Source organism: Strigops habroptila, chromosome Z (genome assembly GCF_004027225.2).
Source record: "Strigops habroptila isolate Jane chromosome Z, bStrHab1.2.pri, whole genome shotgun sequence".
NCBI classification, from domain to species: domain Eukaryota; kingdom Metazoa; phylum Chordata; class Aves; order Psittaciformes; family Psittacidae; genus Strigops; species Strigops habroptila.
In genome coordinates this window covers 36,516,398-36,804,755 of record NC_044302.2, presented here as the reverse complement: position 1 = coordinate 36,804,755, position 288,358 = coordinate 36,516,398, and the positions used below count along the sequence as shown (strand labels likewise).

Sequence of the window (288,358 nt, the reverse complement as noted above, 5' to 3'; positions counted from 1 at the left end):
GTTTGTGTATAATCAGTACACACCACAGAGAAATTTTCCTTGCATAAGCAAGCTGGTTAAAATCACAATCTTCTTATTATTCTGTTTACACACCAGTAAAAGCCCTGATACAACATGTCCTATGAGCAATGCCAGGAACGGAACTAGCATATATAGACACTTACTGTGAGGGCACTAGAAGTATTTTATTTTCACTTGAAGGATGATGGTAAAAAAACCAAGACTTAGTCCACACTTACTCCAGACTAAAACAGCTTAGTGTGCAAAGCCTTAGGAGGAGGGATGAAAATGAAACTAGAGGAGCTGTGATTCTTCACTGATTTTCCATTTTTCTCTGCTTTTCATGGTCAATGGCACAAGTGCAAACAGGATTTGAAATTCTACACCTCATGGTGACAAAGTTTAACACCTCTTTGTGCATGTATAAATGACTCTGCAAGGCGCAGTTAATCAAATATAATACTTTTTAACTTACAGTGTTTGGTTTTGGTGTAAATGCTTTTTCTCCCTTTTTCTAGAGTCAATGAGCATTTTGTCTTGAACACTTGTGAAAATTTCATCCCTAGGAAAGCACATTATGTTTTGATGAAACTGATGTGTATCTATTACATCTGTCTATATATGTGAAACTGAAGTGTATCTATCTATTAACTTGACCAGATTGTAAGCATCACACATGGGAAAGGATGCATTAGATCAAGAGCAAGCCATTTGAGAAAGATCCACTATAGGGATCTAGATCTTAGACAGAAGAGGATTTTGCTTAATGAAGATGTATGTGGGTTTCACTAGCAAAGCTCTTTATTCTGGTGTCCTGTCCTGGTTGCTTCTTATAGCTTCAGGAGTAAACCCTTCATACCGATTTGCTACTTCCACTTTTATCCAGGTTTAGTTTTATTTGTTATTTTTTTAAGCTGGAGAAGACTTGTTTTGTGTAGTATTTTTCATTAAGATTAAGATAGGCAAGATGCTTTCTCAGACAAAATAATGAAATTATTAAAACAGTGTTTCAATTAATGTATGAAAGTTAGTTTGTTTCTCTTTAGAAAGTCATTAATAATATGCCAGAAGTGACGTAAAATATATATTTTCAGGAGTTAGGTCAGAAGAGCCATCAGAATTCCCAGAGTTTGGTCGTACCCTCCCAGCAGCATCCATCCCATTAAGCTTAACAATGGTCCAGCCCAGCACCTCTCCCACACGGTTTGGGTCCCTGCAGCTGACATGGAAAGGGTATATTTTGCTGCTGCTGGGCAGATGAGGGACCAAGAAATGGTGCCAGGGCAAGGAGAAGCACTGACCACCCTGAAGGAGTGGGGAAATTCAGAACCAGCAGTCTCCAAATCCTAATCTATTTTCCCCTGCTGCTGCGAAGACAGAGTCCCTCTCAATTATACTATCACTAACTCCACCAACATCAATAATCAACTGTATAATTGCACACACATAATTTTGAAACACCGTCATGTCATTCTTGAGAAAGTCTTACAAAAATCAAGAAATCATTGATGAACTTGGCTAGTATTTCAGTGATTTACTTATACTAGCAGTCTTCTGATTCCTCAAAAATACAGTTACTAAATATATTAATTGTAAAATAGCATGCAAGAAAAAACTTTTGTATGTAAATTTCACAGAAAGCTGGGCTGAAAGACAAAACCGGCTATAATGAATATTGGATTAGTATTTCACTTTAATTTGTAATCTCTGCTCAGTTGCTCTGAACTCAGAGACTACTTACGGAAGTTGACATGATATAAATTTGATGCTTGTTTGCTGCCAAATCAAGATGAAAAGTTGGAGGCAATAAAACGAATGGTCAACTAGGTATGCTTGGGAGAAGTTCAGATGTGTATCAAAGAAAAAAAACCACAAACCCTGTGAGGGTAGTCCTGGGCCACACATTTCTTGATTTCAATCTTATTGTCACATAAAAATGACTACCTTGCATTTTTTCATTAAATATTTCCTTTGAAGAACATTGAAGTGACACCAAAACACTGGAATTTAAAAGAAAACAGTACTCGGGTTTCTTATGCATAACTCAGTAACTGCTTGCATTAAACAAACTGTCATCATTCAAAACTTTCAGGAAAATGCATTTAAACTTTCAAAACGCAGTCTTGCTTGAGCAAATTACAGAAAAACACTTCTATCAATTGCCAAGACAAATTTTTTTGCAAAGTTTTTTTTTAAAGCATATTTTTAATTCCTTGGGTAGATGAAGAATATCTACTGACTACACTGGCTTACATCAGTTACTAATGATGAGTAAATTTTTAACATTTCAAATTATGATAGGATAACAGAGCTATTTCTTAGTAAAAGGATGGGGTGGCCAAGATATCACTGTGTTGGTGACTGCTGATCATTTTTATTTGCTTCATCTTCTTTGTCACTTTGATGATGTGTGTTGTCAGTGCTGTCATTGCTGTGCTAATGCTACCTCCTGTGATATTGCTCCTGTGTGTAATTTAAAACATCTTCAAAGTATTGCAACTTACTATCTGCCAACACAACTGTAATACATCTACTAAAACTTCAAGTACGTGCCCATTAATTTTAAGGTTATTTTTGTCTTCTGAGATTTCTTGCATCATAACTCTTGAACTCCTGAAGAATTGCAGCAAAGAAGGGAAAAAGTTCGATGCATTTCGCTATCATAATTACAGAAATTTAGAGATCACTTAGGTAAGATAAGAATAAACTCTCCTAATTAAGGAAGGAATCATTACTATTTTAGGACTTCTGTGACTTTTATTAGTATGTGTTTTATTTAGACTGAGGAAAGGGAGAACTCCTCTTCAATCTTTGACAGAGCCAAGGGAAATTAATAGGGATTCATCTGCTGATAAATCTGGTAGGTTTATATGATCAAATATAATGATGATCATCTCAGAGGGAGGAGTAACAGCAGTTCTATCACAAAACTTCCTGTCTCTGCAATAGTTGTGGTTATATCTACATTCACTTACAAATTAGACACTTTCTTGCAGCAAGTCTAATATATGAACATTTTAAAATCTTATTCTTTAATAGAGAGGCTTTATTGAAGATTATACTGGTCATCACAGAATTTTTTCACAATGGCCTATAAAGGCCATTTGCCTATAACGGCAAACCTGTTGGGACCATCCAGTCAGTGTGGCTAGCAGAAACAACAAATCTTTTTTTTATTAAAAGAGATGTTCTGTTGTTACCCACTGCCTGAAACTAGGAATTATTTGTTTGAGACTCCTTTCAGTAAATTTCTGAGCATCATTTTCTTTTGCAAGCCAGTGTGGTCCTGAGCCTTTTCCTGCTGACTCATTCTTTAATATTCTGCTTAGAAACTGATACCAAATGTCTGCATCTACACCTTGAGACCCTCATGAGAAAAGCTGTTAGACCAAATCTGCTTGTCTTTTTCAGCTGTTACTACAGGTACTGCTTCTTTAAAAGTAGCCATTAATTCAGACAAAAACTGCTGTCTTGATTCTGCTGGTCGGTCATCACCTGTCAGCACTAGAAAAGATCAGAAGTGTGAAACGAGAAATGTCAGCAGGACCAGCCAGAATACATCATACTGTTGAGTCAGTCCCCTAATAACTCATCTCAGCGTGACATGGGAGCTAATAAATCCAGCTGTTCTACATCAACAGAGCCAGAAAAAACAATTGTGATACTACAGATTTATCAAACCACCTGTATAATTCACTAGGACTGCAACTCTTACTGAGAGAACAGTGAATTACTCTACGTGTCAACTACACATTGTCCTTTCTGTGCCATGTAACTTGTCTCCACTGATTCCCAGCTGTGAGTACGGAGAGCCTGACCTGTGTTGTATGATAAACTTCAGAGGAAAGACATTACTGAAAAAGGAGTACTCACTCATAACTTCTGTATTCTTAGGTGGTAACAACTTATGGATGAAAATCTAGGTAGAGTTCAAGCTGATTTACTTGATGGCTCTGCAATTATTAAATCATGCCCTGCAATTACTAAGAAGTTCTCACAGCTGGCTGCAGCACAACCAGCAGACTTTCTTTTTTGAGCTGTTATTTCAAGCAGGTAGAAAACCATAACCAATCAGGCTTGTGATTGCAAAAGCCTTTCTCTCTATTGTAAACAAGTCACAAAGAGCCTCCTGTAATGGTTACATAGAGAGAGAAGTGAGAATTATTAGATGTAGGGAATGTCTCCCACTGTTCCTGAATACATGTCTTGAAACTCAAAGATGAGTGAGTCATAACTTGTGCTGCCCTCAGCTCATGCCACCTCTCAAAGGAAATCCATTTCCATCCTTCCAGTTTGGGCTTGAGGTAGGTAACAACTTAATTGAACTCTTTGTATAAAACCACGAATGTGAAATGTAGGTTTCGTGGTGGAAATGTATGCATGATAACTGCCTGCTTCTCTGCCCTTACCATCCTGCTTCAGTCAGTGGGAATGCTGAGTGTTCCAGCCAAGATACTTGTTCCTCAAATCTCCCATTCATTCACAATTAGATCTATGGAGAAACTGCCACTCATCCTTGGCAGACAAATAATGAAGCCAATCATTGGCACAATATGCCTGAGATTAGCTGAACAACTTGTGCTTCTGGGCGGCTGGTGGTACAGCTGCTGCAGACGCCCCAGCCTGCCTGTTGTATGTGCTGCCAGACAAGTTGTGCTTTCAAGGCCCAGGTACAAAAAGACAGATGAGGGAAGGAGAACTAGCTTGTGAGACAAGCAAGTTCACTTATGCAATGCTTGAAAATAAACTATTGAGAAGCAGCATAATTAGAAAGTTTCATTGAAATAAAAGAATCACAATGGAGTTTATAAACTGTCCATCAAAGACACCCTCTTCAGAAGAAGGTGGGTAAGAATGGCTACTGACAGAGGAAGGCTTTATGAGATGTCACAGCCACAAAATTAAAGGCTGTTCTCATGAGGGGAAGGAAAGTTCCACTGGAAGCTATCAGATTTTCCCTCTCCTTGATGGGAGAAGCTTACCCATATTTTTGGTGCATATGGCAGAAATTCCCCTACTGTAGTATTTCCCATGTTTTGTGCTAGTCTCTGTCTAAATGTTTTCCTTCTAAATGTTAAATGTGAACAGTAAATATCCTGAAGGGATCATGTAGTCCACAGATTTCAGCATTGCTAACCTAGCTATTGAAAGGTATGTATCAGTTTGGAGAACCACACAAGATTTTGAAAAATATGTATTAGCCACTAGATGCTGTCTGCTTTTTGTTGTGATTTATGAATCGCAAGAGTTCAAAAAAGCAGACGTTCAGGTGCTTCTTTAATCACCTGACTTGAACAACTAAGCTGTAAAGACCACCTATAGCAACACCGAGTCACAAAAGCATGCATCATTAGAGTTTGGATGTCCATGCTCTGTTAGGAAATTTTTGTGTATGCAAAGAAGAAAAGTAATACAGAACACAATATTACAGAAATAGCTACACTCTGTTTGTTTAAAAGGTTCAGTGAGCATCTAGCTTCACCAAATCAAAGACTCTGAAAGTCTGTTCACAGCTTTAAAAGCCTGTGTACAGACTGCTTGGCCCCTGCACTGGAATCAAGGGACAAGGAGAGATTCAAAGGGAAAACAAATACTTTGGGTCTTGCTGTAGTAAGAGAAATAAAGGTATGTGGCTGATCTATATAGTCATTCTTCAAAAGGGGGTAGAGAGAAATCTGTATGAAGCAAGAACTATTAAATGAAAGGGGTTAAAATTAACAAAAGTGCATTAGAACAGCTCTACATTTGAAGCAAACACAAGGCAGACTAGCCTTTGTCAAACCTGAAAGTCTAAATGTAAGGTTCAGTATAAAGATGAGGCAAATGCTGAAAACTACAGAAAGGTACTGCAGAGGTGACCTAAATCATCTTCATTCTGCTGTTGTGTTACCTATCTACAATGATAATCTATAAGACAACCCCAGGAAAAGTCTGTACTGTATTAAAAAATTTTGTGTAATGCCTAGAACCAGGGGGCATTGACCCCTTATTGGAGTATTCAGGCACTATAAAAATACACATAATAATTACATTAATATTTTGTAGAATACTAATACCGAATTACATTATAAATTTGCATATCAGAATGCCACAAAGGCCATAACACTCTGATTCTGCAAGTACATGCTTAAGCTTTATAATGCCAGTGGAGCAAAATTACCTTGCCAACTGAGACCTCTGTAGCATTATGATATTTCTTCAAAGGCAGAGCTGGAAAGTACCAGTAAAGCTATATGGAAAGGAAGCTATATGGAGAGAGTGACAAAATTATTGGCAGCATAGCCAGGGTGAGATTTGATAATCAGACTCTAAGTCTAATGCTTATTCCTTCCCTGAGCAAATGGATTTTGCACACATACAAGTAAAACGCACATTCAGAACAAAAGGCCATCCTCTGAAAACCTTGCTCCTGGCAGGGAATGTTCCCAGCTCCCAGAGTAGTGTTTAGATAAAAGCTCCCTGCCTTGTGTTTAACTGCTTGTTGCCAGTGATACTATTAACTGCCCCAGAAAATTCACAACTTGTTGCTGCATGTCAGTAGTCTGATTTAATCGTCTGCTGCAGAAACAAAAATAGGAAGAGATTGTTCCCAGAGACCACAGAAGTAAAACTGTCTCATAAATTAAGTGTTCAGTGATGATAATTTCAAGCAAACATTGAAGTTTGGGTTCATTCATCTCTGAAATCAGTAATACTACATTTTAAAAATGCAAACCCAAAATGACCGAAAAAGTATTTCTGGACAATAGAAATAAAAATATTTGTCTTCCTATGATCACGCTTTCTTACTGAGTAAGTAGAGGAGACTGATGTTATGTCTATTGTACTGCAGAATTATTTGCTAACAAAGTATTTAAAAATCTGCCAAGAATCAAGCTTCACCCTTCACCCCTCAGGGAAGATACAGTCAATCAACCAAGAGGTCTGTATGTGCCAGGAATAAAAGATTTACAGACAAGTTTTGCCAAAGTCTTTTTTTAATTCTATTATTCTTTTAGTTGGTCCACACACACTATTTAATGTGTTTCAGGAATAGGTGAGGCATCTGCTGTTCAGTGGCCGGTCAATTCCTGCTTTTATATGGGCATAAATCATACATCAAAAACTGTAAGAGTCATTGATATGCTTCTTCATGGAGAAATTTGAATTACATTATTTTACCAACTGTATTTTGTTGCTATTATCATTGTTTGGTGCTGATTTGGAAAAACAACAGTTCCAAAGAGTACCCTGCTGTGTTAAATACCCATCAAATTCTGGTAAGTAAAGTGCAAAGAAGAAATGAGAAATTCCTAATGCCAGCATACACAGTTTAAAATACTATCCTTTTTTTGCAGCAGACTTGAACAAATACACCTTGGAAGAAGCACTTGTTCTGCTAAAGTACTTAGAATAAGATTCTGTTGGGCTTTTAATTTTATTTTTATTTTAAGAAGATATATTTTTTACAAAATTCCCATTTCAAATTATTTCATTGCTATGTCATTTCTGCAAAATACAGACTTAATGAGAAAAGGGAATTTCCTCTAACAGATATTGGCTTGAGCTGTAAAATTAATACAAGCAAGTACAAAGACATGAAATGTATCTATCTGAATAATTTCTATCCTGAGACCCATTAACACTTCACTCAAGAATTGTTTCAGATAGATGGCTAGCAATTTCTGATGACCTATGCACTGCTTTGTGTTATCTCTGGGAGGGCTATGGCTGATGTTCTGTTCTCCAGGGTTTTCAAATGAATCTGTTAAACATCAAAAAAATAGGGCAATAAAGGCATAAATTATTTCAAAAGGATCAAGGGAATTAATTAAAAAAGTATATAGTGCCTTTTAAGAAGTTGGAAGAATTTTCTGTCACATCAAGGGGAAACTTTGGAAGTATAATATTAAACATCTCGAAATTATCAAGAATACTTATTATGGGCTAATAGTTGAGTTTGGTGCTGTCAGCAATCCAGTTGTAGTAATCAAATGTTGATGTTCATGAAAATCAACTGGTAGCTTGGGATAGTGCATCTCTTTCTACCCAGGTTTTCTGCTTCACATGAGATCACAACAGATGCAGGGCTTCCACTAACCTTTTTTATCACGGTTGGGCACTTCATCTCCCAGATACAGATTAGTTTTTCATATCACTGCCAATCGCAGCATAGCTAGAGTTGGGAAGTTACGTGCTATGCTTCTGAGGTGGACAAAGACCGATTTTCTTCAGAATGATTTCATATGGGTTACAGAATAAAGTTCAAAAAGTGTTTTCCACAGAAGGTCAACTTCTGCAGAACAATCCCCTTCAGATGAAGTTTATGCTAAAATGCATTGGTTTCCTTAATTGTAGACATAGGGATTATGTCTGTAGATATTACACATGTAAATCTATGCATGAAGCTAAAACATGAACTAAATATTTGGTGGAATAAAGCCTTTGGTTTCTGGGAGGGAGGTTTTTCACCTTCAAATATAAATGTCTGGACAGCAGCAGAGCAGTTGATGTCATCTACCTGGACTTGTGCAAAGCATTCGACACTGTCCCGCATGACATCCTTGTCTCTAAATTGGAAATACATCAATTTGATAAATGGAACACTCAGTGGATAAAGAACTGGCTGGCTGGCCTCAGGCAAAGAGTTGTGGTAAACGGCTCAATGTCTGGCTGGAAAACAGCAACGAGTAGTGTCCTTCAGGGATCTCAGTTTTGGGACCTGTCCTGTTCAAGATCTTTGTCGGTGACATGGACAGTGAGATTGAGTGCGCCCTCAGCAAGTTTGCTGACAACACCAAGCTGTGTGGTTTGGTTGATACGCTGGAGGAAGGGATGTCGTCCAGAGGGACCTTGACACGCTTGTGGGATGGGCCAATGCCAACCTTATGAAGTTTAACCAAGCCAAGTGCAAGGTCCTGCATCTGGGTCGGGGCAATCCCAGGCACAGCTACAGGTTGGGCAGAGAAGAGATTCAGAGCAGCCCTGCAGAGAAGGACTTGGAGGTGTAGGTTGATGAGAAGCTTAACATGAGCTGTCAGTGTGCACTTGCAGCCCAGAAAGCCAACCGTATCCTGGGCTGCATCAAAAGAAGCGTGACCAGCAGGTCAAAGGAGGTGATCCTGCCCCTCTACTCTGCTCTTGTGAGACCCCACTTGCGGTACTGTGTACAGTTCTGGTGTCCTCAACATAAAAGGACATGGCACTGTTAGAGCAAGTCCATCCATGAGGATGATAAGAGGGCTAGAGCACCTCCCGTATGAAGGCAGGCTGAGAAAGTTGGGGCTGTTCAGCCTGGAGAAGAGAAGGCTGCGTGGAGACCTCATAGCAGCCTTCCAGTATCTGGAGGGGGTCTATAAGGATGCTGGGGAGGGACTCTTCCTTAGGGACTGTAGTGGTAGGACAAGGGGTAATGGCTTCAAACTTAAACAGGGGAAGTTTAGATTAGATATAAGGAAGAAGTTCTTTAGAGTGAGGGTGATGAGGCACTGGAATGGGTTGCCCAAGGAAGTTGTGAATGCTCCATCCCTGGTGGTGTTCAAGGCCAGGCTGGACAGAGCCTTGAACGACATGGTTTAATGCGAGGTGTCCCTGCCCATGGTAGAGGGGTTGGAACTAGATGATCTTAAGGTCCTTTCCAACCCTAACTATTCTATGATTCTATGATTCTATGTTTGCAGTCAGCAAGTGACTGATTTGGCCCCTTCTTCCTCACCTCCATTATCCTGCCACTGGAAAAGTTTATTTTTGAACCATCCTATGGAATTGTATATATTTCAGACAATTTTCTCCTTTTTTTTTCGTTTTGTAGTTTGGTTAGGTTTTTAACCAACTAGTACATGGATTGTCTGAAAGAAACATCAAATTTTGTACAAGTACTGTGTCAGCAAATATTAATTCAGAAATCTCAAACTACTGAATTTTCAGAGAAAAGAGGAATATCTACAGTAGATTCGATGCCCATGCTTAACTGCTTCTGTATTATAGAAGCCACAGACACTTTTTTAATAGTTTTTATGTATTTCACTGGCTTAAAATAGGATTGCAAGTTGTAGGAAGGGAACATACAAGCCTATTTGGTTGAATTTGCCTCATCATAGGGAACCTAAAGTACTTGAAAAGTGCACGTGAGCTGACAGTTCCATTATAGCTTTGGTCTACAAGAAACTAGTAGGGCCGGAATTAGGACCTAAGATGCCAACAGTGACTTGCCACTATGCAAATATAATCTCCAAAGTCTTTACAGAATGGCATGTGCTGGTCTGCAGAATTGGTCCAACTACTACTAACCTTCTGAGAGGAACCCATTTGCACTACAAATGGATTTAATCTGACATGTAAAAAGATATGTGATACACACCCTATAATAGCTGTATTCAAAAGCAAGACTATAAATTTGTCTCAGTCACGTGTTTTCCAGGTGCAAACTGTATCCTTTTTCATATCACGTCTGGGTGGGAGATATCAAAATCGCTTGATTTAATTAAGGACTATGCTGTATAAACCAGAAGGTTGAGTTTCATCACGGTTTATACCTTCCTATCCTTATTCCCAAAACTCCCAGGGCACAAACCCACACCCAGGCAAAACAGCCTGCATGCCTGCATGGCCGGTGTCGTGCAGACTGCTTGCCAACACTTATTACAGCAAGAAACTTTGCCTGGTCTGTGATGAGGAGGATCAGACTGCAACAGAAGTGCATAAAAGCATACTAGCACTTCATCTCCTTCTAGACATGGTATAAAGAAGGCAAAGCCCTCTTTCAGTCTGAGCTTTTCACCTCTGTTCAGGAAAATATGTTCCCAACTCCTGGTAAACCCACTGGTGAGACCTCCTGGGAGGCACGATGGATACGTGCCTCGCCTCGTAACTGAAAGGAGAGCGGGAAGTGCCTTTGCAGCCAGCTGAGATGTTCAGGGAAAGCCTACTCGTGAGTGTTGAAAGCCTTGGGCTCTGGAAACCGGTGGTCACAGCAGGGACAGGGTGGGGAGGGATGCCCCCGTCCTGATGGTTCCTCCGTCGTGTCACGAGGTGGCAGTATTTAGTTTCCACTCTTCTGCTCTGGAGATGCCCAAATCCTCCTGTGGCCTTGTGAGAAGAATTGCAAGGGCTATGATAAGATTAAGATAAATTTTCTAGACAATTCGTTGATGCTAAATGATGAAAAGAAATTAACTTTCAGTTCTTTCCCAAACACAAATCTACTGTGTTAAAATAGTTTCCTGACTTAGTCAGGTCTTCAACTTCTCTGATGGGATATTGCATGGCTTTATGGATTTCAACCACTTTGCAGTGAGCTACTCTAATTTCCCCCAGGTAGCTTTGGTATGAAGAGTGGCAGTTCTCTAACTTCAGCCTATGCTGTTCCTAAAAAAATAAAGGAATCAACACTAATATGTTTCCTGATTATATTGATTGGGTATTTTCAATACATTTTCAGATCACAGATTTGGAATCCTAGATCTATAATTGCTGACAGACATTCATCTAATTATTTCCAAACCCATTATCTTTTCCGTATTTTTTTAAAAATGCATATGACTATATATATAAGCTGAAAGAGGGTGGATTTAGATTAGACATTAGGAAAAAATTCTTCCCTGTGAGGGTAGTGAGACATTGGCACAGGTTTCCCAGAGAAGCTGTGGCTGCCCCATCCCTGGCGGTACTCAAGAGCAGGTTGGATGCGGCTTGGAGCAACCTGGTCTAGAGAAAGATAACCCTGCCCTTGGCAGGGGGTTGGTACTAGATAATCTTAAGGTTCCTTCCAATCCTAACCATTCTATGATTCTACGATACTACCAAGAAAGGTAGAGAGACACAACCTTAATGTATTTCTACTTTAGTACATGCATTTTTCACTGACATAAATTCTTGTAGTCTTATGCTGCTTGTAAACAAGAATCTAAAGAAAAATAATATATATTTCATAGGTTACAATTTTCCAGGAAGGTCTCTTTAATGACTCTTTGCTGCTAAACAAGGCGTTTTATTTGCTGTGTACAAGTATTCAGAAAAACAGAAGTGAAGTCAGAAGAGGGAGAGGTTCACAGGCTTTGTTACACAAAGAATGATGTAATCCCGAGGTGTTTTTTATTCAGTTAGGTTGCCTTTAGCTTTCTAATTTGCAACCAAGATTACCAAGTGTACAAGTATTTAATTTCACGTAGCCATTAGCCATTGTTGCATCTGCCCGAGTTTAATTCATTCAAACAATGAACAGAGAATGCTACTGGCTGCACTGTGCAATATATACTCATTTATAGTAATTTCACATTCAATCAACCACTTAATTGACATCTGAAACAAATCTTGAACATCCTATTAACTGAAGGCATGGGCATTTGTTTTTTATGTGTCTTCCTATGGCTTATGTTTAACATCTTCATTTTAGATGTTGTATAACCTTTAATTTTTTTATCCTGTTGCTAAACTGTGGTCAAACATCTAAGGTGCCCAATAAAAAGTCGCTCTAAAAACCATGCTAACAAAGTAACATTACTAAATTTTTCACTTCGTTTACAAGGCTCCAGGACCAAAAAAGTCCTTTTCAATCTACAGTTGTTACCTGCAAAATGAAGTTGAATAAACCTGACCTCAGCTACAAAGATGGGCCCCATATCCAGTCCTTCTGCTCCCAATAAATCACAGATAAAATCGAATGGTTTCCTTAACCATGCTGACCTGAATTTCTCTGAAACACAATAAAATCATCTGCATTTCCCTGTCACTAAGGGTAAAGCACAGGTTCTTGTTGGCATTTTAAGTACTATGCAAGTTCAGGTTTGCGTTTCCAGAGAACATAATAAAAAATTCATTAAAGAACATCCAGAATGTCCATTGTTTTCATGTTTTTAAAAATAGTCAGGTGAATAGATAGTGAGAATAAAAAAATTGCTGCAGAATCATCCACATGCACACTCCCTTCTGATCCCCTAAAGCTGATCCCTAAGGCAGGTGAACCACAGTTTTTAGGTATACAGGCAGTATAGTTCAGTTTTTAGGACAGAATCCTCCAGGTCTTGGTATCTTCATAAGGTCCTAGAACTAAACTTTGTAATGGGGTGTCTGGGAAGAGTGATCGAAGGTACCTGTTGCAGCAATGTCAAAGAATGCTTTACTGCAGAGGTCTTGCTCAGAAGGATGATCATGACCAAATGTTGTAGCTTCACAGAGTTTCTTCCCTACCTATGAAAGACTCACAGCTAGGAGCTAACATCCCAGCTTATTCCTTATTGTTAACTCATAACCATCTTCAGCTTTAAGCTTAAGTTTTTTGTAAGCAGATTTAGAGCTTCCATATAGTATGAGGGATTTAGGACGTCCCTTTCTCTACAACACACACACAAACACCCCACATCAGATCCGTAAAAAAAAAAAAAAAAAAAAGGAACATATGTTGAGGCCCATTCAGCTCACTCTAGAATTTTCCTGCCCTTTGTTACCGTCCTACAGCTAAAGAATGGCAAATCTGCTATGTCAGCGCTGAACTCTTCTTTGGAAGAGCACGATCTCATTTCCTAAAGTGAGGGAACATGTCACTCTCCACCTTTGCCAGCAAAGTTTTCTTTTTTTTTTTTTTTCCTTCTGGAGAAGGTGGAGCCTCAAAACATGAGTGCAACCATAAACATTCAAAGCAAGATATATGATATGTGCAGCTTTCACCTTTTCAACCTGCACCTGACAAAAATGTAAAATACAGACAAACACTACAGTGTTTGGAGCTGAGGCTTGTCTTCCTTGCAAAAGTGAGCATAAATTAACATCTCTGAATTACTCCTTCAGGGCAGCCTCTTTCCAGGGAAAGAATGACAGTGGCCATGATGCAGAACAGCAGTAGAGCAGTAGGAGGTTGTTTCTTAGCAGGGTAGCTGCACAAGCAGCTGAAAAGCTGCACATGTATGCAACTTTATCCCTCTTTCATTACCAGTTCAGGTGTCAGCAGCACTTCCTTAAAGCCCTTTCCACCAAATGGCTATCAAGCTCCATATTAAAGTACTATGCAAGTCAAGCTGCAAATGTTTATGGCTAGAAATACACCTGGATACGAACAAATTCTGAATTGTATTTTGGACAATGGTCATCCACATTTAACAGTGCAAATCATACTGTGGCATATTAAGGAGTTACTCTCAACGTCTGCATGCACAGTTGTCTGGGTAATTACCAGACCTATGTTAATGTTGCAGATAGGAATGTGAGTAAAGGCATCAGGAGCTTTTAGTTCACAGGCTTAAATTTCTGTTGTGAACTTTGTTAAAGGAATGCTGGAGATATAGGAACTATAATGTCCTCACCATCTACACCAAAATTTGCTTATTAGTGTAAACTTATTGTTCAAGCAATAAGTTCAAAGTCTGTCATCAACATGAGTTGCATCTGTACCTGACAGACCTAATCTGGATCATCTGACAGAGTGCTGACAATGCAATGAATGCAAGTGAGAGCCTTGCTCCCAGCCTGAACTGGCCCAGAGAGTTAAGGCATACATGTTTCAAAAGAGAGAAGTCTTCAAGCAGAAAACATTACCTACCCACCATGCCATCTTGCTGAGTAAATGAATTTTAGATTATATGTCCCTAAAGGCATAGGTCTGTTCTTGTGGCCACCCATCTAAGTTCCCCTGTGACAACTGAGGAAACAGCTGCACAAGCAAAGAGGTTTCTCTTTTGCTGGCTGTTCATTACAGCCTTTTTAGGGGAAGCTATTGACCACTTGGAAAGGGGTCAGGAGCAGACCAGGAGACATATCCATGCCACAGCCACTCACACTGATGTTCTGGTGCCTTAATTTAATTTTTTTTTTTTTTTTTATTAGTGATGTAAGCTAATATGCTGGTTTGTTTGTTTATTTGGAGCTGAAGCACCACAGCTGAATTTGCCAGAGCAAACTGTCCATGCAATCTTTGCTATTTTTAGACCCTGATCCAGAAGAACCTGCAAACGCATGCTTTAAAATGCTCACATGCTTAAAATTAAAGATATAAACTGAGACCCATCCACACAGTGCTGAAATGTTTTTGTAATTTTTACAGTAACATCTACAAGGAGCCTGGATGTTTGAAATTACTAAAAAAAAAAACAACCCAGAAAAAAGCAGCTGTAATGCACTATGGCATTTCTAAGGTGGCAGAAGCATTTCTCAGGTATCCCCCCAAATCTTGAATCCAGTGCATTTGACAATAACTTTTCAATTTCCATTAGTGTCTGGAATTGCCTGCGCATGTATTTTTAGGTAAGTATCTTCCCCACCATATTTCACAACAGACTACGTGAAGGAGCATTTTACGTGCTTACTGGTATCTATGAATAATTGGCAGAACTGGTCAGAAAATCTTAGTTGAAACCATTTTTGTATTTAAATGCTATCACACCCTTTTTTTTACAAAGTCATATATTTTATCAAAGATTTTTTTCCAAACATTCCGGAGAATATCTTTCAGGTAAATGTGTTGAAAAATTACTTTTCCATTCCCAAATGTAGTTTGAAAGGACTGTTCTTTAAAGGAAGCATTTCAGGATCTCTAGAGGCATTGCTGAAAAGTTGTTTCACAAAAAAAGTGAAATTTTTAGTATCTCAAATCAGAACAGTTTGTCTCTTGAAACGTCATTTTTGTTTTTTCCCTAGGATAAAAACAAAACAAAACAACACAACAAAAAACCACAACACAAAAAAAGAACAACAACAAAACAAACCCTCCCCCAAAAAAACAAACCTCCCAAAACAAACCAACCAAACAAACAAATGAACAAAAACCCCAAAGTTTTCTGACCAAACTTGTGGATTTATTTGTAGGGTATCTGTAGCATAATGTTGAAAAGTACTGTACTAATTATGTGTTTAAGTTGAAACATGTCTTCTAGTCTGGTTAAAATAATTTTAGAAAAAAGGTTAAAAATCAAAACAAACCCCAAACCCTGCCTCTTTTGAAATTACACAGAAGACCTCATTGGAGGCAATGCAACACTAACTGGTCATCTAGATGTTCCAAACTGATTGAAAGATTTCTCAACCCTGACAGACATTTGAGGACTTTCTTTCAGTGAAAAAGCATCCTCCGTTGCCCATCTGAGACATGCTTTCTACAGCTTGTCAATCTCTGATGAAGATGAACATGTTAATTGACTGACTTGTTAATTTATTAATGAGTAATGTCAGAAGGAATAGCGCTGAATGCATATAAAATTTGTCTTCCATGAAGAACTATCCATGTGTAGAGAGAATACTTTTAACTAACTTTCATTACTCATCATTGTACATTACACTTAAATATCAACAACACCCAGCAAACTGCTGTATTATTATGGAGGTGAATGTATTGAAGAGGAAAGGATTACATGTACCAGACAACAACTGGGACTTTCATCTGTATTGTATTACAAGGAGAGGCGAAACTGCATTAGCATTTGAAAGTAGGATGCAGAATAATTATATTCAATTAACTAAGGACTTTTTGGGCAGCAGCCCAACAGAGCACTAAACATGATAAGACTAGGAAGAAGGGAAGGAAGTAAACTGGTTGGAATTCTGTACTCCCCAAGTGCTAATAAACACAAGTACTGTGCCATGGCTGTTACATATGCAGTTATCAGGAATGAATAGCTGGTTTAATCCCAGTAGAATTGTCATTGTTTACTGCTTTACAATAGTTCTGTAAACCACACTGAGGAATGCAGGTGGTATTTGGCTTTGTCTGCAGGAGTTGCTGTCCAATATACTCATGCAGTCCTGCTAAATACCTGCTTCCATACTTCACATTCTACCTTACTCTGAAGTGAAAGGAGTTTGCATTCATCATCAGGTATTCATGCTTCTGTAAAGCCGAAGTAATAAGAACAAATCTTCTTCCTAACGAGCCTACTTCACGACAAGCAGGATAGTCATGTCTTCTAGAGGATTTCTCTTACTGGTGTAAGTGAAACAAACGGTGTCAGTTTCTGAATCAGGATATAAACAGGGGAGATATATTCCAACACACAATATGTAAGTGGCTGCTTTCGAGGTACTGCCAGGAAATGCCCAACCAAAACAGAGTTCTTATTTTCTTCCAAATTGATTTTTACCCTCTGCTCTAAAGAAGAGCAGAGTTTCTCCCCAGCTGCCATGACATTCAGTGGGGCACATGTGGATACGGAGGCTTCCTCCAGCAGAAAACCTTAGCTGGCTAATGGAGAGAAGACTATACTACTAAGCAGCTAGACAAATGCCAGCTAGGAGCATGTAACCTCTGTTAGATTACATCCTCTAAACATGACCTCTTGATTAAAAATATGAGCATGCCTTAACATGCTTTGATTTCTGTGAAGCTTTACAACAGCTGTTTTGAAGACACATTGTATGAAATGTTTCTGGATGATCTTATTGGTCTTCTTCCATACCCCTTCTTTTTAAACTTGATCATTTAAAAGGTGGTACGTCTGGGTTAGATCATCTCCTGCTCAGTTGGTCAGCCTTCAAGAACGACATAGGTGCCTTCCGTAATGTCCTTTGTTTGAGTTCATTTATACCACTGCTCCCTGTTTGTTTATATTATGAGTGTAGTCATATAGAGGGATGGCAATAAGCAGAGGAATTGTAACTGTTACAGTTTTGGCAGTGGCATTTTGCACTTTTACTTCCTCCCTAGTTTTTATGTCTAGCTTTTTGTGTGCCCTAGTTTAGATGCTAAAGCTGATGGATAGAATTTCCTGCAAGAAGTTAGTCGGCATGCTTTTCTCAGTGTTTGGTTACCTCAGGAGATAAGTTGAGTTCCTGCAAAGATTTTGGTATACTATCAACCGTTACTATAAATCTAGCTGCAGCCCAAGGGAAGAATAATACTGAAAACTCTATGTGAAAACAATCTTCTTTGCAAATGCTTAGTATTATTATTATAAATAAGTTTTATTCTGGAGTTTTATCTCAAACAACTACGTCTTGTGCCACTAAATAGTTCATAATTTTTTCCTTTGTCCTGGGTTCAGCTATAGCAGTCATTTTTCTCCTGCTTAGTAGCTGGTGCAGTGCTGTGTTTTTTAACTTTCAGCCTGGGAACGACGCTGATAACACCGATGTTTTTAGTTGTTGCTAAGTAATGTTTATTCCAACCAAGGACTTTCTCAGTCTCATGCTTTGCCAGGGAGGAGGGGAAGCCGGGAGGAAGCAGAGACAGGACACCTGACCCAAACTAGCCAAAGGGGTATTCCATACCACAGCACGTCATGCCCAGTATATAAACCGGGGGGAGTTACCCGGAAGGCCCTGATCACTGCTCGGGTCGGGCTGGGTATCGGTTGGCGGGTGGTGAGCAATTGTATCCTCTCCCCTTGTTATTTCACTAATCGTTATTATCATTGGTGGTAGCAGTAGTGGTTTTGTGTTATACCTTAGTTGCGGGACTGCTCTTATCTCAACCCGTGGGAGTTACATTCTTCCCATTCTCCTCCCCATCCCTCCGGGAGCGGGGGGAGGAAGAAGGGGGGGGGGGGAGTGAGCGAGCGGCTGTGTGGTTCTGAGTTACCGGCTGGGCTCAAACCACGACATCCTTCCATGAAAATATTATGGAAAAAAAAATAGACTCTTATCCATTAACTCTTCCTTATAATGCAAACCACAGGTTTGAAGGTGTACTCTCAAAAGATTGTTTCTCCTTCACACTTTGATGATTTATGTAACAGAAGAATAAGTAGTGACAGAAGACTGAAGTAATGGTTTTGAAAGAAAGAAATGACTGAAAGATGGGCAGCCAAGAACTGACTGACTTTTTTTTGCCAGATATTTGAATGATTTGTTGATTTCTCTGTTGTTGATAACTGTTTATCCCAAGGGTTGAATTGTCACTTGGGTGCAAAGATGGCTTTGGCAGAATTTTAGCAATGCCCTCTCAAGTCAAATTTTGAAGACATCTCTTTCAAAAAATTCTGGCAAGTCCAGCAGAATCAAAGAGGGGAAAATCTCAATTTGTTTTATCACTTGAAACACACATATGCATAGTCAGCGGTGGGAGAAAGCAAGGGCCCTAAAGTTTCCAGAAGGCTAATTCCTTAAACTTTAGTCATGTTTAGGACAGATGGGGAAAACTTCAGAACAATATTTAGGAAAAGAAACATCTTAAATAAACTACATTAATCTCCATACCTTCTAAGACTTAGCTCTTGCAATTTGCATGGCAAAACTACAGAAGTTATCTGCAATTAGATTTTAATATGTTGTCTAAAATATGTTAATGATAAATTTATTATCAGTATCCATGAAGCCTAGAAAGGAAAGGAGTTTTGAAGAGGATTTTTACAGTGACTGATTTTTTTACTCTCTACTAATCCTCTGCTGGAGTTTCAATTAAGATTTTTTTCAAAAGAATTATTCAGATGACCCAAAAGTCCACAGGAATATTCTGTTTAGCTTCAGAGGACTTCTGAGAATGCTTGGTAAGAACAATGATTCGTGTCTTTTTAAGTAACATAATATCATGTGCTTATATGGTTCATTGTTGTGATTTTTCTGGCAAATTCCACAAAATGGCTCTGAACTGCTATTGCCGTAGGGAATGAATCTTCCTGTTTGAGACAGAAAGAGACTTCTAATTTTTCAGATGAGCTGCATTGCTAAGTTAGGCTGTCTGTTGTCTTTGAAGGATACCCAAGTGAGATCTCCCTTGGCTTCTGAAAAGTGCATGGCCAGACAAGCGTATTTTTTCTGAGGCAGCCCTTATAGAAACTAAGGGAAGTCTGCTACTACAGTGATTTATGGAGAAAAAAAAAGCCACTCTTCAGTCCAACCTGGAAAGTTCTCCTTCTGAAATGGGATTCTACTGCTTCTAATTGCAAATTGGGAAGAATCATCATCACATACTTATCTAAATTGCTGCAGATTGCAGGTAATAGCACTATTAGAAGGAAGGTATCCACTGTAAAAATAGTATGCAATCTCATCCTGAAAGTTATGTTCAAATGAATGGGAAAAATACATTTCCAAATTCTCGTGTCTCAGTCCAAATTTATGTCAAGAACTTCTGAAATCAAATTTTGTCATTCTTCTAGTGAGAGTATTCTTTTTCTAGACCACACCATGGCAGCAATGTTTACAAAATGCATTCTTTGATTTTTGATGAAATACTTTCTGAAGTCAGATTTTGCTTTGTCTTTCTAAATGAAATTTCCAAAGTTCATTTTCACCTCTGTTTTTAAAAATCCCACTACTGATGAATAAATACCTATAGATTACTACTCCCTTCTCATTCTCATCCACAAATACATGGTTTGCTCCCCATTCAGCTAGTTGCTATGAATCCCAAGAACAAGGATTTGTCCTCTCCAGAAGAGCTGTGTGGTGTTCTCTCCTTTTATGGCTCCTTTCCATGGAAAGCATGTCAGTCAAGTGAAGCAAGGTGGAATCATGTCAGTGTGCAGTGTGCTACTTATTGTTGTTGATTATTTATTCCTTTGTATGACAGTTTAATCTGTCTTGGACAAGGCATAAGGCAAACAATTACATTTTCTTCCTTTAAACTTCACAGGAGCAAGAGGTACTACCTACTGTTTATATACATTAGCCCTAGAATGCCTTTTTCCCTGTTTTAAGAGTCCTGTAAATCTTTTGTATCTGTGAGAGAGGATAAAATAATGAACAGTGTGTGGTAGATATATTTGATATAGCTTAGGCTGCTCTTGGGAGAACCCCAGGTACAACCGAGATGAGGGTGGAAATTGGAAGAGAATAAAATAGAAGAATTTATAAAGTGCAACAATGCCTTTCAGTGGCTGTTTTCAGAGGCAATATTGTCTCCTATTATCTGATTTCCTTGTAAAGTCCAGTCCAAGACCAGCTTAGAATCTTCTGAGGCAGGAGTGATGATCCCAGACTTTTGAGCCTATGGACAAGAGTGTAAACTCAGCTTTTTTTACAATGTATACAGTAGTTGTTCCTTGTTCTATAAAAACGCAGTATATGCAGCACATATATTGTATCTGCAAATTCAAACATGCTTCTTCCTTAGGTTTCTACAGTAATTTAGAAGTTTAAATGGATATTCACTTCCCTCAATGGAAATTTTTTCATGTGGCTGCAAACTTGGCACATGCTAGCTAGTAACTAGCTAGTATCAGTTTGGATACTGAAAACCAAGGATCCAGATCCAGAGGTGAGGTAAACAGCTTGGTGTGGATTCAGAGGTTTTTGCATGTGCAATATTCAACTTCAAAACTAAATATAGCTGCACTGCAGAAACTTTTGTGTTTGTGAGTGCTGAGATAAAATGTTAATAGTAGTTATATTATTACACTACCTTCAATGAGAATAGAGATTTGCAGGTGGAAATGATATCTTTAATAGAATAAAACCAACCTCATTCTCCTCTGAGAGAGCAACCATTATCATTCCCATAAAGCTGAACGGATAGGTTTGATTCAGCTTTCCACTGCCAGTTTTATGCTAATGGAGTTCCACTGGTGTCATTGTTTTTGTGCTGGTATAGATCTGGAGTAATACAGGCTAAAAAATGAGTCTGTTGCCCCTGAATAACAACTAATTATAGCATTGTTTTTCATAGCAGAAATCTGTATTATTTAATATAGACAGTGTAAAGAAAGTGGAGCAGTACTTACAGCCAGTATTATCTTTCAATGAATCTTTAAACTGGCACAAGAAGTGTGTCTGTGTGGCATATATGGCAGTTGGTGAGTAACTGGGAAGGGGAAGAATGTGCACTGGAGTAGGGCTACAGTAAACTTACAGCTAGTTTTTGTCTCTTATGCTGCATAAGAAATATGTGCCTGGCTCCCTGCCTGTTTTAGCAAGCTACCAGTATTTCATCTATGCCTCACTCCCTTGCTGGGAACTGTTTTTGTAAAGAGATCTTATTCACTGTGTCATACTCACCAATGCAGAAAACAATTTAGAACTCAAGCATGGAGTCATGATATCCCTGAGACCTTCTATTATTCTGTACCTACTTGAGCATCTAAATAGAGGCTAGTCTAACTTTGTATTTCAAACATAAGTCTTTGGAATTTCCTTTCTAACTGCTATGTTATGAAAAACAGCTTTATTTAGAAATAGTTCATTTTAGTATACCTGTTATATTGTCTTTATGGACATGTAATTTGAACCAAAGCCATCCAGAGCTATCAAAGAGAGTGGTTGTTGTTAAATAGCCCTTAACTGGGAGGCCTGTGAATGAAGAGGAACAAATATTCTGCACTAATGAGTGTACTAGTGCACCAGTATCCCAGTGTGTGCAGGTGGGCAGTTTCCTCTGAGCCTGCAAGACTTGAATCCCAGGGCTTGGATTGATTGTTGTGATCAGCTGACTTTCTGGGACAGCCATTATCTTGCTGGGCACTGCAGACTGAACAAAGTGACCTTCAGTGAAACTTTCAGTAAAAGTGGACTGAAGGTATATCTTAGCCATTTGAAAAAAGTAGGGACTGTAACCTTTATGACTCAAATATGGCAAAGGACACATGAAATGCATGGACTGGTGAGTTATATTCACCTCAGATGGAAAATAGGTTGGTTTATTTTGTTCTGGATGCTTTTTGGGTTTTTTTTGTGGTGGGGTGTTTGGTTTTGGGGGTTTTTTGTTCATTTGTTTGTTTGGGGGTTTTTTGTGTGTTTGTTTTTTGTTTTGGGTGGTTTGGGGGTTTTTTTGGTTTTGGTTTTGGGTTTTTTTTAATGGCTTTGATTTAAGGAGATAAAGCAATCTTCAGAATTTCTATTGTCTTCTCCCTTTTTGTGTAGTTCAGTGTATTACAAACACTATGAAGACAGTGGAAAACTCTCAAAATGAGTCCTGAGGATTACAAGGGGAAAATATTCTAAAATAGACCCCTACGAGTAAAAAGTTCTTGTTTATTTTCAGTATAAAAACATCTTGTGTGCAATTTACCTTATTTCTTTTCCTCCCAAAAAAAATTAGTAACCTCATTCTGAAGATTTTAAATCATGAATTAAGAGTTCTAGTGCATCATTTAGTTAATATAATTTTGACTTGTAGCTGCAATTGTACAGGAAAGGACAAAAATTAAGGGACATTCTAGTCAACAGCTCAACCAGTTCACGAGGACAGAAGGAAATGCAGTGGAGGTAGGGTAAGAGTAATGGGTTTGTTGTTATAGGGAATTCCACAGCTTTTCAGCAGCATACCATCCCGCAGACATTACAGACTCAAAGCAGCCAGAATCAGAACTAGGTATTCCTGTTTTCACATCCTTATGTTTTTGCACAAGGTCCAGTAAAATAGGTAGATAGAGGGGACAAGCTAAAGCACTTGACTTCTGAACCTCTTGTATACATGTACTATTGATACAGCCTATAAATGCAGTTTTTCTTTTCAAAATATAAAATATATTTGTAATTGTTATTAGCGTAGCAGGAAGCATCAAATTACTGTTTCTTTTCCCAATAAGACTGCATTACTAATTAGAAATTAAAATTTAGGCCTGTGGTATCAGGCAGTGGAAAACAGTTTGGTCTTTTCTACTACAAAACCAAAGGTGTTAATATTACCAACCTACATTTTCAGAACAGCTACAGGCACTGCACTATCATCTAGAAATAACTGCAAAACTCACTCATCTGACCATTTTTTATTCTGGGTAGGGTGTTTATACATATTCATTTGGACAAATCTAGAGGACAGCTAGAGGACAGCATGCAGCTTGTGGAAAGTGAATGTGCAGGGGCAGCAGAGAATGCATTGCATTCAAGTTAACACATTCAGATTAGTCTGTCCCTGACCTTATTGGTGGAATGACATGCAGAATAGGAAACATGACAAATTGATTTGAAAAGCAAGATATCTGATATTATTTAAATACATATTTATAATTTCCAAAATCTCCAATTTTCATTTTGCAGCACATCTTTCTGTTAGTTAATTGCTTTGGAGAAGTTGCCTGAAGAGGAATCAGATCCTTTTCATTCTGAGTTCACAGTCTGAAGTTTTGCTGTACTGAAACTGTTTCAGTTTGGGATCTGATTTACATTTGAGACTTTTGGTTGCGAGAAAGTATATTTTCTCTAATCCTGTGGGAAACACAGTTCTGACTCTAGACCTGGGGTTGACATGCTGCTCCTCTGCCCTTTGTTTCACTGAAATGGATACTTACCGTATATACCACTTAGTCTGGTAGCCTTCTACAGGGTACAACACTGAAACATCACTGAACAATTTCACACTGAACTGAAACGATCCTCATAACATCATAACAGCCAAAGATTCAGAACATGATACTGTCAGTTTTGCACAAATGTGATTCCATGGATTCTCCTGGAGATGTTCTTAACGTAGCCTGGTATGAGAAAAGGATGGGATTTTCACCTTCTCTTTTGTTTGTTCATTTCATCGTTGATCATTTGGAGTGAGCTGCATGATCTATGCATTTTTACAGAGCCTGTTTCTTAAAAAAATACAACATAAAGAGCTCTATAATCTACATCTGATTTTCATGAGCAGATGTGTGCAATTACGCACAATATTATATAAAAAATTGCACTTTTTTATTTTCTAAGATGTGATTATTTTGGCAAGAGAGAACCGCTACTGTCTCTTTCCACGTAAAATTTCTCTGACTGAGATTAACAGCTTTGCTAAATAACTCTGCTGCTCCTCTCTGGCTGCTCTGATTATCACTTCTGTTCATTTCTGTCTGACTCAAATACCCCATAACCCATATTGTTTTCCTGTTGGAATAAATTCTCACCGATGTTGTCTGTTACTCCATATTATCTGACCTATTCCTCTCCTGCCTGGTAATATCTCCTCATGTCTGCCTCTGCTCTTCTCTGCCCTTATTCACCTTTCATATTATTCTCACCCTTTATTAGCTCTTATTATGTGAACATCTACTGTGAAGCACAAAGTTTTTTGTAAAAGAAATTTTTTAAGCAATTAATTATGCAGATCTGGAATTATTTGATGCATCATCACTGAGCTTCACATTGCTTACCATTAGAAGGGTAAAAGTATTTTTAAAAATTTATTTCATCTGTACAGTTGACTAAGCATTAATAAAGGAAATAGAAAGGCAGAATGTTTCCATACCGGTTATACTCAAGAGACAATGCATGTAAAAGCATGTGATTCTAGGCAGAATTTGTTGTTAGCTACTTACTACTTAACGTTCATCAGCAGTAAATCCTATGAACCCACCAGACGTACTTTAAACAAATGCCAGAGACAGCATTCATAGCCAAAGTATCTGTGGTAGTCCACCACAGCATGGCTTCAGAAATAGTTCTCTAAGACAGAGCAGTGACAGCCAAGATACTGCAAATGAACAGTAATAATTTTCTGTTATTAATTACATGCTGGTTTCCTACGTAAAGAACACTTAGGTCACCTGAAAGCTGCCCTGATGTGGTAAGCTGCAACAAGTTTTTCATGTGCTTGAAGCTTTACAAGACAAGAGGTTAAAAGATCCATTTTAGCAGATGGGGGCAGATCTCCAACACCCCTCCTCTGAAGGACTGCAATAGATGCTGTGGAACCCCTCCCCCCAGGCTTGTAAGGAGGCAGGCCAGTGCAGAAGGGTCACCTGGCACTGTTTGCTAAGGTGTTTTGGGGCTTTCCTGGTTCTTTTCATTTTCAGATTAAAAAAAAAAAAAAAAAAAAAAAAAAAAAAAAATTATTCTTGCTGAAGATAATTTCTGAAAGCGTAAAACAAATGGGAAGTAACAGTGCAATTTCAATCCCCAGCAGGGGTGCCGAGAGAATTAACCTCATGTACACACTGCAAACCACAGGAAGAAGTGGAACCACAGCTGTGCTGATCACCACTAAGCAAGCAATCTGTTCTCCACTTTACCTATCCTCTGTGGAACTCCATGAATGTCAGTAAAATGAAAATAGCCAGTATTTTCCTACTTATCTTGAGATTTCTTTTCAGATAAATTTGTTAGTCTTGGGAAGCACTTCTCTCATTATTAATATAATAAGTCTGTGATGCCACTTGGCAAACAAACTGTTACGCAACCTTTAAAGCTCTTACACAGCAAAGACTCAAAGGGAGTATAAATTTAAGCTTGTCTTGAAATCTTATGAAGGCTGGAGAGCTTTAAGACTTAAGAGACATTGAACTGGGCAACATTTCCTGCAGTGCTGACTCTACTCACCCTCTTATTTTGGGCAACTGGGTCATACAAACTCATGAAGTTAGCAAGCTCCTTGTGTATAAATATTTGACTTTTGAGCAGTAAGGAAACCATAACTAACTAGTCAGTTATCTCTAGAGTAAAGAAATGCACCGATGTCAGGTAGTGACTTCTAAATATGATTATATATGGCATTGGTGATTGTATTTGTAGATTAGGTGTGAAATTGTATTTATATTTTGCATTTGCAGGAGTGTGACTGAACTGAAAAATCTATGTACTATTTTTTGGGGTAGGCACGAAGTGCATTAAATTATCATTTATCACATTCATCTTCTTCCTTCTTTATACCTAACATTATTCTAAAGCACAGTGTTTTAAATTAAAACTCAGAAAATAAAAGCAGATTGAATAAAAGTACCTCACCGGTATTAATACACTATTATAAGCAACACAGCTGAGTAACCCTTTGCCCTAACATTTAGAATCAATGCCAAAAAGGTCTCCTCAGTTCAAAATACTGTATATTACTTTTGTATTACGCTTGCAAAGAGGAAGACATAGATAAGAATTCCTTTCAGACTTCAGGATTATAGAAGCAATTTTCAAACCTGTCATCCCATATGCATTGTGTAGATTGAGAGGTGCTGTCAGGGCTGCAGAATGCTATATGTTGATGCTGAGATAGAGACTGGTGGATTCTATCGAGTGAATTATTGAGGTCAGATACGATAGTGGCCCAGCTCTTCTGGGTATAGTATTAGTGATACTATCAAGTATAAGCACATTGAAGTAATAAGATTTTTCACTGATCTGTCTTTCAGTTTCAGTATCTTTGACCAATTTTATTAGTATACTGGTTAGATTTGTTTCAATTTTTCCCATAATTTTTTTTTTTTATTTTCTTTGTTAACAGGTTTATAGTTTGCCTGGCACTAGATCCCAGGTAGACATGAAAGTCCAATTGTGTTGGGGACCATGTTGTTTGCCCTGTCACAACCAAAAGTTATCTGTGGTTTAAGGAGATGATAGGAGAACCTGCGATAAGAAAATCTGAGGTTTGCCAACAAGAAGGAGATACGTAGTGCTAGTGAAAAATAAAATCATGCACTTCTACTGCTTAACTGTTGCACAGCTGAAGAGACCCAAATTGTCGGAATTTTAAGACCATATAAACACACACAAAAATAACCTCAGCCGCCGTTAGAGCTGGCTTTTACTGTTCAAAACTTGGCCAGGATTGCTCAGAACTTGCAGTGTTTTATCCATGAAGCATGTTCTACACTAATAAATCACAAGGACATTCCACCACATCCTGTCCTGTTCTTCCTTTGCTTGGTACTGAGAGTCTTGCTCTGCCCTTCTGATGACAATGGAACATATATCTACTTGCTAGTTTATGCTTATTTTAAATAACTAATCAGCTTCTCCTTGATAAATACAATTAAAATAGGGAAAAAAACCCACTGTTTAGAAAGGGTAAATATGGAACAGTTATTGCAATGCCTAGAAAAACACCTGAGGCAACTATCCACCTTTTTTGAACAACATTTCTGGGAGGTTTGAAACAGAAGGGACTTAGCTCAATTTTTTTTTTTTTTTTCCCCAGAAAAGCTGAACATTTGCTTTCTTTTTTCATTTTGATATAGAGAAACTTCAGAGGCAGTGAGGTGCTCAGAATGGTGATGGCACAATCCATTTTCCAGCAGATGGACATGTACTTGTAAAATTTCTTTGATAGATTTTTCACTTTTCCTATAGAAGTAGGAAGGTATGTTTCTTTCAGTATAGGTCATGCCATGCTCTGAAATGGGATTGTAAATTAGGGTGAGATTAGTCCATAGGGATAAAGACTCTTCATCTCATATTGACTGAAAAATGGGACATAAAGGCTCCTCAGTCCTGCATTCCTCCATCCTTATAATTTTTCTGTTTAATCTTATGGGATTACGGGAAATCACATAATTTTTCATTCTATTTTTTCTGCTGTGTATGTATCTCTAAGTGCAATGTTCTCATACGTTCTCTACCACTGTATCAATCTCAGTGCACTTTTATGGAAAGCTTGCAGTTGTATCAACTAGTACCCAACTGATTCCACAGTATATTATTACAAGAACTTTGTTTAATAGCTGTTAAAAATACGGTGGAAGAGATTCATCTACTCTATGATCCACAGAAAAAATAATATTTTAAGGAGAAGGAGTCATTCTCTTACTCCACCATCATATTCCTTAACATTCTGAACATAATAGAGAGTTACTGTGTATTCAATTCCACCACTGAACAGTACATCAAAGCAGGATGTTCCCAACTGCATCAGCTTTTCTAAAGTCACTCTTCTACTAGAAAAGTGCAGTAGAACAACATATAGATCTCACTGTCACTTGTTCAACATAATAAAAATATTTGGGGCTCAGCGCACATTAAATTTTTATTTTATTATGCAGACTTGACTATGTGATAGCACAATAGAAAATTCATCTGGAAAATTATCAGCAGTCCCCAGGAAGTATCATAACTAGAGTTCTCTTCTGGAACCAGTTTCAAACATGGGGACACTTATTCACACACAGATTCCATTAATTTTACTTCAAAACACAGACACTTCATAAAAAAATTTGCCCAGAAAGCAAAACCAAGTGTCCAATTCAAAGAACATAAAAAGCAGTATTAATTTTGCCTGAGAAAAAGGACAAAACAAGATTAAACCAGAATTCCAATCTTTTAGTAAAAGGGCACTGAAATCTAAAACTAGACTAAATCTGATGGATTAGTGTGAAAAACAGACCCAATAAAAGGAAATGCAGTATAAATATTCAAAGGAATTTTGATTACATGCCTTCAATTTCAGCAAGCCTGAAATAGAAGCTGATCTTCAAATTGCAGCCATCTACTAATGGTATATAATAATACAGCATGACAATCTTCAGTTCCAGTCCAATTTTAATATGGGAACTGTGACCTGAAACAAACTTTCTTATGGACTCTTCCAGAAGTCCAGGAAGGAAAATCCATGGAGAACAGTCATTGCTATTAAAGAAGTTTCCTGATAATGCTTCAAAATTGTACATTAATGTATCACAGAATTTATGATATTTGTTATTTAAAATTTGTTGTATTTCAGTAAAGCATTAATGTCTAGATATATTATTCTCAAAGACTAAATCCTCCAAAGACTCAGCTTTATGTGTTGAGAATACTTCTCTGGAAATGAATATCTCACACGCCTAATGATGTTTGGAAGGATCTGGACTATTGGGTGTTAACATGAAAAGCATTAGCAAAATATCAGGTGCCCATGTCATTATCTGAGGTTCATTTTTAGTTCATGCCAATAGCAATTATGTATTTCATGCTGATTCATACTTTCTTTGTAGATTCACTGTGTCTCAGTCAAAGCACATCATCACTATTGGCTGATCATTAAGGTAATTTCAGTGCTTGCTGCCTGGTTTCTGCAAACAGCTTCTTTTCAAGGTCATTTTCATTTACTGCCAGGACCTAATCTCTTCATTTACTGTTAAATTCCATTAAAGCATGTACTTTCATCAAATCTCAGCGCCTCTTAAATTTTTTCTCCATTCAAGGCAAATATGTCTCAGGTGTAGCAATTCTGAGTGCTTCTGTCCACAGAATGGGACAAGAGGGCAGAGTGGACAACAGGGTAATCTGGCTACCTAAATCAAACAAGATGTATCTCTAACATTAGTAATATCCATGGTAATTTGTCCAGTTGTAGATGACGTGCCTTCTAGTGGTATCTGATGGAAAATGAAGCACTTCCAGAGGGCAGGGTTTCAACTCTCTGCTACATTTGTAGACTGAGTAGAGACATTTCAACCAATCACATTTTTAAAAGACAGTGTTCTACTCTTTCTGACACCTATTTTATGCATGAGTTCTGGGATTTTTTCCTCAACATGACTGATGTTCAGCCTTTTCATGTTTCAGAGACCAAATACGTTCTGCAGAAATCTAACAGGGAATAGCAAATTATGTTGGGGGTGGGGGGGAAGCATAATCAGAAAATCTGAATGTGACAATGAAAGTCTCTTGTTTATTTTCTTACCTCATTAATAATGGACAGTGTGATTGGCCTGGACTGATACACAAAGTTTGCCCTAATGCATGTTTATACATTTGTAACAACATTAATCATATCCTGTCGGTCCTACCATAATGCATTGGCTTTTCAGACTAGAGCTATATAGCAGCCTTTCAGTCAAATCTGGAAAGGAGCTCTATTGAGGTATTGAAATGAGAGCGTTATGGATTTTAAGTGCTTCAGTGATAGTGGTTTTAAGTTGTCAGCTTTGCTCTATGTAATTTAAAGTTTGGAATACACAAATATGCAGATTGCCCCAGCACTTAGCAAAGGATTGGATATAATTTTGAAAGTATTGAAAGCTTATGCTCCTGCAGATGGACCAATCTTTGAAGTAATGGAGCTCAGAAAATTTTATCTGTTAAATCTGAACAGCCAGATAGGTGTTGCAAAATATGTATTTTGTCTTACCATTGCTTTGATTGCATTCCTTTGATTGCCTTATATATCCCCTCCTGCTCTCTCAAAGTTTATCGATTTGACTGCCTATACTGGAACTACAAAAACAGGGGTTAAAAGACTAACTGTAATCAAGTATATAGAGATACGATGACATCATTAGAACTGTTAATTATCATTCCTGTATATTTATGCTCTGAAGGTGCATGGTTACTGAACAATCCAGTGAGCACAGGTATAACCTCTGGGAGATGACAAGTCTATCAGCTGTTGGTGCATTTGGGTAAAAAAACTTTTGTTGTTCGTAAGGTGCCTGGAAAAAAAATATAGATTGGTGAAACCAAATAAAGCGAAGCCCTAAGCCTTAGGAAACAGTTGTTTCCCTCACCATGAAAATCTCGTTACATGGATAAAGAATGGAAATCCCATTCCCTAAATGTGACTCTTAATATAATTAATGTAGGTTGCCGTGAAGGAATAGTCCTCTGCTGACTTGTTAAGTGTTGGCATATGAAACTCTCCCGCCTCAGAAATATTTTGTCTTCTGGCATGTTATGGTTTTCAGGAAGAGGTAATATCTTGGTTTAGATCAGAAGTTGTCATTATAAAAAGGCAAGATTTTAGATTTTCAGCCTTCCTTTAGGTTTGAAAAACAGTAAATGTTTACTTTCCTTTTGATGTCTGCACTTCCTAGTTGATGAAATGAGGTATTCACTTGACAGGAGGTAGGCACCTTGGAGAGGATGTTTTCCAAGAGTTCTTTCAAGAAGAGCTTATATCAAGCTGTTGAGTGTTTTTTCCACTCTCTTTTGCTTTTTTCACAGTACCATTTTCATTTAGATTGACACATTCTTGCAGCAAATTTAGTTGATTTTCTAAATGTCAGTGATTAAGGGACTGACGGTACTCAGGCTATTGTTATATATTGATAGTAATACATTACTTACATAATTACTTCTGTTCTATTATTGCCTTACTTATGTAATTACTGAAGTGATACCTTAATACTTAGCACTGAGTGAATACAAACACAGTTTTATGACTTCTTTATTATATGCGTATGACATTTGTGTGCCTAGGACATGAGCTCAAGAAAATAAGCTTTTGTATTCCAGGAGAGTTATGGAAATGAAATTCACCTCTGAGCAGTGAGGAAGCATGCAGTCTACATATTGTGTAAGAACTCATTGTGCATATTAAATAAGCCCATGTGCTGCCTCACAGAGGCAAATTTCATCCACACCAGGTTACACTTACACAAATTGCATAATGACCCATTAATGACTCCTCAGATATGTAGTTGTTAATTGCTATTCTGTTAAGAAAGTACAAAAAATTATTGATGAAATGCATACTGTACTATGCTCCTTTTCTTCCTATGTTGTGGATGGCAGAACCAACTCAATTTAATGACAATAAGAAACTATGTATTTTGCCATTTAGTGGAAATGTGTTGGCTTTAACTTCCAAAAAACAGACTACTGGATTGGTTTGGGTCACTGCCACATAGTATTAGGAAATACACTGTGAAATAAAGTTATTCACTCAAAGGAAGCTGTAGATTCACACTCATTCTTGTGACTCAGAAAACTTTTCAGGCTTGAATTTAACTACTCTCCTTGAGTTCTGGTTTTCAGCTAACTTCAGGAATGTGATTGTGCTGCTTCTTGTTTTGCGCATTGCAGACTCTTTCTTTGCTCATTATACACCCTGAATGTATACCAAGTAATGTTCATGTTAAGTGAAGTGACAGACAGTATGTATAATGTGATTATTTTAACAAGCCTGCTAAAGCTAGGAACATTCTGGTTGAATTGCAGCAGGAAACAAAGCAAAATTGACAGTAGCATAAAAGGAAATGCAGGAAATTGCCAGTCAAAGGGAGTATTACAAAATATATCAAAAGAAACCAGCAAACTTGGAACACTTTTGTGCTGAGAAATAAATATGAAACTAACATAGCACAGAGATGCTTCTAATAGCACTTCAATTTGAGCCACTTTCTTTTTTTTTGGGGCCACCATCCACTGAACATGGCCCAGAAAGTGAGGCTTGGCCAGGGAATACAGGATGCATGTGGTCAGTCACAGAGGGAGACTACAGAGAGACAATCAGAAGCAGCAGATAGAGGAATTATTTGCCCTACAAATAATTATATAGAATATTAAAATCTGTGTTTTAGCTACATCTAGCACAACTGAAAACTTTTATAACCAATTTTTTTAAAACTCTTGTAGTAAGAACTAGTTTGAGACATTTCAAAAGGATCTGTGTCTAGAAGGCAGACTACTCAGCATACTGTGTAGATTGAGACCCCTGCAGGTTTGACCGGTAAAACTGAAGCACCTAGATGACCTAATCACTGCTTTTGTGTAACAATCTGGGTTTGATGAGATTCTTCATATACTGTCAGAGGACTTGGGTTGATGGTTCCCATGATTTGGCTCTTACACTTCGGACTTGAACTTCCCTCTGAACAATTCTTGAACACAACTGCAAGTTGCTTGTAAAGGTAAATTCACAGATTACTTTTCTACTGAACTAAAAAGAAAGGAGGTCTATTCCTATGTAATTATGACTCAAGAAAGCACTATACAATGACTTATTTAGAATTTTTTTTCAAACCATTTTAATTAAACATTTCAAAACTTAGGCAAGATAGAATTGTTGACATGATCTTTATTTCTGGTTGTGAATTCAATGCAGTTTTTAATTAATTAGAATTCTGTATCGCAAGGCTTCAGTGGTATTTCTGTGCTTACCAGTTAGCTTCAAAACTAGGATGTTTTTGCAAATATCTAAACTTTTACAGTAGATTAATCAAACAATCAGATTTACTTATTTGCTTACCTGTTCAGAGAGGAAGTAACTTTTTTTAACCAGTGGAATTCCCTCATCAGAAAATTAATCTTTAACCTAAGTAAATTTATAGACAGACCCAAAAGCATTAAGCATAGAAGCACAATCCATAGTGAATCTCATGGATAATACCATAATTCAGATTAATATATGAATCTTACATCACAAAAAAATTAATGAAAAAGAGTGAACAAAGGAGCTTTTCTGATTTTTCCTAAGATCTTGATTTTTTGTAACACATACATAAACAGTAATAGAAATTATATAAAAATCACTGTGTGCTTTGTGTCAATGATTTGACCTTTCCCCCACTATTCCTTCCAAGTGGCTAAATTTCTATCCGTCCTAGAAGTGAAACATTCTGAACCAACAGTTTGGTTTGTTTAAGATGTTTTTCCTAGAAACTAGCAATATACATGTTTTATCCTCTGCTCAGTGTGGCTGTGTCCAAGTGAACCTCATTCCAAGGGAAAAAATATTTTAGTTGTCCTGTAGATTGGAAGACTTTTAGTTTTGTGTAATGGGTCCTGTCAAGAGTACTGATTTAACTCAAAGAGATGAGAGTAAGTAAGTCAAACATGCTAAAAAGCAGATTATATTATCTTTGCTTATAATACAGTATGAAACAGTATGAGGCTGAAAGTGTTTCTCGAAGTTTGGGCAGTGCTACTAGCAATGATGCTCCTACTTTACTGTGACGTCTTAATAACATGTAACATGTCAAAAGCTCTTCTTACTTATCATTATCTTTGTTACAAATAAATGTTATTATTAGGGTTATATGATAATTAACATTATAGTATACAGTACTAGTACTGCATTTCATAAGTGTTTTATTTTCTTGTATAAGATATTACTTATTTTATATTCTGCCTGTCTTTTAATGAAGCCAAGGTTTTGCCTAGGATTGCTTAGAATTCAGATTAGTGACTTGATTGGACTCTGTGTAATCTCCTGATTCCTCTGGGAAAATTACTCATTGTTTCCATCACAAGCCCTTGTCTCTGGTACCGGTTACATTCATAACATTAAAATGCCTGTTAGTCCAACTCAACACAGCTGCCAAATAACAAAAATATTAGAGGAGCATTGTGCATCTGTCAGCCTGTTTTGACTTCTGTATCATCACGCATATTTTGTTTTTAAAGGCAGTTTTATGTGGCGTATCGAAAGGCACAGACTCAGGTCGGTGAGGATACTGAGACAAACTTTATTACAATCAAAACCCTTTTATACCCTCATTCGGTACTTTCCTAACATGCCTGGGCATGCCACGCTTAAGATCATTGGATTCTGTGAAAATCCCACAGGTTAAACATGCGTACAATAGTCCAATCACAATGCTGATCACATGCTGTTCATGCGACTACAGTTCAGTCTTCTTTCTTCACATTTGGCCTTCAATTAAAATTCTTTGTTACACTCCCTGTTTTTAAGCATCCTGGTTTATCTGTTTCCCAAGGCTTATTTGGTATCAGGGCCTCATAGCTTGTATTCAGAGTGTTGCTCAAGCTCATCATGCAGATCCCGCCGCCTTCACCTCCCACAGTTTTATACTGTTAAATTGATTACTTGGCTACTTTTTCCATTTGGATTGCCCAGTTCTTGTTCATTTCCATGCTATCTTCCCCTGAGGGTAATTACTCTTCACACAGTGGCGAGTACAAGAAATACAGCCTGTATACGAAACATGAGTGGTTCTGGTAACATGGAAACTGCTGTCAAGGGGCAGTGTTGGTGTATTTTTGTGAAGATCAATTGTGAAGAGTGAGAAAGTTGAAGTTAAACTTTTAATAGTAATAGAACTAATTATTATTATTGCTGTTGTTGTTGTATATATGGGCAAGATGAGAACTCTGGTTTGTCACTGACTGCAGCAATAACCTATGTTTAAGCAAAGTCTTAAAGGTAGATAAGTTGATGGTTACCAGGAAATAACAAGTAGAATAGATAAATATTCCAGCTAAAAGATTTAACTCAAATAATCAACACCTGAATCGTTTTTCCAGTTGAAATATCATAAGATTTTTTTACTCTAAGTTACTACATATTTTAGGATATCAGAAGTAATTTTAGCTGAAACAAAGTTGAAATTTGCTGTGGGAGGTGAAGGCGACAGGATCTGCATGATGAGCTTGAGCAACACTCTGAATGCAAGCTATGAGGCCCTGATACCGAACAAGCCTTGGGCTGATGGGCCAGGATGTTGGGAGACAGATAAGCCAGGATGTTGGGAGGCAGATAAGCCAGGATGTTGAAAGACAGGAAAAGCGTGACATGCCCGGGCTTGTAGAGGAGATACCAAATGAGGGAATAAAAGGGGCTTGATTGTAATAAAGTTTGTCTCAGTATCCTCACCGACCTGAGTCCATGCCTTCAGTACGCCACATTTTACAATTCCAACATTTCTTTACATTCATATTAAAAACCACCCAACACTGCAAATACGCTGTTTTAAAATCTGCTGAAGGGAACTAACTTTAAAATTACTTTTAAAACACTGTTATAACTGAATCTTCACAAGTGAAGTTTTCTGAAAATATTAGGGAAAATTTGCCTATCAGAATTTTTGGATCTTTAGCATATGTTGCTCCAAGAAATCTGATTGTTAAAACTTTTTATACTCTCGACATGTAGGGTACGGTAGCATAGTGGAAACAATGTTCAAAATGACACATAATGTCATTTAAAAACTTAGATTATGAGATGTAAGAATTGTAAGACTTGCTTTCTGGTAGAAGGCAGACTCACGTACCATTCTTTTGAATCAAGCATTCCAATAGAAATAAATCGACAATATTGCAAATCTATAAATCTAAATGTTTTCCCTGCAACGAATTGTAAAAGAAAAAAATTTGTGACAAGAGATCAAACTTCAGTCTTTTATATTTATCTCAAATGCCTATGGCCACTGCTGGAGACAGGAGACATAGCTACATGGATTTTTGATCTAGCACTGTGTGGTCAGATTCACGTTACATGAAATAACTAGAGATCTAATCACAAAATATTATTCTTCTAGTATATTGCAGATATTATTTGTGGGAGGGTCTGAGTTTATTTTTGGCAACAGTGGAAGACCTATATTCTTCATATACTATCTCATACTATCATATACTAGCCATGCATTTTATCTTGAGTGTATTTCAGTTGAAAAGTTCAAGTTCTCTATATACTCTTTCCTGTGTACACTGGTGGAGAAGACTGAGGAACTTGTATCCCTTTTAAAAGCTTATCACTATAATCAAAAATCTTATATGTCTGTTAGGATTCTATGTTCTTTCTTGACTGCCATTATTTCCCGAATATGCTGTCCTTAACCTAGGAAGGAATAGTGTGAAGGGACATACTAACTAAATAATCAATTAAACATAATAAACCAAAATAAATGTTTATTTAGTTTGTGTAAAACACTGGAAATAATTTTTGAGCATATTTCTCAATCATTGTACCACTTTTGGAAATCTTATATTCTCCCATCACACTACTTTTAATCTGTAAAAATCTGCTGTGATTGCTAGGTGTATGTAAGCGTCCTTCGTATGCTCAGCAAAGATGTGAGAGATTTCAAATCAAGCCCTTTAAGGCATCTACCTGATTGCTTAACACTGAAGTACTGAGCAACACAGAACCAAAGCCCATTTGTAGGTCTCAGCTGTGATCCACTGAAAGAACTAAGCATGGTAAGTTCCAAACTTTGCATAAATTTCTTTTTAGCACAAGATATACAATTGAGTCTGAAAATGAAGACATGCTTTTAATTTTTTCAGGAAACAAAATATGTGAAGAGATTTTGCTTAATGATTCCCACTGAAAAAGGCAAAAAGCCACCCTGCCCAGTCTGAAACCAAACAGATTACTATCTGACCACATAATGACAATCATATGAAACCAGGTCTTACTCTACAGACAGTTTTACAGTATTTGCAGTAGGGAGGAGAACAATATCTGCTACAAGAGTGACTTGCCCCGCCAATATGTTTAAGTTGAACACCTTTCTAGGATAGAAAGAGGGAAAACATGGATAAGATTAAATGAATAAGAAACTTAAAAACGCAATATTACAGTCCTGCATAGTTTGCAGTTCCTTATTTGCAACTGCATTAATCATTAATCATTAATCCTCTCTAATTTTTTGCCAATCTTTCTGTTGAAGAATCTGTGGGAGTAGAACTAATAGAATCCAAGTATGGGTATTAATTTTCCTTTTGTAATTTCCTATTTCATTTCAATTCAGTACACTACTGTTGCAAACAAAGAGGAAACGAGACTTCGACAAGATATAAAACAATCAAGGATGTTAAAAAAAGAAATTAAGTAGCTCATTAGAATGAAGAACTGCCTGAACCTCAGCCATATTTATACTAGAAATGTCTCAGATTTGCATCATTTCATGACAAAGAACTTTCTTTCCTTTACATATGTCCCTGCTGGTTTCATAAAATGCCAGAGAACCATCTTACAGAATTTTTACTTCTTTTCATTCTCTCTACTATTCAATAAACATAATGACCCTTTGTCCTGTGTTCAGCTGTAATAGTTTTTTTTCTTTTTCTTAGTAGCTGGTGCATTGCTGTGTTTAGGCTTTAGTCTGAGAACAATGCTGATAACACATGGATGTTTTAGTTGTTGCTCAATAGCACTTACCCTGACCAAGGACTTTTTAGTGTCTCATGTTCTGCCAGTGAGGAGGAACACAAGAAGCCAGCAGGAAGCAGAGACAGGACGCCTGACCCAAACTAACCAAAGGGGTATTCCATGCCACAGCACGTCATGCCCAGTATATAAACTGGGGGGAGTAACCCAGAAGGGACCGATTGCTGCTCAGGTCAGGCTGTGTATCGGTCAGTGGATGCTGAGCAATTGTATTGTGCATCACTGGTGTTTACTGTTTTCTTTTCCTTTTCCCCTTTTAGTTGCCCTTATCATTATTATTTCTGGTGGTAGCAGTAGTAGTTTTGCATTGTACCTTAGTTACTGGGCTGTTCTTATCTCAAACCGTGGGGTTTACATTCTTTCGATCCTCCTCCACATCCTGCTGGGAGTGGAGGGGAAGAAGTGGGAGGAGTGCGTGAGCGGCTGAGTGGTTCTGAGTTACCGGCTGGACTTAAACCATGACAGCCTTATATGAACACATATTCCAGATCTTCCTTCTACATCAATTTACAGTTCCCTCTAGGACCCAATGGGCTGATGTTGTATTTGCCATGAGTAAAAAAGCTACCATGGAATATCTCAAATAGTGCCAAATAGTTCTGTGATCTTTCTTGTAAACTTTTCTTCTAATGGCTACATATCATCTGATTCAATTATGTTGAATTCAACCTTTTTCCTAGGAATCAGCTCTAGTCTGAGTACTTTTGCCTCCTCCAGGTACTATCTGGGAACAGGTAGTCATGGGAAGAAGAACAAGCCAAGAGAACATCTGATCAGTGATGGCTTCACATTTCCTGAAATGTATATTTATACTATCCAGGATCAGACAAACAGCAGATATTGGACACCATAATGTAGGTCATCAGGAGATACAGGGGCTCTGTGGATCCCTTGAACTGCTAGCAAGGGGAATGCAGATTTCAGGGACAGGTGAACATATTGTTCCAGGAGCTGGAGATGATAGAAGAGTGGGGGCATCACCACCTACTCTGGGTTTCTCAGGCCTGTTCAGGCTGTGAATCCTCCCCAGTGGCCCCATAGGGCTTGCCAGTCTGCAGAATGGTAGTAGTTGCCACTGCTGTGCAGATAGGAGCCACACCATGGATGAGAATGTCAGCAACTGCCCCTTTGCAGAGGAGGTCCTTCCGTACATTGTTGATCAAGGGGATCTCCACCACAATCAGGCTCTTTCTGGATTTATCTAGCTCATTGTCGTGGTTTGAGCCCAGCCGGTAACTCAGAACCACACAGCCGCTCACTCACTCCCCCCCTCCCCCCTTCTTCCTCCCCCCGCTCCCGGAGGGATGGGGAGGAGAATGGGAAGAATGTAACTCCCACGGGTTGAGATAAGAGCAGTCCCGCAACTAAGGTATAACACAAAACCACTACTGCTACCACCAATGATAATAACGATTAGTGAAATAACAAGGGGAGAGGATACAATTGCTCACCACCCGCCGACCGATACCCAGCCCGACCCGAGCAGTGATCAGGGCCTTCCGGGTAACTCCCCCCGGTTTATATACTGGGCATGACGTGCTGTGGTATGGAATACCCCTTTGGCTAGTTTGGGTCAGGTGTCCTGTCTCTGCTTCCTCCCGGCTTCCCCTCCTCCCTGGCAAAGCATGAGACTGAGAAAGTTCTTGGTTGGAATAAACATTACTTAGCAACAACTAAAAACATCAGTGTTATCAGCGTTGTTCCCAGGCTGAAAGTTAAAAAACACAGCACTGCACCAGCTACTAAGAAGGAGAAAAATGACTGCTATAGCTGAACCCAGGACACTCATGCTGGTTGCCTTGTAAGATCTGGAGATGAAAAGGCTCCACTGCACAGCAGCACAAACAGTGCTGCCTCCTCTGGTAACGGATACTGGAAACTGTCATAGAATCATAGAATCATAGAATAGTTAGCCAGCACCTATAATAAGTGCTTGGAGTGATGTAGAGATATTTCAGCTGCTCCAGCCATTGAGTCGGCTTCATTTGGAGCCCGACTCAGATGCCTCTGTACAAATGCCCGTAGTATGGGGAACAAACAAGAGGAATTAGAGATGTGTGCAAGGCTATGGGGATATGGTGTCATTGATATCACAGAAACATGGTGGGATGGCTCCTGTGACTGGAGTGTTGGAATGGAAGGTTACAGGCTCTTTAGGAAAGACAGGCCAGGCAGGTGGGGAGGGGGAGTTGCTATTTATGTCAGTGATAGGCTGGAGAGTATGGAACTCTGTCTGGGGATGGGTGATCAGTCAACAGAGAGTTTGTGGGTCAGGGTCAAAGGGAGAACTGCGATGGGGGACATTACTGTGGGGATCTGTTACAGACCGCCTGATCAAGAGGACTCTGTGGATGAAGCGCTCTATAGACAGATAGGAGCAGCCTCACATTCTCAGGCCCTTGTCCTCATGGGGGACTTCAACCATCCTGGCATCTGTTGGAGGGACGGTATGGCCCAGCACAAGCAGTCTAGGAGGATCCTCTATTGTGTGGAAGACAACTTCCTCTTGCAAGTAATAGAGGAGCCGACAAGGAGAGGTGCCATGCTTGACCTCGTGCTCCCCAACAGGGAGGGACTGGTTGGGAATGTGACGCTCCAGGGCAGCCTTGGCTGTAGCGATCGTGAGATGGTCGAGTTCGAGATCCTCAGGACAGTGAGAAGAGCATGCAGCAAGCTCACTGCCCTGGACTTCAAGAAAGCAGACTTTGGCCTCTTCAGGAACCTGCTTAGTAAGGTTCCATGGGATAAAGCCCTGGAGGGCAGGAGGGCCCAAGACTTCTGGTCATGCTGATCCTTATTGTCAAAGGCCAGCTCTTTAGGAAGATTTCTGAAGACTTCCCTCTGATTTATAAAGTTCACTATATCTAGATGATCATTCATCACTGCCCAGTCCCAGTAGCGGGAACTGATCCCACGGCTGTAAGATTTCCTCTCCACCATGAGAACACTGGTAAGGGCAGCCATTATCACCTCTCTGTTGAATGGCAGCATCAGTGGCATCAACAGAAGCGTGTTGTCCACGCTTCTGACAGCAGCCTGGTGCAAACTCTGCAGCTCTCAGACAAGCTGTTTGCAACATGTTTGGTGAGGAATGATCCTTTTGCCTGGACATGAATTGGCAGCATGCACTCACAACCCAAAAAGTTTACCATATCCTGGGATGTACAAAAAGGAGTTTGGCCTGCAGGTCAAGGGAGACGATTGTCCCCTTCTACTCTGCTCTTGTGAGTACTGTGTCCTGGAGTCTTGGGCCTCCAACATAAGAAAGACATGGACCTGTTAAAGCAGGACCAGAGAGGGCCACAAAGGTGATCAGAGGGCTGAAGCCTATCCTATGAAGACTGGCTGAGAGAGTTGGTCTTGTTCAGGCTGCAGAAGAGAAGGCTCTAGGGTGAACTTAAGTACTTTTAGTACTTAAGTACTTTAGTACTTAAGTACTTTAGCCTTTAAGTACTCAAAGAAGGCTTATAAAAGAAAGATGGAGACAGATTTTTTAGTAGGACCTGTTGAAATAGGAAAAGGGTTAATGACTTTAAACTAAAAGAGGATTCAGAGTAGATACAAGGAAGAATTTTTTTACGGTGCGAGTGGTGAAACACTGGAACAGGTTGCCCAGAGAGATTGTTGATGCAAACATTCAAAGTCAGGTTGGACAGGGCTTTGAGCAACCTGAAAATGTCCCTGCTCATTGCAGGAAGGGGGTTGGAATTAGATGAATTTTAATGTCCTGTCCAACCCTAACTATTCTATGATTATATGAATCTGTGCAAAGTTCTTAGGACCATATAGATGTAGCCAGAACAAAGCTGACTTCGGAAGATTCAGAACTTCCTCTCAACAGAAAAAGTGAACAACTCTGAATGTTTTTGTAAATTTTAAAGGCATTTTCCCTTGCTACTTCTTCCCCTCCCTTCCTCCTTCCCGATATTAGAAACTGTTTCCTTTGTCTCAGTAAGCTGTGTAGAAGAGATGTGGCGGTTGACCTCAAAGGCAAGTTATTCAAGCCTCTTATTCGCAAAGTTGACAGTTCCCTTCAGTACGCCTGGTCCCGCAGATCTAGTGAAGTATCCTGATTATAAATGCAGAGCTCCTAGGTGCCACATTTATTTGTAACAATCTTGTTTAATTGTTTCCCCCATTTGTTTTCTAATACACATTTCTAATATACTCTATAAAAATAGCAATTATTGCTTTTATTTCACATGATATGCTTATGCACATCAACTACATTTAGTAAGAAGAATCTTCATGGGACACATTTTAGGATTTTTTGAAGTCTTGGTTGTGTCATAGCAAGCCTTCAGATCAGGGCTTTCAAAAGGAAAATTGGTGTCAAATGAACTGGAGGATCTGGGGAATGTCAACTTAAGGTTATGGAAATGGAATACTAACATTAAAAAAGGTGAAAAGCATTGTGTCCTGTAAAGCATTGTTTCTTTCTTTCTGAGAAAACAAGTAGCAAACGATGGTTAGACCTGGAGACTAAATCAATTAAAAAATGCAGTAAACCACTAAAATAAGAGTTGTCACATCTCTAAGAGTTATACCACATTTCAGCTTTAGTTAGGGTTTTTAAATATGGTGGGAGTTTTTTATGAAACAAGCCCAAGGCCATGGCTCAACAAGGCATCCCCGTAATTAGATATTATCTGTGCAGGCATAATATACCTTAATGGCTTTTACAAGTGGACCTTTCTCAGATCCATATAGGCATTAGAGGTATTGGTAGGTAGTAGAGTTAAGTAAGAATTAAAGCAGTCTTTAAATGAACCTGGGGAATTATTTGAAGAGTCAGTTCTTCGAGCACATTTCTTCTCATGTTTTAAAAGTGTTTGATAGAATATACCATGGACCATAGATCCTAGACTGATAGCAACTCCTTTGCTTTAGTTTGAGTTATATCAGTTTCCATCATATGGAAGAATTGTTTCTTGATATGTATTTGACTAACATCTGAAATTATATTTTTACCTTTATTTCACCCTTATTTAAAAAATCCGTAATAATGTTACCCTTGGTTACAATTGTGTATACAGTTCCAAGGACTCGACACTATTCCACCAAAGAAATTATCAGATTGTCAAATGCCAAGAAGATTTTTGATGTGAAATATTTAGTATAAAAATAAAAAATAACAAAGTTTAATTTGCTGTCAAGGTCCAGCTGAAACATAAACCATCTAATTATATTTGAAACCCCAAAGGCCTTAAAACATTTTCTATTAAGATTTTTCATATCATTTTCCAGACTCATGAGATCTGAACATTTAATTGTTTTGCCTGCCATGACTTTAGAGCCATTGATCCCTAAACTGCATCTGCTAGTTTCACTAGATAATTCTACAGAAAGCCAACAAGTGTGCCTAGGCCAATGCAATCACTTAGAAAAATCAAAATTAATCCTACTCTTCTAGAAAATGGAGGAATTCAAAGAAGCAACAAACCACCAACAAAAACTTTTCCAACCTGAGACTTCCTTCAAACTAAAAGCACTTACATGCATTTTAAAGACCCTGATCTGCAAAAAAGAAAAAAAAAAGGCTGGATTAAATAGCTCCTGCATGTCAAGAGAACAAATAAATTAACTGGACTATGCAGTGAAATACTAAAAACCTGAATGCAAAGTTACACAAAAATAAAAGTCATTCTTAAGAGTAAGGATTTTTAATTGCAGCAGGGTTAGTAACAGGCAAATCTACAAAAGTTTGCATATTGCATATCTTCTGTAACTAAAGTATTCATCTTTATGCAAAGTATTTTGGAAACTGTGGAACAACTTTTGTCTTCAGTATCTGTTAGGAAAATCAACCCATGCCAATAACCCTCTTCCTCCTATTGCTTTCAGGAACAGCTCAGCAGGATCATGCGTTTTCATAAATGTTCTCTCTTTCCTTTCTACAAAAGAAAAGGGGAAATAAATATGTTCTACAATTATTTTGTACCAACTGTACAGCACCAACTGTAGCAACACTGAAAATCTTTTTAATCTAAAACACTTTCTTCCATGTGTGAACACTGTTAATAGCCACTCTCTATAGCTAACAGCAGCCTAAGCATTGAAGCAGAGTATTAAACAGTGGTATCTCTTTGTGGAATGTGAAGGTCTTTCTTCAGCCCACAAAGCTAGCATTACCATACCTGTCACCAGCTCTCTCCATACACAATATCTGAAACTGTAAGCAAATGCAGAGGTGTCAAAATTGACTTGCACTTACAAATGGTGATTTATTTTTCTCTTACTTGAAGAAAAGAACAAAAAATCTCTTACAAAACCCCAAGATGGGAATACAAAAAACAAACCCTGAATTACCCTGCCTTGTACATGAGCTCTGTTTCTTCATGATTACACTCCAGCCTCTGCAGAGAACACCCATGTTGTGCTGGTGTCCATGGTCCTTTGTAGGGAGGGTAAGTGGCAGGGCAGGGAAATATGTTGACAACTTCTGAATCTTGGCATTTTCTAGGTTACTCTAAGAAAGCAAGTCTTCATCACTGTCTAGACAGGTGATAAACAAATTAAGATAACGACAACATGTTTATTTTTTCCCCTTTTTCTTATTGTTGTTTTCTTATTCTCTGTTGAAAGGAAGGTGGGGTGGTAAAGGCATGGATTAAATTGAGGCAAGTTTTAAAGACCTCTTGTCACCATCTTAGGCAGGGTGGAAGTTTCAGGCTTGGTAAATTTCTGGAACACCTTCAACTACTTGTGAGCCAAGTCTCCCATTATATCACCCTCTGAGTAACTGAGATGCAAAGTGGCATCCAGCTGGTTCCAGGAAAATGTAAGGCAGTGTCCTGGTTTCAGCTGTAACAGTTATTTTTCTTCCTAGTAGCTGGTGCAGTGATACTCTAAAGAATATCAAGAGTTTGGTGACTATCATCAAGAGTTTGGTGACTATGGCCATTTCACTCTCGTTTGTGAATGTGGAAGCACTCAAGAAAATGGAACAAAACAGCATGACTGCTGCTTTAGGACAGATAACACTGAAAAGTTTGTCCTGGTTTCAGCTAGGATACAATTCATTTTCTTCCTTCTTAGTAGCTGGTGCATTGCTGTGTTTAGGCTTTAGTCTGAGAACAATGCTGATAACACATGGATGTTTTAGTTGTTGCTCAATAGCACTTACCCTGACCAAGGACTTTTTAGTGTCTCATGTTCTGCCAGTGAGGAGGAACACAAGAAGCCAGCAGGAAGCGGAGACAGGACGCCTGACCCAAACTAACCAAGGGGTATTCCATGCCACAGCACATCATGCCCAGTATATAAACTGGGGGGAGTAACCCAGAAAGGACCAGTTGCTGCTCAGGCTGGGCATCGGACAGTGGGTGGTGAGCAATTGTATTGTGCATCACTGGTGTTTACTATTTTCTTTTGTTTCTTTTTTATTGTTGTTGTTTCCTATCATTATTGCTATTGCTAGTATTCTTTCTATTCTTACTGTATTTTACTTTATTTTAGTTATTAAACTGTTCTTTTCTCAACCCATGGGGTTTATATTTTTTCAGTTCTCCTCCCCATCCTGACCAGGGACCTAAGGGGGAGTGAGCAAGTGGCTGCGTCTTGCTGAGTTACCAGCTGGGGTTAAACCACAACAGCCAGGCTTCAGGATCTGTCCTGACATGGAAGGGAACTGTCAGCTGTGGCTTCTGAACTGCCTTTGAAGTGCTGTATGAGTAGATTTAATCTAATGTCAGGCAGGTTTTACAAAGAAAAAGAATGATACTACCTCCTTTGTTGCTGCTTGTGAAGATTTGGCCTGTTTCAATGGCCACAATCAATCACTATAATGAGCCTTTAGAGTTCCCTTTGGTTTTGCTTCATGCATGAATTTGACTGCCAGACTTACAAGTCTCACTAAGAAAGATTTATACCTATGAAAGCTACTTAAAAGGCATGAGATCATCATCTACATTTATCGGAACAGGAGAAATGATTATTGATAATTTCTTCTGTGAACTCGGCAAGAAAACTGAAGATCAATATAAAAATCTGCAGCATGATCATTTTCTAGGAATCAGAAAGAAGCAGTTTATATAACCTGATAGAGAACAAAGTCCATAATTCATTTCTTTCTTTGTTGTTATGGAGTTTAAAGGTGGAGTTAATTTCCTCACTTAGACAGTAAACAGATCATAATAAGCAATATATTCACCTAATTGTATCTCATGTATTACCCATGAAATATTTGGAAGCAGATCCTGAAATTCAACAATGTTTGTTTTTTACTAAATAATTGACATGGTAAGTTCACCAGAATTTCTTACCCCATGATTTAGTATGAGCATATCAGAATTCTCTGCATTTGTACTTTTCTGCAGAGTGAGATGTCATTAAATTGCCAAATGTCCTTTAACAGTCTGGAATATTTTGGGGTTTCTCCCTTGCTGAAATTTTTGACCTTTTTTTTGGGTTTTTTTTCATTATTTGGTTACTTTCTTCTACCTACCAGTAGAGATGAGTTTTCTCAGACAAAAATTACATGGCTCCAAGGAATAATCTTACAAAGGAATTTCAAAGATTGGGAAGGCATTTAAGAAGTGAGGAAAAATTTTCTTTTACCTTTACAATAAATTATATTAAATTGATAGCCTATTGTTATTAGGAGGCTGAAGATTATTGGCACTGACAAGTAGGCTTGGAGATTATCATAGGGACAGCTATGTCAAGTGAAAGACATCAGAAGAGAATGATGCATCAACGTGGCTAACTCAGAGGTCCAGGGGATGTGTTACAGCACAAGGTGTTGCCATAATCCACAAAGTTTCATTGTTAGTTCACTCCCTGGCTCTGATTTGACGACTCGAACAGGGTCTTTCAACGATAAATCTCTTCCAGGAGTGGCAAATGCAAAAGCAGCATCAATAGTAGCTTTAGCACAACTTGCCACTTGACTTTAGCACCACTGATCAGTGCTTGTCCCTCTTTTATTCAGTGGTGTTGACATAATGAAAGACATAGAGCTGCCTGAAGGCAAACATTCAGTAATCTTGATTTTCACCTAACCTTGGTGTCAGCCCCACTGTACAAGCTTGCTCCTGTACCTTTTTATAAGTTTTCAATGTATAGCTAAGAAGTGCTGTGTAAGTGCTAAATGTTGATTAATAACTACTACAAATATTGCGAGGCTGGCTTGCTGAGGGTGTTCAGTGTGAGGGCCCTAATCACCAATAAGAAGAGATCAGGAGGAAATGGCATTGATTTCTAAGTGTCTAAGTGTGAGTTTAGAAAGTGCCTAATGTGAAATTGTGATGACAGAGGACAATAGAAGGAAACCCAAGTTTAGCATGTTCCTTCTTAGAAGGCCTGAGCTTCCTATGTATAAATTAATTTCATTAACATTAACAAGCATTACACATGCCTGTACTCTGAGGAGCGTAGCATTGCAACTACAAACTACAGTGCAAATGTAATTGACTTCAGTGTGACATGCCAGTACCTTCCCATATATTGAACTGGAATTGAATTCCAAATGGCAAATGACAAGAAAGTTAAAGGTGGGTCTTTATATTTTACAAATTTGAAATTCTGAGATCATCCGGAGAAAGATGCAAAATAGAAAAGGAAAGGAGGCTTCTATCTGAAGCAGTTTTCTACACATACAGATAGTCTGTTACAGAAACATTAAGAACATATAGAATTGAGATAAATGTATTTATTTTGACTGTTTTCCCTACTTTCCCCCTGGCTGCAGTCAGTTTTTGTATACATCAGTCTGATGGGGAGCTGGTTTTCTTCAGATAATATCTAGTCTGTGACTGCCAGAGCTACAGCTGAAAGTGAGACCTTGCAGAAATTAGGATAATTAGCACTGCTGGTCTGTGTAAACATATCCTAAAACATGCTAATATGTTGATGAGGAGAGCTAAGCACTAATGTTTTTTATAAAGTATGAACATATCACAGAAAAAAAATGCATTTTAAAAGGTCCATTTTGAGCTTGAAAAAGGCTAAGTGAAAAAATAAAAATAATGTAAGTTCTCAGACAAATGCACTAGAAAGAAAACTCTTAATGCTCATTACATATGTGAAAAATACAACCAAATCAGTACATGCTGATATTAAAGGAAAAGACTGTTCCCTTGGAGCAAAGTAGGTACAGATGGTTTTTTGTGCCAACTGAAAAAAAATCTCTGCATTTGTCTTTTGTCACTGTACTCTCTTCCTTGTAATTTTACATATTGAATCTGATGTTGCTAGGCCTTGTGTGCTTGGCATAGAGAAGTGTAATCAGGAACTGATGGGGTGTCTGTAAGCAATTTGCAGGAAACTGTATATTGAAATTCACAAATGTGCATTCTCATTACCTCACTATTGTATGGTTGTAGGAAACTGTGTCTAATACTCTCGCCAAAAACAGCCTGCATTCCATATTCAATACTGCTTAAGAGTGGCACCAGTGAAGCACTAGTTCTCAAAATTTTTAAACGTAATTTTTCTGTATTTAGAAGTGGAAGTTAGTATAACTGGGAACTTTTACAAAGACTGTAGAGACAGAACAAACTCAGGCTGATTTGTCATCCTGACAGCTGCTGTTGATTCATGAGAAGCACAGTGTGCCTACCACATTCACAGAGAGCAGTAGCGTCATTAGGACCAAGTCTGTCCCCCTCTGCCCTTGTCACACAGATAGTCTGTCATCATCTTCTGCAGTGGAGCAGAGAACGTGACTAAAATTCCAAGTAGAAGGGAAATACTCGCCCAACAGCTGCTCTTTATTTTCATCTTTTCTTTTTTTTTCTTTTTAACCACCTTGAAAGATAATTTAGGAAGAGCATATGAGAGCTAAACCACAGGCTAGTACAGCTGTGTCCTGGTTTCAGCAGTAACAGTTATTTTTTTTTCCTAGTAGCTAGTGCAGTGGTGTGGTTTTAGTTGTTGTTCAGTCGCGTTTGCCCTGATCAAGGACTTTTCAGTCTCTCATGCTCTGCCAGTGAGGAGGGTCACAAGAAGCCAGGAGGAAGCAGAGACAGAATACCTGACCCAAACTAGCCAAAAAGATATTCCATTCCACAGCATGTCATGCCCAGTATGTAAACTGGGGGGAGTCACTCGGAAGGAACAGATCGGTGCTCGGGCCAGGCTGGGTATGGGCCAGTGAATGCTGAGCAATTGTATTCTGCACCACCAGTGTTTTCTGAGCTTTCATTTCTTGTAGTTGTTGTTTGCTATTATTACAATTCTTGTTACCACTGATATTCTTTCTATCACTATATTTTACTTTATTTTAGTTATTAAACTGCTCTTATCTCAACCCGTGGGGTTTACATTCTTTCAATTCTCCTCCCCATCCCGCCCGGGGAGGGGGTGAGCAAGCTGCTGTGTGTTGCTGAGTTACCAGCTGGCTTAAACCATGACAAGCTACAAGCTATTGATTTACTTCTTCCGGATAATAGTGCTACTGGTGTAACCCAAAAGGATACACAAGAAGTTTGTGTGATATCTGGGACACCTCAGAAAAAAATCTAACAGTCCTTGTTGCCTAAGTAGGCAAACTGAAATGCCTTTTAATATTTGTTTATAGCTTTGTTTGAGAAGGACATGAAAATATGGGAAATTATCTATCCTTTTGGCATGACATGCAGTGCTCCTGCACTATGAATGAAAGGCAACTGAAGGTTCATAGAGGTGTCTGTGGGGACACATCTCAGATGAGCCTTCCTTACTTTATTTCCCTTTACCGTGTTTCCTTTAATTTCAAGTTTATTTTGTGGAAGGCTAGAGAGGGAGGAGGCAGGGTTGGTTAAGGAGCCAAGAAGAAACTATATTTTTAGACCAATACAAATCTTTATTAAAAGAAATTGTTAAATAGTTGCTGCAACTGGAGTTTTACTTCCAGTCATATGAACTTTCTGCATTATCCCAGACCTTGCTCTGCAAAAAAGTTCTTCTCCCAAGACTCATACACATCATTACACTTCCGTACTGAAACTAGTACGGAGGAAATGCGTTTTAGCTCCTTTTTTTCTTTCATAACAAAACAAAACTTTTCATAAATGTGACATTCATTTTTCATTTGATACTTGTGGTTATTCTCCCCAGTCTTTTTTTTTGACCACTTCTACTGTATTGTGCTGCCAGCTTCAATCTTCCTTACATCATTGTTTATTCTTCTTAATCAGAGTTTTTTTTTCTGGCTGGATTTTTGTCATCAGGTTATCATCACTAAAGGCTGCTATGAGCACATGCTTTGGTTACAAAGCTGCTTGTGGTTTGCCCTGTGGCTCCTGTAAACATGATTTCTTCATGTTATTTCACTTCAGAAATAAACACTTACTTGATATGCACCCCATTACCTTGTGTTATAAAGGGGCTTCTCATAAAACAGATGATTTATTCGCCACTTCCCTTCTGTTGTATTTCCTCCTTGTTAAACTTATGGAGCCATTCTGATACTGCTTAAACAGAGTTTTCTCTTATACTTGGAATTTAGTCGTTAATGCTTAAAGTGCCATACTGATGCATATTGCTGAAACATACTTTTAGCTGTGGCTTTTTAGAACGGGCATAAGGAATAAAGGAATTAATATTTATGAGATTAAAAACCAATTCTGAACAGTGCATTTAGAAATCTAATTTGACCCAGTATATTTACTAGGCAATGGCCTAGGGCTAAAGAGTTATGATCTGAAAATTTAATTTGGAGACATTGCTAAGGGCATGTTTAATCTCTGTCCAAACCGAAAAGCTTTCTCACGTAAAAATGGCTTTGATTTTATTAGGCAGATCATGACAATAGCTCAGGTCAGCAGAGGTAGCAGCTGGATGTCTATAGCAAGGGAGTGTAATCTAATTCCTTCCCCAAGAAAACAGTAGAAATACAGTCTGCATGCCAATCATCTTGATTGGTGTTAGCATTTTTCTGAGCACAAGCGGGATTTTGAAATACTAGGGGCTAGAGGCAAGGAGGCAGATGATTAGAAGATAAATGGTCTTTGCATGAGGTCAGGCAACTTCTGTAAAAGCCTTGTTCAAATTGATCAAATGTTCCTCTGGACATGCTGAATTAATTTCATCCTGAAATAATATGAAGCCAGGTAAGTAGATGAAATGTGTTATGCAAACTCCTCCTTTTACTATGCTTCTTTCATTAGAAAGGGAAAAATGGTGTGACCTGCTCATTCCTTTAAAAGTCCTCTGTTTTTCTGGGAAGTTTATAGGAAATAGATCTGAAATGGATTGAGGCATCCAAGCTACTGTGGGGGATGGAAGGCCAAGTCAATAACAGTTAGTGAGAAGTCTCCAACTGCTTATCTGTGGGACACTCCTAGCACATGGTCTTTTCACCTTTCTGAAGCACTCTCCCAGCAAGCTATATGGAGGAGTGACTCTAGTACTGGATTCCGCTCATGAGAGGCCTTTTAAGCTGTGTTAGAGGTGCATAGCAGTACTCGCCCTGTCAGTATCAGAGTGTACGTCAGTGAAGACAAGGCACAGCTGGTCTGTTCTCACTCTTTTTCAGGCACAGACTTGAGCTGAGGTGGGAAGTTTGGCCAGCCTGGACATGGAAGGGATAAGAAGAGCTGAGAGCTGCCAAGCATTAGAATTATCCATATGTCAGAGAAGTGGCTGGTAAGAACGCACAGAGCAAGCAGAAACATAGAGGAAGAGCCCTTGGGCACATGTGAGAGGAGATTTTTAGCTGCTGCTAGCCCAGTGCTGGATGGGCATTGCCCAGCGTGGTTTGGAAGGTGGGTAGCTCAGTTGGCTTGCTCTGTGTGTGTCATGGTCACAATTATGTTAGCATAGATTAAGTCATAATAGAGCTAGACAGTTTATGCACAAGAGCTGGCTTCAACCTGGCCAGCCTGAGTGCAGGTGGAGTGGAAGATTCTGTGCCTCTTTAGGAATAGGTCTAGTAACTTGAATTAATATTATATAGTAATAATAACTTGATTCTTACTAGACCTATTCCTAAACCGTTACTTATAACAAGTGGAAGACAAAGGAGTCTGAAAGGAGGACAGGGAAGCGGTGAAAATAACAGTAAATATCAATAGCTTGTAAAACAGGAGAAGTAATCACAGCTGTCTGGTTCTTTATTTTCCATTGTCTTTTGCTAGAGGTTACATTTAATATTTTTCTGAAATTATTTGCATATAAACTCTAAAGGGATGGGCTTTTCTCATCTGGTGACTTCCACAAGAAATATGGCTTGGTTCATTATGAAGTCAATTGGTGAGAATGTTTTTTCTTGGAAATTAAATATATCCCTTCAGAACACAGAAGACTTCTTGGCAATGGCAATGTGAAAATAATAATTCTTACATCTTTTGAAAGAAGAGAGGGAGAAATGTTTCTTGAGTCTTGCATATGCATGTAGTCCTCAGACAGGGTCTGGTCCACCACTGTACCATCAGACTCAGCATTGGTCCTACTGGTGAAAAGTTTTGTACAATTGAATTTGTGCTACCGGAAAGCAGTTGGAAAGTAGCAAGGTTTGATCATTGATCATTTGGTAAAAGTTCTTTTATTATTAACTTTATTTCCACTGCCACTTGTAGCTGAATGTGCAGACACAGCCAGCAGATTTGTACTGTTATACTACATCACTTTTGATTTCCTTATGTCACAGCACAATCCAACAATTACTCATGATTATTTATATGTTAAGATGTTGCACTACTTGCTAACACCCACATATTGGACATAGATATGCCTCTGAGCGCAGTTTAGACCATGCTGTTAATGGCAATCCACATTTACATTTGGGAGTTTAATAATCTGGAGATTTCAGAAGTGATTTTCTCAATTCCCTAGCTTACTTATAGCAATCTTTATTTTTCCAGTCATCAGACCTACAACTCTGTCATCAGGCCCTCCGCTTTAAAGAAATTCTTAAAAATTACACAGCTGCAGAGACCATTAGAGTAGACATCCTCATTTGAAGCTAAGTGGGTATCTTCCAAAGTGGTTTGATGTTTCTATCATACACACCATGATAGGTATCTTCACTGCATGAGTTGGATTTAAGAAGCAGCAGCAGCAGCTTGTGTTAAATACTACTCTCTGCTTGTGGAATGTTCAAAGAGTCCGTATGCTCATAAACTCAGTAGATTTATCCTCACTAGTTGCTCCTCTGGTACTAGTTATTACTTCTCTCTGTTCTGCTTCTTGCCAGCAAATAGGAAATCCCTGCATAGACAGTGGAAGCCCTTTCTGAAGTTCCTCCTTCAGGAAACAGGAAATAAGTGTAGGGACATGCATATGAACAGGTACATTAAACAGCAGGGAAAATTTCTGAAACAGCAGAAGAGCATATGCGTACAAGATAAGGATATTATTATTTCGTTTTACAGGCAATGGTTTTCTTACTGTTTCCATCTCATTTCTATCTTGAGGCTATCTGTACAGAAAGCCTTTACAATAACTATTTCAGATTCTGAGGCTACGTATAATAAAACTGTGATGAGATAGGCATCATTGCTATCAGATACCTGTTGGCCATCACACAAAGCTAAACATGTGGCAGATAGACCTATGAAATGCTGAGCTCTTGCTGTACAGTGTATTGCCATGGAAGACTTAGAGCTTCTCTTTTGAAGAAAACAGTTCTTTACTTTGCTGAGGTTTTTAGATGCAATGTAATTGTGATTCAGAGCAGTTGTTTTAGCTTCCTGGGCTCATTAGAGCTCTTTAGGGTTGGTGTTGCAAAGAAAGCTGTATTTCTTTACAAATTGTCCCTCTTTATTTTGAGATATCTTCTTCAATTTTAGAATTCTGTTTTCCATTTAATGTTTTCAACAGGTTAAAAGAGTCATGGCTGCCCAGGGAAGTGGCTGAGTCACCATCCCTGGAGGTGTTTAAAAGACATGTAGATGTAGCACTGAGGGACACAGTTTAGTGGTGGACTTGGCAATGTTAGGTGTACAGTTGGACCTGATGATCTTAAGGGTCTTTTCCAACCTACATGATTCTATGACTCTATGTTTGTATTTGGCTGCCACCATTTTCTTTTTAAATTGGGCAGGCTGCATCACTAAGGCTGATCTGAAAAACTGAATATGCCTATGTCTTCCTTTCTTCATAATCAATTTCAAAGCTTTTTTTCCTCTGGGTAAACTGTGAAGTTAAGAACTGTTATACTCTAGCTGTGTTATACTAAATTGCTAAGAGATTCGTTGCAAGCACTAAAAATCCCATGATATTCTGTTTGTTAAAACTAAGAAAAGCCATGCCCCTGGCATCTGAAACTCTCACTGCTAACTCAATCATGCAGGTGGGTTTTGTTGAAGTGTTTTTTTTTTTTTAAATACTTGTCTGTGCGATCTACTGAAAAGCAATAAGAAAACTTTGATTCAGCCTGGGACTCTAACATCTGCTTGAGAGTAAGCATTCAGTAATTCCAGACTACAGCTACAGTGTTCATGTGTTTAAAATTAAACACCTTTTAAGTGCTGTTCTGGGTGGGATATATATTTTAAACTGATGTGACTCAAATCCATCAACATAACAATAGCTCTAGAGATCCTCATCATTAGATTTGCCGAAACAAAAGACTTAAGCCTACAATTGCCAAGCATACTTAATTGCCCAGACCATGTTGCTGGTCTTCTTTCCTTTTGTGTAATAAAGTCAGTATGCCACTTAGCATAGGACCTCCCAAGATTTCTTATGACATATTTATAGTGGTTTTGCTTTTTTGTATTCACTTCCTGACTTTACAAAGTTCAGGTGATGCCTACTTGTCTTTCTGTAAAAAGTTCCAAGGGATATAATTAACTTATTTAAATGTCTCCTCATAGTTTCCAAAAGAAGGTAATCAATTAGGCTTTACCCTCCTAGCTGTCATGCTGTTGTAGGGCATCCTACAGCTGCAGAAACCAGCAGCTTTCACAAGGACTTCAGTCAGAATAATTCATGCATGCCATACGCTACCTTTGCTCAGAAGTGCGTTTTTTGCCATGGGGTGTTTTGTTTTCTTTTTCTTAATGTTTCACTGGCCTCCTGCTCCCCCAAATCCTAGGAGATCTGAAGGCATCTCTACCTGTGTGACATTGAGAGGAAAAGATGTATGAACTATGGTGTGTGACTGACTCATGGAAGATTGTAGTATTTTAAATATGTATGTGCTTATTCCAGTTGTGTAATAGTTATGTACACTGCTTGAGCCGAATAAAATTCTCAGTCTTTCATTAGTTTTTTTAATTTAGAAAGTTATCTAGACTATAAACACAGTTAATGCAACAGCCCTGCAACAACCACTGTAAAAACATTGCTTATTAATATTTACTAAATTTTTAGTAAGTAAATGAACAATGGCTTAGTTTCAGTTGCTTATTACAGCAACTCTTTTAATTTGCATGCAGTGACCATAAAATAATCTAGTTACAAAAATGTGTCATCCTGTTCATCTACCTGCATAATTCATTTGCTGCCACTTGCTTCCTCTGAAGTATGTTTGGACTGGAAGCTGGAGAGATGAGCTCCAGAAACATCTGTTTCTTTTCACTGTTTCCATGTTCTTAAAACAGGTCAGTGCGTAGTCTCCTCTCCTGGGCACATTTTGTCACAAAACCCTGCCTACTGGAGGCCTCTGTGAAATTTCACCAGTGTGAAATGCGTGCAAGTGGAGACACGGGCTGAAATTTCACAATCTTCATGAGTCAGTGTAAGAAATGGTCCATCTGCCTTTCCCCACTCCAACTCCAAAGCTGAGATCTTGCTCCTGAGTTCTATCTTCTGCTCAGTTGTGTGCTGTCTTCTGCCTGGAAGGCTGGAAATGTTACAAGCCTGATGGGTACCCTGGTGAAATCTGTCAAGTACATCACAGCCAATGAGATGAGGCATCAACCCTCATCATAGAATATGATTATTGATGTCAGGTTCATAAAAGTATTAAGTACCTTCACCATACTAACCTGAAATTTTGCCAGCTTTTTATCTCAAGTCTTCCTCACTGAAAAGGGAATCAGAGGAATCTGGAGAAGGAAAGAAAGGATTTTTTTTCTACTGCAAATAAACCCCAGAGTGTTCCAATTACGTGAAATTAAGAAAATTAAGCTGCATATACTATATGCAAAAGTAATTCAGTGATATATGTTGCTATACAAAGGAAAATGCTCAAGAATAAATTAGCTGACAAGCTGCCTTTCCACAAAGGGTGTCTGATACACGCTTTCCCCTTTACCTCTTTTCTCCCATGTCGCCATGGCTTAGGGTGTATTTTTTGAGGGAATGTCCTGGGTTTCTTCCTCCCGGCTTCTTGTGCTGCTCCTCACTGGCAGAGCATGAGACTAAAAGTACTTGATCAGAGTAAACACTACTTAGCAACAACTAAAAACATCGGTGTGTTATCAGTGTTGTTCTCAGGCTGAAGACAAAAAAACGGCACTGCACCAGCTACGAAGAAGCAGAAAAATGGCTGTTACAGCTGAACACAGGACAGGGAAGCATATAGAGAATGGACAATTTTATTTTGCCTTAAATAATGACTTTAAAGTAATTTGAACACTGTAGATTTTATTAACATATTTTTAAAAACACCCCACCAACCAACAAGTTAATAATGAAATAGCAATATGAACCATAGTCCTCAGTTGAGAAATACGCCCAAAAAGGCACAGATAAATTAGATTTCAATCCTATTCTTCCTAATGTTGGAAACTGCAGCATCTGTGAAATGGTTATGCTTTCTCTTTTTTCCATTTTACTTGAAATTCTTTTTGGTCCAAGTGTGACCAAAAAAAACCACGTTTTGCTTTTGACTTCTTCTGCCACAGACTTCTGCCAACAAATGTTCTTTGTAAGATATCTGGCCTATTGAGATAATGCAGGAAGAGCAGTCATGCTGGACATGTCGCGTGTCAATACTTTTAAATCCAAAGCATTTTGCTACAGTGACCACTGAGGAGTAAGGATGCCTTGTGAAAATTGTTTTCATAAAGTCCTTTTTCCAATGACAGGGAAAAAAAGGGTATGGATTTTATCTCATAAGGCACAGAGTTTATTTTGGTCCCATAAATGGATTACTAAGAGAAGACTGAAAAGATCTTTCATTGAAGGATCATTTTACAAGGACATGTAGTGACATGAAGTAGGTGATCCTGCCCCTCTACTCTGCTCTCGTGAGACCTCACTTGGAGTACTGTGTACAGTTCTGGTGTCCTCAACATAAAAAGGACATGGAGCTGTTGGAGCGAGTCCAGAGGAGGGCCACGAGGATGATAAGAGGGCTGGAGCACCTCCCGTATGAAGACAGGCTGAGAGAGTTGGGGCTGTTCAGCCTGGAGAAGAGAAGGCTGTGTGGAGACCTCATAGCAGCCTTCCAGAATCTGAAGGGGGTCTACAAGGATGCTGGGGAAGGACTCTTCCTTAGGGACTGTAGTGGTAGGACAAGGGGTAATGGCTTCAAACTTAAACAGGGGAAGTTTAGACTAGATATAAGGAAGAAGTTCTTTACAGTGAGGGTGGTGAAGCACTGGAATGGGTTGCCCAGGGAGGTTGTGGATGCTCCATCCCTGGCGGTGTTCAAGGCCAGGTTGGACAGAGCCTTGAACCACGTAGTTTAGGGCAAGGTGTCCCTGCCCATGGCAGGGGGGTTGGAACTAGATGATCTTAAGGTCCTTTCCAACCCTTACGATTCTATGATTCTATGATTCTATGACAAGGGGGGATGGCGTTAAACTGACAGAGGGGAGATTTAGATTAGATATTAGGAAGAAATTCTTTACTGTGAGGATGGTGAGACACTGACACAGGTTGCCCAGAGAAGCTGTGGCTGCCCCATCCCTGGAAGTGTTGGAGGCCAGGTTGGACAGGGCCTTGAGTAACCTGGTCTAGTGGAAGGTGTGATCATCTATAGTTCAATTTCTTGTATAATAAATATTACAGCTGCTAACATGAATAAATATTGCATTCAGTTACAACAGTAAATGTGTCTTGGTGAGCTAATTTGCTCTCTATTAGGGTATTTCCAAATTAATGATTCTTATTAGTGTTAATGAAATTGCTAGATGGCATCCAGTGTCAATGGAGGCCTTAGCAAAAATGGCAGCCTGTAGCAATGTACCACTTCATCATATAAATATGTAGTTAAATTAAAAAATGCAGCTTGAAGAGCATTTTTTAATTAATTAAAAAGTTTTATGAACCTCTTGGTTTCCTTGCTACTCAGTCCTCAGACAAAACTCACCTCTGTTGAATTTATTTGTTCATCATGTTTTCACATTGTAAATGATATGATATGAGTTTGTCTCTAGTTGCTTAAGGACAGATTTTAGCAATTGTGAAAAGCATGTACTAGTCTTCTGTATAGAGATAATGCATAATAAATATACACGCAGGCATTAAGGCATGAGATTTTTTAGAGAATTATAGTTAAGTTACTTCGCTGTAAAAGGGGGTATATTTTGTTTTGTTTTGTTTTTCTTCTTTGCAAGTACCTGAAAGAAATCATCATGCCTGACATTTGAGTACAGTTTCAGAACTTCAAGCTATGCCTCTGAAACCTGTATCCTTCTTTACATGTTACTTGTATGACATATCATTACCCATAGTTTAAAGCCTCTTCTTCTATGTCATCCTTTAGTTGTAGGGTGAGCCATATGTAAGCATTTAGAATTTCAAGACAGTGTTGATATCTTTCTTTTGAAAAGAGTCCACAGAAGCCTCACAGTCTGACTGTGTGTAATCGTAAAGCTTTGAATTTACTGGCTAATGTGCACTGCCTATATTTGCCAATGAAATGAAATGTATTACAGTAAAAAAAAAAAAAAAAAAAGACTCCAGGGATGGAAACTATCTACAATATTAGAGTATCTACGCTTTTGGCTCTGAACCTGTGCCACACCTGACTCTGCACAGTATGTTATCCAGTATCATGTTTTGTTTAGTTTTGAAATTCTACCATTTTGCTTGGGAGTGTGTTCTGCACAGAAGCTAATGAATTGTCATGAGCTATCCCTTATACATCTTTTACTGTTTTCCTCATTTGAGCTGAGCTAATAACTTGTAATTACATTCCTCTATACTATTCTAATTTCATGTCCCTTTTTGGAGTCTAAGCAATTCTCAGACAAGTAGATCTGGGGAATAATATGCAACTTTGACCACCAGACTGGTGAAAAAATGCTTATCATCTTTTAAATTCTTTGGGGCAGAGATACTTTCTGCATTTGTGGTTTGCAGTGGCAAACATGGTGAGTCTAGTCCACAGCTGAGTTCCTACATAATGCTGCAGTGCAAACTAAAATTACTTAATAAATGTAGCAGTAGTACTGACCTTCCAAGTGAATAGGTGTGTAACGCAAGGTAGGAATTTTCCAGTGAAATGTTTTTTACATTCTCTGAGGAAGTTTGAAGTTAGTGGGCAGTTTGAAGTTAGTAGGCAACCTACAGTATGTATAGCAGAGGTTTTGTATGTCTTTATGTTATTGAGTGTTTAGCTGCAGTGCACAAAAGCCTACTCAGCGATATTTGACTGCTGAAGCACAAAACTGGGCATGGGAAATTACTAAAGTTCTAACCTCTTAATTATAAATCATTAAGAGTTTTATGTTAAACCAAATCTCTTACCCAGTTCTTTGATAATGCCTATAATTTACTCATAAATAAAAGCTCACTGTTTTCATGTTCTATCTTTTGTAAAGCTGTAATGGTTGTAATCTGTAAGTGGTTATCCTAGATGTGGCCTGTTTAAATGCTTCTGTATTGTTACAGATAAGTTATGCTCTGATTCAGCAGTGACTCAACACAATGTTTCATTTGAAGTGATAATGAACACACATATTGAGAACATTAATGTTTATGAGAACATTAATTCTTTATGATACACTTATATTAAAAAAGAGATAAATATATCCTGTAGATAAATGTAGATAAATCATTTCTGCACAACATGAAATATTATTCCCATTTGATCTCTAAGAAAATTATAGATTTTTTCTTTTTTTTTTTTTTTTACTATTCACATCCAGAGAAGTTATGATAGCATCTAATTATTCCTATTGCAAAACTGGATTTACTGAAAAATTTCTATAGCAGTTGCACTGCAACCAGGCTTGGACATTATCAAACAGTGAAATTATAAGGTAGAGCATATGTGTAATTGATCTCTCTATGTACCTTCTTAGGATCTTATACAGTGACAATTAAAATGATATCTGAGTACTTACAAAAAAGTACAGTACCCTAAAACAGCAGTGGAAATGCATCAGTCATCCAGAACCAGGATGGCAAAAGTAAGTCCAGGCATGATTTCCGGATTGTAGAAAGTGGTTCTATTCAGTGTCAAATATATCCTTTCTAGTCATTAATGTGCTTGAGACCAAAAGTAGTCAGACACCAGAAGCCCCTTCCACAACATTCTCCTAGGAAAAACTCTGTGTTGAAGAAAGCATAAAGGTCAAATCCTCTGACAGTGCAGACTAACATTGCTCAACAGATAACAAAAGCCTGACATTCACTTGTGCCACCTGATGATCTAGCCTATTAGACATACAAAGAACACGATTTGCTGTGAGCATAGCAGTTACAGGCAAAGGGAATCCCTTCCTTGGAAGAGAAGCAAGGTGATATTTATATTTCTCTTGGTTTTATAGGATTACAAGTGTGGTTTGGGTAGCCTGTTCAAGGCAAAGCACAGCTATTACACCTCCTCTCCAGCCCAGGTCTGGCCTTCTGGGAGTACTGCTGCTCTCTGACTTTCTGATTCCTAACACCCCACCATGGCAGCACAGCCTCCATCAGCAGCCTGGGAATCCCACCAATGCCAGCTGCATGTTCTAGTGTCCCCTACAAAGGAAGGCTTTGCTTCTGGAATGATGCCTGAAGGGCCTGAGGAAAGGAAGATGGGCTTGTTTTGTAACAGGAAGGAGTTATTAGAGGCTCTGAGCTGAGAGAGATTGAGGTGAAAAATAGTGATCTGACACCTATACTAGCCAAAATCCAAGTGAAACGTCAGTGAACTAAACACAGTGAACCATATGTCCTTCAAAGAAATTGTCCACATATGAAAGCCCTGCCTTTTTAACCTTCCTCAAATGGGTTTTCGAAAGCAAATGACCAGCAGTAATATGAAGAACAGTGAGGTATATCCCCATGTCAGAAATATAACCTTTCAAATATGATTCACTCATGAACAATTAGAACGATTGAACAATGAGAACAAAACCAGCAAAATGCCAAACAAACACTGTCTGTCCAATATTAACCATTCAGTAACATCATCAAGGACAGTATTGCACAGCCCACAGGCTGTTTCTCACTTCTTGTTCAGACAAGGAGAATGCTCCATTCACACTGCAGCATATCACAGGCAGGGCAACAGCAGAGTGGAGCGCCATACTTCTCTGCTACCAGCTGTGACTTTGCAAGATACAGGCCTACATTAAAGTGCTTTCTTCCATCAAGTGTACAGCTAAGGTGAAAATAAATTTTTTAATAATATAAAAAGAAAGTCTCTGAAGAGGAAAATATCTGGCTGCTTTATTTCTTCTCTCCTCTCAATGATAAGTGAAGGATGGAGTGCTTTTTATGTGATAAATATATTTTAACATTCAGCTGATTTTTAAAGAAAGCTTTGATTATGAAGTTAACACTTTTGGACAATCATTCATTTTCTTTAAAACTGAATATAACTTCACAACCAGCATCCACTATATTGTTTTCAAATTTGCTGAACATGCAGTAATATGATTAATCTCATGATCTTTTTTTAATGACAATGTATTGTTGGTTAAATGTGTTCTGAATGTTATTTTAGAAATAAATTCTGAGTACAAAGCATGCAGTTTTATTTCAGTTTCAGCAAGATACAGCTGTGTATGAATGAAAACAATGCTGAGGATGCTCTAATTAATTACAGAGGCTAGATTTTGCTTCATTCCTCTCCCATCCTTCCTCCCATATCTCTGAGGCAAAATCAGAGACAAATGCAAGGATAAGTCTGTGACAATGCATGAATATCTTAGCAATGCATGAATATCTAGAATCCTAACAAAGTACAAACACAGTTTTGCTTGAGTCAATGCCTAGCAACTATAATTAATGTCTTTTATTTTACCACTATGTGGTAAAGTGCAAGGCATATTTTTACAACTAGAGATATAAAATCTTCAGTACAGCTGTACCACAGCAAAGTCATCTGGATGAAGAACTGACCTTATACATTTTTGTTATTTTACTGTTATGATGCTGTGCAAAAGAGGAAACAATTTTCCTGTCTCAATGAAAGGATGCAAATTTGATATCCAGAAGTTTATCTGGGTTACATCTATTTAAAATAATTCTTAACTTCTAGTAGATGTGATAAATGGATATACTCAATACTACAGCTACCTGGTTAAACATGATTAACCTCCACAGCTTTCAGGTTGTTAGTGTCTGAGTCAGATACTTCTGAAGCTTTCAAGGATAATCTTCTCTTCTTCTCAGATGGGTGAAAGAAATTCATCCTGAGTCTAAAACAGCTTTATAATATTGTTTTCTTGATATAATCAATTATTGGTTTTATCCTAAGCAGCAAAATTGTGATGGATGGGAGCTGGATTTACAGTCATAATTCCTGAAAACAAAGCAGTAGAGAAACAGATGACTTTTATTTTCCTGTTGCTTTGAATTTACGAGATGGATAATACCTAATCTGTTTCCTGAGTAGGAGATTGTGGTTAAATCCATAAATACAAGTATAAGCAAAGATTTTTTAAAAATATACTTCTTTGACCTAGTAGAGAACAGAATAAAGACTTTTTGCTTTGTCCTAGCTATTAACACTTATTTATAGGATAATCAAAACACTATATGTTACAGGGACATGATAGGCTTAATGTCTGCCTTCAGAAAAAATTCTCTTAAGAGAATATTCGATAATTGAGGCTTCTTAAGAATGCCTGAAACTTTGCTGTGAGAAGTCTGTATGACTTGTTAAGTAGAAAAACTTGGATTTTAAGGTGACATAGTTTCTCTTCAGTTAGAACTCTTTTTAAAAAATTCTCCTTTTGCTTTCATTTATTTCAGTCTAGACCTTCCTTTAGATTGCCTATTTACTGGTTCTTGCTCCCTTCCAATTTGTAATGTAAAAAAAGCAAGAATTGGTAAACATAATGTTATAAATATGAAACTATTCCTTCACTGCTGTTCAGTAGTCATGCAACAAAAATTACCACTTTGGAGATAAAATTTTCTGAACTTGTGCCGATTTGATTCAACTGTTTATGTAAAGTTTGTCCATTTTATTACAGCCATTTGTGCATGCAGATCTTTAAGTATTCTTAAATGGTATATAGACTTCTTCCAAAAACCTTGGGACAAAAAAAAAAAAAAAGATTTATTTCCATGCTAATTCAGTCCAGAGGCTACTAATGCACCAGGATTCCCAGGATGTTTTCTGCAAAGCTGCTTTCCAGTTTCATGGCCCCAGCATGTACTGGTTGGTGCCTGGGGCTATTCCTCCCCAGGTTCAGGACTCTGTTGTTCCCCTCGTTGAACTGCATGAGGTTCCTGTCCGCCCCAGTCTGACGAGGTCTCTCTCTAATATTACTTGCCCTGCTAAGGAGTCAGGTCTTGCTTGCCAAGGTCTGTTTGAATTCTTGTTCAAACCATCTAAATCCTGGCAGTCAACATCCTTTTAAAGCCATTCACATGTAGTGGATCTTTAAGGGAGAATTAAAAAAACCCCTTACAATTAACTGAATGGTCAATTTAAATACAGTGGGTTCATATCAATAGTGTTGAACTTGATTTAAAAGGAGCAATACAACTACTCGGTGAAGTGCACAACTGCTTTAAATAAAACATTTAACTACATTAAAATATATTTAAATAATATAAAGTAATGTATATAAATAAAAATGTTTAAAACAGTGTTTTAAATAAAAATTCAAAAGACTGCTCTTTCTTCTATACTCCTTCGTTTGTTCAGAACATATTTAAACCTTTTTCTTATGCAGGTTTCCATTTGACATTCTACTGAATTAAGTCAGTATCCTTGAACACTAGTCTTGAGGCTACTGAGTATCCTGGAGGACAAGATCAAGGGTAGTGGTGGCTTGGTTGCCATGGAATGAGTAGTAAGCCTCTAACAGATGATGATGAAACATTAGAAAACAACGAAAAAATATTTAAGCCTTGTGAAAAAAATTACTAGAAACACTAAATAAACACTTATAACCAAAGACACCTAAATCCCATGCTAATATATGCTATGGGATTTGAAAATGGTGCTCATTGCCAGACTGCAGCATTGGAAAACCAGACATTTCAGATTCTTGCACCTAATATTTGCCTTCATGATACCTGAATTTATGAGATATGCTAAAAGTCATAACATCCAAAGACAAATTCTCACCATTGAGGTTAAAAACTGACATAAATCATTCAGTGTGGTGCAGGAGAAATCTAAGAATCCAGGGTCCATAATGAACAAAATTAACAGGGAAGCATGTGGTTTTACCTGGCTCTAGCTGATTGTCAGTGCCCAATTAGAGGAGGGAAAGTTTTCATGCAAATATTATTTGTTATTTTATGTCCCTAACTAAAAAAATTTACTTGACAAAGTCTACTACTACTATTGTAAGTAGTGCAAAATACTAATTTACTGAGAAGTTCTAATAGAAACAGACAACCTCTCCTAAGACTCCTGGAAGGTAGATTAAAAAGGGCAACAAAAGGACACAACCTAAAAGCTGAAAATATCTGAAATAAAACCAGATGCACTGGTTAACTCAGGGGTAGAAAAGGAAATTGACAAGTCTAGGGTATGATCAGGGAGCTAACATTCTGCAGGAGGTGGGAGCAAGAGCTGAGGGTGGTGGGGAGGCAAGCAGGACTATGCCTCCCAGGGTATGGACTGCAGACACACTGCACTCCAATAACCAGAGCGGTGCAGGGCTGGACAGTGATCAGGGGTAGCCAAGGGATCTGAGGCCACCACACCAGCCCCACTGATGAGGCAGGTCCAGTGTTTTTCTTGCCATACAGCTGTTTTTCCAGCAGCCTCATCCAAGGCTGCACCTTGGCAGAGCTGAGCTTGAATGCAGGCGACTAAACTCCCGTGGCTTAGGGGGAAAACATCTCAGGCTGTTGGTGTGCTGAGTGCCTGACAGCTACTGGCTTTAAAAACGCCAGGACACGGAGCTGTTGTCAGTTTCCTCTAAGTATAAATAGGACGTTCTTGTGTTAACTAACATTAGTGCAGAAGACCCAAGATAAAAGAACTGGTACAGTTACAAAAACAAAAACCCATAGAAAGATACTTAATGAAGGTGATGGAATTTTTTATGTCCCAGTAACTTTTAACATGCTACACATGGAACAGAATTTACTCAGAAGTGTAAGTTTGTTGTCTTATAAACCTCTTTGCTGTTTTCAGCTGCCGCTTCCACAATCATAAAACTGGATCAGCACAGTACAAGGTCACTCAGTCATAAAAATCTGACATGAATCAATGATTGCACTTCTGTGGAACTTGCCAAAGAATGTGGTAAAGAAAATAGATGAGACAAAATTTTTCTTTCTTACATTTTCTTTCAGACAATGTAAAACTAGCCTGAAGCCTACTTCTGCAAAATCTGTACGAATGTGATCTATACAGGTTGGCTACCACAGCAGGGTAGTGTACTACACAGCTGCAGCATCTTCTGGTCCAGCACTGGGAGCCTGAGAGATGAAGAAACCTTGATCCTAGCAGGGCAGAGTTAACTCCTTTGGTAACCATGGATTTGATGCCACCAGAATTACATCTAGGCCTTCTTAGTCAAGCCTGATGTGAACTGCCTCCATTTCATTAGTATGAATTTGTTTTTTAAAGAATGTGTTCTTTTCATTCATATCTTTTTTTTTTCAGTTGTCTGGTTTTGGTTGGGTTTTTTGGTTTTTTTTTAGATTATTGTTACTTTTATTTTTAAAAAGCTTCTCTAAATTAAGTGTAAGATTTCAAACCTTTTGTAAACCTTTAATCTAAAAGGATGTTGCAGGATGACTTCATGTTGGAAACCATGAACCTAACATATCATGTGTGGTCACTGCCATGATGACTGCATTCCAGTGTAAGAAATACTTTTTATTTCAGCTACTCTTACATTTTATGTAGGCTACAGGCAATGCAGTATGCAATACCAAAGACACCGTTCAGAGTGCGGTGGAAAGCTGAGCTCATAAACTAAGTAGCCTTCAAGCACAGCGGAAGCCCAGGCCCAGAAAAGACCTGTTAATGTTTACACCTATAAAGGCATGGAGCAGGAAATACCCTGAAACGCAGAGTTCTTCTATAATGGCATGTAGATTTCAAACCCTAATTCTGGAGGTATGCAGGGGAGTACGAAAAAGCTAAAAGTTTCAAGATCAAGGCATGTGAGTTTTAACATCTGGGAGGGCTATAAGAAATTCTAAACAGTTTTTCAGCACAGACTAGATACTGAACTGGGAAAGAAAATGAGTGCTAATCTCTGCAAAGGCTGAATCTGTACCAGGCAGTGCATACCAAGAAACTGTTTGTACTGTAAGGAACCAAGACCTGTTTTTTTTCCCAGTTGAGTTGATGAAACTCAGTGTGGGGTTGCTATTACCAAGCATTAAGGAAGAATTTCCTCTCTGAAGCATAAGCCTGTGCATCTCTGCAAAAAGCAGAGAACTGAAAGGAGCTCCATGTGCACGCACAGACTTAGGTCTTTGTGCTTCTGAGCTAACTTTCCATCACTGGTTTGCTGTTGTGTCGAATTCAGTGTACACATGCTACTTCTGCCTTCTACTGGTGTCAGGTGCTAAAGTACAGAGACAGATCTGTTGCACAGCAAGGTAATTAAAGGTAAACACAAACAGAAATTAACACCAGCCTTATGTGCTAGTGCTAGTGAGTAGGAAGAATGTAAGTAGGTCCTTACTATCAAAGGTATGAAGGAAATTGCCTTGGTTGAAATTTCTCATAGGTAGAGTAAGGAAGTTGCTCAAAGAGTATCAAAACATTCCATTCTTTCCTTGACTAATGTGTTAAGGAGGTTACCTGTTCCTTTCCACTCCACTGGGTGTCTTGCTTTGAATTTTCATGGGGGACTGCAGACATATGGAACATAAAAATGCCAGGTGAAAGTCATCAGCTATTTGTTATTTTGCCTCCCTTACTGGCCAAGCCTCTTCCAGTCTTCCTTCTTATATGTCTCTCTTTTTATTTTGGCAATGCTGAAAGGAAACAAAACACCCTAGTAGCCTAACCAAGTCAGAAAATTAATGTGGAGTGCTATCGATGTACCAATGCAACCTTCAGAATTGCATTGTCTTTATTTGTTTCAATCCACAGCTATTATAATCAGATGTTCCCTTCTCCAACAATAAATTTTAAGGGCAGGAAAAGAGTATTTAGTATTTGTTGGAGCTAGAGAGATAACGGAGACAAGTACTACCTGAGTAAGTCATTGTTGCAAGCATTTTCATCTCTTGAAAAATAAAACTAGCCTTCTGTTCTTAGTACTAAATTTTGTGACCACATCAGATGATTGCTTGTCCCTTTTCCTGTTCCATTTCCTTGGGAATTCTGTTCTCAAAAAGCAATAGTAGATTCTGATAAAAATTTCTGGTAGTACAGTATGATTACAGAGAAGGGTAGCAAGTATCTCAAACAAGTAGGTGTTCTGTAGCTGTGGACAAAAGTGCTTCTGATTTTTTTTCTTTTATCTGATTTTTTGCTGGGGAAGAAGTTTTGTGGTGGCAGATCTCACCTTTAAGGCTGTAACTTCAAGAAATAGTTTTGCTAAAGAAGAGATGTCCTCCCAGTTTGCAGGCATAAATCCATTCCCAACTCTAAGCTTCCAGGTGCCTGACTTATTTTGGCATGTAACCAGAGGTTCTTGATCAGAAGAGTAGAATCCACTTGGAGGTCTGTAGCCGGTGGTGTTCCCTAAGGATCAGTACCGGGTCTGGTCTTACCCAACTTGTTTGTCAGTAACCTGGATGAAGGGCTGGAGTGCACCCTCAGCAAGTTTGCAGATGATAGGAAGCTGGAGGCAGTGGCTAATGCACCTGAAGGCTGTGCTGCCATTCAACGGGACCTCGATAGGCTGTAGAATTGGGCAGAGAGAAACCCAATGAGGTCCAACAAGGGCAAGTGTAGGGTACTGCACCTGGGGAGGAAGAACCCCAAGTGCCAATACCGGCTGGGGCTGACCTACTAGAGAGCAGTTCAGCTGAGAACAAGCTCGAGTATTGGTGGGTGACAAGTTGACCATGAGCCAGCAGTGTGCCCTGGTGGTCAGGAGGGACAATAGTGTCCTGGGGTGCACTGAGTGTGGCCAGCAGGTCGAGGGAGGTGATCCTCACTCTGCTCGACCCTGGTGAGGCCACATCTGGAATGCTGTGCCCAATTCTGGACTCCTAGCACAAGAAAGACAAGGAACTACTGGAGACAGTCCAGTGAGGGCCGCTAGGATGATCAGGGATCTGAAGTGTCTCTCTTGGAGAATCATTCAGGAAGATTATTTTTTATATGCGAAGGTTTAGGACAGAACCAATGCCAAAGGCACTTGCTCTGATTTCAAAACACCTGGAGAATAACTCTTGCTTATCTTGCTAATCAATCTGATAAAAAAAAATTATAACTAGTATCCAGTCTGTTATTATACAGCATGTGGAAGATTTGATGGCAGTGGTGAGAAAAGGCCCCTTTGGGTAAATTTTGCAGCTTTTCCGGGGTTAATTTATCTCAGGCATGTTCAAAGCCAGAACTGTTCATATATATTTGCAGGTTACATCTCTGTTCCAGGACAAATATATATTTGAGCTCTCCAGACCAGCAAACCACAAATATTAACAGAAACTCTCTTGATGTGAGAAAGATCACACAAAATAGAACCAGCTAAGTAATAAATATGAAGTACATTAATGAACTTGGGAAGGGTTGTACTTTGTCTGCTCTCCAAATGCAGCAAGTTTTTCTCCCAGGAAGCAAGTTGAGTATATGGGAGCAATGTCTGGTCAGCTATGTCAAGACATAAGAAGCACAAGCCCCTTCAAGTGCTTCCTTATATGAGAGTTGCATTACCTTCTGAAGTCTTTCATGCCTTACAGTAATGTCTAGATCTTGTGTTGTACTGTGTCAGATGTAAAGGACATTCACCAAATGAGAATAAACAAGTCCTGATAATAGAAAACTTGTGTTCTACTGGAAGAAAGCAGAGAAAAGTTGGGAAGTTCTTAAAATAGGAAAAAAAAGCCAAACCCAGAGACACGCTTCTGTGCTTCCATGGTTTACAGTCATCCTTTTCAAACATAGAGAGTATTTCTCTGCCAGTTGTAGGCCACAGTATTTGGTACATGTAGAAAGATGTTAGTAAGTAGAGAGCAATGACTTCTTTGCAGTGTAGTTGATACCCTAATTATGCAAAGGAAACCAAGAGATGCAATGGAGTAACTGTAAAAGGCAGAAGTTTCTGTAGAAGCACAGCAGTTCTCACATGTAGTAAAGAATGCTTGGGAGATGTTGAAAAGCTCTGGAAATACATTCCCTTCCCTTCTACACAGCGTGGTGGGTGCTTTCTAAAGTAATTTGCTGAGAATGAAGGTAAGAAGGGACAGAGTATGAGAGTACATGGGATGGTTTTGTTAAATGAAAATGGATGTGATGAGGTGGAGAAGAATAGAGAGACTATAAAAATTTAATAACACTGAGTAACTTCTGGATAATGAGCAATAGCAACAGTGCTGCTGCTACCTGGACTTCTGTCAATACATAGCAGTTGTTGAAAACAGAAATTTGCCCAAATTTGTCTGAAAAAGCTGATATATGTGACAGAACAGGACTGTAATGTGTGTGTATATATATGTGTGTCTGTTTTTATATATATATATGTGACTGTAATGTGTGTGTATATATATGTGTGTCTGTTTTTATATATATATATGTGACTGTAATGTGATAGTATATTCCTATCAGTTGCATGGCTAAAACAATTTCTTTTGGAAAGCAAATGTGAGTGGTGTGTGGGCAACTCAATGCTTATACATAAACAGCTGTATTTTTGAAAATTTACTGTTGAGTGGTAAATTTTTTTGTTCCTGAAGAATGTAAAAAAAACCCAGTTTATTTTGAAAGATGTGATAGTTTAGAGTCCCACTGTTTTTATGCCAGCAACTTTTCGAAGTTTGCATGATTATGGAATATGGTGCTGCATTTTTAAAAACGAAAAAAAACCCCTGCATGCTTACCATAGCAACCCTTTTGCTACATAATTCACATGCTAAGAAGATACATGACACTTGCTCAAGTAACTCCCACACATGCCTTGGCAATATGACATTACATATTTGTAAAGATTTTCTGGAGATTGTTTAAAGAAACAATTCCTAGCACCTAAATACAGCTGTTGGATGAGAGAAGAGGAATGAAAGTGTTTCATCTTGTTCAGAAAAAAAAAATTATTTCTTAGTTTCACAGAAAGAACAAAGTTTCAGTGTCCCAGACAGCATTTGATTTTTCTGTTGTGCTGTATGAAAGTGACTAGCACAGTAGCAAGTGCCTGATCTTTTGGAGTTGGTCAAAATCAATGCACATTGAAAGTGCTCTAAATCAGACTAATTCTCCTACATAGCAATCCTCACAAGTTAAAGAAATTAAAGTCTCACCATGGGCACTTAAATCACTTGCATGTTTGCAACCAATTCTCAGCAAGTGTCTTCAGAGACTTCTGACACATTCTGAAAACAAAACCAAAATTACTGCTTGATTTGATGCCTAGGGGCTGCAGTGCAGCAGAGCTGAAGAAATACGTGAGAGGGAATATCCCTTCCCTGAAGCACATACAATTTGAGAATTCATCCTGATTTCTGTTCTTCAGTACTCCTGGGATCCCACACAGGCTGTGCGAGCTGATTGGCATGCAGTTGTACGTGGATGGTGAGAAGAAAAATCTGCTCCTCATGGATTTCCCCTCCTGCAGCCCCCACTTGCACATTTTCTGAAGGAATTCATTAAGCTGTCCTGCTCTCCTCCCGTGGCAGACCCACTGCTTGTCAGCCTTGTGAAAATAGGCAGGGAAGGGCAGGATAGCAGCTGCTCAGAACATTTCAGAGAGAGCATCCATGAAAGAAACAGCGGAAGTGATAGCCTTGTGCATCCTCCAGAAAAGTTTGTGATGCCGATACACAATACCTCTCTCTCTGGTTCGAAAGTTGTTTTTAAGATACTCTTTGTCGGGGGCCAGCTGCTCCACAAGTGCTAGGAACCAAGGGCGACAGAGAGGCAGGCAGAGCCATGTCCTCGCTGACAAGGACACAAGACAACAGCATTCCAACAAGGAGAGAGGCACAGGGCTGGGACAGTGAAGAGAGGCAGTCAGGACACCTGTGGCCACTGCACCAGCCCCACCAGTGAGGCCAGTAGGAGGTCAAGCCAGGGAGCCAAATCAGCGGAACCGGGTCAGCAGTGTGCAAGGCCAGGAAGAGCACATCTGCAAGATGGATCAGGCAAGGACCAAAGAGCGAGATCCTGAGCTTAAATGCAGCTGCTGAGCCAAGGAGGAAAAGGTGCTCCATGAGGCATCTCCCAGCTCTTTCTCACAACATAGGTGTTTTCACAAGACTTTAATCCAAGGGTGCATGGTCACTCTGTGGTAGAGTCATCCTTGAACACAGGCAGCTAAATCCTGAGAAGCAGGATGGAGAGATTCCAGAGACACCCCTCCTCACACAGGGTCCTGACATCCTGCAGCATTTTTAAGACCACCTTCTCAATTTTTAAATTTAAATAGCTCAAACCTCATGGTAATATGATACTTCATGGGTTCCCTGTTACACCGATCTTTCAACCCATTGCACTACAGATTATGGACCTGGAAAACACTGCAAATAGCATTTTAGCAGGCATGCTAATAAAGCTGGTTTCCTTCAGATGTTCAGTTGACAGCAAACAGAATAATCATACATTATGAAATTATATTCTTCTGACTTGCTCCTCTCAACAGGGCATTGCAACCACAGCAAGTATTAGAAATGGAAAATCCTTAGCCTTACCTTGGCTGATTGCCTTGCTTCCAGCACAACAGAGATCTGTGATTCCCTGCTCACGTTCCTGCTGAGTCTGCTCTCCAGTTCCAAAAATGAAAGTGGCAGCCACACAGTCATGCCCTGAACCTTTCAAACCTCCTGCTGGCACTACTTCTGGAAAACCAAGCAGCAACAGAGCAGCTGCAATAATGGGGATGAAGGCATTGTGAAAGAGGCAAGGCTCAGCCTTGACTCTAATGCTGTGCTATTTATTAACTCTGTTACCATGTAAGCTTGAGATGTTCACACTGGCAGATATGCACGATGTTGTGAAAACTGAGTGTGAAATGCCCTGTTCAGATCGAACATGTTATAAATGTGGAAAATACCAATCAAGTTATGGTGGCAATGACTGCTTATACTCAGATGAGCTTGAGTTCGTAAGGATGTATTCCCATCTTCCATTTTCCTCTCTCCTCCTCTCCCCTTTTGACCTGTAGTACCAAAATGACCAAGAAAGTAGAAAGGTAAGATTTTGGGAGCATCATACACTGACAGCTTTGCATTTATGAGGATGAAATCAGATTTTGTTTGAATTGGTCAGGAAAAATATCCCTTCCATTTTCCTTTGTAAATGTGCTACCTATTATTATTTGATGTTGATTTTTCTTGTTAGCTTTGGGCGCTGTGATGAACCATGGTTGGGACTGACAGACCTATCTAAATACCATCTTCCTATAACTCCACCCAGGAGCAGATACAACCCTCATGTTGGTGAGCCAACTCTTGTCCTGTCTCATCTTGTGGCAGATGACAGGTATGAAACTGCAAACAGCAAGACCTCTTCTCTGAGGAGTGCTATAGATCCAATTGAGTGCCACCTTTCTGGATGAGAGGGATGAGGATAGTGGGACTAAAGTGGGGAGAGAAACGAGCATCCTCACTGTGTTTCTTTGCTCCTTTATTCTAACCAAAAGCTGCTGTTCTGAGTTCAGAGTTGGAAAACAGTAGAGAGAGAACTAATGCTAGAGTCCTGGAGGCTGTTGCTGTGCAAAACAGCTGCAGTTTATTCAAATTTCTTTTAAGTGCTATGCTTCTTGAACACCCTGAACCAGGGTTGTTCCCCGGACTGTCAGTTTGCTCTACCCACACATAGCTAACCTCACTTACAGCAAATATCGCAAAATTTGTGCAGCTCTTGTGTACCCATATGGTTTATGATACCTGTGGAAAGAACTGCTGTTTTGACTTTAAATGGCTTTATACTCTCCGAGTGTGTTTTGAACTGGGTATACATCTTCTCTCACCCTGTATGCGCCAGCAGTTACTGGAGACAGAAGCTGTGGCAGATGAGCTAGATAACTTTGCCAAGTGCAACTGCTGCTCTTGAGCAGCAATTCCTAGGATCTGGGTGCATTATGTCTCTGCAGATACCTCATCAAGGAGTTCCCATCTCTTTTCCTCATACCACCTAGTTTAGATGTAACACAAGTTTTAACAGAAGTGCATTGCTTGCCAGCACATTACAAAGCAAGTATTATGGTCTATGCACAACAGAGCCTCCTATTTGTATTGATTGCATATCTGGAAAATTCTATAATGTGTGTTGTCACACTGTGTAAATATGTAGTGGCAACGCCCAGATAAATGGTTCAGAATTTGGTAGTCCTTTTACAATACTTATAGTTGTCTATTTTTTACCGGATTAGAGAAAGGAAGCATTTAGGAGACTCCTACACTCTGTCCTCTGTAGCAGAGGAGGTGAAATATAAGATGCTTCAACTTGCCTGAAAGTAATCCTAGATATTTTAATTTTTATTTTTAAATACACGAAGTCAAGTGCTGTATCCCTGGTAGGTAGCAAGTTGGCTGCTTCAGTCGCTTATAAGTGAGAGGACCACTGTCAGTTCTGGAAAGTCTGGTGGGTTAGTCTAAGTAAGAAATAAAAACAGACAAATAGGTTTTCTGACCCAGGAAGGTTTTAAAAATTCCTCGGCCACTGGTCTCAAAAGAATTTTTTCCTGAGTCTGGAAAAAGGTCGCTGCAAAGATCTCGCCGTTTAAAAGAACTGAAGCTGAACTCCTCAGGCACAGCTGCTCTTTACAGGCTATGTTGTTTCACGGTCTTCTCTCCAGTACAGTTCAAATTTCATGGTGATTTCAACAAGCCCTTATAAACAGCTGCTGCATTTTAACAGAAAGGACTCTTAGTTTCTGACACTGCCAAGCTTTCCCTCTCATCTATGACAGAATAGCTTATTTAAAAAAAACAAAAACAAAAACAAAAACAAACAAAAAAAAAAAAAAACAAAAACAGAACAAACAAACAAATAAAAAAAAAAAACAAACCAAAAAACAAACCCACAAAACAAAACAGAAAAACCCCAAAACCAACAACATGGTGTTTCATCATTATCTTATTTTCAGGATGCAGTTTTTGAGACCAGTCTGAGCTAATTGAACTTCCCTACTATGACACTGGGATTGACAGTATTTATAGCAACCTAATTTAACTTTTCACTTTCCCAGATGGATCCGCTGTTAATACTAAGTTTAGAGAAGTACATGGATCTCCCTGATCCAAAACTGAGCAAGCTCAGTTTTCTGGTCTAGAAGGCTATTGTATGTGGTATTTAGCCAACTGCTGGAAGACAGCCTTGTGCTCTCAACAGTTCAGTTGGTGAACTGGCATTAGTGTTTGCTTTTCTCTTTTCTTAAATAATTTGCTAGTGTTAAACTGCTCTGGAATTTCAGTCTCTTGGCAGAAATGAATGTGTGCTGTAGGGCTAGAGGGCTGTGTTGTTAAAAAACAAATTTTAAGTGCTATAATATTTAAACAACAGAATTGAATATTTAAATTCTTGTCTTGGGTGTACTGTGAGTCACAGGGAATTTTTTTGCACTTCGTAATTATGAGCATCCCCCCATTACTACCTCCACCGCCCCCCTCCCCAAACCTCATTAAAAATGAGTTAAGCTTCTTTGATAGAGATGCTGATTTGAGATACCATGTTTGTGTTTTCATGATTTTCACTGAACCCTACACTTGCCAGTAGGTAAAAGAAAAGATAAAGTAATACTTTGTCAACAGGATTCCTTGTCACAGATTGAAGATAGTTCAGAAGCTAGTCCCAGTATCATCATCTGCATTTTGTTAATGAGTCTTTTAATCTCTCTTATGTCACACCTTGTCTTTTCAACTACTGGTCACCTTTCAGCTGTGACTGTAATTTCAGAAAAATAAGTCCTGTTGACATTTGATGTTCTCAGTCATAAAACGGGAGATTTTCACAGGCTCTTCACAAACTTGCAGAAGAACTTCTGAGGTGCAAAAACAAAATAATTCCAGAATGTTCAGTATTTTGGATGCAAAAAGACAGATTTTTATTTAAACAACAAAAAAAATCTTTGCAACTCTGTCATGATTTAAGCCCAGTTTGTAACTCAGCTTCACACAGCCACTCGCTCATCTCCTGCTCTTCCCCCTTCCCAGGGCAGGATGGGGAGGAGAATTGAAAGAATGTAAACCCCATGGGCTGAGATAAGTCCAATAACTAAAATATAATACAGTACTATTAATAATAATAATATTAATAATGATAAGGGAAATAAAAAAGGGAAAGAATATAAAACTAAAAAGGGAAAAAAAAAAATAAGCACAAATGATGCACAATACAGTGCTCAGCACCCACTGATGGATACCCAGCCCAACCTGAGCAGTGATTTGGGCCTTCGGCGTAACTCCTCCCGGCTTATATACTGGGCATTACATGCTGTGGTATGGAGTACCCCTTTGGCTAGTTTGGGTCAGGGGTTCTGTCTCTGCTTCCTCCTGGCTTCTTGTGCCCCTCCTCACCAGCAGAGCATGAGAGACTGTAAAGTCCTTGATCAGAGTAAGTGTTACTGAGCAACAATTAAAACATCAGTGTGTTATCAGCATTGTTCTCAAACCGAAGTCAAAAAACAGCAACGCACCAGCTACTAGGAAAAAAATTAACTCTATCCCAGCTAAAACCAGGACAAACTTTTCAGTATTATCTGTCCTAAAGCAGCAGTCATGCTGTTTTATTCCATTTTCTTGAGTGCTTCCACATTCACAAAGGAGAGTGAAATGCCATAGTCATTGGTTTAATGATAGTCACCAAACTCTTGATACTCTCTAGAAATTTTCCTCTAACTATCCAGCCAAGACTTACTTTTGGTTCTGTGGCTTTTGAGAGCCATGATGCTCACTGCTGTAGTTGAAACAAAACTTCTGTGTTTTGGCTAGGATGAGCAGAGGTAAAGGATCAAGATTTATTACTCACTCATGAGCACTGTTGTTTAGATGCTTTCTTTCTTGTTCATGAGGAGACTATAGCTCACATCAGGGCAAGGCAGCTCACCTGTGTGGAAGCCATGTTCGGTAGGTAACTCCAACACTAGCAGCTGCTTGGCATGGGTAGCCACCAAAGTCCCACATTTGTGGAGAACTGCCATGTGAAGATGCAGTTCTGTCATGACTTAAGCCCAGCCGGTAACTCAGAACCACGCAGCTGCTCACTCACTGCCCCGCTTTTTCCTCCCACTGCTCCTGGAGGGATGTGGAGGAGAATCAAAAGAATGTAAATCCCATGGGTTGAGATAAGAACAGTCCCGTAACTAAAGTATAATACAAAACCACTACTGCTACCACCAATAATAATAATGATAAGGGAAATAACAAGGGGAGAGGATACAATTGCTCACCACCCGTCAACCGATACCCAGCCTGACCACAGCAGCGATCCGGGCTTTCTGGGTGACTCCCCCCAGTTTATATGCTGGGCATGCCATGCCGTGGTATGGAATACTCTTTTGGCTAGTTTGGGTCAGGTGTCCTGTCTCTGCTTCCTCCCGGCTTCCCCTCCTCACTGGCAGAGCATGAGACTGAGAAAGTCCTTGATCAGAGTAAACATTACTTAGCAAGAACTAAAAACATTGGTGTTATCAGCATTGTTCCCAGGCTGAAAGTCAAAAACACAGCACTGCACCAGCTACTAAGAAGGAGAAAAAATGACTGTTGTAGCTGAACCCAGGACAAGTTCAGGCCAGAAACACTGCTATAATCCAGGCTGACCAAATCCGTTTCTGTACTGCATTTGTCCCTGCCACACTTCCAGTTGTTCTTGGGCAGACACAGCTGCATGTGACACCCAGTACTCCTGCAGAGACCTGAACCTTGTCTTTTTTTGTGACCACAATAAGCCTAAATCAAAGCCCTTAGTTGCATCAGCCTCTGATCAGGACTGTAAAGCAGCAAGATAAGATTGTATAGGTCTGAGACCTTCTTTCCTTATTACTGCTTTGCGCTAAGGGTGGACAGACCCAGTGTGTGTTTCCTGTTTTACTCACACACTCTGAAGGTCTGTAAGGCTTACCTCTGCACAGGGGCCCTCCACTATTAAGTGGTCCTGGGGAAAAAAAAAAATAGCCTAGTTTATCCTAGAAGACAGTCCACAGAGGATCTCCCTGCCAGTGTAACCAGAAATGAACTATCATTCCATTGTAATCATAGGCAGAGATATCATTGACTAGACAAATTTTTACTTATGTAGCTATTTGTTTAGGAAGATAGAACACTATTCAGTAATGATTATGTATTTTAAAACTATGATTTTAGCACCTTCTTAAGAAATTTCGAATTTCTTAAGAAATTTCGTATCACTCACCTGGAATGACCAAGGCGCAATTTTGGAAGTGCAGCACCAAGATGAAACTGTCCTCTTCCTCCTCCCTCCTTTCTGACCTGAAAGCACTTAGTTACCTTTTCTTTCATTATCTTCCTTCATTATTTTTTATAGGAAGTAAAAAGATAAAGGAAGACCTGTGTAAAGCTTTTGATCCATATCTCTCTGAAGCAGACTGCTGAGGAACTCAAAATATACTGCTTTTCATTCTAAATAGGGTTTTCTTAAATACAAAAGAAGTTTCTGGTGGAATTAATAAATTTTTGAAAGAAATCTGCCTGGGATACCATACTCTGTATTGTATTAAAGTATCTTTTTTTGGTCTCACATATTGATCTTTGCCAGAGGCCAGAGCTCTAGCAGTTATGCAGTTGTTGTGCACTGCACTTACTTCATGTGTATTGTTCAAAGTAGTTGCCAGTGATGTTTCTGGGCAGCTCCAAGAAAATGGTGTGATGCTTCTTTAATTAAAGAAAAGCTGTACAAACAACCTTTGCATACGCATTTGTAGTAAATGTATTGATCCTAGTAAGTGATCCTTTTAGAACTGTTTTTATTAAAATCCAAATTCTACAAATAAAGAAAAGGAAACTTCCTTTATCTCTACTATCTACAGCTTGATAGTGTCTGGTTCTTAGACTGCTTGGGTCCTATAGCTGCTTGTAACACCCTGGGCAAACCTTTCCTCTCATGTGACTGGGCTTACTGTACTGAATATCACACCTACAGGGTATGTGTTCTTGAAGTGCTGAATTGTCATTGCTTGTATAGGTCAAGCGTGCCGTGGGTGAGCGGTACCACAAATGCATAGTCTAATGCTTCCCAGAGCAGCTGGGTTTGCTGCATGTGAATCTCTTAATGTATGGGTCTGTTTGCAGCTTCAAGCCTGCAGACTTAACATTGTATTGGTGTCAGACCTGATGCTGGCTGAGGCTGCCTTTGACAGTAGTATATTAGGGGACAAGAGGCCACAAGAGAAACAAATGCGGTTGTTCCTTGTGTTTACCATCACTGGATCTTCACCTTAATTCTTGTAGTCAGCATTGTATCTTGCTCTCCAGATGCCAAGGTAATGCTTTACATGACATGACAAGAGGAAGAGGGCTGCTGTCTACAAGGGAGACTGCAATTAAGATTTATTTTGCAATATGATACTTAATATTCTTAATACGTACTTAATATGAACTTCGTATTTTCCTTTTAGCATTAACTTCTTCCAGAAAAAGAGTTCTTCAGCAACTCAAGTAGATTTGATTATAACATCTTGGATTTCAAACATGTTTGAGAGAGACTATTTTTCTAACAGAGAATCAAGTAATTAAGACAGAACTATTTATTCTCATATCTAATTACACTTTGTTTGGAGTTTTGTTTGGTTGGCTTTTTTTTTTTCTGTTACTGTCCTGTCAGCCATTTAACTCCAGGAATCATTGAAGTGACTAGAAGGACAGCTGATATTTGTTATTTCTGCAACTAATTTTGTTAGCAGACCTCAGAAACCTTCCACATCAGGATCATGCAGGAGGATGTCTGTCTTTATGTGCTCTAGTGCTAAGCAAGCCTTCTTCTTGCATTCCTGGCTGTGCTGGACTTGCTTTGGAGAAGAAAAATATTCGCTACATTCCCTAGCCTTTCCTGTTTTCTTTACTGTATCTCCACTGAAACATGAAAGATTCAGAAAAACTCCGTAAGGTGTATTCCGGGTCTCAACTAAAATTCAACCTATTTAAGAGAGTGGAGACTCAGTATCTGCAATGACAGCAGCAGATGAACCAAATACAGTTCAAATTCAGTTTTTTGGAGGGGCAAGCCAAAGACATTGTAGTTGGCTGATCAAAGTAGACAATGATTTTTTGTTTACATTACAGGCTGCAGTTTCACTTTTTCATAGAACTCGTACAATAAACAGTTTAAACAGACAGGATTTTCAAAAATTTAGGAGGGTGATGTTGATTAGGGATGAAAATTACTATCCAAATATTACAATACGTGAAGCATCAGGAAATTTGGTAGAAGCTAATGCATCCTCTAAGCTCTAAAATTAAGCTGGTTATTTATGTACTGGCATGTGGATTTAAGAGTTATATGTGGACACTTTAAAGGCCAACATGAAGAAATTAGTATTTCTCCACAAAATTCCTCACCCGTAAATGTGTAACCACATAACTGTACAAAGGCTGATATTAAGTTCTAACAGCATTAATAATTGGAAGTTTATTTACTGTGTTTAGGAAAATCAAGGTGTACCTTGTACTGCACAAAGCAATTGGTTTATTTATTGTCATCTGTTTTCTCTGCATTATTTTTCACACAGCATCATCTTGTCAATTAATTATTTTTTTTTTCTGTATGTGACAAATAGAAGCTAGACAGATATTCAGATTTAATGAACTGGGCCCTTTAATAAAAACTCTCTAGGCAAAAGTATCCTAAAAAGGAAACTTGATAATTGCTGTGCCAAAGTAATATTTGCATGATTCTGTGATCCTATGATTCATGTCTTAAGATCTTTAGAGGGCTAGATTGAAATGTTGTACCATAACAGTGAACATACAAACATTGAAAACCAGAATTGAAAGCTAAGATCACGTTACATCTAGGAGAAATAAAAACATCAGTGGTAAATGTGGGCTGAGAGCAGAAGGTAGACTTCTTTCTGTGTACATAAGTGAATGATGGTGTGCTTTAATATTTACGCAGCTAGGTTGCTCTGGCTTGAAAAGCTGTGTTATGTTAGAGGGAGTCTGAGGTATCCCAGGTGCTGTGGGCTCCAACTCTGAAGGAACTGCCGATGCTTTCTGACTAGTCCTGCAGTTCATGAATGCAGCATACGTTAGGAATCTACTGGAAAAAATTACTTTTCTTCTACACATCTGCACCCTAGCTGCCTCTGAAACGCGTCATGCACATCATTAGCATCGGCGAGCCAGGAGATTTAATTAACAAATACCTGCATAGGAAAGAAGCCTTATGGACACATCAGAGCTAGACACTCATTTTACGATTCTCTGCAGTTGTAGGGTTACCAGGTTTTGTGTCTCAGGCAGTGATTCCCTGTTAGTTACGTGTTAGCAGTAACTCTTCAGTAACAAGCTAGCTAGCTAGTTGTGATAGAGATATACCTCCGGGAGTATATAAAGTGCTTTGACCTAAAATACTGCTTCCTAAAACACTGTGGCATGCAGGCTTACACAATCAATCAGTGCCTTCTTTCTTCTTGAAAGAGTGGGCTAATTTCAGAAAAATTTAACAATGTGATAGAAGAGTAAAACCAAAATTTTTTACAAAACCTCCAGAATCTTAGCAGTTGGGGGAAGAGAGGATCTTATTACTACACTGCTGGTGGCAGGGCTGTGGCATGGCAGCATCCATACAATAGCTGGATCCTTGGCCGCGGTCTGTTGGGCAGCCAGTTTTGTGTCTCTCCACTCACAGAACTGCTTAGCTGTGAGTCTTTGTGAATCACATAGAGAGTGCTGAGTGATGTGTTTGGAGAAAGGTGGAGGGTCTTTTTGTTGGTGGTGGTGGTGGTAGGGGTTTGTGGTTTTGGATTTTTTTGAAGCAAATGTTGACATGAGACCTCTGGTCTGGAGTTCTACACTGTCTTTCTAGCAATAACAGACACATTTTCTGTCATCTCTTTTAGACCATCTCTTCTAAAAATCCAGCTCTGACAGCTGTATTAAACTCACAAGTAATTGTAAGGAAAGTCCAGAGATCATGAAAGATTTCCCGACGTTATTCTTGTCTAACTGACAACACTGCTTTTAATTAGCATGGACTCCCCTCTTTCATTTTCCAGCATCTCTTCTGTTACTTCAAGCATTTTCAGTTTGGATCTGTTGAATTCCCCAGGAAGCCTGCAGCTTGTTTGGTCTCTGGCTGCCTCAGTGGGGAGGAACTGCTCAGGACTGTAAGGACAGGTTCTTGGGCAAGAGTTTGAAACAGAAGAGGGGAATTGCAGAAATTGTCAGGGATAAAGGAACAGAAAGAAAACACCAAAAAATGAAATATGCAGGTAAAATAATTTTAGAAATATCTTTTTTTAATCTTAGTTCTTGCAAACTGGTTGTCTACAATCTTAGCTTTCTATTTAGCTTTCTTAATTTTAGATAGACAGCAGTCTTCAAATGATTATGGTATTGGGTACCCTTCCCAGTTAGTTGCCATGGCCAAGGAAGTTGCAGTGGATTTGTAGGCAAACTTCAAACCCTGAAGCCAACATAAAATGAAAGCTGAAAGGAGAACTTCATAAAGAGCAGCACAAAAATCCAAAGCCTTAGTAAAACAGTTTAGAATTTTTCTCGCTATCGTTTGGTAGGGTCAAAGAGATTACTTTGGGCAAAAGATATCTTGGGCCAAAGGCGTTATCTCGATATAGGGTAAAACTGATACTAATAAAATTGATACTCTGACATTTTGGATCTCTCAAAAAGAAAAGAAAAGAAAAAAAAGGCAGGATCTGGCATAACAAAACCTTCGTCATGTGAGAGTTGTGCATTTCCTTGTTTATCACGTGTGACTGTGACTGATGAAGTTAGGTGTCAAGGATTTGCAGCAATGTATCTGAAAGGTTATGTCTTTTTGAAATAGGATATGCAGATTCCATGTGATTATCGGAGAGCTGCCAAGAGCTAGCTGGTAGAAATGCTAGTAGAGCAGCAGGTGGCCTATGAACTTAGGTTCCAGTCTTCATTGAGACCTACAGATTCTGCCACAGTTTCATGTAGCGAGCTTAGTGGATGTGTTTGCCCCATGCTTTTAAATTTGTATAGATTTAGCTGCCTTTAGGAGTGGGTAAGGATAGTCTCACTGCATGCAGTGACACCCAAAACACAAGACAACACCAATCATTGCTAACCAGAAGAAACTTATTATGCCCTATTGTTACTACAGATCATCTAAAGTACTAGTAATAATGAAAATGTAACAGAGGAGGGAGCACATACTTTCACTGATGGGAGGATGGATTGTTACTGACAATTACACCTGTTCATTTCAGGAGCCTGTTGCATTATGCTGCTTTCTGTTTAGTGCTCTGGTAGATGTCCAATAGCTTGAAGCAGAGTGAATAAGATTTCTGCAAAGAGGAACAGATTTGTGTAAACAAATGTGATTTCGTGCACCTAAAATAAAAGCCAGGGAAGAACTTTGCTGTTACTGAAATGAAGGGGGGAAATGAATAATATATACGCGTTTCCATTAAGTGAAAAAATTGTACCTTAAGGGAAAAAAAATACTCGGAAGCTCTACTTCATTGTAAAAAGATGTATTACACAATTGAAAAACTCTGGGGTTTTAAACAGTGACATAACTGATAGAGTAAGTTAGTAACTGTTGTAGGGGGTGAGGAAAATAATACTGAGCATCTTTGTGCTTTGTAAGCTATGTTCCCATTATCACTAACCAAATCTGCTGGTATGAGGAGTACTGCCATTTGTTTCCCTTCGCAAAAAAGAAGTTTAATGCATGTCACAACTGATCTATAGCTAAACGTAAATGAGTAATAATTGCAAGTTTGTATTTTGGCTCTTATTTTATCTACAGATGCTAGGAGTGTACACTACCCTGCCTTTCTAACTTAGTCCACCTAGAAGTAAATACTTCTTGACCCTTTGTCTGTCTACCAAACTGTGGCATGGGAAGAGGCCCATGCTCTGTAGGGGGAAGTTGGACAAATGTGTTTTCAGGGAAATTAGTCTTCTCGTTGAGGACAGATTATTTAATGGAAGAAGTATTATTCTTCATGACTTGGAAAAAGTGAAGGAGACTTCTGCTGAATTGCAAATGACTATGCGGCTGAAACACATCCAAAGCAAGCTGTCCTGCGTTCAGCTGTAGCAGTTACTTTTCTCCTTCCTAGTAGCCGGTGCAGTGCTGTGTTTTCAACTTTAGTCTGAGAACAGTGCTGATAACACACTGATGTTTTTAGTCGTTGCTAAATAACGCTTACCCCGACCAAGGACTTTTCAGTCTCATGCTCTGCCAGTGAGGAGGGGCACATGAAGCCAGAAGAAAACAGGACACTGGACTCAAATTGGCCAAAGGGGTATTCCATACCACAGCACATCATGTCCAGTATATAAACTGGGGGGAGTTACCCAGAAGGCCCAGATCGCTGCTTGGGCCAGGCTGGGTATCGATCAGCAGGCAGTGAGCAATTGCATTGTGCATCACTTGTGTTTATTGTTTTCTTTTCCTTTTCCCCTTTTAGTTTTATATTCTCTTCTCTTGTTATCACCCTTATCATTATTATTATTGGTGGTAGCAGCAGCAGTTTTGTATTGTACCTTAGTTACTGGACTGTTTTTATCTCAACCGATGGGGTTTACATTCTTCCGATTCCCGTCCACAATCCTCTGGGAGCTGGGGGGCAGAGGGAAGAAGGGGGAGAGTGAGCAAGCAGCTGCGTGGTTCTGAGTTACCTGCTGGGTTTAAACCATGACCCAAGTATAAACTACCATTGCTTGATTTGTAGGAAAATGCTAGTCTTACGCGTGCTGCAAAGCAGTGATTGAGCCGGCATCTCCAGGAACACCCTGACTCTTACCAGTATACTGTGGAATCACTTTATTATGAATATGTTTGAAAGGCTTCATTTATTTTTTGTTTTGTCTTTGTTCCTATACAGAACAAAATCAATCATTAAAAGCTGATGTGGTGCTGAACAATTTCACTTGTGCTTAAGACCCCTGTAGTTAAATGGCTTCCCAGCTGCTAGGACAGCAGCAGCAAGGTGGCAGGACCTCTGTGCCATCCCCTACTGCACCTCTATACAACAGCCACTGCTTTGATTTGTTTTTCCTTGGTGGCTGTTATTTGCTAGAAGCTGCAATCGTAGTGGCATTCCCTTCTGTCCTCCTGTGGGGTGTGTGAGGCACAGACTCAGAGCATCTTCATGCAGCAAATCACTTTATTGCCTATTGCTCTAGCTTTTATACCATTCTAGCAAAGCTATTTTTAGCCTATTGCTCTAACTCTTATGCCAAACTATTTTATCACATCATGTTTAGTTCCTGGTGTACAGTTTTGGTTTTTTTCAACATTCTTCGTCATTTCACAAACAGTCCCAGAATAACCAGTTCCTTATCTTTCTGTTCTCCTGCTCCTATCCAGCTGGGTTGCTCTGCTTAATCACACAGTGTACTTTGCTTCTTCTTTAACTCTTTCTTCTCCAGCCAAGCAGTTAATTCTCTTTGGCAATAATGAAATAGTTTCCATCCTCTCCTACAACTGCCCCTTCTTTATTTATCTGTGAAAGGGCAAGGTTCGCATATAACTATGTGACCATAACCTGATTCATACTTCGTTTGATTGATTGTTGAACACAAGAAAAAAGACAAGGAAGACATAAGGCAACCATTAATACAGCAATTAGAGCTACTAAAATAAACCACATTGTGGACTGATTAGTCACATTGACAAGTGTGAGCCAAACGTTGGTGTCAGGCAACACAGGTGGTTTATAGGAGCGTCCTCCTTAACCACAAGCGAAGATGATAAGAAGGGCCGAATACAGCTCGCAGGAACCCATCGGGGCTGATTACCTATGGAGACACAAGCATAGCCCGGCCCCCATGTTTTATCTGGGCAGCCAATGCAGAGGCTAAAGCTGCTGCATGGTGTTCTGTGGCTCCTATATTCTCACATGCTCGAACCATATCTGCCAACGTATGGTTACGACTGTGAAGATGCTTCGCTTGCTTGCAGATGTAATGCTCGCTTGCAGTCATCATTGGCATTATCATATGCTAATTGCTTTAGTAATAACTCTCGAGCCTCCTCATGCTCAACCTGTTGTCGTAAAACATTTTGAAGGCGATCGACAAAGACAGGATATGGCTCCTTCGGACCCTGCAAAACCTTGGCAAAAGATTCACTAGAGGCGCGTATGGACTCAGGTATTTTCCGGACCGCTTTAAGTGCAGCCTCCTTAATCTGTAAATAAGGCTCCCTAGGATACCTATCTTGCACAATAGGAGCTGCATAATTATTCTCCCCAGCTAATTGCTCATAGGAAATAGCAAGTGCCCGATTAAGATTGTCTACCGAGGTCACCACACACTGCTCATGAAAGTCGGACATCCACATCATATACTGAATTGGGGTGAGCACCATACGAAGCAATGATTTTCAGTCATGAGGTGTAAATACATAAGATTCTGCTGTCACTTCAAGAAGGGACATGGCAAATGTACTATGAATTCCTCCTTCCTGAGCAGCTGTACGCAACTCTTTAACAGCCTCATAAGGCAACAGTTGCCATTCGGGAGTCTGGTGTGGCTGATAGATAACCGGGCACACCACCGCTACCCCCATGTCCCCCCGCTTAAGAGCTTCCCACTTGCAGTCCTGCCACCGGTCCTCCAGACCCCACCCCTGCTTCCCTGTCAATGTCTGTAACTCAGCAGGAGGAGGAAACAAGTCTGGCTCCTTCTCCGGATCTATAAAACCAGGATCAAAGGGGTCTGTAGGATCATCAGGGTCATCATTCAACTCAGCTGCTCCTGACAGAGGTGCTTGCGCAGCGGAGATCATTGAGGTCAGCGGCGAGGACTGCAACAACAAAGGAGGCGCAGAGGGGAAGACAGCTGGTGATGAGGCTTCAGGAGAATTCATCTCCTTACGAGCGTTGGTAGCTTCCTTAGATGTGATGGCATCAGCGCCAGCACTGGTCTGTATCTGGCGAAGAGTGGCCAGGATTTGCCACCAGGTTGCTAAATGCTTCCCTGCCGCAGGGTCCCCGTTTGAAGCAGCATCATGCAGCCATTTATGAACAGCTTGACAAGTACGGCCAGGTGGTAAGTTGGGCACTTTATCACGGATCCATTCTAACAAAGTCACAAGTTGCCGACCCGATACGGGCCGATGTTGAGCTTCAAGCAGACGGCGTGTTACTTCCAGACTGCACTGCTGATCTCAGGATAACTTCCCTCCCATGGTTCCCAACTGCTCACCTGCTTAATGGTGATGGGTGCACAACATCAAAGTTCCTGCGGCTCCTGATTCAGTCGGGCTACGCCACTGGTTCGGGCTCCGTTAGCCTCCTATTCATGTCCCAGTTCGGGCGGCCGTTTGTGGCGTATGTAAGGCACAGACTCAGAGCATCTTCATGCAGCAAATCACTTTATTGCCTATTGCTCTAGCTTTTATACCATTCTAGCAAAGCTATCTTTAGCCTATTGCTCTAACTCTTATGCCAAACTATTTTATCACATCATGTTTAGTTCCTGGTGTACAGTTTTGGTTTTTTGAACATTCTTTGTCATTTCACAAACAGTCCCAGAATAACCAGTTCCTTATCTTTCTATTCTCCTACTCCTGTCCAGCTGGGTTGCTCTGCTTAATCACACAGTGTACTTTGCTGCTTCTTTAACTCTTTCTTCTCCAGCCAAGCAGTTACTTCTCTCTGGCAATAATGAAATAGTTTCCATCCTCTCCCACATCCTCCTGGGGAACAAATAACGCAGCGAAATACCTTCTTTCCTTTGGAAGATTTAACAGGTCATGAAGATCTAGTGTGTAAATATGTACAATTTTTATAGGACTTAAGAAATAGTTAATGCTAGCCAAGAAGATGAATTTATATAGTAACAGAGGTGTGTTAATCTTACAACAATATGTGCTTCATAAAGTTAAATCTTAAATTAAAACTATTACTTTAAGTATTAATTCTTGACTGATTTATATATGTGTGTGTATATATATAAAAATTGAGTTTGGGTGTAGCATTCTCCATTGATTTTTACTTATTTTCTCTCCACAAGTGCGACAGAACAGCTGCATTCTCTTTGCTTATAACATGACAAGGCCCTCAGTTAATCACACCTACATAAGGTGCCAGCTATTTGATGCTCCAGCACTCTCTCCCAGAATTACATGGCTTTCTCAGAAGTTGGTAAGAACTGTTTGAGGATTTCTAGTTAGCAAGTCGCAGCTGCTGCTAAAGTGAACCCTTTACACCTTGTAGAAACAAGAGAGTCCCTTTGAGAGAGTAGTGAAGTTCAGTGTTGAAAGGCTGGCAGTAGTTGTGTTAACTGAACTCCCAGCTGAACTGAGAACGGATGCTGTTGTTCATTATGAACGAAACAGACTATTTTACAGAAACCAGTAAATATATTCAGAGCTGGAAGGCTGCAGTGGCTACAGCTGAAACAGCACTGGGTCTCAGCCCCCGACCAGCAGATGAGATGTAGTATTAGTTTCTTCTTATCCCATTAAACCACTGAAGTACTTTGCCTAAAACCTGTCGAAATCTTTTTGAAAGACTATTGTTAATCTAAACTAATTTTGATTCCAAAATACTTCTGTGGGCTTTTTTGTGGGTTTGGTTTTAATTATAACCTTTTTAACCTTTCTGTAATTCTATCCCCTGTCCATTCATTGTATTGGCATACTAGATACTTTTCATCTAGTTGTCTCTGTTACAGAACTGATAGGAACTGGCTAAAGTTAGATGGATGTGAATTTTCTGCAGTCCAGTGAATTTTGAACTTTCTTGGCTGGGAGGAAGACTGAGGTGTTGAGTAACAAAAACATGACTCCAGATCAGTTCATGTGCCACTAGTGCCCATGTTAGACTTGTACCTATTTATGACTACTCAAAGAAAATACAAATAACAAGCATGTGAAAGTCCAAAGGAAAACAGATCATCAACAGTGAAGCAGGATCCATTTTTTTGCATAAGGTTTGAAACAAGTATCCGTATTTTAAAATAAATCTTAAAACTCAGCATGGACTTTTTCTTCAAACCACAGTGCTCATTCCTTGCCAGTAATTCAAGGAATATCGAAATAATGCAAATATGAATGAAGGGAGAAGCATAACATGTCAACTTATCCCATGTACTTCTTTCAGAGCCTAGCATAGTAGAGAACAGTGATGTTACATAAACATTTCAGCAGCAATTCTTTTTAAGCTCCTGGTTAACACCCAAATGATTGCATGTTACAAATTACCTCTGAAATTGTTGAACATATTGTAAACGAAATCACTTACAGCATTTTACATATCATTAAATTCTTGTAATGTTTAAAGTAAAAAGTAAACAGCAATAACACTGCTGGTTTAGCTCTTTTCCTTTATTTAACATGTAACCAAGTATTCTACTAGCATTTTTTTGTGTGTGTGTCTACTACAAAAATTTGTATGTTATGCGCTGGGAGTTTAAAAAGACCCTGTTTAACTGAGGGGAAATGAAGTTTAAAAAATAATTTTTATAATATTTTAGAACCAGGGCTCTCAAAAGAGTTAGGGTATTTTACATTCTCCTCCCAAAATAGTCAAGGTGTCCAGTGGAATACTTATACCTGGATTTGGGATCCAAAGCATCTTGGAAAATAACAGGGAGAACTAACTCATCGTAAAAGATGACAGAATCATAGAATCACAGACTGGTTAGGGTTTGAAAGCACCTTAAAGATCACCCAGTTCCAACCACCTGCCATGGGCAGAGACACCTTCCACTAGACCAGGTCACTCAAAACCCTGTCCAACCTGCCCTTGGACACTGCCAGGGATGGGACAGCCACAACTTCTCTGGGCAACCTGTGCTAGTGTCTCACCACCCTCACAGTGAAGAACTTCTTCCTTATGCCTAACCCTAAATCTCCCTGTTTAAGTCTGAACCCATTTCCCCTTGTCCTATTGCTACAGTCCCTGATGAAGAGTCCCTCTCCAGCATCCTTGTAGGCCCCCTTCAAGGAAAGCTGCTATGAGGTTTCCATGCAGCTTCTCTTCTCCAGGATGAACAGCCCAAACTTTCTCAGCCTGTCTTCATGTGGGAGGTGCTCCAGCCCCTTGATCATCCTCGTGGCCCTCTCTGGACTTGCTGCAACAGCTCCATGTCCTTCTTATGTTGAGGACACCAGAACTGCACACAGTACTGCAAGGGCGGTCTTACAAGAGCAGAGTAGAGGGGCAGGATCACCTCCTTTGACCTGCTGGTCACACTCCTTTTGATGCAGCCCAGGACACGGTTGGTTTCTGGGCTGCGAGTGCACACTGAAGCTGGCTCATGTTCAGTTTCTCATCAACCAACACTCTCAAGTCCTTCTCTGCAGCGTTGCTCTGAATCACTTCTCTGCCCAACCTGTAGCTGTGCCTGGGGTTGCCCCGACCCAGTTGTAGGACCTTGAACTTGGCTTTGTTGAACTTCATGAGGCTGGCATTGGCCCACTTCTCACGCATGCCAAGGTCCCTCTGGATGGCATCCCTTCCCTCCAGAGTATCAACCGGACCACACAGCTTGGTGTCATCTGCAAACTTGCTGAGGGCGCATCAATCCCACTGTCCATGTCACCAACAGAGGCGTGGAATGATATCAGTTCCAACGCCGACTGCTGACGGACACCACTTGTTACCGTCTCCAATTGGACATTGAACCATTGACTGCAACTCTTTGCATGCAGCCATCCAGCCAATTCTTTATCCACTGGGTGGTCCATCCATCAGATATATGTCTCTCCAGTTTAGAGACAAGGATGTCATGTGGGACAGTGTCAAACGCTTTGCACAAGTCCAGGTAGATGACGTCAACTGCTCTGCCCCTGTCCATCAGTTCTGTAGCCCCATCATAGAAGGCCGCCAAATTGGTCAGGCACAATTTGCCTTCAGTGAAGACATGTTGGCTGTCACCAATCACCCCCTTATTGTCCTTAGCATGCTTTCCAGGAGGATCTGCTCCATGATCCTGTCGGGTACAGAGGTGAGACTGACTGGTCTCCACTGAGTCTTCCACTTTCCTCTTCTTGAAAATGGGGGTTATATTTCCCTTTCTTCGGTCGTTGGGAACTTCATCTGACTGCTATGATTTTTCAAATATGATGGACAGTGGCTTAGCAACATCATCCAGCAGCTCCTTCAGGACCCACGGATGGATTTCATCAGGTCCCATGGACTCGTGCACATGATGTAGTGGGCCAGCTTGTTTTGGGCACCAGCTAGGAACAGAATCATAGAATAATTTGGGTTGGAAGGGACCTTCAAAGGTCATCTAGTCCAACCACCCTGCAATGAACAGGAACATCTTCATCTAGATCAGATTGCCAGAAGCACATCCAGCCTGGCCTTGAATGTCTCAAGGGATGATGCGTCCACCACCTTTCTGGGCAACTTGTGCCAGTACTCTGACAATCTGATGACTGATGGGATATGTTTTGGTAGTGTTCATTTGTGGGATACTACTGTACTCAGGTGTAGTGCTTGGACAGGCAAACAGCAATCTAACTGGATGTAGGCACTGATCAGTGCTTATTTTCCTCATAAAGCCAAAAGTATTGGTAACCTGTTGTGCTGGAGACACCAAGTGTTTCTGAATACCAACAGGGCAATGCAGCTGTCAGAAAGCAAAAGCACTGATCTTAGCAGGGCAACCTGTGAAACTGCCCATCTTCACTGTTGGCTTCCTATGGGATTAGTCTCCAAGGCACAGAATCATTCCGTTATTTCTTGGGGAAAAAAACCCACACCAATATTTGTTCATTCTTTCTGTTATGAAACTTTAAAAGCAATTTGCTTCCTCTTTACAAATGTTACAGGCCTTTTCTTTTTTCCTTTTTTTTCCTGCAAAACCAAAGTGGGGGATAGAAAAAGCCCAAGACTAACTTCACAAGAATCACTTTAAAAATGGCGCTAGTTCTCAAAGTGTTTCTGGAACTTGCATGATTGAGTTTCTCTCTGTCTAGTTTGCTTCCAAATCCTACACGGAACAGTTTCAATTTTTTTTTAATATTACGCTTACACAGTGTTGCCTCGTGTAGAAGATCAGGCTGTCTCTGATTCTGAAGAGGAAGGAGCAAAATGCTAAGTTGCCAGGGCTTCCTCTCAGCCAATAAGACAAGGAAGGGGCTCTGGGAAAATACATGCTTTCTGTGGGGATCTGAGCCTAGCCTTTCTGCTTTCTAGGGTCATGCATCCTGTCACAGGGAGAATGAAGCTGATGAATGGGTAGTCATTACAACGTGCACCTGGAAAAGAGCAGGAGAATAAATCTGCATGTCAGTTCTTGCTCTAAGTATCTTTGGATTTGAGTCATCTGAGCACATGCAGGAAACTAGACAGCTGAACTAAATCATCATGCAGAAATGAAAAATCTTTTTTTTTTTTTTTCCATTAGTGTTTCTGCTACCTTGGTTTTGGGTTAATTCAAATGTTTTTCCTAAAAAAATACCTCCACACCACTCCAGGTGTAGGTAATGTACATCCATCCCTCAGGGTTAGAAATCCAGTCTTAGGGAAGAGAGTGATACTTCCCATAGATTACTTTGGACAGATAACTTTATTGTTCAAAGTGACTTCACTTCAATGGAAGAATTATCTAGCAGAAATGCCAGGGCTTGCAGCAGAAATTAATTTATTTGCCATCAAGATTTTCTGAGTGTCACCTTGGAAATTACTTGGAACAGTAATACATAGGCAGCTTCAGCGAAGATTCTGGTTCTGTTCAAGTGAATTAAACAGAGCAATGGGATAGTGATTCTTCATTCACAAGACCAAAATCACCTCATCCTTTGATGGGCTCCTTTGTGCAGTTGCCTTGTACCTAGGTACAAGGTGCCTTGGTGCTCTGCCTATTTATCATGCATTCAGCTGAACTGAGCCAGAACTGCTCAAACCACCATAAAACAGCTTGTGGAGCAGTAAGAGGTGCGCTATTCTGTAGCTCCTTGGAGGGCAAATAGCATGAGTCAAGGCAGGTGTAACTTCATATCCTGAATTGTCCATTCAAATGCCACCAGCTAGTAGCTGGCCATTTCATACACATGTAAGGGGCATTCTCTCCACCAACTTAGAAGGTTACAAAAGGCCTCTGCATCTGACAATGTCTTTTTTATATTCACTAAGCAAAGATCAAAGGGGTGGGGTGGCTGTGAAGACAGTTTTAAAATGAAGAGAGTGATTTTGCCAATCTGCTTGTCATTTAGAAAAAGCTTAATGTATAAATGTCATGGAAACAAGCTGTTCTTTCTGAATAAAACCAGTACTGTTCTTCATATTTCTTTCTTTTTAATCTTTCCAATGCAGAGGAAAAAGAAGGCAAATGTTATACAGCTAAAAGCAAATATTTTCTATTGTGGCAGTCTAGCTGTCTGTTTTTTTGGTTTTTTTTTTTTTTTTTGTCTAGTCCTCTTTGAATATTGTATGCATTCACTGGAAATCTTTGAGCAGAAAGCTGTTCTGCCCATCTACTTCAAAGGGGAAGTAGATGTTTACATGGGTGAAGTGTGGGCTACAGACAGATGTCCTCGTGCTGCCACCAGACACCAGATTGTACCTACACTGTCTGCAGAGATGGCCCATGTCTTCTCCATGGCAGATGTGGACATGGCTTTCAATAGACAATTCAAACATACCCTCTGACCACTGATAGAGAGTCCACAGGCTGTGCCAGCTGAGGATCAAACCCTCTCTCTGTCCAATTTCTAGCTGTCTGAAATTTGTAGTAAGACTTATTTGGAAAGCCTACCTGCTACTTGCCCATCTCTCTTCTGCTTCCCTTCAGCAGTAAAGAATATCTGTGATTATGGAAATGCACATATTTCGTGCTGCTGTATTACAGCAATTGCTTCAAATTGAAAATAAATATAGCTGAATCACTGAATACATTTTATAGGCTGGAGAAAACAGTAGAGCAAGGCAGGAAATATAACTCTGAATGTGAGAGTTCTGGAAAAGCAGCCTATTTCTTACATACCATTTTTATGTTTCATTTCATGCACTTGATAACAGAAATAAGTATGGCTTAATTTCCTACAACTGCACATTTGATACTTGATTAGCTTCCTCTGTGTGTAGATTGTAACTAAAAAGTCTGAAAGAACATAAACCCTTCCAGCTATTCTTGCATAGTCTTCCAAAGTATCTTGTGAAACCACGGGAAAGCTGCTTCTCTCCATACCTGACAGGGGATGCTGTGCTAAACAGACAGTAAAAGGTGTTACGGCACCTGCTGACCTGGTGAATTCGATGGGCACAGACATTTCTTGGCACATCCATGGGAGCAGCCATGGACTGCTACCTAAAATAACTTCAGATCTCCGAGTGTGGGCCCCAGGCCCAAAGCAGGAGGGGATTTCACACTGTAGTGAAACCACAGGCAACGTAATGTGCTTGATTTACCATTATTAGCCAAACTCTGTTTCAAAGGAAGCTAATGAAGCTAGGTGGCTTGCTCACAGCCCTGGGGCTGTCTTCGGAACTCACATGCTCAGGAGTGTATCCGCAGTTCTCACTGTCACACAGCACAAGTGAGACTCTGAAATCCAGCCAACGCAGATATCAAGAAGGGCTAATTGATGCCTCTCGTTGCATCTATTCCCACCCCACACACACTTTTTTTTTTTTTTGAAGTAGACTTTAATGTTTAACCACTTAGAACCTAAGCTCCTAAAACCCGTTGCTGAGCCAAAATACCTTCCTAAGGTTTATGCCCCTTGAATCTTGAGAACTTGGGCTGGTGGGTCTCAAAAGCAGGCACTTGTCCAAAAGGGTCCTGCTGAGTGGCACAGTGTTGTCCTGTGCTCACAAACCTTGTGCTTTCCTCATAGCAGTGGCACAGCCTGTCAGAACAAGTGAGGTCTTACCACACTTCAGATCATAGAATCACAGAATGGTTTGGGTTGGAAGGCACCTGAAAGATCATTTAGTTCCAACCTCCTGCCATGGGCAGGGACACCTTTCAATAGACCAGGTCGCTCAAAAATCTGTCCAACCCAGCCTTGAACACTGCCAGATATGGAGCAGCCACAACTTCTCTGGGCAACCTGTGCCAGTATCTGACCACCCCCACAGTGAAGAATTTCTCCCTAATGTCTAATCTAGATCTCCCCTCTTCCAGTTTAAAGCCATTCCCCCTTGTTCTGTCTCTATTTGTCCTTGTAAAAAGTCCCTCTTCAGATTTCTTGTAGGCCCCCTTTAGGGACAGGAAGGTTGCTATAAGGAGATAGGTTAGGAAATGCATTTTTCTGTCCATGAGACCATTTGAGAAATGTAAGAACATAGTGATACAGTGACAGAGAAGAAGAAGAGAGGTTACATGCCACTGCTCTGCTGCAAAGGCCATGACCACCTTTATGTTGGGTCTGGCTACCTGCTCTCTCCAGCTACATGCCCTGGACCAGTGGTCTCTAAAGTGTCCCAGGGACACCATCGCCCTCTGACCAGTACTGGTGGCTCTGTACCATGGGTTCTGACAGAGACAGCCATGGTTCGCATTGATCAGCAGCCACTGGATGAAAACGCATAGAGCAAAAGGGCCGAGGGTGGACTGGAGCAATGGAGGGAGTGATGGTAGCATGCACTGGTGAAAGACCTTCTAACCAAAACACATGTGTGTGGTAAGTGATGTTAGCAAAAATAAAATCTCAGAACTCTAATCATTACTGCAACGCTACCCAGTATGCCACAACTATTTGAAACTGCAGATAGGTTGAGTTTTGCAGTGATTCTTAAGGCAGATTTCTTGTTCTCCTACGCACACCAGGTTCATTTGCTGACCATTGGACATCTCTAACTTCTCCAGCAGGTATCTGGACTCGACCACTTGGAAGAGCTCTGCCACATGTCATTTTGCACAGATTTGTGCCACTCAGCACATCATACAGTTTTATTTTGGGGTTTTGTTTTTGTTTTTTTGTTTTAGGGGAAATAGTGAGTCTGCAAAACTACTCCCAAGGTATTTTTTGTTTGTTTGATTGATTTTTGCTTGAGACCACTTGAAATCTCATCTCTTGCAATTTTGCTGAAGGGTAGGTGCCTGTCTTTTGAGACAATAATCTAGCAGAAGCTCTTTCAGGCTTCTTCTAATTTCTATTACAAAATTTGGAGTTCTTTGTTAAAAAAAAATCTTTATTTCTGTGTGATAAGCAGCCCTCATACTTCTGTAATAGTTGGACAATTCCTCCATATAAGGTGATAGTATTAAACACGGTGTGTCCCTATTATTCATTGTCAGGAAATATAATTGCAGAGTCTCTTACTTCTCATTGATACCCATGACTTTCAGACCTGGAGTAAGGCTTCACTTAAACCTCTTCAAAGCTCTGAAGCCTGTGGCTTCACCTACCTTAATGTTTTCTTTTAACTTACCGTTCTTGGTGCTACATGATGTTTGATCATTTATCTGGACTGGAAATGTTCTTTCACTCAAAGACCTCCTTTGTTGTAACCATGTAGTAGAACATGCAACTCCTCTTTAGACTTGAGACATTTGGAAGTGCAGGTTTGGAGGGCAACAAGAGATCAAAATAGGCATAATTTTAAAGTAGAACCTTTTACTCTAACTAAAAGCTTGTTGCTTGCTTTATTTATAATTGAAAAGTCTAGATTCTCCTAAATATTTGAAGATAAAATGGATTTAAGTGAATCTGAGGGCAAGGGAAGTCAGCATAAAGCATTTTACACTTCTGATATAAAGCATTTTGCTATATCTGATGTGGTTACTAGACTTGCTACATTGCAACAGGTTTATGTTTGTGGCTTAGTTTTTCTCACGCTGCAGTTGTGTTGTATGTCCTCCATTATGAAGAAAGGCTTTGAAGCCCTCTGCAGGAGAATCTTCGTTATAGAAAAGCCTGAAAATTATTGGGCTAATGGAGCTTCAACTCTATCACTATAGTCTAATATACATTTGCGCTAATTCTGACAACTGCCCCCATTTTAGCCTTCTCAGAGCACGTCTACACACCCTAGTCCTGGACTATGCTGCACCTGCTCCATCCATATACTGTACTAGCTATATGCAAGTAATTCTTGGCAGGCACCCAAGTGTCTGCATTGGGCTTGGTGCTATGCTAAGTCATGAGTCTTAAGCAGAGTTGCACCAATTAACACAACTCTCCTGTTTATCGCAATCATCTTACACATCAGGCTGTTCTTGAGAGGTGGCTATTTGCTCAGTGCTGTGCTAACTCACCCTATAGTAAATGAAACCCATGGACCAGAGATGATATGCAGATGGTAATGCACTCAGGTGGGTCAGAGCCATGCCTGCGCACAGTTGACTGCAAAGTATCTCCTAAGCATATCTTTTTCTTTCTGCTCTGTCATGGAGATGGCAAAAATCCTTATAGGTGCTCCTTAAAAGGCTTGGTGAAAAAAGGCTACCAGACTTTACAGCTCAGTCTTCTCTGCACTTTTGATAACAGGTACAGGATCAGATTAATAAACCCCGATTGACCAATGCAGGTTAATTTTATTATGCATTCAAAATGTTCCATGTACAGAAATGGTTGGCTGTGAATGCGTGTAAGCTTCAGATCAGGACTGTACTGATATGGCAGTGCTATTCCTGTGCTACAGCTGGCTTCTACTCCTAGGTAGCTAGGAGTGCTCTTGGAGAAAATTTGTGACAGTTTCTACCTGAGCATGTAGACTGGCTGATGCAGGGTGCGTTTCTGAAAGCGAGACACAGCAGTACTAGCTCTTTCCTTCTTTCCCCTCTTTATCTGGCTGCTTCTTATCATTTAATATTGTTTTGATAGGGGAGGACTAAAAGGGCAAAAGGACTTTAAGGACTTCATTTTAGAAAAAGAAACAATACGAGCAACAAAAAATTTGGCAGATGGTGAGAATAGACTTACTAATCAGAAAATCTTCGTTCCATAGATTAAACTTCCTAAGAATTTTTAATAACTTTTAGTTAGGGGAAAAGAGCTTTCAGACCATTTCCATTTGTAGTACTGACATGGTAATAGATTTTATTCCAAATATTAAACATCCATATTTAAACCATTTATTCTTTTATGCTTAGATATGATTTTAGTGTGCGGTGTATAACTTGACTGTTCACATATGATCTGACATGGAAAGAGTCTTACAAAATGAAAGGCAGTAAAACAGTATGCCTATCACCTATCTTTGACCTCTAGTGATGATCCAGTCTGGGGGAGCCATAATTTTAAATAGCTCACAACGAAAGGTATGGACTTCCAAAAGGCATTTAGAGCTCCTAAGCAGGATGCTTAGCTTTTAGATATTGAAGCTCTTTCCGTATCAGATCCATCTTTACGGAGAAGCAGGAGGCAAAGAAAGGCTGAGTCTCACAAGTCTGTCTGGGAAGATCTGCAGCCTTACAGTAGATAATGATTTGCAGAATAAAGAACTGCAGAGCATTTGCAAGTATAATATCTGTGAATGTATTATTCCAATCCTACAAAAACTTAAATGTAACTAAAAACTACTGCTTAAATCAATGTACTTAGTTTTAAGCATGGCGAATAGACCTGTTGGCGATCTTAGATTTCAGTCCTTATAGGCAAGATATCTTGGCTAAGTGTCATTAAAAATGCAGTGATTAGCAACAAGACTCAAAGTAACTGATAAATGGAATTGATGTCTGGAATGCAGTGTAAAGCAGTTCAATAGCAACCGAAAGTTGAATTTTCCCGTAAGCGAAACTAAAGCAATAGGCACATGAAGCTTTTCAACTGTAACATGGTAAATATGGCACATGCTTTTGGAAAGATTCCTTGATGTTTGTAAACAATCTTTCAAAGAAAAATCTACATTCAACTACACAAGCAGTTTCACAGATCTGTCATAATGCTACTTTTTCCTTTTGGTGAGCTCATATGCTGAACACAGGGAAGGAGATCAAGCTCCGGAAATAAAAAATCAGTAATGGAATTCATGGTATTACAAAACTCAAACAAGGAAAGATTAAAATTACTTTTTGTATCAGGAGCAAGAAAATCACACCCATATGCTTTGTGCTCTCCTGAATCTCATCTCACAGCCCCGCTTGCATAAAGCTGCTGCAAGAATTTCATGGGTTCAGGCTCCCATCCTACTGTGTAAAAGAAATCAAGAGGTCAAAGATGACCATTTCTCCCTCACATCATAATAAACTAGCTCAATACTGAATTAAGATAGGTCTTAATTCAACCTTAACTGTGACAGATTGGCAAGAATTTTCAATGTAGAGCTGCAGTTATTTAAAAACACAGTTGTACAATGCAAAGGAGGAAAAAATAAGTCTTACAAATACAAAAAAGATGTAAACAATGAAAGAGCTAGTTCAAGCTGACAGGACAAAAAGGAATGTATTGAAGCTACAGCACGTGTATTTCACATTCGATGACAGGAAAAATATTCTAAATCAAATACAAACAATGGAAGAATGAACAAAAAAAAAATCTTCAGAAAAAGAATTCTGAAATGTGGCTATTAAATTCCAATATTATTAATCATTACTTCTAATCCTGCCAATAGTGTAAGGCAGGTGGCCTCAGGACCACTCAAAATCTCATCTAGTTTAGGATTGGGCTAGCACAGTATTAGCACTATATAATATCTATCTTTTTCTTTGGAAATGAACTTCATAAAAACAAAAGCAGAACTTCAAATAATGCACATACTGCTTATTATTTCCTGTCACAAAATGCCACACACAGTAAACAAGGCACTCCAAGGGCATGCAACTATCCTGCTCATCTAGGGGGAAAAGTACTGCAAAGTCGTCATCTTTCTCAAGGACATAAAAAGTGTCGGGGAAACTCTTCATAAGCAAGCAATGTCTCTGGATATAACTTATATTCATCTGTTGTATGTTTTAATCCAAAAAAGGGCAGATCCTTTACTTTAAATAGGCCTAAAGTGTCTGCTGTTTTCCAGATTATGTATTTGGTTTGGACAATTTTGGGTGTTGTGGAGAACAGCTCTTTTCTCCAGCATGGCTCAGCCCTGACTTTCTGCATTGCTGTCTTCCCCGCCTGTCGCTACCGACCAGAACTCATGTCTCATGGAACAATCAGCATTTCCTTCAATGTCCATGTTAGTTACTTCTAAGCAGACATAGTATTCCTCGGAGACAGTCAGCCATACCTGCTTGTTATACTTAGTATAGCTAAGATGCTAGCATAACCCTTGAAAGCAAAATAGTCTATATTAAATAGTATCTGAAAAGTCCTTATCACCCGTCTGTAAACTGGGGGGAGGATGGGACTAGTGTATTTCATAAGTAGCAAGTACTATAAAATATGTCATAAAGTCAAGTAATTTCCTGTTTATAATTAGGAATTGTGAATGCAAGTTGCATAAGCTGAAGATTTAAGCTTGCCTAGTTTTGCTACTCCAGAACATAAACTAGGTGAAATGTCAGCCAGAACTTTTTCACAAATGTGTGCACTAGGCTTTGTGGGGTTTTTTTAAGAAAGCAGGAGACCTTATTATTTGTGCCTGTAAGTAAAATCCCACAGGTACTCCACTGCTTAAATCCAATCTACAACAGTTCTTTTTACAACAGCTATTGGAAATATTGCTAGAAGTGTCTTGCTAAGCTTGACTGCATAGCAGAAACCATGGGGTCTATTCAAATATAATGTATACAAAACACTGTGCTGCTATCACCCAACTGTATATACTGTAACTCTTTGTGTCAGTCATTCATTCCAGACACAATGAACACAAAAAATGGAGGAGAGAAAGGTGCAACCTAACACTTTCAAGAGCCAAACAGCATGAATGGGAGACCTCCATTTTGAAAGTGATATTTCTGTCTGGGCATACTTACCTGGCATAATTATGAGACTCTGAATAAATGAAAAGGACTTCACCTGTCATTTTTGCATGCCACTATCTTTAGAAATAGTCAGTTTAAAAGATCTTTGTCATGGGCATTGCATAAATAATTTTATATACATAAGTATATATATGTATATATATTATCTATGTGTGTGTACAAATGCATGTTAAACAAAAGCCCTATGACGATTTAAAAAACCCATAGCATATTTCATAACTTATTTTTAGGATAAACTATATTTTTAATTAATCACTTCAGAAATTGAAGCTGTCAGTGACCTTTTAAAATGACTATACGTATACAAGACATTGTCAGATTAATATTGATTTTTTTCCCCCTCCACTGCAAGCAAAGTTTAGAGAATTAGTTTTCATACTGAGAGATACTTATTAAGCTTCAATTTTGCTTCTTGAAAGTTGATAATTAGGCCTTTTGATTGTGAGCTTTTTTTCAATTGTTAAGTCCAAGTAATCAAGCAACTATGTGCAGAAATTAACCTTTTTATTATATTATATACTGTGGTAGTAAAATTTGTTTGAAGTGCATGATTAAAAAGTTAGTGAAATTACAGAAAGAACAATCTAATATAGCAGTAATAGGTGCATTCACTGTGCATCTGAGAGGAGGACGGGGGAAAAAAGAAGAGTTTTCACTCATTTTGGCCTAAAACATGTTCAGGTTTCTAGGACTCTGACATCAGAACCCAGATAACACTGGTTAGAACCATAGGGCTTTACAATAAAAGCTAAAATATTGACCATATGATGGCAAAAAGTCTTTATTTTGTGGTTAACTTATTCTCTTCTAGCTACTCTCTGATGAAGTTGGTGGTGCTGTAGAGGATGATCTCCTTCTTCTTGACAAAGATCGTGATCGTTCAGCACTGTAGGCAACATGCTTATCATAATTTTGTATCTGAGCCTCGAGGAAATCCCTCTGTTGCTGGCTGATTGCCTGGCTAATCAGTCCAGGGAGAGCTTGGATGCTACCAATTAAAGTTTCCAGTTTAGTTTCCAGAGTAACAATTCTCTTCTCAAAATCTTCACTTCTTTCATTTAAGTCAGAAATCATGTCATACATGATGTTTTGAGTCTGAAAGTAGAAGGATATAAACAAAGGTTTAGAGAGACCTTACAAATATTTCAACAAGCAGCATAACTCTAAAAGGGTTTGTAAATGCTTCTGCACTTCACAGACAAAAAAAAAAAAAAAAAGATATAAATATTATAACAATATTCAGTCTTGTGAAATAGTTTTCCTTGTAGGTTCACAATAAACTTTCTACTAAATTTATTGAGCAGAAATGTAATGTGTTTTGAGTAGCACTTTCGTTGTCGTGGTATAAATGAATCAGTCAAAAGACCAGATCTCTTTTGGAAGGTCAGGTGCTTAGAAATGCACCATGCATTTGTTTGCGAACAAATGTTCTTTGTTAGCAGTCAGTTGTGTATGTCCCCACGAGACTGAAGGCTCCAAAGTTGTGATCCATCCTTGTCTCTTCTGTATTTCCTCGGGTTTTAAACATCCTCATTCTTCTAAGCAGTACACAAAGGTTTATTTGCTTTCTCCTTAAACCGAACAGGTTTTCCTGAACTGGCTGTAGTAATAGTAGTTGGGTAGATTGTTTTTGAAATGTAGCGCAAGGAGGAAAACCTCAACTTCGTGCTTCTCTGCTTCCACATTCACCAATATGTCTGCCCTCTACAAAACAGCGTTTGGTTATAGCAAGTATATAGGGTGCAATTTAAAATGCAATAGTGGTCAGTAAAAATGTGATCTGAAATCTGTTATTTCATAGAGACTTGAAACTCATTAAAAATTATTACTGAATTTCTCCCTGGTAGACTGAGACTTCAGATTAGACTTAAACTAGAGTCAAAACGTGGATGTAATTCAGTAGAAGTTTATAAACCATCCTAAGGGAATGAAAATTAATTGAATGACTCAGTGCCTGAAATGTAAAGCACTTCAGTATCAGATGAGTGTCCATAACCCATTTCTCTGCCCCCTGTTTCAAGATGCTAGCATAACCCTTGAAAGCAAAACAGTCTATGTTAAATAGTACCTGAAAAGTCTTTATCAGCTGCCAGAAGCACCTAAACTGAAATGTATTTTCAGTAACTGAAGTTGTCAGGTGGTTCTCTCAAGCAAAAGGGGAATGAACACTGAAGAATTTTATCTTTGTTTTGATGCTTTTTAAATTGAGGAGGGGTTTAAGGTACATGAAGAGGTGTACAAGAAGCCCTTAGGAAAGGACTGTTAATGCCTCTAATGTAGCCTCAAATTACGATTAAAGTAACTGTTAAATACTGAGGTCTAATGTGAAACCTGGAATGCTATCATCTCAGCTTTCTAACTCTGTAGGTATCATTCTATATTAATGAGAAATACCAGCAACAGTAGACAAGCAGTTTGCAACTGAACAGCCTCTTTTTTTGGCAGCTATTATTCATTACAAAAACTTAAACAAATGCAGACCTAAATTTACTTGTCTAAAGACACTGCTGCATAAGACAAGGGGAATAGAAAACCAGAACCTCTAATTCCAGTCTGCGTGAAAGCCTGTATACTATGGTCTCTCACAGTACAGTCACTATCACTGGGTGGGAAATCTCTTTACTATCAGCACTACACTACTACTGCCCACTCACAGTTCAGCATTTACCATGACCACTGCAGTCACTTCAGGAGCTCTCAGGATCAGCCTCTCAATAGTGAAATCTTTCTCAAATGTACAAAAAAAAAAAAAAAAAAAAAAAAAAAAAAAAAAAAAAATTTAAAAATGGTGCATTCAAAATTTGGTCAGAGCCTTGAACAAGATGTTTCATTCAGTCAGTACTACCACAAAACACAGACATATTTCTATTTTCCACAAATAACAAATTGTTAACAATATCTGTACGTATTACGTACACATTTTCACTTACAAACTCTCCAGTTTGAAAGGATGAATGTTGAAACAACAGTAATTGCCCACTAACCTTTGCCAGGTCCACCAAAGTGTTGGCTTGATCATTCAGTTTTCTTTGTTCCATTTTTACACTTCTTAATCTAAAAAGTGGAAATTTAAATCAGATTTTTTTGTGCAAGTGGTCGTATTAGGATTTCTAAAAAGCATGCACAAAACTTACAGGAGCAAATAACTGCATGGACAATGCCTTGAGTACTTTGTGTAAAGTCAGAATTGGTCATGTGCCTGCTACAATGGGAAGCATGCTTCTTCAACACCGCAAATAAGGAAAGAGCAAGGAAATGTGATGTCCCTGAGAATACCATTTGCCATAGTCATACTTGAATTTAAAAAGTGAGATAACAGTTTACCCAGGCTATATGAAAGAAAGCCATAACATTCCTCAAAGCCTCAGTATCATGACAAGTAGATATAGGAAGAAACATAGAGAACTGTTTTTTGTCATTAATGTTGTAGCAAACAAGAATCTTCCCATGCCTACATGACTAGATACAGGTATTAGCCCTGTTCTGTCGGAAATGGATTGGGTTAGCAGGTGTTTGAACCTGATGGAAATACAGTGATAAGTGAGTTTGCCATTACTTTAAACAAAATTTCTATCTGACCAGCAGCTAAATAACCAACACACTTGCCAGTACATTTGATTTTCTTACACAATTTGTGAATCTAAATATGATTACATTTTAAACTTACATGATACACTCCTTTTCAATGCATTACTTAAACTACAGCATTGAAAAACTATGAAAAAAGCAGCAAAGGTGTATTTTTATCTTTTTTTGCCTACCTCTGTGCATTATAATTGGTCATGCACACACTTTGAAAGATATATATATGACCTTTCTTTTGTGTTCCCTGAAACAAAGTCCATGTTTTTCAGATTAACTTCCAGAGGAGTGGTTTGTAGATGCAATTTTCACAAATAAGAAATTGCTCCCTTAAGTACAAGTTTATTGTTCACCATTTCCCAACAGAGAAACACTCGCACTTTCAATGAGTTTTCTGGTGGCTGTTCTAAGCAGGAAATAGCAGTTTTCAAAAACAACGTATCAATATCTAAACAATGTGTGATAAAATCCTAGTCTACTAGTATCTCAAGGGCAAAGCAAGCTAACCATTTGTTTAGCTGTCAAGTGAAAATAACTTCGGCAGCATTTTGTGGCAGGTGGTTTGTTCATGCATAATCTGCCTATTTCTCAGGGATGGTGTCACTTTGAAAGCTAGTTTAAAGAAAGCCTTCTTGGAGATATCCCAAAATCAGGAAATTTCTTTTCATATCTTTAATTACTGAACATTTCCTTTCATATTTAAGCTAAACACCACAATAAAATTAGTTGTGAAGAGTGAAATATCATTTTAAATACATGGAAATAACACTGTTAAGCTAGAAATATACTGTTCACATAAAATTGATATTCCAGCAGCCTGTTACTTCTTACCCTGGAGGTATCCTTCAGAGCACAATATAAAATGCAGATTGTGGGAATGGTGCTTTCAGAGGCTATGAGCTGGAGATATCATAAAGTAAAAAATATGGAGGAGTCTCCAAGGAATGGAGTTATATCGTTACAATCTCACAACTGAATAATTACTCAAAGGTAAGCATGAATGATTTGACTGGAGAATGATAACCCTAGTGTTTTGGTGAGCATCTCTCAATTCACAGAATATGTGTTTTCTGCATTTCTCAGCATTCACTGACTCATCTGTTTGCCAGCTAGTATTTTAATTTTAAAATACAAAAAAATCCATTGTTATTGTAGCAATACAAGTACAAGCTGACATCAACATGGTAATTCCTCATGATAACCAACCCAATACCTATCACAGACTGTAAAAAATGTATCTTTTGGTAATGGCAAGTCTTTAGCTTCAGCAGCTGGATTTAAAGAAAACTGTCAGAATTTTGTTCCTAAATTCATTAAGAGAAAATATGAAACATCTTCATACGAAACTTCACTTATCACAGCAAAAGATCATGATTCTGGATCACGTTTCCATGACAGCAATCAGACCACTGAAGTTCACAAATAGAGACTCTATTTTTTGCATGCAGACAGTGGTAAATTCTGCAAATTTAGAAACGAACAGCTTATACAACTTACTTCCGAGCTCTATTTTCATTTTGTTGAAATAAAAAGACAAAACAAAAGAAAACAAACTGTAAAATATACTAAAACAACCAAATGAGCACAGTGAGCTCGATTCAGCAGGTGGGAAGCCCTAGGGAGTTGCTACTTCTTTCAATCAGTAACTGCCTGAGGTGGAGTTTAACTCACTTCCATTCATGATGAAGAAACCTGCAATAGCTTCAAACTTTCCCATTAACTATCATCTGTAGATTTTTTTATTCACACAATATACAAAGTGCTTTTTGATAGTATCACTTAGAGTCATGATTTCACCATCATCTCATTTAGAGTACATGAGAAGCAAAAAAAGACCCAGACTAGCTGAAGGCAGTTTTAGAGCTGTGACTGTGAATTTGAGACTGCTACCATGATCTGCTCTGGCTTCTTGTACAAAACTGGCCCTGAAACTTCACTCCTTTTAGTTCTGTCTCCAGTTGAAAAGGTGAAGGAGGGGGACCAAAAAAACCAAAGAATCCAGAAAGATGGAAAAGAGACATACACATCATGAATCACTTGAGAAAAGTTCAAAAGTGCTAGAGCAACGTTTTAATCTATGGCACTTTCTTCAGCATTTTTAGAAAATTATCCTGGTTTTGGTTTTGGTTGGTTGCTTGGGGTTTTTTGTTTGTTGGGTTTTAGATGGTTGCTTATTGTTTGTGTTTTGCTTAAAAACAAAATTTTTAGAAATGGGATGCAAAGAAATAAAGGACAGAGGGAAATGTATTATTAAAACAGCTGTTCAAAGTTTGGCTGGCACAGCTAGAAAAAAATCACTGCTGTCACCTTCTTCACCCCACCTGATTAATGAATTTTTAAGGCAGATGCAGAACAACACTTTACAACCCGTGAAGCTCTTCTGGGCTTGAATGATACATAAAGCTGCAGATTGAGCCTGCTGTGCTTTTTAGATTCTGCTCTGAACATGCATACTCTTCTCTGAACATGCATACACACAGACACACACACAGACACACAAAATAAATAGCAAAGATAAAATGTGAAGAAATAACCTTTGCAATCAAGGATTTAAGTCCAGCAAAGGACGCACAGGACATACCATCCTCTATCCCAGAACCCCTGCTACTCTTCTCTGCCTCCCAATCCTTTAAGCTAACAAGGATGACCAAACTGGGAAAATATACTTTTTTATATCCACACAGAAATGCCTTGACTTTTCTCATCTTTTTATTCCTTCAAGTATTTCTGCAATAGCATTTAATCCTGCAAGTTTGCTGAATATAATACACTAATCAAGGTTTATAGGATACTTCATACCTTAAGCTTAGCAACATTGCTACGAAACTGAAATACTGTTAGCCTAAATTTATTAACAGGAAATATGATAACCTGGCCTTTCCTTCCTGTTTTTCCTGCAAGATGACATAAGGGTGTTCTTTTCATGATGGATGGTTTCCTTGTATCTCCTCACAGGATGGCTCAGACATAGACCCACACTGAAAAGTTATCAAAACGTCAGTTTGAAATTAAACTTAATCAATTTATCTACATCTCCCCTGTATCTCATGGGAATTAATTTCATAGGCTGTAAAAATGGCTCCCTCAGGCTGGATGGGGACATCACATAGAGCAGACAAATTGTGGCATGGGTCTTGACCATTCTTCAAGAAGTATCTATGGTTCCTGGGGATAAAAGTCTCTTTTTTTTTTCTCCCATGTAGTCCAAGGAAAAGTAACTGAATCATTGTACAATTCCACTGGTTTTGATGTGCTTCATGATATGTATTACAAATTTTAGATGAATACTTATAATCTCTCAATACCATAATTCAGCTTAAGCATCCTACTGGTTACAGTTCTCAGATTTTCAACCCTAGAAGATTTCAGTAGATGGGAAGAACTCATCTGAATCTTGTCAGAGGTGCTCAAAGGTGCTCACATAATGACTGTTGGCATGTACTCCCATTTCCCCCATGTCAGGGGTCATAGCTGACATACCAACACTTGATTTTAGGCACTGAGAACATATGATGGAGAGAGACAACTAATTGCTGTTGGGCATGTACAACAACACTTGATGCATGTTCTTTTCATTAAATCCTACATACATACTCATAGGCTCTCTTCTGTCACATCATTCTGATTATTAATTATTAAAACATCTACTACTAATGAAACTTTCTTCATTTTCTTCTGTCTTTTGTAGCTTGTATCTTACTACCTGTAAGTAAATGTGTAACAACAAAGGATCGTCTCAGCAGCAAAAGACAAAGTCTTAGATAATTCAAGAAGCATAGGAAACTTCTAAAACAATGCAAACAAGTTCTATTTACTATGGGCATACACAACCAGCATACTTTTAAATTTTTTTTGTAAACAGGTAACATAGTAAAACCTTATCATTGTTTACTCAAGAGAAAAATCAACCTCAAGAGTAATTTCAAGTACGAAGCGGGGGAGAAAAAAGGGGGTGGGGAGGGAGCAGGATGGGACACAGAGACTGAGAGTGGCTATGAGAGAGAGAGAAACTAAGAGAAATACCTGGAGAGAAAAACCAAAGCAAAATAGTACTTACTGATGAATAGCTTGCAAGAATTTGCGTTGATGTTTCCTTACTTTTGCATGGTCTATCTTTTTAACCAGCTTTGTGTTTTTATAAATTAACCATGTTTCCCTGAGTACATTGGCCGCTGCATTTTTCACCTGTTTGATAAAAAAAAAACACCAGGCTCTCAAAAGTAGCATTGTGTCATGTTTTCTCCTTTCTGGAATAAACTCCTCCTAAAGCACTTCAGACCCTGCCTAACTGTGGGAAGTGAGTACACAAGAAGTGCAACACCGAGGGCAGAAAGCATAATTGGACTAAGGGGACTGCTGAACAATTTCCATGTTATTTATAAACTTGGGACCAGCCCTCTTTGCATTGAGGAATAATTTGTCCCTCTTTAAAGAGTTAGCACTGTTTGGTGGTTTTGGTAATATAAATCACAGTAAGGAAATACTAATGATTTATCTGTACGGTAATGAAATTAAAATGTGTTTAATAGAATCATAAAATTTCTTACTTTCTTATATATGGCTAGTACCTCTTCAATCTCTTAGCAATTTAACAGTCTTTTAAAATTTCCAGAGCTGTTTGAACACACTTTTTTTCTTTTTTTGTTTATATTTTTATTCTTGTTTCTTTTTTACCATTCTCCCAGGAGATTTAAAAGATCTTGTCAATTAATGTGGCCAGTGTTCTGTTTCATAAGTAAGTGCTTTGATTTTTTTAATTTTTTTTTTAAATGACGCTTTCCATAGAATGTTAAATGTAAAAGAGTACCTACAGTTCCATCTTAGGCCCTCCAAAATTTTCAAGAATGCTTAGAAACATCAGAGAACTTTAACGCAATTTTGATTAAAGACAGAATAACTAGTTACTTTCAAAGGAAAACTGTCCTTATTATTCATCTGTATTTTCTCTCCCTTCAACTTTATATCATGCCAGTCACTGCAGCATCAGAGCTAAGTCAATGTTGAATGAAAGCCCTCGCAAAAATGCCACGCAGAAGCTCTTCCTAGCAGGAGATTCCCACCTTGTACCTGTAGAAGTGTTGGAGAGCCTTTGTCCTGCCTTTGGTCGAAGCACAATCAGTTTGTGACCTGATCTGCATCTCAGATTTGTTCCCTAGGTTTGCTTTTCATGTGCTCTGAGTTTCAGGAGTTTGAAGCTACCCAAGCACCACTTGGATACAGTATGAGACTGATATTTAGATTTATATGAAGGATAGCTGAATAAAATAAACTTTAAAAGGCACAAAGGAACACCAGACTCAAAATCTGGTCAATCCTTACAAAACCCTTTTCCTCCCTGAAAGACAGTTTGAACTCAGCTGTCAGATTACCCTAGAAAAGTGCCCATATTAGGAATGAACAAATTGTTGTCTGTGGTTTAGTATCAACAAGGCCTTAACTAAGTATAATAGGAGTGCAAACCTAGACGCTCAGATAGAGATCTCAAGTCAAACACCTTTGTACCTATATAAGAACTGTCTTCCCACACATCCTTAGACTTTCCCTGCCATGGCGGCTTAGGGGAGGTACAGGCTGTTAGTGCTGACCAGCACAGAAATGAGGGAACCAGCACAACCAGAGCAGCTGGCCAGCATACCCTGGAAACACAGCATGTGGAGACATGACACAGCTCTCTGTAGCAGTGCAGCACTGCACTGCTGCACGGAGCTGTGCTGAGGCAGCCAACCTCCTTCCCACCTGGAGCAGAGACATGGTATCTGAGCAGAGCTCAGGCATCGACATCCCTCTCCGCCCATCAGCAGGGATAAGTTCTGCTGAGTTCTGTTGTAAGGACCTTCCTTTCCCTATTGACTCTCCTCAACAACTAAGATCAAACAAGTTGAGAGGACTGTGTAGATCCTGCTAATTTTCTTCCATCCTCAAGAGTGACCTGTTTTATTTCAATACAGGACTTCTATTGCCTTGTTTGCTACATTCTTTCATGTTCCAAAATGTTACTGTATTTCAAATGATATTTGAATTATATTTGAACACTTGAAGGTATATTTCAAAAGAAAAAATTTACAATATTTTTTATGAATTCTAATGATTTCTAGGGTTTTTTTAAAAATAATCTCTTCTAATAATATTATCAACAAGTATCGCTCAAGGTACTTCAATACTATGTGCTGCTAAGTGAACCCTGTGTTGAATACAAAAGGCAATTGGAAAGACTGTCTCACTCACAACTACAAATATGTCTTTTTCTTAAGAATGCCCTTCATTGCTTGTAATTCATGTATCAGTCATTTCACCTATTTTAGCTAGAAAAATTTTACATAGTCTTCTTATATGTGGCATGAAGTTTTTTTAGCTTAAGATAAGTCTTTAGTTTTACAGCATTTAACTGTTGGTTATACCAATTATCCTCCAGCTGCAAGAAATATATTCTATAGAGAATATTCAAATTTTCAAGATATCACAGTTGCCCTCAATTCAGAGAAAAGCTTTAGGCATTCAATTCCTTCTTGCAAAATCACACCCTTGAAAAATTTCAGTATAATGGAGCAGGAGACTATTTAAAACAAATGCAGAAATAAATTAACACACATTTCCTTTTCAGTTGTGAATATAAATTGTGACTTACTCTTTTAGTTAGCTGGGTGTCCATCATGAAATTATGCACATGTTTTTCAGCTTTGGTAAGTTCTAACTTCCTTGCCACGACAGCTACCACCAGTGCAGTACACCCAGCACCCTGAAAACAATAAAACAAACCCCCAAGATGTTACTACTGCATTTTGCACAGTTTTTAGTTTAAGTTTCTCCTTTGCTGTAGAAGTATGGCAGGCATCAGGTGGTTCATCCCTGGTAAATATAGTGAACATGCTACAGCTATTTCAGTTCAGAGTAATAGGAAAAGTCAGTAATTACAGGCTGGTCTGTCAAGGCATCAAAATAATTCGTGAGCAGCATCATTTAGAAGTTCAGTTTTTCTTTCTGCAGGGGTTGAAAATGTGAACACATCCCATTTGTAGTCTATAAACAAAGCAGGTGGTAAAAACCACTTTTAAACCCCAGAACAGTTAGTAAACAAATGTTCTGGTTTTAACAATTGTCTAACGGTTGCAGCAATTGCGAAAGAAAAAATAAGATTAGTTTAGTATTTAGCATACAAAAAAGTTTCTTAGGATTTTCTAAGGGTGTAAAAATAATAATAAATATAGTATTTACTCGCTTTAGTATATTTCCTTGTTGTTCTCCAAGTCCTTCAATGATCTTTTCTTATAGTATTTCTGCTTATCTTATTACAATTTAAAATAGCACACATACACAAGATCATTTCTTCAAAACTTGGATGGAGAAAGTGTCAATTAATTTTCTAATTTGTGCTGTATATATGTATTCAAGAAGAACCAAAGCCAGTACATGCCTGTCCCTTTGAAATGACAGTGCCTTTATCACCATCACAAATTTAAATGTGGAGTTTTTTTGCAGGGAGGAAAGCAAAGGGTACCAAAATGAAGTAGGTAATGAGAAGCAACATCACAGACATCTAAAGGTGTCATTTACTTTACACTATTAATAAATTCTGCTGCCTTAGTTTTGTTTTTTGTTTTGTTTTGTTTTTAACAACTCTTTACAAGTTCTTTTTCAAAAAGCACAAAAAGAACATGAAATACGCCAGGCTGTGTTAAACTTGCAGCTTCACCCTAATCTAGCTATTACTGCACCTGTGTCAGTTACTGTCCAGTAAAAAGCAATCTCTTGTTGTACACTGAAGCTTACCACATCTTCATTCATAGAGCTTTCTTCCACTCTATTTCTCCATTCTCCACCTCTATGAGTGCCTTACTCTCTCCAGAAAATCCAGCAGAAATCCCTGAATCCAGCTTTCACAATAAAATTCCAGTAAGAAACACATAGAGACTGCAAAATAAATTAACTCATTGGAAACCCTTATTCATATAGTGTCCTCAAAAAAAAAAAAAAAAAAAACTGCTTTCTTTGCTTACTTACTGAGGCACCCAATGAATTTTGTAAAAGTCTCCAAGCAATTAGTTCTTCATTCCCTGGTATATTGTTCCAATAAATCCATCTGTTCCCTCACAAACACCTAATTCTCTGCAATTAAGTCTCACCTAACAAAGCTTCTATCCCCAAGGAGCTCTCAACATTCCCTTGAATGAGTCCGTTGTAACTTTGCTGTGTTTCCTTCTTCCCTTCTGTCCTCAGTACTCAGCTTTCTAGTTTCTGTTCCCTCTGTTCATGGACATTTACTTGAAGTTTTGCTCTCCCCATGAGATGAGTCAAAATGGGGCTGCAAGTTCCTTGGCTTCTCCAGATCCCACTAAGAGTTAAAAAGGCAGAAGACAGACAATGCAACTTAAGGCTGAGCACTTCAGAAATCCACCAAGCCCTCTGAGAAGAGGACTAGCCAGGAGATGCTCTACCATATGCCCTACCTCCCCAGAAAATAGGCAGCTCTCCTTTAGTCTCCTTTCTGTGAAAAAGGGCAGAGGAAAGTGCTGAAGACTTCTTTGTGAGCAAATAAATAAATCAGCTACCCCATACATGAAGAGAAAAGCAGACATCTTTTGGTCCAGTATGTCAGGATAACTAGGATCAAATTAATGACATAAGTTGAGTTCTACCTGCTTATTCTGTTATACCTGTTCTACCTGCTTATTCTGTTATTCTGTCATTCTTCAGCAAGAACGCTAAAACAGAATGAGATTATTCATAGCAACACCACTGGCAAAATGGCACAAAACAGCTGTTTATGTCAACTTACAGGGCAGAGAAATATTAGATGCCACTTCCCACAGCCCCCCAGAAAGCTAGAGGAATGGTGACAGACCAAAGGAATTTGGTTTGAATTGAAATTATCCCAGTCTTTGCGATTAATGCTTTTTCAGAGTGACCCAGCTGTTATAAGGGCCAAACACTGTTAAAACCAGTAGCCTTTCATATTTCATACGAAAGATACGAAATATCTTTCATATTTCATATGAAAGATGCTGCCTGCAGCAGTAAAATACTGTCACCAGCAAGCTATGACAACCGCATCTGTGGTGCATATGCACAGCAGTGCATATACATATTCCTTAGCTCCAGAACAGCTTACTGCTCCAGCAAGGTATTCAACATTCAGGTTACCCCTCTTGGCTTTGAGGATATGAAGGATCTCAGGACATGAAAATCAGCTCTTTTTCGCATTTCTGCAAAAGAATGAAGTGTTATACCATCTGCATGTTTATGTTTCACAGTACGTTGAAGGAAAACAAATTACACTCATTCTTTAAACAACTAACAGCTTACAGAAATAAGATTGAAATTCCACTTAAAGTACATAACGCTATTTAATATTTTATCTTACAAAGCTCTGCGCTATTTATGCGCTCTGTAAAGATCTCAGCATCCTTAAAGATACTAATAAAGTGAGAATTATTCCAAACTGCAGAAATGAAGTAGAGGTGATACAGTTACAGTAGAATCATAAGCATCAAACTTTCCATGTTTTGGAATATCCTGATTCAGATGAAAATCAGTAGCATGAATTAAATACATTCATGCTCATGTGCTCAGGTTTTTTTCTTATATCAATGCTACATAATGCAGCATCTACTTTTTTATTAAAATGACATAGGCTAAGTAATAGCACTATAGTATTTATTTCAACTGCAAGGAGGGCTATTTTGAGAATAAAATTCTAAAAAGTCTTATATTTGATTACTGCATTTTGTAATTTCCAACATCATTCTATTTTTCCTGTTATGAAGTAAATAATAAACTAAATCACTGTTTCAAGCTCTTGCTTAACTTTCAGGGGAATTATACATAATAAAAAAATTAAAAAGGCAGGAATGTATATGTTTTCAAGTAACAAGGCAGTAAGTATTTCTAGTTGGAATTTCCTCTCTTCATTCAGCCTCCTGTCTACCTCTTGAATTACAGAGTTATTGTAGTGCATTTTGGCTTGGTAGGCACGCTGATTTTAAGGGCACTTAGGACTTCCAGTGTTTCAAAATTTGAGGGAAAAGAGAATGAAAGAATATTCATAACATCCCCTCATCAGTCCATTGCAATTTCAGCTAGATATATATATCTGAAAGCCACCAACTTCCACCCTGCTGAACAGTCCATTTAAGGATGAGTTATAGGACAACAACTATGCCATCTCAGCCAAAAAGGTCACCTAAAAATAGTTTTGCATTATTAATACTTTCATATATTCAATACCTCCCTGGCTACTATTGTCTTCAGTAGAGTTTGCACCACAGCTAGAATCTTATTGCAACATTTAAACTTCTAATCTATAATGCTGCTGCTACAACTATAATTGATCTATGATTCCTTTCTCTATGGCATCACACATAGAACATTTGCCCTCAGTCGCAATATTTTATAACTCCCAGCTCTTCCTTCTCATGGCTTTAGTAAGCCCCTTGAGATAAAATCTTTTGCATCATCTCTTGACTTCATAAAAGCTTCCTGGAAACATGTGCAAAGCTGATACATAGTTTTCTTTCAAATTCCTCCTCTACTTTTTTAGGATAGCAAAGCCTAGCAAAACCAGTGAAGGTACTTAAGAGTCTGGTATGCCAAGATCATTTGTTTTGACCCTGCATAATACCTCCTTGTTCCCCATTCTCTTTGCTATATGGAGATGGTAAATTGTTCAGGAACTTGGACTACATGTTGCTACTACCTTTATACAGTACTGGTATCAACAGAATCAGGTGTTAAGAGCCCTGAAGCACTACAGGAACATAAATAACAATAAATAATGAACGTAGGTCTGTATTAACCAATTACACAGTACACATCATAACATTAGACCTGACTTTGCCTTTTTTCTCCTTCAGATCCGATGTGGTCTGTTGAGATTATGTATCAATCTGTATACTAAACCAGCTGAGATGCCTTCAGCAGTCTAATCACAGCCCTTTGTCCTCTTCGCTGATGCAGCCCTGCCTGAGCTTTCTGCTGTTATCATCAGAACCACAAGACCAAAGCTGACTAACTTAAAAACTACCACACAGAATTTTACATTATGGTAAACCCAAACAGATATAGCCATGACAGCTAGAGGGAAAAAGCAGGTGTTGCCCAAAGTATGTAATGAGGGTGAGTCTATGAAGTTTGAATCAAGACCATGACTTTTGTACTGCTCACAAGTGCCAGGACTGAGGGTTCACACTTGTGCAATACACAGGGATTGCAAAACTGCAGGGTTCAGGCTCCTATAAAGTCTAGTATTTACATCTAACTTTCTGGTAAAGGTCCAGTTTTAGTGATTACCAAAAAGAGGTGCTTGCAACTCTTCAACTATAGGGTTATCAAAGGTAAAGAACGGTTAGCACTGGCTGATAAGCTGCACTGAAAACAGCATTTAGACAGCAGAGAACCCCAGTACTCTCTAAGTAAATGCCTCTGGCATTTCCACTTGGTTCTTTCTTTGGTAAGGTTCCAAAATAACTTTACAAGGCAGCAATGAATTGAGCCATTTCTGCAACTGCCTGGAGGTCATGTATATGCCTGAAGGTCATGTATATGCCTAGAGGGTGCTACTGGTGTGAAAGGAAACAACACTCTGTATCAGTGTCTCAGCTGAAAATCTGGCAGTTTTGGTTTACTGGACTGGAAATGAAGTGTGGTCTTTAGCGCTGTGGTTGCCACAAAAATGTCCTCCTATACTTGCCTGTAGCTGAAAGAAGGCATTTGCCATATTTCTTGCTCACTTCCCTTGGGATCCACTGAGGGAGAAAAAAGGTCCACTTTGCAGACATATGGTTCTGGTGGGAAATTACCTCTGCACCAGAAAATGCGCAACATTCCTCCTGCTGCTCTGCATAAAATTAAAATCCTGTAAGAATTTATACAGGTATTTTGTTCATTTGGCTCTCCAGAAGGCGGACTTACAGGATCACCATAGGAGGAGAAAAAAAAAATTTCGAAAAAACTTGCTTGAGGTTAAAAAAACCCCCTCCGAAACAGCGTGAAAGGTGAGGGAGGAATCCATCCACAAGACAGACAGAGGTTAAGAAAATGGTGGTGTATAAACGCGGTTTTGCATTTGTCATTGTTTACTGGGAGAGATGTGTAACCTCGCAACACTGAAACAAAATAGGATGAGTAGTAGCACAACAACTATGCCATCTCAGCCAAAAAGGCGACCCAAAATAGTTTTGCATTATTTATACATCCATATATTTAATATCTGCCTGGCTAGTATTGTCGTCAGTGTAGTTTGCACCACAGCTAGAATTTTACTGCAACATTTAAACTTATAAGCTATGCCATAGCACATGAGCAGATTCCTTTACTTCTCATTAACCCATAAGGTTTTTAGCCATGTTGCAAAAATAAAAATTATGAAGAGCACTAAATGTCATATACAAATATGTAATTGATTAAATACTTTCAGACATTGTAGTGAATAGTCATAGCACGAGTGAAGTAAACTCCTTTTCTTGCGTACTAGTAAAAGCTTCTGGGGCAGCACAGAAAATGATGTTTTATAAAATTAAGACAATCTCTCTTCTAAAGGGAACCTACAAATGGTAGTACTGTTAACTCAGAGAAGCCCAAGAATTGAATGCACTCTGGTAGCTGGGCTTTTGGGAAGCCATCAGTGGTCATAACAGCTCCAACACTCTCTGGAGATCAAGGCAGTTTCTGTCAATGTGCAAAAAACTTTCTTCTGAGCAAGGAAGTGAAATCTGATTTCACTAAACAAGCAGGCTTAACAGCCCACAAGGCTGATCAGAAACATTACTTTGATAATTCAGGATGACTGCTACCAATGATGTTCTTGTCCAACACCTTTGTTGTAAATGCAAACACAATTGCAAAAGTTTCATGAGAATATATGTAAAAGTATATTAAAATTCCTGTATTAAATCAGAATTTGTTGCAGATGAAATTATACTTTTTCAAAATATAGCAGATGTGTTTCTGTAACAGTCATCAGCTCTGGTTGTATCTATGTAAACAAAGATATCATGGGACAATTGTTGTTCATTTCAGCCAGTAACTACCTACCTTTGAACTTGCTGAAATGCATCCGTAACTCCTAGCTGATGACTGTTACAGAAAAACATCTGCTATGCTTTGAAGATAACATAATTTCATTGCAATTGACCTGTCACAGGATGCGTAGGGTGGTTGGTTATGGCTGGGATAAAGATTGCTTTATATTAAATAGGCGGGAAACAGTTCCCCCATCCTCTGACACTTCAAAAACTTCCAGTTCTATCAGTACAAACTGAAGACCTTCCAAGGGAAGTTCTTTTCTCAATTTTTCTAATTCTAGATTTTGTTTACTCAAAGGAAGGTTTGTGCCATTCTCTCACATTAAAGATTACTACCCTAACCAGCACTTCAGAGCTCTCTGGAGCTTCTCAACTCAATTTGGTCATTTATTTTTCTTTTCTTCAGTTAGAAATTTCATCCCAACAAGCTACAGCCATAAAATAATCCCAAACTATGTTTGTTCCTTACAGAAGTTCCTCTTTTGGCAATCTGGGATGCTGGAACAACAGTAGGGGCGCTGAAGAACTTCTGAGCAGCCCAACTTTTAATAGTTATATTAAACTAATATATTCAAGCATTATAATAATTCAAGCATTAACTGTCTTCTCCATATTACATTTCTGCTGGACACAGAAATGGTGAGTTAGGTTGTATTATGTTAGAAGGAATAAACACAATCTGTTCTGAATCCTGATGTCACTTATATTTATTGTTGAATTCTCAGAACCAACTGAATTAAATTCTTGTCAGATTGCATTGCAACCACTCTAGTAAGACTCTAATAAGATTCTTCACCTACATGAGTGGTGTTGAAATCCTGTTTTATCTTTTAAGATGCTACTTACAAATTTCCAAAAGGAACATCTTGTCCTTGTCCACCTTTATGATGTAAATTTAAGAAGAGTTTCCTAATTTCTTTGGTTCTTTCATAGGCTTAATGATCTCTTCAGAGTTCATTTCAATAACAAAAGCATTTAAGCTGCACTTTCAGCATTAGCAAGGCAGACACTGGAATAACAGCTACTTAATATAAAGCAATCTTTATCCCAGCTATAGCCAACCACCCTATGCATCCTGTGACAGGCCAATTGCAACACATCCATTTTATTGTAGCAACACAGGTTTAACCTATTAGTTCTGCATGCCTGCTTCTAATTGTTGGCAGTTGGCTCTACAGGAAGATTCTGCATCCTTAGTTTTGTATCATACAATAAATGCACTAGCTCACCACATAATGCTGGATGTAAAAGGAAAACAGTCCTTTTCAAACCTTGCAAACAGATCCTTGCATTTGGAGTCAGAAGGACAGATTGCCATTATTTTATCTTGCGTAGGCACAAATATCCATCTCATGGCCAATAATTATACTTTCTCCCATACCTTCTTACACTTGACCCCTGCTTTAATTTCTACCAATTTCTACTTCCCTTCTTTAAACTTTTGCTAACTTCATTATACTCCTTATAAAGCAAGGGAAAATTGGCAAACCACTCCAAGGCCCTAATTCCATAAAGCCATTAAGGAGGAGGAAGTGTTACCTGTATAAGCAGTTCCACTTAGCACCAGCACAAAGTGCTCCACCCATAGCTGAACTCAGCCTGCTGACCAGGATCTGAGAAATCTGTTTTGGTGTGCACTGATAACCATGGATGGCACCTTCAGACAAAACTCTGATGAGCTGCATGGCATGGTGAAGATGCCATAGGTCTCCCCATCTCCTTTATATACTATTTTGATATCACTAACTCGTATTTCTATCCATTCATCATGCTCTTGCAGACCTACTGTATACAGAGGGCGGAGGACACATTTGCTCCCCAATTTATAGTCCACCTGGCCCATAGCCTACTACTGCTGTCTAGTGAAATCTCATTGGAAAAACAGGTAAGCAATACAGTTGAGGTGCTCAGTTCAGTTTCACTTGCCCATACGTAAAGCATCTCCGCATTAACCCATGCCACCAACTCTGTATTGTGCTGTGTCAGTATTTCATTAAAGTCTCACATATTTAAATGCTTCACAAGATCAAAAAGTAAGTGGATCAATCTGGCAGTATTTTTTCACTATTTGCTTTCTTTGTTCACAGGCTTCTTTTTCTTCCCTCCCTCACCCCCCAGTTCTTCTAATACATTAATCAGACTTCTTTGCTGGATTATTCTTAACAATTCTCAAGGCTTTTTCCTTTTGGTATAAACTGAATATGCGTACATATTTTCCTATTTTCCAGCAGTATGCATTTGCAGAATTTCAAAGATGACACCTGAACCAGTACCTCAAGACAGCAGCAGCTGCAGTTTCAATAGCCAGCACAACTTGGTGCCATCAATAGACCGCACAAAGTCTACTTCCCAGGCTGGAGCACAATGCAGGGTTCAGCCCAAGCAGTGCAATTTGCATTGCACAGAAAGCAATTCCTGAGGCAGAAGGGGGAGGGCAGCCAGGATACCTGGGCTGCTCTCCCTTCATTGAAGTCAAGACACTGAAGAAGCCCTTCATGGGCCACCAGTTTTGCAAAGCCGGTATTAACTCTTCAGTATTCTGTGTAATTACTCTTGTATTCACAAGTATTCCTATTTATTCTTCCTTCCACCCTTTTTAACAGTGACCTTTTCCAAAAGCAAAAACTCAATGGTATTTGTTATTGATCACACTAATCCAAAAATGGTTTTGCTACTTCAGATGCTAAGGAATTCATTTTCCCTCTTAAAAATCACATACACATTTTCATTTCATTTATGTTCATTCAACAATTCTCCTGGTGTACCTTTTAATTAGACCATCAACCACTCCTAATGAAATAAAAATCAGTAAGTCTTTTTTAGGATCTTATTTTTCCCACAACAAACATTAGTTAGTTTTTGCACAAGTTTCGGAAGACTAGCTGGTTTTAAAGAATTATATTCAAGACCTATAAGCTTTCTGGTATTGCAGGTTAGGCTGGAAGATAATTCATTATTATGTTCACTGTTTCATACTTCATATCTTTCAGATCCTTTATAAAATAATAATAAAAAGAAATAAAAAAGTAATTTGAGCATCTGACTTTCTCCCATTTTTTTCTCAATGATGATGTTTGCCAAAGCCATATTGCAGATGTCCTTAAAAATGTAATTAGGGGTCAGGCTTCCTGTATTGTTTTACCTATCATCACATGCTAGCTACCTGGCTCATTTTTTGGTTAAGAATGCTTTCCATCTCTGGAAGAATTCATCCCAAACTTATTACCACAAGATTCTGATTTGAGTCTTCGTCCTTCCAAAGCAGCTGCAGAATTTTTAATCATAAAAAACAAAGACATGAAGATGAGTAGGAAACTTTTTTCATGATGAAATGCTGAAAAGTGCTGAACAATTTGAGTGAATGAACTTATCTGATACCTGCATCTTCAATTATTTGCTTCTTGTTTCTAAACAGTGTCTGGGAAGAAGGAAAGCTTTGTGACAGGGTTCTGTCCCGGTTCTGCACATCTCTGTGACAATATATACTGCTTGTCCTTCTTTTTTCCTAATGAACTTATGACCACGTTTTAACCTCTCTGGCATCAAAATCGAACTCAGAAAGAGGAGAAAAAGCAAATAGCCCAGAAGATGGCAGATTTGAGCTTAGTCAACAGCTTTTAGAAAAGCTTTCTGAGTCATTCCTCTTTCAGCCTGTACCTTCCAACTACATTGCGAACTCTGTATGTAAGGAGTTAAGCATTTGCCACCACAGGCAAAATGTACTGGAAGTCTTTCTCAACAAGGTTAGTGACCTGAAGCTTGTCAGATGTTAAAAAAACAACAACAACAAAACAAAAACAGAAAAAAACTTAAATATTTCAAAAATGCATTGATCTATTTTAATCTTTGGACATAAAATGCACTCCTATAAATTAAAATCTTACCAAAACACCTGTTCAAAAGAGACAACTATTTGATACCATTAGCTTTCAGCCATAATCCCAATATATCTGTTTTAACAGAAGTAGATATTAGAGCCACATTAGTTATAATCAATGGCAAAAATTCAGGAACAAGTATGTATCTTCCTGTTATATACAGTACATATGATGCTTATTAGGCCCCTCTCATACACAGGGACATTTAAACAGGAGTTGACACAAATAAAAGTGTTAGAGGCTGTAGCTTTTTAACTGCTAGTTTACTGTAGATTTGTGTAAATTTCCCAAACGCTGTAATACATAGAATCATAGAATGGTTAGGGTTGGAAAGGACCTTAAGATCAGCCAGTTTCAACCCCCCCGCCATGGGCAGGGAGGCCTCGCACTAGACCACGTCACCCAAGACTCCGTCCAACCTGGCCTTGAACACTGCCAGGGATGGAGCATTCACAACTTCCTTGGGCAACTTGTTTCAGTGCCTCACCACCCTCACAGTAAAGAACTTCTTCCTTATATAACCTGAACTTCCCCTGTTTAAGTTTGGACCCGTTACCCCTTGTCTTGTCACTACAGTCCCGGATGAAAAGTCCCTCTCCAGCATCCTCGTAGGCCCCCTTCAGATACTGGAAGGCTGCTATGAGGTCTCCACGCAGCCTTCTCTTCTCCAGGATGAACAGCCCGAACTTTCTCAGCCTGTCTTTATATGGGAGGTGCTCCAGCCCACTTATCATCCTTGTGGCCCTCCTCTGGACTTGCTCCAACAGCTCCATGTCCTTCTTATGCTGAGAAGACCAGAACTGCGCACAGCACTCCAGTGGAGTCTCACAAGAGCAGAGTAGAGGGGCAGGATCACCTCCTTCGACCTGCTGGTCACACTCCTTTTGACAGAGCCCAGGATACACCTGGCTTTCTGGGCTGTGAGTGCACACTGTCAGCTCATGTTAAGTTTCTCATCACCTTACTCCCTGCCTAACTTTGACCAAATGGTGCAGTACAGAAAAATTAAAATCAGACATAAATTACATTTAATAAATATACTGAATATGCATGGACTAACAATTGCTGCATCATATCAATGGTAACAAAAACACTTACTGTGAAAATTGCAATATATAAATCCACTTCAATCAATGGAATGCTATGGCTAGTATGCTATTGGACTTATAAAAACAGAGTAGAAAACTACGTTCATACAAAATGCTTTACGGGATCAGCTACCATCATGTTGCTTTCTTTGTGATTAACTTAAGAACTGGAGATTAATGATTAGTACTAGTCAGTTACATGTGTCCAAAGATATTTAAGATGATATGGTATCTTAACATTTAGTGAAAGACTCTATTGAGATTTTGAAGTTGTGACTTATGTCAGGGTGGAATTTGTTTCTCTGTATTTCATTACAGAGCTGCTGAATTTCACCTAAAGAAAACTCTCCTTTCCATTACGAGGAATGAAAGACCATGGCAATGGTGCACGCATATATAGTCTACAAGCCAGCAAATAAATATTTCTTTATGACTACCACAAATTTTGCAATTAATTGCAGCAAAAAATCTCATATCCAGTGAATAAATTCAGAAACACTCACCATTATTCCAGTGAGTAAACAGACTCCTTTCCCACAGTATGTATTAGGTACCATGTCACCATATCCAATGGATAAAAAAGTTATTGAAATCAACCACATTGCTCCAAGAAAGTTGCTAGTAACATCCTGTTGATCATGGTACCTGAAAAGAAAAAAATAAACCATTTCTTTATCATGAAAACTTTTATTAAACTTCTGTGCTGTCAGAAAGAAATCGTATTAACTGGTCATACAACCATTCTTGCATTCTACAGTTATTACCTTTTTGAAAGCAGCTATAAGGAAATAAATAAAAATCAAATACAATTACATCAGCAATAAAGAAACAGACGGTACAACAGTAGCATCAGTAGTAGAGCTGCTCAAATGGCTTATAATTCAGTATATTTATTATTATTAAAATGTTGCTGTTATTAAAATAGCAGAAACCTCTTATCATTTAATAAAATCTCTCCATCAAGGATATAAGTCCTGCTAATCCTCTGCAGCAGCGTAAGACACCAGTCTACTATAGTTGCTGCAGTCTAGGGCAAATATGAAAGTCAGAAAAGGATGTGTGAGCAAGCAGACAGCAGAGCACATCTCCATCTCCCTGGCTCAAATGTGAATCTGTAACCCGAAATCTGATCAGGACCTATTATGTAAATGCTGACTTAGACAACCTAAGATCTTCCCTCTCCTTCTACATGTCTGAGATAACTAGAAAAGTATGCCATTGTATTTCTCATCATCAAAAGATCTTTACCTTAACTACAGCAAAACCTTCTTTTTGTATTGACAGCTATTAAGTGTAATTTCTTCATGTGCCATTTGTTGTCTTAGTTTTAATATTCTAGTGGAATATATTCATTTTGTCCTCAAAGAAAACAACTTTAGATAAATAATCTAGTCTTCACATGACATGTACTTAATCAACAGGGAAGCCATAAGGACACATCTTAGGCTTAAACCTGTTATCAAGACTCATTCTGTGCGGGGAAGAATGCCTAGTAGCCTAACACAAGTGGAATTTTGCTCCCCAGAGAGAATAGCTATGCAACAGAGACTATCTGTGTTAGCCACTGCAGCCTCAAGCTTGCAATAACCCCTGCAGCTGCTGTGAAGCCTCAGGTTAGCTATCTATGCTGCTGGATCCCCAAAGGTATTATTTTAGCTAGTCCCTAAATTTGTGTTTCACAGTGGGTCACAGAGGGACAGTAGGGAATTGGTTCACAAATCCATAAGCCACCTGCTTTCCACAACTGAAAAAATTGTTTTCCTGCAGTCTCCATGACGGAGCAGGAATGAGCACAAAGGCACTCTCAGGAATGCCCCTATTCTCTCGCTTGCAAGATATTAACTATAAATATCTGCAAAATGCCTTCTTCAAAGTCCCACCCATGCCCTGTTGGTCACAACAATCTAAAAAATCTTTGACTGCCAAAGACTAAAGCAATCTCTCCAAACAAGTCTGTTCCACATTCCACATGTACTCTTCTCTCTCCTGGTGTCAGTGTTGTCTTTCTACATACTTTCTACTACATAAGGTCTTTTCATTTCAGTCTTCTGTACAGAACAATGCAGTAAAAGCCCACATTTGGAGCTCCTAAGGATGACAGTCACACAAATAATGATAATCACAATAGCAACAAGAGTAGAAAAAACAAAAAACAAACAAACAAACAAACAAAACCAACCAGCAAACTTGATTTAACTCATGACCACAGACCTCTGCACAACAAGAGATCTGACACTGATTTTTTCCATTCTGTACCAAGTTATGGATTTTAGCCTCCACTTAACAAACATAGTAAACAATGGCTGTGAAATATTTGGATGTAGGGAGAGAGACATATTCCTCCCATCCAGGAGGCAAGAAGAGAGCCTATGTATCATGCAAGAACCTACAGAATATCATGTAAGTGATATGACCATAAGCATTAGATGATCTTCACAAAAGGGTGCTAAAGCACATATTCTAAGGCTAGCAACTCAGTTAAATACCAACAAATCCTTGTATAAATGTATATAATAAATTTCTTCAATGCTCCTCTTTGGGTTTTGAACTTGGTGATTTCTGTACTTCAGACAGAAAACAGTTTTCCTATGAAGATGAAAACGCAATGCAATGCTTTTGATTTTTCTACATTTTGACTAAATAATTACATGCTCGCAAAATTTCAGCCCTACATGGTGATAATTATAGAAATCTTGATATGGCTAAAAAAGAACATTCTAATGCAACTCCGTAAGTTCCTGATATAAACACCAGTTTTACGTAAAGAATGCCAAAACCTTTCTCAAGCCTTAAACAATACAGGAAAAAGATAATGCAGTTTTTATCCACTTACCCTCCTTTACCCATACCAGAAAACACACAAGCCAATCTACACACAGATCATTTAACAACGTTGACATAGGGTTAGATTTTAAAAAGCACAACAGTTTCTCAAGTTTCACTGGAGACATGGATCTCAATTAGTCAGATCCCCCCGATGAAATATCCATTAAAGCCATCTGCATCTATACATAGTAGCACACTACAATGACCTGTTCAAATGTTTTTACCTTGTGAGCACAGGTCTCCTGAATTGGACTTCCTACTGTGAATTGGACTTAAAATCACAACTTCAGCTGGTTGTGATTTTAAGGTTGTAGTTCAACAATCCAATAGTGCACATTTAACTTAAAAACCATCATCAATACTTACGACTCTACTGTGATTAAGAAACAACAGATATTTTGTACCCCCTCTATGGGCTCAACTACTCAATCATGGCAAATTACAACCTAATTTCATCTTTCAATGAAGCCAAAAAACTTCAACAACCCAACCCCCTTTTTTTTTTCCTTCACAACTGTACAGGGAAAGTTGAAGGAGTGATTTCTTAAGTTAAAAACCTGTAAGTAAAATAGAGACAATCTAAAAGAGGGCTAGGGAGGAAGGGTGTCACTGTCCTGATAATCCTATAATTTCTATGCCAGATTTATAGGAAAATGGATTGGTTTTGGCTTGGTTTTTTTGCAACCTCACTCATGATTTTTGAATCTCTGTTATTAGTAATTATGGTACATGCCTACACCCTTCTGATTTTCATAAGATTACAGTTGTGCCAGCACACACTTCCAAGTGCTCTACTATGTCATTAGGCACCATTATCACTTGGGATTCAAGCCTGAATGAGCAAATTCAGGAAAGTCTTTGGCTACCCTGAATCCACAACATCTCCTCATTCAGTCAGACAGTGAAAGACAGCTTGAATGTAACATACTTAAGAATTCAACTGCAGTTCTCCTGAACTATCCATTCACTCTGTATCTGAAAGCACGGAACTCTGACTGGAAAATACCATACTATGAACAGCTCAGAAACACAAAAGCTCAGGAAGTAAAGAAAAAGAAACAAAGATTTCCTTTCTGCAACAAGTTCCACACAAAACAAAATCCAGTCACTACCAACTAAATTCCAAAATATACGCTTTTTGTTATTAAGCTTTAGTTTGAGAAAGGTTTTTATTTTTTGTAGCTATTTGGGGTTTTTTTATTTCAAATCACTACAAAAACATTTATTTAAATATTTAAAGCCACTACTCTTAGTCAATGAGAACATGCACTAGAAACACAGTCAGCCACCTATAGATAAAAGCTAGTATTTCACTGCATTAAAACAGCAGCTATAAACAGGCTGAATTTCTGGATTACATCCAGCTTCACAAAGCAGCAGAATAAAGGGTCATTTAGAAAAGCTGTGCATTTACCCAAAGCAGAAAATTCCTTGTCTGAAGTCACACAGGCGTAAGTATTATCTATCACTTTTCTCTCCTTCTTTTATAAGAAATGTGCTAGCAGGCAGGCAGTGCTACAGCTGGAACTTACTACTCACTAGGCAATACTTATCCTGTGAAACACCCTATCCACTGCTCTTTAACCAGCATATATAAGTCCCGCAACTACTCCAATTTAAACCAAAAATAGCTGTACTATTACATTTGTGCAAAAATAGCATGGCTTGATTCCTTCTCAAGCCAAACTGAGTGGGAGTTTTACCATTCATCTCAGGAAGACATAAGTATATTCCTCAGCTGACAATACTGCAGTGGCTTGGGTTGTCAAAGCAATATTCCAGATTCTTTATCAAACAGCAGTCTTTTCTTCTATATCAGTATCATGATTTTCAGTACTGCTTTCTTTCAGAAATGTGTTCATATTTGACATTTCATTTACTTGGTAAATCATCTTCTTTTTAGCTGCACACAGTTACCACACATTGACATCTTGACACTTAAGACACATTCATCTTAAAAAAAGATGAATAAGACAAAATCCACTATAACATGAAACTTGACCACTGGCACATTAATTCACACTTAGCAGCTTGATTTCAGTTTATTTTACTCCACGGACAGCCTCTGGTAACTGCCATCCTTGTTTTTGCTCTCTTGAACAATTCAAGGAAAGAACTAAAAAAACCCTTTTTGTAGGGAAGAAAATGCTTTTACCATAATCATGAAGAAATTCCTAGTCTGCACTACAGTGGCAATCCAGGCTGAGTTTAGTTTTGTCAAACCTTAAAACTTTCAGACTAATAGTACAGATGGAAATACACTCAGCCCATTGAATCAGAAACTTGCTAAGACTGTTGAGACACTGATAGATCTAACCAGCTATTAGAGCTCTCCCACAGTATCAGGCCATTCTGTTACTACGTGCCTTTTTAGTCTTAGTTAGACGGTAGGTACTGGCAGCTTTTTATGTGTAATACAGATAAAAATAATAGACAGGTGACGATAATAGACAGGTCCTTTTATTTCTTCTCACTTCCTCCTGTTCAAAAGAAGGAATATGGAAGGAATGGTGGGGCTGACTCCTAATCTAATGAAGACAAGGGAAGAAATTTTGGCTGTCTTGACGAGTTAAGGATCAGAACGGAAGCTTGAAAAGTGTGTGCCACTCCTTATCTTTTTTCTAACATGCCTGTTGACATCCCCCAAATATTTATGAACAGCAGCACAAATGTTCTTGCCACAAAAAAGCACAAGGAAAGTGCAACACACTACGGCCAATGTCTGGATTTCATACAGACTCGCATCAGCAGCAGTTCAGAACCCAACCAAAAGTAATGGCTGCGAGTAATCTGTCTGAATTGCTTATTCAGGGGTCAAAATGTTCATGATTTTTCTATTAAGTATATTTGTGGACTATTTATGGAAAACTAATAAATCCAACAGAGAAATGTTCAATATCTTTACATAAGCAGCTTGCGTTATTCTGTTATCTAAGATGGATGGAAAAAATAATCTAAAAGAAAACAAGAGAACAGAGGAAAGAGAAATCAACATACACACATAAAAAGGTGAGATGGCATGTTTTAAGAAATTTTATATTTATATTCTTGAATATAAATTGCAGCTAAATATAAGTGTGTAGGCATAAAATTACTTAGACTCCAAGCTGCTGCCAGGTATATACTTCTCAATGCCTGGGCAATGAGTAACCTGCCAGCAGAGAAGATTTAAGGATGAACTGCCATTTTTTCAAAGGGTACCAAACTTTCATTTGACCTCCACTGGTAAAGGCCTTGCCTTGTTCTCCTGATGCTGTAAAGGGCTGATGCTCTGCTAAATCAATACACTTGTCTGCAGCCGTGGTAGATGGAAAGATTTTCTATCTTTACAAGAGAAACCATTCATCTACAGACATAATCTGAAGATATCAAAGTTGGTGAAACTCCTTGAAAGAGTTACCTGACTTCTTTTATTTCATTTTTTTAACCTGCAATCAATAATTGTGTAAGAAACTTAAAGAGAATCTGTGGAATCAATCCTACAAGCATTAGGAAATTGGGAAACCATTATATTTGTGACAGACAGTAATCTAAGCGGAACAGCAGCAAAGATAAGAGTGCTCAGTGTTAGTTTCAAGATACATATAGCTGTTGAAAAAAAGCCTTCAGAAATAGACATTTTAAAATTAGAAATAGAATTACTCACAATGAACTTAAAATTAAGCCCATCTTTTTTCTGACATAAAATGGCAGAACTAGGTAAATGTTAGCCTTTCTCTTCTCTTGTATGTGGAAAAAGGGAGGAGAAAAGAGGAGGAGGGGAAATTATACAGCAAAGATGGTGCTGATTTCTCAGAGAATACTTTCTGACAAACTGAGTACTCTGAAGGTATTCTTTCATGGAATTAATTTCATTTATCAAAATGCAAATTATTATTTTTTAATATCTTGGTTTTCTACAGCAGAAGCTGATGTATTGCCTTCCATAAAAAGGAATGAAGTACAAGCTCATGGCCATAAAGTCTGATTTTTTTTCTAAACAATATCTGGATCAGAGCAGAAGCATGTGGTCAGTGCAAAATATTTCCAGTGACTGCCTCAGATTTTGGAGTAGGCTCACACCGTCTATCATGAAAGCTGCTGGAGCCATATGCTTAACTTAAATCAAGCTAAAGTATACTTATCCCTTGAATATATTTTAGTTTCCTTTATGAAAAGGAAAAGCTGTATTGAGTTTAGTTTCTGTTAAATCGCACTGCTTGAAACCAGACAGACTTTATTGAATATTTATAAAGATAATTTCAAACCCAAACTTCGGGTACTTCTGAGAGTCATCTGAAAGTTGTGCCAGATTTCACTAACAGTTTATTTGTAATGTACTGAGGACAGTCAGTATATTTAATATTATGAAACATGAAGTACAAAAACATAAGTATATATTGCTAAATAGCAAATGAAACAAGGAAAGGACTTAACCTAAATATTTTCCACTTACATTTTTATGTATGAAAGTTCAGCATGAGGTTGTCAATATTTAAAAAAGAAAGTGTTCTCATTTTTAAATTTTGTTCTTTTCATCAAACCAATCAGAAAGCTAGGAAAATTCTTCAGGATAATTTTTGTGGTTAATCTAGAAATGTTCATTTACTCCGTAAATTGATTGAGAAAGGTTATCAACACAGAAGACAAATTTCTGTGTCTCTGGTGCTGTATGCCCTACTCTGGAGTGAGTACATACATGATCGACCAACGGATGAACTTCTGCCACAAGTCTCTCAAGGTAAACACAACTTGAGAGAATACCATAGTTCTATCAGAAATGTAATACAGCTGTAAGTAGTGCTTAACTCTGGTGATAATAGTAAAGGAGTATCATCCTCTTTTGCACATAGAGACCACAGTGCCAGATTTGAAGACAGAAGCATTGCCCAGCTAAATGCACCCAAAAAGAAAATGCTTAAGAGACCTTCACCATAGTATGTTAAAAATACCAGATGCAGTTAACGGTTTTCTTTCCTCTCTTTTAGGCCTTGGCACATAGCCGTCAGATTCTGTAATACTGGGAGTCTGAGATTATATGCAGTCTGACCCTTCTACTTTCTTCCCTGATCTGTCATTAAAAAGGAGGTTAAAATCAGGCTTTTTGGTTTTGCTAATTTTGCATTTTTGAGTTTGTTTGTTGTTTGCTTTCAGGACAGAATAACTTTTGCAGGGATTACCCTCATTTTAATGACAAACTTTTACCAAAAATGACTGGAAGAAAAAATTAAAAATGATCTTGCAGTAATTCTCTAAAGACCAGTCACATGAAACTGTTCTTTCTACTACCAAATTCTTTTTACCAAGGCCATTTTGTTGCCAGATACCCTGGCCTTCATTCAAGACTTTCTGACTTTTCATTTCTATTGATTTCAGTGAGACACTGAAGAAAGGAATGAAATGCTGTGCTCTGAAGGAACTCAAGCAGGTGACATTTTCAGCTATGTTACTAACTGTCATTCTGTGCTGCACTGGAGGTGAGGAGTCTGGATGGGGTGGCAACTGAACTTCCTTCTGCACTACCTACACTTACAACATGTATCTTGCAGTCTAAATATTGAACATGTTGGAAAATCCTTTAAAGAAACAGAAATTATCTAATGCCTATTGATTGCCCTATTGGTAATTTCTATGCAAATGATACTGTAGATGTGTGACATATTATTTGACTTTCATCCTTAACTCTTTGGTCATGTTTTAGGCAGGCAAGCACACAATCATGTTTAACTAAGGATGTACAAGACAGGAACATGTGAATTTGGGCATGCTGGCCTAATATGAAAACTAGATTTACTTCCAACTGTTACTAATTATTCTTTTTTCAGACTGTGAAATGGTTCATAAAGGCTATCAACATAATAAGCATTAATTTGCAACAAAGAGTATGAGGTGGAAGATGAAATGTTAAACAAATTTGAAATCTAATTTGCAGTGCTTTATTGGCCCTAGAAATGAGATGAGCTAACTAATGGGACAACACAGGGAAGTGTACAGAAGCAGGTCTAGCTCTAGTGAGAAGAATGCTGCCCTTAGGGAGCTATTAATCGTTCTCCTTTCACTTGCTTCACAGAACTCGCCTTCTGCAAGACTTCAGATATACAATAGAAACTGAATCCAACTGAACAAACAATAAACATCACAGGCATTTGCAGAGTTTCAAATGTGACTGCACAGCTACAACTTTTCTGGTTATCTTAACTGTTTCAGCTGCCGTGCTTCATGAAAAGTAACTCAGATTATAATTTGAAAGCATCAAAAAGGGTAACAAAAAGAGACTTCGCCCCCAACCCTAACCTCTAACCCTAATCCCTAACACCAACCCCAAACCTTAACTCCTAACCCTAATCCTAAACCTAACCCTAATCCTATGAGTAATGACTACCAGTTTACAGGTCAAAAACATTCTGTTAGCAAAAGTCCATAACATTAAAGAATAAACAAGTCAGAGATACTCAGCAGAACATGTTTGGTTTGGGAGAGGAAAAACAGGAGTAGACACTGAACTGCAAATGTGCATCATTCATGTAGAGTTCAGACCACTTTATTCCTAAGTGGTATTTCTGCAGCTACAAAACATTCCTTATGAAAACTTATAAACAAGGCATATTTAACACAGACCGAATTATAAGAGTTCAACTACGCTTGAGTGTTACCTTTCATAGAACTCAAGAAAAGATGTGACTAAAAGTAAAATCATCTTTCATCTTTAAAAGCAAAAAATCAGGTTTCTCTAGATTGGAACTTTTGAGTTCAAGAAATTTAGTTATGAGTCCCTCAAAGGCAAAGAGGACAGAGACTTTCATTTATATGGATTAAAAATCCCTGGAAAATGCATGAGATCTACCATTTTGCTTTCCCATGCCACCCAGCTTCAGTCAATTTCTCCTTTAGGTTCAGAAGTTGTGACTGAAGAGAAGTAGGCGTAGAGCTGCAGTACAGCCACACAGCCTTCTGCAGGAGATGGTCTGTTTTCTGAATATCTTCCCCCAAAGCATGAGAAAGCAAAATGCAAGCATACAGAATTAACAGCATTTCCTGTATTTTCACACCCCTCTGTTTGCTCCTCAGAATGGGTATAGCAAGGTATCTCTAACCGTGCAATAAGTTTAAATAATATAAGAGCATTAGCATGGCAATTATAATTTAATAGGAAAATTCAAAATATTTTGTATTCCAGTATAAGGACACCACAGCAACCAATAATAGTAAACATAATTCCCTGCATGGAATTGACACAGCATTTAAGTGACTTTGTTCAAGGTCACAACAGAACTGTAGGATGGATTCTCTATGTCATGCTTTAATAAACAGAACATCCTTTATACCATTAAATAATGCTTTTTGCCACTAAAATTTCCACTTTGTAATACTTTTGTGAATTTATAAATTGTTTGTATACATTTAGCATAGCTTTGTTGGTATACTAAAACCTTCACTTCAATGTTCTATACTACAAGCAACACTACTGTGGTTACCTCAGTAACAGCAAAGCATTAGGCTTGACCCTATTAAAACCATGCTAACGCTCTTTCAGTCTAATTTTTCATTTCCCTTTGAAGGAAAGTAAAAATTAACTGATCGAATGTATAGTACCTAGTGCAGATTGTTGCATCTCCAGCAGACACTAGAAGCCATGGCATCTGCTTCTTGGCCAATTATTTGTGCTAGATCTCATTTTCAAAAAAAAAAAAAAAAAAAAAATCAAGAGAAATCATACTGCTTGATATCAGAAATACAATCACTGAAGGACAACAGTGTCCTGCTGTGGCATACTGATAGCGTCAGCAGGTCTTCTGCCTCCCAGCACTTGGAGAACGAGGAAGGCAACCAATGTGATCTGCTACCAAGGATATTCAACTGTTGGAGTAAATACCACTGTAAAAGCAGTATTATCAAGAATTATCACGCACAACTTTCGTTAAATGCTGGTAGGCTTGGAAAAGGAATAAAATGAATGCTGCAGGTATGACTGAGAGCTGACAAGTGTCTTTGGTGTTATATTAACTAAATGTAACATATAATTTGCTTTTGAATACCTTGGAAAGAATCTACTGTGAAAGACTGCAATTTAACACCAAAGTTTAAACAGTCAAGATTACAATTTTAGAAACTCATTAGTCAGAAGGTGTATGATGATTTTCTGAAAATAGGAATGATTAAAAACAAAATCAAAAGGAAAAGACATTTGGGCATGACTACTTGGTCTGAAATCTCATTATTCAATTTCAGGCAATGTTGTACCTCTATGATTCCAGGTTGTGAGAAGCTTTGCAGGTTATATCTGCTGCATTCTTTAAAGTATAGAATAACGTAAGAGATCACCTTTAACTCAAGGAATTAGAACATGAAGTATCTTTTTTCTGAAACTCAGTGAAGAGATAAATCATTTTTATTAGAAGACTATTACTTAATGTAAACCATTTTTGCAAGGTCATTTCCCATATATGCTGTTGCATGCCCAGAAATAACGCAGTTCAGCCCCTGGACTGACACTAAGGTCAGAAAGGAAAACATTCTGGGTAATTCTCATGTGAAGCCGATTACACCAAGTGTCTACAGAACTGATGAATTTAGGTTATTCAGTAAAAACTATGCAGTGGCTGAAAAAGGTGGGGCAAAGATTAACATCATTCCTCTGTAACTACCAAAAGCAAGCCTGAAACAGCAAATTCATGATGCACCTGCCAAAGAGTACCCACATCAGAGTGAACTCCACATTCTCCTACCACTACCCCACTGCAAACCCAAGCAGTTGGTGTGCAATGCTTTACAAACCCATGTTGAAGTTTCCCCCTCAGATGTACAACAGAATCAGAGAATGATTTGGGTTTGAAAGCACCTTAAAGATCATCTAGTTCCAACCTCCTGCCATGGGCAGGGATGCCTCACACCAGACCATGTCACCCAAGACTCCGTCCAACCTGGCCTTGAACACTGCCAGGGATTGCCCTCTTCTTCTCTGGGCAACCTGATCCAGTGCCTCACCACCCTCACAGTAAAGAACTTCTTCCTTATATAACCTGAACTTCCCCTGTTTAAGTTTGGACCCATTATCCCTTGTCTTGTCACTACAGTCCCAGATGAAAAGTCCCTCTCCAGCATCCTTGTAGGCCCCCTTCAGATACCGGAAGGCTGCTATGAGGTTTCCACACAGCTTCTCTTCTCCAGGATGAACAGCCCAAACTTCCTCACCCTGTCTACATACGAGAGGTGCTCCAGCCCACTCATCATTCTCGTGGCCCTCCTCCGGACTTGCTCCAACAGCCCCATGTCCTTCTTATGTTGAGGACACCAGAACTGCACACACTACTCCAGTGGGGTCTCACAAGAGCAGAGTAGAGGGGCAGGATCACCTCCTTTGACCTGCTGGTCACACTGCTTTTGATGCAGGCCAGGATACGCTTGGCTTTCTGGGCTGCAAGTGCATACTGAAGCCGGCTCATGTTCAGTTTCTCATCAACCAACATCCCCAAGTCCTTCTCTGCAGCGCTGCTCTGAATCGCTTTTCTGCCCAAGCTGTAGCTGTGCCTGGGATTGACCCGACCCAGGTATAGGACCTTGCCTTCGCTTTGTTGAACTTTGTGAGGCTGGCATTGGCCCATCATTCAAGCTTGTCAAGGTCCCTCTGGATGACACCCCTTCCCTCCAGTGTATCAAAAGAACCACACAGCTTGGTGTCGTCAGCAAACTTCCTGAGGGTGCATCAATCCCACTGTCCACGTCACCAACAAAGATGTTGAATAGGATTGGTCCCAACACTGACCCGAGGGACACCACTCGTTACCCATCTCCAGTTGGACATTGAGTCATTGACCATAACTCTCTGAGTGCAGCCGGCCATCCAGCCAATTCCTTATTCCATTCTTTTGATGGATGTGTGGTCTATCCATCAAATTTATGTCTCCAGTTTACAGACAAGGATGTCATGTAGAAACACAACAACCAGCCAAATATAGCCAAATACTGAATTCAAAATAAAGCCACTGACCCATTTGACATGACTGATTATTAACCAAAATACCTTCCATGCTCTTCTCCAGAGCTGGACTGAGGGAAAAGCTCCTCCCCTTCAAATTTCCTGTCCTATATCCATACTATACCCATTAGAGAGGTGGCAGCAGTAGAAAACAAGCCAAAACATATTCAGCCAATATCCTCCTCTCCCTCCAATCAGCATCAAGCTGCAATGGAACTAAAAAACTTTTTTCTTCCTTTTACATCAAATACTTTTAACATTTACACAGCTGCTAGACGAACAATGTCTTTTGACTCCTTGTTATTTTGTTTCATTTCAAAAACATTCAGACAGCATGAGTCAGCTGGTATGCAGCAAATTAAGGGCACAAAACCGTTACTGGCTCACAGTCTTATTTGCAAGCAAAGACAAGGTTCTTCTGCTAGGTTTTTTAATATTATTATCTTTCCTGTTTGTCAAAAAGACCATAGACTTTAAAGATAATAATTAGGCACTGGTTTAAGTCTTATAAAAAAGTCTTATAAAAAAAAAAAACTCACACTTCATATCACAGAACTGTTAACTCCTAGATAATTTAGCACCAGTTACTCGCGCAGTTCCCCTTCCTCACCATAGACTTTCACGGCTCAGCTAACTTAGCTTAGCATGAGATCGTGGCTTGAACATGTGTAGGTTTTGACAGCTGAGCCTCATCTTTTTAAAGATTTTTAGTCACATCTCTACATAACTGTTTGCTCAGCTGACCAGAAGCATAATACTTTGAAACTGTGCTCTTTATATCTTTTTTGTATCTTTGTTGGTCTGCTATTGATACTATGAAAGAAACAGCCAACCAAAGATACAAGAATGAAATAAAATGGAAGTTCAGCTACTCTGCTTAAGCATCAAGGTGCAAATGTTTAATTTTCTACAAATAAAGAACATGTTCCAAAATGGATATGCATAAGCTAGCAGTGCCTTGGGTCATAATCACTAAATTTTATTCTAACTAGAAGGAATTATACCCTATCATAGAAAGGTATGAAATCCTAAAGGGGGGAAAAAAAACAAAACACCAAAAAACTCCCAAAACCAACAGAAGGCCAGTCAGGCTGGTTGGTCTGGCTGGGGCTAGGGAGGATCATCTATCCATCAATGCCAGCAGTGCAGCAGGAGGTGGCAATGCAGCAGAACAAAAGACTGTCCCTGGGAGCTGTGAACGTCAGACCTTCACCACCTAGTGTCTAACTGGGGTGATGAGTGTCCTAACATTTAATTTAGTACATCACTAAATTTCAGCTAGATTTCAGGTCTGTTAGTAAGTAATAACTTACTTGCACACTTTCAAGCTCTGCAAACCCTGCTTGCAAAGTCTCTTTGCATCTGCTGAAGATGCCCAATAACCTACCCCAAAAGAGGGGTCACAGAATTATAGGCAAGGAAATAAAAGAATAGCTGTAGTAAGTGAAAACCCCTGGATTGCAGAGATACTAGGTTTTAGCTTCTTAATTGTCTTACACAAAATCCTGATCTTTGAAAGAATATGTTCATTTGTCCAGCCCACACAACTCTCAACTCCTATGTTTTTAAAACCTTTGTGCTTTGTACTCCAAAGTTGCCTACAAGTCAAAATATTTTTAACGTAGCCTGTCCAATGAGACACAACAAATGTTATGTAACTACATTTGTATCTACTCAAGTTTACGATTATTAAGAACACTCTTTAACATAATCACAGCCTGCTTTATTATATCATTATAACAAAATAAGCAATGATTAACATCATTGCACTCCCAAGACTGGGACACGATCCTGCAATGCTGGCATACCCACAGTATGAATTCTATTCAGTTTATAATAAGTGAATCGTTTATTTACACTTCTAGGGGATCATGATTATGACAGAAGAATACATTAACATCGATATGAATAAAAATCTTCTGTCCTGTAGTTACATCTTTAATCATTCCGTCATTTCTTGTTTATACATTACAATATATTTTATTGTTTCAAAGACAGCATACACTGCTTTTGCTGCTATTTTCACCCTGGAAGTAGTCTTCTACAAGTCAGTGTTATTTGTGAATATTTAATTAATTAATGGAATAAATAAGTCTTTTGAAAACAAGACAACACAAAACCCCTAAAACAAACAGCTGTTTTATTTATAGTTATTGCTAGACATCCTTCTCCCCGTTTCTCACACAAATGCACACTTAGATAGATATTCCAAGGCAATGAAAACATCAATTTTCATGCACACTAATGCCAGAAACAGTGGTTGCAGATTTTTTTCTGCCATGCATCCCTACTTCCTAGCATTGCAAATCATGTTTTCAGACCTGCACACAATTCCTTACAACTGACACTTCAGTTCATACCAGACGCTTATCCCAAAAACTTGGCATGATTTGCGTGATTACAGAGCCAATCATTCAAGCTCCATCATCAAAGATTTTGAAGTCAACGCAATTCCAGTGGCTTTTACAGATTTTGCATCAGGTTCCAAAACAGACGGTAAGCCTCATGGCAAGGACACCATCTCTCACTGTTTCTGCTCTTATCAAATTCAGGCAGCTGCTACTCTGGGAGATTTGGAGTAATTTTTACCCTCATTACACCTTCATAGTGACTGGTCTCTTTTGATGTCAAGCTTGGCAAGCAAGTACAGCACACCTTAATTGAGTGCCAGGCCATTCCAACTCAACCTGATGTATGTTCACAGCATAGTGCTGTGCACAGCATTTGCACACACCTAATAGGAGTATAATTGAGTAACCCTACTATCTAGTGGGTTTTAAGGTCCCATTTCAGACCAGCATGAACACAGCTTCCCCTCTGCAAGAGAGACTACAGAGCCTCTCACCCAGCCTTCTCCACTTTGGGCACTGAGTCTCTGCAGGTAAAACAAGGCAGCTAGCAGGGTGTGACTCCTGCCTGGGCAGCGTTCTCAGCACAAGCTGTAAGCACCGTTGGCATCGATCAAAACTGAGCAGTTTGTCTTAAACCACTGTATCAACACTAAAGCATTTATCTTCATCTGAACATCAGCAGTTTTCACAAGTGATAGCTCCCTCCACACTAGAAATTACTACATGTATTGGTACTGCAATGTCATATGTGTAAGTGTTATTCTTGAATAGCACTTTGCTAAGCACTGTGCAAACACAGAACAAAAGACAGCCCCTAACCCAAAGGCTTGCAATTTAAATAAACTCAGATACTTATCCAAGTCACACTGCACTGATAGCTTCAGTCTTCCATAACATTCTATGAACCACTCTTGTGGAAACCTGTAAGAATTTTACCAATGGATTTCATTTAACATAGAATGAGACTTAAAAAAGAAATATTGCCTATTAATCTATTTTAGAGGAAAAAAAGAAAAAAAAGAAAAAAGGCAGACTCATCTTCTGTTTTCTAATTCAGGAATGTTCTTGATTGACCAGCCTACAAACTCTGAACTGGTATAACATCACTGTTTTTGGAAGTATGAGTGTAGGTGATAACACACACCAACACTTGCACAGTATAACGATTAAAGTCACGTATCATGGCCCTAATTCCAAATTTACTGTTAGGGAGCACTACGCGTCTGAGAACACTGAGAACTCAGGAACACATACACACCCCACCAATAACGAGGGAGCAAAAAGGAGAACAAGCTTTTTTTAAAAAACAAATCATACTGCATTCCTTCTGATTGTTTCCCAAATAAAAACATCTAAAACATACTACAAATGTTAGAATGTAACATATCTTTATTAAAATATTTAAAATAAATCAGTGTGCTGGTTTGGGCTGGGCTATGGTTAATTTTTTTCTTAGTGGTTAGTATGGGGCTGTGTTCTGGATTTGTGCTGAAACCAGTATTTATAACACAGGGATGTTTTTGGTGTTGCTCAGCAGTGCTTACACAGAGCTGAAGCCTTTTCTGCTCCTCACCCCACCAGTGAGCAGGCTGGGGGAGCACAAGAAATTGGTCAACACAGCCAGGACAGTTGACTCCAACTGGCCCAAGGGATATCCCACACCACACGGTGTCATGAGCAGCATGTACAGCTGGTTTAAAAAGAAGGACAGGGAGACATTCAGAGTGATGTTTTTTCCCTTCCCAAGTAACCATTACACATGATGGAGCCCTGCTTTCCTGGAGATGGTTGAACATCTGCCTATCCATGGGAAGTGGTGAATGGATTCCTTGTTTGGCTTTACTTGTGTGTGTGCAGCTTTTTCTTTACCTATTAAACTGTCTTCACCTCAACCCCTGAGTTTTCTCACTTTTACCCTTCTGATTCTCTTCGCCCATCCCACCAGGGGAAAGTGAGCAAGTGGCTGTGTGGGGCTGAGCTGGCAGCTGCGGTTAAACCATGACAATCAGTATAAATAAAAGTGAAAAAGGTGCCTGGGTTTCAGTCCAGAAATATCATTGAAGCTTTACAGAAATATTAGGATCAGGATATGAGAATTTCTGTGTTTTGGGCCAAAATGGGGAAGAGCCTTGTCACTTGCAATGAATTTAGAAAGCCAAATGTCCTGCCCTCTACCATTTTATCACTTTTGCATTGACTAACCATCTTCTTTTATATATAAAACCACTTAAAAAATAAATTCTAAGGTTGAACAGAAGGCAAGTGAACAGATGCAGCCTTCGCTCTGACTTGCCAGGGAGCCCTGTGTGCAACAGTACGCCCATCTCACAGCCTGACACCAGGGTGTCACATCAAGGTAAGTCTCCCTAAACTCTGCCATGCACATTACTCCAGTTTGCCTATTTCCTGTAGCACTGATTTGTTACAGTCAGCAATACAGAACAAGTCGTCCAAGGCAGAGCTGTGCCCTCTTCTATTTCCACTAAGAGAAGGAGGCTGCCATTTCTAAACTCAATACTGATATGGTATCTCAATAATATTCCACAAGGGCTGGTGATGCGACCTTTCCACTCACTGGGCACTGGACTGCAGCATGGCAGAAAATTAGGGCTCTCTGTAACTGCTGTTAAACTTTGTGGCAGGTTTAAATATCAGATGTTTCTATAGGGATTATGGGCTTGTGTACATACCTGAGCTTTACTGAAGGAAACATTCTTGGGGATCTTTTGAATACGTAATTTTAATGTAAGGCTTTTTCAGCTCTGCATAAACAAAACAATACCAAGTTACCCGGTAAAAACTAAAGTAAGTGGTAAACATGTAAAGCTATGGGACCTACCAACAGGAAAGATTTGTCTGGCGAGCTGGACAACCCATGTATAAGTTAACTATATTGGGACATAGCACAGTTATATCACTAAGCAAAAGTTGTAAGCATAGGCTGGCCACTACAGTGATGTCTCTGCAATACTTACAACCAATTTGCTACAAATAACCCACCATCTCAAGAATAGCTGCAGCAAAAACTATAGCCGATTTTGAACCTCTTAAGGCAAAAAACTACCCAAGGAAAAAAAAACAAAGCCAAAACCTGCATGTATTATGACAGCAAATTAAGAGGGGAGGAGCACAGAAAAGGGAAATAAAGAACACGTAAAATATTTAAACAGCACCTTCTAATGTTTCCCTCCATATAACCACTTCTTTAAACAGTGCAATTCTCCTCACACTATCTCCTATAATTGACCTTGAAGACTTGACTTTTTAGGGCTGAATTATAAATTCTCAATAAAAGAAATTCTTTAATGTCCAAGGCCAGAGTTCCGTCAGCATATCACCCATTCATTAGCACCGACGTGACAATCATAATCCAAACTCCTCCCTGTGGCCTGATACCCAGATCAAGAAGCAAAAGAAAACCAATAGTATAGCCTAAATCCCCATTTCAGGGTGCATTTTTCAAATACGTTAAGCTACTGGAGCAAGAAATTATATTTGGAAGTTATAAGAAATTCATTTCTGCTTCAGTATGATCACATTTTCTAAGGACTGTTTTTAAGATACTATAGCAAACAGTTTTGACTCCTTTAGAAGCAAAGTATTCTGAATAGTTTAAGGTGTTGGTTAAAATGGGGAGGAAAAAAATGAACTACTGCATTTAAAAATGCAAGGACCATAGGATGTGTCTTTGTATTCAGTAATGAAATAATAATAAAAAAAATCCATAAATTGCTCTCTGATCTGAAAGAATTTGGAGTGTGTACAACCATTTCTGCTGAACAGAAGAACGATTGTTCCCTGAATTAAATTTTACAGATTCAAGATTAATAGAAAAGAAAAAAAAAAAAAGGCATTTTGTCTTTGAATGCAGGTAAGTCCTCCTTTGTAGGTCTTCTTATTCTCTTCAGACTTTTGCATTCAGAGAAACAGTCTTCACTTTGCTCACCATTCTTATGAGACCTTGGAACTACACATGAGCTTTTCCTCTTCACTATGTTCTCATACAACGGTTGTATGTACAAATCGTCTGTAAATAAAAGGGAATTTAACCTAAATAAAACTTTTCCTGCTCTAGTTAGATGACCCTGAAAAAGATCTTTTTTAAGTAAGAAAGGAGATTTTTTTGTGCTTGTTTTTAACTTTTTGTCTTTTGCACTCCCTTCCCCCAAGTTGGGTCTGCTATTTTTGGACTAGAAACCAATCTATCTTGGCTTGATAAATTTTTGTGAAGTGATGACTATATCCATTACTGCAGCAGTTATTATTACTTTCCATATCTATAAGGCTAATTCTATAAATCCAAACAAACTGAAGAATATGTTCTTGCTTGTATTCCCAAAATTCTTTTGCTGAGAATACACAAACAACATTGTTCCAAAGAGAAGGAAAATATGAATTTAAAAGAATAGAAATCAAGCTCTACACGCATTAGAATAGGTGCCTCTGCTTCCTCTATTAAATGTACATAAACTGTTTTCAAGCAGCTGAAAACCCCATCATTTAGCTATTAGTCGTTCCAGATACACTTAGGAAACCTATTTTTTAATTTGGATCAATTGTTCTTTTTTGGATTTTGTTTATGTATATCAGACATTTTCTGATGTACTTCTGTGACAGACTGCCTTATTGCCTTCGTTGTTTGATAAAACAATAGATCTGTTGTCTATTGGTAGCATTTGCAATGAAAATACAACCAGTTACATCAGTTCTTAGCTATGAGTTGCTTTGAAAGGTAAATATTATAGAAGAATAGCCTAACATTTACTGTTAATCTATACTCAGTCTGCAAAACCAGGAATTAAGGCTAGAAGGCAGAGAAGCATTCATTCATAGCACAGATTCAAGTCAAGATGATGACGTGTCATCTTTGATCACTGTTGTATTGAATATTTAACAGTTAACTTCTGCCGCCACTGGAGAAATGTGACTGCAAGTAGCACATTTTAGATCCAGTGAGCCAAGAGAAGGTAAAAAATTGTGATAAACAGCCAGCATTATCAATACATAAACAATATTTGATCTGTTGACACTAATTAGACATACTGGGTAGAAAAGAAATAAAAATGATACATCATTGCTTCAGAGTTTGAGGGCTAAAAATAGATTTAAAACTGAATACTCAGACTTGGTTTGTTTTGTTTGGGGTTTGGTTTGGTTTTGGTTTGTTGGGGTTTTTTGGTGGGGTTTTTTTGTTTTGGGGTTGTTTTTTTTTAACTACCAGTAAAAATATGCACACTGGCACTGCAGAAACTGCTAAAGGCAATTTCCAGTGTAGTGAAGTGTGGCCTTGGGATTATACATGCAGTGTACAATTTAAGATAAGCTCCTAAAGCCAAGCAAAGAACTCAAACACATACTGCAAGGAAATCAGATTCGCTAACAAACTTCCCCCCCCTCTTCCCCCCCCCCGCATGAATTACAACTGCATTACTGGCAGGTGCATCCACCTTCTTGTATCAAATAAATACTTAACATTTGCCTAGCAGTTTTCATGTGTGAGCTGCTTACTGGGAGCTTTCTGAGGGAATTGCATTTCCAAGAATTAAGACAGATGTTTATTTATTTGCAGAAAACAAGAATGAGCAGAGAGCAGAAAAGGATTTCACCTTCACACACACATGGATTTGTGTGTATGTGTTTTGTTTCTTTGTTTGGTTGGTTTTGTTAAAGCAGGAAAGATACAGATCACAAGCTGATGGGCAGAAGAAAAGATGTATAAACAAATTGGTCAATCTAAACTGACTTCATTGCCAGAAGTTGAGAGAGGTACAAACAGAACCAAAAATGGTGCCAAAAATGTGCTCTCTGAGGAAGCAAAAAATCCACTTCTGCTGTCAGTTCTGCTGCTGTAAATCCACAGTAACTCTAAGCACATGACATCAGCTGTTCTGGATGTACAGCAGTACATGGGCACGTGTAGCTCATGTTTCCCTGATACATGAGCAGATTAAAGCCATGTTGTGCATTCAGAAGGCAAGGTACTTTCTTCCTTTGCACAGAAAAAAAGAAAAGATGAGCAAGAGAGACTACCTTCTACATGACCTAGAAAAGCAGCATACTTCTCACAACAAAGACAGGTCTTCTCCAGAATAAATTCTCCAAATTTGTCAGACTTTTCAATGACATAATGCTCTACTTTTTTTTTTTTTTTAATATATAAACCAAATATTTCTATTTCAACAGCTATAAACAACTGACGACCATGCACAGAGCTATCTCAGTAACAGGATCAGTACTGGAGACTGCAAAAAGTAATCTGCTTATAGGGTTCATAATTCATATACAAAAGTAACATATTCCTAAGCACTCTAGATCGTGTGTCTTGAATATGTTATAAACACAAACATCACTAAGTTAGAGCCAGTAAAAACTTAGATTTTCATTATGAAGCCCACATATAACAGACAGCAATACACTGATATCGGCAATGAAAAGGCAGGTATTAAAACCTATGTAAAGTAATCTTCCCCTCAAAACAAACATAGAAACCTGAGCAATAAAACAGGAAGAGTTTCTCGCGTTGTGTACACAGCAACAATTCGTACTTTCCCCACCTTTTACTCCCAAACTCCCTCAGCCAGATTATTCTGAAGCCCTTCCAACCCATTCATACTCAGCTGGCTGTCCACTATCATTATCCAAACCACATTCTGCCCTCATGGATGACCTTAAACTGAAGTCCTGGAAAATACCTTGCTCATCAACCCACTTGCTATAATTAGCATTCTGAGAGCTAACAGTACAGCCATTAAGGCACTGAGAAAGACACATGTCCTGCCTTAACTCAATGTCTATCAAGTCATCAGTCAGATGACCATTAAAACAGTGAAGTCTTTACTCATATGGTCAACTCACCTGCCCCAACCCATAAGCTGTCTCTATAGGATTTTCCTCAGAGGGATGGATAATGATGCTCTTCCATGTTACCTTCCTCACTATGAAATGGGGTACTTCCAAATCTCCCTTCCTACTCCCATGACACCCTGCAATAAGTTGAAGGTGTTCCAGCTGAAGTAAGGAGAAATTCATTCCAGACCTAACAGCTGTCCCAGGCACTAAATCTTTCACAAAGAATCATTCTAACTGTCCTATCTCATATTCCTAAGTAATCTTATCAAATCAGAAGCTCATTTCTTTTTTGTTAAAGCTGTATTTGAGAAATTAAATTTCAAGCTGTCAGCACTGACAGGCATTTATTCTTCACCTACACTGAAGTCTGTAGGAGAGGGGGTTGGAAAACTACCTGAAATGAATGAAAATCTGCCTCTCAAATGCATAAGTTCTGATTTTTAGTGGAAGAAAAAAGTTATATTACTGTAATTGTTCTGTCTGTTCCCCTTTTTGATCTTGCCAACTCCCCAGCAGTATTTTGCATTCCTTTTTTTTTTTTACAAACTCAAATGAGAAAAAAACAAACAAACAAACAAACAAAACAAAACAAAAAACACCAACCAAAAAACAACCAAAAAACCCCTCATATTCCATTGGAGTTTTACACAGCTATTTTATCTACCTTATCCTCAATAAATTTAACTTACAAACAAAATAAATTAAAGCTGGTATCAATGCAGAATATCAACAACCACTTTTAAAGACATTTTATGCTTCCACTGCGCTTTAGCAAACATGCCTAAAGTTATACCAAAACACTGACATCAAATTGCAATGCTACAGTAAACAGCATGGCAAAACCTCACTGCTGAAGTCCTTCAGATCAACAGGCAAAGCATTCCTGACAATCTGTGACACAACCAACATTCATAATATCAAGGATTTAGAAGCTCTATTCCATTAAGTATTTAGGTCCCCTGACTCCAAAACTGAAGAGGCAAAACAAGAGAGAAGAATAGAAAGACAGACAGAAAAAACTAAACAAACAAAACAACCTTACCTTTCACAAGCTCGGACAGTCCATGCAGCAATTATCCATAATGAGATACTAAAAACCAACAGTACAGTTCCTGGACATATTGTCATTAGAGTCTTCATAACAAAACGGGTATTGAAGTTTATCTTATTTAATGCTCCAATGCTTCTAGACGAGGCATCAGTGAAAAGTTTGCTATGCAAAAGCATAACTCTGGCAATAAGATACAGTCTTAAGAACATTGGTATAGACAAAATAATATCCACATCAGCTGTTGTTGTGGACGGAGCGTAAGAAAAGGCGAGCCGGGCTGTCCATGTGAATGTATAGTTCCCAGGTATGGGATGTATAGCACACACCAATATTTCCAAGCAGATAAAGAAAATACGCTCATAAGTCATGGCTATTCTCCAGTCATCTGCTCCATTGTCCACCATGAACAACTGAAATAATAAAATATAAAGTTAACTTTAGCATGGCATTAAAAAACGTTGTTATAACGCTATTGTAAAATACCATAGTTTTCAGAGCTGCCAATGACCACTAAAAATAAAAACCAATATGTCATTTCAGAAAATGACATTACTACATCACAATGAAGTGAAACATAATGCTGGTTAAGACAAAAAGAATTTTTTCATGCACTATTTTAGAAACTATACATGAAACTGAATTTTCACATTTTATTTACTAAGAATTCCTCATATTTTTTTGAATTGTCATTTTTGACAAAACAAAACTCTGGATCAATTAAATTTTGTCCCTTCAAAATCAATTGCTTACTCTATGTTCATAAAATTGAGAAAAATTTAAGACAGTGTGAAAGTGTTTTTAGAATGGATATCTAAATTACAAACCGAAAATACTTTCTATGATGCAACATTAAGCCTGCCCTAGCACACATCCATGAATCAGCTTATGTAGAATTATGCAAGCTTTTTTCAAGCTTCAGGCACCAATACAGATCAATGTAGGATGCAAAACTACATGAGAAACTGCACAAGGCCTCAAAAAGTTATCTCATGGTGAAAATCTGAAAAACAAAGGCCAGCAAACATCCAAGTAGCCCAGGCAGCCAGCGGAGGTCTACTAGTATTTGCAAATTAAATGCACATGTTGATTCTTACACAAAGGCCTTCAATCTGCCACGCAGGCACAAAGGTATTGAAACATTTCACACTGTTTAGTAAATGATGTTCCTGATGACTTTCTAAATAAATACTTAATCAAACAGTACTTGTCACTAGTAGAGTGTAGCGGTATGCAAGAAGTTGCAAATACTAAACTTTTCAAAAAGGAACATAACCCATAATGCAAATAAGATACAATTTCAGTAACAGGAGAACAGTTTCTCATCACTTCAACTATAGTCTGAATCTCAACAAGGCTGTTCAGTAAAAAGGCAAGAGCAAATAAAAACACTTTGGCAGGATTTTTAAGATTAGATTATTCAAAACTAATCGGAAAGAAGGAAAAGTACACAAAGAATGCGCTCCTTAATGTAACAAAAGTACTTTCAGCATGCTACACACCATATACACAACCAAAAAAACAATTACTCATCTGCACTGCTCTTTGCCCCTTCCCTTTTTGCAAGAGTTTAAAAATATAAGCCTGATCTCTCTGTGTATGTTTTTTAGAGATCAAAAACACCCCCTACATTGTCCTTCCAATGTGTCTTTCAGAAAATTGCTCCAGTCATGTGTCTAGAAGTGATAACCACAAATTAAATTTATTGTAGTTGAACTGATACTAAAAGAAATAAAGAAGTTAACCATGGTAAGAAACAAAACTGATTTCTGCATTTGTGGACCTGTTTTTCATCCCTTTGCATTCTTCCCCTACATCTGACTGTATTGGGTGTCAGTGACAAGTTTTGGTACTGGAGGGGCTGCAAGGGTGGTGTCTGCGAGAAGAGGACAGAGGCTGTCCCACGGCAGGAAATAGCTGAGCTCATCAGTGAAGCTGGTGGTGCTTCTGCAAAAGCATATTTAAGAAAGGGCAAAATGCTGCCTAGGCAGTGAGGAGTGAGGGAAAAAATGTGTGAGAAACAACCCTGGAAATGCTAAGGTCAGAGAAGAAGGGGGAGAAGGTGGTTCAGACACCAGTTCAGAGATTTCCCTGCAGCCCATGGAGAGGACCATGGTGAAGAAGGTACTTCTCTGAAGCCCATGCAGAGGACCATGCTGGAGCAGGCACCTACGCTGCAGACCACGGAGTACCCCACACCAGAGCAAGGTGGGTATTTCCTGAAGTAACTGCCACCTACTGGAGCAGGTTTATCCTGAAGGGCTGCAGACCAAGGAGAGGACCCACACTAGAGCTGGGGAAAAGTGTGAGGAGGAAGGAGCAGCAGAGAGGAACTGTCATGGACAGACTCCTATTCCCCATGTCCCCTGTGCCATTCATGGGGGAGAAAATAGAGGAGATGGGAATAAAGGAGAGATGGGAAGCATGGGAAGAGGGGGACACGGCAAGGTTTTTGTTTCTTACCATCCTACTCTACTTTTCACTGGCAATAAATTAAAGTATTTTTCCCCAGTTAAGCCTGTTTTGACAGTGCTGGTAATTGGTAAGGGATCTGCCCGTCTTTATATCAACTCATAAATATTTTCATCTTATGTTCTCTCCTTGTCTTATTGAGGAGGAAAAGTGAGAGAGCAGCTGGGTGAGGGTCTGGTAGCTGGCCAAGGTGAAGCCACCATGCTTACTTTCCTGCAGTGCAATACTATTAAAGACAAAACACAGTGTTGAATTAAACTAAAGAAACACTCAGTGAATTCAATGTATGTAACATGAGCACATACACTTTCTTTTACCTTTTGTCATTCTACAAACTTCAAATACTAGATATGTGTATTGATACTGGAAAGCCACATTATGCACGTAGGTATGTATGTAGGTATGTATTACCAAAGGAGTGCTGGTTTGCATTTAGCAAATGTACTATTTGGTATGAAGGGTCAAACTTTTAGAGTACAGAAAGGCTTATGTGCATTTGATTCTTCTGATTAGCCTGTAACTGCTATCAGTCCTATCACAGAAGTGCTACATCAGTTATGAAGAGGCCCACATATTTAGAACACCCAGAATACAGATGAATAGTAGCCAGCTTGACTGAGAAAGAGATAATATCAAATTATATTAAATCTCTCAAATAATATATATAGTATGTCAAATAATATCTCTCAAATGCTGTGTGGATTTCCAAAGAAAAGAATAAATTAAAAACAGAGTTCATATTTTAATTCTCAGATATGTCTCAAATACATGTCAAACTGGCAGTGTTTGAAAATTTCATTCAAAAAGAAAATTTCAAAATCTGCTGAAAAAGCAATGGTCTTTTGTCCTCCCTTTTTATCTATCATCTTCACACACTTCAGAATGAATTCTATATGCAGAAAAGCAATTCAAGAAAACAGATTCAATGTAAAGATGAGAATAGAAGAACACTGAGTTAAACTTAGGCATTAAAATTTGATCTTAGAATTTTCATAGGAGATAATTTTATTTAATCATGGAGTTTTTAAAAAACTTTGAGATGTCATTATGGAATAGATATTTGATAACATATTCACCTGCCAGCAGACAAAATCCTAACATGCTACAAAGAAAGAAGTTTCTTAGTAGTGCTCACTGGAACAGGTTATGTTTGCAGACACAGAAGATGCCTATCAACTTCCCTTGACCTCAGCTGTGCCGGTTTCTTCTAAGGAAAATACTATTTTAAGGTGATAATATCTTCAGCTGTCATATAATGAGATTTAAGGGGTGAAAACATGGAAGGTAGGAAACACCAAAAGCCACCATGGACCACAGACCCAGTACAAACATTTCTATTTCATAAAAACATTAACATTTAAAAACAATATTCATGAGGAAGATTTCCTTACAATATTGTGTCTCTAAAATAAAACTATGATGGATCTCAAACACTCTGGAACAAATATGAGCCTCTAAAACAGGCTGTGAGTAATAATTAAACTGGGACATACTAAGATGATAGAGAAATTAGTACAGGTTTTCATGTACATTTTATATACTTGCAATTATGCAACCCACTAAACGCAAGTTTCACTTTTCATTTGGAAGATGCAGATGTATTTGTGCATTCCTACGTGCTTGGCTAAGTACATTCCCTATTCAGAAACTGAGGAAGGAAAAAGAAGAAGAGAAAGAACAGCTGACAGCACAATTTAAAGGGTATGCATACACCCTCTTAGCTGCTTTCAGTCAATCCTGTTATAATAACCATGCATTAATTTCAAGATACAACTCCCTGTTTAAATGGAGAATGATGCTAGCAATAAAAAGAGAATGTAACAAAAGAGTGAGCAAACTGTTCCTATAGAACTGAGTCTTGCACCCCAGAGAGAAGGCCAAAGTCCAGACAAGGTCAAAGCTGTTATGCCCGTTCATAGCTTTCAAAAGTCTTTTAATTATTCAGCATTGAAATCTAATGCAAGTACTCCATCAGTGTTCTGCAAGGCTTTTCAAATGGAGAACTCTCATATACCTTTACTAAGCCTGCGCTCCATAAGAAAAACTTTGAAAGTTGTTTTCACCTGAAATTACGTCATGTATTTTCAACATGTTGTATATAAATGTAAGACATAACTGAATCTTTAACTTCAAATGAATTTGATATTTGTAATGCCACACAGGAAAAAAAAAACCAAACATGAAAATAGAAATATCATAGATATTTTTGTGTGTATATTTACATTACACTTTGTTAAATTCTTATAACACCAGATGAGAAAAAGAGAAACGCATTCAAAGTAGACAGACTGCACACAGTGACAGCTGAGATCAGAGACTCCTCAAAGCTACTTAAAACAAAAGGAGAGAAGTTAATTTCATAAATAAATAGTATATTAAAACAGATTTATAGCAGAGTATCAAAGGATGTTGGTGAATGCAAAGAACAAGGAAACTAACCATTTTCTATAAATGCCTTCACAATCCAGGTAAAAGAGTCAATCTGAAAACTGTATCACTACCTTGATGTAATACTGTTCGGATATGTTAACACAGGAGTAAAAAGGAAGCAATAAATGGTGATAAAATAGCTTCACCTGTACTGGAAGGGACTTAAATTGCTGCAACTGTATAATTTAAAAACACAAATTTAATATGGTTAAATATTGGAGTTTTTAAACCTTGCTAAAACTGACAGGGCTATGATTCAAGAGTAGCAAAATATAGCTTCTGAGGCTGTTGATTTACCAAAATTTTTGACCAGACATTTTTCTACAGTTTCTATTCCCCAAAATATCATCTATACAACCAAAAAGACCATTATGATACTCAGAGAGGAAGAAGATACTGCTTTGCCTTACTAGTCCAAACAGCCAAGTTACTGTCCCTCAGCACTCCATCAAGTACAAATTCTTAAAAACCACCTGGAGATAGGAGACAGACATATCAAGCCTTTAACACAGTTCCCCCTAACCAGGGGATGAAAAAGACCTTTTCCATCATCAGAAGACATGTAACCAAACAGGCTGTAAGTTATCTAAAGGCCTGTCCTTAACCTTGGAGAGCCTGCTGAAGTTCCTGAAGGCTGCTGTTCTCCTCATCCTAATTACAACACCACAGAACAGAGACATTAATCATACAGGAAGTCACAAGACATCAAACACCTTCTGCCTGCAAAGCAGAGAAGGCAAATAATGTTTTTCCAAAATTGCATGAGGACTTGGCAATCTTACATTTTCCGGAATGTTTCCCACATCCAGAGTTAAAAACAAACTTTCTAGCAGGTCATTACAAATTGATCCACAAGGTCTTTATAGAAAATAAACAGAATACGTGCATTACTATGTAACAGATGTATTTACTAGAGAATAAACTGGGTGACCCAGAGCAATCCAGAATAGCAGTTTCGTAAATTGGCAGAGATATAATTAAAAAGATACAGTTTCCAATCGTAGCTTTTTTCCCCCAGAACCTAAGGACTGAGCAAGGTTCTTTGGGTGTAGCCAGCCCTTAGGAAACATTTCAGCACTAACCCAACCTAACCTAACCACAACTTTTTTAGAACTCAGCTTCCATCAGCCACCACACAACCTCCTGCTTTTGCTGCTCTGGCTCACTCTCCCTGCTAAGAGTGCAGCAGGACATGAGCTATGCTAACTTTATTATATCTAAAATAGAAAGTTACAATGAAATGCTTAGGTTCCCTATGTACTTTCCCAAATATAAAAAAATGACCCCACTAAGTCATCATGCTAATAAAATAATCCCAAAACAACTAAAAAATCTCATAAAAAACTTCTGGTCTTTCAGGTCTGCTACAACTATTACACTGATCTTGGCAATATGGGGATGGAAACACTGATTTCAAAGTCAGGGATTAATTTAGTTTTGCACTGACACAGCAATACCAAAACTTCATATACAAAGAACGCAGAACATCTTACCACAAGCTAACTATGCTATTTTAAAGAACTAATATTCAGAATGCATTTTTAAAGAAACTTACTAGTCTTACATTTTTCCCCATTTTGAAAACCTCAGAAATAAAGTAACTGTGATTCTACAACCTTCTTGGAGAACAAAACTAGCTGGGGAGAACTATACACATTTCAATATTTTTATGTTTTAATTTTAAATTAGGATTTTTTTTTCTTCATTCAGTACTAAAAATAATCTGTTCTACAGATCACTGCATGAAGAAATGCCATCTCCCAAAACATCTGCCATTTGCCACTGTTCCCAACGTGAGAGAGGCCACACTCTCTTCAGGGACAATCAACTTCATTACTCCTAGGAAAACTGGAACCAATTAAAAAGCAGCAGCATTTTCTGAAGAAATTTGCAATGTTCTTGCAAGTGAATAAAGGAAACAAAAGTTGAAGGAAGAAACACCAAATCTGAAGCTAGATAAACTGAGCTAACTCATTCATCCTGCCAAAGGAGTACACCAGTGACTCTAAACTTAGAACCTTTTTTTTAAGGGATGACTGGTAGCAACACACCATATACACAAGAATCTGTCTTCTCAGCTCCTCCTTTAGTGTTTACTTATGACATAAATACTTCAAGAATTTGGGGAAGTTTGTGTGTTTGTTTTTAAACTGGGTAAATTTTTATTTAATTGACAATGGGTGAATACACATCAGCACCACTGGAATTGTACAGACCCTGTAAGTTTTCTTACTTTCTCAGAAACACAGTTAAACTGGGAATTTCATTTAGGGATATGTTGAAAATAATACCAAATACAGAAATGTAGTGTCTAATTATTTAAGTGTTGTCCTAAAACATAACCACTTAAGTAAGGAAAACTAAGAATTGGGCAGCAGGAGAAGCAGAGTGGAGTTAGATGTACTTGCATATTTAAAATCCTAAGAAACATAGTCACACACTAATCCTGAGTGTGTATAGACATTTCTGCAAGAATTGTCCCCGTAATTCACCTTAGTAAGTAAAACTGGGAGGGAGCAGTAATAAAGCAGCTATTTAGTTAATATCTGTAGCTCCTGAAGGTCTGCATTGGGCTTCTGACTAAACCATATAGCAGATAAAGTCTTCAAACTGCTACAAAGATTAAGTTAAAATATCTTTAAGAAGGGCAATTTTCAGTATCAGCTTAAATAAACACAGACATGAGTTTCTTTACAGGTATTTATGTACCTGTATTTCTTCATAGGTAAAATACTGTTTTACTTGATCACTACTAATTACAACTAATTCCTCATAAGAAAATCAAAACAAAACAAAAAGCAAAACAAAACTAAACAAACTCCCCCGAGAAAATCAAATCCCAGTATATCCTGTCAAACAGGCTGAGAAAACTGGGGCTGTTCAGCCTGGAGAAGAGAAGGCTGCATGATGACCTCATAGCAGCCTTCCAGTACCTGAAGGGGGCCTACAAGGATGCTGAAGAGGGACTCTTCATTAGGAACTGTAGCGATAGGACAAAGGGGAAAGTATTCAAACAGGGGAGATTTAGGTTGGATATAAAGAAGAAGTTCTTTACTGTGAGGGTGGTGAGACACTGGAACAGATTGCCCAAGGAAGCTGTGGCTGCCCCATCCCTGGCAGTGTTCAAGGCCAGGTTGCACAGAGCCTTGGGTGACACGGTCTAGTGTGAGGCGTCCCCGCCCATGGCAGGGTGGTTGGAACTATACGATCTCTAAGGTCCTAACCACTCTATGATTCTATAAAACACCTCTTACCATGCACCATTCTTGTTGCTGCCCCATATGAATGTAACACATGAATATTACAGCTTCACCAAATCTGTCTAGTTTACAGCAGGTCTCCAGGTAAAAGATGCTCTGTCCTTAAAGCTACTTCTTTTTCTAAGAAGTTTGCAGACTAACTACATGAAACAAGTTTGCACTAAGTGCTGCCAATCCCCTTAAAATTTACCCAGTTTAAACATAAAAATTCTGTTCAAAATGTTTTAGAAAGCTTTATATTCACAAACATTATGCTCAACAGGACAGCAGCAAAAAGTCTGATGTCTAGCAGCTAACACAGGATGACACCAGCCACAATAAACATGCAAAAGTCACAGGGGAAATGCAAGAACTATTAACTTTGAATGAGCTGACATCTCTGATCACAGGCTGGATATAAAAAACCTGTTCATCTTTTTTATTTTCCTTCCAAGTGCCAAATGGCAGGAGAAAAGAACGGTTTGCCAGCTTACAGCCACACTGTCAGATTTCTCCTCTGGCTCTGCTGCATCCTGGTTTTGTGCTGGGAGGTAGACAAATATGTATTCATATATGGCTGCACATAAAGATGGAGAACCAAACATTTTCCTATCTGACAACCAAATATGGAAAGCAGGCTGGCCATGCATAATCTATCAATTCTATTTTTTTTTTTTTTTTTTTTATTTTTTTTTACACATTTTGCCATTAAACTGTCTTAAAACTATACGGAAGCTGAACTGGGAATACATCAGGCCCAGCACAGGTCTATCCTACAGCACTGATCTAGTTGTTCTAAACTGTAACAATACATAAATCATGACAGAATGCAAACTATTGGCTTTTACCATGAAGCCCAAACCTAAATGAGAAAAAAAGGAGGAGGTGGGCTTAGTGTGAAGCCACTTTACCCATGACACCATTAAGCTGAAGAGCTGTCATAGGGTACCTTTTCAGCTATATTGGAATTTGAGTGGACAAGAATTTCTCAAGAATACAAGAATTTATCAGCCCATTCTTTATGCAGAGCCCAAAAATAACTCTTGCGCAGTATCCTACAAAGGAATCTATGATTAAACGAACCCACTACAACCCGGATGTAGTACCTGCACAGCCAAAACTGAATTTTACAGCTACCACAGAGAGCCGCCCCGAGGGCAAAGGAAAAATGGGTAAAGCGCAGTCTTGGTTTAAACCCAGCCAGCAACTAAGTACCATGCAGTCACTTGCTCATATCCCTCCTTTCCCCCCCATCCTCAACCCATGGGTTGAGGTACAAACAGTTTAATAACTAAAATAAAGTACTAATACTACTGATAGTAATAAGGGAAATAACAAGGGGAAAGAATATAAAAGTAAAAAGGGGAAATGAAAAAAAAACCAAAACCAAAACAAACAAGCACTGATGCACAATACAATTGCTCACCACCCACCGACTGATACCCAGCCCAACGCGAGCAGCAACTGGTCCCTTCCAGGTAACTCCCCCAGATTATATACTGGGCATGACCTGCTGTGGTATGGAATACCCCTTTGGCTAGTTTGGGTCAGGTGTCCTGACCCTGCTCCCTCCCAGCTTCTCGTGCCCCTCCTCACTGGCAGAGCATGAGAGACTGAAAAGTCCTTGATCAAGGTAAGTACTATTTAGCAACAACTAAAACATCGGTGTGTTATCAGCATTATTCTCAGACTAGAACCAAAACACTGCACTGTACCAGCTGCTAGGAAGAAAATTAACTCTATCCCAGCAAAACCAGGACAAGAGCATCCTTAGCTTATTCATAATTCAATGTCTATTCAAGAGTTTCCAAATCTTCTTGAAAAGATATTTTAATAATGACAAAGATGTTAAGGATCGAATCCTTAGCATATAAGGATGATGCTCTAAATTGAAAGGCTCTAAAGATCCCACTAATTTAGATACTCACAAATACAGATTCTCCTCTAAAGACAAAACACACCTCAGATGTGCATGACTGGTGTAAAAATGGTAATTAATGTATCAGAAATGCAGTGAGAATACTTTTGACAAAAACTTCATTAAACCTAGGTGCTATTAGTGAATACTCAGTGACCATTATTGCTAGTTGCATTTATTTTCTGTTTCAGGTAAGAAATAATTTATTTTGTGCTGTCTATCTACATCTGAACATTCAGTCTTTCCCCCCTTTCCCAGAATGAAATTGGAGTTCTGTGCATGCGAATTTTATGGATGCAAGGGCACAGATTGAATCAAAGCTACTATGCAATTTTTATTTTTAATTAAAGAGATGCCTCATTCCCTGGCTGCAACAGATCTTGTTCTTAAAAGCACAATGACTGTCCCAAAACAAGAAATGCCCATTCACCACCTGGGACGAATCTTTTTTGTTAAGAGACTGATGATGAAGCATTGCTTCATAATGCATTATTCTAACGAAAGACACTACTGTCAGAGGTCAGGGGTAAGGCAGGTGCAAACGTCTGCATACACCTGTAGTGATGCTACAGATGTTGCAGTGGTATGAAAGCTGGAATAAACAACTGTAATAGGAATAAAATGCTTCATAAAGATTCTCAACAGTATCTGATTAGGACAGTCGTTTTACACTGCAGTGTTTGGGATGCCTGCTAAAGCAAGAGGACAATTGTTGAAAATTATAGGCGTAACAGGATGTCAAAAATTGTCTTATTTACATGACAAAGGACGGATCTCAGCATAACACTACCAGATATGCAAACCTGAGCTTCAAATGTAGCTACGAAGCCTTTCCCAGATTACTTCCCCAGCACTTGAACTCTCAGTCTCAGCAGTTCCTTTAGTAAAAACATCATTTAAGTGACAGAAAAAAAGGGTGAGGATTTGTCCAGGTAATTCCCTTTGACAATAAAAACTACAATATAAATGCTTAATATACATGCATTTTTTTTCTTTTCAGGCTATGTTACACCTACCCATCAAACCACTGAACTGATATATAACTGTTTATGGAAGACACACAGCAACAGTGTTTATTGCAGACTACAGGTAAGAAAGCTCAGGAAGCTCTTTACCCACAGCTGACAACAAAATCTATGGATACGAAACAATATATACTTATTTCTCAATTATTTTTTATTTTAAATATGCTCTTTTACAAGCAAAACCTCTTCCTTTGCCTCTGATATCTTCTTCTGAATACTCACACTAAGTACAAGTTAGGTCCCTTCCTACAGATGCATCCTTACCAACAGAAGTGGTTTTGTAAGACAAACTATATTTAAGAGTTACACATGTACAGTCTTTTAACTCTCTATGTATGACCCTCATGGCTCCTAAAGTCTTCACTAGGTTTGTGATGTCTCTTCAGTTAGAACTCAATAAGCAATTCTGCTGGTCTATCCCACAGCCACAGAACCCAGATCTCCCCTCCTCATCAGGATAGCTCTACAATATTAATATGCAAAAAGTTTAGAAGGTGCCACTTTGACAGAGTGTGTTTTTCTTTTAATAAATGCATTTCTTTACAGAAAAAAAAAAAAAACCCAAACAACCCAGACCAAATTACTCTTAAAAAGACCAGGAGTAGCAATTTTAAAATATAAAGATATTTAAGGTCTCCCCTTTGGTTTTACTTTCTATGGAATTCACAGGGGTATTTCCATCTGCCATAAAAAGGTCTAGTATTTTCTCAAACGGAACTTAATTCTGAAAGGTCCATCAGTCCCCACCAAAATGAATGAGACACGGAAACACCTTAGAACATGCACGCATCCCTCTTCAGAATTCATGCCTCTTCACTCCTTCATGGAGTATCTAACATTCACACCCTTTTGTTTTTAAAATGCCAATTTTAAAATGTCAATTTCAAATGTCAATATAAAACTGTTTACTAAGAACTGTTTTCACACAGATGAAGGAGCAAAATTGCAGGGACTGTTCAAGAAGGAATAGGTGAATGAATCAGTAATTTACAGACTTTAATACAGCAACTGTATTAAAACAGTATTATACACAGTATTTATGTATGATATTAACTGAACATTTTCGGTTGCAAAGGTCTGGGTTCAGATACACCAGTTTAAAGTATAAAATGTTCATGTTTTATCACTCCCTTTACACAAGAATTCTTTCTAAGCTGTAAAACATGTTCTCACGATAATCTCTTCTGATCTTCTAACAGCTGTAAGAGGAAATTACTTAATGTAGTTTTCATTAAAATAATGGGACACAGTCAATTTACACAACTTCATTAAAAATACACTGTGATACATCGGTATTTCACATATCACATTTTTTGAATGGAAGTTTTTCCATTCAATGTAACATAGTTTATGTTACTGAAAAAAAAAAGAAAAAAAAAGGAAAAAAAAAAGACATGAAAAAAAGTGATATTAAATTATTTGTGTGTGTGTGTGTTGTCCTGATGTGTAACTTTTCTCTTTTCCACAGAACAGAGCAGTGGAAACTTCGCCACAAAACTACTTGTTTTTCTGCATACTTTACAGTTTATTTTCAGTTAATAGAAGAAACTTTGTACAATGATGAATATATCTATCTTACCTGAAAGCTAATTACAAGATCAGTTACAGCCTCTTCTCTTAGGCTTAATTTACATCTTAAGAGGAGCTTCACAAGCTCAGAGAAGTATTCTTCCTCTAAGGGGATCTACAACAACTTTCACCATCAAAATCAAGGGTAAAAATGGCTGACTGAAGTTGCATAGAAGCTTCCACACAGCTTTTTAATTCTCCCAAGTTCTAAGCAGCACTCATTGCTGTTCTGATCCCTGCTCAAAATGGACAGAAACACAAGAGCCTTCATCTACACTTGGCACATATTCACTTAAAATCAGGCAAACCAGAGCTGCAGTACCTGGCAGAATTTTCTGAAGTCCCCACAGTTGAAGGATCTAACATGTACAATACTTTCACATTAAGATGTGAATGCAGAATGCCTCTAAGATCATAGACCACAGTACCGCTGTTGATTTCAGCTAAGCTACATAATTCATACAAATCCAGCATCTGACCTTCGGTTACAAATGTTCCCCATCAACATGGGCAACAACTTACCTTCTCACACTTCATTATGCACTACTACATCTTGATATACTTCTAACAACCTCATTAAAAAAATGGCCGTAACAATGGTGCATACGAATACATAGTCCTAGGAACGGCCAGGCCAATCATTCAGTGTCCTGACCATTAGGTTCAACCTCCTCCTACATTCTAATGGAGCCTGTTGGAAATAGAGGCATCTTTTACACGGAACTTCAGTGCAAAAAGCCTCAGATCCTTTTGGATGTTGACCAACGTTAAAGGATTTTCTAGCTTGCCTTCTGTACCATATGCATTACAGTGCTGCATTTCAGAGACACTGGCCACCTGTAACTTTTCCTACATCCACAGTTTCTGCAGATACAATCTGCCAAAAATGAGCTGAATGGAACTAAACCTAAGTATTTTCACAAAAATACTCTAAAGTGGTATTAATTTGGCATATATGGTGTCCTTGAATTCCTACCTGATTTCCTGCTGTTCAGTACAAATATGGAATGTGTATTAAACTTGATTGATAGAAGAGAATTTTTGAGTCTGTACATTGTTACTGTGCCCTGAATCAAAACTGCTACACAGTGAGGAAAGTTTCCTGATCCAAGGCCTATTAAAATAAACAGGAAAAAAATCACTAAATCTCAACAGGCTTCAAACCAGAATAAAATAATCACTCAAAGTTTATTTATTCATTTTCACCTGTACTCAGCATACTTGTTCTCTGTGCTCTTAATCAACCCATTTGTTTCTGCAGCAGTTTTACAGTCTGTGTGTGCAATTCCTGATGTTTCAATATATGTAAGCAAAGCCAAGCTTAGACTCAGCAACAGTCAAGAGACTGCCAACGAGACAGCGAATGAGATGCGCATGTACCACACCAGTGAAGGCAAAACAACAATGTAGATGAAAACAAATAATTTGGCCTGCAGGATACCCATTACTTCCTATGTCAAGCAACCATAAGGCAGTTTAACTTCGTATTTGCTCATGAGTGCATAATTTTTACTGCAGAACTTTCCACTGATGACAATAAGATAATGAAACTCACATAAATGGTGTTTACTACTACCACGCATTATGGAATTTATTTGCAGAATAAACAGGTCAAAATATGTATTTATTACCATTCTTTTCTGTTTCCTGATACTGCCTGTTCCATTTCTTCAAGTTTTCAGGAACAGCAAAAAGAAGAAAAGATTCATGATTCTTGTTCTCAACTGTGATAACTTTCCATAAAGTCAATGAAGGCTCAAAGTGTGTCACTCCAAATCCATCAGTAGCACATTATTTTCCCACCACTTCAGAACCGTCTAGGGACTGAAGGTGCTTTCTCCCTGGAACCCTGATGGGCTCTGCTGTGAAAGCAGTGGCTTGTCCTTAACCTTGGAGTTTGCAAGACTTTCCACATGCTAGTTCTAGTATGAAGTAGCAATACATTTTAGAAACGGTTAGAAATCTCAACTGACATACAGAAAAAAAAATACTACTAACTTCTACCAAATACCAACAGCTTTCATGTTTCTGCATGAGTGCAAGCATTTGTATCAAGGAAAAGGAAAAGAGATTCTGTCCCAGAGAGCACAGGTTAGCATGACTCAGGCTACTATTATTCAAGAAAGGCAACAAAAGGGCAATGTTTATTTACAGAAGGGATACACTAAATGGTCCAGCATCAAAGGAAAAGTGTTCCAATAGGTATATTTCTCCAGTAACCACATCTCTCAAGAAATACCAGGCTACAGTGGAATGTCCAACAAAAGACATTAAAGACGTCCTACTGGCAACCTGAAAGAATTTCAACTTGAACCTTTTGCTCTGAGTAATACAAGAAAGCACCAGTACAATTTCTACTTAAAAAGCATTTCTAGCTCCAGCAGTGCTAGAGAGAGACAGAGAGGTCTATTTTTCAAAAAAAGTAGGACTGCAGCTTTACCATGTGAACTGCCACCCAAAACTTTCTTAAATTTCACTATATTTACTGATCTAGCAGCAACCTCCACTAAAGAAATGTAGAATGGACACCAAATTCTCTAGGAACTACAATTTTAACCATATTCTATGCTGCTGCTTTAATTATGTAACGTAGTATAAAGTAACAAACTGTTTACACATGAAGTGGATAAATTACACATCAAAAATTATTATGATAATTGGATCACACCATCCTCTCAGCTTTTTATCTTCCATCTCTTCAAACTCTCACCTGGAGTAACAGTCAGAGAAATACCTGTTCTAGGCTGGGATAACTATGAATCATATTTTTCCCATTGATCTTCCAAACACGGGGCACTTACTCTAAAGAACTGAATCAATAACCACATAAGCTTGGAGACAGAGCAATGCGTATCTCATTATCTCCCAAGTGTGATGACTTTAACAGCATTAGAGGCATGGTGACAATGGGCCAAAAACAGAACATACAGATTTGGGGTTGTGCTATCCTCAACTCCAACATCATTGCTGTTGTTCATTAGGGGTTTTTTCAAGAAGAGGGAAGAAAATTTGCTTGTAATTTTCATCCTCTTTTATGAAAATGGTAATATAATGTAAGCTATGAATAATCATTTAAACCCAGCTGGTTTCACCTGACTTTTATTACAGTCTTAACACTAACTCACATCTATAAATTACAGCTCTCACTTTATTCTTATAGAATCATACAATATCTTTGGGTTGGAAGGGATGGACCTTAAGGATCATGTAGTTCCAAGCCCCTGCCATGGGCAAGGGACACCTCACACTAGACCAGGTTGCTCAAAGCTCTGGCCTTCAACACTGCCAGGGATGGGGCAGCCACAGCTTCTCTGGGTAACCTGTGCCAGTGCCTCACCACCCTCACAGGGAAGAACTTCTTCCTTGTATCTAACCTAAATTTCCCCTCTGTCAGTTTAAAGCCCCTTATTGTGTCACGACATACCCTTGTAAAAAGTCCCTGTCCAGACTTCTGGTCAGCCCCTTTAGGCTCTGGAAGCTGCTCTAAGGTCTCCCTAGAGCCTTCTTTTCTCCAGGCTGAATAAGCCCAACTCTCTCAGCCTGCCTTCATAGGAGAGGTGCTCCAGTCCTCTGGTCATCCTCATGGTCCTCCTCTGGACTCACTCAAGCAGGTCCACATTATACAGAATATTAAACAGAATAACTAATTCAGTGTGATCACTGAAACCCTATTTGACAGAAATATTTCAAGGTTTCCAGTGTTTTACAGGACTACACAGCATCCATACAGCTGTCCTTGTCTAAATACTGCAGCTACCCCCTTCTGGGCACTCTGGTCTACCAGATACAAAGCTCTGGGCAAGTTCCAGGGAACTCAAAACAAAATCCACGTGGCTAATAGGCTTTGCATGCGAGACTGAAAGCACGGCCAGAGGGATGGGGGTGCGGCAGGGCGGCTGGTCTGGACCAGTCCGGTCCAATCCAGTCCAGTCCAGTAAAGTTCAGTCTGGTCCAATTCAGTCCGGACTCCGTCAGTTCGCCCCGCGCGCCGCGCACGGCGCTGTCTGCGGTGCTGAAAAGGCGACGGCAGAAACCGCCCCTGCCCCGGAGAAACTGAAGGTGCTCCAGCTCCAGCACCACGTATCAACCACGGCCCAACCGGGTAAGAGGCTGAAAATGAAAACTAACTCCTCTCGCCTCGATGTATTGCTCTCGGCTCTTGCGAAGAATCCCTACTGGCTTTATGGACTTCCTCGCCAACTCCCTTAAAATGCTCAGCAAATCTGGGACTGGCAAATGCTGTTTTAACTGACCGGTGGACTGTTTTCAGAGCAAAACATATGGTCAAGGTCATTCGGAATTTAACAAAATTTAATTTCCATTTAATGGAATGACTAGAGTCTCCTGCTATGCTGCCAGGCACTGCCCCACCGACTTGCTTGCAGCATGGCTGTTTGGATTTCCTACCAATAGATCAAGGTCACAGACTACTGAAAAGAATGAGAAAGATGATTTCCGTTTGCTGGCACTTTAGGTCATCAGATGTTTCTAAACATTAAGCCTGCAATCGCTGATAATTACTAAACTGTCAGCTTTTTATTTCTCAACATGTTTTGTCTCATGCTTTGTCGACAAAGTTACTTATGTTTAAGTTGGTTTGCTTCTACCACAGTATGAAAGATACCACACTGCAAGCAGATTACATTGACCTTCTTCTATTCTATAAAGCACTTTTTTTTCCTCTCAGTGAATTCCTGCTTAGTTACACCCACTGTTTAAGTCTAAGTATGCTACAGACAAGAATTAGAAAGGAATGTTCAAACTTTAACAGGGTTGACAAATAGCTAGTGCAAACACAGGACACAACCAGCCATCTGTGCGCATGATTCTACAGACGTGATTCATTTTACTGCACACAGCAGGATACTTGCTGGAATTAAAGGCACGTGTGCCTTCAGAAAACTGTCAGCTTTAAAGATTATTTCAAAACCATTACATTATCAGGGTTACACAGTATTTTCTTGTACTTGAGGAAGATGCTGTATATTCCTAAGCCAAAGTATTTTAAAGGTACTTCTTGTTTTCTGATGTCAAGTGTAACATGAATTTACCACTTTAGATAGATGTAATTTTTGCTCTGCACATTCTTCATCTTATTTTTGAAAGTAAAGCGTCTGAACAAAACCAGACTACACCTAAATTAAAAAGCTATCAGATATCCAGTAGCTAAGGGTGGTACTATGCCCTTTCCATCTAACAAGGTCCTTGAAAAAGAGAACTTCTTTTCAATATGAATGATAGAGCTCCTTAAAACTACAGCTCACTCCTGGCCCTGCCACAAATACTGCAATTTTCAGTGTCTCTCAGACTAAAACATAGAGTATTGCTGTTTTACAGGCAGGTTTACTTACTGTCAGGCAGGACTGAAAACTACATTAACCTTGATTAAGTCAAATGGTTGCATAATTCCCTCCAGGTAGTCACATACATGAGGAAGTTCTTTAAAGCAATCAATTAAAAAACCCAACCAAAACAGAATTACAAGTTTTTTAAGATTTTTTTTCTTATTTGTAACACACTCCTAAGGGAATTAAAATTTGTAACTCTTTACCTGAAAAAAAACCCAAACAAACAAATCTTGGAGTAACTATTATAAGCTGATGCATACAGGGACCTACAACTATTCGGTTATCTTGCATAAATTTTTCCATTTTCTGGAAAATTAATAGAGTAATTCAAACCTTTACAGAGAGGTTTCTTCCCAGCCTTGCTCTTCATGCCTCAAGCACCACTTGTGGGAAGATACACCAGAGAAGGCAGTTCCCACATTGCAGCAGCACCACTGACTTATTTTTATAAAGATAAAAAAACCTCTTCATAAGTAATCCAGTACTTTATAGAGATGCTCTTTCACCAGAACACTTGTTTATTGAGTACGATATCATTAAACGGCATTCAGTATCTTTTATATTTCTCACTGCAGAGGAACCGGGTTCTGAGCCAGGAACAGAAGTTTTGCATGTGCAAGGACTGCACAACAGGATTCAATTTTGCAAAGAGTCTTCAGTAACATAATACTTCTCTAACATTACCCTAAGTAGGCAGCTATGGTACCATTTCACATTGAAACTACAGTATTCATTTGCACAGAAGCAGGGTACTATGCAATTCTTATTTTATCTTTTTTTAACTGATTGGTACCAGTGGAAAGGAGAAGTCTTCTATGCCCTTGAAAGCTGTCACTTTCACTTGCAGCTCAAGATATCTTTCAGTTAAGCTGAAAAAGCAAAAGCACTGATGTATATATAAGTAAGGTATTTTCCCCCTCAAAACTTTGAAATCTGTTGTATGTTTCAGTTTAGCTGAAATGCCAAATACTTATTTCTTGGTCAAAAAAAATTACAACTGAAATTAGAGCTAAGTCCCTTGAAGAGACCCTGTGACAGTATTTGTGAGACTTATTCTACATCTTTGATCATTACATTCCTCCTACCTTTAGCCCTACCTTTCTTGGCAGTTTTCTTCCGTCACAATCTTAGCGGCTGTGCAGCACTATGTAAAACACAGCCTTGGAGGTATTTAAAAGACATGTACATGTGGCATTTAAGGACATGGTTTAGTAGTGCACTTGGCAGTATTAGGTTAACAGTTGGACTCGATCTTAAAGGTCTTCTTCAACCTAAGCAATTCTATGATTCTGTGATTTTTTTCTCTCTTCCCCCTCCTCTTAAACATTCTCCTAGAGTACACTTGTGTCTGAGACAGCACGGCGAAGATTACATACCTTGCACAGTGAAAACAATTAACCTTGCCATCAAAAGAAAATGCACAGCATGAAATTTAGTCATTGAGAAATAAAAGACTGTTGCTGTACATCTTGTACAGAAAATGGCAGGCATGCAACCAAGAATGTTATAACCTCAGAGCTAAGCGATCCTATAGCATAACCACTGGCAACAGTCCCTAGCAGGCAGAGCCTCCTAGCACATACATGCCCACCGTGTTTCCCTCTGCGGCTGGAGGTCCATTTTCCAATGGAAGGCACGCAGAGACAACTTTTGCCTTCTGAATCGTCGTGAAGTACCAAGTCCTTACCACCACTGTGCCCTCTGAGAAACCGCCTCACTCTCCTCCCCCCACCCCAGCTATGCCACCAACTGTCACTGACCCACGGAAGGAAACATTACCTGGATTTCCCTTGCATGGTACACGATGATGAGCCCGAGCAGGATAATCGTGGAGAGGCTAATAAGGCATTTCAGAGCAAGGGAATACAGCGACTCCTGCAAAAGAAAGACACCGCCATCCCTCAGCGACACGGGGCCGCTCCCGCCCGCCGCCACCCGGACGCCGGGGCCCGGGGCGCCATCAGCGCCAGGGGTAGAGCGCCTCGGGACAGGGCTGGGATGGGGAACAAGCAGCCCCGCCGCGCTAGGCTCTGCAACGGGCCGGGGCCTCCCCTCCGCTGGGCCGTCTGAGCGGCTGCCGGTACCTTGGTGTAGGCGCCCCAGGATAGCTCGGTCTCGATGACCATGACGACGATGCCGAACATGCCGAAAATGAGCGCGTAGTCACTGAGGCGCTTGCGCTTCTCGAAGAGCGCCCGGCGGTGCCCCAGCTTGTAGCCGATGTTCTGGTTCTTCTTCTTGCTGGACTTGCCCCCGCCGTTGTTGGTGCTGCCCGGGCCAGGGCCGGGCCCAGGTCCGGGACCAGGGCCGGCGGGGCCGTAGAGCGCCAGGTTGTTGGAGTTGTTGTGCTCGGGCTTGGAGACCACGATCTCCGGGGCAGCGGCAGTGCCCGTGCCGGCCGCGGCGGCGGGGCTGGCGAGCGGCTGCTGGAGCGGCTGCGACTCGGAGTCCAGCTCTTGTAGGTTCCTGCGGGACGAGCTCAGGTTGCTGAGCGGCCGCATGACGCCGCCGTTGTACCTGCAGCTGCTCATGGCTATTTCGGTGAAGGGGTTGCTCTCCCGGCGCTGGTGGTGGTGGTGGAGATGATGGTGGTGATGGTAGTGGTGGGTGCTGCCACTGCTGATACTGCTGCTAGGGCTGGCTGCCTGCTGCTGCTGCAGGCTGTGGCACTGGTGGTACTGGGCGTACTGATGGTGCTGCCTGGACGCGCCGGCATGGCTGGAGGGGGTGAACTCGCTGACGTTCAGCTGGCTGCCCTGCCGGGAGGAGGCGGCGGAGGACAGTGGTGAGGAATGAGTCCGGAAGGTGCCCGAGTGGGGCGAGGAGGCGCGGAGCAGCAGAGGCAGGTTATCCCCCGCGCCTGCCGCAGCAGCCCCGTAGTAGGCGCAGTTGTTGCACTGGAGGCATGGGCTCTGCTGCTGCTGCTGGAGGAGGCTCTGCTTGTCCTGGCCGTGCTGCTGCTGACAGTGCAGCGGGCGCTGCTGCTGCTGCTGCTGCTGCTGCTGCTGCTGCTGCTGCTGCTGCTGCTGCTGCTGCTGCTGCTGCTGCTGCTCGGGGCCGAAGCCCGCCGGAAACTGGCGCGGCGCCTCCATGCCGCTGCCGTTAAAGCCGCAGGAGGACCGGGCGGTGGTGCACGCTGCGCAATGCGTTATGGTCGGCAGGGGAGAGTCCTGCTGCCGCCACGAAGGGCCCATCCCGGCACCCGTAGGATCCAGCCGCTGCGTTCCATTGGTCGGGCGGACCAAAACAATGGGCATCACGTCACCTGATGGGGGTGGACCGGCCGCGTCGTGAGGCGGCGGGGGCTCCGCAGGGTCCCCCCGCCGCCCCGCCCCGCGCGGGGATCCCGCCCCCTTGCGCGCTGCGCGCCCGCAGGTAAGGGCTGTCTTCGCTCCCCGCTCCCGCCCCGCCCCGCCCGCTGCGGAAGCCCGCGGGTTCCCGGGGGTCCCCCCGCCAGGAAGGGGCCTCCCCGGCGGCGCTCCCCGGCTCCCCGCTCCTCACATCTGCACCGTCTCCGGAACATGGGCGCCGCGCTCCGGAGCTGTCCAGCAGCGTCTCTCGCCCGTCGCCGCCGCCGCCGCCGCCCTGCAAAACACAACGCCGCGCTTGCTCCGCTCCGCCGCCTGCTGCGGGCCGCCGCAGCGAGACGGGAGAGGCAGTGGCCCTGGGAGCTGCCGTGGGGCCGGGTAGCGGAGAGCCCGCCCCGGCACATCTCCGCCTGTCACCGGGAGCGGGAGGGCCGGGGGCTGCCCCTTCCCGCCGGCCGCCACCCGGGACACCCGGGAGCTCCGCTCCGGCTGGAGCTTCACCGTGGAACAGGGTCGGTGTCGCTTGGTGGCTGCGTCCCCCCGCAACAGTGCAGTCCTTGCGCTAGTCGCTGGCTACCATTCTGCCTCTTCCCCTTCCGCTCCCAACTGTCACCGAATAATTCATTCCCGCAGCTCCCTGTGGCAGAATAATGTCTGCACCAGGCAGAGTCCCTGCATTTACTTAAAGAAAGAGTCTTTAAGAGAGCAATCGTGAACGCGGTAAGTGACTTACCTTGTTACAGGTGTGCCATTCCTGTCCCCTAGGTGAGATTACAAGAGGGTTTGTTTTGTTGGAGAGTTTCTGTTTGTTTGGTTTTGTTGGCTTTGTTTTGGGTTTGTTGTTTTTTTTCTCCAGTCAGGCAGCACTGTTCTAGCAGCTTGAAAAATCAACTAGGAAATTTGATAGTGTGGAAGGTTTCTTTACATCTTCAACTTCTCGCTAACATTAAAGACAAAACTCACCAAGCCCTTCTAGGATAAAAGCCTATGCCCTTAAAATTTCTATGTCTAACACAACATCCAGTTTCCTCTGAAACTCTAGAGCCTTGAATGGCTTGCAGATTAGAAATATGGGTGAGGCGTTAACAAAGTTTTAAAATATACTCGGCTATAAAATTCCACTGATTTATTCCAAGGTGTACCTTTAAATAAAGCACATATTGCTCACACACAAACAACCCTCACTAATACAGTAAATATCATGGTTGTACAATATAGATTATTTAGAGAGTGACCAATACAGGCAACTTGTGCATAAAAATCCACACACACATTCTTGAGTGAATGATAAAGCACTTTCCAAGTACTTCAGTTGGTGTTTTTAAATTACATTGAAGTGTATTTGGATGCTCTCCATTGCACTCAGTTCGCTTGAGCACCAAAGACCAAGAAAAAAGACATTTTCAAGAATGAACAGGCTGTTTGGCACAGCTTCAAATCTTCCATTGTTTGTTCGAAAAAAACTAGTTGCTATAATTCCATCTCACTGTTTCTATCTTGCCTGTGTTTTCAAACGCATACAAATCAAATGGATCTTAGAAAATGAGAATCTTAAAGGAACCTGGGCTTTTATCACTCTGTAAATGAAAGTCCTGCACAAGCATGCTGTTAAAATAGATGTTTTGTGGACTAGTTAAAGATTTAGGTAAGCCAAGGTTTAATCACCCCTTTTGTGTTCATGCCGTGTCCTTAATGTTTGCTTAAACCTTTTAAGCGTTCTCCTTAACAGAAGTCCTCAGGACCTAGTTTATGATGAAAGGCTTATTGAGAAAATTGTAAATCTGCATGTTTTATTTAGAAGTCACTGAGGCGTTGTCCTGCAATTTAATCTTAATTTTGAAGAAAAAATTGAACTTTAAAAGTGTCAGTAGACCAAAATATATGGTAGGTGTATTCCATATGGGGAAATTATGGCGTTTATTTTTCTAATTCATATATAAAACTTACAAGCCTCTCCACCGCTGCTAACCTGTTGATTTATAGAAATGGCAAGAGCAGTGTTGTTACTAACTTTCAGACATTTCATCTACTTGCATTATGCAAGTAAAAAATGAATATTCCTGTGTTTAACACAAGAGGTCATACTAATCACACAGCATGTTATAAAATTGATCAGCTAGGGTTTTATTTCAGTTCCATTGTGCAACCTGGAATATCTCCTCACAGTTTCAAGGACTAAAATATGAATGACTGAGAGTTTGCATTTTCACAGCTAAGGAGGTAAAGCTTCCTCTCTATGAGGATGATAGAAACTGATTAATGAAGCAGAATAGAAAAATGCAGTTTAACATCTTCCCTTGTAAAATAATTTTGAAGTTCACTTTTAAAAAATAGTGCATTTGTTTTCAGAAATAGAATATATTCTTCATGAATACTGAATTGCTATTTTCTTTTTTTTTATCACAGATAAATTAGCATGGGCAGCTCAGAATTGCTAAATCATACTAAACTGGTAACAATGAACCCCTATGAAACAAGCATTATCTGTTTGGGTTTGGGGGCTTTGGTGTTTTTCTACATTTTCATTATATACTGGATGGAACTGCTCTTGCTGATTATTACAGGTCCTGCTGCTGGTTTGCCAAAGAGACTGTTTTTACACATGTATGTGTGTGTATGTACACACATGTGCATGCACACCTTTGTATAAACTAAGAGAGAGACAACTACTGTAGAACTAATTTGATAATGATGATTCTTGGAGATGTTTGGAAAGCAGATTTGTTTTCTAAACCCACAAAGTGAAAGAACAAGATAAATACTGTTGAGGAAAACTATACCAACAGCACGACAGGAAGCTCATCAGACACAGGAAAAATTAGATTTCTAAAAGGAAAGAACCACTATGAAATATTTGAAGTTACAGCTAACAGCAAGTCATTTGAAAAGCTCACTGAACAACATGCAGTGGAGATGCAACACTTACAGGTATTAGAAAGCTATTTTGGCTGTTCATTTATTGCCCTACTCCAGTTAAAATCTCGCTACAATAAAAGGTATTAGAAGGCTGCGTGAGCTGTTAACTTATTGCCAGATCCAGACTCTGGTTAAAATGACTGAGAATTCTGCACTCATGTCAAAAAATGTAGAAAGACAGTAACAAAATGGAAACAAAGGGGAGGAGGAGAAAAGCCTAGGAAGTTCCATTCTATAATGGTAGTTTGAATTGAAAGTATATTCTGCACAAGAACTAGGAATTTCTAGAAAGCCCTAAGGCAAACAGCCTTGTCCAGTTCAAAAAAAAAGGCAAGCAGGTACAGAGCTCAGTGTGTATACAGAAGAATGTCACTCATTGAAAGCAGGGTCACATTAATAAAAGTGAAGGTGGCACTGGCAGCAGTAGGGATCATTCAAGGATATGAAAGCAAGACCATTCAAGGATATCCATGCCACAATAAAAACGACAGCACTACAGCTGCCAAGACAATGACATGGAAACTACCCATATGAGCCACCTGTGTAAATTTACCTTTTGCATAGCATCTGGCAGGGCTTTTAACCACCAGTTGTCTCTGACATTCACCCCAGCAGCTTCTGTTGTCACATAGTTTTATGCGCTAACTGGAATCCCACACCTGCTCGACCTGCACTTCAAAGAGTTTTTTATGATGTTCCACAGTAGTGGGGGAAGAAGTCGGAATACCAAATAGTGACTCCATGCAGATAGTACAGCTACATATTAGGAGGAGACATGCTTTATTCTTTCTACCTTTGATTTTATACTATCCAGTAATATGCACTTTCTTCTGCTTCTCCAGCATATCACTAATAAAAATGCAGATTCACTCCAGTTCAACACCTTCATCTATTACCTGGGACACGTAGGATACAAAAGATAAGGACACTGGATTGACAGTTCTAAAAGAGTAACCAAAGTTTTCAAAAGTGGCGATGTCTTAATTCATGGGGGTGCAGCTTAAAAAGTATCTAGGATAGCTGCACGCCTTTTCTCTACTCAAGGGGCTTTCCTCAAGGAGTTTTTTCAACATTTTTTTGCTAGCAAGACTTTTTTTTACTATTAAACATGTTAAAGATACTGACTTTGGTCCACAAAACAGCCGGGGAAGGTATTTCTCCCCTTGATTCACTTTTCCATCCTTTCTGGATATTTTTATAGTACTTGGAGGTCACACAAACCTAATGATTCCTTTCTGGCCACTACTTTTTTCTCATTTTCAAAGGATACTGGCACCTACAAAGAATTTCTTAGCTAGCTAATTGCATCAGTATTAATACTATTTTGCCTAGCCACTACAGGTGCTCAGCAGGTGACTACTATATTGTGTTTAATCTGACTACCTTTTATTATTCTCACAAACTGGTGCAGTTTTGTAACAGAACTTTAACTCAGTATGATTACTGAAATAACATCATGATGAAGTATTTTGGTTTCAGCCTGTGCAAAACCAAAGAGTGACTTTGAGTGTGTGGTGGGGTTATCAGGAGTGAGGGCTCATTTTTAATTTTGTAAAATCCAGTATTTGAAGAATTTTGACCTATTGAGTCCAGTGAGACATTGTTCACATCTAAATATAAGATCATACCTTGCAAAGTTCGTGGTAGTGCAAAAACTGAAGATGTTAGCAGTGCTTTTCCTCTCCATAAAACATGTAGTTTCTAATTCAGGTAGCAACTGATTCTAAATAATCACATTTCATTTGCCCATGCTAGAAAAAGAAGTATTTTTTTCCATTGGTACTTACCATCTGTGCTTCCATTTTACCATGAGAATATAGTTACTATAGATTTGCAATGGCAGTGTTGTATTTAAAAAATGCATTCTCCGTTACTTAATAACATGGTCCCTTATTAGGCTGTAAAACATGAAAGATGAACTTTGCTTTTATCAGGTGGTAAATATGTGGTGTGTATGATTGCTTTCAAATTGTAAATGCATTGTAGGTTGTTCCAGTCAGTAGCCCTCCCAGTTCAAAACCTGTGTAAAATGTAAGGTTGCCTTTTTGGTTGTGTTTATTTGGGGCTTTTTATTTGTTTCTGCAGTCCTGATACCATGAAAGACTCTACAACTTCCACAGCATATTCAAATCCCATGTCATGGAAGTCTGTCTGTTTGTTGCTGTCATCACCATACCTAAAGGCTTCTGAATACATTCATAACACACACAAACATCAAGGTATATCGTGGTCCTGTTTGCAGAAATTGTATCTCTAACAAGTCTGAAAAATTGGTACACTTGCAGAACAAATGGAAGGAGGGAAAAGATGAAAGCCAATGTTGTTTTATGTTACCTGCAGTCCCATTTTCTACTCAATATACGCTTAATTGTCTTTGCGTGGTTGTTTTTCTGATTTATAAGATGACTGACTCGAGAAATGAGTTTGGGACAGGAGAATGGGGCAGTTGGTAAGGGAAGCACATCTCACTCCTTCCTTCCTAGCTAGGTCTGTCTGCAGCACCTTCTTTTCTTTACTCCATTCCACGTAACTCCTCCTTCTTGCCCTTCCCTATTGTAAAGGAGACAGGACACTCACTTTTATAGTACCTGACAGCACCTCTGGGTCAGGTGGTGGAAGAATAGGGAGTTATTCAAGCTATCTGTGCTTCAAGCTGGCCCTGGCCCGACAGGCTTAATGAGCAACAATTTGAAGTGATATTTCAAAAAGTTCTGGGAAGTTTTATAAATTTTTCATTCTCTGAAGTGTACTTCTTCTGACTTAGCTCCTTTATCCCTTGTATTTTCATACTACTCAACAAAAAATTAACTGTGTTTTTGAGGAAAGGGCTAGGCAGTTTTAATTACCAAAACTAATTTTAAGGAGGAAGGGCTTAACACTTTTCACACAGCACATAAGATCATCCCATTCAGAACAAATTTCTATAGAATTAAACTTACTTCCTTCCAGCTGACTAAAAGCCACTTCTGCAACCCAATATATGAGATTAGTAATTCTTGTATTAGCAAAGTGACATTTCAAAATATATATAACACTGTAGACTGCTTCTAGAGTTAGGATAATCAGACTGTTTCTCAGAGGTTTTTTTTTTTTCTGTCTACAACTTCACACATTCAAAACATATTCTACATTATAGTGGTCTGATGCATAAATGGGAACTATATGGACAGTATGGTATCTTCCTGATCAGCATTTTAGGTTCTTCATCTTTTTGGAAGATCAAAACCAAATTTGAAATGGAAAAGATCTTCTGGCTTTAAGTATGAAATTTCTATTGTAACTGTTGTAAGATATGTCCTAGGAGCTCTTTCTCAGACTAATTTTCATAATATTAAAAATGTACCAGTGTTCAAGCTGGTCTGAATAAAACTAGGTTTTATGTCTCACAGAAGCCTACCCTCTGGAGAAGAAAGCCAAGGCATGGTAGGAATCCTTTTTCCCCTTTGTGAGCATTACTGCAGAACTAACAAGACACGTAGGTAAGAGATCTTCTCATATTTCTTCCATCACTATTTCCCATTGCCTCGGGAAATAGTGATGCATCCAATAGATTTGGACAGTGTTGAGAGCAACAAATTATCTAATTGTTACGTATTTCTCAGTAATGCAATTTCTTTTTAAGAGCAGAATTCCAGTGTTCAGCCAGCCATGTTCTCTGAAGCAAGATGTTGCAGCATTCACCTGCACCTTTCCTAGGCACCTGATCCACACAGCAGAGCTCAAGCACATGAATGAGAGGGAATAGCAAGCTGGTGTGCAGAGCTTGAGCTAGTCAGGAGTAGGAGTTGAGGATAGGGACATGAGCTTGAGCTAGTCAGGAGTAGGAATTGAGGATAGGGACATGACCTCAAGACCAACACTTAACTGATGCCTTTCGTATTCAGGAAAATGCTTTCCTGATGGGGGAGGAACCTAAGCATTTTATTTTAAAAAAATCATCAGCCAATTTGTTCTTCTCTTAAGTGTAAGCTGGATGGGTCTGGGTGTTTCTCATTCACATAAACTTAGTAGGGAAGGAAAAGTGATTTTCCTTTCTGCCAGCTTGGATGGACTTCATACACATACTCCAGCTCAAGGAGCAGGTCCTAAAAAACGACTGCATCTTAGCTGGTGGAAGGAACAACCAATCCATCCCCTTACAGTTGTACACCCATGAAATGTGAGATGATTCATTGGGTCAGACACAACAAGAGTACACAAGACACATGCATGGATCTAGCCAAAAAACAGTCATTCTCTTTGAAGCAGGAACAGGAATACACCCCTAGGAGATGAAGAGAGACCCTTTCAAAGACCCCTCTCCAGGACCAGTGTGCAAATACCCACCAAACCCCCACAACATCTACTGCTGTCCCCTTTGGGGAACCCACAGGAGCCAGCTGGCCAGACTTTCTCATGTTCAGGCTTCTATGGCTGCTTCAGTGCAGTAACAGCATTTGAATGCTCTGGGGAGCATGCAGCACTTTGAACCCCAGATTTTAAAGTTCCTTTCAGAATTGTCTTGAGGCTTAAATGGCACTTGATAAAAATTTCTAACAATCTCTAAGTGTTTATTCTGACCTTCAAGAATCATTTATACAATACCCCAAACTGAGATCACCATTAATCTTGCATGTGGAATTCAGCAATTGACAGAAGTAAATAATCTGAAATTTTGTTGCTAGAAATAAATCAATAAAGCCCATTTCTGCTTTCTCAAATGATCAGCTTATTCAGTGATCCCAGTTCACACCCTTTCTATGCTCTCTTCTGTGCATGAGGGGATTAGGACAGAAGTTTTTGTATTTCTCCTTCTGAGGCAGTTATATTTAATGTTAAACAAAAAAAGTCACAGAATGCAGTCATGCCTTTGAAGTCTGGCAGCTAAGACTTCATAGAATCACAGAATGGTTTGGGTTGGAAGGGACCTTAAAGCTCATCCAGTTCCAGCCCCTGCGACAGGCAGGGACACCTTCCACTAGAGCAGGTTGCTCTAAGCCCCATCCAACCCGGTCTTGAACACTGCCAGGGATGGGGCAGCCACAGCTTCTCTGGGCAACCTGTGCCAGTGCCTCACCACCCCCACAGTGAAGAATTTCTACCTAATGTCTAATCTAAATCTCCTCTCTGTCAGAGAGATTTAAAGCCATTCCCCCTTGTCCCATCACTACATACCCTTGTATAAAGTCCCTCTCCAGGCTTCTTGTTGGCCCCCTTTAGGTACTGGAAGCTGCTCTAAGGTCTCACCTGAGCCTTTTCTTCTGCAGGGTGAACAAGCCCAACTCTCTCAGCCTGTCTTCATAGCAGAGGTGCTCCAGCCCTCTCATTATCTTCGTGGTCTCCTCTGGACTCACTTAAGCAGGTCCACATCCCTCTTATGTTCGGGGCCCCAGAGCTGAACGCAGAACTGCAGGTGGGACCTCACGAGAGCAGAGTAGAGGGGGAGAATCACCTCCCTCAAACTGCTGGTCGCGCTCCTTTTTATACAGCCCAGCAGTCTGGGCAGGTGGCTTTCTGGGCTGTGAGCACACACTGCCGGGTCATGTTGATCTTGAAGGTAAACACCATCATTTCTGCTTCTGCAGCAATGAAAAGCTGTCTATCCAATATAGAAAAATACCAAAAGGGTGGCACAAGAATGTCTTTGCTCAGAACATCTTGTGCTGTCCTGTGCTGCTGGGCCCCTAAACAAAGCCAGAACGGGACTGAAAGTTTGCAATGTCCTCAGTGACTTAGTTGAACAATAGGACTGCTGAGTAAGGGAGAGAATACTGCCACCTACTATGAAAGTATGTGTTTGTTCATCTATTTTCCTTTTATTGTGACAACTAAACCACCTGGTTTTGGGTTTTTTTTTAAATTATATGGTGCTACGGGTTGAGAGTTTCTGGTATCAACAGGGAGGAAAAAGAACGCCTAAAACTGGTTCGATGTGAACCTAAGCTTTCTAATTACCCTGCTGAAAAATGAATTATTCACAGGTTTACTCTTAACTTTGCTCAACTCCATTTCAAGTGTAATGCTTTCATTTCTACAGGCAAGTATTTACACAGACCAAATGTGTGCGCCAACGAACATTTGCCCATGTCTTTCTACAAAGTGTGTCTTTGCAGATGTATACGTATATCTTGTAGACATAGTCTGAACGTTTGCTTTTGAAAACTGTCCTAGAATACAGTGGCAGATGTAATTGCAAAATCTAGGTCAGCATGATAAATCCACAAGTAAAATATACAGGAAGCATTACTAAAAAGGCATACATTTATAGGTGTCATCTTCTAATGAAACGTAATGGCTTACATTTGAAGAGAAGTGGTTGCTGTATGGTAGGCACAAATTGTGCCAGTATGCATGCTTCTACATGTGTACCTATGTAACTTCGGGGCTGTGAGCAGACAGGGAAGTTAAGTGCTAAAGCACTAGAAGTGGATGCACAGTTCCCACACTGAAGGGGAGAGTGGCACTTCTGCCTATTATGAGGCAAAACATGAACCTGCATTAAAATGTCCTGTAGTATGCCCATAAACAATTCCTTTGTAAGTGACTAAAAGCCATTCAAGTAGATCAGTGTTGCTTGCTGGTCTCTGATCTGTAAAATCAAAGTAACACAGGACAGCAGAGCTAGAAATGAAAACAAGGCAGCAGTTACTATGAAGGAATACTGGAACTATAGAGATGAACTACGTGAGGTGGAAAGAATGGTAATGAGGGATAAAAAAAACAGCAATTCCAAAACAGATGTGACAGCAGATGTTTGGAAAAAAAAAAAAATTAGACATGGGGATTGAAAAGTGTAATTTCAAGAATGAGAGGTGATGTTTTGGCAGAAATACAGTATACATACAAAAGAAATTGTCTAAATTCAGTGTGTTACCAGCACTGAATTTCTTAAAATGCAAGAATGACAATAATTAAATGCCAGTGATAAATTCTAGGGTTTTATCCATGTAGAACACAAATATCATTTTGTCCTAAGTCCTGAACAACAGAAGTTGGCTTACTGATATAAGATCTGTGCTCTTTTAAGAATAATTCTACCACTGAGAAGATCTTGTCACTTTTACAGACTTGATCTAAGTTCTCAGCAGGCAGAGGAGGTGGTTGACATGTCCTTCCGCTCATATTCACCAAATAAATCCTGTGAGCACCAGGACTGCCCTTTGTTGTAATCTGTGGAGAGAAGGCAGTGCCCAGGCTCTAAGTTTTGGCACATATCCTGTCCCTGACAGGAGCTAATCAGAGATTCAGTAGATGGAGCATGCTAAGAACCTGGCAGTAGATACAGGAATAATCCACCCCCTCGCTATTGCTTAGAAGGGCAGGAGGATGGAGGATACATTCAAGCCGATTTTAAATTACTTCCTCTTTTCTTGCGCGTTTGTGTGTGGTCAGTACCAATGGTCATTCTTCATGTTCTCACTCTTCAGGAGACAAGAACTGCTCTGACAATGCACTTTGTTTTCACCATCATTTCCCCTTCTGTCAGTTGTACCTAGAATACAGGGTCTGTCTCAGGCCCCACATAATATCAACTGCAATATATAAGCGGAAAAACTATTCACACTTCACACGCGAGAATTTGCCCTCATTTTACAGCCCATCTATCAAACATGAACATACTCCAACTCAGGTATGGATGCAGACCAGGAGGATTTATGATCGCAACTGCCTGAACACAGTTTTAAGAAGCGCTACTATAAATATCACAATAATATAATACATTTTAATGTGTTGGAATGCAGTCTTTGGGGGTCTGTGGGCATTTAAAAAAACAGCCCAAATAACTAAAGCCAATGTTTTAATAAAGCAGCTAAAAACACTTGGACTGAGAGCATCTAACAGCATTGAACTCAGCATTCGTACAGGAATGTTTTTTTGATTTAGGGATCTAGAGGAGCTGTTCACAGGTGGACAGATTTGTACAGAGGTCAAAGCTCTTCCAGCCACAAGGAAGGTGAAGGGATATGAGAGTTTTGGCAGAAATAATCTGGGTCTCATTTATCATTTGCTATATTTGGGTATAAAGTTCTGTTGAGTAAAGCAGTTGCAAGTAGATAGGGAGGACCTCTGTTGATATAAAGAGATGCAGATTATGAAACAGAACACAAGTATGAGGATTAGCAAAAGTGTTTTAGAGGCTCCTAGGACCTCATGAGCTACCATGGACCCGACTGCTGAGTACCACTCACTACCCAGCTTGCTGCAGTGAGGCTCAAAATGAGTGGCTGCTGGCAATAGTGTTGCCTTAGCTACATGGCATTGAGTGGAAGCTTGGTATATTGGGTTTACATGGCAAAGTTTTGGTAACGGGAGTGATTGCAGGGAGTTGCTTCTGTGAGCAAATGCCAGAAGCTGCTCCCATGTCAGACAGAGCTAGTTCCAACTGGCCCCAAGACACACCTGCTGCTAGCCAAAACTGAGCCCATCAGCAATGTTGCTAGTGCCTCTGTGCGATAACATACTTGAGAAGGGATGAAAAAATGCTGCACAACAGCAGCTGGAAGAGAGGACAGAGAACATGTTGGAGAAAGTCTGCAGACACAAAAGAAGGAGAAGAGTGAAGAAGGAGGGGAGGAGGTGTTCCAGGTACCAGAGCAGAGGTTCCCCTGCAATCTGTGGTGCAGCCCATGGTGAGGCAGCTGTGCCCTGCAGCCCAGGGAGATCCATGGTGGAGCAGATTCCACCTGCAGCCTGTGGATGACCTCATGCTGAAGCAGGTGGATGTGGTTTAAAGGAAGTTGTGATCCTATAGAGACCCTGTGTTGGAGCAGGGTCCTGGCAGGAACTGCAGCCCTGTTTAGAGGAGCCCGCGCTGGAGCAGCTTGTTCCTGAAAGGCTGCACCCTGTGGAAAGGACCCATGCTGGAGCAATTCTTCAAGAACTGCAGCTGTGGGCAGGACCCACACTGGAGAAAATCATGAAAGACTGTCTGCCATGGGAGAGACACCATGTTGGAGCAGGGGAACAGTTTGAGGAGAAAGGAGTGTGTGAGGAGGAAGGAACGTGTGACAAACTGACCACAATGCCCATTTCCCAGCCCCTGTGTTGTATGGGGGGAGGAGGTAGAGAAGTTGGGAGTGAAGTTGAGTCTGGGAAGAAGGAAGGGATGGTGGCAAGGTGCTTTTAGGTGAACCTCATTGTTTCCTACATCTGCTAATATCAAAGCATGAAGGGTAAAGTATGAGAGATGTATTCAGCGGGCTTCCACCCACCAGTAGCCTGCTGGAGTCCAGCTCCATGCATCCACAACCAGCAGTTGGTTGGGCATCAGACATGATATTTGTGTGAGGTCTGAATGTGAACCCAGGGGTGTCAGTCCAGTCACTTTCAAAATGGATGTCTGCCTCCTAGGGAAAAAAAGATACATTAACTGAGCTTCCATTTTGGAAGTTTCATGGGAGAAAGTGCCACATCAGCCCAGATGCTGAAAAAGTTACAAAAGCCAAAACACTGGTGGGTCAGTGTGATGCAGTTGGTGGAACTGCTGTCTGTGGGCGTAAGCTTTACTCTCCAGGACTGTGAATAAAAGTTACTGGGGACTTTTTAAATTAATTCTGCAGGCATTTAAGGGAGAGGAAGGTTGTTGATGATAATGTAGCAAGGATTTCAAATGATATGGGACTTAGGACCTAAAACCTATGCTTTGAGTTATGCTCGAAAATGAACTGGTAGCCACTGCATTTGAAGACCATGTTTTCCTCTTTGCAAAGGATCATGCAAGGCAAATGAATGCTAAAGTAGCACATCCCAAAATAATTAGCTATGGCTGTACTAACTGCATTCCTGTACTGCAGGGGATTGACCTCCACAATTTAAAAAGGATGTTAAGGTACTTGAATGCATCCAGAAAAGGGCACCAAAGCTGGCGAAGGTGCTGGGAGGCATGTCCTATGGGGAGTGGCTGAGGACTCTAGGTTTGTCTAGTTTGGACACATGGAGGCTGAGGGGCAACCTCATTGCTCTCTGCAGCTTCCTGAGGAGGGGAAGTAGAGAAGGAGCTGCTGAGCTCTTCTCCCTGGCATCTACTGCCAGGACATGTGGGGATGGCTTAAAGTTGCATCTGTAAGGGGAAGATTTGGACGTGATATGAGGAAACATTTCTTTACTGAGAGGGTAAAGGCCAAGGGCCAAAGGCCCAGGGGATGTGTCTCAACTCAGCCTGGGGACTTCAGTCCCTGCCTGAGCCATGCTATAGCTGTGCCTGTCCCTTTGCCTGCCTCCTGGATGGGCCTGGGACCTGCGCTGCAGGGAGCTCCTTTCCTGGGTGGACCCCTCAGACCTATGGCATCACTTGTCATGCATGATGAATAGGCATAACCTATTCTAGACTAGTCTAGCCTAGTCTGGTCTGGTCTGGTCTGTACTACTCTGTTCCATTCCATTCCATTCCATTCCATTCCATTCCATTCCATTCCATTCCTTTCCCTATGCTTGTCCTGAGCTGAATAACAATGAAATTGTTATTTCCCTGTAACACCAGGGGGGTTTCAGCTCCAAAAACACTTTCAAGAACAAAAATCACAAAACTTACAAGTAGAAATGGGATTTTATTTTATGATTTGATTTTATTTGGTTTGGTTTGTGTTATTCTATGATATTTTATTTTATGTTACTTTCTGTTACTTTGTGTTACTTTATGTTACTTTATGTTACTTTATGTTATGGGGTTTTGTTTGTTTTTCTGGTTTAGGTTGGTTGCTTTTTTAATCTGTTTCAGAGCTGATGCTCACAAGCACAACACAATGCACATGGGTAGCCAGGAGCAGGCTGATGCATTCTTCAGGCTAGCTTGAAGAAACATCCCTTGCAGTCTGGCGAAAAAAAGCCACTGAGCCACTGAAAGCAGCAGCAGGAAGACAGGCCAAGCAGCTCCCGTCTCCTGGAGAGTGAATATGTAGTATGACCGTCAGTATTGATCACACACAAATGTGCAAGAAAGAGGAGGAGATGTGGTACTGTGGCGTATTTCCCAAAGCATGACACCTATCGATGACGAGCACACTTTTGTCTTTCAAAACTTGCTTGGTCACTGTGCTTCTTGGCCAGTGATGCGTGGAAAGTGCTCTTGTGACTGCCCGGTGCTGGTGTTGCGCACAGGGTGAGTTGGAAAGTGGCAGTTGCTGATAGGGCAGCAAGGGAGCCCGTCCAAGCACAGACTGGTGTGCACAAGCAAGAATCCCCAAGGAAATGGAGCCAAGGGAAGAGCAAATCTCACTCCTGCTCCGAACTTGCACTGAGCAATGGAGCCAGAGAGCGCCAGGGCACAAGTGGTGCCTTGGAGATGCCAGAGCAGCCAGCAAGAACTAAGCCCAAAGGGCCTGGGGGGAGCCCTGACAAGGGGCTGTGCTCAATGCTACACAGGACAAGCAGCAACCCCTGGGGGCCATCCTTGGGCCACCCTGGGAGTCTAGAAAGCTTCCTCCTTCCGGATGCAGGGCTCCACCTGCATGGAGCAGAAGCAGCAGCCTTTGGGCCAAAATAGCCAAAGGAGCCATATCAATAGGCTGTGCTCAGCTGCAGAGGAAGGTAAAAAACCCCCAGGAACACTGCTAGGCCCTCCGGGGGTAGAAGAAGCCTTCCTCCCCCCAGCTGCAGGGCACGAGGTGCCACCTTCATGGTGCATGAGCACCAGGCAGTAATCCAGCCAGAATGGACAAGAGGAGCCCTGACAAGTGGTCTTGCTTGATGCTGTAGAGGGAGGCGAAAAAACACTAGGGACCTGTGCCAATCTGTTCTTGGAGAAAATTCCTTCCTGACCCCAGCACTGGCAATCAGCTATCCCTGAGAATGCGAGCAAGACCTGCTCCTCATCCACAGGCTGGTCACACCTCCCAATAGATGCCCAAACCCTATTCTCCCTCAACCTGGAGCCACCTCAGGGGCTTCCAAGGGTGGCAAAAAGCCCCTGTCCTGATTGACCTTTAGGGCAAGAATCCTTCCTGTGCCTGGCAGGGCACCAGTGGTGCTCCAAAGCACAGGGACCCCTGGAAACATCTCTGCATCCCATTTCTGGCTCCATGGGGGATGAGGATGGTTAGCTCTGCAGTGCTCCTCAAGAAGGCTTTCCTATGGTCTGGCCTTGGCTATCCAGGATTGCTGGATAGCCAAGGATTGAAGAGGATTGCTATCCCTCAGATGAGTTTTGAAGGTGGTGCTGCCAGGAGCTGGCCTTGCAGTGGAGAACCTCCAGCAGCCTTGTCCAGCCTCTGGTCTTCCTCTCTTAGCCTCCTCTAAGTAACTCTACTGACTCCTCAAGGATTTCCTGTCGGATGTCTTCAGGCTGCCCCAGGCCATCCCTGTCAGCAGGACACATGCTTCCCCAGGCATTGTGACTACTGCGTTGCCAGGTAGTGGCACTGTGACATGGGGGTTATGGGCCTCCCATGCGCAGCCCTGCCCCTGCCCCTCAGTCCAGAATCCTTCAGAGGAAGGCCTTTGGGGTTTGATGAACTGCAGTTATGTCAATTAAAATGGGTGATGGGACCTTAAACTGTCACCTCTCAACTTTCCCTCTGAGCTCCACCACACCTTAGGAAACATGTGCTGTCAAAAAGGAAGAGGTGGTAAAATCTTGTTCCTGTTGGGAAGACTAAACCACTTTAAAGCACTTTTACAGGATTTTGAAGAGACACAGTTAATGGTTTTCTACCTCTTACTTGAAAGCATAAGTTTTCAGAAACTGGTCAAAATGGTGGTAGCCTCTCTTCATATGTCAGGGAACACCAGGGGGTATAAAAGTTGCACTGAGTAGAAAATTCGAGCAGAAATTACATGGGTAGAGCCAGCAACACCAGTGAGCTTGGACACTGACTAAAATGTTAGATAAACAAACCGGAGTATTCTGAGACCCACAACATTCTCTTGAACACTTATCTGGTGTAAAGTGGTCAAACTTCAAAGAAACCAACGGGATTTTGTGGGCTGATTTGTAAGCTACCAGATTCTCCACGTTTGCTGTTCTGGCTTCTTATGGCCTCAAGTTTTCCAGAGACTGTGGAGCTCTCTTCTGTGTCCAGAGCATCCAGGTGATCATGAGAGTGTCTAAGGGTGGCTGTCACGAGGCTTCAAACAACTTTCTGCTGTCTCTGACAGGGTGCACCCAGCTGTATGTAATACCCTTTTGGCTAGTTTGGGTCAGGTGCCCTGTCTCTGCTTCCTGCCAGCTTCCCATGCCAATCCTCCCTGGCAGAGCATGAGACTGAAAAGTCCTTGATCAGAGTAAGCATTGCCTAGCAACAACTAAAAACATTGGTGTTATCAGCATTGTTCTCAGACTAAAGTCGAAAACATAGCACTGCACCAGCTACTAAGAAGGAGAAAAATAACTGCTGCAGCTGAACCCAGGACACACTCCAAAGAAAAATTTATTAAAACTATACAGTCTTGGCTATGAATAAAGTGCACAACTATTTTGAAGGACTTTCAGTATATTTAGCATTTTTGAGAGTATCAGGCCAAACAAGCTTGCCTGAACACATCTTCGTCATGTAAACTCAGAGTGATATAGCAGAGATGATACCAACTGAAGAGAGCAGAGGCGCTCCACAGAAATCAGTAAGGTATGGAGGAAGAGTGGTGATAAGTATGAAGGGATCCTCTGGTGCAACCCTTATTTGTTCTTACTAAAGAGCCTGATTCTGCAACTACGTGTTTTCTCTGGTGCTGTGGGGGCAGTTGTGTGAAGCGAGTTCTCAGCAATGTAAACCTTCTGCACTGCTGCCTTTACAGATGAATATAATCTTCCTGTCCAGAGTGAATCATGTGATAAGAGCAGCCCTCTGACATGGCTGCTTCTCCTCACTTGTCCACTTGATGAGAACTAGGCTATTTGCATTTTCTTTTTCCTTATTGCATGTCTGCTTGCCTCAGAGAGCTCTTCCAGCATCACAACAACCCCCAAACCTGTACCATTGGGGGAAGAGTGCCTGGAAAGCTCCTCAGTAGAAAAGGACCTGTAGGTGCTGATTGAGGGAGCTGAACATGAGCCAGCTTGTGCCCAGGCAGCCAAGAATGCCAACATCATCCTGCCCGTATCAGCAATAGTGTGGCCAGCAGGGCCAGGGCTGTGACCATCCCCCTGTACTGGGCACTGGTGAGGCTGCACCTCGAATCCTGTGCTCAGTTCTGGGCCCATCACTACAAGAGAGGCACTGAGGTGCTGGAGCGGGTCCAGAGAAGGGCAGTGGAGCTCGTGAAGGGCCTGAGCACAAGTGTGATGAGGAACGGCTGCAACTAGGGATGTTTTCTGAAGACAAGGTTCAGGGTGGACTTTATTGCTCTCTACAACTGCCTGAAAGGAGGTTGTGGTGAGGAGGTGGCTGGTCTCCCAAGTAATGAGAGATAGGACAAGAGGTAACAGCCGCAAGCTGCACCAGGGAAGGTTTAGATTGGATATTAGGGAAAAAATCTTCACCAAAAGCGTGATCAGGCATTGGAACAGGCTGCCCAGGGCAGTGGTGGAATCACTGTCCCTGGAAGTGTTCAAAAACCATGTAGATGAGGCCCTTAGTGACATGGTTTAGTGGTGGTCTTGGCAGTCCTGGAGTAAAGGTTAGACTTGATGATCTTAAAGATCTTTTCCAACCTAGTTTATTCTGTGTGTCTGTGACATGGGTGACAAAAGTGTGGTGACCAGTGTGCAAAGATCGGTCCATGTGGAGGGAGGGACAACCACAGATCTGCTGCTTACAGGAGCCCCTTTCCAGTGCATCTCCACCATGCAGCGGGCCATCAGGGCAGCTATGCCTGTTTGGTCTCAGCTCTGTCTCATAGTGTTTTTGGCAGTGATGGCTGTGAGAATAATTGGTTGAATCTCTCTTCCAAAGTCTCTTTTTTGAAATGCTAGATATAAATCTAAATTGATACCCCAGCCACCTTCTAATCTCTCTGAGCTTAAAGCTCAGATTTACCAATACAGTAATTTGCAAAGGCTCACATTTTATGAAAAAAGAATCCCATTATGTGTGTTTAATACTCCCATTTTGTTTGCTTGCTTGCTGCTAACATTTCTGGTAAGAGAGAGAAGAACAGGTCCTATTCTGGTTTTCTGTAATATGTATTTAATTTTTAGGCTCTTTTATTTAAAACACTATTCTTATTACATTGTGGAGCACAGATATTTAGAAGACCGCTCAAAAATCTAAGAAGTGAGGACAGCATGTAGTATGTTTTTTCACAATGTTTTCTATGCCTGGCAATGGAAATTATGCCTTTCTCAGTCTCCTTTAGCACTGAAGTGCTCTTCTTGAAGGAGAATGTCTGGTGCAGCACCGCCGAGAAGGCTACCATATTGTCTTCAAAGTTATTAAGCTACTCTTGTTATTCTTCATCCTATGGCTTATATATGCATCTTTGGCTGTGACTGCACGCCGAAGATATTCTCTGAGCTGCCTGCAGTGACAAGCAATAATCCTACTTCAGGTGACTTAGTAAAAGGTGAAAAATTGTTCATTTATTGCAACATTAAAGCAGTAGGTTCCCAAATTAATAACGTTTGTTGAAGCCAAGCTCATCTACGAAGTCCAAGCAAAAAAAATCATAATTAGTAATGACCAGCACACCCTAACTTCCTTTATCCTGTTAAGGCATGTACAAAGATTAACCCAGTTTACTTTTCAGGAGGGTTATGAATGTCCAAGTTTTTGTAAATGTACATATAACAGAGCAATGCAGCCAAGAGGACAGATCCATTTCTGCTATACCTGCAAAAAATAAGGCTCACCAGCTGGTCATATCTTTGCAGTGGTGTGCCAGATCTTTAGCTGATGTATTTTGCCAAACTGACAGTTAGATCAGGTATTTAGCAATTCTGAAAATTAAGCCAATTACTATGATACTAACAGATTTAGTGCTCCTTCTTGATTCTAGTATGAGCTTTTATTTTTCAGTACTAGGCAGAAGGGTGAAAGTATTCCAGGCCTAAAAAAACTACTGACACTGTGCCACTGCAAGAAAAGACAAGTGATTTCCCCGGATGTAAAGACTTTTTCTAAAATGATACGAACAAGGCAGTGTCTTTCGTAAGGATATGGAGAAAATGAGTATGTGCTTAGTGAACAACTTGAGAAGAAATATTAGGCTAACCAGTAGTTTTGATTTAGGGTGGCTATTTTTTGTGGTGGCATTCACTCTCTTGTAGCACATTACAGAAATAAATATAGATATCATATTAAAAGTAAATTACTGGAATTATGCTAATTCAGGGAGGAGAGAAATATATTAAAAGAGGCATTAAATATTGAAATCAGACATACTGGAAAACTGTAAAGTACTTCCTCAGTAACAGTATGACAGTAGACACAAATAAGACATGCTGGATAAGGATGTTCAAGGGGAAGCCCAAAAAATTTTTATCTGAAAACATTATTCCTTTTGTTCAGCAGCAGTAGCACTCTTGTATTTCTGTGTAAACAGATTATATAATATACTGATCTTTGAAACAGTATTTTCTTAATTTTAGAAATAATTTGAAAAGGTACTCACTTAAGGTAGACAAATGCTACGTATCTTAGAACAGGCTCTCTCAAGATTTGCCTGTTTTGAATAACTGCTCTGTAGCTCCTGGTTCCAAAAAAATCTCCTAGAAGATGAATTTCTTGATCATGGTATACATTAACTATCATCTGTGTATATCTTTACAAAAATTGCAAAAACTGATGAACTCTATTACACTAGAATATCAATTATATAACTCTAAAGCATTTAACCAGTGAAACTGCTCACTGCTGAATACCCATTCAGCTCCACAGAGCATCACTTAACCTCTGTGACAAGAATTAAAGGTTCAAAAGCTGTGTGCCACAACAGCAGTAGGAATAAATGCTGTATTTCTCAGCACTATAACAGTCCTTGAGCACCTAGCTACTAGTATAATCCAGCACCTTTACTTGCCAATTACAACTTGGAAATTTACACAGTACACTGGAAGAGTTAGCCATCTAACTGTGAAATTCAGAAGCAACACACAACACTGATCTGGCCAGTAGACAACTGTCATTTGAGGGATAATGGCACTTCTTGAAAATAAGATGCTATTATACAGTACAGAAGATAGACCCCCAGATCCAAAACGGTTTTTGGGGCAGAGTTTCCATCACTCCTCCCTGCAAAATGAGGGCAGATGGAAAAAAAGGAAGAACAGGATCTGGTGGTGTCTGTGCCATGTTTCACCTGCTCAGCACACACCAGAATAAATAGGGTTGATATCTTGTCTGCTTGATTATCTTTAATGTACATCTCTTAGCTCAGTGCTTTAGGCACTAATCTAGAAGGTTTTCCAAAGTGGGACTCTTACTAGAATACACTTTAAACACTCGTTAGTACAGGAACTGGAATCCAGGCTTCTATGTCCCAAATGACTTCCTCAGACATTAGTCTGTAGAATTTTGCAACAGCTATTTAATTATTCTGTTCAACAATAGGAATAAGTGAGGAAACCTTTCCCTATATTCTGGCAATTAGAGATTCCAGAGGGATTTAAGATTTTGTCACATAAGAGAAATCTACAGCGTGGTCTCTTAGATGCTAGGAGACAATCCTAGGCCTTAAGATTATTTAATAAGTGAATTTGTGAGAATGGGTAGCAGCACCTGTTTTGGAAAGGGTAATGAGGAAAGGAGAGAAACGCTATAGCAAGTTGCAAAAATGCCTGCTGGAGTTGGCTGCGATGGTGAGAGACACGGAAGAAATACTCAACATCTGTTTGCAGACGTGAGCCGGGGGGGAGCCTTAGCTGATCAGTACATGTAAGATTTAATCCTGGCCATCTCCAAAACCAAGTGACTTGAGAATCTGACTAATAGAAGGGAAAATATCTGTGCAATCAAGTGGCAGATGTGATAGAAGCATCAAAGCCTGGAGTTGTGATCCTTTGCGTATGCACATAAAGAGGAGATCTGGATGGACAATTTGAATACCTATCCCATATTGATTTCTCAGTAAAAGAGGATATAGGGAAAACAAATAGAGGGAATATCAGCCAGTATTTACCTATGGATTTGGTGAGTCAAGATATAATAGCTGAATTGCTGACTGCAGAATATATAACTTCATGTTCAAGACTACGTATCAACACCAGACAGCTGGCAAATGGACAGTATGGTGCCAAGGTTCCTGGGAATATAAGTAACTCTACAGACCAGTAAATCTGATCTCAGGACTCCAAAACTGAGTAAGAACTATAATAAAAGGTAGAAGTAATATGCACATGGATTGATATGATTTGGAGAAAGAATGGGTTTTTTTCTTCCACTTTAGAAGGGGCTCTATCAAAAAATTTAATCGTTTTCCTTGAAGAAGGTAGAGCCATATAACACACCTGTGTTTTCAAAAGGCAGTTTATTGAGACCCTGACGTCAAGTTGTCTCTGCAGTAAAAACAATTCTGCCGAACTGTCGCAACACTGAAATTTACTAAATCATTTTGTTTACTGAGGCAGAATAGCAAGTCAATTCGTCTAAATATTTCAAACCCATTAAATCTAACAGTGGGGTTTTTTTCTCTGTGGATATACAGTTCAAGACTATATTTGTAAGTACTACCAGGATGTCTTAGCAGCTCTGATAATCTTACTGCTCTTCCACCAAGGCCTTACTGTAAATAAATAAAACAAAGGAAAAGGCAGCTGAATAGGAACAAACTTTGCATTAAAATACAACATACCTTTATTTTGCTTGTTGTGGAGGTGCGAGTTACGTGGCAGGAATACCTCTGCTAAGAGGTGACTAGTCAGTGAGCAAAGAGAGAGACTCCTCCAGTAAACCATTCAGGGAACTACATCCTGAAAAACCTTTTTGCTTTGACTTTGGGGGAAGACTGTTCACATGACTCAGTTAGCTGGATAAGCTGAGCCATTAGATTTTAAAGTGAAACATAAATAGCCTTTTATCAAAAGTGATAGTTTCATCAAGGATGGTACACAGAAAGGTTTTCTCTTCCTCTTTTGTACAGTGTATTTCTTAAACTCTTTTCCAGCCACCCTGTGTGCCTATAGTAGCAATAGCTTGAGTTTTATACACAACGATATGCAACTGCAGAATAATTTAAACAAAAAAAATAGGTGTGGAGGTGTGGGGGAATAGAGTCCTTGAGTCATTTTTTAACTGACAGCTGGTCAATACTTTCCATGCAACATTTTTCTCCACTTTCCGAAAAGCAATCATGTGCCTGACATTTTGCCTGATGTGAAGACAAAAAAAAGAAGCTTCAGATTTTAGGACTTTTTTCATTTTCCACTGCACTCTACCTATCTCCTTCAGTAAACTAGATTTTGGAAGCAGTTTTAGCTGACAATATTATTATGTGGAGAGGGGAGATATAGAAGGATTATAGAAACAGAAAGAGGAAAAGAGGAACAGTGTTGAGAAATGCTAGTCTTACCAAAAGAGAAGTACCACTGTAATGGAGATATTCAGCTAATGAAACATAAGCCAAATCCTCTTCATTAATTTCTCCTTTGGATCCTCTCTCTTTCATCTAACAGAAGTAGTTACTACAAAAAATATTCATGCTAATCTTGTAACCTTCTAAATGTAAGAACAATAAAGGAGAAATGAAGACACTGAACTTCAGCATTTGCAGCTGGACTATTAATATGCAGTCTATAAATAGTTAGGACATTGTTTTGTACTCCCTTTTCATTTTACTGCCTCACATGGCTAAGCCAAAGACAATAAAGGACCTATTTTAGATTTAGTTACAGATTTTGCAGCACTCAGTACTGCGAAAAAGACTGCTTTCTACTTCAAAACTGCTTCCAATAATATTTGTACTTTGCAGATAAGTTACCGAAGCTTTGATTTTAATATGGGGGAGAAGAATTGAAAATTACTGAGGCATCAGAGAACTGGATAATCTTCTAGATCTCTTCTTCATAAATTGAGTTGAGGTCTGGAAGACATAGTATGGGTTTTTATCCAGTATATGTAAACATACCTTATGTTAATTTGCTTAATTCATTGGTCTGCTTCCTGACAAGTGCTTTGCTAAAGAATCTTTCTGTATCTGCCTCTACTCTCTCTGTATCTATCACATTTAGCATGCTACATGAAACCACTCTCATAAGCAGAAAGATTTCTGTGTATCTGGCTTGCTGAGCACTGCAAAAAACCTGACTTTCAGGTGTCTTAAGCACCTAGACTTCCTGTGCAGAGGAAAGAGGGATTTCCAAAGAGGATCCGCAAGAACTAGCTATTAGGTAAACACAGGTATAAAAAAATTTGCTTTATATATTTCCTGTTCCCCAGATTAGTCTAAATCAGAGGTGAGCACCTGTCTCCACTTTGAATTCAGAGCCAGAAATGTCTCCTGAACACACGTAAGCATAAAAGCAAGCCAGAAACAGGAACAGCATCTTCCCTCCTACATCATAGTCTCGGGATTAGAAACTAATCCACCTTTTGGAAACCCTCCCAGACTAATATTTTACTATGTGTACCTCTCTCCTGCCAAACCATTCAATAAAGTCTTTGAGGCAGAAAAAGAGAAAAAGGGCAGAACAACACAGCCTATGTGCTACAGCGTTGAGTGAGGCAGGGATTCCTGATGTCCAAGACTGATATTTGTCCTACAGAGCATCATCTCCATCTCATCTTCCAGCTGTGTTTTGAAGAAAGCAATCTCTGTGGTTCTATTTCATAAGTGCAGTCCTCTAGATTTTGCACAACAGGCATTGTATGGAAGCCTAGCAAACCACTGCCTCAAAGAGACTGAGTTGGTAACACCTAATATTTGCATCCACGAAAGTTTCTTTGCTCACTGATCAGCAAAGATAAGACAATGCTTCCTGTTGTAGGAAACCTTTAGAGGCAGAAGCTGTGATTGTGGATTAGGTCCTGTTCATCAGCACTGAACAGATTCCTGAAGTCCTCCCAGATTAAAGTTAAGTCTTTGTGAATGCTTACCATATTTTGCTGGTTGCTTTCAGGAGGACAAGGAGAAAAGAGGGTACAAAAATCCCTCTAATCTTGTATTCTATATATTGAAACAGCCACAAAGCACAGCTGCAGACTTCAGCTCCCTTTTGTTGCTAATTCTCGGCCTGCCTACATTGCTCAGGTGATCCAAAGTCTGCCTACATTGCCTATGTAACTGGTAAGAAGAATTGAAAAAGAAAATGCTTCATATGCAGTCTCTTCTTTGTGATTCATTAACAAAAGCTTTAGGGTTTTGTAAAAATATGTTTATTGAACTGCAGGGAGATGGCTAACAGCAACAATGATAAAATCATAGAATCATAGAATAGAATCATAGAATAGTTAGGATTGGAAAGGACCTTAAGATCATCTAGTTCCAACCCCTCTGCCATGGGCAGGGATGCCTCATACTAGAACATGTTGCCCAAGACTCCATCCAACCTGGCCTTGAACACTGCCAGGGATGGAGCATTCACAACTTCCTTGGGCAACCTGTTCCAGTGCCTCACAGTAAAGAACTTCTTCCTTATACCTAACCTGAACTTCCTCTGGTTTAGTTTGAACCCGATACCCCTTGTCCTATCACTACTGTCCCTGATGAAGAGTCCCTCTCCAGCATCCTTGTAGGCCCCTTCAGATACTGGAAGGTTGCTATGAGGTCTCCACACAGCTTCTCTTCTCCAGGATGAACAGCCTAAACTTTCTTAGCCTGTCTTTTTATGGGAAGTGCTCCAGCCCCCTTATCATCCTCATGGCCCTCCTCTGGACTTCCTCCAAGAGCTTCATGTCCTTCTTATGCTGAGGACACCAGAACTGCACACAGTACTCCAAATGGGATGTTACAAGAGCAGAGTAGAGGGGCAGGATCACCTCTTTCGACCAGCTGGTCACACTCCTTTTGATGCAGCCCAGGATATGTTTGGCTTTCTGGGCTGCGAGCTCACCCTGAAGCCAGCTCGTGTTGAATTTCTAATCAACAAACATCCCAAAGCCCTTCTCTGCAGGGCTGCTCTGAAATCCCTTCTCTGCTTGGGATTGCCCCTACTCAACTGCAGGACCGCATTATTGAACTTCATAAGGCTGGCATTGGCTCACCTTTCAAGCATGTCAAAGTCCCTCTGCATGGAATCTGTTCCCTCCAGCATATCAACCAAACTACACAGCTTGGTGTCGTCCGCAAACTTGCTGAGGGTGCACTCAATCCCACTGTCCATGTCACCGACAAAGATGTTGAATAAGATCGATTCTGTCTTTGTTGGTGTAATATTCCCAGGTTTGAATTTTCAGTGTTTATGGGTATTTGACTATATTGATCCTTCTAACCACTTTTTTTTCCCCCTCATGAGAGTTTTAGATCTGTTAATAATAATAGATACAAATTGAACAAGCAAAATTGTTGAAAGGGTAATGCCTTGAACTAGGAAGCACAAATTACTCTGCCAGCCAGCTCAGATATGTCCTACAGACTTGTTCCCTGCACTTATGGTCTCAAGGTAAGCAGTAGAAAGAAGCAAGCCCAAGTCTGGCTGACCCCATTAGTGTAAAAATGCCCTATGTCTCACTGCTCTCTGAGGCTTCTGTTTTAATCAAGCATCCTCTTACCTTTTTCAGCCACTTGTGATTCATGGTCTATAGTTGCCTTTCTGTGGCAGAACCTTCTGTCCTTTTGGTGGAGGTAGGGGAAGCGAAATGCAGCTTAGAAAACCTTTTTTCCGGAACTTGGATTCAGTGCCTCCTTTGCTTAAGGTAATTGTCAGGGAGAACCCAGTCTATTCTGCTCCAGGCTGTGCATGGGGTCAGATGGCTCATCACATTGCATGATTTGCAAAGAAAGCATAATTCACTGGAACAGAATTAGTTAAGGTTTCCTTGTTTTTTCTTTTACAATCAATCACAGAAAATACATTTAAATTTCTCAATGAATTAAGAATAGCAGCTTGAATACATAAGTTAACAATTACTAAAATTGACTATACGTATACCGTATAGTATCAGCTGGTGAAATAACTGCTTTCCTTTTGGTATAAGAGTTGAACCTAAACATCATTGCCCAACTGGAAAAGGTTAGTAAATGCAATAGGGCTAGATGGGTACAAACCATGGCTGACGCTGGAGACAACTCTGACAACTCTGGTATCAACAAAAAGTTGTCGTGTGCAGGTAAAATGGAAAACAAAACTTGTTTGTGCCCTCTGTACTCTTTTCCCAGCATTTCTTTACCCTGACAGCCTTTATCAAAAACAGCTATTACATCCCTTTTCAAAACATCTGAAAGCACTTTTCTTTAAAATATGGCCTACAGCTCTCCCTTTCGGCCCATTGTTCCTTCAGAAATGACAAGCAGGATTATATCACACCTCAGCTCTGCAAAGAAGTAGACACAAAACTTGGGCCTGAGCCAAGCATGTGCAAGTGACCCCTGTAACTCCAAAAGGCTCGCTTTAAACTGTATTGGTTTTAAAACATCAGTGTCAAAGCCCTTGAAATTTGGTGGCTTTTCAAGTAGAAAAATGACAGCAGATCATACAGAAGCTGAGTCCAGCGCAAATGGAAAAGTTATTTATATTGGTAGAGTGTAAAATATACAACTGCAGAGAACGTATGTAAGCAGAGACTCTACTAAGATATTGCTATGGGATCAATTCTTTCTTAAGGATGAGATATATTCCTGAATAATGTCTTTCACCTGCTCAAAATATTTTTTTTCTCACTAATAATCCAGTATATCTCTTTGTTCTAGCACTTTCCTGGAGCACATGTAATTGAATTTTATGTGCTAAGTCTCTGTAGGCTGTATTCATCAGGCTTATATAAAGCAAGCAGAATGCTAAAGAACAATCTAGCCAGCACCGGCTTTCTATCACAGAAAACTGGGGTGAAATAGACCTCAAGGTGTCATCCATTCAATTTCTCTTAGCCAGTTTCCTTCTGCCATTCCTGACATCAGTTTTTCTAACCTAAAAGTCACAAGGAAGGGAAAATATATTGCACTCCAAGACCATCTCTTCAAAGGCTTAAAAAAGTTTAGCAAGCTTTGTAGGTAGACAAAAGACAGCAGGTGCAATCTCTTACTTCAGGGAGGATGTTAACTATCTCTCATGTCCTTTCCGTAAGCGTACTGCAGAAATACAGCCCAAGTGGGAGCTACTAGGAAACAAACATACGAGTGATTAGAAAAAATCAAAGGGTAGTTCTTAATGTTTCACCATCAAATCGTAAAAATACATCAAATGTGTTTTCACATTCAGGAAGCAATAATACTGAACTGCATATATATTAAATGTCTTTAATTGTATGGACAGTTAAGATCAAGAATGGATTATCTAGAAAAGATTATAGAATCTTCCAGAAAAAACATTTATTTGGAAAATTTCAGGCAGACTTCCTGAGGTTGAGAATGAACTAGATGATAACCTTTGTTCTATCTGTAAGTGCTGAGAATCCAGCTCCTGCTCTCAGCTAGTTTTAGAAAAGCTTGTGATATATTCTCGGCCTAAAGGATGTAATGACTCACCAGCTTAGATCATTAGTTTCCCCACTGCGGACACCATGAATACAATGCACGCCGTTCTTACCGCAGTCAATACAGAGGTCTCTCACTGACCACGCCAGCACCACCATCAAAAGCCTATTGTTTCCTGACCTACCTTGTGTTTGTATCCCTGACACATTTCTGGAGGGCAGATGCCTTTTCCAAACCCATATCTCCGGGTTTTAAATAAGATTAGTTTTAAAAAACTGCCACTTAATGCTCCAGCCATGGGGTTTTTTCAGCGGCGGTGCTGCAGTGCTAACACAGTTTGAAGTTCCACATAATGGCAGACAAAGACAGAGAGTTCTCCTTGCTCAGTGTTTCAGGACTTTGGTGTTATGCCAGTGCCATGTGATGCATGCGTGAGCAACATTGTCTTTGCATGCCTACTGGAGCACAACGTTCGGTGCAGCACAATGCCATGTATCAGCTTTTGTATATTGGTACAATTGGTGGCAATAACCCCTTGAGCTAAATGCATCAATGTTTCGGAACAATAGATTGCTGGGGTTTTTTTTACTGTTTCCCATTTAGAGGAACAAATCCTTTTTATTTATTTCAGTTATGTTAGTTCTGGTGATAGAGTTGGACTGATACTCACAGAAAACAATTAAAGCAACGTATTGTGTTTACCCTTTCTTCTCCGTTATTGCTGCAGAAAAACATTAAAGATGCAAATAATTTAAATATATTGTAGGAAATCTGTCGGATTAAAAAAAATTAAAAATAATACTTTAGTTTTCCTCTATTCCTGCTATCATCACAGAAATATCTTCAATAACACTTTCCCACCTCCATAGCAAATTGCATAACATTGCTGAGAAAAAGTTCTGGTCCTAATTTACAAGAATGATCCTTACTTTGGCTGAGGGAATGACAATGTCCATTACTGGCAAATTTCTCTGAAATCTCAGGCTTGTCATCCTCTCTGATTTTCATAGCAATACTAGATATAGAAATGTTTCTAATTACTGCTGAATCTTCAACCTCACCTCTTCAAAAAAACGTTTAAAGTGATATGGTTTAGTAGTGGTCTTGGCAGTCCTGGGGAAATGGTTGGACTTGATGATCTTAAAGGTCTTTCACAATCCAATTGATTCTATAATTCTATGATTCAATGAAAACTAAATGCAGACATCTTGAAATCAGTCTTCAGCATGTAGATGTCGGACAAGTCTGGAAAGGACAGATTACCTCAAAAACCAGACCGGAATATGATCTTACGTTCGTGTCCCAGATTGTCTTAATTTACCAAAGACGAACAAAACTAAACAGTTCACTAAATCAAGATGATGGGTGATACTAATGGCACAACTGCCCCTTTATATCACCAGCTCACTAGAAACTGATATTCTCCAAAGGAAACCTGGTCGCAGTAATCTTGCTACATACCTTTTCCATGCAAAACTCTGTTAAACCTTGTATGTGAAAAATGTACACATCTAAGAATTAAAAAAAATGTAGGCATAGTTTGGTTATTGTGCTATATGCCAAAATCTGTCTCAGTTTGTCCATGTGAGGTTCTAGTTTGCAGATTTTCAAAGATCTGATTACTCCAAAGGCATATGTGTTTTCAGGAGTCCTTTTAAGACCACAGCATTCTTCCGAAGCAAGGCAATGCCCACAAGTGAAGCAAGCAAGAAACAAAGAAAAAATACTTCTCTTTAAGGCCCTCATGGGTTGAATTTCTTGACGAGGTCAGTTCACTCTTCCTACATTGCAGAATTTTGCCTGTAGACATTCTCCTGAGCATAACGATGGAAGGGGAAAAGAAATTACATTCGCTAATCAAGCTAGATTATCACCTAGACAACAGTGTGCAGTAGGTTTTGACATCATCTTGATGATGTCACCACAGTGACAATTTCATTTAAGATTGATAAGCAATTAGAGAGTGTTATGTTGCATCCAAGTTCTGGACCATTAACACGTTTGGGACAGAAGGGAGTACATCATAGTGGCCTCATATACCACATACCTGTTGCTGTAAAAAAATCATCATTTTTCCATTAGCAAAGGGCAGCGTTGATTCTTTGTCTGGTCCAAATCCCACTCCCACCAAAACTGCCAGAAGAAGCAGAGGCACATTATTCTCATATAGGCAAATTTCCAATTATCTGTCTCTAAGTGAATATTATTTCCATTTAACATATGACCACCTGCTTGAAGGTAGCAATTTTTCCATGTGTTTTGAGAAAGAAAAACAAAATCACAAGTCATAGCAGTTTTGAATCATACTTCTTCAGAAAAGAAAGAAGTTTCCTTTGGCTCATAGAAAGTTTTCCAACACAGCTGGTTTTCCTGGAGCTTTGACAGCAGAGCTGTGCCTCTAAATTTTAAACATAGCTGCTGTTTTGGTTCAAAATATAAACCTTTTTGAATAAAATAAGCTTGGACTGTATTACCCTTTGAGTTGCTGAAAAAAAATGCAGATGCAAGTGAAATCCATTCTTTCCCAAATGCTCAGAAACCACAGCAACAGTAATTATTTTTTCTTAGATGCTTTTATACTCACTCCAGCCATTGTTCAATGACTTGTAGGCTCTCCAGAAAAGGAGATTATGTGCTTTGACCATCATTTATTTTACCAGCCAATTTTATTTCACTGTTATTTTATATCCTTTCTCCTGCTTTGTTGCATCTGCTTATTTCTTCAGGTTATAACTGAGTAATTCTCCTGGGCAATGACAATTCCTGTGTTGTGTGTGGATGGTGCCTAACACAGAATGGCTCTGCCAAAGTGAAGTCACCTGAAACCAGAAGTTAGACACTGACCAATCTTTTAGTGACGTGCTATTTTCAGTTACCTTAGATGTAACTTTGAGTGTTTCATTACTCTAATGTTAATCTGGCAACGGATGTGAAAGATAACGGGAAAGGGTTCTATAGGTACGTAGCAAACAAAAGACAGACTAGGGACAACGTGGGCCCTCTCCGGAAGCTATCAGGAGAACTGGCTACCCTGGATTTGGAGAAGGCTGAGGTTCTTAATGACTTCTTTGCCTTAATCTTCACCAGCAAATGCTCTGACCACACCAGCCAAGGCTTGGAAAGCAGATACAGGGACTGTGAGAATGAAGACCTTTGGCCCACTGTAGAAGAGGGTCAGGTTCAAGACCATCTTAAGAACCTGAATGTGCGCAAGTCCAGGGGACCTGATGAAATCCATCCGCAGGTCCTGAAGGAGCTGGCGAATGAAGTTGCTAAACCACTGTCCATCATATTCGAAAAATCCTGGCAGTCAGGTGAAGTTCCCGATGACTGGAAGAAGGGTAATATAACCCCCATTTTCAAGAAGGGGAAGGTGGAAGACCCAGGGAACTACAGACTAGTCAGCCTCACCTCTGTGCCTGGCAAAATCTTGGAGCAGTTTCTCCTGGAAAGCATGCTAAGGCACATGAAAAGCAATGAGTTCTTTGGTGACAACCAACATTGCTTCACTAAGGCGAAATCCTGCCTGACCAATTCGGTGGCCTTCTATGATGGGGCCACGGAACTGATGGACGGGGCAGAGCAGTTGGTATCATCTACCTGGACTTGTGCAAAGCGTTCGACACTGTCCCGCACGACATCCTTGTCTCTAAATTGGAGAGACATCAATTTGATGGATGGACCACTCGGTGGATAAAGAACTGGCTCAATGGCCACACGCAAAGAGTTGTGGTAAATGGCTCGATGCCCAGTTGGAAAACAGTAACGAGTGGTGTCCCTCAGGGATCGGTGTTGGGACCGGTCCTGTTCAACATCTTTGTCGGTGACATGGACAGTGGGATTGAGTGCACCCTCAGCAAGTTTGCTGACGACACCAAGCTGTGTGGTTCAGTTGACACGCTGGAGGGAAGGGATGCCATCCAGAGGGACCTGGACACGCTCATGAGGTGGGCCAATGCCAACATTATGAAGTTCAACCAAGCCAAATGTGAGATCGGGTGGGGTCAATCCCAGGCACAGCTACACGCTGGGCAGAGAAGAGATTCAGAGCAGCCCTGTGGAGAAGGACTTGGGGGTGTTGGTTGATGAGAAGCTTAATGCAAACCACCAATGTGCTCCAGCAGCCCAGAATGCCAAACGTATCCTGGGCTGCATCAAAAGAAGCATGACCAGCAGGTCAAAGGAGGTGATCCTGCCCCTCTACTCTGCTCTCGTGAGGCCTCACTTGGAGTATTGTGTACAGTTCTGGTGTCCTCAACATGAGAAGGACATAGAGCTGTTGGAGCTAGTCCAGAGGAGGGCCACGAGGATGATAAGGGGGCTGAACCACCTCCTGTATGAAGACAGGGTGAGAAAGTTGTGGCTGTTCAGCCTGGAGAAGAGAAGGCTGCGTGGAGACCTCATAGCAGCCTTCCAGTATCTGAAGGGGGTCTACAAGGATGCTGGGGAAGGACTCTTCCTTAGGTACTGTAGTGGTAGGACAAGGGGTAATGGCTTCAAACTTAAACAGAGGAAGTTTAGTTTAGATATAAGGAAGAAGTTGTCTACAGTGAGGGTGGTGAGGCACTGGAATGGGTTGCCCAAGGAAGTTTTGAATGCTCCACCCCTGATGGTGCTCAAGGTCAGGTTGGACAGAGCCATGGGCGACATGGTGCGAGGTGTTCCTGCCCATGGCAGAAGGGTTGGAATTAGATGATCTTAAGGTCCTTTCCAACCCTTACTATTCTATGATTCTATGTTTGCCTAATTTAAACAACCATTAGACAGAAAAGTGCACTTCACTTGGTGGATTTCAGGGAAGAGAAAGTGTCTAAGAAGCAGCAGAAATTGTCTGAATGAAGGTCCACTCAGCCTTCCTCAGGAGAAAAAATAAAAGTGGAAGAACATGGGCAAAGCAAGGAAAACTGTTCACAGTCCTGTCAATGCTACAAGCAGCAAGTTCTGAGGAACCACATATGTATTCTGAGAGGCAACAGAGGTCCACTAATCCTCATCTCTCTTGTTTCAGTGAAAATACTATGACTTGTTCTGAAAGCAGTTGCTAACTACCAGTTACACAAATGTATGCAACCCAAACCTTTGTCTACACAGAAAGCACTGGGTGAGTACAAGGCAACAATACCACATTTCAGTTTCCCACCAGCAGAAACAAATACATCTTTCCTGTTTTAAACGATTTTTCCTAAGCAAATTTTTCCTGAAAAAACACAGCATGATTTTTTAAAGCGTCCCTGTTGTATTATTCATCTCTCCTTTACTGCTACTTTTTAAAATAGTTTAAGAATTGTTACACAGATGAAAAGCAGATGCTTCCTTTTGATTAGTCTTAATGCCGCTCATTTACTTGAAAACAAACACGCAAACAAAAAAAAACCCCAATGCTTCAACTTTGATCAGCATATGCACTGCACTTGCCCACTGGACAGTTCAATCTGTCGTCTTTTTGTGCTGCAGAGCTTATGTCTGCAACTGCCTATGTATGCAACTGCCTCTGTATGCAAATACATCACACTATCATAACGAATTACTGTTGAAAGGATCAGCTATTCCATTTATGCATTCTAAATTAAGAAAATAAACATTTCTGAGTTATTTAAAATGGAAACTCTGTAAATTTCTGATCAAATTAGCCATGTGTTAAGTTGGCTTGTTCTGTGTTTGCTTAGGTGCTTTCTGTGGCATTACTACTCTATGAATGGACCATAAGTACGTCTGTTCTCTGGCACTGCAGCCTGGAGACTGTCCCATCCACACATCCGACTAGTCAGCATGTTGTTACATTGCCCCTTTACAAAGGACCAAGGGGCTAGAGCATCTCGCCTGTGAAGACAGGCTGAGAGAGTTGGGGTGAGTGTGGGGAAGAGAAGGCTCTGGGGACAACTTGGAGCAGACTTGTGTACCTACAAGAAATCTGGGGAGGTACTTTTTCAAAGGAATGTAGCGACAGGACAAGGGAGAATGATTTTGAGGGGAGGTTTAGATATCAGGGAGAAACTATGAGGGTGGTGAGGTATTGGAATAAGTTTCCCAGAGAAGCTGTGGATGCCCCATTCCTGGCAACATTTGAGGCCAGGTTGAACAGGACTTTGAGCAACCTCGTCTAGTGGAAGATGTACCTGTGGTAGGGGGATGGGAATGGGATGAGGTTTAAGGTCCCTTCCAACCCAAAATCATTCTATGATTCTATGTTCAAGGAGAAATGTGCATCCTGTTGTGAAGCTGCAGCGTAACATTCTGGCGGTTGAGAAATTAGAACCAGGTAAAGCAGCAACAGCTGCCCTGGAAGGAATACGGAAAAAGGTCTCTATTGTAAGCCAGGGTACCTGTCTGCATGGGTCTCCCTCCCAATCAGAGCCAAGATTATACAGTACTTTCTGATATAAGTGTGCAAGCACTCAGGCGAGAGGAAATCCAGGGAGATGCCAGACGGCAACTCCAACCAAGAAAAATCACAAAAGTTACCCAAACTGCCACCAGCCAACATATAAACCACTTGCAAGCTCTTTCTCCCCACTTTTGGAGATTGGTTATTGTTGAGAGCCAGCATAAGAAGACCTACACTCAGCTGCCTGCAGACATGCCTGACAGCAACAAGAGCAGCAAGAATTTATTGCTAAATAACTCCATTATGTGAAAGCTAGCCAAGATTGTATAGAATAAGTCATTAATGCTATTTCAAGCTTGAGAGGCTGAAATGGTAGTGAACTAAACAGAAGGAATATCAACTAGACTACAAGCAGGAATACTAACAATCAGACAAAAGTTGAACACGCCCTTTAGAAGGACCTCAGAGACTTGTCCAAGCCCAGTGACTCACACTCACAGCACTGCTACCACCATAGTTACACCAAAGATACTCTAAAGCACGTGGAGCTCCTGTGGCAGGCTGGGCATTGAAAGGCACAGCTTCAATAGGATTGAACAAGAACAGTTCTGCATGAGAGTGTATTGTATCTTAAGAGGTAAAGCAGCATGGGAGATGTGGGGTGAAATCACTTCATGGTCTTTCAAAAGAGAGGCTGTTCATGCTGAAGTGCTTGATGTGACAAGACAATGCTACCGGCTTTTTTCTGGTTGTTTTTGAAGAGACTAATACAAAAAGCAGCCAAAGGGTTTTAAGTGAAGGAAGAATCCACACTGCTGAATGCAGTCTACATGGAAGTTTAGGAGCTGAAGAAAGCTAAAAGTGTTAGTGCCTTCAGGCTAAAAGGAAACTGAGTAGAGAGCACCTGAATATCTAAATTTGGGGCTTCGATGCTTCTGAAAAAATCTAAGCATATAAATCCTATTTTAAGCATAGTCCTTATGAAAAAAAAGTATCACTCTTGGATGTCATGATGTTCTGCTGAGATTTTAGGGTTTGCTTCTGGTCTGTGCTACAAAATTTAAACCAGAGAAAATGTAACAGAGAATAGCAGAACACACTAGTGTAGAAGGTGTTAAATGAGACCAAAATCTCCCCACAGACAGAGATGTCTGTAAAGACTGGATATTCTTTGACACCTTGTGTGACACACTGCAGAAAAACATTCTGTCTTTTCCAAGACTCTGAACAGTAAAAAATACTGTTATTTTTTAAAAAAAGATGAAGTTATTATTGCTAAGAGTTATGCTGGACTTTTTGTCCAGTTGTCTTCTTGTATATGAAAGTGCAATATTAAAAGTAACACTGGGTGACATTTTATTTCAAAATAAATGCCCTTGATTTTTTTTCTGTGAAGGATATAAGGGAAGGAAGCTGAAAAATTAACACCAACTCTTTGAAATGGAAATTGCCTAATAAAAGAATGTCAGTCATAATAGATGATAGGTATATATAGATAATAGGTGTATAAGTGATCATTATAGAGAACCTTATTTTTCAGGACTTTCCACCTGAAGAAATTTCAGTATCAGTTTTTCTCTATTAGCAAATGTTGACTTTTTAATGAGATCATTGCTGCAATCTCTGGTGGTGCTATTTCAGTTTGTCTCCAATTATAAACATTATAAACTCAGTAGGTCACAGGACAGCCTGACAAGAAGGGAAAAAATAGAGAAAAAATAAAAGAAAGAAAGGAAAAAAAAAATTATGAAAAATCCACAGAAAACCAAAACTACCAAGAGTCCCATTAGAAAGATCAAACACAAACTCTGGGCTGAGGGAGCAACCAAAAAATTTTCAGTTTCATTTCATGCTGAAATACCAGTATGTCCCTAGACTGACTAGATTTAAATCTCAACCACCTAGGGGTCTCATTTGTGGAAATATAAGCATTGCATTTTAAGTGTTCAGGCAGCATCACTTCAAGCCTACAGCCAAGTGCCCGTCTTAGGAACAACCCTCTTGATCTTCTACAGTAAGAAGGAATAGGGACACAGAATCATTAGCACCATAGGCCAGACGGTGAGTGTGCTTTTGAAAAGAATTTGCCAATTGCCTCCATATGTGCTGGTTCCTGCCAATGGAGCAGGCTCAGACTATAAAAGCTGTACTCCTTCTGAATGACACTGAGGATATAAATGTTCTCAAGGGACTTGCCTAATGCACTCCAACCGCTAATGGATATTCAGATCAGAGACCATACTAGCACTGATCTGGAAAAACACCACCCCACCTCAAAAAAACCAGAGTGCCAAGATAAGTACCACAGCACCAACCTTGTCAGCTCCTAACCATTCATATTACTCATCAGCATAGGCACAGCTGGCATAATATAACAAGAGACCACTGCAACTCTGGTGGTGTAATTACATCCCTGATGATCTTTTCTTTGACTTTTAGCAATTTTCTGTTCATCCTCAAAGTACTCAGAATTTTTTAAAACTGACTCATTGGCAGAGCTTTCTTGCAGAAGGAAAAGTTACCTTTGCAGCTACCCAGTTAGCAATAGCATTGAAGCGTGAAAAGGTCACAGGAATGTAACATTATCACTAGAACAACTTGGAGCACTGTTTTGCCCAGACCACAGGGGGATAGCGAGGAAGAGCAGGATAAATTGACCATTAATACATTTAGACTGGAGATCGTGAAAAAACTTTAACCCATAAAGGACTCAGAAGTTGAAGGCATCCCAGCAGTTGTTATCACTATTTCTAGCAGGTGCAAGGATAGAGCTTAGTCGTATTTTTAAAGGCATTACCTGAAATACGCATCTGAGAATACAATAAGTAAGACTCTGTGACCCAGTAATTTTCTCCTAAGCTATCCAGACATACAGGTACTATGGGTAAGTGTGAATATCAGCAAGGAAGAGAACATGTTCTCACCCCAATGCTCTGTTACCACTGCCTTACTAGGAGTGGACTGGCAGAGTTCCTTCTTGTCAAACACTCCTTCAATGCCTGGAAGAGAAGAAGGACAAGATAGCAGAAGCAAACTCGTAGGTCACCACTCTTTCTCACATTGTACATCCACTAGTGGATGATTATGTTAAAAGCTTTTATAGTTTTTAATGAGAGATTTGCCAGCAAAATCATGGTATTTTAACAGCATGTAAATATAGAAGATTGCATGGTTATCAATCCAAATATAAGAAGATACAAACTTTTTAGGTAAAAATATTTTTAGTGAATTTGAAAAGAAGCAAAGTAGTAGTGCTGTGTATGCATGTAGAGCTGTATCTGTCAATGGTGAAGGATTACAAAGATGGATGAAGCTTTTTGGTTATCCACATTTTCCCACTTTATTCAGAGAACTGAAAAACACTTCACAAAAAAGAAAGTGTACACTATTTCTATGTTTTAAATACAGCGTCGAATGAGAGCATACTCCTTCACACTTACTACAGGATTAGTAATGTCCTACTCTGCAAATGGCAGTTGGTTTCCCTAGAGCATGGGGCGGGGGGCAGCTCTGACATGCCCAAGGTCACAGAATAAGCTGGTGAAGCCATGAACCTCACAGTCATCCTCAAGTAGTACAACTTTCCACACTTCTGCTTCCCTGCAGTTGGCTCCTTTTTAATGCATCTCATTACTGGACACCAAGTCTTTATCACAGGAACTCAGCTTGGCCTGTGCTGTTAAGGAGGACATGCAGTGCAGCTGCACCATTGCTAAGTGTAGCAAAAAATGAAAGGCTGCAAGCTTATGATCACTAGGAAAACTTTGACAGAGCAGAATAGAGCTCCTGAAAAATTAGATCATCTTGTACCATTCCGTTGTCTTTGTTCTGCAAACTCCAGCCATTAAAGAGACTTGGGTTCAACCTGAAGTACCAGTTTCCTTTAATTCTCTCAAGGACATTCGTCTTTTTTCAAGAAGGAGAGTGTTCTTAAGGTAAAAAAACGCTACATGAATGTGACTGGAAGCCAAACAATTTACATAAATGCCTATCAAACTTCATATTTAAACTCCAGGCACTTTGATGGAGAAATTTTCCTATTGCAATAGATAGAAAAAGAAAGAGTGAATGAGAAGGGGCAAAAAGAAAAGATGCCTCTTCAGCCTTTAACAAATAAGAGAGATTCTAATCAATGCTGTATCTTCTGCTAAAGACATCATGCTTTTAGTTGACGCTAGCTTACAGTCTGGCACCGTGGAAACAAACACAACCTGCAAAATGAGACTCAATGGAAATTTCATCTTTTTTTCTGTCAGAAGAATATCAAGGTACATTGTTTTCATGATGGCCTCAGATTCTACTATACAGTGCTCACACTGTTTAAGGCAATCCTTCATCCAGAGAAAGCATTTGAATACCCTCATTAACAAAATATTTATAGGTAATCACTTTTTTCATTTCTGACAAGGGGTGTTGGCAGTACATAGCTCTAGTGAGCAGATAAAGCTTTCTGGTTATATGCAAATTCATCATTTCTCAAAAGACTATAAAAAATATTTCAGACTTTTACTTAACCGTTCATAATTACTTCTTAGAGGCCTGGCATTCTCTTGAAGAAAACTTTGCTAGCTTAAGGACAGAAGCAAAGCCGTTGTCCTTCCTTCATTTCTCTTACAGATACTTTTATGAAAGAAGCTTCAGTATTGTGGAAAATACTTGGCATACAGAGCAGGAGATTTGCTCTCATGGGAGTTTAAAAACTGAGCTTGAAAATGGTCTATAGCTACAGAGAGAAAGCAGTCAGATAGTTGGTGATGATACCAATTTCTGAAAAGCACTTAGCCCCCATTATGATTACTTCATTCAATGCCCATCTGTGTGACAATGTTTTTCTTTATGTTTCTTTCAAATATGTTGTGCAAAATAATACAATTATTACATCATAGCTGTGGGTTTTTATTTTCAACAATGGAGTCCCCTACCTGCCAAACCTAAAGTCAAAATATCTGAGAAATACCTCAGTGAAGTTTGATACTTTTCCCATAAAAGAGACTCTTTTGCAGTCTTTCAGATTGTGTCTCTTATAAGAGCAGCAAATTTACACCTTAACTTTAAGTTCTGTAGGTATCTTTCAACTTTTTTGCCAAGTTTCACACTCCGTTCAGCCAACATGCTAGACAAAATAGCACCCTGAGATTATACGAAAGCTTTTGGCATATTCATGCCATTGCCGAGCATAACAAAACTTTAGAAGATATCATGCCAAAAATGGAAGAATAATGTTTTGGCAGAAGGAGATCTTGAAAAGGAAAAACTGAGACAGAAAAAAGAACATGGAAAAAGGGTCAAAGTTCGCGGCATAGATGTGAAAGCTAGGAAACTAGAAATAAACGGAGTGTGAAGATCTATCTCTTGGCAAGAAACAAAGGGAATAATTCCTCCAAAAAGACATTTGCAGTAAAGTCAGTCGTTTCCAGCAAGAGCGTCCAGGATTCGCAGAGGTCAGTGAAAGTTTTGTGACTAAGATAAGATCCGAAATTTCATGCTTGGAGGATTGGCATTCTCTTCAGGAGTGCCTGTTTTTATGGTAGAAAAATGTTTTTGTTAGAGCAAAGACTAGACTATTGCACTCATCTGAGCCAGCAGCAGCAAGAATGCCCCTGGAAAAGTTGAAATACTACGTTACTGTATCAAGAATATAAAAAATGTTCAAGATATATTTAAGTGGTGGGTGTTTATTTTCAAAAATTCACCATAATTTTATTTCACATCAACTATAGCACTTACTGGTTACTTATATATACATATATCAGTGAACCACCATATCATTTTTCTTACCAGTTAGCACATCTTCAATGTTTTAAAGAAATGCAAAGAATTGTAATAGGAGGAAGCCCACTATTTTCCAGCTCACCTCTACTCTTCTATGAAAAGTTCTTATCTCCCTACTGGAGAAGCACCCAAATTGTTGCTGTAGTAAGGAGGCAAGATATCTTGGAGGCAAGATAAGCCAGCAACTAGCGCTGCTCCCAGCGAGAACAGAGGGAAGCAACAGAGTGAAAAGGACTAGGCCCACCTGTGGAAATCCTCCTGCACTGCCAAAGCCTGAAGACATTTGCGATTACCTCAAGCAATTTGTTATAGGCTGCTCAGAGTGCATCAGAGTAGGTTGCTGGATCTGAACCCCACTGGGATGTCACTTTATAAGCATTTTAGGTAGTTATTAAAACTGCAGGAAAAAGGGAACCAAATTACCATTATCATTTGCTCTGGCAAAGGCAAGATGTAACTGCAGGTAGTTGTCTGACAAATTACGTTGCACAGTACATGCAGATTTGTTCTTTAAAATCATTAGACATGAGTTATTTCTAAGTAAAGAAGAGTTTATAACTTTCAACAGCTTATTCTCAAAATTAGATTTACATTGTAGAGAGATGAGAGCAACTGTGGATTAAAATAAATAAAATAAAAAATAAAATAAAATAAAATAAAATAAAATAAAATAAAATAAAATAAAATAAAAATAATGAAGTAAAATAAAATAAATTACACTTTTCAATTTAATTTGCCACAGCCATAGAATAAAACAACTCAGATATCGGACCCTCTTTGTCAGCTGCTTTCCAAACATTTTACAACGGAATTGAAAAATGAAAGAGTGAGGAAGAATGAAGCAAAGCAAAAGCAAGTACATGATTACATCACATGCAGGTGTCCAGGTGTTGACAGTGGGGGTATTTAAGAAAGGGCAAAAACAGCAGATGGGTGGGGAGGATGGAAAGAAGAGTAAAACACCAGCATGAACACTAAGGTCTCAGAAGGAGGGGCAGGATGAGGTACCCCATGGCAGAGCACATGTCCACACTGCAGCCCATGGAGATGAGCCCATATTGTAGTAGTTCATGAAGGACTGTTGTATCCCATGAGAAGGACCCATGCTGGGCAGGGGAATGGTGTGAGGAAGAGGGAGCAGCAGAAAGGAACTCTTACAGACTGAAAACAACCCCCATCCTCCTGCATTGACTGGTGGGGAAATATTTAGGGGAGTGAAGCTGAGCCTCAAAGAGGGGTGGAGGGAAGATGCTGGTTTAATTTCTGTCTTTGTTTCTCACCATTTTACTCTTCTCTCAATTGGCAATAAATTAAAATAATTTTCTCCAAGTTGAATCTGTTTGGCTCAAGACAATAATTGTTGAGTGATCGACCTTGTCCTTAACTTGACCCATGAGACTTTCCATCCTGTATTTTCACCTTGCCCCAATATTGTGGGGTAGCGAGAGAGCGGCTTCGTGGGAGTTCGGCTGCAGGACGTGTAATCACTCTTACAAATTAGAGATTTTCACTAACAAAAGCAAATCTAATCTTAAAGCTTTGATCTTGTTTGAATCCTCAGGCTATAGAAAGTCTTTGATTTTATTCCAATACGTAAAAGCTGGAATTAAAACAGGCCATGAAAAAGTGGCAACAGAATCAAAATAAGATTGTGCTGAGCCTACAAGACAGAGCGCATGCTTAAAGTTAGAGAAGATAATAATCCTGGAATATGTGCTAATGAGTTGGAAATATCTAAGATCAATAGTGATAAAGATTTTACAGCAGAAGTGGACGAAAAGGCATAGACACTGAACTCTAAGTAATTCAGTGATGAGAAGCTCATCTGGTTTTGAATTTAAAACAACCTTCATTGCCCAAACACCTCTAGCAAGAAAATGCGTGTTTGCTCCTTGTATTCATAACAGTTCCTAACAGGTGACGCTTCATTCTAGCTTTTCACAAGCGACACTGGGTACATGGGGAGCTTTCGAAGTTAGTGTCTTTGCTCTTTTGATTAAATCAGAAGTCTCATGGGGAAACGCAAAATAAAGGACATCTTCCATCTGCCACTTTTATTTCAGCAGATTATACAGTGAATTCAGATGTGACACTGTGCCTGCTTACAGCTATAATATAAATGCACTCTTCATTATTTGAAAGTTAAGCAATGCATTTCTAAAGTTTGATAGGTGCATTTGATGCAATAAAGCTCCAGACCAACATTTTCACTTGTATAGAAAAACACACACCCTGCCCACCTCAGTGTGGAGCAGAAACACACAACTGGACAAGGCAAAAAATTGCATTCACAAGTAACCTATGCTCAAATTGAATGAATATCAGGGAACTGAAGAGATGGAGAAGCTTAAAAAAAAAATTTTTAGGTACTAAAAAAGTAAAGAAAGAATTATATAATCTGGTTCTTGGTTTCTCACTTGTTTGAAGTTTTTGTCTTGAAAAATATTCCATCTGTTAAAAGCACATAACTAGCAAAGAGCATATTTCCCAAAGCACAAAATCATTTCTCAGCTTACCTGCTCTGTTTATCAGCTCAGAGGAGTCCAGTTCTGTCAATCTGAGTTTTGCTGGCGCCAGCTGTTGGAGACTGTCCCCAAAGGGCTCTTGCTTCTAGGATGTGGTGGCTGACCGTAGGCTGTGCACTCTACTAGTCACAGTCTTCTTGCTTGCCTGTGCAAGTGGGGCAAGACCTGCAAGGTTTTTTCACCCACTCTCCACTTCTAACTAACTGGGGCAGTATCCTGTGACTTCAAGTTCTGCATCCTTAAGGTGAATAAAGCACCAAGTGAGGAAGAAAATGGTCATATGTATAAAGAAATACTAACGAAGTTTTCCAACACATAGATCAACCACTTTCAGAGACAGTAAACTTCTGCTGCTAAGAGGAATTAGAATAAAAAACCACCCACAAAACACTAAAAAAGCCCAAAACAAGACCAAAAAACCACCAACAGAGAGGAACTTCTGTACTTACAGGAGAAACACCTGACCGGAGACCAGCTTATTGAAGACGTGGGGGCTGGCTACAGAAACATTTGTACGACTGAGAGCCTGTAGTGCCATTTTCCTTTTGATCCCTTTTCTTTCTTCTGCACAGTGAAAGGGACACCTGGAAACATAAAAGATGAACAATTAGTTGTCTTCATCCCCTCAAAAGATTGCTTTTTAAGCCAGCTCCGAAAAACCAGGCTAGCTCCCTGCTCTTTTATATTTTGATGTCACAAAGCATACTGAGTTTTTATTTCAGTTTTACAAAAGAACAGGTCATTTAACAATAAAACTTTTCCTCTCGCTTTTAGATAAACTATTAACTTGCTTTTGGGCAAACCTGCATTTCTGTCAGTTTCATTGGAGAAAAGTCAATTAATGACCACAAATACGAATACTATTTAGTAAGGGACAAGTTTTATCTTTCTTTGTCACACTTGTGTTTTGTCCTCACTGATTTTAGTGGTGATGTTTAATCCGTGAAAATCCTCAGTGGACAGGTAGCATGAGCTATGCGAGTCTAGCCACAAGTAGTTATTTAAAGCTAGAGGAAAAAGGTTGGCTTGAAGTCCAGAGACCAGTCTGCCATCTATCCAGAATTCAACTGATCAAGCAGGAACACAGGCATCCTTTAATCACCTAGAGCTAAAAAGTAGGCAGAATGGACAAGGAAAAAATACTACCTTCTATTCTCAAATTAAAAATATCGAGTTGTTCTTGACTTCCTCACAAAGTAAACAATACAGATTGTTCTGGATTCACTGACTTTTGTAATTTCCCTTACTTTTCAGATAAGACAACTGTCAACTTCTTTGTAGAGAAGACTGTAGACAGAACACTGCTGAAAGACTATATTTTAGTAAGTTACAAAGGCTTTTTCTTTTACTTTTAATAATAATAGGATTTCCCACAGCAATTCATGGATTCTTTTCTCCTTGACTTCCACCCATTTTTTGTATCTTTTTAGAACAACAAACTGTTTATGTTCTCTGTGGGTAGAGTTTCCAGTATGAGGGAATCAATCACTGACGTTATTAGATCAGTCTCATCTAACTTTTCATGTAGCTTTGCTTCTTCCTTTATTGTATCCGATTACTGTCCTTTGCAAGTGTACTGGACATTTAGATCATGCTCAATTTCATGTCTCAGCACATGTCTTTATATCAAGTGGGATGATGGCCTGCTGCTCTTAAAGAATTAATATCTTGGCTTAATTTTGCTGGTAAAATCACAGATGCACGTAACAGCGGCAAGTGCAAAAGAGGAATGAATTATGTGATTTTTATCTTTGGTGCAGCTTAAAGAGTTATATATTACAATGCAAATATACTTTGGAGTAGGTATGAGGAATACGTAATTCTTCTGGTGCAAATATTGACAAAGAGCAGTTTGGTACAGGACTGAAAGGAGTATGATGTAAAAGAATCAGTGTGTCTAAAGTCTGGTTTAACTAAGCAGGCAGCTAAATATCACACAGCCATTTGCACGCTTCCCCTTAGTGGAATTGGGGAGAGAATTGGAAAAGAAAGACAAAACTCAGGAGTTGAAATAGCCATCTTAATAGGACGTAATGAAACAATAATAATGATACAAGAATACACAAAACAAGTGATGCAAAATGCAATCGCTCACCACCCGCTGACCCATGCACAGCCAATCAGAGAGCAGTGGGTTGCCACCCCCTGGCCAATTCCTCCACAGTTTTATTGTTCAGCATGATGCCATGTCATATGGAATATCTCTTGGGTCAGTTGGGGTTAGCAGTCCCAGCTTTGTCCCCCCCCATCTCATAGTTCACTCCCAAGATCCGTGCTGACAGGGCAGCATAAGAAGCTGAGAACTCTCTGACTTAGTGCTCCAGAACAACTAAAACATCAGTGTGTTATCAATAACGACAACTAAATCCAAAACAAAGCACTAATCTGGGTTGGAAAGAAAATTTTCTCTCTGATACTCTCTTTAAAATTCAAAAATACATGGAAAATCAGGAATTTCCATGTGCCTGCTTACAGATGCAAAATATGAACTCATGACTTCATAGCCATGACTAATATAACGGTATGCCTACCATTTTCCACTCCCCTTCTAGTCAGTGATTTGTGAAAAGTAGCTACAGTCCCAATCTTTCTGTCATGCCACTTTCTGCCATGCCACTTTCTGCTGGGCCTTAGCATTGGCCACTACATTATGACCTCCTCAGGTCTGAGGCTACTGAGGCTATTAATTTGTCCATCCTTATAGACACTTCTTCTCGTAGGTTTTCCAAACACAGGCTTTGGCCAAACTTGCAAATCTATGTAGCACTCCCACACTTTGTCATGTGAAGGCTTTTCTTACCACCTAATCTGAATGGTCCTTCCTATAGATTTCATCCCATTGTCCCAGCAGAAAGACTTCTTTGCAGCTGTCTGTACATATGGAAAGACCATGTCCTCTTAGCTTCTTCATAACATTTAACTATTCCCCAGAGCTCATCTTTGACAGAGAGGTGATCACCACCAATGCTCTCCTCTGGCCTGGATCTCCTCTGTTTGTGCCCTCCCAAACTCTCAATGCCTTTGTTGTAGGTACAATGACTGTACCTGGACGTTCTTTTTTTCACATGATTCTTACCATGCATTAGTATTCTGGAGCTTAGGAAGATACACAGAAGACAACGTTGTGTTGTGGTTAAGTGAAGCTTTAGCCCTGAAATCTGCTGACTCAGAGAAACAAATTATTTCTGTCAGATATGCAAAGGAATATATATGAATATGCATACAATTTCAGTTGGGGTAAAGAAATAAGGGATAAAAAATAAAAAAAGTAAACACAAAAATACTTTAGATTTAAGACACTTGATATCTCTGCTGACCTGAATAACATTCTGACCATCCATTTCACTGTTGTTCAGAAATGAGTATTTCTAGTGTATGTGTGGTATATGTATGAAAAAGTTAGCCCTCTGTTTCCCATCCAACATATTTTCCCTACCAAAGTACCATGCTGGTAGAAATTATAGTAGAAGTGCCAGACTTTCTTGGTATCTCATCTCTCTGGTAATCAGATGCTGCATCCACAAGTTGGGCATGTAGTAACTGATCTATGCTGCCTCAAAAAATCTTCAACTCTGGAATACAAAGAATTATTCAAACTTTAGTTCTAAAAAAAAAGTTTCCTTTGCCCTCAGGCTCCAGGCATCAATCGTGATCAGAAAACTCAAAATTTATCATGGCTAGAATCTTCTTTTATTTTAATAAGTGTTCTTATATTTTGAGAGCATTTGGATTTAGAAGCCAAATCTAGTTCTACCCTTTCCTTTAGTGGTGTTTATGCATTTTTCCTGTCTGTAAGCAGATGTTGCCATCATGGTTATATGAAAGACCTGTTTGAGTTTAATATTTGCAAGCTATTCCTTTTTTCTTTTGTTAGCAAGTTGTCTTGTACATATTAATTACTTGTAGACTTCTGTCAACATGTATTAACTGCAGCGCACAGTCTCTTTCAAACGGAAATGTCAAAGATTAAATTCAAATGAAGGATAACCTTCTAGAAGCTTCAGCTTAGGAAAAATGTAATATTTAATGAAAAAGCCGTAACAGAAATTGCACTTTATTTTTTATATAATATTTAGGTCTCAAAAATATAGTTCGAGAGGCAAAAAAAGCCCCAAAGCTTTACATGGTAAAAAAAATCAGAAATGAAATTTAACTCTTTCATTATACCTATGCTTTACTTGCCAAATGCTAACAAAAAATAATATGAATTTCATTCTTCTGCCCATTTGATTTTTCCTAACTGCATGCTTGTGCAGAATGCACTAATAAACACTTCTGCTTCTAGACAACGTTCACTGCTTTAGGCTGATTTGCTCTCGTTGGCCGTTTTCTACACAAAAACTGCAGGACAAAATAAGGGTAGGCTGCTCTGCAAGGGAAGGTGGAACCAGGTCTGAGCGTAGTAAAGACAGCAGAGGCAGTGACCCACTGACAAGGACACAGATTCACCACATATGAATGAGAAGAGCGAGGATGGGATAGTGACCCAGCTGGCCAAGGGACCTATGTCTGCCAAACCAGCCCTGGCAATGAAGCAGTTCAGAAGTCAATACAGGGAGCCAAGTCAGCAAGCCAGTGTCAGCGTCCTGTATATCACTCCGGCAGCAACCAAAGGAGACAGCTCAGCTCAAAAGCAAATCCTGAGAGAAGGGAAGGCAAGACCCCTAGCCAGGGCTTGTCACAGGTGCACATCTGCCCTTTAGGAGCTAGCTCCCTTCCCGAGTATCTGAACTTCCAGTAGCAGGGAGAAGAGGCTGAAACATTCAGCTCTGACACTGCTGTCAGGGAGAGGAAATCAGCAAGACTACTTTTGGAATGTGTGTAGAAGAAAGCTATGGGAATCAAGATGATTATTCAAAGACCTGAATCCACTATACAAAGAAATTACAATTTCACTGAAAACATTTTGGCAACCTGTTAGTTGAACAACACTGGTAAGCAATAGTCTCAGGACAATCACAGAATATTTTACTTTGGAAGGCACCTTCAAATATCATCTAGTCCAACCCTCCTGCAATGAGCAGGGCTGTCTTCAACTAGATCAGGTTGCCCAGAACCACATCAGCTTCGCCTTGAATGTCTCTGAGGATGGTGCATCTACCACCTCTCTGGGCAACCTGTTGTAAAATATTTCTTCCTCTCATCTGGCCTGAATGTCTTTTCTGTTAAGTTAAAACCATTACCCCTCATCCTACCACACCGGGCCCTATTAAAAAGCCTCTCTCCCTCTTTATTTTAGTCCATATTAAGCATTGAAAGACTGCAATAAGGGCTCCCTGGAGTCTTCTCCAGGCTGAACAAGCCCAACTCTCTCAGCCTTTCCTCATTGGAGAGGTGCTCCACCCCTCTGATCATTTTGTGGCCCTTCCCTGGACCTTCTCCAACAGGTCCATGTCTTTTCTGCACTGAGTACTCCAGAACTGGAGACAGTTTTAGACTTAGTGCTTTTTCTTTTGTTCTTCTTAATGGCCATGTTATTACCATACAGATTTCTTTAAAGTTACTCTCCACTCACAAAAAAAGAAAATACACTGAAGATCAATGTCCTTGAGATATATTCAAGTCAACATGACTTGACCATGGTTGCTTTTCTCCTCTGGAGAGGCTTTGTGTTACTAGTAATATATTTGAGAGGAGAACCATGGAAAAGACAACAGCTGACGAAAAGAGTTTGTAACGTTTGTAACATGGCTTTATATTTCAATAATATAAATATTAGCAGTTATATTTAGTTTTCCTGGTACTCGGTGGAGTTAGAAGTAGACACGCTAGCCTTTTTCTGTAAATCTGCAATGTAAATGGTGATTAAATGCAAAAGTTCTGCCATAAAAAGCTTTGGGCATTCTGTAAATACAAATTATAGAGTAGTTCTCAGTCATCTGTCCAGAACTTCATGAAATATTGTATATATTCCATTGAATAGAGGGTAGAAGAATCTGAATCTCATTATAAAATTTAAGAATCACATCATTTTTATAATGATAGCTCAGGAAACCTCTAAAATATGTATTTATACTAATCAAATATCTCCTATGATCCTGAGTTTACATGACATGCCAATTAATGACCAACATCCAAAATTTTTAAGCACTTTTCATTCTTTAAGAAATTTTATAGAAATAGACTTTAATCCCTTGTCTCTATTTCGTCTCAACAAAGCATATAGTCCCTATATTAATTTTAACTGACAAATTTTTGACATATCATTTTGAAGATTAAAATTTATATTTGTTTTCTACTACCATTGATTTTCCATGTTCAGATGATTGTAATAAATTTTACTTCTGCTAATTGATTTTGAGGGCTGGCTATTTTTAAAGATGCCAAAAGTGGCCAATAGAGTAGAACTTCAGTGAGCATGAACACCATGTTGCAGTCAGAATTGCAGCAAAGTGTTGGTACCATCGATGTAGCCGAATGCCATTTTTAAAGACCACTGGACTTTGCTATTCCCTCCAGAATTGTATTCAATATATATTGTCTACACAAGGAATCATAACTGTTCTTCCACCTTCCAGCATGTTTACAAGCAAAGCATCCAGTGTTGCAATACTGAAAATTACATATACTATTACTACCTTCATTGCTGAAAACTATCACAGGAAAACTTAATTACATAAAAGAATGTGTAATAGCTTGCGTATTTGTGCTGCCGTCATGAACAACTTGGCAAAGTAAGGCATTATCCACACACAAGTTCTAAGTTCATTTTGCACTCATGAAATTGAGATCTTAGTAGTGTGAATATTAACAATGACATGAAGGCTTGAAATTTTTCATTAACATATGGCACCCTCAGCAGAGTGTCAGTTCAGTCTAAGATAGCTGTTAAGTAATTTGGCAGAGACAGAACTCTTTTTTAACTCTTTTGTGGAAAGGAAATTAGAAGGTAAGTATATCATTTACTATTAACAGCCCTTTTCACCTCCCACAGAGCACCAGTGTTGTCATACCACAGTGCAGCAGAGGACAGCTAAAGGCAGTTTCCAACATGTCACGTGCAAGCCAATCTGCATCAGTATCACAATAACATGCAAGATTTTCAGTCATTCTTTCTGTAACAAGCAGATAATTTAAAATAACCTACATGCGTAAACCACGGGATTTTTGCTTTCCATCCTCATCAGCATTTCAGTTTGACAATTTAAGTGAAAAAGTATTATTAAACATAGGTAAATACCTTGTATTTCAATCCCTGTGAGTCTCCTCATTAGCACAGCCAAAAAAAGAGAATCTATATTCAACTGTATTGGGCAACACAACTGTACGAAATAACCAAGTTAAACTTTATTATGACATGGCCTAGTTCAATTTTACTATCTTCAGAAGTCCTTATTCTTTTGAACATCCTTAGCATGGATTAGTAAACAAGAAAAAGACTTAAACCAACAGTCTGTGAAACTTCCATTTTTCAAGTAGTTTGGTATACGTGATTCGTACTTCGGAGCAATTTTTCCAACTGTATGTAGTCAAAGAAAAATCACAAAGAACTCACCATCTGGTGATGAGATGGATTTTATTTTCTCCCTGGTAGCCAGTAGAGTGCTCTGTTTTGGCTTTAGTCTGAGAATAATTTTGATACATGGGGGCACGAGCCAGGGGGGAAGCAGCTGTGTATACTTAAGCTGTTGACTGACCATAAGCCATGACAGTGTTGTAGCTGTTTCAAGAAGTCAGTTAGGTTAACAGAAAGTTAGGAAGTGTTAGGAATATATACTGAATTTGGGAGTTTATCCGTAGTTGTTAATAAAATCTTTTGGTTTGCAAATTATTTTAAAGGCTTTTGCAGAAATTTGTTTGTATTCACACTACTGGAAGAGCGAGAATTCACTTTCTTGGATTAACTGACTTTTCTTAGTTGATCATTCCCACCCAAAGAAAATTATCTTACGAATTTGAGTTTTTCCCAAGTATGACGCCACTTACTGCTCTTAGAGTTGGGAAAAAAATTGCAGTCACTGAGTATTTCCCCAGGAAAAAATAAGGAATATGAGTGTAGCTTTAAAATGCAATATTAAATCAAATTCCATTTAAAGACAGTTTTTTATAGACTATCCGAGTAAATACCATTTTCGCGTAGTCAGAATCTTTTCTCCTCTTCTATTTCTGAATGGTAATGCAGATATCAATGAAAACTAAAAACCTACATAAAGGTCTGATTCCCAAGTAGGGTATTTATTAATGCATGCATGTATCTTTAAAAAGTATTAGATTCTTAGCTAAACTTTGGGCAACACTTATAAAAATCCAAGAACTCCTATAGTTCTAAAATAGAATATAATAACGAGGATTAAATCTTGCAAATTTTTTCAAACTTTAGCCATAACTATATAAACAAAGCAGAAGAATATGGTCAACTCTGAACATAATTGATACTTCCAGGTAAAATTAGTTACATGCTAATGTGTAACACAGGCAAAAACTACTTTCATCAATAAAAGCATTTATTTGAAAAATTTTGCTTTATTTTAAAATTCTAAATTTGCACTTAACTGCCAGGGATATTTACCATACTGACAAAAACAAATGTAAACAAACCAGTTGCACACCAACATAACCACTAGTGACCTCACCCAGCTTATTAGCATGTAACCAACAGCCATAACTAATAAGATTCTACAAATTGAACACAAAATACCAGTAGAAAAATGGAAGTTCTCATCATTGTCACTCAGTGAGACATCTACAGCAAGAACATAGCCTTTATTCCACAGGTCTAATTTCTGAGTAATCCTTGATAGTTTTGTCAGAATGTGAGGAAGAGCAGCAGTTCCTATCACCACCCTTCTCCCCAAGAAAAGACACCCTGATAAGCCATTGTGATTCAGTTAAACTGAAGAAGAAATATTTACCCTCTCACATAGAATTAAAACTTTGCAGCCTCTTATTGCTTTGGTTACTCCTTGCTGAACAGAGAAACCACTCACAATATTTATCCTCAGAAGAGAGTAACAGGAGGTCCTGAGTGGGCATCACAATCAGTCCCGGCTCCAACTGCCTCTGCTTGAGACACTCCACCATAAACAGGCAGCCCTCACTCTTCTATTTCTATGACCAGCAGTTTTTTAACAACTTTCTATTTCACAAATATCTACAGACTGATGGAAAAGTTTGGTTTCTCTTTGTATTATGCATGTTGCTTTTCATACCTTAGAATACATCCACAAGTAAATAAGCAAAACTTAAAAGGGGGAAATAATAGAGTGCAGCTCTCTTCCTAATAACTTCCGATAAAGTCTTCTACTGGGATGTTCTCCATCCTTTCTGTGTAGCGTATCATTGAAAAGATAAGCAGGCCTTATACAGAAAATGTGGCAGATTTCCCAGAGGAGCAAATAGAAAGTCTTTAATGGAGAGACATTAACTGAGAGCAGATTTTTTTTGAACTGTATATTTGCCTTCTGGAAATTTCTCTTTTGTCATAGCTTTTGTGATATAGGAAATCCAATCAAAAGTGATATTCTCACCAAGGAATTAATTTAGTTTTTGTATCAGCAGTTTTCCATTATAACATTCTAACTAGCAATAGGAAGGCATGAACAATACACAACACTTGGAATACAGTCATGAATAACAGCTGAAACTCCCACCACCTTAACTGTCTCTCTTTCATTTATGTTTATATATGCAAAGAATATCTCCACTATCCTTTAAAACTAATATGTAGAACTGTAGCTTTAGTACTGGTAACGATATACTCTGAAAATATATGTTTTCCTGCTACTTATGGCTGTCTGGTAACCTAATCAGCTCCTTTAAATTGACCCACAGCAAGCTCTTCTGCTGTTGCACAGGAGTTCCAATGTTTCAGATGGTGATGACCTGAACAAGTAGGAAAAAATTGGGTTGAGTTTTCAGCCAAACACCTGTGGCAGCAACCAAAATACATAGTGATTAAATTATTTCTGAAATTTATTTCTGTATTACATTTAAAAAGCAAAATTTCAAAAGGCAGAAATAGTTTTTCTTCCCAGGCTTTTGAAATTTTCAGGATATCAAAAATCATTTATTGATGCTGTTCCAGATATCTTTCACAAAAGGGTAGTGAAGAAATGAAATCAGAATTCCTATCTAGTCAAAAATCTACAAAACATATACTATTAAAACGAAAACAAACCAATCTTGAAAGAGACTTTTTGTATAGGAAAAGGAAACGTAAACTTAAAATCTCCTGAGTTCTTGCTTTAATTTATAGGAGGTATCTTCTTGCAGGCATAGGTGTATTGGAATTGAGGTTACATTAATCTGAAGCTCTGTAAGATATAGATTCAACCCAATTTATTTCAGTTTATACCCGTTAGCATCTGTATCATGTCTGCCATCTCAAATTCAAGAATAGATCAATCTTAAAGCCATAAAACATCACCCGTAGCTTACTCAAAAAAAAAGAAATTTAATTTAAGGAATCCTTCTAAGTACATTTACTCTTTCAAAATCAGGGAAAAGCTGAGAAGTCAACAGACTTGTTGTGAACTAAGTTTACTAGCTTAGCACAGATAGCTAAAATAGCTAGAGCCTTAGTTTGCAGCAACCTGTGCTTAGTTATGTAAAGGAAAGCCTCAAGGCCAATTCAAGCTGGAAGATGATGGAGACGCATCCTTATCAAGGAGCTACAACCAGAGAGATAAGAAGGAATTTAGAACCTGCTCTAAGACCAGGAAAAAACCCAATGTTGGACAAGAAAACCCCAGACTAAAATTCATCACTGTACTAAAAGAGATGTGTGCAATGCAAGTGAAGACCTTGTGATGGTCGAGTGCATATACTGCAAAGGGTATAAAAACCCTGAATGTCAAAGAATCTGAAGTCTTAGACACTGCTTTGGGAAACCTAGAGCAAAAAATTTTCCTTAAGACAAAGGATTTTCCGAAAAGATCTACTTACATAATATCTACTCAAAAAGAAATTTTTTTTCATCTGCACTAAAAGCTAGTTTCCATTCATTCCTTAATCACTTAGATCTACATAGCACTCTATACCCTCTCTGAGAATCAAAAAATGGCTTCCACAGAGGTGAAGTCAGCTTACCAGGGTGCTTTTCTGACCAGAAAAGAAATATATCAACAATCTGGGGGCGAATGTCAATGTTTATTACAAAATTGCTGCTTGTAAATATTCAAATTAGCGAAAGGCTTTAAAGTTATTAAATTCTTTGTCTGTGTGAATTACTGTGTATGATAATTGCCTATATAACACTGGCTGCAGCTATAGTTAAAAGTTTTTCAAGTGTAATTAACCATAAAACATATTTAGATACATAAATTTTGGCGAGGAAGCTGTTAAGAATGTATGACGGTGAAAGGTTTTTTCCTTTCTCTTGGGTTCCATTATACCCTTGCTACCTTGGGTAGGATTATGCTCTTATTACAAGTGATATATTCTTCTCTATTGTTGGAAGCGCTTTTCTTCCTGCATTATCTGAGGTTGCTGGGGTCTACCAGCGAAGCCATGGGTACTCCATGCAGCATTCTCTCATAAATTGCTTGGAATCAATAGCCTTTTTTCTCCCTCCAGTAGCTCTTTCACTGTAGAGAGGCTCTCCTCACTCCTGGGGTCTAAACCGCAGCACAATAAGCCACTCAAGAGGTTATGGAGTGATCCCCCACAGGTCTGTTGACCAAAACCACTCCTGCACCCCAAAACTCTGGTTTCTCAATCCCTCAAAAATACTCTGTTTATGTTTTGCCCAGTTTACACTAAAACTTCATATAAAATTCCCTGAGCTCATATCCCGACCAGCAGCCATATGGACAGATAGTCTGGGGTTGACACCCTGCAGACCCATCTGCTCTTCAGTTTTAGTAGGAGGTTCCCTTCTTTCAGTTCCGCCCACTCTTCAGAACTACTTTCATCAGACTCTCCCCAAGATATTCCTGTTCCAATCCTCTGGGCTTTTGCCCATAATCACTTCCCGAGTTTAAACAATTCTGGCAGGTTTTTTTGCTAGTGACAGCATAGTTTGTAAATTACAGCAAGATACAAGCACTGCTGGAAAAGAAATAGACATGCTACCTTCTCTTCCATTCTTAGCAGTTGCAACAGATTTTCCATCAAGCTCTCAAAAAACTCATAAAAAGGAGTTGGCTTCAACATGTCAAAGAGCAGCGTAATTAATCACACTTTCTAGTACTTAAGGACAGACTTGTTAAGATCTACACACTGCATAACACGATCAGTTAATCAATTAAAATTCTACAGATAACATGCCTTCACACATACATACAACCAAGTAACAATAATAAGAGATGAATGACTTCATTAAATTCAAGAGAAATAGTCAAAACAAGTCTATTAATTTCTATATCTAATTATGTTTTTGTAATATGCACAATTAAGACTCAAATGTCTGTCAGAAAAATTTGATGCCAGAAAAGAGATGATTGTTGGCTTTTCGGGAAACAAATTTATGATCTTATAAAAGAAAGAGTTAGCTGAAAGAATACCACTTGAAGAAGACTGTGGCCTGTGTTGAATACTCTTACATTCAGTGATATTCTCTTCATATTTACTGCATGGATTTTTTCTCTTATTTATATGAGTATTCTTCATTGTGTTAGTTAAAACCTAACTAGCATTTGCAGCTATATGGTTTACGTCCTAGCAGAGCTGGACAGTTAGCGTAATGAAAAAACAAGCTTCTTTATTTGCAAATTAAAAGCAAAAGTGGCAAAAAGAACAGTAATGTTGCCAAAGTACTGAATAAAAATGAAGCTCGAAGCAACTTAATTAGCGTTTTAATTTCCTGGATTCAGTGAAGATTAAACAGATATACTGAGAAAAATTTTGGAATATGAAGCACAAAGATACATGTTCTAGCTGTGAAAAAACGTAAACAAAAAGATACACACAAAACCAGAGAGCACTAAGAACACACTAAATAACTTTTGTAATTAACACTCAAATATCTTTAGGAATGAAAAAGACTGAAATATATTCATCCTGCACATTCATATATTTCTCTCCTTTTGCCTAATACATCAAATCCTGTACCTCTCTTTTTTAAAAGCTTCAAAATTCAAAGTTCAAATTCTGTCTTGTATTTACCCAGTACATTCAGCATTTCATTTACAGTAAAACGCTGCTTTCAAAGCCAGTCAGAATGCTTTTTTCAGCAAGGTGCATCCAAGTAAAGCTAGAAAGCTCTATGCATCAGTAACCATTACAGTGCGGAAAATGGTGGGCAAATGGGGAGAAAGTTGTCCTTTCATAACGTAGTTCAATCAACAAATAATCACAAAACAAGTATCTAAATGTGTTTTTAATGTATATGTTGTTCTGTGTTATGAACAACACTGAGTGAATTTACTGATACAGCAATTTTACATTATCCTTCTCACTTTGTATAACGAAAATGAGACTTCGGTAAATTCCTGGTTCAGGAACCTATTGTCTAGAAGAAAACCAAAAATAAGCTACTTGCTCTAGACATACAAAGGTTCCGTCAAAGCCCTGCCTCTTAAAAGCTTCTTTTTTATCATTTGAAAACTCCAAGAAAGAAAACTCACTTTTAAAGGGATTTGTTAGCGATGTGTGTGAAGGAGTAGAACAAAAGATCAGGAAAAGAGAATTCAGGCATTTCAGTTTTAATTACCCAGTGTTTTTCCTGACAATAACTCAAACTAGCATACCTGGACTTCTAACCACATGAAGTACATATGTTTTCTTCTGATATACCGTGCTACAAACTTAGTAGTCTGTCACCAAAATGATAATTTTTACATGGTAGAACATTTCTAAGTAAAAAGAATTTCAGAACCAGAGCAATACACATGCAGCACACACAGGTCATCTGGACTTTTTCCTTTCTTTTTGACTCTTTTCTTCCTAACGTTATAGTTAAATTTATTCAGGCAGATAAATGAGAAGACTTAATTGATCTTCTTACTTGATCAGGACACTTCAAAATTATTTTTTCCTCTTATTAAATCCAATTCTTTTTTAGTGGTGACGATAATTATCAGAACCCCTCTACTGTATTGTTTAAGTTTATGTAACTAGTGCTGAATTTTAAAATGTGCTTTATAACAGAGGCTATTTTCACAACCAATTACTCTCTTCTCAACGGTGTAAGCAAAAGCGTATTTTTCTGCTTGAGGAGTCACAAAACAAAAAGACAGCCTGTAAAGCAAAGCTTGCCAAAAACAGGAGATTAAAGATGAAGACACATTCTTGGAGAATTTCCCAGTCAGTAACCATCAGTGTCCTAACACTGACCTGTAGTGCTGCAGAAGACAGTGGAAGTTTTCCAGGTCCAACAGCAGCACTCTAATCCACGGGCTATTTAGAACATGGGGCTCCATTTGGGAGGCCAGATCTACTGGAGGCTGGTGGAGCTGGTCTGACAAAGAAGGGGAAGAGCTGTTTTGGTAGGAGGCTTGCCAGGCTGGTCAGGAAAGCTTTAAACTAGATGCGTTGGGGGAGGGGAGCATTGATCCATCCCAACATTCCTGGTCAGTTGCCAGCACCTGTAATAAGTGCTTGGAGCGATGTAGAGATGTTCCAGCTGCCCCAGCCATTGAGTCGGCTTCATTTGGAGCTCGGCTAAGGTGCCTCTATACAAACGCCCGTAGTATAGGGAACAAGCAAGACGAATTAGAGATGTGTGCAAGGCTACGGGAATATGATGTCATTGGTATCACAGAAACATGGTGGGATGGCTCCTATGACTGGAATGTTGGAATGGAAGGTTACAGGCTGTTTAGAAAAGACAGGCCAGGCAGACGGGGAGGGGGCGTTGCTATCTATGTCAGTGATAGGCTAGAGAGTATGGAACTCTGTCTGGGGACGGGTGATGAGGTAACAGAGTGTTTGTGGGTCAGGATCAAAGGGAAAACAGCAACGGGGGACATTACGGTGGGGATCTGTTACAGGCCGCCTGATCAAGAGGACTCTGTGGATGAAGCGCTCTACAGACAGATAGGAGCAGCCTCACGCTCGCAGGCCCTGGTCCTCATGGGGGACTTCAACCATCCTGACATCTGTTGGAGGGACGGTATGGCCCGGCACAAGCAATCCAGGAGGTTCCTCGATTGTGTGGAAGACAACTTCCTCTTTCAAGCAGTAGAGGAGCCGACAAGGAGAGGTGCCATGCTGGACCTTGTGCTCACCAACAGGGAGGGACTGGTTGGAAATGTAACGCTCCAGGGCAGCCTTGGCTCTAGTGATCACGAGATGGTTGAGTTTGAGATCCTCAGGACGGTGAGAAGAGCGTGCAGCAAGCTCACTGCCCTGGACTTCAAGAAAGCAGACTTTGGCCTCTTCAGGAGCCTCCTTAGTAAGGTTTCATGGGATACAGTCCTAGAGGGCAGGGGGGCCCAAGACTGCTGGTCGGTATTCAAGGATCACCTGCTACATGCTCAAGAGTGTTGCATCCCGACTAGAAGAAAGTGCAGCAGGAGGGCCAGGAGACCTCCATGGATGGACAAGGAGCTGCTGAGGAAACTTAGAGGGAAAAAAGAAGCTTATAGAAGGTGGAAGCAAGGACAGGCGGCCTGGGAAGAATACAGGAACATTGCCCGAGAAGCTAGGGACCAGGTTAGGAAAGCTAAGGCCCAGCTAGAATTAAGTTTGGCAAGGGATGTAAAAGATAACAGGAAAGGATTCTATAGATACGTAGCAAATAAAAGACAGGCTAGGCCCTCTCCAGAAGCTATCAGGAGAACTGGCTACCATGGATTTGGAGAAGGCTGAGGTTCTTAATGACTTCTTTGCCTCAGTCTTCACCAGCAAATGCTCTGACCACACAACCGAAGTCTTGGAAAGCAAATGCAGGGACTGTGAGAACGAAGACCTTAGGCCCGCTGTAGGAGAGGATCAGGTTCGAGACCATCTTAAGAACCTGAACGTGCACAAGTCCATGGGACCTGATGAAATCCATCCACGGGTCCTGAAGGAGCTGGCGAATGAAGTTGCTAAGCCACTGTCCATCATATTTGAAAAATCCTGGCAGTCAGGTGAAGTTCCCGATGACTGGAAGAAGGGTAATATAACCCCCATTTTCAAGAAGGGGAAGGTGGAAGACCCGGGGAACTACAGACCAGTCAGCCTCACCTCTGTGCCTGGCAAAATCTTGGAACAGTTTCTCCTGGAAAACATGCTAAGGCACATGAAAAACAACGAGGTGGTTGGTGACAGCCAACATGGCTTCACTAAGGGGAAATCCTGCCTGACCAATTTGGTGGCCTTCTATGATGGAGCCACGGAACTGATGGACAGCGGCAGAGCAGTTGATGTCATCTACCTGGACTTGTGCAAAGCATTCGACACTGTCCCACATGACATCCTTGTCTCTAAATTGGAGAGACATCAATTTGATAGATGGACCACTCGGTGGATAAAAAACTGGCTCGATGGCCGCACGCAAAGAGTTGTGGTAAATGGCTCGATGTCCAGTTGGAAACCTGTAACGAGTGGTGTCCCTCAGGGATCGGTGTTGGGACCGGTCCTGTTCAACATCTTTGTCGGTGACATGGACAGTGGGATTGAGTGCGCCCTCAGCAAGTTTGCCGATGACACCAAGCTGTGTGGTTCGGTTGATACGCTGGAGGGAAGGGATGCCATCCAGAGGGACCTTGACACGCTTGTGAGGTGGGCCGATGCCAACCTTATGAAGTTTAACCAAGCCAAGTGCAAGGTCCTACACCTGGGTCGGGGTAACCCCAGGCACTGCTACAGGCTGGGCAGAGAAGAGATTCAGAGCAGCCCTGCAGAAAAGGACTTGGGGGTGTTGGTTGACGAGAAGCTTAACATGAGCCGGCAGTGTGCGCTTGCAGCCCAGAAAGCCAACCGTATCCTGGGCTGCATCAAAAGAAGCGTGGCCAGCAGGTCGAAGGAGGTGATCCTGCCCCTCTACTCTGCTCTTGTGAGACCTCACTTGGAGTACTGCGTACAGTTCTGGTGTCCTCAACATAAAAAGGACATGGAGCTGTTGGAGCGAGTCCAGAGGAGGGCCACGAGGATGATAAGAGGGCTGGAGCACCTCCCATATGAAGACAGGCTGAGAGAGTTGGGGCTGTTCAGCCTGGAGAAGAGAAGGCTGCGTGGTGACCTCATAGCAGCCTTCCAGTATCTGAAGGGGGTCTACAAGGATGCTGGGGAGGGACTCTTCCTTAGGGACTGTAGTGGTAGGACAAGGGGTAATGGGTTCAAACTTAAACAGAGGAAGTTTAGATTAGATATAAGGAAGAAGTTCTTTACAGTGAGGGTGGTGAAGCACTGGAATGGGTTGCCCAGGGAGGTTGTGGATGCTCCATCCCTGGCGGTGTTCAAGGCCAGGTTGGACAGAGCCTTGAGCCACATGGTTTAGGGCAAGGTGTCCCTGCCCATGGCAGGGGGGTTGGAACTAGATGATCTTAAGGTCCTTTCCAACCCTTACAATTCTATGATTCTATGACTCTATATTTACACCTCATGTTCCCCAGCAGTTTGCTGAGTTTGGTAGTTGTCCATTTTTTCTGTTTCTAGAATCAGGCCTGCTTATTACGGAATACCTCTGCAAGAACAGCAGCTGGGAGAACCTTGTGTACACACAACAAGCAACCCATACAAGGCCGCTCACAGTGACCTTCATAGGGGCATTGAAAACTAGTCCCAAACAAGATGGAATAGCAAAATCACAAGGTCTTTCATTTTCTATTTCTGATCATCTTCCTACCTCTTTTCCTTAGCTTAGTGCTGATGAAAGGTCTTCCAGCCACTGAACCTTAGCTATGGTCACATTACTGTATCATGCAGTTTTGCTGACCGATGTTCCTTTTACTTATACTTTATAAAGCAGAGCAGTCACGAATAAACGCTAGACTGCAGCAGAATTTAATGACCGCACCATCTCTGATGTAAAGGTTGAGAATATTTATAAAGTCAGCCCAAGCAGCCAATTGATACTGTGGTAATTTCCATGATTCTGTCAATTACCTTAATACCAGTAAGGTCACACTCTGCGTAGAGTACAAAGATCAACAGTATGTCAAAGAAACCCATGTTCTGTGGTGCATCTGAAATACCAGCTATGCCAATTTGCGGTTTGTTTATGCATCTATCATATAAGGACTTCACTTTTTTATTCCCACAAGTCTTGGTTAGTAGTAACCATTCCTTGCTAATTTAAAAATCTTTTTCTTTTGGGTAAGATATCACTCCTACTGATGTCTTCATTTGCTTTATCTAACATCCCTTCATTCAAAGACACAATGCCCTGTGCATCCAAACGGAAAACTGAAATTACCCAACTTAATGCTTCGTTTAAAGCACCGTTATTTTCTTCAAATCTTTCACCTTCTCATACACTTTCTTCCTACGTTTGCTTACAGACCCATAAAGTAGAAGAACTATCTACTTTTTCATCTTTAAAGACAGGAAATAAAGGACTGCAAGTCATTGTGTTCACTCTCAAAACACGAGATTTGCACTTTCTCTGCTGAACCCCAGATATCATAAAGCTAGAAGACCCAGAGAAATTCTGGCAGAATAGCCTAAAACAAGTACTAAAGGAAAAGTTCTCCTCTTTGCCACAGAGCTGGGAACTATGCATTACTTTCGTCAAAGGTTGTGCAGGATGCCCAGTGCAGACCACACAAATTCTGCAAATTCCCCTGCCCCACCTGCTACAACGGTGACTTCCTTCACTCTCATGAAGTTTTTTGTAAATATCTGAAATTATAAGGATTTTTTGCTCAAAATACAGTTTCTACAGGTTTTGTGTAAGCTATATAATTATGCTTCCTGTTCATATACTGCCAACACTGTTTAGAGCTTTAAAAGAAAAGACTGTCACATTTTTAACTTATAAGTCATTTGAAGGAGTCTGCAGGTCTGCTTTATGTAACAGAATAAAGTGCAACTCCCTAAATTACAGCATTTTCCAGCTACATCTCTAACAGGGCAGTGGCTCAGGATATGTTGTAGCAATAGATTTGTAGAGTGAAAAAAATTAACCGACTTTAACATTAGAGTGAAAAGTTCCGACACTCCGATGGGTTTGAAAAATTTCTTGTAATATTCGGTAAATCTCAAAGCACACTCCAATGTGCAGAATTTACCCAAACCTGTTTCCAGCCTTCTAGACATTTTGAACTGATACTTTAGATAATGTAAAGTATATTAATGCTCATATTTTCAAATCAAGAATAGACTCAAACACAATGCTTTGTAGCATCAAAAAGCTTCATTAAAAAAAACCCCACTATTTACTGCAGCTCAATTTCAGCCACAATATTACTCACGTTATACTGAACACCACAATGAATGTGATTTTCAGATGACATTTTCACCTGCAGTGATGTGAACTGAAATAAATCTTGCAGAAGCCAAAGTAATTGGAATTGCTATCTAAAAGTTCACACCCGGGATATTTATAATTCTAAGGATATCTTATAGCTGCTCTTTGAAATTGACATGACAGGAAGGTTAAGAAGCTTAAGAACAGAATGTCAAAGATGATCAGGGTAAAAGCACACAACTGGGAGTGCCAAGTTTCACCCCTATTTTATGTTACTATGTAATTTTCACCTCTCATTTCATGCAGGTCAAAATAATATCTTTAAGATGTGTAATGAAGAGTCACTTAATTGCTGATCTTCTTGGCACTAAAAAATCATTTAACGTTTCAGGATTTTTCTGCCATCTCAAGCAAGCTCAAAGACAAGGTTCTTTTATATTTTTTACGACCATCCTGATTTAAAAAATAAAGTAGGTTTTTTTTCACGAATACCTTGTAAGAAATGCCACGTTCAGCAAAAAATTTGCTGCTGGTCTGCTTATGTGAAAAATGTCTTTCCCATTTCTTATTTAAAGGTAATTTAACAAGCGTAGAAAACTGGACGTCAACACAGACTACCAATGTGACTTACTTCTTTACTTAGGTCTTATTCTCAGAAGTGACCAGGAAGATACAGTGATCTTGGTACCTAGTTAGGGATAACAGGCAAAATATTTAAAAAGCTTCCTAGCAGAGGACTCGAGGCAAAGAGACTGCTACAATATGCTGCTGCAAATGATAGACTCAGAGCTACTGCTTGATAGCTCCAATTTCACCTTTCGTAGAGTAATTAATGAGGAGAGTATGCATTTTTCAATACAGCCCCTAATTGTAGGCTAAATATAGCAGATTGCTGTTATGAGGACTCATTGTTTAATGACTGTATAAAGCTTTAATCATAGAGACAGATAACATTCAAGTGGCATTATTTTTATGGAAAAAATGAGTCACATATTTTGTTTTCTTTGCCACATACAGCCACAGAAAATATTTTTTTTGTAAAACAAGGTAGAAGTTATGTGCTTAAAAGAGTAACATGAGGAATAACCGGAGCTACACGCTTCGGTTTAGTGCTCATAACTTCATGTCTGGAACTAAGTAACGGTGATACCGCATAACTAAAATTAGTCTTAAAAAAATTAGGTTACATATTTGTTTTTTCTCAGAAGTAACTAATATGTCATTACTCAAAATTACATTTACCAGTTTAGACACTCCTTAAAGGAATCAGATTATCAGAAAAGAAAATAAGCAGTCGTGTTTTGAACAGGACCATGTCAAGTTTTTCAAACTGGTCTCTGGCAACCAAGAACTCCAAAGTTACATCATATTATGTAAAATAAATCTTCATAAAAAACAAGAACTATTGCAGCTATCTAAATATAAAATATACAAGGTTTTTCACAGTAATGCTTCATAATTTAAGATCACAGCAGCTGCCCAGGAGCAAATCAAACTTCCTTTTTGAGGGAAAACTCTGCAAAACTGCGGAGAAATTGTTTATTCCCCATAGCCTGATAAGGAAAAATTATAAAACATATTGTCAGAGTGCTGGCGTAAACCACTACTGAAGTGAGGTAAAATGTCTTTCGTGATATAAATCTCTTAGAATTAAGACACATCAGCTAAGGAAACACACTGCCCGACTACTTGATAGCTCATGGAAACAGGACAGCCAGAACTAGGTAGGAAGGAGTGGAGTGCTACACAAGCTGTTCCCATCAAAGCAGCAAACCTAACGTCTTCTAGTAGTTTCCTGGTTCCTCTGTTTTTGAAGTTTGGAGTAACATTGCTCTTCTTCCAACGATCGGGTAACTGTCCTGTTATTCGTGAGATTTCAAAGGTGATTGAGAGCAACAACATATGCCAGCTCCCACAGCACTCTTGTGTGTATCCCATGAAGACCTACAGATTTATGGCCTATCCCTTCCCAGCTTTTCCCTAACTCAGCTGCTGCTCAGGTGTCCCTGGTTTCAGGAACCTCCTGTGCTGCCAATGCTGTCGCCTGACCTAAAGAGTAATAGAGGAAGCAGCATCTTTGTTATATCTGCAAGAAAGGTGAAACGTTAATTCAACAGTGAATGCTGACAAGAAATACAGGGCACATAAAAAGCACTTCTGAGCTCTAGAGCCATTTAAATGCTCTTGAGCATTTAACAGAACTTCTTACCACACTGTGACTATAGGGACGAAGCGGGTATAAAACACTTGAGGTCCAACATATCCTGTTAATATCCACTAACCAAAGGGTGCTTTGACGACGTGTAATAGGCCATTTAAAGTAAAAATTTTGCTCACTCTGCCCAATTTTTATTTACAAGCTGAGGGAAAATACCAAGTTGAGCTGCTCTCCTGTTTGTTGAACACAGCAATACACAGCTGGTTAGAACCGGCTTCCTCTGAAGTCACAACTGTCAATAAATTAGATCTGTGGCTTCAGGAGCACGCAGGAAATAATGCAGCCTGTAAATGTCTGAAGACAAAGTTTAAACATTGCAGCTGCTACCTAACAGGTAGTCCTCTGCAGGGTGCTCTTTTAAAGTAAGAATGAAGGCACTGCACTTTATCACTATATATATAACTATTCAAGGTGTGCAAGAACCTTTATTAAGGGAAAACTGATTTAATTTAGAACTTTCGGTTCTTACACATTAAGAGTTATAAATGTTAAAACGCCATGAAATAATGCTTTTCTATTTGTTTTCCCCACACATGTGAAAATCACCTTAAAAATATGAATGTCTTTTAACCTCTAAGAGTCAGAGTTGAGCATTTGCAAGTTTAACACTTTACCATTCATTTTTGCCTGAATATTACTGTCTTTTATAAACTTGTGAGATAGCAATGTGCACGACAAATAATTGCTTCAAGCCTTTAGCTTTTTTATTAGTCCCCATACTTTCATCTACTATATACAAATAATTTTACCACAAAAATACAGTGGTGCACAAAACTAAGCAGATTAGTTTACGTATTTATTAGATCTTCTCCCAGTCATAAGGGTTTGGAAACAGCGTTCTCTCAAGATAGTTTTTGTTTTATATAATATATCATATTTTATAATCAAAACAAGATCTGTAACTCCATGTACGAGCTGTGGTGCAGAACTTCGGCAGCGGCAAAAATCATGATAAATGGTGTGAAGACATGTCGGGGAAGTTCATGAGCACTGCTCAGGTCAGGCTGGGTATCGGTCGACTGATGGTGAGTAACTGTATCCTCTCCCCTTGTATTATACCTTAGTTACTGGACTGCTGCTATCTCAACCCGTGGGAGTTACATTCTTTTAATTCTCCTCCACATCCTTCCGGGAGCAGGGGGAGGAAGAAGGCGGGGAGTGAGTGAGTGGCAGCGTGGTTCCGAGTTTACTAGCTGGGCTTAAGCAAGGACTGTTCATGAATGCATCAAAAATGACCTCATGGCCTCCACACAATGAAGATTTTCCATAAGGACACATCTGATGTGTAGCTTAATTTTCCCTGATGGAACCCCAAGTGCCGTAGGCATGTAGATTACCATCTACTGCAGACCAGATGCTGCAGTTTTGGCTGAAATGAGGAGGTAAAGTCTGACTTTTCTAAAGTCTCTAACTTTGGAGATGCTCTCCCTCTCCAAATTAAGCTTCTAGTTCAGTGATGACAAAACTAGAGCTGATAATAATGATGCGATTATATCATATAGCTAAGCACAGTTCTCTGCTGGAAGTAATTTGTTCCCAAATCTGTATAGTCAAAGTAGTGAACATAAACCGTAACCTAGACGCAGGCCGTAATTGATTTAACACAACACTAAGCTGTAGGACAGCACTGTAAACTGTCATCACCCATTCTAATATTCTTGGTGTTTTCCCTTAACACTTTTCACTTGTAAACCGTAAGAAGTTTTGAGACACAGTTTGTAAATAGCAACCTTGGTAACCCTGATTTACTAGGGTTTATCAGAGGGCAGATGACTAAGTGTAGAAATAAAATAGCAAAAAGAGCCACAAAATAAAAAAGCCAAACAATAAAAATCAACAGTTTGATCATAGAACATTTTGCATAGAGATTGCTATATCCACTCTTGTTTTGCACCCATGGGCGCCAACAAGCATGTCACTTCTGCTGCATTCTGGATACAGAATTTTGCTGCCTACATAGGAAAATGATCTACCATTAGAAGCAGATGTTCAACTGTGAAAAAGTGCTCTTCGTAGTAAGGCTTGCATGTCTGGTTTTTGCATGATGATTATTTACAATGAGCTACCAAAATAATAAACTACATGTGAGTGCTCTCCTCTATTTATTGTCAATCTTTTACTGGTAGCTGTGATATAATTCATGCTAATTTTTGACAAAAATCTACATAATTGTTAGGAGAGAGACTGGGAGAAAAGATGGCAAAGCAAAGATTTAAGGATGGAAAGGATCACTGCAATTTCACAAGCAGTAGGAAAAATGATTTATTCATGATATCCAATGTTGCAGTTACAGGAAGCATCCAATTGCACTGCAAAAGACCAAACATTTGCACAATGAAATTCGTCTTTCAGAGGCACTGCTTTGTATATCCCAGAGGTTTCTTGCATTAGTAACGATAAAAGACTTACCTTGGAAAGAAACTGTCATCCTATTTCTCATAGAGTTCCACAAATAAGATAAATTCTAGAAAAGTTTTTTATTATTTTACTGTTGTTCAGGGCCACGAAAAGTGCACCTAAATAAACCAGCAAGAACTGTCATCTGTATAATCTGGTAGAGAACTCTGCAGTCTGTTTTTTTTCTTTCTTCTCCCGACCTATCACCAATTGGTATCCTTATTAGCAATCAGTCAATAGGAAAGAGGGAATTTCTTGTTCTCTTGTTAGAGGGTTATACTCTTCTATTTACAGATTTGCTTTCGACTGCAGTGGGGAACTCTATATTGGCTGTTCAGTATTTTATGCTCCTCTAGATTCCCAGGGATACTGCAATTTCATAAATTTTACGAATGACACCGAGGCTGCCCCTAATATTTTATCTGCCTTTCTGTCTCACAAGTATAACCTTATTGTTTTCTAAGTTAAAAATAGTCCTCATTAATTTCATGATAGAAATGGAAAGGAGGCAAATGAGCTTGCTTATGTGAAAAGATTGGTTTTTTGATAACACTATCAACACAGCCTTGCAGAAAAACTTTTTTTAAATTGCTGCAAGCACAATTTAAGAAATGAAACATTAACTTAATGAAAAAAAATGACTCACTTGATATGATGTCATCACCATACAAAAAACATGTAGATGCAATTGTGTTACAAATAGCAAGCTCAGTTCTTGAACACTACTGCACTTACTCACAGGCAATGTGTTACTACAGTGCCCTCTCTTTGGTCTAAATAAATTTGAAAGAAATGAATGCTAAATTATGAGGTTCTAACTGAGAGTTCTAGGAGCAAAAATATGTCCCCTCATGTGTACACCAGTGTTATCCTTCTTGTCACTCCATGACGAACTGGCACTTGGCTTCAGCAAGCAATCAAGCTAAGTTTGAAAATTAAAGAAAGCATAGTACAATGACTAGAGTGACTGTAAAAGACTTGTGACACCATGGTCTGGCCACAGGTTACCCATCGGGTCTACTGCATAGTTCGCTGCCATAAACATAAATCTTTTTCAGACGAAGCCTTGAGATAATGTTTGAGCCCACTGAAAACACTCTGAGCTTCTTGTGTCTCCGTTCAGAGAACAATCAGACTTAGCCCTACTAAGCAACTCCAGATCTAACAACTGTGGATGTTAATTCCTCCCACGGTGATTGCTTTTTTATCTACTAAAAATAAATGATGAAGCGGAGAGTGAAAGTCTGAACCTGAAAAGCTCAAGGTGGGCTCTCCATTTCTAGATAAATAATGCTATCATGGGATATCAAAGATGCAACAGCACAGACAGACAAAATGGAAAACCATGTGAAACACCATGTTCCCATACTGAAAGGGAGGAGAAGCTCCAAAAGGGTGGATGAGGAGAGAAAATTCTAAGAAAATGTCGAAACTCCTCCCCTCATAATTTCTACATTTAAAGACAAATCATTGCAATTCACAGTTAGCCAAAGCGCTCAGGCTGGTGCTGACTCATGAATAAGGAATTGCTCCAGGGATTGTGTGAGGAAATGGGCGTGACTTCAGTAGATTCTGCATTTACCTACCTTTCCAATTTCACCATTCATTTTGTCTCCTAGAGCCATTTTAATAAGTAATTGGATGCACTCTTTCACTACTGTTACTTAAGATTAAAATGTTTCCTTCTTTGTCCACAAGAAAGTAAGTGTGTACTGCACATGCAGTATTAGAGAAGAAATTGAACTCTATTTCTCAAAGCTTAGGATTTTGAGAAATCTCTTCAGACTGCTGGCATTCAGCAGTCTGAAGCTAGAACTAGAATGGAAGCTAGAACTAGAAACACATCAATTAATTCAAAAGGATGAATGCAAAATTTAAATGTAGATGGGAACTATGAAATTACATGAAACAGCAGGACAGAAGAAAGTGTTAAAAAACATTCTAGGTGTATAAGCAGGGTCAAATATGCATGAGGTATCAAGCAATCATTTTCCTATGCTGAAGGGTATGATTTAACACAGAAACTCTAGAAAACAATGTTAGTAGTTATAAAAGTCTAGAAAATATAACTAGTGAGAAAAATCAAATTACTGTTATTCAGATGGACAGAAATAGATTTAGAACATGTTGTAAACTGACAATTAGTTGTCCTTTTATCAGCGTAATTATGATAATTAGATTACAAGGGCTACAGTATTTGCTGAATATTCCTACAATTGACAAATATTCCCAGTCATAAATAAGCTGAAGAGGCACATGCTCTGGTTTTTTTTTTGAGGTAGGTGCTAGCAAAAGAAATATATGCTACATTGTCTTCAATGTTATTGAAATATTTTTATTGTTATTGATATATTGTTATTCATACTATTAATTTTTGGTTGTACAAAATTATAATTAGCTGTTAAAATCTGTGGAAGTGGGTTTATTATATGTCTAACTGTAGTTATACATATACATATAGCACATATATTTCAGATTTATAAAAAAATGAGAAGTATGTGGGGTAAATGATCTGTGGTAGGTTTTTCCTCATTTTCTTAAGGATTGCACTGTTAGGTAAAATAAATATTGGACTTACAGCATTTTTATAACCTTTCAAAGGAGAGCTGAATAAATTTTAAGTTCTCACGAACAAAAAAACTTCTATAAACATCATTTTATAAGTATAATTTTCTTTTAAAGAACATTAAAAGCAGGACCGTAGCTGTGTTTTCAGAAGGTTTAATGACAGATTTCGTGAGTGCATAGAATATTTCTTACAGAAAGACACGCATTCTGATTTATACACAATAGAGCAACACTATTAATGCTACGCTAAAAGTATCGTTATGGCTTTATGGCTTATGTATCCATTAATTCAGATTGCATTACTTAGAAAAAGGGGAAAAAAAAAATAAGAGATCTTTCCTTGTACAAGATAAATAATTTAGAAACAAGTATATTTATCTGGCATATTTTCTGCTGACCACAAACCTAGCTGGAGTAGAAATAATTGCAGTAATATTTACTTGAGGGTGTAATGTTCTTTTTCACTAAGCTAAGCAACCATCAAATCAAATAAAATCAAAATATTCCGGGGAGGTAGCCAACTTCTGTGTCCATTGATCCTCAAGCTTATTTCTTCTCTATTTCTTCAGAATTTCAGTCCTATGTAGCAAAAATATTGCAGCTAATTGTAATTGGCCATGTTGTAGCTAGAATTCCGGAATGAACATTGCCCGTATCTGGAGAGGACTGGGTACCCTGGTTCCTTACTGACACAGCTGTTCGGTTTCAAATGACAGACAACACTTGCAATTACTAGATCTAGTGCTATTTTTATGTACTGATCTTTAATAATGTCAGAGTCTTTAATGAATTCATATGTGTACTTCTCACATATGAGCAATTTATTGAAATCACTAGATGCTTTGATTTGAAGTACGACCTCAAAGAAATACAGCATATCTGCTTCATGATGAAATTAAACCTAAGCATTTCAGCCTTTTGAAAGAATGACTACAGCATAATGAGAAAGGTCTTTACAAAAACTCCACAATCTACATATTTTGCATTTTGTAAGAAATTCAATGTCAGGTCAGCAGTAAAATTTTCATGAAGTCATGGTTTAGTCCTGACTTTTACAATGAACTATTATATTTGCAAACATTCAACCTCTTTTTGAGTTTCGTGAGCCTAAAGAAAAACACAATACCTGATCATTATAAATGGCTTCTTAGGCAGTTCTTTTTCAAAGGTTTGCAGGGAATTAACTAGGGCAAAAGACTTAATAAAGGTAATTCACTTCCATTGAGGTCCGAATGACTAGTAGAATGGTCTAAGCGTTACTATGAAAACTTCATACTGGCCATTTTTTATGCATTCATTAAAAAAAACTTTATTAGGAAGACAGTGTCTAGAACAAACCTATTGTTAAGAATAAGGGTAGCAGCCTTACTGAGAGCTGGTGGGTTTTTGCCACTGGCAGGCAGAATTCACCATACATGTGCTGCTTTCTCAAGCAGAATTTCTATAGCCACAAGTATTTTCCAAAACTCCCCTCCCTGTCAGAAATGACAAAAAACCCAAGAAACTAGGATTAGATTCTCTTGACAATCTGGGAAATATTATTTCACCTTCACTTCATTGATTTTACAAAAGGTTTTTGCACCTGCATGTGCATAATGCAGAAAAATTAGAATCTCTGTGCAGTGAGGTTTTCCCAGGCAACCCCTTATCCATTGGCTCTTTCTCCATGATACTGTTCACGCCACTCTGAATCCTTGAATAGATTTCACTTTTGCAGACATAAAGAACAGGGGCAGAGAGAGGGAATCACCATATCAAAAAGTTAAGTCATTGACTATATCAATACTCTTATTTCAATTTATAAGAATTTTTGAGTTGTGTGCAAAGGTCGGTTGTAAAACATGAAATTAGTTTATTATCCTACATACGAAAAAAAGTGTTTTCAGTTTCCCATAGAAATTGTATCTTATATTTAGAAAAAAGTTTGTGATATCTTACTAAATATTTCTGATTTCTTTCCTAATTCAGTTATTGTCATTTACATTTAATGACTTACACATCCTGAGTTTTCACAAGAACTGCCAATTAAGCTACAGATTCTTAAATACAGAATCACTTGAATTGGAAACTCTCTCAGAGAGACATCAGGGAAAGCATTCCTGATGTACCACCATTTCGTCCGTGGCAGTATTCCAAGATGAGGGCTGTGCTCTCACCTGCCAGCTTAATCTGGTTTTACTACAGGGTGCTGGAAGCCCAAAGAGAGCTGAAAGCTTATGTTTTGGCAAAATATTTATGTGTCACAGAGATTGAGCCAAATAAACATTCTTTTCATAATTTTCACCTGTTTTGAGAAAAAAACTTTCTTCCCACTGCCAAAAAACTTGTGAATTCCTGCAGCAGCCATTATCATCTCCTGCAGGTCAGTTCCCTTTCCTTGCCCTTTCCTTTTCCTGGGAAAGGTGGATGGAGCCAGTAACCCAATATTGATGCAGCCACTAAAGATCATCAGCAAGCTTCTGGAATCATACCATGTCCCACCCATCCTGCTGCACTAAAGAGCATCGTTTCTCAGCTAGAGAAAGAAAGAAAATCATGTGGTCCTTTTCTCTTTTGACGTTCCTTTAAGATGATGGTAAAAAACTGCCACACATCTCCACATCTAAGCACATACACTCAGGCAGGAACAAATATTTGGCTTTGCTTTATTGTTGTCTCATTCGGCAAAACCACTGCAGCCACTTACCATGGCCACACCTCTTCCCGGCTTCGTTCCTAATGTAATTTAAATTGAAGCTGCAGGGAAAGCCACAGATGGGAACATGCAGATCACTAATAATTAGTAAGAAGTAAGAGAAAAGAAATAATGCCAATAAAATGACAAGGTTAAAATCTGACTCCACACTTTGACTACTATACAGACAAGAACCTTAATATGTCCAATCATACATCTATATTTTTTAATTCAGATTGATTCCAAATTTTACAATTATGTCATGAAGTTAAAACACTAGATAGAAATGTAAGCCAGCTTTGGTAACAGCAATAACTGACAAAGAGCAAGTAAAACAGAACATGAACCAGTTACAACTTACAACTCAGCGAGATAGAGCTTTTAAAACTTCTGAAGTAAAACCCAGCTGAAAAAGAGATTGATATCATTTACTACCTGTACGAAAAAAGAGATGTAATTTAGTCCTGGCGTTTGTTTTTCTTGCCTATAAATAAACAGCAGAACACACAGATAATGAATGTTTTGCAAATAAATTTAAGAAGACGAAGAAAATCTTTTAGGTTCCACCTACAAGAGCAGAGGCCAGGGAGATTATCCAGCATGACTATTTCATAAAGTTTATTCTGGAAGGTGTAATCCACAGTTCATACATACTGACTTTGATCAGTTTTTATTGCAGAGCAAAGCCTCAGGATTGGAGAGCACCCTGCAAGAACTGCTTCATCATTGCTCCATCTACCACTGCCTGACTGGCCAGCTCTTCGTGGAAGTGCAGAAAATAAGAGTGATACAGTTTAATAGTGTCAATATCACAGGAGTACTTCAGTGTGGAAGGAACCCTCACTAGCATCAATACCATGTCATTATCTGAATGTGAAAACTCTACAGGACTTCATTATATGATATACCTATGGAGGGCAGCACAACAGCCACTTTTCAATTCTGTAAAAACATATAGTTCTCCCCATTCCAGATCTCCAACAAAACTATAGCAATAAGAGATTTTAGAAGTTTTAGGTAAAGTTTTCCACTCTGATTTTATTTACATTTTTCTCCACAACACTTGTCATTATGCAAGTAGGCCATATCTCTCCCAGATTAAAGGCCTTCACTGTCTCCTGCCATCACTTTTACCTACTGCCTGCTGGGTAATACAGAACTTAGACTGAATTAGAGTTAGCTGAGGAAATCAAAACCAGAGCAAATTAGAATTTAAAACTAAATTTTAGGTGCTTGGATACCATTGTGAATATATCAACAACCTGGTTAACAGCAAACTAAAATGATGTCATTTGATTTTTACATAGGAGCCAGCTCCATATTAGGACTAATCAACAGGACACTCAGTGGTGCTAAGATGGTGAGCTGGAGAAGTCATGACATTTCAAATGGACAAATGTAGAATTTAGAAGTTCATCAAATGAAAATTTGAAGTCACTATTATCTTGCTTTCTTCATTGCTCTCCCAAGGCCTTTCCTACACCCTTCTCTATTGTCTGCTATTCAGAAACTTACTTTCTTTTTGTATGGTTGGTGGTTAACAATGTTTCTCTGTAAGTCCTTAAATATTGTTGTCTACTGCCCTTAATTTTTTACCAGCAGAAGGAGAAGTGCTATTTTCTGGTAATGACAGCCCATATATTAATTTTGGCTTGCAATTCTTAGGAACAGATTCTGGGTGGAAAAATTTCTGTGGTAGTATTTGGCACATGCGAAGTTCCTAAAAGATGTGTAGGAACTTCTAGACAGATTGCTGTGGACTGGGCAGACTATTTCTTTCTCTCCCCGACTGTTTAGTCCAAAATCTGTTGCTCATATGTTAAAATTTCTGACAACCCAGCAGTTTCCTGTACTATTTTGTTGCTTCTAGTGTTTTTCTTCTCTCCCTCAAATATATTATGAAAATTCAAAAGACAAAAAACTTTGCAGATGTAACACTTTCCAGTCTAAAGAAAATCTGCTGGAAAAAGAGAAGCAAGCTACCGAGAAGCACATGTGAAAGAGCAGATAGACAGCACAAAATTCACTTACTTCAGCACAGATGTGCTCTGTATTCCCTTGTAATGGCCGTAATGTAAGCCACAACTGCTAAATTAAAACGAACTGAGCATGTCTTTTCGGCTCCTTTTTAATACACAGGCAAAGAGCAAGACATGGTACACACAAATCCTCCTCTTCTTACCAAAATTTTGGGAGACAACTGAAAAGATAGTAATTGTGATAAAATTGAACTTTTTCTAATAACTCTTTGAAAATGAGGCAGAGCTGATTCTTTTGAAAGTCCATGTTCCCTTGAACACTACTATTCCTGGTGATACAAACAACAGCTATCCTGTTATTTAAGGGATAAGGCCATCCTGTTCTGGTTTTGAAGAACATTTTGTACCTGTTTAGAGATCAGGGAAGCATAAGACAGAGCAAATACATTAATCAAAAAATAAACTTAGCATAACCATCAGTAACCATCAAGCTCATCACTTCCTTCACTCCTTTCAGGCTTCACGCAGATTTTTAAAAGCTAGCTTTGAAAATGCAAGATCAGATATCACCAAGCTTCCCAAAGTCTTCACAGTAATCATGCTAACTTCCTGCCTGCCATAGAAAATATATTTATTTGCATACACTTTCCTTCTCCAGTTAAATTGTTACATAACAAATAATTTATCAGATTAAATCAAACTGACTAGCAAGACTTTTTTCCAAACATATATTTTCTAATGAAAATGTAGGAAAAAAGGCTATGATAAAGAAGCTACAGCTGCCAGGTGTAATCCTTACAGGTAAATTAGGATATATTACTGTGTTTAAAAATAATGGCAGCAGAAGTTAGCAAGAAACAAATCAGGATATGAAATGAGGAGCAATTTGAATGCTCTATTAAGAAAGTTTCTGAACGTACCAACACTTGTTTTGCCGTAGACATCAGTTAAAAGAGAATGAAATCAAAGCTGTGATAACTGGCTTTATTCTTAAATTCTCAAAGATGACATTAATTCCACTTAGTACCTTCCTGTTGCTTGCAAGATTACTATCTTTTCACTGTGATTTTGATGCAGATCAGTAACTCAGTTTTATGTACTTAAGAAGCATCTCTAATAATTAAGTAGCCAATATTAATTACACTGAACAAAAATAAAATTTGTACCTTTTCTAAAGTTAAAAAAACTTTAAGGAAATGACTTAAGACCACTAACATGCATCACTGCTAGGGCCCATCAAAGATATTCTTGAAGAGACTGAGTAACACTTGATTCTAAGACTACAAATAAATGCGCTCCAACTAAATATTATTTCCCCTCAAAAAATAGTAGTTAGAAATTGCAGAGGTTGTCCAGCAACATGCTACATAATAGTTTTATTTTAACATTAAGGTAATTAGACAAAGCCTTATCCTGTGATGATACTGTATTAGTCAGGTTAAACAAAGTACTGACCTAAAAGTAAATTGTAGTTATGTTCTAATTCATTTAGTACAGTGAATTATTTTTTTGACTTCTCCTGCCCTTTAACTTTAAAGTCAGTTTTCCAAAGTTAATTATTATAAATCAATTGTAAATTAATTTAAAAGAAACCTGAACCGCCTTATCCAGAAAAATCTTATTCACCAGCCTTATTACTTTGAAGCATATCTCTGGATATTTTGTGCATTAAAAAGTCAGTAATTAAGCCTCCATTTTATCTACTAATCCTGGGTCGCTGAATGTGTCGCAAACTTCATTGCTATAGATCGTGCCATCCTGCACATCTAGGAGCATCTGGGAATCCACAGGTAAGGAAGCACAGAGTCCTTTAGTCTATATCACTTGATTACAGACTAACAGATAGATGTCAAAGTTAGTAACTTCAAGGCTCCTGGTAACATTCCTTCTTCCAAACAACAGCAGAGCCCAAGAGCAAAATAGCCATCAAACTGCCCAGCTCTCCAGCACGGAGATGGAGCTTACCTCCATGCTATATTTGTGTTCACCTAACCTTATAGCAAGTACAGGTGACAGGGATCCTCCTGATAATGCCTCCAAATTCACAGATACTATTTTGTTCTCTCTCTGCCACTCAATACTTTTTTCCATCTCTAAATGCAAACCAAAGCTCAACATTTCCATTTCCTTTAAGCAGTAAATAGGTACATTCTAATTGCCCCACAGGCCACTGAGACAATGCTCCAGCACACTGCAGAACAATTCACTGCAAAGCCATCTCAGGCCAGATCCGTACAAAGCTATTATCTATTGTTTCGTTATACAATGCCTCATATAGCTTTGTCTTTGATGGCACAAGGACAAAAAAAGGCTGAAGGTTAGAGAAAGACACGAGTCCACTGTATCTGCAGTTTATGCCAAGCACAGAGTACATTCTGCAATGGGAATATTCAGAAGCTAAAAACTCTTCACAAGGTTTTAATTCCTCCAATACATCAAGCCAGTTTCGGGCCTGGGAAAAGACACATTCCACCTTCTACTCTTACAAAGACAGAAAATTATCTCTTAGGGAAAAAGGGTCATTGTAACCCTGCTTACAATGACATATTAATAAACACAAACAACCACTTTGAGCCCATGCAAGGAGTCAGCGGCTATCAGAGGGAACAGGACAAGCACCTTAATTTTTGACAACCAAACTACATTTCCAGCATAAGCTTAGTCTCCTGGCTTAGAGTGTATACGGTGCATATTTTTAAGAAGGATACCAATTCCTCTGATTTCAATATTAAAGCTGATGCATTTCAGCAAAATCATAGGGAAAAGTACCATCCTCAACTCCTACTTCACAGGGAAACCCTTCTCACCATATTCCTGCAGTCAGATCAAGATAAAAATCACGTTAGCAAAGATAAAGAAGCGATGGAGACAAATTAGCACAAATAATAGTAACAGCAAAGCTTTTTTAAAAATAAATGCCAAAAAACATTCTCCATGTAGTGAGCTGCTGTTTCTCTCCCATCCCAATTCAGGGAATGAGAAGGTTTCTGAAATGCCAGTCAGAAACAGCACTGGTGTTTCCCTCCATCCTAGGTTTTTATTAATTACTGCTCTGCAGCTGCCACTTTGTGATTATACTTGATGACAGGAATCGTTTTTCAGAAGCAGCTGGGGAAGAGTGCGAGTCAGAAATCTAACATTCAGTTGGCGTTTTAATTCCTCATGTAGTAGCTGTTTTCTCCACCTGCAGAGAAAAGCTTGAATAACAGAAACTGTTTACTTTGTGAACACAACCACACCCAAAATCCAGCAACAGAGAAAGGCTGAACCTTTCTGAGCTTTCACAATTCATAGGCATATTCTACAGCTGGAAAACAAACTTACCAATAATTCCATAAAATGCACACTATTAGCTGTCGTACTTGTGGCTCACATTAAATATAGTTCATGTGTGAGCCAAAATAACAAAGCAGTTATGAGCAGTCCTGGCAAGACTACAGTAGTGGAGAACCAATATATCTTCATTTGTGTACAAAGTTCAGAAATATTTCATACGATGTGTCAAAAAAGGGCTCAGTTGATTTTTTATTTTTATTTAATAAATTAACTACACAGTCTCTTCTCTTTTGCATTCTCAGTTATGTTAAAAACTAACTAAAAATTTATATATTTAGTATTTACTGCAAAATTTGGGGTCAGGCACTAACGGGTAATTTGTTTTTCTTTTACTTACAGATATTTTGTACACATTCAATTAAAACTATATTGGCATTTTCTACTAAGTAGATGCATCTTTTTCCTTTTTTTGATCTGGGGAGCTCTTTTGTTATTTTGTCCCTTTGAAATAGGATACTCCCCATTTTTTGCTTCCAGCATTCTCAACAACTAACTCACACAAACCCCTCTGTTAAAGAAAATCAACAGAAGATACTCCTACTGAGACAGTTTTCCTGTGGTGGATTTTGAGAGACAATGGTTGAAGTATAGCTAAAAACTGCCTTTGACTTTCCATGTCTCTGCTCACTCAACCAGACAGTGGTTTAGAGCAGAACCTGCAGGGTATGGCCTCCTCTTGGAAGGCCTGTTTCTGAGAGGATTGCACTTTGATTGAGAGAGAGAAGTAATAATAGACCAAGAATTTCATCGCTGCCCAAGTAGGGTTCTTTTAGATTATTTTCACTAATTTTTAAGGTTCATGCTTTAACCACAACTGGCAAACTAAGGGGACACACAGACACTCCTTCCCTTCCTCTGCATCTTAGTGGGATGAGGAGAATCGGAAAAAGCAAAACCTGTGGGTTGAGATAAGAACAGTTTAATAACTGAAGTAAAATATAATAACAATAATGCTAAAAATACTAATTAAAAGAAATAAAAAGACTGAGAGGAATAAAACCCAAGACAGTCAAGTGATGCGCAATAAAATTGCTCACTACCCACTGGCTTGGGTCAGCTCGACCCAAGCAGCAATCGGTTCCTTCTGGGTAACTCCCCACGATTTATACACTGGGCATGACATGCTGTAGTATGGACTACCCCTTTGGCTAGTTTGGGTCGGGTGTCCTGTCTCTGTTCCCTCCTGGCTTCCTATGTCCCTCCACACTGGCAGAGCATGAGAGACTGAAAAGTGCTACTGAACAACAACTAAAATATTGGTGTGTGATCAGCATAATAAAGCCAAAACACACTGGGAAGAAATTAAGTCTATCCCAGCCAAAACCAGGACAGTAATAAAGAGTTCGAGTGTTAAAGTAGTAATAAATTTATCCCAAGGAAAAACAGACGGGAATGGATTTTAAACAGCACTACTTGGTGTAAATAAGTATTTAGCTCCGGATTCGAGATTAAAATGTATTTTTTTAAACAACTTTTTTTTGTTTCCTTTAATGCTTAAAGCTCCATTTTCTCTTAAATCTTTAGATATTTTTTCCCTTTTTTTATGATACAGTGAGCCATTCATATTCTTGGTAGCCTCTTTAGTGACTACACCAGGTCCTACAGTAGACTGTTTTAGGTCTAACCTGACTTTCTAATGATGCTGTGGCAGAATTAAGGCTCAAAAAGAAACATCTTTGGTCTGTAGCCTTCAGAGTTGTGCAATTTTTTAACATCTTGTTTTAATATTACTGCAAATAGTGTCAGCACACAGTATTGCAGTCTCAAGCAAATAAAATACTACTGAAATTTCTTGTCTCTCTTCTGCCTATTTATAGCAGAGCAGAAATGCAGACATGCTTCCAATGAACACAGAACTGATCTTATCTTTCCCAACCTGGAAAAGATCTGTAAGGATCCTCAAGTTCAACACCCTGCTCCTAGCAGGACTACCTAACACTAAACCATGGCTAACAGCATTGTCCAGGCACTCCTTGAACTCTGGCCGTCTTGGTGCCATGAGCACTTCCTCAGAGAGCCCGTTCCAGTGACTGACCACCCTCTCACTGAAGAACCTTTTCCTGATGTCCAACCAAACTTCCCCTGGCTCAGCTTCATTCCATTTCCTCATGTCCTGTCACTGGTCACCAGACAGAGGAGATCAGCACCTCCCCCTTCACTGTCCTCCGTGAGGAAGCTGTAGACTGCCATGAGGTCACCCTCTGCCTTCTCTTCTCCAAACCAAGTGGCCTCAGCCACTCCTCCTAAGTCTTGCCCTCGTGGCCTTTCACCATCTCAGTTCCCCTCCTGTGGACACACTCAATGTCCCTATACTGAAGCACCCAAAACAGCACCAGTGCAGTGCAGAGTGGGGCAATGGCCTCCCTCGACTGGCTCCATGCTGTTCTTCATGCACTCCAGGGCATGACTGCACTGTTTGGTTTCTGGGCCATACTGTCGACTCATACCCAAGAGCCCAGATCTCTTTCTGTGGGGCTGGTCTCCAGCTTTTTGTCCTCAAATACATATAACCAGGATGACCCCACTCCAGGTGAAGAATACAGTACTTGCTGTTAAATCTCATACCGTTGGTAACTTTTTAGCTTCCTTGTCTACCCCAATATCTCTGTAAGGCCTCTCTACCCTCGAGGGAGTCCACAACTCCCCCTAGTTTAGTATCTTCAGAGAACTTAATGTACATTCGATTCCTGCATCCAAATAATTTATAAAAACATCAAAGAGCATTGGCCACTGGTGACCGGCCACCAGCCTAATATCACCCATTTACTATAAGCCTTTCAGCCTGACTCATCTGCCAATTGCTCACCCACTGTATAATAGACTTGTCCCAGCTCTATGCTGGACATTTTGTTCAAAAGGATACTATGAGAGACAATATCAAAAGTTTTGCTAAAATAAAAAAAAGAAATCCCCACATCCCTTGATCAACTAGTTGGGTGACCTTGTCATAAAAGGAAATTAGGTTGTTTCAGCAGGACTTTCCACTCATGAACCCATGTTGGCCAATGATCTCACTTCCTCTCAAGTGTTTTTCAGCCTCTCCCAGAATAACATTCTCCATAACTTCAATGGGCACTGCAGTGCCTGCAGTGAGACTGACAGGCCTGTAATTACTAGGGTCCTCCTTCTTACCTTTTAATTGTGACATTTGCCAGGTTCCAGCCAACTGGGACCTCTCCAGACTTTGAAGACCATTGAAAAATAATGGAGAGAGGTCCTGAGATAACATCGACCAGCTCTTTCAGCACCCATAGATCCATGCACACCCAGCAAGTCTTAAACAGTTTCAGGGTTGGCTGGGATTTTATCACCCACTCACAGGGCTCTGGGTTTCCCCGAGTTCATCACTGGTGTCAAAGACAGGTATGAAGAAGGCATTAAATTTTCCTACTTTTTCTACATCCCTACTTGTGCAGTGACAGACCTAGTCAAGCAACAGACCAATGTTATCTCTGATCATCCTTTAGCTGTTAACGTATTTAAAAATGCACTTTTTTTTGCCCTTCAAAATGCTGGCCAGTTTGCCTAACCAAGCTTTGGCTATGCCATTTTTCTGGACCTCCCAGGCCTGCCCTTGGTTCCAACATCCGTACACTTTCTTTTTTCCACCTATGTTCGAAAAGACCCCTGCTCATCCCAGCTCGCCTCCTGTCCGACTTGCTTCACTTTTGCCATTGCCTGCTCCTAAGCTCTTTAAGAGATGGCTCCTAAGTATACAGCTCAAGCAGAGTAAACCAAAACTGCTCTAGAAAACTCTGTTGCTAGCACTCTACAACAGAAATACCAAGGAGCAGTGCTCAGGGTGTTACAGAGAAGCCTATTGATGTCTGCTCTTCAGTTGGGCAGGGAGTCACAATTTCCATGGCTGAGGGACCAAGAACTAATAAACAAATCTTAAACCATTTTTATTCACAGTATTTCAGTAAGCATTGCGGATGAACATCTCACTAAGAGCTGGGAATATGCAAGGAAATTAAAAACTTTATCAAGTTTTACAAGATCACAGAGAAAAGCCACATCTGGTCTAGAAGCTGCATCCTGAACCCTGTCCTGAGCTGACCTGACTTACAAAAACCATCCTCATGTCCACCATTTCTTGCAGGTAAGTAGTGTTCCCCAGAAGTAATGTTTACACAAGAAAAGTGTTATTTAAAGTCTTTAATAACTAACAAATCCTTATTTCCCTTGTCTCATGCTGTCTTTTCCATGGCAGGGGGGGAAGGTGTAGGTATTTAAACAACTTTAAGACATATCCTTTTAATACCTACCTCCCAATAGTACTTCTTGTTCTTTTCCTCTTTAGAGAGAAAATTCATGGATTGGTTTCAGATATAATGCAACAGGCTACTACTCAAATTCCTTACCATAATTCACTGCTTTTCCTGAGGAGAGGCCATTTCATGTGCACCTGCTAATAAATCTAGCGGTTTTTTTAAAATAGTCGCAGCACGTAAGAGCCCATATGCTAACCAACTGCACCACCTAGCTTCACACAGAAGCATCTTCAGAGTCCTATTCTCCTAATACCAGTGCTTATATTCCTGCAAGGTGAATGCTTCTTCCACTTTCACCCCTACTCATCTGGTGTCTCACCACATTTATTAGAAGCAATTCACTAGCTTTGACATGTTCAGAGTCATCTCAAAAACATGCAGTATTGATGTTTATAGGAGTATAACAGAGCTACTTTATTTACCCTTCTTTTCTTCAATCTTACACAGAGTGGTGTGACCTTTCAGTCCATGAATGCTTCCTATAACTCTTGTGTCCACATTTACCAAAGCTTGATAGTGTCTGTTGTTGGTTTGATTCATTACTGAGTGGAGCACCATAGATTAAAACAAAACTCAGTATGCATGAGCTCTACCACTTATTGACTTATGTCTAGGAAGGTAAAGGGTCTCTTAGTCCCATTTCCAGCAGTATTTCCTTTTCTAGGATTGTTAAAACAGGGTGCCTGTGATCTCTGACTTCAGTCCAAATTGTCCTGATTTTCAAATGAGAACTGGTACCTTCTCACCAAGTTTCAATTCTGACAAAAAAACACATTTTCTGCAGTATTAGAACTTGTGTATTTGGAAACAAAATAGCAGACTCTGTGTACCTCCCAGGTGCCATGGCATGGCTTTTAACTACTTTCTGACCTCATCCTCTTAAAGAGGAATGAAAGCAGAACAAAGGAGCCAAACTATACCTCAACGTCAGACTAAAGAGCAATATAAATATGCTTGCTGCAGTCCCCCAGTGTCCAAGCTAGGACACAGTCCTTTGTAACGTATCTGCACAGTGCCTCTGAGAATGGAAGACCTGGAGAAATTCACACATTATATTACTTTATATACATATACATATGTATACACCACATATACATTACTTTAATAACTCCAATTCAACCAGCGTAAGTAACTAGCAGAATAAGCTAGAGTATCAGTTCATGATTCTCTTGGAAGCTTCACAGCCTGCTTGCCAGGTGTCCTGTGGCCTTTTTCTCTTTTATCTGCTTCCTAGACTGACTTCTCATCAGGTCCATAGACCTGTCCTAGAATAAAAGGTAGATCCCTCTTTCACATAAAAGCTGTGGATAGAGCACAGTAATTCTCTTACCGTGATGACACCTCATTTAGTATAGTTTTAGGGCTGAAAGCAGCAGCCACTGAACTGCTACCCTTGCCAAATTGCAAGACAGAGTTCTTCATTACTAACTGTACTTAAAGTAACACAAAAGTATGAGTATGAAAAGAGTTAAGCTGAATAAAACCATGAAAACAATCAAGAAGTGAAGGTTTGTGCTCTTATTTCGACATAATACACAGCAAGCTTGTCAGCCAACAGAGATATTATCCTTTTCTGCCTAGCTTGCTTTTGAAAAAGTTATTAAGATGTTTCAGAAGAGCAGAAAGTACTAATCTATTTTACACACATCACACAGTTTCATTCTCAGTTTCTGTGTGTCCAGAACACCCTCATATAGGAGCAATTTTGACAATTGTATTTTGTTTCTTAATCTTCTTTGACTGCTGCTAGGCTTCACCAGATATTCCCTATACACAGAACAAAGCGGTACATTATTTAAGAGCCTCAGGTTAAAACCTCTACCCATACATCAACAGTACCAAGTGCAATATAGCCACTCACACATGCAAAGTTACAAGATCTGGCTGTCAATCTCAGAGCTGTGCACTATACAACACAGGACAAAAAAAAAAAAAAAAAAAATAGCAATTTCACACCCACATGGTATGAAATTAGCTTTAAAACTCCTTCTGGACTTCACATGAATAACATACAGCCTCCTTTCTGAATTGCCTGATTCAATTATGTGCCATGCTTTTTTTAGTATTTCTGGGACTAACTTTTTTTTCTCTAATTTGATGCAAGGTATTCCCTCAGTCTGCTTTTTCCTGACAACTGATTTGTCTTTAAATCCCAACTAATACTTTCATTTAGGTGACATCCTTTCAACGTCTGCCAAAAGAATTGTAACAAAAAATAAAACTTTTAATCCAGAGCAGCAACACCTACTTTCTGCACTGTAGTTCCTGCTAGACGATGCAACAAAGACAGGAGCAATGATGGCTGAAAACAGTTCAGCACAATCTACGGGGAAGAAAACACTGTGAGTAAAAAGATCTGGAGTAAAGCAGTCAAACTGCTAATATTATTCAAATAGTAAAGGCCATGACAGAATACATCTAGAAAGTGGCTGTTTTGAAACAATCACTTTGCTCCATATGAAGAAAAAAAAAAAAAAAAAAAAGTAGCTGCAGAAACAACTCTAATTCACTTTAAAGACAAAACACCTGGGGGTAACTATGAACTGATCCAACCACAACCTACAGAAATTGGCCTACCATGTATGAGCTACGATTTAATATTGACAACAGTCAGTATCAAGAAGCATTTGAAATGGAAGCTGAAAAAAATTCCAGATTACAAATTTAACCCAAAAGCACTGGAGGAAATGTCTTTGTAGATGTTGTGATGACGGAGCAGAAATTATACCAGTTTAATAGTGGCAAAAAAAATGAAAAAAAAAAAACCAAACCCAAATATTGAAAGAAATAGTTGCAACAAATAAGAAATTTTAGGCTACTACATACTTAACAATCAAAGTACTTAACAAATATACATATGTAACAAACTTTCTTTAGTTCCTAGAAACTACCAAAAGGTAGCAAGAGCTGGGATCACGTGCAGGTGGGTGCTGTGCCTGTGAGGCCAGCGCCTATTGACTGCAAATGGGCTCTGAGTGGACCAGGACTCTTTTTGATCAGTGGGCACCAGTGGGCCACATGGGACAATGTCCACACAGGTCTTCCTCTGCCACAGGGGCTACTTTTAAAGCAAGACTGATAATCGGTCTAGTGATGCCCAGGGGCTAGCCAGGGGTTCTCAGTCATCTCAGCGTGCTTCTCTGAAAATATGCTAGAGCTGCCTGGAAAACAGTGTCTGCACTTCCTGCTAGAAGTTATAGTTGGATCCCAGACTCCAAAGCAAGTCTCCAGGCTTTCCGAAACTGAAATTGTGTCCCCTCTATCATGTAACATATTTGCATGTTAATATAATGTTAAGTATATGTTAAATAATCCACAATAACAGATTTGTGATAGCACCCATTTAGTTTCGGTAGGTCTGTCCTCATGAAAGAGCATGCAGAGGCACCTGTCTTACCTCCAGTAGCATCATGCTCTGTTTTAACAACTGATCAGATTAGTAAGACTTCAGGAAGGGAGGACTCTGACACAGCATTGTCCAAATTTGAATCAGACGAAGTATCATCCCAGTCTTCTAGGTCTCGATATAAAGGAATTCCCTTTTCCACAGCTTCCAGATGATGGCCAAGTATTTCCCAAACAAATACTGCTACATGGGGCAACACACATTGCTCCAGTTTCTCCACATTATCCTGACAGATTTTAACACAGGCAGATGCTAGAGTTTTCTCCTTTACGGCAGCCCTAGTGTCCTGTTGGATGCTGGCCAGTTCTTCTCCCAGGGAGCCAACTTGAGCAGCTTTCAAATGCTGCTCAGTACCCATAAAGCAATGAACTAACAGATACAAGCAGGGTAATGCTCCCTTTAAGTTTCTGCCTCTCTGGCTTACTCTCAAAGTAGAATCTGACCCTGCAGGCTGGGCAAGGTCCTAAAATAATCAATTAAGGCACCCATTACAGGGTCATGCCTGGTCATGATGCACTGTACCATATCCCTCCTCTGACATCAGAGAGTAAGGGCTTAACTGTAACTCTGACAAGTTATAGGTTTACTATATGGTAACAGACACCAGAGCCAACAGCTTCAGGGATAAACAGTTTATGTCTAAATAACAGTACAGGAAAACATACAGATCAGCAGTACAATTATCTGGGTCCTAAAACAGCAAGCCAAGTAATTCACCAAGACTGGGCTACACCTAACATCTGGGCTTGCAAAGACTTACATGAGCATGGTTGTCAGGCAGGCAGCAGAGCATGACCTCTTCTCCAGACAAGTGACCTGGACCAGCGAACGACCTTGGGGAATGCAAATTCCTTGGCTGGACTGTCACCAAGCTGCAGAAGCACTGTTTGGACTTTTTACCAAAATATTACACCCCGCTTCTACTCCCTCTCCATGCCAGCTCTGTCCTTAGCATGCATGGGGTCCCGGAATCCTGTCCAAGGCAATAAAACCCAAGATTCCTTTGAGGGCATGGGCTTGGAAGTATTATATAAGGCAATAAAAGCCTCAGAGCTGTGTTGTATTCACCGTCTCCAGAAATACTGTATCAGACAATACTAGCCTTACAAGGACCCAGCTAGTCTTGCAAAGACAAAACTGACTGTTTACGTATGGAAGTCACTATACAGGATGCCAGAATGAATACATAGGGTACTCTGAACTGTGTGAGTATTGTTGGTGTGAATATATGGTTAATGAGTGAATATCTCACTCATTAAAAAGTGAGAGTGTGGGCTCAGAAGCAGAAAAAGCTCTTAATCTAATAATGGCCACAAATGTAGTGCTGACGGGAAGCAGTCTGAATTTATACCAGCTTCATAGTACAGTATATTAATGACTAAGAAGCCAATAATTCAAAATTACTGAAGTACGGAAGAAGAAATAACTTGAAAGAAGAGGTAAAGAAATAAAGCATGAAGACTACATTGAAAGATGAAGAAAGTTGTACTGCAAGTAAGTGAAATATTAAGACTACCATCTGGCAGCAGGCCACCGAAAGACTGTTTTCCAGCTTTCCAAAGTATGGCTACCTTTAAAAGGTGAAAAATAACTGAAAATGGAAACACTGCTAGACCAATCCATCCTCAGAAGTATCGTGATCCTTTCACTTATGTATTTAAATTAAAATTTAACATTCTCCTGCTGCCCAATTGTTTGTATGAATATATCCTGCTCTCTCGCACTGTGCATACAGAAGTTCAACCAATACTTACAGAATCTTTCAATATATTTGGAGACATATATTCTCAATTTATTTATTTTAAGCAAACTGCAAGATTGATTAATTCACATTACACAGGTTTCTCTCCTACATTTTATTGTGTTGAGAAAGCTTTAAATGTAAACTGTATATTTAAACTGTCTGCTGTGCTATTTTAATCCCACAAACAACTTGTATGTGGTCCACTGTTTCAAACTCAGTTTGGAACTTACACATGTTTTTAAATATCAACTGCACACTACTGTAAAAAACTAATTCAGCCAAAACCAGGCTGGTGAATAACATTTGTTAAGACAAGGAAATACTGAAACCAACATAATTCCCCTTATTTTTCCACTTCACAGCATAACTAACAACTTTAGGAGCCTGTTGTGCCACCTTCTTCCTCATCTTCATACTGCAGGCACGCTGCTGGTTCTAGTGGTCATATCTGACGTTTCAACCATGACAGCTAAAAAAAAAAAAAAAAAAAAAAAGGAAGGGGAAACCAACCGAAAATCAAAAGGAAAAGAATATTTAGTTCTAAGTGTACCTATTTGTCCACATACTGCAAGGTATACACAGTACTGCAATGATTCATTGTATATATTATAAAACCAGCAAGTAATACATAAAATAACTACCTCTATCACATTACCTGACATGCTCAATCAGTTGAGTTTTTTCCTGCCAAAGGAATACGGTCCCAAAGCTGTAGCAACTGCTCTCCAACCTGTGGTTCCAGCTCCTAGAAATGAGCAAGAAATTAGAGAAGTTATCTGCACTGCTACTATTGAACATAGGGAAACTATAACAAAACTGTTAGATGAAGTTACTGCTGATTGCTCTCAGTCTTTCTGAAAGAGCTCATTCCTTTTGCTATCGAAACGTAGATTAGAACTCCCGCATAGGAAAGTTTTTTTACTAGGGCTTAAAGACAAGATAAGAACTTTCATAAGGTACCTTGGCATTCAGGTTGTTTGAATTTTTTTATTCACAGTAAGATGTTAGTTCTTAAGAACAGTATTCCAAGTGAACACACCACCACCATATACAACGCACCATATGCTTTGTACCTTCCACAGGTCACTTATTAACTAAAGATCATTATTCTCCATATCTTTTAAGTTTAATTCTGTCAAGTGTGGTAGACAATGTGGAAAGGCAGATCACCCACCAGTAATACAGTGACTCTTGAGGGAATCATAGATATTAACATACACTGTTTTTAAGATCATTAAGACTCTTTAGGTCTTAAGAGCCGCTTACAACAGAAGCACTGTTAACTGCATTACATGCTACGTTCCTTTCCTCATTTTTACAGTACGTTCCTTTCCTCATTCCTACAACTGGAGAGGTTCTGGAGAAGTAGCAAGAAGACGATCAGGAAGTTTAGCTATAGAATCTCTAAAGATATTTTGGGAGTGGACTGGGGAGAACACAGGAACTGCCAGAGAACTCTTGTGCCAATTCTCTTCCAGCTTTTTGTAGTTGCATTTAGCTTTAATACATTGGAGAACTGTCCTAAGCTTTATTCCGCCTCAAATCTCAAGATTCTTTTCAGGCTTTACAGAACATTCAAAGCTATAATGATGGACAGTTATTTGAGTGTGACAGACTACCTCAGAGAACAAGTCTGAACCAAACAAGGAAAAAAATCTCTACAACCAAAATTAAAAAAAAAAAAAATCAAAAAAATTAAAAAAAAAAATCAAACACCCCCCCCCCCAACCAAACCACCAACCTGTTATTTCTGGAAGCATCCAGCTTTTTTTTTTTTTTTTAAAGTGTATTTAGCAAAAAACTTCTTTGACTCCATTACTTCAACAGTAATGCATTAGCAGAATGACAACGTGCATCAAGGAACTGTGATTCAGATTAACAGATATATGACGAAAGTTGAGATAAATGTCAAGCTAACAAACAATACACCAAGTAAAGAAGACTTTAGAAGAGAACATTACCTGGCCATCCCTGCTTATTTGTACTTTCTTGTTGTCATTCCAAGGGTTGAGCAAATGGTGTGCAAACTGAAAAGGAATGCTTTCTTTTCGGATCCACTCCACCTTAAACACACCTCCGAAACCAGCAGATCCCCAGTCTTGACTTTTCTCACACCCTATCTCTGAAGCCATTCTAGCAAAACCCTGCAGCAAAAATTGAAATATAAAAGGAAAGACAATTACAGCCTGTATGCTTACATTGGAATTAAATTACTTGACTATACATGAAACTTTCAAATTAGTTTCAAAGTGATTCACACACTCTCCCCCATTAAGCTGGACCTTTTAAAGTGTCTACACCTAGAAAGTTAGATGTGATTTCCCACTTTAAACATGCCTTCTAGGGTTTGACTACAGAATGTATCTCAATTCATCTCTCACAATTACCATCCAAAGTTTTTTTTTTAAGCTTTGTAACAGAAGTGGAAAAGGTGTTGCAAAACCATTTGAATCCTAAGGAATCAAGATGAATGTTCTACTACATAATAGTTCATTAGCTATTCCTTGTTAGTTGTAGGTATTTTTTCAGAAATCCATTCCTTCCTTCCCATGTTCCCTCTATGTTTACAAAATTTCACACAGAATTACAAGAGTATAGCTGTTTTTCAAGGAAAGAGGTCAAAGTTGCTTTTTTATTTCCTTACTTCAACAAAGAGGAAAGAAAAACTCAAACCACCACAAACAAACCAAACCACCACACACCAAACTTATCAGCTATTCATGAATATTTATGCCAGTTACAACTTAGGAGTCCAAGAGATGCAGTGCACTATATAAGTTACCAGCACACACTACTGTCATGCAGCACATGCATGTTGTACATGCAGTCCTAGACAGCTCAAGCCAGACTTAAATGGAAATCAATAAAAAGAAAAATAAAGGTGGAAAGTAAAGAGACACTTGGTACAAGAGAATATTAATACTGTTAATCCCATGAACGTCCAGTGCATTGTCAAAACTGGAAGAGTAAGGCAACATCAACCACCTATGCTCCTTAGTTCAGCATGCCTTTCTCTCCCAGGTTTATCGTCTAAGAGCACCAATACATTAGCCCATTTTCAGTAACAACTGCCATGCTGAAAATTACTTTCCAGTATTGCATCTGCATTTGCCAAATCATAGTACATATATCTCACCATAACCCTTCAGTGGTACACCAAGACAGCCGTATTTGGGCTAGTTCATTAGATTTTAAGTTTAATTGACTTTCATTAATAGTTTTATATATAAAGAGCTAAGTGGGAACTTCTTCTTGGAACAACTGAGTTTAGCCCACTCTACAACATAGCTAACCTGCAACTTTGCACTACTTCATTACAGGTCAAGTCTTTAACTTGAAATGGCTACAAGTTTGTCAAGAAGTTGTTGACAAACACTTTGCTAAACTTGAAGTAAAGACACAGCTCTGGAAAAATCATGGCCATGACTTTCCACCTCCAGACTTTTAGAAACTACAGTTCAGACAGAACAGATTTTATTAAAATTTTTAATAAATACATCTATGAGTTTCCTGGCTTTAGAAAGCTGTGACTTGACTGTAACTGCTTGTTACAATATTTACTTTGGAAAGCAGAGAAAAGACTAGCAATCACTTCTTTGTTTGGATTTGTTTTGTTGTTGTTTTAAAGGATTAATGTAGGGTCTAAACATTATTCTTACTCAAGATGCTCAGAAGCAATTCATTCTTAGCCTTTGAGTGACAAACTGAGTTAGCTAAAAAGGCATATTTCAGAGAAGAATGAAGTACTCTTTCATCAGCAACCAGTTACTTTTGCTTGCTAATCTTTACTTATTAGAGGTCAGGAGTCATAAGCAAAAACCTCCATACTACACACAGTCATTTGCTGCACTCTCCTAAACCATTAACCAAAGCTAATGCTTAGTATTAACTAAGGACTCACCTGAAAGTGTCCAGACCCTTGAACAGAAAATATTAAGTAAACCATGCTGCTCTCCCAAAAGGCTCTATTTAGCTTTCGTTCATTACTTGGCGTAGTAGACCATATACCCTTCTGTTGAGAAATATCAATGTTTTGCACGTTGCTACTTTTCATTATAAAGTACCAGACTGGCATATTTGGTCTTGGTGAAGGAGATTTGGAACCCTGGAAAAATTAAATTAAATTAACCTACAAAAACACCCAAAAAAACCAAACCACCACCACGCAAACAAAAAGACCACCACCACCATAAAAAAACCCAACAACTAGGCTTTAGTTCTAAAGTTTTAAACACACAAAGACAGAAATCTCTCGAATGCATTCCTACCCTTTTCACCCAGATTCTACAAAAACCACGGAATCTATCAGCTGGTACTGTCTGAATTGGTTTTAAAATGTATTTCACATGTATTTTACATTCCTTAAGCACTTTCCAAAATAATAATTCATTCATCAGGGGCAGCAAACAAGATTAGTGGAACAGGCCTAAATAGTCTAGTGATTAACTACAGTTCTTTGAAGTCTGGTGCACCTTCAGATGACACAAAATTAATCATTCTAGACTGTAGCCTGAAGCAAACTACTCATATTTCCACCTTCAGGAAAAATAAGTTTTCTCTTTTACACTGGCTGAATCGAAAAATTTGAAGATTTAAGAGGAATTATTAAATCCTGCAATGAGTGCATGCCTATAGGAACAATGGGGTTCCCTCTCAGTGATCTCTTCAATATTACTGTAGTTTACTATTCAAGTACACACGGAGAGTTATGCCAATAACATCATTAAAAAATGTGTGCTTTATTAAAATAACCATCATTAAAAAGCAAGCAGCCACAACAAGGCAGATCAAACAAAACTTAAAGAGAATTGGTAGCAATGTATGCAATTACAGAAACAGAGGAAGACAGAATCCAAAGAATTCACAAGTGCAGGCACTGTATAAAAATTCATTAAAGAAAACATAAATAATAATATACCTTCACTTGGTATTGTACCAAGTTTAAAAATAAAACCCAAACATGATCTTTTCTAGTTTGGACAGCTTTATCTCAACAGTCTGCAAAGAGTAAAATCATTACTGTATTAAACTAGTATTAACAAGGACATTTAGTCTAGATTTTAAATTCTAGAAAGAAATAAGTATTATGCAGCTGTTAAAAATTATAATCTAAGTTAGATTCTTTATTTATCAATATAAATACCTGATAGCTACTGAAAGATATCAGCAAATTTATTTCTGAAGTTCTATTAATTTTGAAAAGTAGTGTAATTTGTTTATGAGAACTCTACCTTTCCAGAGGTTGGAGAAGAAGGACTAGCACAGGGGCTTGGATAGCTACTGCTGTCTGTAGACTTCACTGATGATTGATCTGATCTGTCGTCTGAAGCTCGTTTGGAGTGCAAAATGGTTTTGTCCTTGTACTTCTTTGGCTGGTGAAGTGCAGGAGGTGTAGACTTCATTAAAACTCTAAAAAGTAAGGTAGATAAAGGACATACCAGTGATTTCATAAGGTGGCACAGAACAATTTATATCTACATATCAGCCTACTGCATGACTATATATATATTATAGTAATTCCGAAACATATTAAACACTATCTGAAAAAATACTGATCATGCATTGCATTTGAATCCTAGGGTTAAGCCTCTTCTGTGACTTCTTCCCAGAGATCACAATTCATGGACAATATTCCTGATTACTCTCTCAAAAAGCAGGCACACAAATGAAACACTTCTCAATGAAATTATAACTATTGCGCAGGCTAGGACAGTATATTCTTTCAATTGTATTTCTATTGTTTCTTCCGTTATATTACTAGGAGAAATTAAATTCAATTATGATCTACAATCTTTAGAAGATCTCAGAAGCTTACTTTTCAGCATTAGAGGAGTCATCACAGAATTCAGCTTCTGCTGAGCTTTTTCTACTGTTGGTTGACCTCCATGTAGATGTTACAGGAAGTTCTTCAGAAGTCATAGGTCTTGGTCTCTGACCAATTCCTGAAGGCTGCTGCAAACCTGCAGACTGTTCTTCAGTACTTAAAACAGCTACAATTGCTCTCACAGTTGTTTCATCAACTTGAGACCATGGTTTAGAAGGAGCCCGCATACGACGCAGAAATAAGCTATGCCACTTCTGTCTGAGTTGCAACAGCAAACCAGCAGCCTGTAATGAATTTCAATTCTGTTAAAGACTAATAAGAATTAGATCAGACAGGTAAGTGTATCCTACATCTCTCCTACCAGGCAGTATCTATCATTCTAAAATGAACAGGGTCTGAACTGAAAGGCAAGACTGAAGTGATAGAGATGGGAAGACAAACCTACACTTAAACTAAGCTATTATCTTTTCCGTCCTCAGGTCCGAGATAATTTTTAAATATTTCATTTAGCTCTGCACCGAACTTAAAATTATATTGTAAACCCCTTCTCACTTCAAAATTCTATCAAAAAAAAGAAATCTTTTAATGCTTTGTGCCCTTCCTCTCAATTTAGTCTGTATCCTTGCACTCCTTGTTCATACCTGAACGAAAAGACCTCCAAGTGACATGTTTTTATTACAGACTACTGTTCAAATGAGTTGACTTAATTTATAAGACTATAATCTAATTCTCATCAGAAATGTTTCAATTTAAATAATCACTCTTCTAAACGTCTCTAGTACAGTTTTATTATTATATCTGAAAAGTCCAAGTATTTCATAACCCATAAACTACTGTATCTGCTACCACAGTCAGCGCTTCTCAATGACCTGAAGACTTCAAAGTGGGGTGTTTTTTTTCTTTTTATAAAATCTGACAGCAACTTTTTCTCAGCGACTCCAACTTCAAGAACTCCAACTTGTCATCCTCTCAGAGAAGGAAATATCGTGACTGTTCACTCAATTCCTGCTCACATTTCGGCTAACACAGCTCATGTTAAGGCTCAATGTGTGCTGAGAGCAATTCCATTAGGTCAAAGTGAGAGCAACACAGAGGCAGGACAGGTGGCCAGAAAGAGCTAAAGGGCCATTGTGCAGCCACTATCACTTGCAGCTTGCAGTCTCCTGCAGCCACTATCTTTGAATGACAGTTTCATCAGAATTTGCTAACTTATGGAAATGCACCAAACCTCTAAGCTGGAAGGTAAAATATTAGCTTACTCAGAAAGCTTTTGATGTGGATCCAACAGCAGCTGGACTACTGAGGCTTTCCTGCTTCCCAGTGTGATACAGGGGATGCCTGCACCATGATGGAGGAAGATAGACTAGTCTGGGCAAAAGGGGATTGAGCTCTTGTTTCTCTGTTGTATTTCTTAATGAGTTCATGAAATAAAGGTTAAGCCTCAGAGTATATTGTTCCATAAATCTGACACCCAAATGGTCTGTGACAGCCACTCTAACAGAAAATTCTTTGTTACCTAAATATTTCAGAATTTTTTTTAGGAAGATACGATATAAATATCCTTCTAAAAGAAACAAGCATTGAAGTGATACATTACTTACTTCAGGGTCCAGTCTGAAGTGCAGCCATTCATCTAGTTTTAGTAGTGCCAAATTAGCAGTTGTTTTGTCCTCTACTTCACTATCACTGTTATCATTAGATAACCCATCCCCTGAATTAAATATAAAAGCTGCATTAACATTTCTGTATTATCTCCAATTATATACAAAAAACTGAACACTACTGTATTATCAGCAATAAACTCATTTTCCTTCTAAATTTTATTTAAAAATGTAAATATATGTAAAGCCACTTTTTATTTTCTGCAATAGACCTCAGTGAAGTCTTTGCTTCAGTTAGAAGAATTGAAGTATCCAGCCCTGTTGAGGGCCCTGCTATGTAAGCACCTGTATTGATATGATCTAATCACTCATGTACCTTCATCAGTATCAACAAGCCATTATCAAACTTCTGCCTGAAGCTGTTTGCGAAACCATACATTATGCTTTGTTTACTAGTAAAACAGCAGATTTAAAGACCCATTAAGAAAATATAAATTATATACACATATGGCTAATTAGTAGGATTGTAATTTTTTTTAATGTGTAATTCAATCAGCATAAACACTATTTTAAGAGTAACACTTTAAGAGCAAGACAGGAAAGCTTCAAAAATAACTTGGACTCTGATTCAAATTACTATTTCTAGACAACTGCAGCAGCGTGGATTGTTTTTGCTTCTATCTCTACAGCACTCCATTTAAATTTTAACAATGGAAGTTTCTATATATTCCCTATTACTTCTAGTTAATAGTATAGCTAGTTGTCATTAAAAATTACCACTAGAAAATTATCTTTAAAATGCATGTTTCTGCTGGAAGCAGTATGACTATTTACCATATTGATACTTTCCACATTATTATTCAGTTTGAACAATCTGGTTCAAAGTATCAAATAAACTAGTCTGTAGAAAAAACCATACATACTACACTTTTCAGCATTAGTTCTGTCATTAAACATTTTGTTTCCATTTTTTATTCCACTACAAACTGTACTGTAATTTCAGAAACTCCAGAGCTGTGTAAGTGTAATTTATGGATATGAATCTATAAGGATTCAAAAAACTGAGACATCTATTACAGAACTTGTATTCTTGCAGAGCTACAGGAACTATAGCTCTGACATTTTAAGAATTTGTAATATATGTATTAAATATTCTTGAAAAGTAAGCCTTCCATATCACATGGTAGTATATACCAATTGAAATATTTCAAATCCAAACTCCACTATACCTTGAAAAGATGAAGGTTCCTGCAAAGCATTACTTGGCAATCTAGCTGGTCCACAGAAGAGTGACACAGTGACAGGTGTTACAACAGAACAGCATCTGATATTTGCTATCCTATGAGCTCTTGTCATTTCATCAAATATAAGCCATTCTGTAGGGAGTGCCTGAATAGCTGCAGCTTGCCCGTTTGCAGGGGGAATCTGTGCAAGAGCAAATAAGATTACATTGTTGTACCATCTGTTTGCAATTAAAATTTAACATATTTCATACTTTATACATGTAGAAATAAAGACATATTTATATGCACATAATCTTACAAAAATAAAAAAAAGGTGAGAGAGAATTCAACCAGACTCACCAATTGCTCTTCCTCCTTAAAACAAAACATTTTGCTTTAAAAAAGGTTCTAAATAAATCAGTTTCAGAGGAGAACTTATTCCTGCTACTATGAGCAGGAACTGTTTCGAAATTTTTTTTTTTTATTTTACTATTGTCTCATTCCATCTAGAACAACAAAATACATTTTGATGAAATAATATTGGAAAAATAAACCAACTCCAATTCTTTATTTTATCAACTGCCATGAAAAATATTTTTTAAAAATGTAGTGTTTAATGTACATGCTGCTTTTAAAGTATTGACAACTATGAAGAGACATTTCTAAAATATTCAATAGCATACAGTGCTCTTTTTTGTGAACTATAAATTCAAACTGATTTTACCTTTTTATACTGAGGTTGACTAAGAACAGATGTAGGATGAAATCGCACTTTCTTCTCCTTTGGTCCAGTCAAAACCAGGCTTTCTCTATCTACATGAACTAGATTGGGATACATCCCAGCCGCTAAGGCAGCTTTAACTACAGCCCAGTTTTCAGAGTTAGTATTAACATCTCTGATATCAGCTCCTCCCCTGGCTCTAACAAAACCTGAATAAAGAAGAGGACAAAAATTTGTTATATTTGCTTGTATTTAAGATCTTTCTTTTTTGCTTCTCAAAAGGAATTTGAAGTGAAGAAAACTAAATTGAAACAAACAAACCCTACAAATTTGTTGACTTAACAGCACCAAGAAGAAATCATTATACTGAAATCCTTTGTGATAAGGGGTTTTATACTAACATAAAATACAAGTACTTTTTACAACACAAAGACATTTCCTATGGAAATAACATATTAGAATGTAAAAACCCAAGGAAACGTATCTCACACTGAAAGCCAGTGGCATGTGGAACAACCAGAGCACTTCCAATTAGATCAGCTGTTCCCCAGCCACACTTCCTCACTCTAGCATCTGCACTGTGTCCAGCATGAATATGTACTGGTCTGTTTCAAATTAAGGAAAGAAAATGACACCAATGAACACTATTCTTGTTACAATTTGTATACCCTTGTACTAGGCATACACTTGACTCCAAAACTATGTTAAATTTTTTTCAAACCCATTTACCTGAGGCTCTAAGCTGGCCAAGCAACTGGGTTCTCATTCCTACAACGATTTCCATCGTGGCTTGAGACAAGAAGTTCTTTTCACAGAAGGCTCTCTCCCAGCCATCGCTGCGTGCCTTCTGCCATGCCTGTAAAGAATATTTTACATTTGCCTATTAATTTCATCAGGTAAAAAAAGCACTTCAGAAAAAGAATAAATTTACATCAATAAAATGAAGACAAAACCAATCAGAAAGAAAGGAAGTTTATCAAACCAGATTTTTATTTTTTTTCCTGGTTCAGTACTATGTTCTCTTTACCCATTCCTCAAATTAACATAATGATCATTATGTTATTGTCAGATCATTATATTAAGTTATTATAAAGCTAATTATTTTAAGTCATCAGTCAGTGTAGCAGGATATAAAGTGGCACCTTGTTGGAACATTCAGAATTTAACCAGCTTTGGAAATATAAACAAGAAAATCTGATAAAAAGTGTTCCCTCACTAACTTATGAGTCCAACATACAGAAAAGCCACTAGGCAAAAATAAAGTTTCTTCTCTGTAGACTTAGTAATAATCAATCATTCTACATGCAACTTGACTGGTACATCATTTACATTGATATGTGATCTACTGTAATTAGTATTCTTTCTGAAGACGAAACAATACCTGGAAAGCCCTGAGAAGCGCCATATGGTCACTAAATGTTCCTGCAGTAAAACGTTTTCTGCACAGCATGGCTGCACGCTTTTGAGAGGCCAGTGCGGGTAGGACAAAAGGGTCTCGATATGCAAGAGTGCAAGCAATAGTAAGAATAGGATCCAGGCACTTCAAAACAACAGCACATAACACCATTTTACCAAGGTGTGGCTCTACTGGTAATTCAGTGAGATGATAGCCAAGTTCAGTGAGATCTTCCCAAGGGTCCATGGCATCTATTGTCTGTGTAATTAAAGAAAAAAAGGCAGGGAGGGAGGAGTGGACAAAATTTACAATAAACACAAAGTATGTGGATACTGGACATCAACTAAGAAAGCAAGTCAAACTCTTTAACAGTTTGAGATGAGATTTTTAAGCACTCTCTTCCCTTAACACTGAAAAATACATCCACACACATAAAATCAAAATAGACAACACAAAGACTCAAAGCATCCTTAAGTGTTTATACAACAGTCTCAGTACAAACAAAACTCAGTACGATATGTTGCCACACCACAAATATAAAATCAAATACAATTCTCATGTAAAACTATTATTCTGCTGACCTTCAGTATTTGCACAGCATTTCTCACAATTAAAGCTGGTGGAGGATCAGGAGCTTTCATAAGAAAGTCAACAATTGGACAATTAATTGGAGCCAGAAGTTTCGTGTGTAAACAAAGCTCCTACAAGTTAAAAAGCAAAAAAAAGATTGTTAAGATTGAGAGAGAGAAAAAAAACCAAACTAAACCAAAACAAAAACCAACCACACACACACACACAAAAAGACAAACACTTTTTCTGAGTTAATAGTATGGTTTGATGATAATACATTTTTTAAGTTATAATCTGTAACTGAACATGCACCTGAAGTGGCACTCTTAGAAGTTCTGGAGTCTGAAATTCCAACATACTCTGAAATCGAAGCCTGCTGAAGAGACGAAAACAGACTCCAGGCTGACAGCGCCCAGCCCTTGAAAATGAAATATACGAAGTTGTTGAAAATTAGAATTAAAAAAAGAAAACAAACCCCCCCCCCAAAATACCACACACACATCCGCAAGCTTAGAATGTAAGTGCAGAAGGAGGTCTAAGAAACAGGTAATTTTGTCATTAAGTCCCACATATGATGTGAGAGTCTTGTAGCACATGGATTATTTCTGATAGTATATTGAAATATATATATATATACACATTATAATTTTGCCCCAATACTGAAAGATCTGGAGAAATGAAAGTAAGATCTATCTAAAAATAAAGTGATGTGGGTTTTTTGTAAACCTAAGATCAATTCAAATTTCAACTGTCCTTTGCTGTAAGGAATATAAGTAATAAATTTAATTTCTTCCTCTTCACATGGCTCAAACAGTTGGAAGTTAAAGGTAGTAAAAGGAAGAATGAAGACCAAACAACTCGTGAGTGAAGGGACAGAGACAGCAAATGCTCCCATTCACGCTCAACTTCCTGCAGGTTAATGCCAATATAGCATCACCAAATGTAGGCATTTGTTGGTATGTAACCCCTCAGCCCTCACATAGTCTTGGGAAGGAATATGATAAAGGCCTGCTAAATTATGAAGTTTGCAGAAGATGAATAAAGAATCAGTGCTCAATGTCTCTAACACAGCGATGAGGGGACACCAATTAAAGGCTAGCAATAGGCAGCCCTTTGCCCACAGATAAGTTGCGAAACACCTTACGGGACACTGTGGCTGAGGGTGCTACATGCTAGAAAGAGGAAGGAGAACAAGTTCATGAGTGAAAAACAATTTAGATCTAATGTAAACTTTGGGAAATTCTTGAGTGTCACTTTTCTACAATTTGGTAAATTACTCCAAGGAAACACAAGCTGACCCTCACTCTTCTGAAGAAAAATTAGCATCAGCCATTATCCAACACAATACTGGACGAGGTTAACATTACCTAATTGCTATTACACCGTGTATTTTATTCTTAACATACAGGATGGTGGATATTTGCAAAATAAAATTCAGTATGAAGCATTTTTTACCTGCCTTTTCTCTGGATAGCACTGGCCTTTGAAATCCACACCATTTTCAGCATTGTAACACAGCTCAGTGCATCAAAAGACTTCTATAAAAGCAAAGCAAGGAACATAAACCCAAGATTGACTAGGGTATATGAAAGAAATTATTTAGATCATCAACAGAAGTTCTCTAAATAAAAATAATACTAAGAACCATGAGCTTCTGGCACAAAGGTATGTTCTAAAGTCCTTAGTTGCAAGTGAATTTATGCTACCTCCTTCACAGTATATTTGTGCTACACAGTTTTCTAAATTAAAGATTTCTAGTCAATAGGCAATTTAAGTCAACAAAAGACATGGGTTGTGTTTTGTGGTATGACAAACCAAGCAAAAACATAGTATCATATTAAATAAAGTTTTCCTCTTCGTCTGACTTGAAAATTACACCCTTATTTTCCTACATTTGATGCTAAATTACAAAAAAATTGTATTACCAATGAGAACTTCAGAAATCTGGTTTGAGTGTCTCCTATGAAATCTGGTTTTATTTTCTAACTCATATACAAGGTCTTAAACTGCCTCACTTTGCTATCTCATTTTTCTTGAATAATTAATTAGGGAATAGGCATTCAACATATCAAAAACAATGCCTAAAAACTTAATGAATTAGATTTGGGCTAGATACAGTAACAGAACGAAGGGAAGTCCCAGTGTTGTCCACGTCTCAGGAAGATGGTGGTCTAAACTGATGGACTTGGTATATCAAAAAAAAAAAAAAAGAAACAGAAATACTATATTTATATATCTATATATAAAACCATATATCTACATCAACCTTCAATAGCTTTTACAGGGTTTTTAAACAGCTAGCTATTTACAGTATTGGTAATAAAACAAGTGAATGTCAAAACCTCAATGGGTTCTGTCATTTGACATGCACTACCTCTCAGCCTAGTATGTAGTTCCCCAAAATTTATGCATTATGTATTTTAAGGTAACACTAGGAAATTTACTTCCCAAAAAAAGTTTAAGCCAATCATACCTCTTTCACCTTGCCTGAGTCAATAACAAATACAACATCATTGACTGTTATGCTGGTTTCTGCAATATTAGTGGAAAGAATCTGCAATAAAAAAAGAAGTCTATAGTAACTGTAAAAGCGAAGACAAAATAGATTAACATAATATCTGACAAAGTCCTCAGATACTTGCTATTTTGCGGATGCCAGAAGGTGGACTTTTAAGCACCTTCTTCTGATCCAAAGTCTGCATATTTGAATGAAGCATGAAAACTTGGTATCTAATGCAAGACAAAGACCACATTTTAAGGATTTTTAAAAGAAACGGTAAAAACTCAAGACTGCTATAAAACTAGAGGTTCTACCTGTGAGCATTATCAGCAAATCTCTTGTCATCAAAAAGAATACGGTCCCTCAGGCTAACTATCTCATCGTATCCAGGAAGAAATATTAAAATCGCTCCTGAAAAAGAAGTTGGTTTGCAGAGTTAATATGTCAGTACTATGCATACTAGGCACTTGGAAGGTTTTATCTATTTGGAGTTACTGAAAAAAGAGCACAATTCATCAGAAGCTGAATCCACACTCATTTATGGGAGTGTGTATATATACGTACCAGCATCACAACTACTACAGATGTTATAAAGTAAGTGCACAATCAGGTCCAAATCCACTTTTTCATCATCAAAACTGTGATGATAAGCTTTCAACAGTTCTCTGTCCTCTGCATTAAGGTCACTACCACTTGTTTGGACCAGGGAACTTTCATCCAGATTTCCAGATTCCACTGAAGCACTAAAATACACAAATACATAGGCCAGAGTCAAGGTTGTTTGCTTCAGGTTTCCATTCAGCCATCAACTCAAATTTAGATCAACAAGACTACTCATCTTGAATTTTAATTTTAAAGTGTAGCAGAAGAGCATCTCCACAAAACTATTACCATTCACTGACTTAAGTGTTAACTTAGCAAAGCATGCAACTTCAATTTTTAGCGTTAATTTTATTATACTTCATTGGAACACAACCATAAGTAAATGTGACAGGACTCAAAGTATAAAGACACCATGTGTTTATCTGTTAAAGGAAAAATATTTAAAAGAAATATATTGTCCAAAAACTTCCCTACCATAACAGTTAAGCAGGTATTACACTAACATAAACTACACTAAGAGAAATTATAATAATCCAGGTCTCTACACACTGTAACTACTATATCTGTAAGCTAATCGAAAAACAATTCTTGAATGGCCTAATGTACATGTTACTCATATAAAGTTTCTTTAATATGCTATCATGTTTCAACAACACACAATAGATCTGTTTCCAGAATAAGCATCTGAAATTAAAATGGTATATGATACAGAATTGGCATGTCCTCTGCATATTTCTTTCAGCTACTATAACCACATCCTGCCTAGATATATAATCATGATAGGAACATCCATATTAAGGTGACAAGTGCTAATAATATCAAAGAAATTCTACACCACTAGAACTATATTTATCCCAGGAGACGTGCAAACATAACCACTATGATACTGAACACAAACAAACTTTTTCTTAAATAATGTACGATTTCAAAATATTCCTATTCTTAAACAGATCTTGCTATTTAGGCCAGATTTTAAAGCATAAAAAGATAAAATCTGTTCTGACTGAAAGACAGTAAAACCTAACCTGACTAAACCGGTATTTTTCAGCTGCTTCTGCAAATTAGTTATAGCTTACCTGTAGGACTCTAAAAGGTCAACCACCTCTGTCTGCCCAAATCGTTTAGCCCAGTCCAAAGCCATCCTGAAAAGAGTTGCGGAAAAATCTGTATTAATTTCTCACTTCAAAAGATGCATATGAATAGCACATTACATGAGGAGACAACTGACTCTGCACTTTTCTATCAGTTTCCGCATTACTGTTTAATCAGTGTTGTTATTGCTGGATCTGCAACTTCCCACTTTAAAGTGCATGAACAGCTGTAACAGCAATAGGATTTTAGGCAACCTATTTTAGGCAACAAAAAGAAAAGAATCCCAGTTTTATACAGAAACTGCTATATGTAGATATATAAATATTTCTTTCCCCAAACATGCAGAACGAAATGAGGAGAAAGAATGTGCCATTCCTTCAAAAAACACACACCAACATGCAGGGACGAGCCATGCCTTTTTGTAGTACCCTTTACTAGCTCCTTTAAATCAACCTGAGAAGTCACATCCCAGATGTTTCTCTCAAAAATACATGAAAACATTAGGCTTTCTGATGTCTTAGAGTCGTCCTCCTCACAAAGCAGTTCACTCTTATTTTCCTTTTAAACTACATTCTTCAGCAAATCTTTCAAATATCATACTTCTGGAATCCTAATTCTTTCCATATTACAATTATTTAGTATAGTTCCCTGTTTGTATGAAGACACAAAACTCTGAATTTTACAAATTCACAAATATTTTTTACATGGTACAACATATTTACAGATATAGCAAACACCTTTGCACATGTAATACTGTATTTTTAAATCCAATATAGGTTACTCTCTTAAAATAAAATTGCCAAACATTTTGGATCTAACTTAATCAATACTGTATTTAATCAATAGAGTGAGAAAGATTCCAATTTTTCTTCTAACCATTATGTCAAATCAGACTCATTGAAACCAAGAGAGTATACCCCATATTTGAGACTGTCTAACTAAGAACTGAATTTAGCATTTACAGAAAACAATGTAATAAACAGAAGTTAGAAATTGTTTAAGACTGTCAAAACATATTAGTGCTTACAATAGTCAGATAAATTAGCAAATTAGATTAGATGTTATAGAAAGTTGTTTCTCCTTTGTATCTTGACAAATAAATCTATCTTTCAGCTTATCTGTTTGTTTTACCAGCCATTGGATGATTTGCAGTGGATACTTGCTCCCATACTTATTAGTTGTTCTACTTGACTCAGAAAGCCTCTGCCTGAGGCAATCATTAGTGCAGTTGCGCTGGTTTCACTGTGCCTATAATCAACTGAGAAGTACAACAAACATCAGCAAACCTAATACAAACACTACTTTTTCAGCTAAAGGTAGTATAAAAATGACTTTCAAAATCCACCCCGAAGAAACTGTTTCCTCACTTTATCCCACGAGTCAGTTCATGTGAATCTAACACTATTTTAGAAACATGTCAATACTTCAAAACAACAAATATCTACAAACCTCATTAATTTTGCTAACCCTATTCATTTTTTTTCAATACACATCAGAATTCAAAGATAACAACATCTGAAATTGGAGACAGAGTAGCCACAGAAATACAAGCCATTTTGTGGTGTGGGTTTGGTTTTGGTTGGTTGGTTAGTTTGTTTGTTGGGGGGGGGGGGGGGGGGGGTTGGGGTTTGTTGTGTGGTTTGTTTTTGGTTTTTTTTTTTCTTTTTACACAATAAGATGAAAAACTTACCACTGACATTTTCAGTTAAAATGAGGTGGAACACCTGAGCAAAGGAATCAACATCTTTATTCAACCAGATATCAGAAAGACAAGAATCCATTTCTTTTATTAGCCATGGTTCAAGGCAATTCACATCTTTTTCAGTCTGAAGAGAAAAAACTACATTGAAAGATGAATTCTACATTGAACTCTACATTGTTGAACTCTACACTGAATAAACTACATTGAATCTCTTCCAAGAGTGGTCTTTATCCTCATATATTAGACACAAAGAATTTCAACAGTGAGTTTTCAAAGTAACAACCAGAAATACAGCATTTTGAATATCAATGAAAGCATTCATTGTATCATAGGCAAGTACTATAAACAATGGCAGTCTAGCCATTTGATCTGAACAAAAGCTACGTACAACCATCATAACTGAAAAGCACACTTTAGCTAGGACCATTCATGCTAATAAAAAAAAAAGTTTTAAAATATGTTAATATCCTTCTAGACACACTAGAGGAGTAACATCTTTAGAAAACAGTTTTTATATGGGTAGTAATAATACAATGCAGATTTAAACATCTCTTCCAACAAAAGGAAGAACTTACCAGTTGATTAAGTACTGTGTCACCACCATCATCCAACAGATTATACTCCTCAGTTGCACTTGGGACAGATCTTTGTCTTTGAGATTCCAGTTTGCTATTATTTTCATGAGCAGAACACCACTCAGTAAGACTGCTTTGCTGTTTCTCCTCTGGAAAGCATAAAGTTTTGGTGTGTGGTGTTTTTTTGTTTTTTTTTTTAAAAGTTTTAGTCATTTTTATTATTCATTGTTTTCAGTTACAAAAACCACTTTTATCAAGTCACAAAGTTACCTATTCAACCTCCTTTTATTTAATCTAGAATTCTGTTGTCAGTTCAATGTAAATTTCATGATTAAGGGCACCTAAGTGCACCACTGCAAACATCTGCTATAAGAACAGGGCAAAAAATACTATTTGGGTGCTTAACCCCTAAGTCGCCAGGATTCCAACTTAGTGCATTCAAATAAGCTTCCTAAGTAAATATATTCTATGCCATTCTCAGTCCAGATCTTTGTCCAGAAGTGAAATGCCAAAGAGAAGTGATATAGCTCCTGCATGAAACAACTAATTTGGGTTTTGCTCACTCCTTTTTTTTTTTTTTTTTTAATACAGACTAGGATCATTACTTTCAGTTGTCAGGAAAGCATCTCAAATAATATATATACTTAACCAACTGAAAAATCAACCATATTAAATTCAAGTGTGGTAATGCTTCTGGGGATACATACTGAATACATCCACATCTCAAGAATGCAGTGAAAACATTCCTAATGAGAACCCCATCTGTGCAAGATGTACAAAATCATGCCCTCTTTAATAGCTGCACTTCAATTTTCACCCAGAAGTCAGCACATAGTATCTTCTGCTTCTATAGTTTTCGAACTCCTTGCTAATAAGGAAAAATATAACATTTGTCAACTGAAAGCAAACAGAATGTAACCACTGAAAGAAAGTGAAAAATTTTCTTTTTGAAGTTACATAATCTACTTCAATAATGTAGACGCTGAGAACTTGAAGATACTTGCTGTCATCTAACCATGTCTCACTTAATATCTTGACCATGGAATTTTAACAGAGAATAATCCTATTTATTTGTTCAATCAATGAGACTCACTGCCAAACCTAATAATTAAGAAGTCCACCAACCTCGCTGCTTCTCTTTTTTGTACTTTACCATCTCTTTGTTTGTATACCCAGTGCTTCGTAAAATGTCCTCCAAAAACATTTCTTTAACTTCAAAAGGTCTTCCTTGTACTGAAAGTATAAATAATTCATACAGTATTAATAAATGTCTTATAAGAGTATCTTCACTGGAGTTTATTTTCTTAAAATTCTGGGACATAAAGCAAAACAACATTTTAAAAGGGAAACACCAGCTGGGTACCTTGTTTATCATTGACCTCTTCAATTCTATTAAGTGTTACAGCAAGAAATGCTCATAAGATTGACAGTTATTAATTGGACTTTTATCAAAATGAGAAAAAAAAATAACCATTTTTGTTTAGGGTTACAAAAAAGATTTCACTGTGTAAAACTGCCACCTGGATTACAAAATGTAACAGTAGCTTTAGTGTAAGATCCCACAGGCAGATTGGCACCTTTATATTAAACTACTTTATTTCATGAGGAGTATATGAGGAGATGGGACTTCTCTCAGTTTTCCTCAATCACCTCAGCCAAATTTGGTGTTCTTGACTAAATACTTCCTGATGAATGAGACATTCCAGTGGTCTTTATCTTCTAATAATTCACCCTGATTTCTTTTTCAATATCACTGTTTTCTAGACCTTATTTATGGACATTAAAGGATTCTTTTCTACAGGAAGAATTAAAATCTCTAGATTCTGATTTGTTGTCCATTAGCAAACATTTGCCATAGCTGAGTTTAAGCCACCCAGGACTTTTCTCGTTTTCAGAAAGAACAAACTACAATTCACATACTTTTAGAAGCTTGATAGGAAATCTTCCAACTCTGATCACAAACTCTTGTGTACCACAGGAACCCACAACTATAAAATGTTGGTTTCTGTGGTCAGGATTTTGTCAGCTATATCGCTGAAGGAGGATCAAATCTTTTTCATTACATTAACAAAGTATCTAAACCCTCTTCTTCTAATTCTTAATTCTCAAAATTGGAAAAGGGGAAGTATCTTTTCAGTTGTGATTAGCCTGTGAAGACTAGTACGTGATAACAATATAACCACTCAGGTAAACTGAAGAAATTGTCATCAGAATTTCCTGAATAAACATATAAACAAATGAACAGTAAACTACAAAAAGAGTAAACCGGAAAGCTACACAACAATTATAGCTGAGATTTCTCTTCTCCAAAGAAAAATTTGGAAAACATTGAAATTGTGTAATTTCCAGATTCTTGCCTCCAACAATCTACAAGCCTTATTTTACTAGGCAGAAATTCAGAACTGGGAACTAGAAATAAACACTTTAATCTGAAAAAAACCCACCAGACTTCTTTTTTAGGAGCATTCACTAAAATAAACAGATTGTTTGTAGAGAAGATTCTAAAGAAAGTGATCCTACCCATGTCCTGAGACTGTTGAAATTCTTAAAAAAGGCTGACATGCAGACAGTCTACTTGACTGTTTTGAAAAGAAAGCATTTCTCTTAAAACTTTCTTTTCAAACAGTTATACTTTGCCATCATTGCTGGAAAAGAAGAGGACTGCAAGGTGCCAGAGGAGGTCAACCATGCAGAAAATTTGTAAGCCAGGAGGGCGAAGAGGAAACAAAAAAAAAAAAAACAAAAAAAAAAAAAAAAAAACCAAACAAAAAAACAAACAAACAAAAAACCACCCCCCGTAAGTCTATGTTCCCTTACTCAGATTGGTTTACTACAGTTTAATAAGACCTCTAAGTCCTAGGGCAGGTATACTCAGATTTAAGAGCGTACAAAAATACTTACTGTGTATTACTGGGCAACTTCCAAAATACCTAATAAAGAGATTTGCATCTAGAGCAGCACTAGAAATAATTAGTTTTAAATTAGTGTGCTTTTGCAACACATCTCTCAGTTTTATTAACAAGAAGTCACTGAACCTATCCCTCTCATGTACTTCATCCTATAACAAAAGGGGAAAATAAAACAGAAAACAAAAAACAAAAAACAAACAGCAGATAAACATCACAGATCCAAAATAATAACTTTTTACAAATATGAACTTTTTAAAAAAATTACATAATTTGCCAGTACATTACAGATGCATTAGAAGTGTAAGTCTAGCTTAAGTAAGAATTTTTTAAAAAACTATCCAGAAGTAAAAAAATATTTCAAGATGTTTTATAAAGACTCTAGAGCAGACTGCACTGGTAATGCACAAGTCACACATAACTTGATTTCAGAGGTTAAAGTGAATTTCTGAAACTTTTCTAATTCTTGTATTTTAATCTCATTTTCAAGATAATGACACTAACCCACATCCTGCACATCTTATTTTAATAAATTCTCACTTCATAACTGATGAACAGTTAAAGAAATGTATGATAACAATAAGAAAAAAGTTAAATTGCTTCAATCCATTGTCATGCACAAGGCTTATCACCAATTAAGGTACATGACTGATTAATCATCTTTGCTGGTGTGTTCTGTTTTGGTTTATATTATGAACTTACAAAGCAGGCACACAAGCACAACATTTTAGGCTTTAGCCAATAATGTATAAATAATTCTCATACTTTTTTCCATTTAGTTTAACAGACAAGCACCTAAAATTACGAATTTTTCTGTCTTCAGCTGGGAAGAACTTGTGGTAAACATTCTGGTTCCACTGACTTACCAAACCCCACAATAGAAATATTTGCATAACCATAAGCAAATAGACTTAAATAATTTGCTCAAAATTAGATGATTCATTATCTTAAAAACATTTGGGCAAACAAACAGACTGCAAACCTGATATTGCTAAAACAAGTACACGATACAAGAAATTCTGACACACTTACATTGAATCATAGCAGCCTCCCTAAGGCTTTTCTGCTTTCTGACAGAGGCAGTTCAGTAAAAACTTAAGAGCTCTGTCCTCCAAAACTGCATCATGATTCCAAAATTAATTATTGGCATGGACTTAAAATAAGACACTTTTACCCCCCCCAAAAAATTTAAAAAATCCAAAATGTACATGCTACAATAAAGACTCAGTAAGGCTCCAATGTTAATTCAGGTTCTAACCAAACAAAAACACCTTATATGCTCAGCAAATTACTAAAGAAAACTAAGATCTCACTTTCCAATTAACAAGTAACACATACTGCAAGAGCTCACATGAAATACAGCAGGATTCTTACCACAATAACATGCGTCACAGTTGATAGAGTGCTGTCTCCTGCCATCAGTGTGCGAAGTAGTATGCCATTAGTGCAAAATGTTAACAGTGTCTTTGGAGAAACCCTATTGAACAGTTCATAAAGATTCTTCAGTTTCCTGCACCATTTATATGTGGCTAGCTTTCCACCACTTACTGAAAATTAAAGGACTTAATAGCTGCTCACCAGAAGTAGAATTACAGTTCTCTCACCAAAGAATTCATGCATACTATTTGTTTTTTAAACTATGCCTATTTCCAGAGAGTTCCTAAGGAACCTTGATGCTTATGTTCCAAAACTTCAGACAATGGGTTTACTAACAAAGTGAGATTCAAATTTATATAATCAAATAAGCAAGTGAAACAGAACCTTGAGAACCTCTCCATGTTGCTTAATTTACTCAAAAATTCAGTATGGACTGCATTGGAAAAACAGATTCCAATTCTTCAGCATATGCTTGCGTCTTTTGTATTTGCCTCTGTGGGGTGGGTTGACCCTGGCTGTACACCAGAAGCCCACCAAAGCTGCTCTATCACACCCCTCTTCCTCAACTAGACAAAGGAGAGAAAATACCAAGAAATGCTCGTGGGTCAAGATAAGGACAGGGAGATATCATTCATCAGTTACTGGGCTTAACTTTACTCCCAGATTCTCTACCTCCTCCCCCGCAGTGGCACAGGAGGACAGGGAATGGGCTTGCAGTCAGTTCATCACACACTGTCTCTGCTACTCCTTCCTCCTCGGGGGAGGACTCTCTCCTGGTTTCCAGCTGTGATAGTTATTTTTCTTCCTAGTAGCTGGTGCAGTGCTGTGTTTTGGCTTCAGTATGAGAACAATGCTGATAACACACTCACGATTTAGTTGTTGCTCAGTAGCACCTACCCTGATCGATGACTTTTCGGTCTCTTGTGCTCTGCCAGTGAGGAGGGGCATGGGAAACCAGGAGGAAGCAGAGACAGGACACCTGACCTAACACAAACTAGCCTGACACATACCACAGCACATCATGCTCAGTATATAAACTGGGGGAGCTACCCGGAAGGGACTGATCGCTGCTTGGGTCAGGCTGGGTATTGGTCAGTGGGTGGTGAGCAATTATATTCTGCATCACTTGGTTTTCGTGAATTTTAGTCTGGTTTTTTGTTCCCTATTATTATTATTGTTATTATTTTATTATATTTACTTCAACTAGTAAACAGTTCTTAACACTCAGGTTTTACCTTCTCCTGATTCTTCTCCCCATCCCACCTGGAGTGGGATTGGTGGAGTAAGTAAGTGACTGCTTGGTATTTAGTTGCCACCTGGGATTAAACCACCACAACTCCTCACACTCTTCCCCTGCTCCAGCATGGGGTCCCTCCCACGTGAGACAGTCTTCTATGAACTTCTCCAACGTGAGTCCCTCCACTGTGCTGCAGTTCTTCAGGAACTGCTCCAACATGGATCCCTGCAGAATCACAAGTCCTGCAGCAAAGCTCTCTAGTGCAGTCTCCTGTTTCCATGGTGCCACAGGTCCTAGCAGGACCCTGCTCCAGCACAGGCTTCCCATGGGATAACAGCCTACTTCAGGCATCCCCCTGCTTTAGTGTGGGGTCCTCCATGAGCTGTAAGTGGAATCTGCTCCACCATGGACCTCCCTGGGTGGCAGCAGCACAACCTACCTCACCATGGGCTTCACCATGGGCTGTACTATGGGCTGCAGGGGAACCTCTGCTCTGGTGCCTGGAGCACTTCCTCCCCTCCTCCTGCACTGGCTGCAGGGCTGTTTCTGCCATGTATTCTCACTCTTCTCTCCAGCTGCAACTGCATGGTTTGGTTGGGTTTTTTCATGGTGTGGGTTTTGTTTGGTTCCCCCCTCCGCCTCTTCTCAAATACATTATCCCAGAGGTTCTGCTGCTGTCACTGATGGGCTTGTCCTTGGCCAGTGATGGGTCTTCCTTGGAGCCGGCTGGCACTGGTTCTGCTGGACACGGAGGAAACTTCTAGCAGCTTCTCACAGGTAGACCTCTGCTACCAAAACCTTGACACGCAAACCCAATACACTGTACTTGACTGAATCACAAAGAAATCAGCTGATCCTTTTCAAATGCTTTAATTTTTCAAGAATTTCAAAATCTTAAAACGTTACTATTCTAGTACCTGTGGCAGAGTTAGCTGTGCAAGTAAAACCAGCAATTGCCACTATTTTCTCCAGCACTGCTACCTTAAGTACCAACAAGTTGCTCTGTATTGTACTCTACAGTTCTTTCCTGGAAGATGTGAGCTCCCTAGTTATCATATGCATATTTGTTCCCAAGTTTGGAATTCATCCCTCCTTTCAAAAATCCTCCCACATATTAAATTCAAGGAACACATCCAAAAGGGAAATGCTTGCTTTACCCATCTCTACTCTTCTCTCTTCTTCAGTAGCCTTCTAGAAATCATCATTGTAAACACCTCCAGCCCACATCTTTTTTGCCCAGAGTCAAAAATATTGCCATCTCTCCTTTTTGATCTTTCTCATGAGTTGAATCTGTTGATTCTTCTTAAGCAGGATTTTCTGCACTGCTTCCAGTAATTCTTCCATTTTAATTTGACGTATACTTTGTTCTGCTTCAGCCAGCATAATACTTCCATATATTATTTGGAATACCACACATCCACCTTATTTGCAATTCATCTCCACTACTTCTTTTAATCCCATAATAGCATTGTAAGCTTTTGTACACATATTCAAATTCTTTTTTAACTTGGCTTTGTTGTTCAAGTCCATTAATTTTCATTAGCTATGCGATATCTTCATCCATATAAGCAACAGCTATACCTTTTGCCATCTTCTTCTCACTCATAGGCCAACTGCTGCCCATTCCTGGAAATCCCACTACCTTCACAGTTCACAGAATGTAGAAACTGCACACAACCTTCAGACTTTCATCCCTTCCTGCTCTACTTTAGGAACAAATTCCTCAGGTGACTTAGAAATCTCTACTTTTGTATCACTTCATGCTTTAAACATAAAAGCTGAAACAGAGTAAATTTAACCCAAACTATACTAGCAAATAATGCTCAACTTCATCATACACTTTAAAATGTTGGTTTTTTCCCTTTTATGTCCCCTATGAATTTTCACTACACAGCATTTGTTACAGCACAGTGGGCTTACTATCTATGTCTAAAGCCTGCAGAACTTCTGGATCAATACATGTTAAAAGTTGGGAGGAAAAGAGAGGAAAGTGTAGACTTGATCTGAAAATAAGACACGGAATTCCACAAAACACCCAAGAAGAAATCAAGAGAAAGCACCTCAAATTCCCTTATTTAAAGTGAATACTGAAAATGAACTTGCAAAATACAGGACAGAAACTGTCCTTTTCACTCTTAAATATTCCATGACCTGGAATAACATATTCTACCTACACTTTATGTGCTAGGCTGTATCTCAAATATATTTGTGGTTTAAATGTACACAAGACTAAAGATACCAACACAAGATCAATTGACTTTAAGAAGTAATACCTGCTTTCTAATCGGATCTGATAACCAATTGTCTGGCCAATCTTTTCTCTTCTTTCTGCTGCCACTCTTTCAGCCACAGCAACTGCTGCCAAACGTCTTGGCTGAGTGCAAAATATACGGCAAGGAGTTCCAGTTTTGTAACAGTCATCAAGAAGGAACTGAGGTATCTGTAAAGAAGTAGTTCAAATTTACTTTTTAGTTTGATAAAGTCAGCTTGTTTGCCACAGTGAAACAATTGAACTCCACCTCAATATTACACAGGTTGCAATAGAATTCACTATAGAATTATCATTGTAAATGTACATGAAAATAAATTTCTGGTTTTAAGTTTAATCTGTTAAAAAGTTACAAAAGTTGGAGCATCCCTCTCCTGCTTCAGAAAAATCTGTAAAAAAGAAAAAAGAATTTAACACAATAATATTCTACTCTAGACACTAAGAGCAGAACTAGCTTTGGAAGGAAAAGGGCTACAGAAAACCATAGCTACCTTTCTTTCAACATTTTACATTATTTTAATGAAAAACTAGTATCTATCAGGAAATTGTGCAGAACTATTCATGCTTTTAGTACACATCTGCTGGCATAGTATTTCAAAAGCAAGAAAGTGAATTAGAACACAAGACTTTCAACTACATAGCAAACAAAAGCTTTAAAATTAGCATAAGGAAATCCCATATTACAGAAATATTACAAAATTTGCATTAGTTTTGTATAAATACTGTTATTTTTTATTTCATTAAAGAAACATACTTGAGTAGTTTTTCCTGATCCAGTCTCTCCTACAATCAAAACAACTTTGCTGTCCTTTATTATTTTGACAATTTCTTCCTGTTTTTCAAAAACTGGTAGTGATTGCCTGAAGGAATCAAATTCTGATTCCCCTCTTTTCACTGGAACCTGGGGTATACCATTGTTAAGTCGTCCACTTGTCTTGTTCACTTCTCTGTTTTCTGTAAAGAGAAGTTATCAATTTACTTAGACAGATACAAAAGGTCACTAAAACACTGCTTTCAAACAGTACATAAAAATGAATATTCCTGACTTTATATGCACCCCTACTGACAAAGTTACAAACCCATCACACATTTAAAAGCCATATTCATAAAAACACATTCTGTTACAGTGCTTGAAATAAATATTGTTCAAAGAAGTTTCGACTTTCATAGATATTTTGAACAAACCAGACTATCCCAATGCATTGCTCAAAGTCAAAAGAGGTCACGAAGAGCAAAAACAGAAATAGAAACTAAACCCAAGAAAAGCAGCCTGGCATATTTTCCTAGACTTTGTATCAAGTTTACACATTCACACCTCCACAGTGTGCCTAGAAATATTCACTGTACAGTTAAGCCTTTAAGTTATTCCAAACTGACAAGCACGTCTTCTTAGAAAAAAACAACTTCTTTTTCATATGCCTGTTATCACATCCTCCCCGGTCTTTTTCGACCACCTTTCAGTCAGTTTTACATAACCTAATGCTCTAGTCCATGAGATTTGTCTTATCATACAAATTGAACCACGCTGTACTTAGACTCCTGAACCCATGCAGCACAGTGTCATGTATTAGAAAGCAATGCTTAAGTAGCCAAAGTACCTGCATGTCTCTGTAGAAGACTACTTCAAATTCAGTACCGTAAAGGCTATTCTATAATTCTTCAATAATTATTTTTCCAAAAGAATGAAGAGCTTGTTGTAAATTCAATTATACATATTTAATGGGATTAACAGATTTATTCAATTAGAAGCACTGTCTTTCCAAGACAGATGCAGTTTCAATGCCAACAGATTGAAAGAGCCAAAAACCGTTCTGGAGAAGAAAGATAAATTTTACAGTATTCATCACCTTATGCCTTACATACTTAAGGAATCGCTTTTATTATAGTTTTGCTCTGTTCATTAAATAATCCTGTTAAAGAACTGAAACAATTGAAAAAGAAAACTAGCAAAGGAAGCACTTAAAGCATGAAATATTGTTAGTCAGAAATATACAATGAAACGAGACATGCTGGTACAAGTGTTTTGCATGCACTACACCAAGCTTTGTGAACAGAAACACAACATAACTCTTAGACTCGTAACTGTTAAAGCAATAATCTTGTTAAAAGCATTGTTTAAAAAACCCGACAATATATCAGAAGTTTGGCTTCCATTGAATTCTTTCGTACTTAGAAATCAAGAAGTCTATATAGCAGTCTTGGAGGGACCAAATCTATTTTAGAAGATGACAAAACAAAAACTAAACTTATCAAGACCATTAATTTCTCTAAGAACAGCCAGCCTCATTTTCTCCTAAGGGTTTTCTTATAGTCATGGTAACACTTCTCTTTCCCATCTCACCTCATGGAACTTGTAGGACCTTACACTTCAGAAATGTACTTCCAGATAAATTTGCTTGGAACTGGCCTTCCAAAGGTTCAAAAGTAACTTTGCACAGGGGAGACACAGGAACGTGGGTGACATGACTGCTTAAGTTCCTCATGACACCATTTTTAAAAGACCCTATATTAACAATTGAAAGTCAAGAAAATTATTGGGTCTGTTGTTAGGGACGGTGTCGGTTGGGATGGTAGAGACAAGAAAACAAGTGGTTTGTTTTGTGGTTCGGTTGTGAGTTGTTGGATTTTTTTTATGTAGTGCTGATTCCCAAGTGCATATTGGAAGACACACTGAACATACCAGATTCAACAGCACATGCATTTCCTCGCTCAGTCTTCGGCAGAAGTTCTGTTCGTTCTTTGTTTGTTACAGGAAACCTCTGAATTAAATTCCGAACAGCATGTTTTGTACTGGGAGCCAAGGCACAAGTCATTACTGCATGTGGTAGTTCTGATCCATCCTTCTTCTTCACAGTCAGATACCGATTTGCTCCTTTTCTGGGATGGGGAAAAAAAAAAAAAAAAAATTTTAGGAATAAGCAACCTATTTACATCAATTTAATGATCTTTACCCATAATTCTTAAATCCCAAGCACAAATACAGGCTGGGCAGAGAACAGATTAAGAGCAGCCCTGAGGAGAAGGACTTGGAGGTGTTGGCTGACGAGAACCTCAGTATGAGCTGGCTTCAGTGTGCGCTTGCAGCCCAGAAACCAAACATATGCTGGGCTGCATCAAAAGGAGCGTGACCAGCAGGTCGAGGGAGGGGATTCTCCCCCTCTACTCCATAGTCATGAGACCCCACCTGCAGTTCTGCATACAGTTCTGGGGCCTCCAACACAAGGAGGGACATGGATCTGCTTGAGTGAGTCCAGAGGAGGCTGTGGAGACGCTGTGAAGGCTGGAGCACCTCTGCTCTGGAGACAGGCTGAGAGAGCTGGGCTTGTTCAGCCTGGAGAAGAGAAGGCTCTGGAGAAACCTTACAAGAGTCTTTCAGACTACAAGAAATCTGGAGAGGGACTTTTTACAAGCGTATGTAGTGACAGGACAAGGGGGAATAGCTTTAGGCTGACAGAGGGTAGATTTAGGTTAGATATAAGGAAGAAATTCTTCACTATGAGGATGGTGAGACACTGGCACAGGTTCCACAGAGAAGTTGTGGCTGCCCCACCCTTGGAAGTGTTCAAGGCCAGGCTTGGAACAACCTGGTCTAGTGGAAGGTGTCCCTACCCACGGCAGAAGGTTTGGAATTAGATGATCCTTAAGGTCCCTTCCAACCCAAACCTTTCAAGATTGCTGCCAAATTATTTTTACATATAATGCCACATCTAGAAACTTCCAAATAATGTCCCATGTAGCATAATACACACAAAAATAACAGAAGCATCCACAATATTCCCCATAAAAACCACCCTCTACTCACACAAGGTAGTTCAGCACAGACACTGCAGACTTCAGATGACTACACCCAGCATAATCCTATGATTAGGCCTTCATAATATAACACTCTTCTGCTACCTTTCTGTAAAGGCCTATCGCTATGTTATGCCTATCAACAAACAGACATAATAAACAGGTACCCTTGCAGTGATATTCCAAGCCTTAATGAAATTCAGTAAAACAAATTAGACTCCCAGGATGTTATCAAAGATGTACAACGCAGAATTAGAGACAAAGTACTTAACCATAACACTGCATTTGTTCTCAGGCTGAACTCTGATACTAAAATGCAAAGAACTGTTGTAAATATGTTTGAAAATGAACTATCTTGTGCGTGGGCTACAATGACGTATGAACACTTTGAAAATGACTTCTCAGGGTCACAGAAGGTCACACCAAGAAGCTTTGCCAGGGGAAGTTCAGGCTGGACATCAGGAAAAGGTTCTTCACTGAGAGGGTGGTCTCCGGAAGAGGGTCCCCAGGGAACTGCTCACAGCACCAAGCCTGCCAGTGTTCAAGGAGCATATGGATGATGATCTTAGTCATATGGTTTAGTGTCAGGTAGTCTGCGAAGACCAGGAATTTGGACTCGATCCTTACAGGTCCCTTTCAACTTGCAATAGTCTGTGTAAACAATTACCAATAATACTACAGAATCTGTTAGGGAACCACTCAGAGACAGCTACAAATTTCTAAAAGAATTAAGATGGATTCAAGAAGGGTTTACCTGCTACACCTGCACAGCCTGTAAGCACAGGCACTGTACAACCCAAGCATGTTCCTGCTAAGCATCTGCACACATCTGACAAGTCTTTCTAACACTCCATGTTTCCAAAATAGCATGCAAAGATATGCAAGTTAAGCCAAATTTACTGTCTCAGGCATCTGTGGCAAAAATCAGCTATACCACTCAGACTGGAACAGCACTATACTCGAATAGGGTCTTCTGAAACCAAGCTACACATTCAACACAATCAGTGCTGAATACACTTATTTGTATTTATTGAACTAGCACTTTACACTACTTTTGCAAGAATCATTAAGTATGACCAAAAATGAGGAGCAGCAAATGCTGCTACGGATTTACAAAAGTTTACACAAAGGCAAGTTATATGTGACACTCCTGTAACTTTCCCTTTCCTGTTGCTTTGGCACCTGAACTCCCAAGGGAACCAAATTCTCAGCTTGCAAGCAAGCTCATCAGGTCAATGAACATGGGTTTTATCTTCAAAAGATCAGAGCAAGGTAAGAAAAAGAAATGTCATCATGCTTCCGCACTTCTCAACAGAAAAACTCCTTTGGACATGGTACTCCAGGTTATACTTTATCTGTCAAGGTATGAGATTCTATGCAAAACTGTTGGGCAAACAATAGTGCATGAAGACCAGAACAGATCTTGGTAAGAAGACTTTTTCATGGACCCATGAAATTCACAAAACAAGGGCAAGCTATCTCAAACTAGGCACATCACAAGTTTTTTTAGTACACATAGTAGATATAACGCAAAGCACAAAGATCCTTGGTTTTATGTCACTTTTTAAACTTTTGTCTTTAGCACTATTCCCTGCAACAGCACAGGATATGCTAGAAACACATATAATTTTAATACTAGTCATACATTTGCACCAAAAAAATAAAATAATAAATAAAAATCAGACTTCAACTTACCCTTTACTTTTAGATATCAGCCCAAGAGACTGACAGAGCCGGTGGACAAATGCTCTTTCAGTACTAGTGAAAGAAGAAGGAAATTCCATTTCTAGAAAGGTATCAAAAAAAGCAAATGTAACTACACAACAGGCAGTATCCTTGACGTATTATCTCAACGCTACAAGCTTTAAAATCTCCAAATCTATCACACTCTGCCGTGAGCAACAGGACTACTGTATCTTAAAGTTCCGACCTAAACTATTCTACGATTCATACCTGCAAGCGAAGTATTCGGGCAGGACGGGGCTGAGGAGCGGCTTCTGCTGCTGAACCAATACCGAGCCTCCGGGCCTAGATGCCCGTCACCCCGCTGCAGGCCTGACTCGGCGTCGGCCCAGACCAGGAGCCCACAGCCCGGCCGCCGCCACGGGTCCGCCCGGGCGCACCTGCCCCACTCCGCCTCTTTCCCCTACGGCCGGGCTGCCGCGACGCACCTTTCTCCTCTCCATACCGGAACCGCTCGAGGGCGAGGTTCACCGCAATCTCCACCTCCTCGTCGACGCGGATATCCTTCAGCCTCTTGCCTCGGCCGCGGCCAGCCGCGGGGCCGGCCGGAGCGGGAGTACCCGAGCGCCCACCGGCCTGCCGTGGGGAGACGCTACTGGAGCTCGACATGGTTCCGCGACCGGTGGCGACAACCCGAGGCGGCGCCAGGTGGTGTCGCGAAGACTGCGAGAGGAACGGGAAGGCGTTAACCCCGGAAGAAACGAGCGCCGACCGAGGGAGACCGCGCAGCGTCGTGGCGTCACGTACGGGCCAGGGCGCGCAAGTAGGAGCTCATAGGAGACGCGGCGGAAGGCGGGTCCTGCGGCGTTAACCCCCCGCCTGCAGCGCCCGCCCCCTCTCAGCGCCCGCCTGCAGCGCCCGCGTCCCCTCAGAGGCCCGCCCGCCACCCCTCAGCGCCCGCCGGCCGGCGGCTGCCGGTGGCCTATCCCTAGGGTCCCGTACATCTGCAAACAAGGCACTTAATGCTACTTCATTATAGCCGTTTCTGCGACATTCAGCGTTGGCATGTCAGAGCACATCACATTTATGATTATATGAAAAGTTAAATTGTTTAGCTTAACAATGTAAGGATTCCTCTTACCATAGAATCACAGAGTGGGTTGGAAGGGACCTTAAGGTCATCGAGTTCCAACCCCCCTGCCATGGGCAGGGACACCTTCCACTAGACCAGGTTGCTCCAAGCCCTGTGCAACCTGGCCTTGAGCACTGCCAGGGATGGGGCAGCCACAGCTTCTCTGGGCAACCTGTGCCAGTGTCTTGCTACCCTCAGAGTGAAGAATTTTCTTCCTTATATCTAAACTGAATCTTCCTTGTTTAAGTTTTAAGCCATTACCCCTTGTCCTACCACTACAGTCCCTGATGAAGAGTCCCTCTCCGGCATCCTTATAGGCCCCCTTCAGATACTGGAAGGCTGCTATGAGCTCTCCACGCAGCCTTCTCTTCTCCAGGCTGAACAGCCCCAACTTTCTCAGCCTGTCTTCATACGGGAGGTGCTCCAGCCCCCTTATCAACCTCGTGGCCCTCCTCTGCACTTGCCCCAACAGCTCTATGTCCTTCTCACGTTGAGGACACCAGAACTGCACACAGTGCTCCAAGTGGGGTCTCATGAGAGCAGAGCAGAGGGGCAGGATCACCTCCCTTGGCCTGCTGGTCACACTCCTTTTGATGCAGGCCAGGATATGGTTGGTTTCTGGGCTGCGAGTGCACACTGAAGCCGGCTCATGTTGAGCTCCCATCAACCAACACCCCCAAGGCCTTCTCTACAGGGCTGCTCTCAATCACTTCTCTGCCCAACCTGTAGCTGTGCCTGGGATTGCCCCCACCCAGGTGCAGGACTTTGCACTTGGCCTTGTGAACTTAATGAGGTTGGCACTGGCCCACCTCTCAAGCATGTCAAGGTGCCTCTGGAAGGCATCCCTTCCCTCCAGCGTATCAAATGCACCACACAGTTTGGTGTCATCAGCAAACTTGCTAAGGGTGCATCAATCCCACTGCCCATGTCGCTGAGAAAGGATGTTGAACAGGATCAGTCCCAACACTGATCGCTGAGGAACGCCACTCATCACTGGTCTCCACATGGACACTGAGCTGTTGACCACAACTCTTTGCGTGCAGCCATCCAGCCAATTCTTTATCCACCAAGTGGTACATCAGTCAAATTCATGTCTCTCCATCTTCCTTAGTATCAACAGTAATAAATGAAAGATCATAACTTGTTTGGAAGAGTCACATCAGAAATGTTTAATTACAAACCCAGTTTTGTTGCCAGTTCATGTGTGTCTTAACAGCATCTTCTTGCCTTTCTACAAAAAACCCCCATGTGATTCTGCAAAATTCCTCAGGCCCTATTCTGACCTCAGCTTGTAATCTTGTGTCTATAACAGCTCACAGAGATGACAACTAGTTGGTATGTTAGGTCTCATCTATACAGTTAAGAGCACGATGACGCCTGAGTGCATGCTGCGTAACGAATTTCTTAATATATAGCTTGCAACTTTTATTGCTGTGTTGATTCTCCAGTGTGGGGAAAAAAAAAAAGTTGTCACTCAAACAAAAAGACATGACTCAAAGTACTCAGGGGGATACACATGGAGAAAGAAAGAATTATTTTTACATACTCCTGCTGGAAAATAAAACTGCAGCCTGAATTCACAGCTAATGTAACTCTGTTTATAGCATTACACTAGAGGTTAATCTGCCTGCAGAAGTTTAAGACAGGAACTCATAAAATACTAGTGAAATAAAGGGAAGCCTCACTCAGCAAATGAGTAGCGTTTGAATTTAACACATTGTAAAGATGAGTGAGTGCTGGTACACAGAGCATGATTTTTACTATCTGCTTGCTATAGGTTTTCACTATAAATATACCTGAAAAACCATTTCAAACAGCCAATAAATCATTCTTCCCAAACTGCTGAGAAATTAGAGAAGTCAGCATTTGGGCAACAAAATCTGAATACAGAATAGTCTATTCTCCAGTGAAGGAGGAGGAAGATTTTCCTGAGAAGTCGTTGCGTGGGTACTGCATGCTGCAGTGAGTGCCATGCACTGCTTGCAATCTGCACTGAGTGTATGAAAAGAACGGACTGAGGGCAGAATAGTGCCCTAAGCCCATTCCTTGGGGCAGCTGTGCAAACTGGTGTCCTGTTTTGGTGAATTTACTTCCAAAAATACTAAGTGTGATTCTGCACCACCTTTGAGGTTGCCCTCCAGCTGACTGACCTGTGGAAGGAGGAGCAGCAACATTCTGGAGCCCATGGAATCCAAACATGCCCACACTACTGTGGCTCATGGTGGGGTAACACAGGTCAAGCTTCCCATTAGTCATGTCTTCTCTCAGTCTTTTGAGAAAAGACCTTTACATACAGGTCTGTGCCAGCCAGCAAAGGAAGTCTGCATTCAGCTAGGTCTTCACCTAGTGTAACATTTTTATTTTGATAAAGACAGTGGAAATATTCAGTATCTTTGTTCACACGTATATCTTTTCTCTTCATAACTTTCTGGACACCATGTACCTTTCCTGCCAGGGACAGCGGAAATGCACTTAGGAAAGATTGTACCTTCTACTGCACAGTTTGTTCTCTGTTTTTAACTCTTTTTTTTTTTTTCCTTTTTTTCACCATCTGAAATGCACATTTATGGCTGCAGGAGTGAACTGCCACATCATTTGTAGCAGACACCAGGATGTGGGGAACTACAACTTAGAGCAGTGTGATACAACTTTTTAAAAGTTAGATGTGGATCATGATACAAGCCAGCAAACTCAGCTGGTTTTACTGTTTTGGATGCCATACCACAGCTAGGATATCAGCTCTTCCTACCAGCTAGGAGGAACTAGTGCAAGTGAGAATCAGAAAAGCCAAGTCTGAAACTACTGCACTAGGTTTTCTTGAGACTTGCCTTGAAGATGCAAAAATTAACTGCTGCTGATCTCCCAGAAGGGGAAAAGCTAGCAGGAAGAACTCAGGTCATTAGCAAAGAGAATATAAGGAATGGATGAATTCCTGATCCACAAAGAAAGGTACTGCATGAAGCATGCAGACACGATGAGAACAAAAGATAAAAGTGCCAACTGGGAAATTTAGCTAGATTAGAGAAGATGTGGGGGATTAGTTTAGAAAAAGAAAAAGCTAAGAACTGGGTGACTGTGAGGCTTGGCAGATTGCATCAGGATGGAGGAAGGCCATTCTCGGAAATTCTCATTGCTGTGGTTTGGATCCAATCTTGTTACATTGCTATCGGTGGCTTTGCCAGGAAATGCTGTTTTAGGACTCTGTGTGGTTAAAAATTTTAATTAATAAGAAGCATGTGCTGTATTTGCAGAATGTGTGCAAGAATTTCTGTGTGTGGTGTTGAACCACAACACCTAATGGGATCTGGCTGAAGAAAATGGTTTTGTGACTGCCCAGCTCATCCAACCTTCATGTAAACAAACAGCTGCAGTAAACAACCCTCTCACACATAAGCAACCTCCTATACAGGACTGAGAAAAAGCACTCGTTAAGACTGAGAGTGAGACCATTGTAGGTCAAAAGATGGAACATGGTGTAAACCTTCAAGGATTACACACTGTAGTCTGAAAGAAGGATATCTGTAGTGTTCTCACCTTTCATTGTCTTAAAAGAGTATGGAAGTGTGTTTGCTCCATACCCCAGTGCTCTGGTCATCCAGCAAGAACCAGCATGAGCAACCTGATTTGGAAAACTGCAGAGACTGAGAGAATATGAGAGTGAGTGTACACATGCTTCCACTTGAAAGTAGTTTTAGTTAATAAAACACCATAGAGACTTTTTGCCTTGTAATGACTTAATCAAGATACAATAAATATTAAGTTAGAATTATTGTCATCTGTGATTATACTTGAACGGGGCTGTGCAACAAAAAAAGTGTGATAATTCTGATGACTTTACATATTCATGAGCCGTTGTCAGCAACAAGGAAGATCAAGTTGTTATGTGGGAAGAAGCTGTCTTCAAAGACTGAAGTAGAAGGATAATATCTGATAGTATGAGAGAAATGCATGCCCATAACAAGGTTTTGGGGTTTTTTCCATATACATAAATAAGCTAGGAAAAACTTAGCTGACCTTATTAATCATGGGATGATGGAGTAAGAACTGTGATGCTACTATCAAACAGGCAAATGCTGTTCTAGGCTGCCTCAAAATAGGTATTTCCAGTAGAGAGAAAAGATGTTGCCGTTGGTGCTGTTGGTGTACCAGTTCTTTTCACATGAATAAGGAAAAGAGACTGATTAAAACTTGTTGAAAAGGGTGCCAAGGATCTGAAAGGAAATGAAGAGGCTATATATGCGAGATGAAAATGTTTTTTCAGCTGGCAACATGAAGACTGCAAAGCAAATTACTTTTCTCTAAATGCAAAGGAGACAGGGATAGGTGTGAGTCATGAAAAAGTTTA

General features: G+C 39.2%; 2 protein-coding genes and 2 long non-coding RNA genes across 8 annotated transcripts; 1 reads left to right on the top strand and 3 right to left on the bottom strand.

Moving 5' to 3' along the window:
* Positions 1-100,691: 100,691 nt before the first annotated feature.
* KCNN2 (potassium calcium-activated channel subfamily N member 2) lies at positions 100,692-168,273 on the bottom strand. Of its 4 annotated transcripts, none has more exons than XM_030469726.1 (9): positions 166,300-168,273; positions 164,883-166,063; positions 164,578-164,673; positions 144,792-145,210; positions 122,272-122,413; positions 110,412-110,522; positions 107,844-107,971; positions 103,189-103,258; positions 100,692-101,299 (listed from the first exon to the last, which is right to left on the bottom strand). In XM_030469726.1, the coding sequence occupies exons 1-9, from the start codon at positions 166,508-166,510 to the stop codon at positions 101,012-101,014; spliced, it is 2,646 nt and encodes an 881-aa protein (XP_030325586.1). In that variant the 5' UTR covers positions 166,511-168,273; the 3' UTR covers positions 100,692-101,011. The 4 variants fall into 4 exon arrangements, with proteins under 4 accessions (XP_030325586.1, XP_030325589.1, XP_030325590.1 ...); XM_030469728.1 differs by lacking the exon at positions 100,692-101,299 and adding an exon at positions 101,472-101,908 and having other exon boundaries at positions 166,300-168,265; XM_030469729.1 differs by lacking the exons at positions 144,792-145,210; positions 166,300-168,273 and having other exon boundaries at positions 100,968-101,299; positions 164,883-164,966.
* Positions 166,157-251,752, top strand: LOC115600582. Its single transcript, XR_003989054.1, has 3 exons — positions 166,157-166,826; positions 209,253-209,320; positions 237,751-251,752. It is a non-coding gene; the product is annotated as an uncharacterized LOC115600582 (long non-coding RNA).
* On the bottom strand, positions 202,625-208,551 carry LOC115600583. Its single transcript, XR_003989055.1, has 3 exons — positions 208,448-208,551; positions 207,990-208,236; positions 202,625-202,700 (listed from the first exon to the last, which is right to left on the bottom strand). It is a non-coding gene; the product is annotated as an uncharacterized LOC115600583 (long non-coding RNA).
* On the bottom strand, positions 250,684-283,677 carry YTHDC2 (YTH domain containing 2). Of its 2 annotated transcripts, none has more exons than XM_030469719.1 (30): positions 283,370-283,677; positions 282,894-282,984; positions 280,069-280,283; positions 278,161-278,363; positions 277,411-277,577; positions 273,898-274,000; positions 272,519-272,675; positions 270,743-270,850; positions 269,618-269,766; positions 269,031-269,166; positions 268,472-268,598; positions 267,325-267,390; positions 266,210-266,388; positions 265,960-266,056; positions 265,788-265,875; positions 265,619-265,699; positions 264,601-264,683; positions 263,458-263,563; positions 263,157-263,276; positions 262,561-262,833; positions 261,909-262,035; positions 261,183-261,388; positions 260,465-260,660; positions 259,236-259,345; positions 257,626-257,918; positions 257,042-257,219; positions 255,712-255,915; positions 253,772-253,954; positions 252,452-252,555; positions 250,684-252,279 (listed from the first exon to the last, which is right to left on the bottom strand). In XM_030469719.1, exons 1-29 carry the CDS (start codon positions 283,548-283,550, stop codon positions 252,475-252,477), a joined length of 4,308 nt encoding a protein of 1,435 aa, XP_030325579.1. In that variant the 5' UTR covers positions 283,551-283,677; the 3' UTR covers positions 250,684-252,279; positions 252,452-252,474. The 2 variants fall into 2 exon arrangements, with proteins under 2 accessions (XP_030325579.1, XP_030325580.1); XM_030469720.1 differs by having other exon boundaries at positions 252,466-252,555; positions 278,161-278,360; positions 280,087-280,283; positions 283,370-283,676.
* Positions 283,678-288,358: the final 4,681 nt, after the last annotated feature.

Coding starts and splice junctions, on each gene's coding strand:
- YTHDC2 (XM_030469719.1), bottom strand. CDS start 283,550: ATGTCGAGCTCCAGTAGCGTCTCCCCACGGCAGGCCGGTGGGCGCTCG. Junction 264,684..265,618: donor ACTCAGGCAAGGTGAAAGAG/GTATGATTGGCT, acceptor TTGCTTTTATAG/AAGTCTTTTGATGCACTGAG. Junction 261,389..261,908: donor TGGCCAGCTTAGAGCCTCAG/GTAAATGGGTTT, acceptor TTCTTTATTCAG/GTTTTGTTAGAGCCAGGGGA.
- KCNN2 (XM_030469726.1), bottom strand. CDS start 166,510: ATGTGCCGGGGCGGGCTCTCCGCTACCCGGCCCCACGGCAGCTCCCAG. Junction 110,523..122,271: donor GTTTACTCACTGGAATAATG/GTGAGTGTTTCT, acceptor TATTGTTTTCAG/GGTGCTGGGTGTACTGCACT. Junction 101,300..103,188: donor CTTTGGTGGACCTGGCAAAG/GTTAGTGGGCAA, acceptor TTCTACTTTCAG/ACTCAAAACATCATGTATGA.